The sequence below is a fragment of the Cydia splendana genome, chromosome 4, assembly GCF_910591565.1.
Source record: "Cydia splendana chromosome 4, ilCydSple1.2, whole genome shotgun sequence".
Lineage (NCBI taxonomy): Eukaryota > Metazoa > Arthropoda > Insecta > Lepidoptera > Tortricidae > Cydia > Cydia splendana.
In genome coordinates, this window is record NC_085963.1 from 18,387,040 (window position 1) to 18,675,397 (window position 288,358).

The following is a 288,358-nucleotide window of genomic DNA, read 5'->3' on the forward strand; positions in this document are numbered from 1 at the left end:
TACGATTGAAATTTAGTGAGTATGTACCTATTTGAGGCCTATTGGATAATTTGCAAAGCAAATAGCCGGCTTTGAACGGTAAATATTGACCCGAGAGTCATACTAATTTAATGCAATAAACAAATATACGAGAATACATTTACTATCAACATTAACTATACCTACAGATCATGAATATATCAGCGAAGATAAAACTGTAAGGTAAACGTACTGGTGCTCGACGCGGTCCCAGTACATGTAATCTTGAAACTTAAGTCATTGTCAATAGAGGTGACAGCAAGGTGTCATCTATTGGGCACGCCACAGCATGAACTGACGATTATACAGTAGCGGAAAAAATCTATCATATTTGTGTTTTTATTAAATATTTCTATATGTGATCAACTAAACCTACCTTAACTATTATCATATGAAAGCTCTTTATAAATGGAGAGTATAATCATATATTACATTCATATGATATCATAAAAGACACTCGTTTTGCACAAATTTATTTAAAAGTACCTAAAATAATTAAAACGCAAAGTATAGGTAAAAGTGGTTTATTAACAAAAAAAAAACAACAAAAATAACAGATTCTTGACTGAAAATCAAAATATATGATTAGTACTTGGTACTGAAACCCTTCGCATCAAGAACAGCTTGGCATCTTCGGGGCAGTGATGCAATCAGCTTAGCGAGGAAAGAATTTGGAATGCGTTCCCATTCTTCCTTTAATTGCTCAAATCTTTCATTGATATTTCTTGCTTTTCTTGCACTCACACGACGTCCTAGCTCCTTCCATAGATTTTCTATCGGATTCAAGTCCGGACTTTGACTGGGCCATTCCAAATTCCTCACTCTACGTTTTTTGAACCACTGCTTAACAAGATTCGATGAATGTTTCGGGTCATTATCTTGTTGAAATATAAACGCCCTGCCGAAATTTTGGCGTGCCCAGGGAAGAAAAACATCTTGTAATATTTCTTCATATACTTCCTTTGTCATAATCCCGTTTATTCGATGTAACGGACCAACGCCACTTGCACTGAAACATCCCCATACCATAAGGGAGCCGCCGCCGTGCTTTGACTGTAGGGAGCTGGTACTTGGGGTCATAGCGAGCATTGTCGGGGCGTCGTACGTACGTAATTCCATCTGTTCCAAACAGTAAAAACTTGGATTCGTCGCTCCAAATTCTCTTTTCCCACATTTCGGCAGTCCAAGAAAGATGTTCTTTCGCATATTTTTTTCTAGCTGTCCGATTCTTCTTGGAAATAAGTGGTTTCTTAGCAGGGCGACGAGCACGAAGTCCACCATCAATCAGACGATTTCTTATAGTACGTACGGTCACAGAAACTGAATCTCCAGCCGATATTTCTCGCATAATGTCGCTCGCCGTGAATCGTGGATTGTCTCTGGCTAATCTCAAAATGTTGCGGTCAACCAAATGTGATGTGCAGCGTGGGCGACCAGGTTTGTTGGGCTTTTTTACACATCCGTGAAGCTTTTCGCGTTTTAAAACCTTCGATATAGTCGACTGATGAAGTTGAAATTGCTTAACCAGCGTCGATTGCGTTAAGCCATTTTTGTACCCCATTACAATTGCTTCTTTTATAGCTACTGATAAGTTTTTATTTCCACGAGGTCTCCCCGTGACGGAACTGATAATTCTTACAAATATTGTTACGAATTAACACGATATTCTGTTTTTTATCGACTTATATACTTACTACAAAGTGACGGACGTCATGTTCGAGAAATACGAATTCGAATAGATTTTTGAAATATGTACTGGCCTGTTAGCATATATTGGGCCTAGAATAAATCAATACAACCTTTTTTGATTAGTTATCAACAAATTCAGTCCCTGGTTTCATCTATTTTGATATATTTTACAGAAAAATCACAATATGAAAGATTTTTTTCCGCTACTGTATTTGCACTCAAATTTTAAAGAACTAATAATCTTGTAGGTACATATAGCATTTTTAAACGGCACGTATTTAACCGGTCAACTAATTAATCGAATTTGGGCAGTTAAAAAAAATAAAAATGGGTACTGTAGGACGGGGATGTGAGGGCGAAGACGAAAAGCCGACGTTAGGTACTTAGCGCGTGTATTATCAAACTTAGGAGCTATTACACTACTGTTAGTCTTTACTTGCCGAGCAAGACCTAACGAGGTAGGCGCGAGCTAGGCCAGTAAATTTTACTACGGCACAGACACTAGGATACTTCAACAGAGGTGAAGGTATGTAGCGTGCGGTACCGAAGTCCCTACTTGCATTTCTCGCCAATAATCGTCGGTCAATGTTGGAGGGTCATGTTTCTACGTCGTACAACCGTTAGCGAGATCTATCTCGATCGCGTCGCCATCTATTGGTAGACGTGAAATAGCATCGTGCAGCGGCTGCGCTGCACCGCGAGATGTGTGCATTGCGGTACCAGTAGCGCCATCTGTTGGCGGGTAGTGGTAGTAGTGTTACAACTCTCCCCCTATGTCCATGCAGTCGTCCCGACAAATAGGACATGAATCGTTCTGGTCTAGTTGTAGATTGATGTTGGAGGTAAGAGTGTGTCGTCAAGGTAAATCTGGTACGCTTCTCGAACGGGTGCGCAGTTTCACGCAAACGTGTTCCTAAATCTGCCCATGAGGTCACGTCGTTCTTGACTCCCAACCACCAAACTCCAGCTTCACTTTTGAGTAAAAGAGGTAGTTCGCTCAAGGCTGTCACATCACCTATGTCTGCACAGCGTTTGTAGATGTTTATTGCCGAGAGGAAAGCTTCCACAACCTCAGCATCCTTTTCTCCACTATATGTGTACTTGCAGTTAATGAAAGAGCCCCTGTTTGGTTGTGGTGCCACTGGCATCCTCTCCAAAAGTTGCGTGAACTGCTCTGACGCTAGCATCTTGGTGCGTGTTCGTTTGATAGTGGTAACACGGCCGGAACGCGTAACGTAAGTAGGACTTTTTATCTTCGAAGATTCACCCCTTCCGGTCATTAAAGGATTGCAGGTCGATCGTCTCGCGTAGCAACGTTCGTAGCAGGCCCGTGACGTCACGGATCCCGTAGCGGTCGTAGCACGCTGATGACGTCACGCGTCTCGTAGCAATTCGTAGCGCTGATGACGTCACGTAGACGAGCCTCACAGAGGGCGCCACAGTAGGACGGGGATGTGAGGGCGAAGACGAAAAGCCGACGTTAGGTACTTAGCGCGTGTATTATCAAACTTAGGAGCTATTACACTACTTTAGTCTTTACTTGCCGAGCAAGACCTAACGAGGTAGGCGCGAGCTAGGCCAGTAAATTTTACTACGGCACAGACACTAGGATACTTCAACAGAGGTGAAGGTATGTAGCGTGCGGTACCGAAGTCCCTACTTGCATTTCTCGCCAATAATCGTCGGTCAATGTTGGAGGGTCATGTTTCTACGTCGTACAACCGTTAGCGAGATCTATCTCGATCGCGTCGCCATCTATTGGTAGACGTGAAATAGCATCGTGCAGCGGCTGCGCTGCACCGCGAGATGTGTGCATTGCGGTACCAGTAGCGCCATCTGTTGGCGGGTAGTGGTAGTAGTGTTACAGTACTAAAATTGATAGATTGGAAACAAAAATAGAGCCTTAAAATAATATAAATATGAGTTGTATTTTAATACCGTTACAGCTTTTGTTTATTTTTAGGCATGTACCAAATATTTTTTTGTCAACTGAATTATTATATTGGAGACCATTTATGAAGCACATTTTAAAAAGAAAACGGCTATCTATTAATTCAAAAATGAAGTTATTTTAAAATATTTTGTTTGGTCACTACACGGTCAACCTAACACGCACCTCCTCGCTTCGCTCGTCGTCGCACCTATCTTTTGACTCTGGCAGAATACAGTGGTAACTATTGAAATTAATAATTAAAAATTGTAAAACCTAATGATATAACGGCCATTAGGTGTTTCATGATTAGGAATTTCGACTATAAGTATAAAAAATATTATTTTTTAAATTAATTTGAGGTGATTTGTGGATTAGGAAATTTATCAATTTGAAAACTTGCTTTCGTACCTATTAAAATACTCAGTGTTGGCCGAAAGTTAATGCGAATTGAAAATGCTGGCCATTAACCATTATAAATTGAATCGTAAACTGTAATTGTCCGTTACGGTTTAAGGTTCAATTTATAATGGTTAATGGCCAACATTTTCAATTCGCATTAACTTTCGGCCAACACTGAAAATACTACCTGAAACGATATGCTCAATATGGATTACTTAGGTGTGAACAACAGAAGACAATAACATTTTATAATCGCTTTACAATATTAGTTGCCAACTTATTATTTTAGACGCCAACCTATCACTTCAAGTTCCCTATATATTTTTTGGGTGACTTGATTTTGCTGCCAGTTTTTTTTATTAATTTGATGCTTATATTTGAATGCTAATGTAAATTTATTGGCGCTAAAATATTAATGCACAGCCAAATGATATTACTATATGCCCAATGAAAGTTCCTGTTTAATATTTTAGTTGCCCGGTTAATAATAAGCCTTTTTTAAAAGTGATCAACGAAATTTACTAGCACAACGATGCATATACAATTGTACAGTCAGCAGGAGTTTTAAGCGTTATAACGAAGATTGACGGCTGTTCGCGGCTCTTGTGCTAGGTACAGTCAGCAGCAATAGTTGCTAAGCGGGCGAGGTGTTCAAAATGATCTTGAGGCCTTAGGGAGGAACATAGCGATATTTACCGTATGAATATCTTTACGGCTCCGTAGTCTCCAGCAGGGATGTGATCTATGCATCGACACTTTGTTTATACTCTACCTACCTACATGTAACGCTAACGCTAATCCGTCCTCAACCCAACGGCCCAATAGCATTGCAGCTTGCGTTGTTTATCGTCCGGCGTGACAACATTTAAGTACTTAATTAAATCCGATCGGTGCGGCCGGCTGCTCGGTCGCTTACAAAAAAACGCGCTCCCGGATTTTTACGACCAGCTTTATCAAGAGATAAAAGTTATAATGATAGATAGGTGGGTCAGACATTAAAAGTAATAAGTGATTGTATAATTTTTGCGATAGTAGTAAATAGACATGATTCTCTTCGATCTGTTATTATCAGCCGGTTTAACTACGGCGGCATTGGTGTCGTATTTGTTATTATTTAGGAAAGCATCAGCAAGAAAAGGACCCTACAGATCACCAGGTCAGTCTTTAATACTATACGAGTTTATGAAGTTTTTTCAGGCGTCTTGGTTTGTAATGTAGGTAGGTATTACCTAGCTGCTAAAGATAGTTAAATATTTGCAATTTTTTTTCAACCAACTCTGTTCCTATAAAGAGTTCTACTCAAGAAAATAAACAAAAATGGCTTTATACCTGTGCCAATAAATATAGAAAGTGATAAAAACAAATAACAATTTCTATCAAAGTTTAAGTAGATATAAGTAGGAAGGTACTAGGTAGGTGTTTAGAACGTAGATATTCTAGGTTCTAAACTAAATTGTAATGAGATTTTCTTATCTCTGTGAAATATTGCCACTGACCTTTTTAATAATGTTGTATGTAATTGTTGTTAAGCGACACATTATCTTTAATCGTTTTCAGATAATACTTTGATAACATAATTCTTAAATCACCGTAGGTACAGTGCTTTCCCGCAATGCAATTGCCTACAACACTAAAATAAGAACTAAAAATAATACCTGAACCAAGCATTAAGTATCTATGTAATTTTGATTCAAATAAGAAAAATCTTTTGCTAAATAAACGGTTAAATAGTAGCTGAGCCTACCATCTTACCTAAAATGACGAATCAATTCTACTGAAGTAATCGTGTCTACTGTCAGGTATTTAATAATTTTGTGCTGTACAGGATGGAATTATCACCTAAAGCTGATCTGCGCGCGTTGGGCTGTCAGACGATGGAAGTCCCGAAGAAAGGCCACAACCCTAACAGAAGACTCGCCGCTTCCCACCCACTCGTCCGAGGGCCTAGACAGCATCAGCATCAAAGCCACGTCACCACAGGGACCCACCGTGTTACTCGGAATACGCAAGTTGGCTGGAAAAAAGCCGTTAGCAGAAATCACTCTCTACGTGAAGCTAGCGGACGGGAGCGCTTACAAATTACTACGTAAGTCGACCTTGTTACTATGTCACGGATAAATTAATGTGCGGTCTTCCATATCTATTACCTTGACTTTTATAAACTAAACGTAACTTAATCGAATACTCAAAACGGATCCGAATTACGTGAGTTTGAGCGAGTACTTACGTGAGAGATAAAGTTTATAAAATATTATATGTATGTTCGAATGGCCGGGGGCACATGTTTTTTTTTTCAAAATCATTTCACGATTACATTAACTTCGCTAGAGCGATATAAAATTGAATTTAAAGAGTACTAATCCGATTTCTTTGTAATTTGGGTACAATCAAAACAATCATGCATGTCACATCAAATCACAGATATATCGCTTGTTTTTCATTGTTTGTTAAAATCCTATGGTTATAGTTAGCTGCACTTCTTAACGGCAATACACATAGGTAATTGTTCACGGGAAGAATGTCTTGAATTCTGTAAAAAATCAGTGATGTTGTAATGAGGTCCTAAAAGTAGGTACTTCGACATCCCATTATTTATGCTATACTTCCTACGTGCTTACTACGATCCAGAATTCCATCATCGGTAAAGTATTTCACGTTGAGGCAACAGTAGATAAGATACGCACCACCTTCATTAGTTATGCGTCTCTTGGGTCAATATTTTCTGCAGCATTGTTGCAGTTCTTACTTATTTAAATGGATGTCAGTTTTTCTTGTCGTTTTGCTAGTTTTATCACCTATACCTAATAATTATAGCTTCGTACTCCGCAGATAAAACTGCGCATTTGCTACGTGACATCACGTTCGTATGACCATATTGAGTTGACCGTGGTTGATCATCAACTGGGCTAGACCTAAACAGACAGCTACCAATTGATATCGGGAGTGGGGGAATGAAATAAACATCAAATTTATTTGAAAAGGCCGAAGACAGTGTCATAATTTCGTTAATTATGAATTACCTAGCTAGACATTTATTTGTAGGAACACGGGAATAAATAGGTAGGTATAGAGCTAATTAAAATGTTCTATTTTTGGATGTTTGTTAAGGTAGGATGTTGCAAGCTGGTTTTCAATGGGATTTCATCAGCTACTTAATAAATTTAATTATATAAGTCTAGTGATTTCTAGACAGTTTAAAGAATGTAAATTCAAAGTCGGCGGGGCCTATCAGTTGCAAAATAAATCGCAGATTTAGCCAAGCGAAAAATAACGTTTTGGACTGCAATAAATATCGATGAAGTCGAAAGTGTCAGGTACCTACAACATTGTTTTCGGTAACATGTCGAGGTCAGTCGCAGTCAAGGTTTTAGTAGTACCAGGGTACATACTATCGTTATAATCGTACCTACAGGAAATTGCAGCATTCATTGATTAGACTAAAGGTAAATTATATAGCGACCGGCCCCGGCTTCGCGCGGGTTACACAGAACCTTAACAAATTATACACCTATAAACCTTCATCAAGAATCATTCTATTGATTGATAGGTGAAAACCGCATGAATATCCATTCGGTAGTTTTTGAGTTTATCGCGAACATACAAACAGACAGACGCGGCGGGTGACGTTGTTTTATAAGGTGTAGTGATTGAAAGGTGTTTAGAGGAGTTTCTTAAAAGAGAATAACTGACAATAGATACCTGCTACTACTATTCCTCGATAATAATAAAACGTATAGCCACCAACAGGTTATGGTTATTAGACGCTTTTTGTCATTCACGACAAAGACGTACCTAATCTTAGATGCGGCAGACCGGAACCAGTGTATTTTGTCGAAATGTCATTACAAATCCCACCCGTTTGGGTAACCATTAATACACTATTCTATAAAAAAAAATCTAAAGGAATAAATAGGTACTAAGCTTATGCTACTTGCATCTCTTAAGTACGTTATTTGAAGGGCTCGTTTTCCGTTTCCTGGATGTTACTCTACTAGGTACTGACTACAGTAATAATCCTTTGCTACTAATTTTAAGAATTGCTTATTTTCTCATTCTCATTTGTGTTGTGTTGTCAATATTGTGTAACAACCAAGCAAATTGTAAATAATATAATTACTGTTACTATAGATCACCCAGACACCGCAGTAGGAGCTTGGGAGGCCGCCGATGGAACGTGGCAGGCAGGAGGCCTCAAGATACAAGTGCTAGAGAAACACACACGCCTGAGGATCATCTACAACGGCCTCGTCACCAAAGTTGGGGACAACACTACACATCACGCTAAGTTCAATGCCCTGTAAGTCAATATTGCCAAGAAATATATAAGTACCTATATTTGACCACCACCATAGTCATAGCTTAGGATCTTCGTAGAGGAACAAAGTAACGTACTTCTTTTTTTTTTTTGTTTAAAAAATAATCTTGATAGACACCTTGCGATGTTTGCAAATTGACAGGCTTTGTTTCTGTAAACATTTATACCAAATACTCGGTCCAATCGTCTGTACTGTACCTACCTCTCGCCCCTGAGTGTGGTTTGAAATAGTTATATTTACCACACCAGATCGTATATGAAGGCTCTCTTTCAAAAACTGATGAGAAAGTTGCATTTTATCTACAAGAGTGGCAAAGTAATTTTATGCAAATTTTGAGTAGTTTCCTTATGGTGGTGACCGCCATATAATTAAGCGCGTGCGACAGAGATAGGAAAAGGCGGGTCAATGTACGATATTCTCGGTGCTTAGCGTCTTTATATACTTTACTATTATTTCTTTTGTTACAGTTGGGTAGCGGCGTCGAAACCAGTGCGGTATCCCGAAGATTGGAGCAATGAGTTAGCAGCAGAAGCGCTCGCGCTCGAGCCTTGGCGGGACGGGGACTGGCCCAATATTTTGTGAGTGATGGTATTTAAAATAATCGTACTAGGGTAATTCGTCGCCAGTAACTGGCCACTTTTAGTAACTGGCCGCCCGAAACTAAAAATGAATTCTATGTACCTATAAATAGAATTCATTTTAGTATAAGGTGGCCAGTTACTAAAACCGGCCAGTTATTGGCGAATTACCCTACCTACAGTACATTAACGGACTTTAATTGTTGAGCCATTCAAGCTGGGTTCAAGCTTTGGTTGTCGATACTATGATACTAACGGTATGAAATGTCCAATGTAAAGTAAACCCTAAATGGCTCAACAAAGTCCGTGACAAAGGCTCTCATTTCACATTTATGTTTTTGATGGTTTATATTTACATAAACCGATCAGGGCATACTTCAACAAAAATTTTGATTATCAGAAGATCGACCTGCAGGTGTTTGGACCCTTATCTCTTATTGAAACAATCAACATATAATTTGTCAAGATAATCGAATTTCGAAATTTATCGTTTAATCGTTATCGTAGTGTAGTTCCGTAATAAGATTAATAAGAATTTAATTATTTGTAGGTATTCATTAAGACCCCTGGGGATTGAGGAAACGCGCGTCATGATCATGGGCGCAAGCGAGCCAATATAAACTTTACTTAAATAAGTGAGGGCCAAAATGGCCAAAATTTAACACCTTTGTAACCAAATGGACGTGTTCCGATATATTTGGTTGGTCACTCTGATCTGCTGACTGTAATGAAGGTTACATTAACAGCATCCGCAATCACTAGGTACACCTTATAAAATCCATCACGCCGCGTCTGTCTGTGTGTATGTATGTTCGCGATTAACTCAAAAACTACTGAACGGATTTTCATGCGATTTTCACCTATCAAAAGAGTGATTCTTGAGGAAGGTTTAGGTGTATAATTTGTCAAGGTTTTGTGTAACCCGCGCGAAGCCATGGCGGGTCGCTAGTATTACGCTAAGAAGCGTTTTGCCGCCGCGCGCCGTGGGCACGGGTATTTTTGTAGTTCAATGTTTCCATAACTTGATTAGCATGGAATGAGTTCTCTCTCTTTGGTCATTCCTTAAGACCGAGTCCTTCAATTAACCGGAATATTAACCGGCTTCGAGATGTTGATTATAAATAAAAATACTAGTAATACTACCAAAATCATTATCGTGGCCTGGTGGCCTTATATCCGTGGAATTATTTTCTGCTCTGTCAATATAGGGATAATGGGTAGATAAACAAAGCGATTTGCGTACCAAAATAGGTAATCGCTTGTCATTATGTTGCCAAATTATTAGGTAAAGCAAATAATATTTTACGATTGCACATATTACGCACATGATGTGTTTGAGGAAGCAGAGTTGTTGATAAATCCTTAGGAATTAGGTTAAGTACCAACGATATGCCACTTATGCCTTATTTGTATATAGGTATACCTACCTGTTGAGTGTTTTATCAGATTGATGTTTAAATATAGCATCACTGATATTATATCATAGTATAAGGGCAATAACTATTAGGTAGGTATTTATATCGGGCCCTTAAGGAATTTTCGAGGCTCTACATTAGACGTCATATCTCTGAGGCAACTTCCTCAGTATTACTATCGAGCAATATACTTATAATAGATTGAGGACCGCTGCAAATTTTGTCTAGAGTTGGACCAAAGCTGACTCGGCACAGATTTTGCAGTGACGGTTGAAGAGCTACCAATAACATCAAAATATGAATTATTTAGTGGCACTTTAAAGTATGGACTTTTTCACTTTTGGAGTTCAAAGTCTGTCTGTGCAGAGTTATTAACAGACCAACTCTCCTTGCTTAAAAACAGAGATGGGCTTTTTTACGATAAAGACTGTATGCGGCTCAAGATTTTTCCTTAAAAATCCGAGGTTTTTTTTACGATCGACCGTAGTCGGGTTGAAGTTTTTTTGGCGTTTTATTTGTTTATGTTACTAACAACACTCGTTACCGAACGTAGACACAGCCGCGATAAAATAACCAGTCACATAACAACCAGAATATTTGTTCAGGGATAGATGGGAAGACGGCAGCTGGTTGCGATGGGGCGCGGTGCAGGGGCGGTTCGAGGTCTTCGACCAGGACGTGGCGACTACGAGCGAGTACTTGCAGGTAAACGAGAAAGTTCCTAGGATAAGGCTCTCACAAAAGGTATAAGGTAAAGGGCCCCTGTTTCGGCAGGTTAAGGCTCTTGAGAGTTTGTATATATTTTTTTAATATTACTAAGTATATCAATACCTTGAAAGCTTTTGAGTAAGTTAAATGAATTTTTTCGTAAACCTCTTATTTGGCTCCCATTTCGTGATACAAATTTAGCTCAGCTCCTAAGTTCGTGAATTCGTGTCCCCTGTTTCGGAATAAATTTTCTTAGAGTAATTGGTGATAATTTGCTGATAATAATTTTAAATATTTAAAGGTCTTACCTACTTACGAGTAATTGTATGGTCAAATTAAAAATAATATTTAAAAAAAATGTTAAATTGAGAGCTAGTTTCAAGTTTTTTGTACTCGTCGACTATAATGGTTGAATTAAGACTTTGTAAACCATATGGGTACTTTAATACTTGATTAAAAGCCGAACTATATAAATAAAGAAAAATATTTACAAATAAAAATTTAACTATCTTATACGTTAAATATAAACACACACAAAAATAAATCAAATAAATGGAATTATAAATAAAATTGTGCTAGTAGTTAATATGAGTACACGTGGAATATACCTTAAAAAATTTTAACTCGGGTCACATTCAAACTCGTTTTATGAGAATTCTAGTGAAAAAAACATATACCGAATTTCGCTCATACGAAACTTCATGAACTACATTAATTGTTTTCTAATTACTTTTTTTAATTATCTTCGTTGTTATATTTAAAAACAAGCACTCAAAATGTATCTAGAAAATCCTTGATTCGTTAGTGGCACGAAATAGGAGACACATACGTAAAATAAAATGACCGCTATTTCGTGAGTCGATTTATTGCAATTTTATGGTATTTCTATGCATATATTCAATCTTTTTTCTTATCAAATCAATTACTAAGGAACCCACAGAAACACTCCCAAAAACTTTTATTCGAATGGGTTTAGCTTTTCCTTCCTATAATCTTAATAGTATTAGCGGTTGACCAAAATCAGCTGCAAATGGTGTTAAAGGTATGAAAATCGGCACGATTAATCTTTAGGCCATTTGAATCAATTTGACCAGTAGCACCATAAAAAAAACGTAAAGAAGTTATGACGTCATCTTTTTTTGTATGGAAAATAAAAAGAAATTGTTCAGAAACCTATCGTGTGTGGTATTAAATGAAAGGACATTTTGAGCCGGTTCTAAATATATCACATTATTATATTTCCGTCACTTGCATTCAATTAAAATAAAAATAATTTTCAAAACATACCAATTTTGGGCTCCTCCAGATACGAAACCGTTGCATTATTTTTTGTAAAATATACCTCAAGTAATACACAATATCCTTATATCTAACCCCAAGAAATTAATTTCGAAAATATTTAGTTTTAGTATTTTTATGAAATTTTTTATTATTACAAATTGTGATCTATCAATCTATCAATGAAACGGCCTCCTAGCCTAGTCGATAGTGACCCTGCCTATGAAGCAGGAGGTCCCAGGTTCGAATCCTGGTAAGGGCATTTATTTGTGTGTTCATCATCATCAACACACAAATAAATGCCCTTACCAGGGCTTGTATTTCATTTTTTTTCTTTTCATTGAATGCAAGTGACGGAAATATAATAATGTGATATATTTTTAGAACCGGCTCAAAATGCCCTTTCATTTAATACCACACACGATAGGTTTCTGAACATTTTTTTTTTATTTTCCATACAAAAAAAAGATGTCGTCATAACTCCTTTCCGTTTTTTTTTTGTGGTGCTACTGGTCAAATTGATTCAAATGGCCTAAAGATTAATCTTGCCGATTTTCATACCTTTACCACCATTTGCAGCTGATTCCCGAATTTCAGGCTGTACCGCTATCACTATAACAAGAGAGCGCGACCCTTACGCCTAAAAAAAAAGTGCACGCATACAACACAGCTGTTCGCGGCCGTCTGACAGTTTCGACCGTCGTATTACTCTCAGTTTAATCACTAAAATATTGGTTATTATTTTATTGAAGAGATTAAATAATACAGATTTTTTCATATGTATAATTTGAATAAAAAATATTTGAATTCCTTATTATTTGCGCCAGAAACAAAACTAACGAAATAACGTACTAACACGAACTTGGGGCCCGTTACCTTGTACTGACATTACTGACGGTCTAATAATGGTAGCAAGCATTCGGTGGATGACATTGGCAAGTGGGCCGTCCGCTATAGTATCTATCATGGGATGAACCTTATATCAGACATTGGACGTATTTTAAAGCATATTCTGACGATCTGCAGGTCCGTGGAGTGAAGGAGCGTAGATGGGCACCGCATGGCTACCAAGGTCTGAGGAGAACGGTGGACATAATGGTAGCGGCTAAAGATGGTACCGCCGTAAAGCTTAAAGCGGTGTCTTACAAGAATATTTTGACGCAGTGAGTTAATCGTTTATTTTCACAATTGGGAAGAGGTTTACTCAAGTCTTACTTTTTAAAACTGAATATGAATTACCTTTTCGTAAAAATATTGATTTAGTAATCTCAATAATAATACGGTAGATAGTAAAGCCTGACCAGGCGGCTTAGCACGGTCGCGTTTTTATCCCTTGTCACCATGCCTGTCACGTTCTAACAAGTATGTAAGTGCGAAAGGGACGCGCATAGTGATAGTCGATAAAAATGGAACCGTGCTGAGCCCGCAGGAATATATGATCACTCGCCATGTTGCGGAATTTCACTGGAACTAATTTTTTCATACTATTCGGAACTGTCACCCTATACAAGAGAGTAACAGCGCCTTCTTGACAATGATCATATATTACTGGTTAGGCTTTAAAAAGGCTGCTATTTAACTGATCACCAGATTTAGTAAAATTTAATACCAAAAAAATCTATTTTACCACCCTAAAATCATGAATGATCACCAAATTTATAACACCATTTTAATGTGAAATGATTACCAATTTTATTACATTTTACTATCCTTTTAACGGAAATGACACCAAACTAATCATTATTAACCCAAAAATAGTCAATGATTACCAAATTTCAAACCCCATTTTAATGTGAAATGATAACCAAATTTTTACATCTTGCTATCCTATTAAAGAAATTGACACCAAAATAATCATTGTAAACCCAAAAATAGTAAATGACCACCAAAATTAGAACTCCATTTTAATGTAAAATGATAACCAAATTATCTTGCTTATTAAATCTTGCTATCCTACTAAAGCAAATTACTCCAAAATAATCATTGTAAACGCAAAAATAGTAAATGATCACAAAAATTGTAACCACATTTTAATTTAAAATGTGCAAATCTTCGAGCAACACCGGCTTCCGACACATCGGAAGGGAGGGGCCCAAGCGATATCTTACCGTACAAATCTTTCTGCCATTTTTCGCGGGGGGAAAGGTGCACACAGTCGCACTTCTCACACACTTACATACAAAATCCAATCTGTAATGACGACACAAATACATAAAAAATGACACACGTCAAAGACAAATCTTGCAAACCTCGATCTCTTTTTGTGTACGGACGAGTGACAAGTGTCACAACACGCACACTAACACGTTTTCGTTGAAGTATGTTCTGAGAGATGAGAAGTCGGATTTGTCGCTCGACCGATCCGCAATTTGTACTGAGCGAGCAAAATCGATAAATCCAACAATTACATGAGACTAAAATATAATAATTGTGTTAGAATGTAATTAAACGTATGATATGTAAAAAAAATATTACATGTGAAATGTAACACTTTCTTTTTGTAAATTTGATATCCCCGACCTCTTTTTATAACAAAAAACCGAGCAAACAGGCATTTTTGTGCAGCAGTGTTCACGCGCGCGTCTGGACTAGGTCTAGTGAAAAATCCAAGTGCAACTAGTTTTATTACCCGCGCTAGATTAGATTGACGCGCTAATCTTGTACCTCGGCAGAGGGGAAATAGTGCGAATGCCGCCTCCCTTCCGTGTTGCTCGAAGGTGCAAATATTTAATATATCGTTATCCTATTAAATTAATTAATCCACTTCGTCACCTTTTTCTAGTAGCATTTTATTTCTGTAACAGTCGCAGTTCTAACCTAACCTAACCCACTTTTCTAGTAGCATTTTGTTTCTGTAAGGGTCACAGTTCAAACCTAACCTAACCCACTTTTCTAGTAGCATTTCGTTTCTGTATGGGTCGCAGTTCAAACCTAACCTAACCCACTTTTCTAGTAGCATTTCTTTTCTGTAAGGGTCGCAGTTCAAACCTAACCCAACCCACTTCTCTAGTAGCGTTTCGTATCTGTATGGGTAGCAGTTGAAACTTAACCTAACCTACTTTTTTAGTACCATTTCGTTTCTGTAAGGGTCGCAGTGCTAACCTAACCCACTTAAGTGATAGCAGTTTAACTTACTTTTCTAGTAGCATAACGAAATGCTACTAGAAAAGTAGATTAGGTTAGGTAGGTATGCGGTGCGGGCTACGGGGGGTTGAGCGGGAGGGGCTAGTAATTTTGGCATCAGTTTACTTTATTTGGTAATATGTATACATTTTTTGGTAAACATAGTGGTTTATTTAGGTGAAAATATCGCATTAATTTGTTCTTCAAGATTTGGTGATAATTAATGATTTTTGGTGATCATTCAATATATTTGGTATTTGAATACAATTTGAAGTGCAGTCGTAATTAAAATGGTGGTACTTTTGTATTTTTAGGCCTTATTTTTTTGGTGTTCAGTAATATTTTTTGGTAAGCATGATTTTTTTATTTAGGGTACCAAAGTATTTTTTGGTGGTCATTATATTTGTAGCCCTTTAAAAACAATCCTGTTGTCTTCTTTTCTGTAAAAAATTATAATACTCAGAACTTAAATTCAAATTAGTAAGCTTCCTATATCATATTCTGCCTTGCTAATTTGATGGAGATTATTAAATCGAGCAAAAAATCCTTATTATTACAAATTTATAAAATCAAGCAAATCTTGTCAGTAGAAAAAGGCGGCAAATTTAAAAAATGTAGGCGCGAAGGGTTATCGTCCCATAGAAAATATGAATTTCGCGCCTTTTTCTACTGACAAGATTTGCTTGACCCACTATAGTAAATGTTCTTTACAGGTGTTATTCTGGGTGTGTCCGATTCCCGGACTTCCAAGTGCAAAGTATCACGGCCACCGATTTCGTCATGTCAGACTTTTGCGAGCTACCGGTCAGTGTACCGAAGTCTTACACGATCAACGTTAGCAGTAAGTTCCATTGGTCGAGATGTTTTTAATATAAAGAGTTATCGTATGTATAAAATGATGTATCGGTGGAAACTATAAAGACCTGTGCACAACCGGGTGTGCGTTGTAATACCTATACAGGCCGCGTAGCCAACATGCTAATCGCTTTGGCTCCGTAGTGATCGAAACGCAACTGCCACTGTCGCACTAATTATGAAAGAGTGATAGAGAGACACAAAGCGTTTCGATGTCGTAGCGATAGCGATTGTCACCTTGGCTAGGCCGGCGGTTCCTTATGAGAGACGTGTGCGTGACGTTGTGCGTGCTCGGCTCCAACATTTTAGCGCACTTGCACACAAAAATAAGCCAGCAACTGCGACCTTCATGATGAATCAGTGACTCAAAATTAAATTTTTCAGCAAAGAACAGGGACCTAAAATTAGTGATACGGATCAACTCTGAAGGCGGACAGTTGTTCAGCGGTGTGCCGTATCAGCAAGAAATGGTGTATCGCACGCTTGTGGTGGAAATCAATGGGGAACCCGGCACGGGGATTCTGGAGATGGGCTACCAACCGACAGGTGAGGATCGAGGATTCTCAGAATTACCTACATTTATATTAGGTACAGTCAGCAGCAGAAGTTGCTAAGCGGGCGGGGTGTTCAAAATTATCTTGACGCGCTCTTATTCTCTTAACAATAAAGTCGCGTCAAAATCATTTTGAACACTTTGCCCTCTTAGCAACTATTGCTGCTGACTGTACAAGAAGAAATGGTTTGTTGCCAACATAACATACTCGACAGCGTTGCTGCACCTCATAAGTAACTTACGATTCTTTATAAAACAGACCTTAATGACATTCGATGTAGACGGAACATGGGCCACCAGCTAAATAAATTTAAATCTGTCTTGTTTCGAAATTGTTTAATTGACTGAATTTTTTTAGCCCAGACAGTGCATGTGTTATTTAAAACGTCCAACGTCTATGAAATTATGACGCCAACCTTTTGGACGCCAATGACCGATATAGTCGATATAGTCATTAACCTATGTATATTAAGCAGTAAGGGGTCGTTCTCTCATTTCGTGCAAATCGGTGATATTCTCTCGATTTGTATTTTTTCTTTTAAATGGTAAACTTTTGGGTTTCGTCAATGTGTGGATTCATTTATTAACACTTTTCTGCTAAAGGCACCTTTGTAACCTTATTACTTTTCATTTTATAAGGCTACTGGTAATGAACTACGCGCTGGTAATGAAATCGGCCGAGATGGTAATTTTATCAGTGGATGGTAATGAAAAAAACTTATGAAATCGGACATAAAAAACTTTATTTCAAGAAAATTAACACTAATTAAAATCAACAATATTAAAAACATGTGTCTTAAGCACTGCGCAGATGATCAAACCGACTTGACATACACTTGGGGTTTACAATCCCGACTTATAATGTTCATGCTAGATGGTACATTGACCATTTACTTATCATTATAAGTCGGGATTGTCAACCCCAAGTGTTTGTCAAATCGGTTTGATCATCTGCGCACCACATCCCATAAGACATAGTTTTCAAATTTTCAAAAATTAGCATAGAAAAAACATATTAACTCACATTTATAGACGGGTCTATCGCGATTTATTTTATTACCTTTATTTACCGACGTTTCGATTCAAGTTTCACTGGTCATGGTCGCGGCTAACTGATGTCCCAGCAAAATGTCAAAACAGAGATTTGTGCAACTACCCGACGAAAAGTGTATGAAAAAGTTTGGGGTAAACAAACAATACAATAATTAACATTATGTGTAGTGGGTGGTTTGAAAATTTGATGTCTAAACTTTTTCATACACTTTTCGTCGTGTAGTTGCACAAATCTCTGTTTTGACATTTTGCTGGTAATAAAATAAATTCACGATAGACCCTATAAATATGAGTTAATATATACAAAATAGTTTTACAAAACTATGTAACAAATGTAATCATGAAAAGTTGTCATAAAACGTCTTCAAAGAAGGGTTTATTGTATAGAGGATAGTGGACGATGTACGAAAAACCGAATTACAACATTACGAAACACAAAAAATTTCCTCTCTGAATTTCTATATTTTAGAAAATAGTTTTAAGTGGATGAATATTAACCATAGCTAAATAAATGTCTAAAATTGAGTAATAACTCTTTTTAAAATGTTAATATTCTAAACCTCTGAAGAACCAAAATTATTTTGTTGTAAGTAACCGACCATTGTGTTACATAGTTCTATACAACTTTTTCCATTATAAGATTAAAATAACAAATATTTTTTTTTTATTTAGAAACTACACAAAGTATTAATCAGTCTTTGATCAGTTTGTTATTTTAAACTGTTACATAATTATCATCTCTTGCATATCAATTATTTTAATGGCGAGTTTTGCAAATATTTACCTAAATTAGAGATCAGAAAAATACTTAAAACAATACTACCTACGCCGATTAATGTCTGACATTTGGAAAATACACAATATACCTGTCCGATAAGGTTAACCACATAGTAACTTAAAAAGAGTATATTATAACAATCTGACAAGTAGGTTTGTCAGATTTGTTATAATATACTCTTTCTTAAGATTAATATTTATCAGACGAACCCCACACATTCAAAACTTATGTATCACAGAAGTACTCAAGACATGACCCAAGTAGAGGTAACAGAGCGGCAAGTTTATGTCATTCTACTGCGCTCGAGTAAATCCAAAAACTCCCCGGTTGGGCTCCCCTATTATCACATACAGTTTTAAATGTTTATAACAACGTAATATTTATTATAACTAAGCCTCTTTCCATAAAATGCACTGCCTCGTATATTATTAGCATTACCTTCTTAAGTCGTTCATTACCTTCCCCAGTAAAATTGGAAGGAAAAGAAGTGAATGAAACCGATATGAATGAAGTTTTGGAAGTTTTTGTCGCCTACATCAGTTGGCATCAGACCTTAATTTTGCAGAATAAACCATCTGAAAGGCAACACAAAAACACCTCATTACGTATAATTATAATAATGTACACTTGGTACTTACTGCATAAATCACGCGATGGCGATGAAGACTGACGAGAACCACACTCCTTCCCGACACGAAAGATCGTATATATTTTCGCTAACAGCGACATAAGAGCGTCCGCTACGAGAGCACTCGACCAACTGACTGACGAACAATGTGTTGCATCGGCGGTGGGCGCTATATACCCTTGCTATACAGCAAAATATACCTAATCCATTTCTCGCGTCGGTATGAAGAAATTACTTGAACCATCACTTATAACGCTGTATAGTTTTTATTAATAATTTGTAGCTTTTAATATTATACGATTTAAAACATAACTATATTAGTCATTTATTGAACAAACAACGAGTTTCCTATTTTTAGTATCTTAAGGTTAAAATGTAGGTCAAAGTTATACCTTCACGCGTTACATGTAGAGATGAATGAAAAAATTGGGTGTTAATTGTACATATAAAGAAAATACCTACCTTTTCAGAATTGTTCATTGGAGAGACATATACTTTAGGCCCTATGTTACAACCTTGCATTAACAGATATTCGAAAACGCCACCACATTTTTGGTAACTTTCCTAAAACACCGATTTGCACGAAATGCGAGAACGACCCTATAAGCATCCCAAATAAAATAAATAAATATCCGCACCGCAGGTTCAACGCCAAAGACCGATTAATCGGTCACAGATCACAGAGCAACATAGACCTACGTGCATATGCATAAAGTTCAATTTCAGTTTTCACACTTCGGTGACGTGGCGTCCGAGTGACAGCTATTATGTTTGATACGGCGTCGAAAAGGTTAAAACGTCCAACGTCTATGAAATCATGACGTTTAAATAAGACTTGCACCGTCTGGGCTATCAAAATCGCTGCCAACTTAGCTTGTTGTAACTAGGTATATTAAAATATGGTTTATTTCAGATATAAGAGAACCAGGTGTTCGCCTCGCTCCGGCGCGCGCCCTCAAATGGCTCGGAGCGACCGAAGTCGGGCCGGTCTCGTACTGCGCCCCCTTCGAGTCTAAAGTGGCTTCCTGCCCAGAGTATGTTGGGGGCAAGGGTGCTTCGCTGTCGCTAATGGTGTCCATGCAGGATGAAGAGGTGATTCACGATGATGTGTTATCTTGAATGGTTTAACATTCAACGTAAATGTTTCAATGATGGATACTGTTCCAATAGTTGCTACTTTAATTTAATTCCACTGCTATCTTCTACTTCGTAATATATGACATGAATTAAGGATTTATTTAGGAAGAAAAAATCTGATTAATGTCTATCAGCCCTCGATGGATTACAGTCACGTCTAAAAATATCGAGACGAACAAAACAAAGGTCCAAAAATATATAAGTATATGAGTATACACGACCTTATTGCCCATATTTTAAGGTGTATACATTTGCCACTTTGTCGTCCGTATGTATATTTTCAGACGTGACCATATTTAGATCCTATGGTTTGGTTGAACAAAGTGTGCTCAGTTCGAGTTATTTTCAGGGTTACAAAGTTCCGCCAGGGTATTGCTTGACCACTAAAGCGCTCGAGAAGCATCTAGATATGAACCCGAAATTGAAAGAAGCTATTCTAGAAATTGAAAAGGCTGGCGGTGATTACAAAGAGGCACACTTCAAACAAATATGTACTAGGTAAAAATTATTTACTAAAATAAAAGATGAGCCCAGAGCGGCGTAAGGACAATCCTATATTATATGCACGTTAAATATCATGGCTCCACTTGACTATGTGGCTTGCCTGTAGCGTCACTCTCTAAGATCTAATAGGCGTAATCCGTACCGAATTGCTGAGGTCGTCGTCATCGAAATCGATGAGGAGAACTTAAGATCTATTATTGATAAAAATACTTGATACTTACTGATAAATAATGTAATTAACTAATTATAAACTCTTACAGGGCAGCAGAATTGATAACTGAAACTATAATAACGGGAGACATTAAAGAGGAAATTCTGAAGGAGTTAAAGGACTTAAAGGAGAAAGCTGTGAAAGCAGGCTTAGGCCCAGAACTCCGCTTCGCAGTTCGGTCTTCAGCCGTGGGAGAAGACAGCGAGTCTCTCTCCGCGGCCGGGCAGAACGAGACCGTGCTCGGGTGTACCGAGGAGGATGTGCTTCGTGGGGTGCAGAAGTGCTGGGGATCTATGTTCGCGTTCACTAGCGCGTACTATCGCAGGTATTGTAACATGAAGTCATGCAGTTTTAGATATTTATAATTAGCTATATTACAGTTGTAGGTTAACGTCAGATTTTGATTAAAATGCCCATTTAGACGACCCGTGTGCTAGCTAAATTTTGCACAATTATTTTTGAAGTGAAAACTTCTTAGCGGCGCTGTGCACTTTTTGTGATGGGGAAAAAATGTTAAACTCGTAACAGGTGTCACGTGACCTGATCGAAAAACTGTTACAATGAGTTTATCTTTATTAATTTAAATGCCATCTAGTGAGTTTCCCTCTAACTGGTACTAATATAACTCGAGTACTAACAGTGATGTACTTAGGGGTTTCAAGTAATGCGACGAACTAACGCTAGATGGCGTTAACCTCAATTATATATAGTGCTGCAACATTCATTGAGTTTTCACTTCTGCCGGCACTCCCGGAGTGCAACCCGTTGTTTTTTTTAGCTTAGTTCCAATTTTGAATTAGGTTGTTTCTCTTCTCTCTAAACAGGTGACTATCGTTTTTTTGCTTTAGCCGATCCTACAGATAAAATATACATGGAAGCATTTTGTTTCAGACAAAACGGCCAGCAATGCCTATGCGGTGGTGGCGTGGTAGTTCAAGCGCTGGTGGCTCCGCGCGCCGCTGGAGTGCTATTCACGAGACACCCTGCAGCCGGTGACCCATCGCGGTTACTTATCACTGCCAACTACGGACTTGGCGAGGTCAGTACCAATTTCTTTTATATTTCTCTTTAAGTTAAAATCTCTGGCACTCGCACACAATTGCAGCTTCAGGAGTTTCGGTTCCTTAGTTGACGACATTACACAAACGTGAAGTACTTTATCAGCTCGGAATGCTCCGAATTGGAGGCTTAAGTAGATACATAGATGTTAATCTCGTTGTATTTTTTAGAGCGTGGTATCCGGCGCAGTCGAGCCCGACACGATAACCGTCTCTCGCGGCCGAGACGGCGTCCTCACGATATCCAGCATCGTTCTCGGCTCGAAGACGTCCCGTGTGTCGGCCGCCGACGGTGGCGTGGAGATGCAAGCAGTGTCGGAGGCCGAGCGGGCAGTGCCGTGCCTCGCGGAGAGCGAGGTGCTGAGGCTGGCGCGGCTGGGCGTGCGGCAGGAGGAGTTGTGGGGCGCTGGCAGGGATATAGAATGGGCTGTTTGTAAAGTAAGTAACCTTCACTGTAACCTAGATGCAGGGGTTGTTTGATGTCGACCAAAATATGCCTTGCCAAGTGGAAAATTAAACACCGAAGCTGGCTTCTTAGTATAAGGACTTTTGCTGCCTTACACGGGCTTGTAGAGCCTTAGCAGCGACATTGAGTTACCAATCTTAACATATTTAATTACACAAACGGGTCTACCGCGATATAATTTAGTTGTTTTTACCTTAAATTCCGACGTTTCAGCTGAGTTGCACCAGCTGTGGTCACGGAAAGACTCAACACCTTCACATATTATTTGCCTATGACGTTGAATAGTTTTTGCTGTAGGTACGGATTTGCAGTCAGCATGTTGATTTTAAGATTAATGTTTGTGATGATGTGATGTTTATTGTATGGCATTATGTCTTGTAATCGTTTTTGTTAAATGTGTGAATAATATAACATTGTTATACAATTTTTGCAGGATGGTATCTACCTGCTTCAAGCTCGACCCATCACATCTCTGGAGCGGTGGACGGAAGAGGAGCTACTTCACGAGATGGACTTCCCGATCATGTCAGATGACGAGCTGATCACCTTCGCTAACACTGGCGAGGTAAAGTTTTACAATTGTGTAGGATGGTATATTTGTTTCAAATTTAAACCATCACATCTCTGGAGCGGTGGACGGAAGAAGAACTACTCCACGAAATGGACTACCAGATCGTGACGAGTAAGGTAAAGCTTAGAACCGAAGTGTCTACCTAAAATCGTCTGCGTTGTCATTGGTACAAACTACTACTAAAAAGTACTACTATACAGTACAGTCGCCATCAGATAAATCGGAGCGGCCAAGGTGTTCACAATATCTGAACACGCGCTCTAACGCCCTGGCAATAGAGGTGTGTTCAGATATTTGTGAGCGCCTTGGCCACTCCGATATATCTGATGGCGACTGTACACTACTAGTAAATAGTACTACACTACTTCTATGGAAATTATCGATTTCGTAGACTTTAACTACTGCGAGTCTTGTATTCCAATTTTTCGTCTTAAACAATTTAAACAAATTGCAGTTATAGTTATTTTTGCTGTTGAAAAATTTAATTGCAATTATGTTGTTACCAGGTGTTACCCAAGGCCCTGTCGCCGCTGAGCTATGACGTGATGTTGCAACCGCTACAAAGAGCCATCGATCGCATGATCGGCAGCAACGAAAACGGATTCGACCAGACTATCGTCGTGACTCACAGCCGCTGCGCTATGGCTCTGTATAACGTGAGTTACTTATTCTTGTTCTTCGATTACCGCGTTAGTTACTCGTATCGTCATATCAGCCCTTTATCGCCCACTGCTGAGTATAGGCCTCTCTTCTAGTACGCCAATTGTCCCGGTCCTGAGCTAATCTCATCCAGAAGTGACCCGCAATTTGTCGTCCAGCCAACGAGCCAACGGACGCCCGGCGCTTCTTTCATCCGAATGCGGCCACCATTATGTTTACATTTAAGTTAGTTACTCATGAAATAAAATTAGTTTAACGGAACGTTCCGAGGTTTTAGTTTGGGATCCAGTAGTCCATCTGATAAGATAAATGAACAAGAAAGACGTAGGACTGTGAGAGCAAAGTGTTCAATGGTGTAGACATTTTACTAGTGTATCTAGTAGTGTTACTTAAAATAGGTAGTTGTAATGTATAACTAAATTTATGTGCCTATTTTGCACGTATGATCAGCCTTAAATTTTTAATTTTTGTATTTGGGTATTTTTGTACACATTGTAGTTTTGCCAGGGGTGAATATGTTTTTTCCGCCGTTGACCAACACTAATAAAGAGTTCGAAACGTAGGGATGTATTTGAAATTCATTACATACCTACGCGATAGTTTTATTATTTACTTTATTATTTGTTTTTTTTTTATGTTTTATACTCAAGTCGCTGATTATCGTTGTAGCGCCCAGTTGTGAATCCTTTATGATTCGAATAAATTGTTGAACGTCTTATAGTTCCCAAAAAAATGATAACATTGATACCACAGACTTGTTGTTTCAGTCGATATACAAACGGGTATCATCAGAAATCGACGTGGGCACCCGCATGATCGAGATGGCAGTCCACGGACACAAGGTGGCCAACGACCGTATCTTCAGCGTGGCCTTGCACCGCCGGAAACCGCAGTGGACCGACAAGCCCTCCATGATCCTCAATATGACTCGGGTAAACTACCTTATCCCGTATATAACATGGTTTAGTTTGGTATGACAAAGTGTTCGACGACCATACAATTATGTATTTTTAGTGTAGCTCTGCACCGCCGGAACCGCATCGGACTGACAAGCCCACCGCGATCCATGAATCGGGTAAAAAGACCTTATCCTGTATAGCACAAGATTCAGTTTCCTCTGCAGTCTCTGCACGATATGACGAAAGCGTCTTAAGTATGCCGATTAGCTCTGATCGGGAATTACTTATTGTTTGACAAGGTAGCCTACGGCACCATCTTTAGCGTGACCCTGTATGTTCCAGTTTAACGAATTTATAACTTCCACAGCAAGGTTCAGTTTTCTTGGAACATAATTTACATAATAGACGCTGACCTATCTATAGCGTAGCTATGTGCACCGTGACACAAGTTGTGTATTGGTCAAAGTACATACATTTCTTATAACATTTGATTTACTGAGGTTTCTTTTTCCAGGACTTACTGTTCACCAAATGGCACATGAATGACACGATCAAGAAGGTCGACCGTATGACCATCGACTCGTTCCAGTCTGACCGACCCGAAGATTACCTGGCAGCTTTGCTGGATATAGACCAAGATATCCGACGGTTCTCGTTCAACCACATGAGCACTAGCGCTGCGAGCTCAGCTAGCCAGTTTATTGCTATGACAGTGCTGTTGGAAGGGGGGCAAGGTATGTAAAATGTAGACTATCAAACCTCTAGCCGCCGATAAACCAAAAGATAAAGTCACGTCTATAAATATCGATATGGACAAAGTGCCAAAAACATAATACATACATATATGGGACTCTTCCGTATCGATATTTTTAGACGTGACTGTTCAATTTTGATTCGTCAAAACAAAGAAAGGGAGACCTTTTCCCGTTGCAAGAGGAGAATGACGACGAAGTATGTAGTTAAGATTCTGATTAGAAAGTACATCTTATACCTTTAAACGGCCAATTTTTGTTTATTTATTTATATGTATGTATATTTCGGGGATCTCGGAAACGGCTCTAACGATTTCGATGAAATTTGCTATATGAGGGTTTTCGGGCGCGATAAATCGATCTAGCTAGGTCTTATCTCTGGGAAAACGCACATTTTTGAGTTTTATATGTTTTCCGAGCAAAGCTCGGTCTCCCAGATATTGGTATCTTAACACAAAAACCTCCTTTACCGCATTTGTATGTCAAAACCAAAAGTAGGTGCACGGTGCACGTGCTAAGTAGCTGCAATTTCCTTAACTAAAACTACCAATCCAATCACTTTTCAGATTTCACCTCCGAGCAATGCAACGAGATAAGCGTAATCCTCAGCTCAGGCGACGTGTTGTCAGCCGAAGTACCGCACATGCTGGACCGCCTGGCCCGCAAGCTGGCCGCCTCCAGCAAGGTGGATGAATTCCGCGCGCAGAAACCTAAGGACGCGCTCGGCTGGCTACGGGATAATCTGCCCGATATTCACAAAGAAGTCATGGAGTTCTTGAACAAACATGGCCATAGATGCATTATGGAGGTTGGCCATTCATTTATATTTTCTTTACAAGCAACGCGATTTACTTTAACTTGAAAACTCAATTGAAGGTTACAAACAAAAAAAATACAAAGGTCCTTTACTTATAGTTCTTCTGACTTTTCTTTTTCCTTGTTGCTGCCTTCAAGCACGTCATTTGACCACGTATATTTTGGTGTTGTCAGTTCGACTTGGCGTCGAAACCTTGGGCCCTGGTTCCCGATGACCTAATGGAGGTCTTGCAGAACATGCGGCCTCCCAAGGAGCCCGTCAAATCGCACGCCAAGACCGACGCCGAAATCATCGCAGCACTAAAAACACCGAAGAAATCTAGCACAAGGTACATACTTTTATCTTCCGGTTTCTTTGTATCTCTTTATACGGGTAATGCAATCCATCTTTGCTTTATCAATTGACAAAAAAGTAAAAAAAAACAAACTTATCTAAAATTAAGACACAGTTATCTTTTTCTTCCTTGTAGCCCGAAGAACGCATGAATGAAAGGACTGCAAATGTGTATATCCGGTGTTCATTACAGGAAAGTCCTAAGCTGGCTTCTACCGCTATGCCGGCGCACCGTGCGGCATCGCGAAGGCACAAAAGCGCACCTAATCCTGGCCATCCACAAGATACGCCTAGCTGTCGAGCGGCTAGGTCAGCTCCTCGTCCGGCGGTGGTTCCTTCCCGAAGCCGACCTGGTCTACTACTTCCGCCTTCACGAGCTGATGGAGTATATCGAGACTAGGAACCCAGATTTGCTTAAAAAGTGAGTACACAGCGCAAGGACAACGGTATCGTAGCCATCTTTATGTAAGATACGGCTAGCTGTTCGGCGGCTAAGCTAGCTCCTCGTTCAGCGTTGGCATCTCCCCGATGCTGAATCTGGTCTACTTCTGCATACATGAGCTGTTCAAGTATATCGAGATGAGGAACCCAGACTTGCTTAAGAAGTGAGTAGATATAAATATACCAGTTGTAATAACTAATAACATTATGAGGGCACCAATAGTAATACACATTATCCAGGCTATCGACTAGATACGGCAAGCTGTCCGACGGCTAGGCCAGCTCTTCGCCGAGCTGCTGGAGTATATTGAGACAAGGAACCCAGACTTAGGTACCCTTGACATTTTATTGTTGTCATTTTCAAGATACAAGAAGCTGTTCCGCAGCTAGGCCAAAAGTTCATCTAGCATCTACCCGATATATGGGTTCTGGCAATAGTAATCTGACTCACATTCTTGCTCATTTCAACCAATATGATAAATGACATCTGATAAATGTCTGTTATGGATTTGACATAGTATAATTATTACTTTTATGTATTATACACAATAGATTATTCTATATGTTATATGAACACTTACAGAGCCATGCAGCGCCACCAGCATTCCACTGCTTGGTCAAAACTGCGCTTCGCCGAGTTGAACATGGGCTGGCTGTCGCCTCTGCCGGCGTCGAGGCCCCGCGTGGAGGCCGGCGACGCGCGCCTCGAGGCCACGTCTGTGTGCGGGGGCGAGACCATAGCGCGGGCCTGCGTCGTGAAAGATCTTTCGGAGGTATACACTCATCACACGCTACACTACTAATGTCTTATTAATATGCATGCCATTAACCCTAAGACCCGGCGAAGGGATATATTCCTCCCACATCTTATATCGGTTACCGTAGTCAAGTTTTAACTCTAAACCTCCTACAAAATATTTTGTCAATCCCTGAAAATAGTATTTTATGATCTTCATTCACAACACGCTTCTAAATCGCGTAATATATCTTTGGCAGCCGTTTAAATTCACTTGAACTCTAATTTCAGTAAACTACGGAGAAATTCGAACACTTTCCTTAATTTCTATGAAACAGAAGTACATAGGTCGAACAATTTTTTGATAATTTGTAGATTTTGAGTGTTGAAAGGTAATGTAATCGTAAACATTGCTAAATATTCATGCATTATTGTGTATGCATCACTCATCGAGATTCACAATGATGACCACGACCACTCTGGCAAGAGTGTACCGACTAAGAAGAAGAATTGTGTATGACCAGAATTAGGATGTGGGTTGACAATTTCCCATGGCCTTATTAGAGTTTAACTGTGCGGGAGCTATTCTTCCCATGGCCCGGTAAATTGTCTTGTCATGTCATAAAAACTCACGTAAGTAATAAAACTGTTTTTGTGTTCAATCTAGAGCGATTCAGTGATTGATATAATGTTTCGTAGTAGATTTGGAGTTAAACCTTGACTATGATAACCGATATAAGATGTGGGAGGAATATATCCCTTCGCCTGATCAAGAATATAACTAGCAAAAAGCAGAGCTTTGTAAGGGCTCGCGGAGTTTTTCTACCGAAACGTACCGGACCGCGACTTTTATCCAATCCGAGGCTTGTTTCATGTTCGATCGAGTGAGTACGTAATAATTCCGTTTAGAACTCAGCTATAAGTGAGAGCAAGAAAGAAATATACTAACCGGACCCCGGTTGCTGTCCGGTACGCCAGTTACAGCTTTTACTTTGTCCATTAAAAGCGTGTCCAGACGACATAATCAATTGCCAACATCATCCATCCATACGTATACAATTTCATAAGCGCTTATTACATCCTACACGGTCGCCCCAGTACTTTTTGTAAGGAAGCCACCACCACCACCAGGGGTCAGCGACCCAATGTCCTTGAATTTATTTTTGCGTCCATACCACACAATTGAGCGAAAAACTATCCCGTCTGGACACCTACTGGCGGTAATCACGCTGCTCCGCACATAAACACACACACACACAGTTCCACTAGGTACAGCCAGGGTTCAGCATCAGCTCTATCTTGGGTACTGCTCTTCTAAGTGCTCATTAAGACGTGTCAGATGACCAAAACAGCGTGTGCCTATGTTGCACTAAACCTGAGTTCCAATAGGTACAGCCAGGGTTCAGCATCAGCTTTATCTTGGGTACTACTCTCCTAAGTGATCATCAAGACGAGTCGGATGACCAAAACAGCGTGTGCCTATGTTGCAACAAACCTGAGTTCCACTAGGTACTGCCAGAGTTCAGCATCAGCTCTATCTTGGGTACTGCTCTCCCAAGTGCTCATCATGACGAGTCGGATGTCCAAAACAGCGTGTGTCTATGTTGCATCAAACCTGAGTTCCACTAGATACAGCCAAGGTTCAGCATCAGCTCTATCTTGGGTACTGCTCTTCCAAGTGCTCATCAAGACGTGTCGAGTGACTAAAACAGCGTGTGCCTGTGTTGCACCAAACCTGAGTTCCACTAGGTACAGCCAGGGTTCAGCATCAGCTCTTGAGTACTACTTTCCTAAGTACTCATCAAGACGAGTTGCATGACCAAAACAGCGTGTGCCTATGTTGCACCAAACCTGAGTTCCAATAGGTACAGCCAGGGTTCAGCATCAGCTTTATCTTGGGTACTACTCTCCTAAGTGCTCATCAAGACGAGTCGGATGACCAAAACAGCGTATGCCTATGTTGTTAAAACCCGAGCTCCACTAGGTACTGTCAGGGTTCAGCAACAGCTATCTTGGGTACTGGTCTACCCAGTGATCATCATGGCGAGTGTGATATCCAAAACAGCGTGTTTCTATATATGTTGCACCAAACCCGAGCTCCACTATGTATACTACCAGGGTTCAGCATCAGCTATATCTTGGGTACTATATTACTCTCCTAAGTGCTCATCACGATGAGTCGGATGACCAAAACGTAATGTGCCTTTGTTGCACCAAACCTGAGTTCCACTAGGTACTGCCAGGGTTCTGGGTAATTTTGTTGAACTTCACGCCGACGTTGCAATTGGCGTGCAGTCGGCGTGCAGTTCCTATACAAGTTAATTGCATTCGGGTTGTAGTCCGTCTGTATCGGCCCTAAGCCCTAAATCACAAAGTTTGTATTAATATGCTATCTTTATTTATAATTTTAGCAGTTCCAAGCAATAGTAACACTAAAACTGTTTCTCGAACTGAAAATACCCGATTTAAGTTTGCTAACACAACATGACTGATTAGTTCATCAGCGTCACAAAACATACGAGTAAATTGACCTCCGCAGTGAATATACAGCAAAATTGATTGTTCTAGTAGTAATTCACAGAAACTTATAATTGCTTAATTGGGAATCAAACCAAGCGAAGCGAAGTGGGTTGAATCCAAATTTTTAATCCACTTTTGTATTCATCGTTGATAATGGCGTAAACGCCATCTGTCAGAAAAACAAATAATTACTTAACATTAGCACGAATGTTAATTTCATCACTTCTCCAACAGATGGCGTTAGTAGTAATACAAAGTGTTATTCCTTTATTTTATTTTTTTAAGTTTATAAAATGATATTTTTATGTTTGATAACACATCTAGACATGAATTTGAATTACTATGTTAAATCTCAAACCTAACAGTGCAGTAGTTTTTCCGTAAAGTGTACCACAAGAATGCATAGATTGTCGAATAGTGATAGGGCTCGCTTCGCTCGCCCTAATACGACAAAATCGAGTATGACAGTTAATTACTTAGACAGGCGATGGGATAACCGTAATCCACATTTTTATTTCTGGTTTAAAGGAACATCTCCGACTTTCGTAAATACATGTTTACAAGGCGTTCAATACGGTTGTAACAGTATATACAGTACGTATGAAGACACGCTAGTTCTTAGGGGCCTGGTAAAGGGTTAAGACCCAAGACCAAACCTTGGCCAGCGCTGATGAGGTGCTATGCCGATCATTCTCAAAATGAGAAATCCCACAGTAGTGCTCCGCACATTTCCGCCTATCTTTGAGTAAATATGGCACCCTTCTTGATGGTTCTCTATCGTCACTCTTGCCTGTCTAAAAATTCAACTCCATTTTTTTTATTTAATTGACACTCGTATAGTTTTTTTGTTGCGGATGGAAACGATCGAAATAAGGACTGTTAAGTGTTAATGACTTACATTACAACAAAACTAATCGTTTTCCAGATTGGACAGCTACAACAAGGAGACGTTCTAATAACTCACTCGACTGATATTGGATGGTCGCCGTATTTCCCTCTCTTGACTGGTATAGTCACGGAACTAGGGGGACTCATTTCACATGGTTAGTATGCGCAATCTCTCAGAAGCTAGTCATCGGCCTTACGACGCAGAATCTGCTTGATTTGATCACATACTTATTATTTACAACATGTATTTTTACAAGCGTTTATTCCCATCCCTCCTTTATCGTGAAAGTTTAAATCAGTGTTTTACTTCCCATCGTCGAGCACACCCAAACTAGATCGAGATCTATAATTATATGGTCTGAAATTGGCACGGCCCCTTTTCCGGTCGGTATTGAGAAATGAGCAACGAAAATTCGCTCTTTTTGTACTTGCACTACTTTACCTCCCTTGCGATTGCGAGGTGACTTTATTTCAAAATCCAAAAAAAAAAAACAATTTGTAGAGTAGGTACTTAACTAAATATATATTAGACCCGAGGAGTTAATGTTGACTGTTCGCAGGAGCGGTGATAGCGCGAGAGTACGGCCTGCCATGCATAGTGGGCGCGGCCAACGCGACGGACATGTTCCGCACGGGCGACATGGTGCGCCTGTCCGGCACGCACGGCGTGCTAGAGCGCGTCACCGTGGTTAAAGAAGAAAACGCCTAGCTGCTGTGGCCCCAATATGACTCACGACTCATTTGTTATGTTAGTGGACAGGTTGCATCAAGCCTTCTTCTCTTACGGAAGTTATAAACGATTACCTACTTATGAAAGTTATGAACTATAAATACGTTCATCCGAACAGGAATTCTTTAAATATACCCGCCTATTCAAACCCACCTGTACTGCAGTGGGCTTCATCACCTTTAGTACTTATTCTGTATACCTATTAGCGTTTTTGAATATGAACCTGTTCCTAGTGTGACGGTGGATGGTGGTGCAGCTGAATGGCATATCGTGACCAAATAACCGAACCGTACAAATAATTATGTTAACCGTCGGATTTATGGGTGATTGAAAATAGCCCGCCCGAAATGAGATTTTAATATGTGATTTATTAGTTTTATTACCTAATTGTGATAAATGATAATTGTACAATATTATACATATTATACAGTGTGTTCATTGCAAAGTTACCTATTTAATGTTTTATTTTTATACAAAGTGATAAACATTTATTCATAAAAAACAGCACCAGTTGGACAGGGTTCTGTAACATTATGTCGACCCTTAGAAATAATACTTATTGCGCCATTGGTGAGATTTTATAATGTGATTTATTTAATTAGCTATAAGTGTAAAATATTATACCTAATGTGATAATTTATTGTAGTGTTTTTAATATTGGATTTTTATAAATTAATATACAAATTATTCATAAAAAAATGTATATATTTCAAAAATCCCCATAGTTAAGAAATCACAAAATATTCACAAAACGCTCACTGGACGTTCACAATTAATTTCGCTGTGAGCAAAATTATTCATAAAAAATTGTATATCTAAACATTCACATAACGTTCACAATTAATTTCACTATGAGAAAGATTGTCCGCTCCTAGTAATTATACTATAAATCAATTTGTTACCTAGTTTATACAGCAATAACTTAAGTAGGTAAGTACCTATATTGCATAATTTCCATCGCTCAATCTAAATACAATAAAAATACGTTGCTAATACTCCGATTTTCCAATCCCCGACTTTTCAAACGCCGACCCCGATTTGGCACGTAGCCTGCGACTCCAAACGTTTAAATTTCAAAGCTCACTTAAAATTTCTGGATAGGTCACTCAGATTCAGTGTCAGATTACGTGTCCGTGTCCACCAACACCAACAGCTCGTAGGTGTTGACTGCGAACGGACGGCCGAGGATGACGATGTGGCAGCGGTAGTGTGGCGCCGGCACCGCGCCGAGCAGGAACGAGCCGCGGTAGCGCACGCGCCCCACCAGCACGCGCGGCGCCACCACCACCGACCGCGTCGGCACCGAGCCGCCCGAGCGCCAAGGGATCCACTCCACGTCCGCGTTGCATAGTACCTGACGGAAAGTTCACGTCGGCTTAGCTCTAAACAGTACCGTCTTTACCATAAGGGCACACGGCGCCCGTGCCCAGGGCCCCCGTCCTGGGTGTGTAATGATCGACATAAAAATAATTAATATATTTTCTGTAGATATAACAACATTTGATATAATTTCAGAAAATATAATAACTATTTTTTTTTAATATACATTTGGTATATTATTAAAATGTTTAATATCATTTTATATACTTATCTTTTGATATAACACTCATTTATTATAACGATCATGTGATATAATGCTCATTTATTATACAAGTATTATTATATAAGCATTATTCGGTATAATATAGGTATTTTTATGACGACATATGTAAATGTTTAACGTCTGATACTTTTTTTTTACAGCAAACACATACATACTAACAAGTATCGTGAGGTTTCCAATTTGAATCGAAAAAAAAACATCCAATGTTTAATTTAAATATATATATATCAATTTTTCTTTGCAAATTGGGTTTACTTTACCTAATCTAAACTTTATTCCTTTCATTTTATATAGGGGTCACAATTCCAACCTAACCTAACCTAGCTAGTATCCTGGTAGTGGTTTGTTTGTGTAATGAATGCAATCCTAACCTAACCTAACCTACTTTTCTGGTAGCGGTTCGTTTTGTGTAGGGGTCGCAGTTCTTAACCTAACCTAACCTAGTATTCTGGTAGCGGTTGGTTTTGTGTAGGGGTCGCAGTTCTTAACCTTACCTACCTAGTTATAAATAGCAGTTCGTTATACGTAGAAAGAGTATCGTTTTTTGTAGTGTGTAATAGTAAATGTGGAATTATATATCTAATACATTATATCAACAAAGGTTATAACAATTCTACTTTAGATGAAATAACTTTATATCATAAATTCGGTATAGGAAATATGCATTATACTTCAAGAATGTTATGCTAAATGTTATTAGATCAATTAATCATTATATAAAATGATAATATATACTAGCAAAAAGCAGAGCTTTGTAAGGGCTCGCGGAGTTTTTCTACCGAAACGTACCGGACCGCGACTTTGATCCAATCCGAGGCTTGTTTCATGTTCGATCGAGTGAGTACGTAATAATTCCGTTAAGAACGCAGCTATAAGTGATAGCAAGAAAGAAATATACTAACCGGACCCCGGTTGCTGTCCGGTACGCCTTTCTGTTACAGCTTTTACTTTGTCCATTAAAAGCGTGTCCAGACAACAAAATCAAATTGCCAATATCATCCATCCACACGTATACATTTTCATAAGCGCTTATTACATCCTACACGATCGCCCAGTACTTTTTGTAAGGAAGCCAACTGGCTTTCCTACAGAATGTTGGGTCAGCGACCCAATGTCCTTGAATTTATTTTTGCGTCCACACCACACAATTGAGCGAAATACTATCTCGTCTGGACACCTACTGGCGGTAATCACGCTGCTCCGCACATAAACACACACACACACACACAGTTCCACTAGGTACAGCCAGGGTTCAGCATCAGCTCTATCTTGGGTACTGCTCTTCTAAGTGCTCATTAAGACGTGTCAGATGACCAAAACAGCGTGTGCCTATGTTGCACTAAACCTGAGTTCCACTAGGTACAGCCAGCGTTCAGCATCAGGTCTATCTTGGGTACTAATCTCCTAAGTGCTCATCAAGACGAGTCGGATGACCAAAACAGCGTGTGCCTATGTTGCACCAAACCTGAGTTCCAATAGGTACAGCCAGGGTTCAGCATCAGCTTTATCTTGGGTACTACTCCTAAATGCTCATCAAGACGAGTCGGATGACCAAAACAGCGTGTGCCTAGGTTGCGACAAACCTGAGTTCCACTAGGTACTGCCAGAGTTCAGCATCAGCTCTATCTTGGGTACTGGTCTCCCAAGTGCTCATCATGACGAGTCGGATGTCCAAAACAGCGTGTGTCTATGTTGCATCAAACCTGAGTTCCTCTAGGTACAGCCAAGGTTCAGCATCAGCTCTATCTTGGGTGCTGCTCTTCCAAGTGCTCATCAAGACGTGTCGAGTGACTAAAACAGCGTGTGCCTGTGTTGCACCAAACCTGAGTTCCACTAGGTACAGCCAGGGTTCAGCATCAGCTCTATCTTGGGTACTACTTTCCTAAGTACTCATCAAGACGAGTTGCATGACCAAAACAGCGTGTGCCTATGTTGCACCAGACCTGAGTTCCAATAGGTACAGCCAGGGTTCAGCATCAGCTTTATCTTGGGTACTACTCTCCTAAGTGCTCATCAAGACGAGTCGGATGACCAAAACAGCGTGTGTCTATGTTGTTAAAACCCGAGCTCCATTAGTAGGGTGGTTCAAAAAACATTTTTTTTTATTTTCCTACGGGGCACCCCCTTATTTTGTTACACTTATTATGTTGATAAAATACACCAAGTTTCGTAATTTTATCTCAACTACAAGGGGGTGCTACAACACTTTGAAATTTTTCAAAGTTGTATGAAATCCAAAAAAAAAAGTTTTTATTATTCAGGATTTTATTTAAGTATCTGGTTTCACACTATTTGCACATGTGATTTATAAGTTTTTAAGTAGAAAAACATTTTTATTTCTATTTTTTATAATTTTTCAAAAGTAAGATTTTTTGAATTTCGCCTAAAAAAGTCATAAAAACTAGAAATAAATTTTTTTTTTACTTAATATCTTTTAAATCACACTTTCAAATAATGTGAAAACCACTACTTACATAAAAATCTAAAAAAAAATAAAAATCTTACTTTTGAAAAATTATAAAAAATAGAAATAAAAATTTTTTTCTACTTAAAAACTTATAAATCACATGTGCAAATAGTGTGAAACCAGATACTTAAATAAAATTCTGAATAATAAATACTTTTTTTTTTGGATATCATACAACTTTGAAAAATTTCAAAGTGTTGTAGCACCCCCTTGTAGTTGAGATAAGATTACAAAACTTGGCGTATTTTGTCAACATAACAAGTGTAACAAAATGAGGGGGTGCCGCTTCTTCTAACTAGAGTTTGAATTTTTCCCATACAAACGTGAACCACCCTATCCATTAGGTACTGTCAGGGTTCAGGATCAGCTATCTTGGGTACTGGTCTACCCAGTGATCATCATGACGAGTGGGATATCCAAAACAGCGTGTGTCTATATATGTTGCACCAAACCCGAGCTCCACTATGTACTACCAGGGTTCAGCATCAGCTCTATCTTGGGTACTACTCTCCTAAGTGCTCATCACGATGAGTCGGATGACCAAAACGTAATGTGCCTTTGTTGCACCAAACCTGAGTTCCACTAGGTACTGCCAGGGTTCTGGGTCATCTTGTTGAACTTCACGCCGACGTTGCAATTGGCGTGCAGTCGGCGTGCAGTTCCTATACAAGTTGCATTCGGGTTATAGTCCATCTGTATCGGCCCTAAGCCCTAAATCACTAAGTTTGTATTAATATGCTTATCTTTATTTATAATTTTAGCAGTTCCAAGCAATAGTAACACTAAAACTGTTTCTCGAACTGAAAATACCCGATTTAAGTTTGCTAACACAACATGACTGATTAGTTCATCAGCGTCACAAAACAAACGAGTAAATTTTATTGACCTCCGCAGTGAATATACAGCAAAATTGATTGTTCTAGTAGGTATTCACAGAAACTTAATTGCTAAATTGGGAATCAAACCAAGCGAAGCGAAGTGGGTCTGAATCCAAATTTTTAATCCACTTTTGTATTCATCGTTGATAATGGCGTAAACGCCATCTGTCAGAAAAACAAATAATTACTTAACTTTAGCACGAATGTTAATTTCATCTGTTCTCCAACAGATGGCGTTAGTAGTAATACAAAGTGTTATTCTTTTATTTTGTTTTTTTAAGTTTATAAAATGATATTTTTATGTTTGATAACACATCTAGACATGAATCTGAATTACTATGTTAAATCTCAAACCTAACAGTGCAGTAGTTTTTCCGTAAAGAGTACCACAAGAATGCATAGATTGTCGAATAGTGATAGGGCTCGCTTCGCTCGCCCTAATCATATGAAATTATATTAAGTGTTGTTATATTATTTAATAATTATACTAAATAAGCGTTATTGCAACTGATATTATAATAAAAATGTTTATAGCCATCGATACGCAGGCTTATTAGGCAGATTACGTAGGCGTCGGGTAGCACGCCGCCACGGTGGATCCCGCGTGGCTCACGCACCTGGTACCTACGACCCGCGTGGCTCAAGTACCTACCTGGTACTTGGTATAGTGGTGCACGGCGCCCTGCGCGTACAGAACGCAGCAGTGATTGAAGGGCCGCAGGGCGGCGGGCAGCACGCGGCCGCGGTGCGTGGTGCGCGCGACCCAGGTGGCCTCGTCGGCCTTCACCGCGCCACTCGGCACGGCTCCGCACGCGCTCACCACCCACACCGGCCCGCCTGATTTCCACAGTGATATCCATTCTAGAAATCAATTGTTGCACGATACTTCTGTAAGCCACCATTTGCTACTGTCGGAAGGCAGTATAATAGCATTTTTGATCAGAAAGTAATACCTATAAGTATGATTAAAAATATGAATTAAATGGACTAATCAATTTACCTGGAATGAGTCCCATGAAGTGGTTTTCCCAATTTAATTTAATGATTTGCGTATTGAAGTTTTTCCAATCTTCTGCATATTCCTCCACTTTACTTTTGAAGTAATTCCATCGCCTAGAGGAGCAAACATGATATTTTACGCTAAGATAAATGTATGATCTGGGGGCACGGTAGTGCCCCCGCCAAGACGAGCAAAGCGAAGCACAAGGGCACTAACTACCTTTTCTCGAAGCGGCTCGTCGTTTTTTTGAACCCTCATAACTTGGGTTTGGAATGTTTGGATTATACGAGATAAATATAATTCTCGAGATATGATGTCAAATGAGATTGACGGCCAACCCACATATTTTGACAAAGGTGTAGAGTTTGTGAAGTTAGGGCTTGTATATAGTAGAGTTAGAAGCTTGGCTCTACAAAAGATAATGATAACTTTTTGACAGTGCGAGCCTTATGGTTTCGTCTTGGCAACATATATTTTACATGAAAATGTTTTTGGTGGGTAGGTACTTATTTACAACGTCACTTACAAATCTGGTTGCTCTGAGTCCGTAGTGGGTGGTGGCAGTCGTAATGAATCGGTCTCCTTTACCTATAATATTGAATAGGTACAGAGTACAAATCACCTCATAGGTAGGTGAAACAAAAATACCAATACCAATAGAGTGTAGGTACATTACATTTCTTTTCTATAAATTCGGTTCAAAATGGTTAAAAAAAAATCATTTCTCATGCTCTGAAAGAGGGTCATTGTTGTTCTAAAAGATGTGCAGAAAATGATACGTTTCTGCACTAGAGCATTTTAGGTTCCAAGTACGATTTTTTTTACGATAAACAATTGAAATTTGTGTATAAATGGATTTGTTATACAATTTCCATTCTGATATTTGACTCCCCATTCCATAAATAACGATACTTTTGCCTAAATTGTTAATTGAAAGTACCCTAAAAAATAAACTATAAAAATTTATACTTAGTCATGTTTTTAAAAAAACACATGTATTTTACTTTCCTCGTATTCGAAATGAAAAGTAGAGTGTTTAACTCGGCTGAAAGGCATCATTACCTTGGTTAACAATCTACTATAGCGTCACTCGTTAAAAAAACACATGGACGTTATTACCGTATTAACTCTACTATTAATCTACATGCAATCTAGGATCGTCTGCTATTAAAGTACGTAAGAATTACGGTATGATAAGTTACTTACGTAGGTAAAAAATTAAAAGGGATCTTACTGTGACAGATATAAAGTGGGTCCATTTCTTGAACATGTCGATAACTTGCAACATTTGTTTTTGACAGTCCATGTAATTTTTATTCTTAACAGTCCCTCTGGTCGGAGAGACGATCTGGAAGAAGATACTTATCACCATGAGACATGACTGAAATTAGAATTCGAGTGGCATCCTTAAAAATTTTAACGATTCATCTTGGATCAATATTAATTGGTTCAAGACGAGTCGTTAAAACGTTTGGTTGAGAATGAACCGCATCATACACACCTTTTTATCCTGGTACCGGAGAACAAGTCGTAGAATCAACTGCCGACTGAAAAGATTGTACTGGCGCCATTGTAAGGCCTCTGTAGTTATTTTTCTCTGAAAATCATTCCAGGATTCTGTAGATGTATCTACAAACAATTTTAAAACTTTTAGTTTATAACGCTATCAAATTAATTAGTTTATGTTGTCCTTGGTATTGTTTAAAGGCGTTCGGAGATCGACATTCCATGTGGATGCTGTGGTGCTATAACACTTGCAGGCATGCACATTCATAATATTCATAACGGCCCACTCGTCCATTGGTTCCGAATATTACCTGTCAAATGACTATTGTACTGATATGACAGCGCGCGGTCCACGGTCTCTTGTATCCACTTGCGCCAGGCTTGCACGTTCCACGTCAGGCTCACCATCATGGCGTGCCAGTCGCCCATTTGATCGGTTGAGATCACCGGTATGCCTGAAACTGACGTCCACCTCTTGCTTAAATAAAACTGGACGGTGTGCTAAACTGACTACCTACCACACCACAACTATAACGAGTGTTGGTTAGGACTCGAGTTCTTTGAGTCCTCTGCTTCAAGACTCGACTCAGTTTTTCGGACTCTTATACATAATTAAGTTTAATCTAAACTCGAGTTCTTTTCAACTTGTTAGAGATCCGAGTCTTTTGTAGAGACTTGAGTCCTTTTCAGAGAACTCTTATTTTTTTTACAATTTCGAAATGCATTGTAAGTATTGTCAATATTACATATACAATAACGCCTAATTTCTTTACGCCTAATAGTCTTTATTCGGAGGCTCGAGTCCTTTTGAGTTGCTCTTATAAAAGACTCAACAAAGCACTCCAGTCGGGACTTTTTTTAAGCGCCGGGTCTCGTAAAAACGAGCTGAGTTCTTTAAATTCAGACTCAAAGGACTGTAGTTCCTACTAAAACTAACTATAACTAAAATGATTTACCATTTGAATCTGGATTTGACCTGTCAGTACGAGTATATCCCGTCTCAGAGAATAGTGTTCCCGGATTAGATTGCTTCCAAGCGAAGCCCGGCGGTGACCTGGTAGCTTCAAAGGCACCAGATTTATCGGCAGATGGTGCCGATGTTGTATGGTAAGACCAGGACTTAGATATGTCCTCAGAGTTCGATTGGGTTAAAAAGAATGAGCTCGAGGGTGTAGATTCAGATGTAGGTTCTTCGGAAGATGGAGTTGGAGACGAAGAATATTGATTTAACACTTCGAGGGACAAGTCGCTGATGGGGCTAGGAGGCTGGACGTTGGTGTCGCGGAAGGATGAGCGTGCGAGTTTGGTCGGCGAATCGAGGTACTGGCGCTGGCGGCTGTACTCGGTGGAGTAGAGCATATAGGAGGTCTGGCAGCCCTCTGTTGGGGCGTCCGCGGGGCATGTGGGGTCGTTCGCGGGGCATGTGGGCGCAGGGCAGGGCCTAAAGATGAAATATACTAAATATATTAAACAATCCTGTAAGGTTTCCTGATTTAATTCGAATTTTTACCGTATGAGGTTATTTATTATATATATATTTTGTATATCTGGCTGGCGCTCAGACAGAAAACAAAAACAGTACCTGATGGTGATATCGACACCGGGCCCGTAGGCGCGATCTCCCCGAGTTGACGATTGGAGCCGCTCGTGAGGCGCTAGATCTGACAGTGTATCCATCTAAGGAAGATACACTATTATACTATAAGGAAAACTTAGGCACATGCTGGCCACTTGCTAAATTAGGCAACAATTTTAAATTAGGTATGGCCAAAGTGAACTATCATATTATGACTTATTTGTATACTGAAAGCTGCTTGCATCTCTAAGAGACTTGATGTGGTTGTGGTTGATCTACTCAACCCATCAACAGTTTATTAGGCGTTATTCTGATATATCTGATGTAGTCACCACCAGCTGCCGCGAGCATGTGCAGCACGGGCGCGACATGCGCCTGAAGATCTCGTCGCACCACAACTCGCATTGCACGAACACGCTCTTCATGCACTTGCACACTTGGATCACACCTGAAAACCCAACCAGACTCTGGTTTTAAATACAGTGAAATCTACTATTTGTGGTTAATTGTACAGTTGCCATTAGATATATCGGAGCGGACGAAGTGGTCAAAGATATCGCAACACGTACTCTTAACGCCTTGACGATAGAGGCGTGTTCAGATATTTGTGAGCACCTTAGCCGCTCCTATATATCTGATGGCAACTATACCTAAATATTTAGCGGCATAACAACATGCCCCGTCAAAAGATCAAGATTAACATTTTGGCTACGAAGGCAAAAATGTATTTTGTACTCACGTGGTTGTAAAAGTTGAACAGCAAGATACCGAGTAGCATCAGCAATTACACCTGCAATTTGATAATAAACGTAAGTAGGTACCTATGTGTCTTAGGTTGGTATTTCACCTGTCCAATGTCATTGCGTCTCACTCTTTCAATAAGCAAAAATGTGAGACGCAATACACATTGGACAGATGGAATACCACGCCCTAATACGACAATGACGAGCTCACTTAAAAGCTAATGGCAGAACTGGCTTAGCTCTAGAGTGCGTGTAACTAGAAACCAATAATAAATAATCGCAGATAGCGAGGACATGGAATTATTTTTTGTTTGAAATACTACAGCACCCAATTTTACCCTACTAACTGGGTAGGTAATTTCTGATGCTCAGGTTTCCTTTAAATTCATAACAAGTACACATCTCTTAAAAGTTTTACGACAGGTAAACTTCAAAGTAATGTTCCTATAAAGTACATAAGTAGTAATACCTACTAGTAATACGTAAATAAGACGATTATGACATTTCTCACCATCCATGAGCTCTTTTTGGTTATCGGGTACTAATCCTTCCATCAAACAAACAATTTTGTTTTGAACTTTACGTTCCACTACGGGATCTGCACCGGTCACCGTTAGCTGATCTGTATTTTTTCCAGCTAATCTGAAATCGGATGTCATTTATAAATGTCGGATGATGAAACTTTTTTTTTATTTATTATTTTACACGACCTGAATATACAATTGTACATATCGCCCCTATCAAGTCCTCTTCTTATAGCTTCAGAACTTATGCCAATTACATCCATATAAGGAAACATAAAATAAAATTAATTAAAATCTATTTGTTAACCATTTGTGCCTTGTCCGATATTGGGTTACGTGATGATGATGAATGATGATGAAATTGCTTAAAATATTTTGAGAGGTGACGATAAAAAGGCCTCTCCCATAAACATTTTATAGTGAAGTCGAGAGCCATCCAGCCAACGAAGCTTAAATAGCGGTTAACGTTTGTTTCTTTGCAATATTCGACAAATTACGACTGCCCATTTTCACCATAAATACTAGAATAGCAGCCACATCCTATGTCAGCGGCGGATTTGCAGTCTTTGCCGCTCTAGGCTAGGCCCCAGGCCCTGTAGCCGCCCCTTTCTCAGCACCCATCACATTGACTACATTTTGAGTTGTTTCTTGTTATCATCAGCGAATTTTTTGTCACAATTTGCCGCCCCTAATATCTTGCTGCCCTAGGCCCGGGTCTACTTGGCCTTAGGGCAAATCCGCCACTGTCCTTTGTGAAAAGAAAAGTAGTTGAAAACTTGCATGCGAGCTCCATCTCCGTTTGACTGGCGAACGGTGCCGTGCCGCAGCAGCAGACCCTCAGGAGCAGAGGCAAGCCGGTCTACGACTTGTTTTAGCAGAGCCGTCCTTTGTTCTGACAGAAGTACATTTATACTATTATAGGAAATTCCATATATATAAAATAAATGCTAATTTCAAATAAAAAAAAATTCTTAAGCTATAACCCCCCATATATATTAAAATAAATAATATACTTATAAATAAAATTCTAGAAAAAATTCTATGTTATTATAGGAGGGCCGACCCCAAATAACGGGACATGGCAAAGAAGAAGAAGATAGGAAATTCCATATTCGTACTATACATATGTAATGGGTCAACTATAGGTACAAAGGTACCTACATACTAGATACCTTAATTTAATACCTAAATCTATCAAATAACGGTTTTGTTTTACCTTGAAGCATGATGTACGACACCAATAATTTCGTTTGTGCGCGTATGACACCTGTAAAAATAATTTTGACACATTATTTATGCAAACGTATATAGCCCATAGCCGCACTAGCGCGAATTGGTAAGGTTTACTGATATACTCAAGTATTTCTTATTGAAATAAAACATTTAGAATGGAAGTATACTGTATTATTTCATGCTTTTCTGTGTTGTTAGCTTAATAAAGTTAGAAAGCGTTATTAAAATAATCTTTCGGAATCCTCTAAACACCGTCACATCTAAATTTATTTGGATTCTTCACCTGCGTTGTGAACCTAGTCATGGCAGAGGCTATTGTTTTGTGAACATACCGTCTAAGTCGGATTTAGTGTATCCTCTTTCGGGCACGTTATTCATTATTCTGGTCAGTTTGTTTGAGATATTGCTTTCCAAACGAAGGTTAGAGAGATTGATCTGATCTGCATACGATGTCAATAATCGAAGGCTGAAATAAGAAAGAAAGCATGTACAGTCAGTCAGTACCTACAAACTTTGCTTACCATAGAAATAAGCACGTGTTTCGATATATTTGGCCACTTTGGTCATCGTTATTTATTTATTTTGATGTTGACTGTAGTACCTAGTTACCTCCGCACATTAGGTAAGCATTATATTAAAATTAATGTTTTAGATTATGTATTGTGCTATTTGTGCTCAACGGAAAACAGTTCACACAGATTATAGTAGGGTTAGTAAGAGCATTGCGTATGCACTTTAGTCTCAGGCGATGCCGCTTGGCACGATTATTCCTTAGGTCAAACAAAGCTGATTTGGCCCGGTAGCCAAGAGATCGTAACCGGGTATACCCCCCAAAAAGAGGGGGTGAAAGGGTGGGCTCTCCAGGTCCAATATATGCTATATTTCTTTCTGTTTTTAGCAACTAGGGCAAGTTATATATTATTTTCGTATAATTTAGGGATGAAGAAGAAGAAAATTTAAGCCGAAAGTTTGAACATCGATTAATTACAATAAAGTAGACCCCGTTATCGGAGGTGCAAATTGGTAGCTGTCAAGTTCTTAGGGATGGGTAAACATAAACATTATTTTGAAATACTAGCTATAAGGTAACGGGCTCCAAGTTCGTGTTAGTACGTTATTTCGTTAGTTTTGTTTCTGGCGCAAATAATAAGGAATTCAAATATTTTTTATTCAAATTATAAATATGAAAAAAATCTGTATTATTTAATCTCTTCAATAAAATAATAACCAATATTTTAGTGATTAAACTGAGAGTAATACGACGGTGGAAACTGTCAGACGGCCGCGAACAGCTGTGTTGTATGCGTGCACTTTTTTTAGGCGTAAGGTGCGCGCTCTCACTTGTTAAGCTTATAGGAAGGAAAAGCTAAACCCATTCGAATAAAAGTTTTTGGGAGTGTTTTTGTGGGTTCCTTAGTAATTGATTTGATAAGAAAAAAGATTGAATATATGCATAGAAATACCTTAAAATTGCAATAAATCGACTCACGAAATAGCGGTCATTTTATTTTACGTGTGTCTCCTATTTCGTGCCACTAACGAATCAAGGGTTTTCTAGATACATTTTGAGTGCTTGTTAGGGTTTTTTTAAATATAACAACGAAGATAATTAAAAAAATAAATTAGAAAACAATTAATGTATTTCATGAAGTTTCGTATGAGCGAAATTCGGTATATGTTTTTTTCACTAGAATTCTCATAAAACAAGTTTGAATGTGACCCGAGTTAAAAATTTTAAGGTAAGTATATTCCACGTATATTCTCATATTAACTACTAGCACAATTTTATTTATAATTCAATTTATTTGATTTATTTTTGTGTATGTTTATATTTAACATATAAGATAGTTATTTTTTTTTGTAAATATATATATTTTTAAATTTTAATTTTGTTTTATTTTTTTTTTATTTTTTTTTATTTATATAGTTCGGCTTTTAATCAAGTATTAAAGTACCCATATGGTTTACAAAGTCTTAATTCAACCATTAAAGTCGACGAGTACAAAAAACTTTAAGCTAGCTTTCAATTTAACATTTTTTTTTATATTATTTTTAATTTGACCTTACAGTTACTCGTAAGTAGGTAAGACCGTTAAATATTTAAAATTATTATCAGCAAATTATCACCAATTACTCTAAGAAAATGTATTCCGAAACAGGGAACACGAATTCACGAACTTAGGAGCTGAGCTAAATTTGTATCACGAAATGGGAGCCAAATAAGAGGTTCACGAAAAAATTCATATAAAAAAAAGTTTCAACTAAAACCCTATAGTTTATACATTAAATTATTAACAAAGAACTAATATAATTTACTCAAAAGCTTTCAAGGTATTGATATGCTCAGTAATATTTAAAAAAAATATACAACTCTCAAGAGCCTTAACCTGCCGAAACAGGGGCCCTTTACCTATGTTGATAATTTTTATTTACCATTATGAGAGTCTTAACCCCCTTATTCATAAAACTTTGACTTATTGTCCTATGTCCCCTAGGTGGGGCAGGTAAAACTTTACGGGCCTGATTTAGTTAAATTATGTTTTATCCCTTTCTTACAAATACATAAGTCAAAATTACAAATTAATAAGGACAAACGATTATTAGCTAATTAAGGTTTGTAGCGCGTTTATGAATAAGGGGGTTAGACTTTAATTAAACGTGTTTATTTTATAAAACAGAATCGGCCTAAAGCAAAGGGGGTGCAAGAAAAAGCGCTTCCCTAACTAATAGGGCGTGTTAAATATGCTCTTCTCTTCCTCCCGTTATCCCGGCATTTTCTCCACGGCTGGGGTCCGCTTGACAACTAATCCCAAGTATTGACGTAGGCACTAGTTTTATTTTTACGAAATCGACTGCCATCTGACCTTCCAACCCATAGAGCACTCCCAGAGGGCAAACTAGGCTTTAGGTATTGGGATTAGTCCGGTTTCCTCACGATGTTTTCCTTGACCGAAAAGGAACTGGTAAATATCAAATGATATTTCGTACGTAAGTTCCGTTCATTTATTTGTTCCACTTACTAAGCTGCGGAATCCTTGTACGTTTTGGAGATAGCTCCCTCAACGAGCAGCGCGCTTCCCTGCGTGTCCATCTCTTTCAGGAGCGCCACGTAGGCCTCAATGCTCGGATCTGCAAATTAAAACACGAGACGTTGCGATTATAAAATATATGACAGAAAATGTAAACCTTTCTTTATCACACTTGCTCGTAAAAGGTGTTATTACACGAAGGTGCTGCTATCCGTAAATTCTAAATTTCATGTGAGTACCTCCGAAATTAGGCAAAAGTTTTATTTTTCCCTTTTTCCCTCACAAGTGTGATGAAAAACATTGTGTTTGCCACGGGTGGTACAGGAATTACGAACTCGTGTTAATTAAGCCTTCGCCTTCGGGCTTCAACGTTCGTAAAATATTGTTTACACAATGTAATACCTACTATTAATTATATTTAGATTTTCAGAGACAGAAAGGTATACATTAAAAGCAATGTAACAGACCTGGTCTACCCACAACGCCGGACAAATAGTAAGCAGTATTTTGGATGTGTTCTGAAAAAAAAAAGTTTATTAAACACACATCTGACGTTGACCACGCTTTTTTGCATGACAGACATGCTATAGCTATATTAGATAGCACGCTAAGTATTATAAGTACCAATTTATACTACAAAACAAGGACCCTAAGATGGCTAAGATCTAAAAGATTTATAGAAGATTTATAGGGTGTTTCTTTTAACCTTTGGGATTTTTTTTGCGATCTGAATAGGTATATAGATCATACTGAGCAACTTTTACTATGGGACATCAACATCTGACCAACCAAAATGTATGCAACGGTCAATTATTTTTTTTCGTGATTTCGGGGTTGCTCAGTATGACCTACGTAAATATCCACATCGCTAAATATTCATTTATAATTTATTGCACAAAAGAAATGTTGCCGGGAGTAAAAAGAAACCTGTGTCTCACGACAGCTCAGTCATACAGACGATATTATATGTACATATATCTACGTAAAGGGCAACTTTTCAAAGAAATACAATATTGATCCACTTTGACTTGCAACCTTTCATAGTGCCTATTAATTTGCGAGGCATAGTGCGACATCGGATTGTGTCTTCTAATTTCCTGGACAGATGAGCGACAGTTCGAGATGGCTCTACATCTGGCGCCTCTGGTATAGAATGTTGCATTTTCTTCAACCTGGCGGCAGCAATAATTTAACCCTTTACCAGGCTGACATTTCAAAAATGACAATCGATTGTCAGTCTTACTCATCGAAAACAGAACACATGTTTGAAGTGCCGTATGTGGGAAATATATATCCCTTAGCCCGGTAAAGGGCAAGATACACGTAGAAATAAGTTGCGCTATATAGTGTCCCGTATAAAACGAATCCTCTATTTGCGAAAGTACGAATTAAAATACATATCTCAAAACGACTAGGTACAACACGGATTGTTTCTTCTAATCTTCTGGACAGATGAGCGACAGTTCGAGATGGCTCTACATCTACATCAGGCAGCAATAATTTAACCCTTTACCAGGCTGACATTTCAAGAATGACAATCGAATGTAACGTCAGTCTTACTCATCGAAAATAGAACATATTATGTTTGAAGTGCCGTATGTAGGAAATATGTATATATCCCTTAGCCCGGTAAAGGGTTAAAGATACACGTAGAAATAAGTTGCGCTAAATACTGTCCCATATAAACAGATTCCTCTATTTGCGAAAGTACGAATTATAATAATTATCTCAAAACGACTAAAACAGGAAGAAACAAAAGTAACAAGGGTAAGTATTTATTCGAGCCATCATTTTGCATATCTAGTATGGATATCTCAGATTTTTTTTCGGGCACCGGCCCTAATCTTTTAAATAAAATGTATTGTTTCCTTTATGTAGTGGTTACACTGCATACTGCTAAAAGCCTCGACATAAGTACCTAACGGGAACAAGCCCGTTTAAAAAGCCAACTTACCATTCTATTTATATGGTTCTAATTCATGAAACGGCCCATTCGGAGATAACACGTTTTGTTATCTCCAAAGATAAGACCACCCTGATTGTCCTCTGAATGAGCTGTGACATAAATTTGAACCTTAATACTATCACGATAGTTGCCTTTGCCACGTGCGGGAGACCGCTCTTAAAAGAAACAAACTTTGCTTTTGCTCTGCAAACAGTCTTTTGTTTAACAGATTAGCACCCGAGCTCGAAAAAAACTGAGTAAATTTATACTATTATATAAATAAGTCTCAATGCTGAGCAGGATCAAAATCCTCAACCCCAAGATTATTTCGTTTAAGGCTTAGACAGTCTTAATTACCTCTGTGCAGCAAAGAAATTAGTCTCATTCATTTCATTTTTGACAATCAATGTATTGTTCCCATGTTTTTGCATTTCATATATCAGTCCATCCTTCACAAGCGCCTTGTAACCTATAATAATTAAAATTAAATTAAATTATCATTTATTTCGACCATCTGGGATCATGCATAACAAACACAACAAAATAATACATTACAACCAATTAAATTAAATAAATAAATATTAGGGGACATCTTACACAGATCAATCTAGCCCCAAACTAAGCAAAGCTTGTACTATGGGTGCTAGGCGACGATATACATACTTATATAGATAAATACATACTTATATACATAGAAAACAGCCATGACTCAGGAACAAATATTAGTGTTCATCACACAAATAAATGCCCTTACTGGGATTCGAACCCAGGACCATCGGCTTCGCAGGCAGGGTCACTATCCACTAGGCCAGACCGGTCGTCTTTTTATTTAATTAAATTAAATTAGTTCATTTTATTTATAATTAAATTGAACTTTTATTAATCCGACCCGACCCGAGCTGCCCCCGACGCAAAGGTGCCCATCACGCTCGCTGCGTTGCCGCGTTGGATTGCGATGGACAACCTTTGAATCAGGAAAAACCCGGAGCGAGGGTCAAGGCCTCTTTCAAGCAGGCGACGAGTCGAGGCGAACGAATTAGTTTTAATTAATAAAATTGTAGGTATAGGTACTCAACCAAGATTAAAGGATTTTATAAAATTAGTATTTATGTAGGTACTTATTTGCTAATTTAAATAACGAATTGTTAATACATACTATCAGCAACAAAGAATTCGGCAAGGCTATGTGAAGCTTCAATGACAACATCTGTAAATATGAAGAAAATATTTAGGCCGGATAGGTCTGAGCGCGGGCAACCCCATTTCCCGCCGAGGTATGTAGGTATAGTGCTTTTCTCAAACATGCAATGAAATAAATAAAATAAAAAATCCACGAAACCCAAGTTTTATTTATAGAAAAAACTAAAAGTAAAGTAAAGTACACCCAAAATATAACCAACACGTACCTATATCATTATCACGCGTATGTTTTACACGAGTCGTGTATTTTTACTACCCGTATATTTTCATGTATCTTTGATTTTTTCGCCTTGTATCCGTCTGACTGTCGTTTTCGTCACATAAGTTTACATAGTCTTTCATGTTGATATCATGTTTCACATACATCGTTGCTTTATGCACGGAGTAAATAAGTATAATTTCCACAGTGTTGACGAATTTGTAGTTACATCCATTTAAAATATGCCACAAAACTGTTTCTAATAAACTGTAAGCCATTTTTCTTAGTTTCTTAAATAATAAAATTGCCATAAGCAACCATATACATACTTCGTCTTTGACTTGGCGGCAGAGGCAGCAAGATATTAAAATCAATTCTGCTTACGCTGCCAATTCCAACGCCTACGATTACAATTAATATTAATTTCATTATTTCGTCGGAACTCATATTAAAGTCAAAAAATCAACAACGCACCATAAATCCAATAAAACAGAATTAATATTTTTCAACTTTACCTCCATAACAATTTAAAAAATATAACTACGCGTGTTTGAGTAGACCTTTTTACCGCTAACGTTTAGATGAAATATTTTAAATGTTTTTATTTGTGTAGTTAAATTTATAATTTAAAATTATAAAATTATAGAATGTATTATTTATTAAGTTCATGTTGATTTTATACAAATAAAACTGCAAATTATAGCAAACATTGTTTTTTGTTTTTTTTTATAGGCGTAGTGGCAGTGTCATTACGAACCATAAAGCAAATACTGCCTCTAATTTTTTTTAATGGATGAATGCCACGATGCTGTGTCACAAATATCTGTGAAATGAAAATTAAAAAAGAGGACTTTGCCGGCCTAGGCCTGCAAGATGTGCCGGCCTAGGCCTGCAAGATGTGTATGAAATTCCATTAACGACCTTTTGTCCTAGCCGCACCTGAAACGTCATACTTCGCAGCCTATTATAAGGAACATAACATCAATATTTCATTGCATGTTTGAGAAAATGAATTAATAATAATAATAAAAAATGCAACAGCAGTTTGAATTACAATACTGAAGGAAATAAGTCACACAGAACTGTGCAGTGAGAATATACTAAGGGCAAGTTGCACCAAAGCCAAACTCCAGTGAAAATTTCCATATAATAAAATTTTGCGAACGCTTTCGGTGAAAGACGATCTGGTGCAACCAACCCTAAAGTGCGACAGAAGTGCCTAGCCCTTGGTCATGTAGGTAGCTACATGATGAGCCGCTAGGCTAGAGGATAAGCCAAAGGCCATCGACACGTGATAGTAGGTAGGTACCTACTGTTAAAGCATATAGTATGAACTGTTATTCTGTGTCAGTCTTTAAACGAGCAATTCTTGTATATTTATTTACTCTTAACGATTGCGATGAAATTTGTTATACCTATGGGGTTTTCGGGGCCGAAAAATCGATCTAGCTAGGTCTTGTCTCTGGGAAAACGCGCATTTTCGAGTTTTCAAATGTTTTCCGAGCAAAGCTCGGTCTCCAAGATATTTAAGTTTAGGTAAATACCAGTCATGGTATCCTGCAGCTGAGCCGGAGTACTGCTACTGACAAGCGTGTCTAGCTTCCGCTCAAACTTGTTGGCCAAACGCGACGTATCGCCAGACTCCTTCACAGATTGGTGCACTTCGGATGGATTCTTCAACCTGTTTTAATTTATGCTTAGAGTTAGACCAAGCTAAGTGGACAGTGATGTCGATAACTCAGAACAGTCTGGGCTACGCTTTCATAGGAAAGTGTTATTTAAGCGTTAAGCTGTTGACGTAACGTTGACAAGAAGTTGGACACTTGCACAGACGTCTGGGCTAACAAAATCGCTGTCAACTTAGCTTGGCCTCTAACTCTATCAGCATTTTTATACTTATATCTAAATATTCATTTTAGGCCAGGCAATGAATGCTCAAAAAAATTATAGAGGGAAATGCTTGGAACACATTTTTTGACTTCGTAACTTTGTTTGGACTAGTTACGAGGTGAATATATCAAAAGTCCCCGGCCGTAGCCCTTGAGCCTTGAGGGGGGGGAGAGGTGGGTTTGAAGATCCCATTTTTCGGTTTTTCGATTACATGCTCCGACGCAAACGCTTTAGCTGGCGTGCTGTAACACAATATTTAGCGTTTGCTGGATCTATAAATTAAAAGTTTAAGGTAGAGTCCTCACCAATCCGAGGCGGCCTTGTGCGAGAGTTCGGAGTGAGAATGTTTGTAGAACGTTTCGCCGCCCTTGGCCTGTAGTTGCCTGTGCAGAATACCCAACGCAGCCTGCTGCTCCGCTTCGTCGGCATCTGTTCACGATAGGTGGAGTGCGTTGCGTATAATTAATAAAGATTTTAATTAACAACTATGTACTTTTTTCAGAATTCCGGTCGTTAGGAGGACTCACAGTTAAAGTTTTACCGCCTTATTCATAAACGCACTACAAACCTCAATTAGCTAATAATCGTTTGTCCTTATCTGTCATTCTGACTTATGTATTGGTACGAAAGGGATAAAATATAATTTAACTAAATCAGGGCCGTAAAGTAAAAATAAGAGAAGAGCAGTACCTCTTAACACAGGTAATAATTTACTTAAAAAGAGGTACTAAATACTATAATGTTATCTGTAATTTACTCTTGATTGAATAAATAAACTTTGATTTTATTTGATTTTTTGATAAAGTTTTATGAATTATGGGGGTTTGTCTACAACATACCAACAAGTGAAACAAATACTCGGAATTTACAAACAACGTTAAAGTTTACAGTATACGTTATAGTATAAGCATGTTAGCAAACTTTAAAAAAAGCTTTCATTGGACTCACCGGTATAACCGCCACGCTTTTTCTTGGCACTAAAAATACAAAGACATTAGAGATTTACAGACATCGTTGAGAAATTTAATGATTAACTATAATTTTTTTTTATTTGCGATACGCGTTTTACACATCTTTGACCGTCCAGCATAAGTTGCGTTCTTGCGCGCAAGTCCATACTTCAACTCGCGCATACGATGTCTCGCGCGCGGGAACGCAACTCATGCTAACTGGACGCTCGACGCAAAAATAGAGTAAATTGTATAATAAGATAATTATTAAAACAATAAAGCCTAGGACAGTCGTTGGACTCGTTGATAAGGCTAGATGTTTTTTTTTAATAAATGGCAATACAATTTTAAAATAATGATTTTATATGTAAAAACTAATTAATAGAGGACCTGATTTTAGTAGGTAGGTACGAGATATAAAAAGTACCTAATGTCTCAAAATATATTACTAAAATGTATAAATGTTATTGAATAGGTACCTTCTTGCTGCCTCAGCAGCACCTGTAATAAAAGGTGTGATCATTGATTAGTTTATAACGTAATTAAGGGTCACTCAAGAAATAAAAATGGCCAAGAGTATGTCGGGCCACGCACAGTGTTCAAAGGTTTAATTGACTCTGTTCTTAATAGTGTTCTAAAAAGATTTTTCACCACACACACACAAGGAAAATACTAAATGTAAAATATCAAACAAAATCGTAGCAAATCGATTCAAAATGAATGTTATTGAATAAATAAATATTTATCATTCAAAATCATAATCTACATATCATAATCATAGTCAATTCTACCGGCAAACATCAGAAAATAACTCACACTGCAACTTTCTTATCAGTTTTTGAACAATCAAGAGAGCATTTACCAGATGGTGCGGTAAAAAGGATTTTATTAAGCTACCTTCATCTTTTTGGATGAACCAGCAGTAAATGAAACATCCTTAACTCGTAAGGCCCAGCCATACAAGAAACAAATCCAAAATTTGTCAGTGTAATTAAACAAATGCAATTCTGGTCCAAATGAAAATGATATGTGGAACTTAATTGAGAGGAAAACCCTGGGTAAAGGGGTAGTTACACACGATGAGGCGTGGTTTAACCTTCTTCACACTAGGCGAGAACTGAGCCACCAGCGCACCGCTCTCCCGCCTTCGTCATCGGGCACGGTATTCTCCTGCCAGCTATGCGGTCGCGGCTGCCGCTCTCGCATTGGACTTAATAGTAATTTGCGGAAGTGTCGCACTCTTATGGACGCGGTTTAAACCATCATCTTATTGATGTTACAGGCCTATGATGATGATGAATTAAACAAATGCAAGTCTGTTCCAAATGAAGATGATATGTGGAACTTAATTAATAAGTCCTATAGGATAGATAGGGCCCTGAGCCTTAGGAGGGGAGAATAGAGAAGATCTATTTATACTTACGGCGACGTGCCTCTTCGTCAGCAGCACTGTCCCTGTAAATCATGTTCCAATTAAAAATATAATGAACCCACGTATTTATTTACTATTAAACAATTTAGTTTATAAACAGTGTTCGTAAACTAAGTTTCCCAGAAATCGTATAGTACGCATTACGAAACATAGTTATTAAAGAAAAGGGTACAAATTTGGATAATAATAATAAGGTACCAATGTATAAACTGTGACAGTCGTTGGACTCGTTGGTGAGGCTAGAATGATGTTTTTTTTAAATAAATGGCAACACAATTTTAAAATAATGATTTGATATGACCTATACGAGATGTAAAAAGTACTTTGTCTCAAAATATATTACTAAATAGTATAATTTAGTTATTTTACCTTTCTGCTGCTTCAGCAGCACCTGTAATAAAAGGTGTGATCATTGATTGAAGGGTCACATAAGAAATAAAAAATGGTCAAGAGTATGTCGGGCCACGCACAGTGTTTAAAGGTTTAATTGATTCTGTTCTTAATAGTGTTCAATAAAAGATTTTTCACCACACTCACAAAAGGAAAATACTAACTGTAAAATATCAAACAAAATCAAAGCAAATCGATTCAAAATGAATGTTATTAAATATTTATCATTCAAAATCATAATTTAAAAGTCAATTCTACCGGCAAACATCAGAAAATAACTCAAAATTTGCATTTGATGATGATGAAGGTGGCCACTGACGAGCCTTCCAACAGTCCAAATGGCGTGGCTGCACTCCAAAATCGGTCCGTGAATGTCAAAAACGTACAATGTTAAATATTAGGATGCCGTCCATTTGGATGAATCCATTGTAACGGCATCCATTTGGAAGGCTCGTCAGCCTGCTTTACTTTGCCTCACATGTAGATAAAATGCAACTTTCTTATCAGTTTTTGAACAATCAAGAGAGCCTTTACCAGATGGTGTGGTGAAAAGGATTTTATTAAGCTTTACTTTCATCTTTTTGGATGAACCAGCAGTGGATGAAACATCCTTAGCGCTGATTTAGACGATGCGAGCACTCGCATGCGAGTTTCATACCATTGCGGGTTTTGATCGGTCGGTTGCATTGCACGTAACCAACAGTCCGCAATGTAACTAAAATCGCATGCGAGTTCTTGCGCCGTCTAAATCAGCCCTTAACCTCGTACGGCCCAGACATACAAGAAAAAAAAAACAAAATTTGTTAGTGTAATAAAACAAATGCAACTCTGTTCCAAATGAAAATGATATGTGGAACTTAAGTCCTATAGGATAGATAGGGCCCTGAGCCTCAGGAGGGGAGAATAGACAAAATCTATTTATACTTACGGCGACGTGCCTCTTCGTCAGCCCTGAAAAACATGTTCCAATTAAAAATAGAATGAACCCACGAATTAAACAATTTAGTTTAAAAACAGTGCTCGTAAACAAAGTTTCCCAGAAAACGTATAGTATTACGCATTACGAAACATAGGTATTAAAGAAAAGGGTACAAATTTGGATAATAATTATAAGGTACCAATGTATAAACTATGACAGTCGTCGGACTCGTTGTTAAGGCTAGAATGATGTTTTTTTAGTAAATGGCAACACAATTATAAAATAATGATTTCATACGAGTATGACATGATTTTTGCCCCCCCCCTAAAATCATCCAAAAATCATGCTTCGAATGACCCCGTTTCCTCCTACGTCATGCTACCATCATCCGATGTCCAGACCCCCCCCCCCCTAATTTGAAATGACGTAATTTATGAATAGCCCCTTTGTCTCAAAATATATTACTAAATTGTATAATTTAGTTATTTTACCTTCTTGCTGCCTCAGCAGCACCTGTAAAGAAACGTGTGATCATTGATTAGTTTATAAATAAAAAAACGCATTTAACCGATTTGCAAGACCGAAGTGATCCCATAAATGCTCCGTGAACAAAATTTTGTACGGAGCTCTAAAAATGGCCAAGAGTATGTCGGGCCACGCACAGTGTTTAAAAAAGGTTTAATTGATTCTGTTCTTAATAGAAAGAAAGACCCTACACCCCTACACCCTTAGGACCCTGAGCCTTAGGAGGGGAGAATAGAGAAGATCTATTTATACTTACGGCGACGTGCCTCTTCGTCAGCAGCACTGTTCCTGTAAAACATGTTCCAATTAAAAATAGAACGAACCTACGTATTAAACAATTTAGTTTATAAACAGTGTTCGTAAGCCAAGTTTCTCAGAAAACGTATAGTATGCATTACGAAACATATTTAGGTACCTACCTATTAAAGAAAAGGGTACAAATTTGGTAATAATTATAAAGTACCAATGTACAAGACCTCCAGAAGATCTTTAATTCCGTCTTGTCCCACATTCCATGTTTCACAGGGCAAAACGCCTGTGAAACATGGAATAGAGGCGAGGTGGTGCTGTTTTTCAAAAAAGGTGATAACGCCTATTGAAGAACTACAGACCCATCACGCTTCTGAGCCATGTCTATAAGCTGTTTTCAAGGGTCATCACGAACCGTCTCGAACACAGACTTGATGACTTCCAGCCTCCCGAACAAGCCGGTTTCCGAAAAGGCTATAGTACCATAGACCACATCCATACGCTGCGGCAAGTTATACAGAAGACCGAAGAGTATAACTTGCCATTATTGTGCGTTTGTGGACTATGAGAAAGCCTTCGATTCGGTGGAAACATGGGCGGTGCTTGAGTCTCTCAGCGATGCCATATTGACTATCGGTACATCGAAGTGTTGAAGTGTTTGTATAGTAACGCCACCATGTCGGTCCGAGTACAGGAGCAGAGCACGAATATTGCGAAGAGGCGTAAGGCAGGGAGACGTTATCTTTCCGAAACTGTTTACTGCCGTAATGGAAGACGCCTTCAAGCTTCTGGAATGGCAAGGACTTGGCATCAATATAAACGGCGAATACATCACTCACCTTCGGTTTGCCGATGATATCGTAGTCATGGCAGAGTCGATGGAGGAACTCAGCATGATGCTCGATGACCTCAACCGAGTTTCACAACGGGTGGGCTTGAAAATGAACATGGACAAGACGAAACTTATGTCAAATGCCAATGTTGTGCCCATCCCAGTCTCTGTTGGGAACTCGGTACTCGAAGTTGTTGACTCGTACATCTACCTAGGACAAGTAGTCCAATTAGGTAGGTCCAACTTCGAGAAAGAGGTCAACCGCCGAATCCAACTCGGTTTGGCAGCGTTCGGGAAACTACGTAATGTCTTTTCGTCCGTCATACCTCAGTGCCTCAAGACGAAAGTCTTTAATCAATGTGTGTTACCAGTGATGACTTACGGCTCCGAAACGTGGTCTTTCACTATCGGCCTCATCTCAAAACTCAAAGTCGATCAACGAGCTATGGAGAGGGCTATGCTCGGAGTTTCTCTGCGTGATCGAATCAGAAATGAGGAGATCCGTAGACGAACTAAAGTCACCGACATAGCCCACCGGATTAGCAAGCTGAAGTGGCAATGGGCGGGCCACATTGCACGCATAGAAGATGGCCGATGGGGTTGAAAAGTGCTCGAGTGGAGACCACGGACTAGCAAGCGCAGCGTAGGACGTCCACCCACAAGATGGACAGACGACCTTGTTAAGGTCACCGGAGGACGCTGGATGCGGGTCGCTTCCAACCGTTACGAATGGAGGTCCAAGGGGGAGGCCTATGATCAGCAGTGGACGTCTTATGGCTGAGATGATGAATGTACAAACTGATTAACAGGGGAGATCATCTATTATATCCAAACCCTAAATTAAATTACGATAGATAGTCTTAAAATGTACTACAGTTGGACCAAGCTAAGTTGGCAGCGATATTGATAGCACAGACTGTACAAGGGTTATTTTTACTTTAACTAGCTTGGTCTAACTCTGGCAACTTATAAAAAAAAAAACATATTTTATTAATAGTTATTTACCTTCCATCCGCCCCAGCACCTGCAGCTAGTGCACCTGCAAGTAATTTATAAAATAATGAAAGGTGTATTTCAAAGGAGGTTAATAAGAAAGGTTAATTAGAAAACCGGTTTCATTCAGAACGTTACTAAATTTAAGCTCGGGAATGCACTCATGAAATTAATTAATTTATTTATTGTTTTTATTTGTTAGCCTGTTGTGTCCCACTGCTGGGCAAAGGCCTCCCTATCTTTCTTCCACGCGTCTCGTTCTATGGCAATATTAGGCCAATCTTTCCGAAAGACGTCAAGATCGTGCCGCCACCTCCTTCTAGGTCTGCCGTGACGCCGCACTATGTTTGTGTCCACTCGGTAGTTGAAATTAAAGGACTAAAAAAACATCGTGTAGTTTATATTATACAGGTGCTTTTTTATTTTTAGCTTTTAACAGCAAACAATTTTACTACCTATTTCATGTTGTTTTTGCAAATTTTGAGGTCCGAATTTGGGCCAGAACTAAAATCTTCTTTAAAAAATGAAGTAGTAATGCAGGTACCTACCCATGTCCGCAGCCGTGGATGCGCCCGCGCCCGCTGCTGTGCCCGCGCCCGCGCCTGCGCCTGAAGCTTTCCACGTGGCAATTTCTGCTGCAGTCATACCACCTGCAATGGGGACAATTTTAAGTATTTTTTCCTACTCCTCTACTGTTTTCTGCCATTTATACAATCATGAACACCAATATAAGAACATAAATATAAAAGGTTTGAAGAAAAGTCTATATTAGGGCTCGCGGTCGAGTCCGTGCTTCGTTTACACGTTTCGAATACCCGTTTCCGAATAACACGTGCACGGTTTTCTGGCCCGTTCCGCACGTGTAATTAAGAAACGTGTAATTAAGATCCGTCTCCACGGATAAACGGGTATTCGAAGAAACGGATCTTATTTACCCGTGGCTCCGGACACGTCCTTGACGAGTAGCGAAGGAACGAACCGGCGCGGCGTACTTAAGTTGAATTTCCGTCATATTTAACCTTATTCCGTGGTTCATAGAGTCGAAATTCAATAAACGGCTTAGAGCATCAGGTAGTTTTTGCTTGCATAGTAAACCATGTAAAAATTAATAAATACAGTGTAAACTCTATATAACGACACTGAAGGGACTGCGGATTTTTCGACGTTAAGTATAGAGTGGTTGTTAAATGGAGTGAAATAAAAAGGTCATCTTACTATTCTAAATATTCTAATGTATCTGTTTATCATATACTTAGGACACATTTTGCACAAGAAGAATATTCATTTCATACAAATAACAACGCCTATTAATTTATAACGTGTAACATCTTGTCAAAAGTCTAGTGCCCGAGGTAAACATGTGCAAGTTGATCATACAAAAACAAAAGACAAATTTTCTTAGAATCTCCGGTACGTCAGTCGAAGTAAACACGTGCTAGATAATAAAACAACAAAACAGCAAACAATAAAACGCACACAGCTGCAGTTTTTATCAATTTCGGCAACTTAGAAAGTATTTCTTAATGATGTATTATGCCGTATTGTTGTCGTTAAATAGAGTGAGCGTGACGCTATATAGAGTGTATTACTGTATAGAAAACAAGGTAAACCAACCAAATGCAAGCTATTTCGACATTTTAAGGAGTTTGTCGTTAAATCGAGTGACGTTATAAACAGTTTACACTGTAATCATGTGTATCTGCCAATAAGTAATGTATTTACAACTTTTAATATAATTTAGTATGAATTTATGATAAGTAAGGCTATTCTTAAATTCATTATCTTATTATCATATAAAATGAACTTTAAGACTGTACTAATAAATATTATTTACAATTTTAGCAACAAAACGATTTTAAATTAAAGTAATTTGGAAAGACTGTATTATGCGAATTGGCCGACTAAGTGGCGAACTGGAGTCATACCTACTTACCTAAACACAATACAGTGGAACCTGGATAATTGCAATCTCAAGGGACCGGCCATTTTTTGTCAATTAACCAGGTTTTTCATTTAAGCAGGTCGTGTCAATTAACGAGGTTAAAAAAATCGTTGTGTCAATTATAGAGGTTTTCATTAATAGAGGTTGCGTTCTGACAAATTTCTTTTATGGAGGTGCAAATAACCATTGAAAGTAGATTTACACGCTTACGTTCTGGGTTTCTGGTCTATATACCTATAGCTTCTGTAATTTATACTTGCACTTTTACACTACATTAATTACTACTTTATTTTCTTATTACTCATTTGGGTTTAAAAAAAATCCCTTGAATTGTAGAAGAAAGTTTTATTAGAAACAAAGTATGTGTTTTTGATTTAATCAAAACTATTTCAAATACTACATGCTGTGATAGATACCCAATAAATAAATTGAATTCTGGATGAAGATATAAATAAAATGATCATTGCTATTAAAATATTGTTTCTGCTTCTACATCTACATTATTTCAATTACATAGGTAATAAGTAACACTCGTTTCAATAATAGAGGTAAAAAGAAGAGCAAAAATAACGGATTTTTTAGCACAGTGTCAATTATAGAGGTCTAAGTTGCGATGTGGTCAATTACAGAGGCAAAATTACGAAAAGCCCTCAAATCTAAATTGCAATTATAGAGGTTCCAAATTTTCAATTATAGAGGCCTTTTGGTCTCAAGGGACCGGGACCGGACTTTTGGTTGCAATTATTGAGGTTTTCCATTTATCCAGGTGCCAATTAAACAGGTTTCACTGTATCTTAAAAGTCATATTTATTTCGTGTTCATTTGCTTCGATACATTTGCTTCTTTAATTTTAGCAGCTGCATTTGTTACAATTTCATATATGTGTAGACAGGTTCTCCTTATTACACCGACATAAAGCTTATAATTAGCTATGGCAGTTCTGATAATGGTTTGGGACGCGATACTTGGTTACGGCGCTATCAGACAAAAGGGTATTGAAAAACAACACGTTCTAATGAATGGAACACCACCGGCCGGCATTTATTACCTGAGCACTAGTGTGAAAGTGACCCCAGTCAACATGAATGATTACCAATTTTGAGATCTATCTTAATGTATTTAGCAATATAATTGCAAGGTAACCAAGGTAGCATGGGTTTTTAAGGTTCTCGCGTGAAATCCTGCGTTTCAAATGCCGCTGTACTTTTTTTGCTTCGTTGGTAGATTAGTTAACAGTTAGGTAATTGATAAAAATAACAAATAACCACAAAGTAGTAGTAGGTAGTATTTGTCTGTATACCTATTCTTCGCGAAACTATATAACTTACACCATTATATATAAAATGTGTTTCTTTGATTGAAATGTATTATGTAATGAAATTAACTTAAAGCAATAATAGTAAAAAAAAATTGGCCAAGGACTCGCACACGAAGGGTTCCGTACCATATCTATAAAAACGGTCACCCATCCAAGTACTGACCCCGCCCGACGTTGCTTAACTTCGGTCAAAAATCACGTTTGTTGTATGGGAGCCCCACTTAAGTCTTTATTTTATTCTGTTTTTAGTACATATTTGTTGTTATAGCGGCAACGGAAATACATCATCTGTGAAAATTTCAGCTGTCTAGCTAACACAGATCACGAGATACAGCCTGGTGACAGACGGACGGACGGACGGACAGCGGAGTCTTAGTAATAGGGTCCCGTTTTACCCTTTGGGTACGGAACCCTAACTAAGGTTCTAAACTAGGGACGAGTAAGTTCAAAATTAAAAAAATAGTAGACTATATAGAATAGGGACACCTACTTCCATTCATATACAGAGTCATTTTTGGTCCGTTACCCATATTGTGCGAGGTGATTAGGTAGGTCATTCATACTGAACAACCGACACTCGACCAAAATGTATGAAACGGCCAAAAAAATTTTTGTGATTTCGGAGTTGGTCCCATACAAAAAGTTGTTCAGTATGGCCTACCTAATGACCTCGCACAATATGGCTAACGGTCCATAAATGACCGTTAATGACCGTAATGAATGATATTGTATAGTTGGTTAAATATGTTATATTAACACATGTGTTAAAACTGTTATAAATAATTTTAAAAAATTCGTACGCTAAACGAGTTCATCTGAAGTCAACATTCAATACTAGACCTTGCATACCCAGACCTAGAGCATGGATTGGCTCAAACTGTTTCGGATCCGTTCGGGCCGGTCTTAAGTACTCGCTCACTTCGTCCCCCGCACCCCAGTATTGACAGCATCGGTTTCTTGAAATAATTGCTCTAAACTCCGTCTAGAGGATTCCTAGTCTATGCATTCCCTCTATAACAGCACTTGTACTTTAAAATCGCTAAAACGTTACTGTGATGAATGGCTACCAACCTAATAAAAAGGTAGGTGAAATATTTCTTCTTTTGGGGATACGTGAAAGATATGCTATACAAAAAGCGATACGAGAACGTGGGCGAGTTGCAAACAGAATTGTGCCATATGACGACCGGTCTGGCCTAGTGGGTAGTGATCCTGCCTGCGAAGCCGATGGTCCTGGGTTCGAATCCCAGTAAGGGCATTTATTTGTGTGATGAACAGTGATCGGAATAGGTAGTGCCATTTCGGGTGAATGACCTTAAACATTAAACATAACATGGATAAGCCTTGGGATTTCGGGACTCGTATTTTTTCACAGTGAATATTATTGACCTAGATTAAGAAGATGCAAAATAATAAAAAATTGTCATTATAAATACGTCAATTATTTATTCAACATAACTTTTAACAGTTACAAATTACAATCATAAAATAAATCGTCAAACATCAACATTAGTACACATATGTATTAAATCAACGTTATTAAAACATTCGTTATTTTTTACTATACAAATTAAAATTATACAATACAACAAATTATACACAAAAATAGAGGTAAAGAATAAGCGTCTTATCACCTATAAGTGATCTCTTCCAGTCAAACTTTACAGATTTTATTTTACATCGTTTATTCCTTGCTTTCTTTAAAATTGTAATAGCAAACGATTATTTTTTCAATGTTCTCAACTGTCAGTCTATTTCTTTTGACGTCTAATATCCATTTATATGTGGAAAACGATCTTTCAACCTCTACTGATGTCAGCGGGGCAAATTTGTAAAAGGAAATATGTTCAGATGCGGTTGCTTTTGAAATATCTCCTGCGTATTCTCTTATAGTATCTAAATCCGGGTTTCGAGCCATAACCCCTTCAAATTTGTTTTCTATGGGTAAACTATTAGACCAATTGATTACCATCCTAACTTGATCAAAATCGATTAAGGCATCGACCATTGACATATTTCGTTCCTGTAAACGAGTTAAGGCCACCTCTATTATATTAAAATTTTCGTGGATATAATCTAATTCTTTTTTTATGTTGGGTTTTTCAAGCACTTTTTTAGCCTTTTTAATTGAAACAGCATCTGATGTTCTTAATCTTGACAAAACCGTATTTATTTCAGTGAAATACTTCACGTAGTAAGATACTGCAGCGAGCCAAGTACCCCACCTTGTAATTACTGGCTTAGGAGGTAAAGGCAAATTTGGATACATTTCCTTTAACAGTTGCACTCTACTAGGAGACTTTAAAAATACTTTTTTCAAGTTAGCTATCAGGGTGTCTACGTCCGGATATTGACATCTTATTTGCTCTGCCACACGATGCAGAGCATGAGCTAAGCATGTAACGTGTTTCATATTCGGTAACACACTTTTTAAAATTCGCCCCGCCTTCAACATATACGCAACGCTGTCAGTACATAAGAGAAGCACATTATCGAGTTGATTTTCATAGCCTTCTCCCCACATTTTTTCTAAGCAGTCTGTAACAAACTTAGCAATAGTCTCCCCATTCACTACCGTGAGCACTTTACACGCCATTAAATAAGTTTTATGAGAAACGGTTGCATCCAAAGGTTACACCAAGAAATGGACCACGTATCTGCCTAGAAAGTCTGTCGTTTCATCTAACGAAATCCAAATTTTTTTATTTGCCACTTCACTGCGTATAGCTGCTATTCTGGCTTGATAAAACTTGTCCAGGTATACTTTTCTTATTGTCGATTCACTGGGTAGAGTACGTAGAGGCTGATTTGTACAAGTGCAGCAAAAATACTTCTGGAAGAAGGTTGTGAATGCTGGATTTTCGATTTGAACCCATGGGATATTGCAAAGTATGAGGAACTCGATCAGATCAAAGTAAAAACTTTCATTTGGTTGGTGATGTAATCCTTTGTGTACAGGTCCTTCGATGTGTCGCTTCACTGTACTCTTTCTGCATCCAATATTAACGTCACATTTAGTACAATGTATTAAATGTCTTGTTGAATCAAACTCTAAGTCGGGATAGGATTCAATCCAACTCAGAATAGTTTCTTCCTTAGCTCGCCGAGGCATGTTTAGCTAGATAAGAAGTTCCACTTAGTCCAATCACAAGTAAATCAGAGTCCAATTAGGGATAGCCAACGTCGTCACAATAAGATGATCGATCACAAAGTCCGGTAAACAAGCCAAAGTCGAATTGAACCAACCATGAGTAATACGTGCGAACTTAACGAACAGAAGAACATAAGTAATCTTAAAATACTTGCCTTGTTTAAAACATTATCTTTCAACTAAAAAGAGATAGCATGACAAATATTGGCATCTGTTGCTACTGTCCCACCCTGCCCCGAGCTCTTCATAGAGGTAAACAATAGAAAGTTATCTCAAGGTCGAACCAGGTAAAGATAATTTAAGAATGCACTTAGAAAAACAACATGCAAATGCAAAAAGATAACTGATAAGACGTGCTTATTTTCTTTGTTTGCATGGATGTCAAAGTTAGTGTATCTACTTCATATTTTGTCGATGCCATATTCTATAGTAACCAAAAAAAAATCACACATAACATTTCTGAACTAAACATAAACTTAAAATTTTTCATATGAAATCCCGGGGTTAAAAGCTATGTCCATACTAAGCTTACGCACCGAGTTCCCGTGAAATGGCACTACCTATTCCGATCACTGGTGATGAACACAGATATTTGTTCCTGAGTCATGGGTGTTTTCTATGTATATAAATATGTATTTATCTATATAAGTATGTATATCGTCGCCTAGCACCCATAGTACAAGCTTTGCTTAGTTTGGGGCTAGGTTGATCTGTGTAAGATGTCCCCAATATTTATATTTATATTTTATATTTATATCACATCGAGTGTTCACCATAAAATGATAAGAAAATCAACAGGCAGCGGACTCATTAAAAGATTGGCGATTTTCGTAAGACAAGAGGGATCACATTTTGAGCATTTAATTAATTAATTTACAAAAAAATACCCACTTAATTGACTACGGCAGTTTCATGTATGTTTTTAATTTGATTAGAATGATTAAAATGATCACGTTGTTCCTTTCTTTTAAAATACAATGTTACTTAAGCAGAGTTATTATTTTTTAGCTATTCTTTCGATTGGCATCATAAAATTAGGGTGATTTTTTTTTGACATTTAAGTCGGTTCGATTCCCAGACGAAGCAAGTAATTTTTAGAAAATCTATGAATGCAGAATTACTAAGTTTTAAAAATAACAAAGTCTTCTTTGAGAAAAATACACTATCTACGATATTTAAGGTACTTCCCCTTCATGTCCCATAAGTTTGGGACACCCTGTATATGCAACGTTGACAACGTTTTTTTGAAAACAAAAAAAAATGATATTGGCGTATTCCTTTACAACCCACGCCACTCGCCTTTTTTGACCCTTCTTATACAACGGTTGCATAAAATACTATTATCATATACTTATATAAAATTGAAAAACCAGAACGGGATAAAAAACAAGGGAAGAAGCGAGATGGCGCCTTACAAATTTCTAGAAAAGTTTGTGACACGTTTCTCAAATACGACGCACGTATGATAAGAAAAAAACTGTTCCAATCTATTATCTAAATATGAGAATAGACTAGAGCATAAAAACTATCGGTTTCGATGCGTATTTAATTTACAATAAGCAAAAGAAATTTTCATAACAATCTTTATTTTACGATATAGGCCATTTCTCGGCAACTCTCGGTTGGTTTCGTTTCGATGGTGCAACAGACTAGACTAAATTATTCGTAAGTTAAAGTAACCTAAATTATGTTTGTCATGTTGGTAATTGGTATACAGTTATTTCGGCGTTTTTTTACACGAAGTAAAATAAAAAGTGCTGTCAACCTCAACCTTAGTCTATAGCCCATACGAGTGACTTATGCCATATATGACTTATCAATCAAATTAATATTATCATATTATTAATCATTTGATTTTGTTGTTTTAAATTTCTTTTTGAGTTATATTATTCAGATTGACTTTCACGGCTTCGGCAAACATTGCCATTCGTCCGGGGAACGGGCTGCCGAGATGGGCCAAATTACAATACAAAGTTGATAGTAAGTTATAATGTAGGTAAATAAAGTGCATGTTCAGATATTTTTGAGCGACCTGATGAAAATAAGCAAATGTACCTACAGTCAGCAGTCAGCCAAATATCGTACTATAATTTTGTTGCCATAGAAATAAGGATGTGTTCCGATATACTGGCGAAATATTGAGAAACCAAAGCGGCTAAGCTTCAGTTCGGACACTTAAGGGGCCCATTGATTAACAGTCCGCCGGACGGTATCGGCCTGTCAGTTAGAACAAAATTTTGACAGTTCCGAACAACTGACAGGCCGATACCGTCCGGCGGACTGTTAATCAGTGGGCCCCTTTAGAGAGAATGGGAGAGGATCGTGCCGTGAAGAGAGCGTACTTCGGACAACAAAATGGGAGACGCCCGAGTGGACGTCCTAGGTACCGCTGAAACGACGTAGTTGCTCAAGACCTGCTCAACCTCGGCCATGGCGACTGGCGAGAGCTATCGCAAGACCGAGAAACATGACGTGATCTGGTGTCGGAGGCCAGGACTCACTTTGGGTCGTTGGGTCACCGAAGCCGTAGTAAGTAATGTTAATATCCAGAAAGGGAAATGGGGACTACCTACGTTTGTATGAAAAGGCGATTTATGGGCGGTGGTCGTCCATATTCGTCTTAAGGCGGAAATTAATCTAATGAACGTTTTTGCAAAATAATAATTTTATGTTGAAACAAGTTTTAAATAAATACTCTACGTAAATGATAAAAAAATACAATCTTTCCTTTTCACATCATTTTTTGAGAAATTTGCGAATTAAGTTATCCAAATAACGGCTAGAAATAAGAAATCCCTATCACAGTTATAAACCCTGGCAAGGTTGAATACACACTTAATAATGTACCTATGTCGGTATTTAACTAAACATAAGTCAAACTCTTTATTTCATTAACGCGAGCTGGACCTGCGGGCCCGTCTAGTTTGTCATAATCTCACAATCTTTCAGTACTGCCAAATCGATGTTGCTCCCGCGATAACGACGTATGGAAGTGAGTCGCACAAGTTACTTAATGATAAGAAAAAATACAGTGTTACTTACTTTCCTTGGTAGCCACGTCAGAAATGTAATTAGATGCTAGATTTACGGCATCTATAATAAAAGACACATAGGTTTAATTATGTTCAAGAATTAAATAGATTATTATAATTTTATAGCTTCGTAACTTTTGTACCAAAGATAGGTTGGGCAGCTGGACTATACTTTTAGGTAAGGTAAGTTCTTTTCATTTCTCATGCTCTGAAAGAGGGTCATTTTTGTTCTAAAAGGTTTGCAGAAAATGATACGTTTCTGCACTAGAGCATTTTACGTTCCAACTACGACTATATTATTTTTTTTACGATAAGCAAGTGAAATTTGGGTTTAAATTTAATGGATTAGTTATACAATTTCCATTCAGATATGTATCTCCCCATTCCATAAATAACGATACTTTTGCCTAAATTGTTAATTGAAAGTACCCTCAAGATTTACTATAAAAATATCTACTTTCTCATGTTTAAAAAAAAACACATGCATTTTACTTTCCTCGTATTCGAAATGAAAAGTAGTGTAACTCGGGTGAAAGGCATCATTTCAGGCTCGGACTATTGGCGCTCTCGCTGCGTTCGAGCGCCAAACTACCTCGGCAGTTATGAGTGCCTCTCATACCTTGGTTAACAATCTACTATTACTTTTTAGAAATAATAGATTCTAAAATTTGTACTTAAAATATGGAAGATGAGTGGAGGATATATACTGAAATAATTGTTATAATTTTAAATTAATTAATGTAATTATTAATTAACCTTTTGAACGCCAACTATCAAATCCAAGAACGTCATGTACACGCGGCTCACGCCAATATATCTGGAATATAAACCGTACTGGAAACATTGAAGTTACTTTGACAAGCCATAGCACTTATAATATAAGCGTTCTTGGCGCCACGAGCACTTCTTATGACGCCATTAAGGGTTCTTGGCGTTCAAATGGTCAAAAAAATATCAAAAAAAGAAAATTTACTTACTGTCCATATGTTTCATGGCTAAATCTGACGCGCCCCGCTTGTCCAGACTGTCCAAACGGTTGTGGACCACGTCGCGAATCGTCCCGTTAGGGTTCTCTCCTCCAAATGATGGCGCTCTGTGCAACCTGGAAAAAAAGGGACCTCATCTTAAAAGTATGTAGTATCTACGTCTATAGTACAGTGCCATAGTATCTGTATCTGTATGAAGTGCCTCAGCGCAATAGATGTATAATATAGTATATAATATATATATAATAGGGTATAATAGATAAATATTAAGTAAATAGCGTTCTAAACCTTTTTTAATGGCGATGGCGCCTCCGCCCGATTTCACCGGTCATGACAGCTGATAATTATGACTTCAAAATCATTCAAATATCGGTTTGATGTCAGGTGCGCGTTCTAATTGGCCTCATTGTGCGCAGATTTGCTACGACAAGTGCTACACTACACCGTGGTCCGTCCCATTGTTTTTGCGTGCACGCTGCTCTGCACGTGTCACAGCCAATAACTAGCTGATGACTGGCAAGTGCGCTTCTTCTTCTTGTCAATGGTTATAGACTGTTCGGGACCAAAAGGTAGCGATATTTATCGCCCTGTCTGTCGCATCACGGACCTGCTCAGAGCAGGCATACGGGCACGCCGGACAGGATAGCATGTGCTTCGTCGTCTGTGTAGCCGTCCCACATGGACGGATGGATGTTTTCATTGCTACGGCCGACTAAACTAAACCGACTAAAGTAAACTTTCGGTACTTTGGTACTTTACGGCATGTGCACTGAAAGTGGTATCGTCTTGGGTCGTCCCATTCGTTTTTCGTCAAGTTCTTAAATTAGTCCTATTCTGCTTTCGTCACTCATTCTACATTGAAAGCCACCGACGATTGTGACGAATGTAGAATGAGCGACGAAAGCAGAATAGGACTAATTTAAGAACTTGACGAAAAACGAATGGGACGACCCAAGACGATACCAAAGTCTGTGTGTAGGACAGCTCCACAGAGATTGATTTATAGAAGTCAAAATAACTTAGCTACCGCCATACAATCGAATTACAAAGAAAATACTTAGAGTGAGTAGGTACTTAGAACGTACACTTGCAAATATTCTACTCGCATAGATTTGAAAGTAGATTTAATTTCTTGAGATACGAGTACCGTTATAAGATTAAGAGCCACGACATAAGTATTATTACTTACATTTCTGCAGCACCTTCGTAAGTCTTGTCAAACTTTCCAACGTTCAAGAAACTTTTGTCTCCTTCTTTTTTAAGTCCATTTTGGAGGTGCTTCATAGCCTCCCCTGTATTTAAAGTAGTTTTAGATTAATTTAGTATACGAATACCAATGTTGATACATGGATTGAAGATAAACATAGTGTAAACTAACTACACGGTGTTTTTTTAAGAACTTTGTTTCAGAGGTGCATTCCTGAGCTTAAATTAAATAACTTTGTAAAAGAAACTGGCATTCTAATTAACTCCAGTTTGGAGATAATCAAAGATTTATTTTTAACTGACAACGCCCTTACGAGCGTGTACACTTGCCTTAGGGCCTGATTATATATTGATTAGTGTTTACTTGTTTAGTATGAGTTTTTATATTTATACATTTGCTACTAAACGCAAGTACTATCTCGGACGATCGATATTCGTCATTGATATGTCAAAGTTTTCAGTTATTTGGTGGATTTAAATATGATGTCCGTGTTACAACAACAATATTAAGTAAATACTTTTTACGAAAAAAAAAATTAAATAAATTAATAACTATGCCATTCAGTTTCCTTAAATGTAGTTAGCCAACCCCCGAAGCTACTGGAGTTTAAAAAAAATACGGTGTACATATATCAATAATAAAAAAATAAACCCCACTTGAAATAATCTCTTAAATTGATGAAACTATTTGTAGCTTAGGGGCTGTCCATAAATTACGTCATCGATTTTTGACGATTTTTGACCCCCTCCCTCCCTAAAATCATCCAAAAATCATGCTTCGAATGACCCCGTTTCCTCCTACGTTATGCTACCATCATCCGGCCAGACCCCCCCTAATTTGAAATGACGTAATTTATGAATAGCCCCTTAATCAATTTAATCATCGACATAAAATATGTAGGTACCTATTAAAAGAGATTAATGGCTCGTATTAATAGGTGTGTTATGTACCTCTCGATTCGAAACACCGATTGCAAGTGGAAATGTAGTGAAGTATGACAAACGTAATGTTAAAAGAAAACAATACTTTCCTAATCCATTGACTTGGTCGGTCAAGTGAGCGGATCCCTCCTCAGTCGGGGCTGTAATCGAGTTTTTAAATATTATATCACAGATTTAACTATAAAACTCCCTAGTCTGCTTTCGTCACCATTCTACATTCGTCACAATCGTCGGTGGCTTTCAATGTAAAATGCGTGACGAAAGCAGAATAGGACTAATTTAAGAACTTGACGAAAAACGAATGGGACGACTCAAGACGATACCAAACTCCCGTAAGACACGAACATGTTTTCTTTATATAGGTTACTCAAGAATTTTATTACGCTACGCAATATTTTCACGCCGCGCATTCGCTTTCAGACAGTTTAACGAATCTTCAGTAGAGGATCCTCAAAACTGATCTAAAGATTTTGTGCGAAGTTTAATATATTATAATTTAATATACATATTACAGTTTAATATATGTTAAAACTCATTTATTTACAAACAAGATATAGGTATACAGTGGTATTACTAAAAGAAATTAATAACTAGCTCAAATCTAAAATAGGCCCTTGAGGCATTGTACCAAGGATGCTGGCGGCATTTCCTCGCTGTATCGCAATGCTGAATATGCTGATACATTGTGCGAGGTAGCCGCCAGCTCTTCGGTTTTACTGGTGACACCTGGCTGGTTACAAACTGGTGAGTTTAATATATTAAATTACGTTTTCAATTGTAGTTTACAACATAAAACTGATATAACTTTCTCTGTCTTTCTCAACTGAAAGAATCCGAGAGAAAAAGTAAATGTAGGTACTTATTGTAATAGAGACAGCTCTCGTTACGTACTGTGTAGAAGATCTTTCAGTTCTTTGTTGGGTATGGCCGCGTTAATTTGACCTTGGATTTCCTTTTTCTTGTTTTCGTCTTGTGACGTGGTCACCCCAAAAGGAGCCTTTTGAATTCTGGAAACCAAAAGATGACCAAATTTGATGACGAAGTGCCTCTTTTTATTGATTACTATACTTTTTGCAACGTATAGTTTTTTTTTTTTAGCATTAGAAAAAGACTAGGTACCTACGCGATCTTTGACGTGTCTTTTATTGGTAATCTTAGGTTAACAAAATTAGTATATTTTTTTTACAGTACCTGTAATTTCTATTACATTCCACCTTAAACAACTACATTTTGAGCTATATTTATTTTTTAACATACTTACTCTTTTCCGCCCTGAGTAAAGGTCATTTTATAATCTCCTTCTTGCGTTAATATTTGGTCCTCCTTCCTCGCCATCAAGTCTCCCAGGAGCTTGCGCTTGTCGGCCTCAGCTATATATAAATGAATGGTTAAAATTGTATTTTGCATTGAATTTATCATTAATTGAAAGTAAATTAGACTTACTCTCGGGTAATGGTGCTGCTAAATACTGAGAAACTTCGTCGAGCACTCCTAAAATTTTAGAAATAAACGGTTAAGCGAATAGATTAAGTGAATGTCGAGAAGGCAAAACAAACTTTTTCGTCACTTCTCACTCTTGCGTGTGTACATATACTCCACATACAGAAATCGGTAGCGCAGAAGGAGCGAAGCTCTTCCTATCTGGCTGTCTTAGCGAAGTACGTAACATACAAACACGAGCGTTCTTGCCATACGCCGTCTTCCCCATCAAAATAAAAAATAAGCCGGTCTTCTCCACAGTACGGCAATCCGGGGTGTATAGGGATGGACAGGTAAACAGAGATAAAAACCGGAAATGACGTTTACCTGATAATTTCAATGATCATGATCAGTACAGATGCAGCGCATAATTGTTTTCCATCGTATTTTCTCGGAAACGTTCGTATTTGTCATGCTACTTCAGTTAACCTCAGTACTTTTTGTACCGACACTGAAATAGCAAGACACGTTCGTACGTTTCCGTAAAAATACGATGGAAAATAATTACGCACTACATCTGTACAATTTGTGTTATGGCGGTAACACAAAATGTATGGAGTTTTAATAAATAATTTTCCTGAGAATAAGAGACATATCTTCCAAAAAAAGTCACGAATAAAATTAGCATTTTTAATGCTCTTACTCGGCATAGCTTTCGCAACCGTCGGGTCAGGGTTGTTCTCAACTAGCGTTTTGAGTTTTCCATGTACATTTTCATACGCCCCTTTATCCACTTTGTCGTTGTGTAAAGAGTCGGCATTTTTAATCCTAGAACCAACAAAATAGTTAATGTTCATAAGGTAGGTACTATACAGCGGAATGGAATCTGAGACCCGTAATCCGAAAATAAAAAAATCTTTATAGAGAGGTAGTCTAACGATCGAATATACAAGAGTGATAGAGAGGCAGATAACGAAATTACGATACTCGTTTTTCGTTGTAGTAGCCCAGGAAATTACATAATTGTTATATGCTGATGCACAAACCATTATTTAATATTTACAGATAATGCAGGAATCCTACAAACATTCTATTCTTAGTAGGTAAATAGGAAAAAAAATTAACCCCGTATTTTATACCAAACAATTATAGTTAGAGTCGGACCAAGAAAAGTCTGCAGCGGATTTGATAGCCCACGCAGTGCAAGTGTCATTTATACGTCATAGAAGTTTGACGTTTAAAATAACACGTGCACTGCGTGGGCTATCAAATCCGCTGCAGACTTTTCATGGACTGACTCTAGGTATTTTATCTGCAAGTATAACGACATTTTTGTCTTATCAGTAAAAAGACCAAACCATAGTAGATTGTTAACCAAGGGACGAAAGGCACCCATTTCTATATGGATAGTTTAGCCAATACTCCTAGTCTGAAATGGTGCCTTTCACCCGAGTTAAACACTCTGCTAGAGCACTGTAGTACATTCTAATCTAAGTACGTTTTACGTGTTTTTAGAATAAGCACTCTTATTAAAATGTTGGTTTTAAAAAGTTGATTTTATGTATGGATTTTAAGTGATATATTCGTGAAACTAAAAACATCAGCTATTATTATATAAATAATTTCCAATTCGTCATACTTGCGATCCGTAGAATGACTGGAGTATATAGTCTGTTCGAGAAACGGAAAACGGTGAAAAATAGAGATAATACTCCTAAAAATACGTCTGATACCTCATTAGATTCGTCATGATGTCTAGAAAAATGTATTCGAAGTGTGTATTAGCACACAAAAATATCAAAAGTTATAAACAAAAAAAGGGGGGAAAAGTAGATATTTTTTATTTCCCTAATATCTCAAAAAGTATTAATATTTAACCCTCTGCGACTGATGTGCGGTCTATCAGACACCGCCAAATATTTTTTTTGTTGCTATGTCGGCGTACGGCGCGATAATCGATATAGTTCTGTCTCGCACATTACCATCCTCAAACGACTCGCGGCATCGGACAGTGATGCTCGAGCGGCAATGTGATGCATGCATCGGGAGATATGAGCTGCGGGTGTCCCACAGACGTGAGCACAGCAATAAGTCCTGGGTCTGACTGACCTCACCTCATAAAAATATGTACTTGTTCATAGTAATTATGGGGTCTATCAGACGTCACCTCACAAAAATAGTGACGTTTCTATAGTGTCTGAGAGACCTCACCGCATAAATAATTATATTTTACATAGTTGATCGACGAAAATCCTTTAAAATAAGTACCAACTTCAGGACTGATTAGTGCCTTATTCTGTCTTTAGATTTTCTCTATTTTTTTTTAAGTATAAATATAATGTTCAAAAGAAGGAAAATTAATGAAGTTACTTGAAGTTGTTGATTGTTAAGTTTTTTTTTATTTTTTTGATTGAGATCACAGTTTCTTACAATTTGTACTTAGGCTAAAGTACAAATTGTAAGAAACTGTGATCTCATTAAAATTTATTATATATTTCTTATGTATTTTATTTTAATCGTATTTTACAATTGAATTTATTAAATTATAAATGGATTGATTGTTATTTAAAACAATAGTTACCATTTTGCCATTAGTTTATTTTTAATCAATCATCGAAAATGAGGTCTGATAGACACCACATCAGTAGAATCTCTCTAAAAAAGTCACCACAGTTGCAGAGGGTTAAGAAACCAAAATTAATCGAACGAGCGACCGAAGCGAAGCGAAGTTCTTACATTCGACTTTGAACACGCGGCTGGCTAGCGGCACGTCCCGGCATTTCGATGTTTTTAAGCTGAACTGTCAGAAGATAGTTTGATACTCAATAACTTAAGTAAATTTGTTCTAATTTAAATGAAATTGGGTAAACGTGTAGTCGGGGGCATTATATTTTAGTCATTAAATTATGAGCAGGCCCGATCAAGGGGTTATTGAGCTAGAAGAGCTTAGAAGGCCAAAAAGCTGTTTGTGAGAGGTCTTGCTATTCTGGTCATTTTTTTTTGCAAGAAACATGGTCGAGTTTAGTATCAAATGAAAGTGCTCGACTTACACTTTTATAATATCGTTTTTAAATTTACCATTTTGAAATAATTTGCAAGATAAAAATAAAATAGAATAAACATAATATATGTATTTGACATTTGACAGGAAATATTTCGGCCTTCGAGCAACACGGAAGGGAGGCGGCATTCGCACTATTTCCCCTCTGCCGAGGTACAAGATTAGCGCGTCAATCTAATCTAGCGCGGGTAATAAAACTAGTTGCACTTGGATTTTTCACTAGACCGAGTCCAGACGCGCGCGTGAACACTGCTGCACAAAAATGCCTGTTTGCTCGGTTTTTTGTTATAAAAAGAGGTCGGGGACATCAAATTTACAAAAAGAAAGTGTTACATTTCACATGTAATATTTTTTTTACATAACATACGTTTAATTACATTCAAACACAATTATTATATTTTAGTCTCATGTAATTGTTGGATTTATCGATTTTGCTCGCTCAGTACAAATTGCGGATCGGTCGAGCGACAAATCCGACTTCTCATCTCTCAGAATACAATAACATACTTCAACGAAAATGTGTTAGTGTGCGTGTTGTGACACTTGTCACTCGTCCGCACACAAAAAGAGATCGAGGTTTGCAAGATTTGTCTTTGACGTGTGTCATTTTCGATATATTTGTGTCGTCATTACAGATTGGATTTTGTATGTAAGCGTGTGAGAAGTGCGACTGTGCACCTTTCCCCCCGCGAAAAATGGCAGAAAGATTTGTACGGTGAGATATCGCTTGGGCCCCTCCCTTCCGATGTGTCGGATGCCGGTGTTGCTCGAAGATTTCGGCTTAGCACAGATACAGTTGATTTTAATTTCTATGGTGGTGACTTAAATCCAGGGGAGGGACAGCCGTATACGAAGCCCTTTATTCGAAAAAATAGCGCCATCTATATTACTTAACGCTAAACTTGTAAATGGCGCTTCAAAATTTATGCAAAAAGCAAATCATGTCAGTAGAAAAAGGCGCGAAACTCAAATTTTCTATGAGACCATATCCCTTCGCGCCTACATTTTTTCTACTGACAAGATCTGCTTGGCCAACTATATTATACATACTACTTTTTGCTTAAATCTATCAGTTAAGGGCTCCACAGACCTTGCAATAAATCCATGCGATCTTTGATCCATTGCCGCCTATATACAGGGTGATTCATGAGACGTGAGCAGGACTAATCCTGCACACTCAGTAACTGATAATTGATCGATCACCGTCGTATTTAGGTGAAACAGCCAGATTTTTTCCTATTTTTTAACTTTTTGGTGAGGGCAAATTTAATCCTCTACAATCATGGTCACCCTAAAAGACCTAATTATTTTTTATTTTATTTTATTTATTTGGGGCATCAACAGCAATACAAAAAGTACAAATACATGGCACAGTGAGCAAAAAACAAAGCCAATAACAGATGTCCACAATAATACAGTTAATATGCAATAACTAAGTGGAAACTATACAAAAATGTTAAGAAAAGAGAAGGGAGGAAAAATACATTTCACAAAGTAGGTGCATGGGCTTGCGTAACGTGTGTGTGTGTTTACGTGCATGTGTTAGTGTTCGTGTGTGTGTATTTGTCTGTGATAGAGTGTGTGGTGTGAGACGACTACGATGAATGTATGCATTATAATTTACTTATCTATCTAGTTATATTTTGTCAACTGTCGCTAATTTTGGATTTCAGTAGCAGTGACCGAACACGATTCTTTAAAGTTATTTTTGTGCAGTCGAACAAGTCGATACTACTAAATTGTTTATTATATAGTTTTAGAATACGATTGATTGGCGAATTTTGAGCATAGTTGGTATGAACTTTGGGTAGGCTAAACAGACAACGCTCAGAATTCCTAGTTCTAATTGATGGCACTGAGAATTTGATCTCCGACAGCAAAGGAGAACTGTCAATTCGCCCCGAGAGTATGTCGTACAATACAGTAATATCTAGTAAAACCCTTCTATCCTGGAGACTAAGTAAGCGGTGACGAATACACCTGGACTCGTAGTCGGTATCCCATTGTCTGATACGGAAGCCCAGGTGGCGCAAGAAGGAGCGCTGGATTTTTTCTATTTTTTCCTTATGAATAATATACTGGGGAGACCAAATGCAGCTAGCGTATTCAAGGACGCTTCGGACATACGCATAGTATACTATTTTAATGCATCCGACATCCTCGAATTCACCACAGACGCGAAACACGAAACCCAGATTTTTATAAGCACGGTTCACAATATCGTCGATATGTTGAACGTATGTTAATTTTGAATCAAGGGTCACCCCAAGATCCCTCACTGAGTATACTCGTTCTACAGCTTCACCTCAGATACTATACTGAAACTTAATTGGACAAGGACTACGGGTAAAGGAGATTTGAGCGCATTTTGTTATGTTTACAGTTATACGGTTGTTAATGTAATACTGAGATAAACGGTCCAGATCACTCTGTAGCTGTTGACAGTCGCTTTGAAAATCTAAATACTGAGTAAATATCAAAGAGATATGCGTTGTAAAGCAACGGACCGAGGTGCGACCCCTGGGGGACACCAGAAGGGACATTCACAAAGTTTCACCTGCATCCACCGAGGACTACCGCTTGCCGCCTGTTCGACACGTATGACGTAACCTATCTAAAGACATCCCCACGGAGACCCAACCAGTGTAGCTTGCGAAGCAGGATGACGTGATCCATTTTTCCGGAAATAAACCCTCACATAAAGACTTTTTAAATAATATAGCAAGTGGATGACTCAGGCTCGATGCACAGTGTTTAATAAAAAAGGGGGGGATCCCATCGCTGCCAGCGCCGCCATTGGGATTTAATTTAGATAGTAAATTTTCTATTTCTACAGGTGAAATATTTACTGCCGAGACAATCTGCTCGCTGTTACAATAGGGTGGCGCAAGATGCATCTCAGGGTAAACTGTGAGAGGCAAGCTAAATACGGAGTGAAAAAAAATATTAAAACCTTCACAAATCTGAGCATTATCATCTAAAGTTTGACCTTGGTATTCAAATGACTTAGGGTATGCGGAACCGCCCCGGCGAGCTTTTACAAAAGACCAGAGCTGCTTTGGATTACTTTTTCACCCATCTTGGACCGAGAGGAGATAACGTTTCCAGCACATTTCTTGCAGCTGTTTTTGACGTTTGCGCAATATTGAAAAACTATCATAATCAAGAGGATTGCTATATTTTTTCCATTTAGAGTGCATGTTATTCTTTTCTTTAATAACCTTAATTAAGCAGGTGCTGTACCAAATGGGATACTTACGTTTATTAGAGCAGGAATCAAGTGGTACGTGCTTAGCAATTACCTCGTTAAGCACATTATAAAACTTAGACAGCCCATGATCCATTGAGTCTGAGGAAAGGTAAGAGTGCCAATCAATGTCATTAAGGCTATTATTTATGTGAGTATAATTACCTTTACGAAATTTAAATTTTGGTACCGGAGTGTCTTTTAAAGGGCCGCAAAAGATGTCACTTATAGTTATTTCAAGAGGAGGATGGTATTTATCTGCGGTGACTAGAGGAAAATCAGAAATTAAAACCTCAGATTAATAAGCATAAAACCTCTTTAATTTTTGATTACGAAGAAAATAAACTGTCAAACTTGAGTGATATACGATTTTTCAAAAGTAACCAGACCGCGATGACAGTGGTGACATTTAATTTGACACAGAATATCGGTAGTTTAGTATTCTAATTTTAGGGTGACCACGCATGTCGTAAATAAATTAATAACTTTTTTTTTCAACACGACTAGAAAATTAACGTTAACCTCACTAATACTGATACGAAAGTGTTGCTTATAATCTACGAAATGCGCAGTATTAGTCCTGCTCACGTCTCCTCAATCACCCTGTATAGAGCGACATAAAATAGTAGAAATTAAATAAAATGGAACTCAAAAATGTCCATACTAAATTCTTGCCATGTGTAAGCATTTTACGTCAAAAATGTGACAGTTACGTAGAAAGTGGCGCCCTCATTTATTTTCTATTATTTTATGTCGCACTATACGAGTACCTAAGTATAGGTGCAACAAAGTCAATCGCTATATAATTTTTGGTTAACCGCGAGTACCTACTCAGTTCGGGGCGAACTACTAGGTAAGTAGGTAGTATTATAAAAGAGGAGGATATTTCCAATCAAACATTCCATACTTGCAGAACTGTATCTCCATTATTTATACTTTTTATTCAACGCTGAACACAGCCCTCCGCGCCTCATTGTCGAGAAACGCGCGCAGCGTGAAAAAACGATTATGTAACATTAAATATAATTTTAAAGACATTAAAATATCGATTGATTTTTTTTAAATATGGTGTATTTGTACTACTTGTATAGTTATTTTTTCAATAAGTTATGCAACTGTTAATCAACAAAATTTTCTCGAACATCCTTCATTATTGAAAACGAAAAAAAAATGTATAAATAACTATTGTACAATTTTGTCGCTTTCTAGAGCCCTTTTCATATACGTGCTTAATAAGATCACAATATAAAAGTTTTAATAAAGTTAATACTTTGCTTAAAATAAGTTTTAGAATAACATAGAAAATTGACGAAAAACGAAAAATCAAGGTAAAATTGTAAAATATAAACCAAATTTATAACCAAACTATTAATTTTTTCAGAACTTCTATAACGTGATCTTATTACAACAACAACTGCATAACTTATTGAAAATATAACTTTAAGATAAAATACAAGTAGTACATTTGTTAACATGTTTTAAATACACCTTTTTTTTCAATGAATATTTAATACCTTTAAAATTATATTTAATGTTACGTAATCGCTTTTTCACGCCGCGCGCGTTTCCCGAAAATGAGGCGCGGAGGGCTGTGTTCAGCGTTGAATAAAAAGTATAAATAATGGAGATACAGTTCTGCAAGTATGGAATGTTTGATTGGAAATATAATTTTATTAACCTTGACTAGGCCACTCAAAAACCTAGATTTTTATTGCTTTAAAAATGCGTTTACATGACTGGATTTGTGTTTGGGGTCGTTATCATACTAAAAAACCCAGCGAGGTGGCATATTTTCTTTTGTATATGGTATCATTTGTGTTTAGAGTAAATTTTCATATGCATATCTATCTATTATCCCATCAATTCGTACGATAGGCCCGACTCCATGGTGAGAAAAATATCGCCAAGCCATTACGTTAGGGCCACCAATGCCACCATGGAGTCTAGACTGGGTGGGTACCTGGTATCACACAACGTGTCTTTTGTTATTAGGACGACGCACATTACTTGATACCATCCAACGACATTAAATTAAACTTGCTCTCGTCACTCCATAAAGTTTTTAACCAATCGGCACTTGTCCACAACTTGTCATGAATCGCGAATGCTAATTGGGATAGGTTATTCTTTGCTGAAATATGTATATTTTTTAAATGGGTGTCGACAATCTAATCCTTGCTCTATTAAGCGTAATTTAATAGTAAAAACAACAACCGTTACGTTATAGTTTTTTTTAGTTCATTTTTAATTGTTACTGTACTCTTCCAGGGGTCTTCTACAGAAATCTTTTTTATTACACGATCAGTTGTAGAAGTCGTTTTTCGAGGACAACTGCTTCTAGGCTTATTTGTGATGCACTTTCGAACTGCTTATTCCTGACAGAAATCAGATGCAGTGATACACCAAAAGTCCGCGAAACCTCAGCTTGCTACTTACCTTTCTAAAGTGCAGCCGCACCAGCTTGCTTGAAATCGTTCGAATATGCTTTATGTTTTGGCATGTTAAGAGAAGTATTCAGATGTAATTACTTCAAAATATTTAAATTCTGCAGCCCTGTTCTCAATAAAATTGTAAAAAAGAACCGTGTCAAAATACTTTTGAACCAGTAATTTGTATTTTTTTGTTGCTAAGTTTATATTTTCACTAGACGGGCCCGCAGCTCCGCTCGCGTAAATGAAATAAAGAGTTCGTCTTATGTTTAGTTAAATACCGACATTATTATGTATTCAACCCTGCCATGGTTTAAAACTGTGATAGGGATTCTTATTTGTAGCCGTTATTTGGATAACTCAATTCGCAAATTTGTCAAAAAATGATGTGATTTGATAAAAGGCAAGATTGGAATTTTTCATCTACACGTATTTATTTAAAACTTGTTTCAAGATAAAATTATTATTTGTTCTTATAAGCCTAGTTGCAAAAACGTTCATTAGATTAATTTTCGCCTTAAGACGAATATGGACAACCACCGCCCTTAAATCGCCTTTTCATACAAACATAGGTAGTCTAGTCCTCTCGGTCTTGCGATAGCTCTCGCCAGTCGCCATGGCCGAGGTTGAGCAGGTCTTGAGCAACTACGTCGTTTCAGCGGTACCTAGGACGTCCACTCGGGCGTCTCCCATTTTGTTGTCCCAAGTACCTGCGCTCTCTTCACGGCACGATCCTCTCCCATTCTCTCTAAGTGTGCGAGCCACCACTGAATTTAGCCGCTTTTGTCTCTCAATATTTCGCCACTATATCGGACCACATCCTTATTTCTATGGCAACAAAATTATATTACGATATTTGGCTGACTGCTGACTGTACATTTGCTTATTTTTATCAGGTCGCTCAATAATATCTGAACATGCACTTTAATCTACCTACATAACTTACTATCAACTTTGTATTTTTGGCCCATCTCAGCATTCTTAGCCCGTTCCCCGGACGGTTGGCAATGTTTGCCGAAGCCGTGAAAGTCAATCTGAATAATATAACTCAAAAATAAATTTAAAACAACAAAATACAAATTGATAATAATAATATAGTAATTACTTTGATTGATAAGAATGATAAGTCATATATGACATAAATCACTCGTATGGGCTCTATAGACTAAGGTTGAGGTTGACAGCACTTTTTATTTTACTTCGTGTAAAAAAACTCAGAAATACCTGTATAGGGGTCATCCATTAACACATTCAATACCACTAAGTGCTACGGGTTACGCTCGTAGCGCGTAGCCACGGTTTCGTCGTATGTAGCGCGTAGTCGCTACGAACAGTGTACCCGACAGTCGGGTTCTTGGTGTTGAATGTGTTAATTACGTCACACGAATTTCTAGGTTTTTTGACCCCTCCCCCCCCCCCCCTCCTTGTCACATTTGGTCACATTTGGCAAACCCCTCCCCCCTAGTGTGACGTCACATTTTTTCTACGAAATCACCAAATCGAATTAAGTACCTAAGTATTATTAATATTTTATCAAAATATTTTAGACGATATAAATATTAGTAATTTTATAACCCAAAACTGTTTAGGAAAGAAAATTATACGAACAAAAACGATTATCGTTTTAAAAACTTGTTATTTAAAGTTGGTCAAGCAGATCTTGTCAGTAGAAAAAGGCGGCAAATTTGAAAAATGTAGGCGCGAAGGGATTTCGTCTCATAGAAAATTTGAATTTCGCGCCTTTTTCTACTGACAAGATTTGCTTGACTGTCTATAAATGTACAGCGAATAAAATAATTTAAATAAATTTTCGGTTACTGATGAATTTAAAGTGACGTCACAAAGTTTGTGGCTCCCCCCTCCCCCATGTCACAATATGTCACATTTTCTTGGCCCCTCCCTCCCCCTAAACGTGTGATGTAATTAATGGATGACCCCATACCAACATGACAAACATAATTTAGTTTACTTTAACTTACGGATTATTTGGTCTAATCTGTAGCACCGCCAAACGAAAGCAACCGAGAGTTGCCGAGAAATGGCCGATGTCGTAAAATGAAGATTGTTATGAAAATTTCTTTTCCTTATTGTAAATTAAATACGCATCGGAAGCGATAGTTTTTATGCTCTAGTTCTATTCCCATATGTAGATAATTGATTTGAACAGGTTTTTCTTATCATACGTGTGTCGTATTTGAGAAACGTGTCAATAACTTTTTTAGCAATTTGTAAGGCGCCATCTCGCTTCTTCCCTCGTTTTTTATCCCGTTCTGGTTTTGCAATTTTATATATATGATTCGATGAAACTAAGCTTTTTACGTGTTTCAAGGAGTTATTAAGCCAATAATTAAATTATCAAAAATTAATTTGAAAAAACCACTATGTTTCATACAATACCAAAGTTATTATCATTGTCAAAATACTTTTGGTCGCTACTGTAGTTAGGAAATAAAAAAAAGCTACTTATTTCTCCCTTTTCTTGTTAATAACTTTTGTAATTTTTTGTGTGCTAATACACGCTTCGAATACATTTTTCTAGACATTATTACGAATCTAATAAGATATCACACATATTTTCAGGAGTATTATCTCTATTTTTCACCGTTTTCCGTTTCTCGAACAGACTAATATGCACTCTGACCCACATATCAAAAGCAACCGTTGTTTATTTTTATATGTTTTTTTTTACATAACACATTCTTGCGCGGTCTGACATGTACCAGTAGTACCGCATGTTGTTTGAAAATACTCAAATATTAATTACGAGTTATGCAATCAGTCTCTCGTACCTTATTGCACCATCTTTATAAGTTTGTTCATAGCCTTGGAGGTTGGCCAATGGAGCATCGCCTTTTTTCTGCATCTCTTTTGTCAGGTGCTCCAGAGCCTCAGCTGCAACAACAAAGTTCGGTAACTAGTCGTTTCTAGGTAGGGAGGGTTTGTACAGATGTAGTGAATAATCCTTTACCATTGTATTTTAACGGAAACGCACGAACTATTTCAGTCAGTCTCAGTAGGTAAGGTCTGGCTAGCCAAAAATTGTTGACTGATATTTCGTTGTTGTATCACCCATTGTCTATGATTAATAAAAAAAGGAAAAAGTCAGTTGTCAATTTATGTCATTCATTCAAATTGTTTGCGATTATAAGGGGTTTATTTTAAATAATATTAATAATGTCTATACTGAGTGAGGTTCGCAAACTATTCGACGTGTAGCGTTGTACGAAACACTGCAATGTTTACAACTCCTAAGCAAATGTAAACAAATTAGGAGGTTGGTGCTCTATAAATATTTTGATACTTAGCATTTAGCATATTTGGAATACCTACTTATGTATTTTTTTTGTGATGGAATAATATTACGGTATTATCGAGCTAGGTCTTATTTACACTACATTTCATTTTTCACCTTGTTACAATGGTACATATATGGTGAGAAAGTGTTAACACTTTCGCAACCAGGCAAAATTTCAAACAATACCCCAGAAACCGACAGTACTCGCTAGTCGGGCAACGACGTGCAACTCAATGCCGCACGCCGCGAACTCGCTAGTCGGGCAAGCGGCGGACGCTCAGGGCTGTGCCAAGTAACTTTCGTATAAGTACGTGGATAAAATTAAATCTGCTGTCTCATCTGTTTAGGCTCCCCGTTTTGTTCTTCTCCTAATTCTAACTCCTATTGATACATACCCGTGTATGCAATTTCACGTAACCAACTAATAAGAATTTTTATTTTGTAATCGCATTAGGTAAAGTAAATAAAAATACAAAGTGAAGTAATAAAATATAATAATAAACTGTGCCAACTTTTCGACCACATAATAATCAGAAGACTTACATTTTTTTCTGTTAGTGGCAGTGGCAGCCCTGAGGTAGTGAAGATGCAATGCTTGCCCGCCTGTCGGGCACTTCGGCGTCGCGTGTAGGTTTATAGCTCTTGCCCGACTAGCGGGTATGCCGGCATCTGAGTAAAGTTTACGAGTGCCCGAGAGTCGGGTACGCGGTGTCGAATGTGTTAACATGTGTTTATCGTTGAGTGTACTTTACATAGTGGTAGAAATTATATGAGCTGACTTTTTAGTGCACATCAACGTATATTTAACTTATATCCTTAGGTACCTTACGTGTGCACAGAAAATCAAAAATATTTTCTAGTATCAAAACTATAATTCCTACTACACAAAGTGTGACCAGCCCGAGATTTTTTTAATTTCCCGCCAAACATTTGTGCAATATTTCATTAGCCAGACTCTACAAACAGACCAAATAGTAAGTGAGGTTGACTGAAGTAGCACGACAAATACGAACGTTTCCGTGAAAATACGATGGCAAATGATTATATGCACTACCTCTGTAGTGACTTATCCAAAACTCTCCAACCTGACGCAGGTATAAGAAAAAAGGTACTATTATAAGTGCGAAAGTAACTTTATCTTCCTCATCTGTCATTTAGTTCTTCACGTTTATACCACTGGACCGATTTAGATAAAATTTGGTAAGAAAGGCATTGGGATTTTATCACGGGAATCATCATTCTGTGCAGACTAAGTCGCTGGCAGAAGATGGTTCTGTATAAGCCCGAAGCATTTTCTTATAGCTACTTTGGTGGCAAACAAGCATACGGCCCGCATGATAAAAATATATCACTGTAGCCTATGGATGCCTGCAACCCCAGAGGTGTCGCATATCATATACACTTTATTGTAGATATTTGCATGTATGCCACGAGTTTTGTGGCCAGGCCCCAATTTCACCACGGTGACAGGTGCGACAATTGTAAAATCACTGTTGCTGACGTCACAGGCATCCATGGGCTACGGTTACTACTTACCATCGGGCGGGCCGTATTCCTGTTTGCCACCATCATTGTTTTATTAAAAAAAACTTTATTATCTCGGAAAAAAACAGATATTTCTTTTGCGAAGTTTCTGACAATTGTCAAGATTTAGAAGAATTGTAGGTAATTCTTGACAGGTAATGAGTTATATGTCGGAATTTCGTGACAATTGTAGTGTTTTTGTGACAATTGTCATAAACTTAGCAAGAGAAATATCTGTTTTTTTCCGATATAATAAAGTTTTTTTTAATAAAACAATGATGGTGGCAAACAGGAATACGGCCCGCCCGATGGTAAGCGGTAACCGTAGCCCATGGATGCCTGTGACGTCAGCAACAGTGATGTTTTACAATTGTCGCACCTGTCACCGTGGTGAAATTGGAGCCAGGCCACACCAGATTGATATTTGTGGGGTAGCACATCGCTTGCGTGACTTCCGTCTAGTTTCAATACGGACATTCAACGCAAGAAATGTGGCATCTCGTATAAAACTCAAGTGAACATCAATAATAAAGTAGCTCACCTTTTTCCATTCCCGACTTGGCTAAATGTGTTGCAGCATCTTGCATTGTGCCTGCACGCATGAAAAGCAACAAATATTGTAGAACATATATACTTATTCATCATTCATCATTTATTTCATTATCATTCAATTAAAAATCTTAGCAGTTCTTACTAACTTCTGCTGCTAACATTGCTCACCTCCCAAACTTTGCGCGATCGTTGGGGCAATTTTGTCTGGCACTCCTTTGTGTAGCTCAGCATCGATCTCGCTTTGTAAATCCTTTGCTTTTGGATCAGCTTCTAATTTACCGGCATATTGTAACCTGTAGAACGGTGACATTTGCTTCGATACAAGATAAATGGAGTTAACAAATGCCAATGGCAATATTGAGGCGGAGTGCTTTTGGCGCGTTCCAGAAAAGTGTCGGGTAAGTACCTACGTTTGGACAAAGCTGAGAAGCCGATAAAAAATAACAGGCCGTGATTAGGGTTCCGTAAGTACCCAAAGGGTAAAACGGGAGCCTATTACTAAGACTCCGCTGTCCGTCCGTCCGTCCGTCCGTCCGTCCGTCCGTCTGTCACCAGGTTGTATCTCACGAACCGTGATAGCTAGAAAGTTGAAATTTTCACAGATGATGTATTTCTGTTGCCGCTATAACAACAAATACTAAAAACAGAATAAAATAAAGATTTAAGTGGGGCTCCCATACAACAAACGTGATTTTTGACCGAAGTTAGCAACGTCGGGCGGGGTCAGTACTTGGATGGGTGACCGTTTTTTTTTTGCCGTTTTTTGCATTACCGTGCGGAACCCTTCGTGCGCGATTCCGACTCGCACTTGCCCGGTTTTTAATTAATAGTATAAGGAATTGTGTGATCTTTTTAGAAATCTCTGTACAGTCAACAACAGAGCTATGAATACAGGCAAAGTGCCAAAAATATGTATACACGACCTTAATGTACAGGCAATGAAGTACTGTATACATATTTTTGACACTTTGCCTGTATTCATAGCTCTGTTGTTGACTGTACAATAGTGTACAATGATCAAGTTGTTTGTTTGTTTGTTTTTATTTTTATTTTATATTATGATAAGGTTTTACAGTATGATGAGGGACATGGTGTTTTTACACTAGTTTTAAACGTACTCTGTTCCACCGCCTGCGTAAGTTTCAGTGTAGCCTTTTTGATTGTAAAGTTCCTTGTCCCCGGCTGATTTCATGACTGCTGCCAACAGGTTCTGCGGATATCTTTCACCGGCTGTTTTGCCTGAAATATGTTATGTATTATAGTTAGGGAGGAGAGGTAGCTAAATGGCGTAATTCAACGGCGCCGTCGAGACCTATCAAAATCGAAAGATAAAATAATTTCGAAAAGAAAAGCTCGTATGGCAAAAACCATTTTAGCGGTGGGTTTGGCGTGTACGGTTTTTCAAAAATGTTAAAAAAAACAGTTACTTGGGCATTCTCGAGCGCGTCAGATATTCATACTACGTATGCCCCGAGTGCCTCTGATAACAACGGTATACTAATCTGCCGGTTTGCGTGGTGGGGGTAGGCATATAAAGTAGTCAAAAATGCAAAAAAAAAAAATTTACTCGAGCGCGTCAGATTTTCGGAAGGGGTGTTAAGTAGGCCCCAAGGAAGCTTCCTTTAAAAAAACTGACGATTTCGGCGTGACGATAAGTTACGATGAATTTTTGAAAATGCAAAAAAAAAAAGTTTTTTTGAAATACTCGAGCGCGTCAGATTTTCATAGGGGAGGTTTATCTCGGTATCCTGAAAGCATATTTTTTTAATCTGACAAAAATGTTGGTGGGTTCTCTTAATCTGACCGAAAAAGGTTTTTTGGTTTCTTTTTTTTCCTTTCTTTCTCCTTGATAAAACGGGGAATTTAAGAATGACAATAAAATTACCTTTTTTGTTTATTTAAACTTTTTTTTTGTAAAATGTATCGTTCGCGACTTATATGCCGCAACGCGTTCTTAGGAAGACGAAATGGCTCCTCCACACTTCCGGTCATGCGGAAACCGGCAGATTTTGTATTTTTAGTAAGTTGTAGATTATATTATTCAAAATAAAAAATAAAAAAATCGCGCTCGAGAATGCCGGTTTAACGTTTTTTTTTTACAAGTTCGCGACCCTATAACTCGGCGGCGTCAAGGACTTATCGTCAGATTAGTTAAATTTAGTCTTTAAACACTAAAATCAACCCCCAATATCTTAATCTGAGGCGCTCGAGTATTTCAGACTATCCATTTTTTTTTACTAATCTGATCGTCTATCCTAGGCGCGCGTCACTACATATAGAGCTAAATACTTTACAAGGTTGTTCTATTAGGTCTAAGCATGGACCTAGAATACTACGGACGTAGTTTTGCTAAGACAAAAACTGTGATTCCATCATCCACCAATTTCCTAGTATTTACGCGTGACACACACACATTGACAGTTATCTCAATGCCCTCATCCACCAATTTGCCGTCAGACGGATCGAAACGTCAGTGAAGTAAATTTGTCCAAGAAAAATGTAAAATATGCCGGCATGCGTAGTTAAATCCTGCAAGAAGTGTACCGATCGAAAGAAAAAAAGTGACGGAATAACTTTTCATAGCTAATTTTATCAATTATCACGGTATAGTACATCAAATCTCCATATTTCATTGTTTATAAATGCGAAACAGGAGTGTGACCAGTAAGTTGAATAGGGTAATTTCCCGAAAGTAGGGTAATTGATGCCCTTCTTATTAAATCATTGTGTATATAAGAGATCATTTAAGATATTTAGGTAAATAGCTAAATTATTGATTTTGCATATCAAAGTAGGTCGGTATGGTAATTTCCCGATAATAAGGAGATTAAAGACGTTTGCATGAATAATGTTTGATAGTTAACGTTTATTTGTTATGTAAGGTAAACATACACATGGTGCTCGACGCGGTCACAGTCCAGTACATGTCATCTTGAAACTTAAGTCATTGTCAATAGAGGTGACAGCAAGGTGTCATCTATTGGGCATTAACATGTCGAGTACTAGTACATTAACCTTATATTTATTTTTTGTTTAAAACCAGATATGTTACAAGTTAAATATCATTAGGTATGGAAAATAATATTTGCACAAAGTAATTGTGCAACAATGCGCATTTTCAAGACCTATAAAGATAAAGATAAAAAATAGTTTATTCAAGTAGGCATATCACAAAAAAAAATAAAAAAAATCAGTAAAATCAGTTAGATACACACTTTTTTTTATTTTTAACGTAAATCTGTCCTATTTTAATATTTGAAAACAAGGATGATATTGAAAATAATTGTTTCACCATCAGGGGAGAATTTGTGTTACATGGTATCACTCGTCTACACGCACACTTTCAAACCGTCCGCCATTGCAGTGTCACAGTTTGTCTTAAGTGACATTCCCTCTGTCAAATATATAACTCTATGGGTCTAAGGTATCTCTCATATCTTAAACTGCCACGCTCGAGTATTGCCGAAAATTCCCCTATTCGCCTCCCTAACTATTATGTATATTGGTGGAGGGTAGGGTTAAGTCTGCCCACGCGCCCTCTGGCGCCGGCAATATTGTATTAATGGTTTGTAAGTCCGGTAATAAACCTATGTACTGATAAACGCACAGTCTTCTGTTTTTCTGAAAATTTTATAAAAATTAAAAAAAAAAAAATTGTACGGAGCCCTCGGTGGGCGAGTCGAGTTTTTTTAATAATAGCTTGCTATCACCATTTCGCGTAACTTACTCCGTAAAGCTGTACCCTGTGAGAGATGCTTAGAAACGTCTCCAACCGCACCTGCATACAAATAGTTATTTGTTTTACAAGGGGGCAAAGTTGTTGTTTAACCGCTCGTGCTAATATTGATACCCGAGCAAGCGAAAGATTTCAAAATTGAACCACGAGCGTAGCGAGTGGTTCGAAAAATGGAATCTTGAGCGTTGCGAGGGTTTCAAAGCACGAGGGTTAAACAAAATTTGCCCCCGAGTGAAACAAAATTTTTCACCACACCAACCCGAAGCAAATATTAAATGTATAATATCAAACAAAATCAAATCCAAATGAATGTTATTAAATATTTATCATCCAAAATTATCATTTAAAAGTCAAATCTACCAGCAAACATAAGAAAACAACTCAAAATTTGCATTTGATTACTTTGCCTCACATGTGAATAAAATGCAACTTTGCTATCAGTTTTTGAAGTGCAAATTAAGCCTTTCCGAGCTGGTGTGGTGAAAAAATAATTACAGTGATTTTCTACTTATAACAAGGAGCCCTATTCAGAGGGCCTACCGTGAACCACGACATGTTGCCCCTCTGTCGCACTTGTAAATTCGTAGGTAAGTGTGACAGGGAGGCAACACGTCGAACGTGGTTCGCGGTATCGGTAAATATTGTAATTAGAAAGTATTGCCATTTTGTAATTACTAACGATTTGATTGGTTATGGGCTTGGCTAGGCGGGCGGACAATGATGATTTTACTACATTCTTAACGCGAATGAACTATAAATAAATGAAGTAGACAATTAATTTGATTTGATTTACACATAGCTTCATCTACAGTCCCTACGATAAACGTCCATCAAATCAAGGAAGATCTCGATTTCTGCATGTTAGTCGTAATGACAGGCACTTACTTTTCACCGCAACTTTCAAGTTTGCAGGAGTTACACTTTCCGTATCCGTGTTTAATTTTCCTTTCATCTCATCCGCTATATCTTTTATGGGAAGATATGGAACAATTGTAGGCGCAGTTTCGGTTCTATAAACAAAAAAAATAATTTAATTAAGTACCTACCAGAATGAAGACCGTAGTGTACTTTTTAGGGTTCCGTACCGTAAGGGTAAAACGGGACCCTATTACTAAGACTCCGCTGTCCGTCCGTCCGTCTGTCACCAGGCTGTATCTCACGAACCGTGGTATCGCTAGCGCGCTCGCTAGGAACAATATTTAAAAAGGGGACCTTAGAATTTATTTTCTCTCTTTAATATCGTTTTTAATATTGATCCTAGCGAAAAAGTTTGTATAACATTTTTTGTAGGAAATTTTATGTAAATTATTCATGTAATAAAACATTTTTTGCTATTGGCCATAGTTTACGACTTATTTACGAATGACTATAAAAGGGGACCTTAGAATTTATTTTCTCCCTTCAATATTTTTTTAAATATTGATCCTAGCGAAAAAAAGTAGCACTTATTTTATAAGAAATCTGAAACAGATTATTTACGTAAAAGATATTTTTTTGCTGTGGGCTACCGTTTACGAGTTATTTACGAAAAACTAAAAAAAAAAGATTGTACAACAAATTGTAAGTAACTTTCCCACCTTAATAATATTTTGCATTGAGATCACTCTGACCCACGCTTAATATTATTTTTTATCTCCCATTTTATCAACAGATTTGTATAATAAACTATATATTTTCTTAAACGTAATAAGTGTAGCTTTACGACTGTATTTTTAGGGTTCCGTACCTCAAAAGGAAAAAACGGAACCCTTATAGGATCACTCGTGCGTCTGTCTGTCTGTCTGTCCGTCTGTCACAGCCCATTTTCTCCAAAAGTACTGGTAAAGGTAAAGGTAAAGTACCAATTAAGTTGAAATTTGGTACACACATGTAAATTCGTGACCCAAAGAAGGACATCTTACGTAAACAAATGAATTTTAAACACGGAGGCCACTTTTGGGGGGTAAATGAGAAAATTACAAAATAATGTTTTTTAAACTATATCGTGTAACATATCAAATGAAAGAGCTCATTTTGAGAAGCTCAAATATATATTTTTTGTAATTTTAAAATAAATAGTTTAGAAATTATTTAAGAAAATAGCCAAAAAATGACCATTCCCCCCCCCCCTTTATCTCCGAATCTACTGGGTCTAAAATTTTGAAAAAAATATACAAAATACTTCCTTACCTATAGATGACAGGAAAACCTATTAGAAATATGCAGTCAAGCGTGAGTCGGACTAATTACTTAGTTTTTGATCCGACCCCTACGGGTTTATTAAAGGCAATTCAATCGCGTTTCACATACAAGGTGGTCCAAACCTTGACGTACAAATTTTTTTTAGATTCGTCACGTCGTGGGCTATCAGAATATACCCCATGTATGTTAGCCGATATTTAGCAGTTTTCGAGTTATGAATTTTTTAACTTTTGTTAAGAAATTCTGGGGTGAAGCTTTGCTTTGCTTTTATGCCTACTAGGTAATTATTGTTGGTGGTATTTGCACTGATAACACGAAATAGCGATGGGGAAGTGACCCCATAAAATAACAGTAGGTATGGAGCAGGTAAAAATTAACCCTTTGTAGATAACAACCCGTCGCGACGCGGGTCCAGTTAAGATAATGAATAAGTTAAGCAAAATGATGCTTGGTCAGTCACATGGCACAATATTAATTTCTCGTGGTAATTTCTGTTTGATTAACGTTAGGAATAACAAGAGGATTTTATTTAATGAATTACTAATTTGGAAACTTTCCACCTCAGTTCCTTTGACCGGCGACTCTGTCAAATTAGACTATTAAGTATCAGGGTCATTCTTTGATTTGGTGTAAATCGGCGGGTCCACGGTAAAAAAATAAAAAATATTTATTTTGGGTATTTGTTTGACCATAATCAAATGTTTAGGATACAACGATGTTGAAAAACGTTATGGTCCCTTTCTGTGAAACTTATCTGCGAAGATATTGGACCTCGCAATTTTAAAGTGTCATGGTGATGACTTTGTACGGCGATAATACATGGTAATGACAAATTATCATTTTCACCATATAAATAGTTATATATTTTTCTCACTTTAAGTGAAATATTATAGTATATGAATAAATACAACAAAGAAAAAATAACTCTCCTTCGGCAAATTTTGTTAAAAGAGACCATAAACAATAAAAAAAGCGATTCATGTTCTTACCGTGGAAGAATGGTCATTACCCTGGTCGACAAATACCGTGGTTCCGTGGTAATGACTACCACGGTAATGATAAAAACTATCATTTTGTCTCATAACCCTAAACATAGTTAATGTTCCAGAACATTCTTCCAATTACATCATAACAATTCGAATAAGTTATCATATCAAATAGGATTCGTATTAAAATGATTTCCACTTACCGAGAAATAAGACACACGGAACTGACACATTTTTTTGGACGAAACCACGGTAATCGAGTTATTATTTAAAAATAAAATATATACGGGCACAAATGTTGAAGTGTGTTCCCACTATCGATTAATAGGCGACGAAAGGCGCGCGGTGGCAGTGGCAGGATCTCAGCACAGCCTGCTATTCGACAGCTATATGACGTGCAAGTAGCATCCACGGAAATGACGGTACCGCGAGCCTGGAAAAATTCGATGCTGCCAGGTAGTTCTGTACGACACAATTTAATTTGTGCAATCAATAATTAATGTACTAACTAATATAGTTTTAGGCACTTAGTAAATACTAGCCATAAAGTTACATTTAAATTGAATTTTAGCTCATGTTTTGATGAAATCTGGTCAGGCGACACGCGTTGGTAGTGACATTTTGACCCTTTGGAGCCTTAAAAAACATAGATCTTCTTAAGATATCGTGAAATGGAAAACGGCCTGTACTACTATTTTTTTATTTACTACTTATAAGTATAAGACACGGTAAAGATCCAACTTCGTTTAGTACCGAAAAACGCGGGCGACATGCATTTACACCAAATCAAAGAATGACCCATCAGTGATCATGGCCATCACTATTTTACCTTTTTAAAAACTTAGGGTCTAGCAGTTTCTACAATAACCATAAGTCCTTGAAATTGCTTGTATTTTTTATTTATTTAGGTAAGCGCAAAGTCTAAGCTTGCTTGAACGTAAAATTTTGTCGTTTCCTTTTTTTTCCAACTCACAACAGCCAAGTGAAGTTGCTGATTTTTTTAGCAACTGCGCCGTTTGTCAAGGATTATGTTACAAAAAGAAACATTCAAAAAACTTCAAGTTTTTTTTTAAATAAATTAATTGCTTCATCCCGTAATTTCTTAACAAAAGTTAAAACTTTAAAAAATCATAACTCGAAAACTATGAAAAATCGGCTGACGTACATGGGCTATATTCTGATAGCCCACGACGTGAGGAATCTAAAAAAATTTGAACGTCAATAAAAAACAATGTTAAAAGTTGGGTAATGTACGGAACCCTTGGAACGCGAGTCCGACTCGCACTTGGCCGGTTTTTTGTTTTCAGATTCCTGCTACAATTTAAAAAAAATTGGTGATTATAAAAAAATCTAAAATATGTTTTTTAGTCTTTTCTCCTTTATTCTTTTTTTTGTTAGAAAGTGCATTGGTTTTGTTCTTAAAATAGATTCCTCATCCTCAATTTATCCGAAAATGATATATTGCATGCCCGAATAGCTATAGTTTTAGAGAAATGTTGCTGCAAGTGAAGCGCGGCAGCGTCGAACTTCCCCCCGTCCCCCCACTAAATGAGAGGTGGCTCTCGATGGCTCCCGGTCTGTATCTGCTCAAGACCAGCTAAGAATCAACTGTGCCAAGTTTCAGCGCATAGTCTCAAAGTGCAAGGTGACGTGCACTAACAAACCAGCTAAAATGTATTATCATATTTTTATACGTTTTATCATATTTTATAAAGAGCCATATGTACTGTAAAATGTTGTATGATATCTACACCTTGCTGGCTTCGAATTCAATTAAACGGACTCCCAAGGTCGTCCTTTTAAAACGAAACCTCAGCCAGCATGTAGTTACTTCCGAGCCTCGACAATAATGTACTAATACATTATATACCCGTAAGTATTAAAGTCCCCATATCCCTAAAATAATAGGGACAACAGGAACGCAACATCAAATATCCCTTCGGGTGGCAGCACCTCCGGTTGAACGGTAGGACAAATGGCGCTGCCATTTTTTTAAATATACCTCGGCGTGGCAGAGGCCGCGAGAAGGTTCGGTCATAACAAGCCCGTAATTGGCAGAGACCGTCTCGCGGCCTCTGTGCGACGCTGCATTTCGCGCCTAAAATAAAACCGTTAAAACTATGCCTTGCTTGCTCGCTCTTGCAAGATGCATTCGTCAATAAACAAGGATGGTATTCCCTAACGGTCGAATTCCCGCGTAAAACAAAGTTTGTTAGAAATGACGTGATGTTCCTGCCCCACCTCGCCCATTACGCGCCGACCGTCGTCGAGCCGCGAACATTCAAACGGAATACGCACTGATAAAAAGTGAAATAAACTGTGTGAATCGTGTTAAATGTATTGTTTTGTCATAAAGACTGCTTTTTCTACAATCAATTGTTTTATTTCGTAACTATACGTATTTTTACATGAAAGTAGAAAAAAATTGGTAATATGAGATTAGAACAAGTCTAGCATAATTCACATAAATAGAATAGAATTCATTGGTATACAATCAAATAACCCATTTTATGCTGAATTCAGTGATATATAGTTTGTATATATCATTCATAGATTTTTTTTTGGGAAACGGTCATATTTCTAACACGCGCCAAATTCGCGATGATCACCCGTTGAGGCCCCGCCACTTGACGTATATTTTTCCAAAATGGCGGCGCCACTCAACCGGCTTGTTATGTCTGTCCGTCTCGCGGCCACCGCCACTTACCGTAGAGACCTCGAGGAGGACAATGCCACTCGAAGGGGTATTAGTATTAACCTTTTCGTCGCCATTGACTTGATATAAAGTCAGTACATATCGTGCCCCACACGCCACGACTTCATATCAAGTCGTGGTTTTGGTCAGGTTTGTATACGCAATTTTTGACGTGGCGTTGATGACACTTTATTACTTCATTGACGTGGCGGCGAAAAGGTTAAAGTTGTTTTGTCCATAATTTCACTTACTCCGTGGCTCCATTTCCGTAGTCCATAGTATAAGACCCCCTTTTAGCTAATTCTTTAGTTGGAGACTTCTTCATTGCATTTATCACAATCTGCAAAGCCTTTTCTGAAAGATCATATCTTTATCTTAACATTTGACATACTAAAGTCATGCCATGCACATATCCAACTGTTTCGTTTTTACGTTACTCGTGACTGCAAATAAGTTACCGAATTGTCCATTTGCGACTATAATTATGTAACTCACCTCGGTCACGAATGAAGGCTGATAAATAGTTTGCACAGCGTTCGACGACCTCTGAAAGTTAGAAAACATGTATCTGTAAATTATTAGGTAATATAAAGAGATTCTGACTGCCCGATTCGAACTTTTTCTAATCCATATCGTTTCTAGATCTATTCATTGAGTATCTTAAAGTTCGAATCGGAGTAAAAACAAAATAATAATCTTCTTTTACTGACATCTAGAAATTTCAAAAAAGCTTTTGTATAACGGGTTACGAACTTACACTCAACACCGAGATACCTACAGCACAACACAACCTAAAATATATTTGAGTGTTTTAGTCATTTAACTAATTAGCTTATCCCGTTGAGATAGGTACATTTAGATTTCTAAACTTATGATATGAATTTGGTTTCTATCTTTGCTTCTGGGACGGCTGGGATTGTAACCATATTGGTATCATATGTATTATTTCTACCCCTCATATCCTGCTTCAAATTTTGAGGACAAACGCCGTCAGCCACCGCTTGCAAAGCTTTCTTGAAAATTGGAGCAGTCTCCGGATCAGGGGTGATGCTGGTTAGTCCTGGCGCCGACTTTAGTCTGATGAGGACGGTTTCAACTTAGTTCACAAAGAAATGTAACTAAGCTACAGAATATCAACTTAATTAATAATTAAAACTACACAAATTCGGCTATTAAAAACCCTGGCGGCAATTAAATTAAGGGGCCCACAGATTACCAGTTCGCCGGACGACATCAGGCTGTCAGTTAAACGTAAAAGGTGACAGTTCCGAACAACTGACGGGCTGATATTGTCCGGCGAACTGGTAATCTGTGGGCCCCTTTAGGGAACAAATCAAATTATTTAAATAAATATTTTGATTTGTGTTTTTATCGTGCAGTGGGTAACGTCAAGCAGTTTTCAAAAAATTATCAGCTACTTATGTAGTTTTACGTAAAACGGCTTAATCAAGGCAATGGGGCGACTACATGCATCAATTTATAAGTACATGTGTTTATATTCAATCGTAATTTTGAAACTGTCACCCCGTTTAAGGGTTAACGGATTTTACAAAAAATTGGCTCTTAAATATTAGGTCATTACCTATGAAATTGGCGTTTTGTCCGGAGAATTTCAACGAAACACGAATTTCCATACAATTAATTTTGCGGATATTTTTCTGAAACCAAACAAAATTTTTCCAGTAATTTTTGACACCTTTAAGGTATGTTTTCAATATCTCCATTTCTTGAAAATTGGTACCATTAGAAAAATATAAGTAATTTTAATACTCGAACCGACAGCACATGAAAAGACCTATTTTCAAGGCTTAATTCTGAACACTTAACAATAAAAAATAACAATTAATTGTATGTAAAATCGTTGTTTATTGAGTGCACTGTAGTTTTATTGTAATTGTGTATGTACTTTTGTAAAAAAAAAAAAACTAGGATCAGACTTATATCTATGAACAAAAACGCCAATTTCATAGGTAAGGACCCAATAGTTTTTAACCTTATTCCAAAAACATGCTATCAAATATTAGTAATTAGTAAGATTATAAAACGGTTAAATGCATGCAGTCTTTAAATTTTACAGTCAGAACTAATATGTGAAAGGCGGTAATTTGGTATTAGGAAACAGCTAGCTATTTTAAGATAAAATATGTACTAACACATATGCCGCGATGAAATTGGTTTCCAAGGGCTTGAACTGTGGTGTAAACTCCTGAGACCCTTCCGCTTCCAACTTCTTAATCAATATGTCAAAGGCAGGTCCTCGTTCCACTGTCAATTCATACGAAAAAGTCAGCATTGATTTGTGGCGTTCCATGCCTAAAGGGTCCTTAAGTCCTTATGCTACACGTGCATCAATAGCTTTATAATCTTTAAAAGATCATGGTAGTGTTAGTGACTCACCTTCATCCACAGCATTCTGAGACAGAAACTTAGAGCAAATGTCCACGGTTTCTGAAAACGCAAATGCAAAGTATTATTTATTTTCAGACATCAGTTGCAGGTTCGATAGAAACAAATAAATCATCAGAATATATTTTCGTATAAATAGTCTTTCTCATCATCATCATCCTCCTAGAGTTCACGGGATTTTGCCACGGCGGGGTCCACTGAAAAAGCGACTGCCATCTGACCTTTCAACCCAGAAGGAAAACTAGGCGTTATTGAGACTATGTATTTAGTTCAGCTTTCTCACGATGTGTTCCTTCACCGAAAGTCAATAGGTACTTAAATATCACCATTAACCTTTTGGACGCCAATGACCGATATATACGCACCGCAGGTTCAACGCCAAAGACTGATTAATCGGTCACAGACCACAGAGCAACATAGACCTACCTGATGTGAACATGATCGGTCCAGCCGTTTTTGAGTTATGGCAAAAAATTTCAGGAAACTCATCGGATTGAACCCGTAATCTTCGGTTTGAAAGGTGCACGCCTTACCGCTAGGTGGCCTAGGCCACCAACACTTTTATGTATTAGTGAAACTTGCCAGCCATATCGGTTTTCAGCTCATCTGGAGTAGCAGTCTTCACTGAATTAGATAACTTCGAATGTATATCTTGAGATAGATTGGGATCGTCATGGTCGGCCTCCAACCCTTTAGCTTTCTCAAGTCTGGAATCAAATCATTATCATCATTGGCCATTGAGTCTATTACAGACTATACAAGCAGTGTCAGGTAGAAAGCATGATATATATTTTTAATAGCTTTATTTCTCCGCATCGTGAAATTTTTGAGCGTTTTCTAATAATTTGTTACCAAGTAGTGAAAATGTTAGACTATGATATATATTTGTAATCTACTCACAAAGCCCTTTCATTTGTTACCTACCCCTATGGTACGTATGTTTAAAAAATAAAAGTAAAAAACTTTGTATTACTGCCGACTATATGACGTCATAATAACTCATTACACCACTTTAGAAGGTGTCAAGATGCACTTTGATAATCAGTAGACTATGCCTGATCTGATTCCAACGACATCACTTGTCCGTATAAACCTATTCAGTTCTACGAAAATTGCTACTCTTCAACTTGGCCTCTTGACTATGGGAAGGTAGTTCCCACTTCGCAGCCTATTCTTAAGAACGTGTATTGTCACGCATATTTGAGTAAGAATGTTTACTCAAGTGAAGTTTTAATTTCAATTATTTATTAAGAGGAAAGGGGACGACCAGTTTTCCATACAAACGTAGTCCCCATTTTCCTCTCTAAATATAGACATCATGGAAAACATAAAAAAAAGATAGATGCCTTTTAATAGGCCTGATGACAAATTTTGAAAACCCTTTTAATATCGTCGGTACACTTGTATTAGTTCCGAAAAACACTATATTTCAGTTATACTCATAAGATTTCACATAGATAATTGCTTTTTATTATAGCTAGTTTAAACTTCGCGCGAAAACGCCTCGCATGCCATTTGTGACGTCATCATTTAGTTGGTGGTAGGGTGGTAGATATTGTTTACATACTTACAGTTACGAATTTCCCTTGAATCCGAATGATATTGTTAATTCAGCACCATATATTACGATAGGGATGATAAATACATTACAAAAATTTATCACAATAACTCATTTTACACAAAAACTCTCACACGGTTGCAGTTTAAGATGAATTATATAGATACATGTAAATTTTGAGTGAAAATCACCGAACGCCGGTTTTACTTTTTAATTTTTAATTTTTTCTAGTTACGACAGCCAACATGGCAATGATAGTTCCATTCAGCCAAATAATTAAAAAAGTTTGTTGTTGAAATATCGTATTATTTAGCATTTTATTTAAATAATAACAAATAGATATCTACTTTATATCGTGTAATAATATTTTTTGGACGTAATAAATGTTTAGTGCCGAAATAACATTTTTTTTGCACCTTTCGAACTCTTTGGTGCCCACGTATAGATTTCGGTCAATGAGGTTGTCTATGTTGCTCTAAGAAATATGTTATGGTTTGATGACGTCACTGTTTAAAACGTTTCTGATTGGCGTTTCAGTAAAAATGGCCGATTGGAGAATTTTGCACTTTTATTTTATTGAATATATTAATAATCCTTCAGTTTATACTGAGATTGGGCCATTTTTTAGAATCATATTAACATATATGTTTCGTTGAAACCATTATTTCCATGATTCTTTGTTACTTGCAACAGGCCTATTATATGTACCTATGCCCCCTCCTCGTTTGATTTTTTTTGGTTATTATTATAGTTAGGAGTTTATGAGAGAAAAGTCGAAATTGCCCCCATGCACCTTACAAATTTTTAAAAGCAACTAACTAACTCAAAAAATAAAAATGTAACAAAGGGGCATAGCTATGGTAAAATATTATTTTCTATAGGTACCTACCCAGGGAGGAAAATGGGAACTATGTATGGAGAAGCGTTCGTTCACTATATTCATAAAAATCACTTGAGCAAATATATACATATATTACAAGTAGGGTTACCAGATCTTATTTCCTGTTTACGGAATAGAAAAATTTGGGACTCGGGAGCAAAAATTCGGAACTCTGGAGCTCAAATTCGGGACACGTAATAATTGCCTATAAGTATTGTGTTTTCTAACGAACCTTAGGTACATATCTTTCCAACTTAACAGTAATCAATCCACTCGTATGCCCATTTGGGTCAAATACGTACGGAAAAGTTACTAACTACTCAATACAGCTAAGAATATTTATAACAAGAACAAGAAGGTTTGAAAATTTAAAGTCCATATATTTTATGTTGTCCACTGGAAAAACGCATAACACTAACAAACATTTTTTGACCCATTTGAGGGACTGATAATTAAAAAAAGTAGTAACATCTCTATAGAACCTCATCCATTGAGATTTTATCTATGTAGATACTGGAAAAAAAAACGCTTCACAATATTATTACAGATCATGACTACTTTGAAAAAAAAACTCGTATCTTGGTCTGTCAACAAAAGAAAAATGTGGGACGCATTTTGGATTTCACGGGCCTATAAATCCCGGTCTTTTGATAGGCTTGCGTGGGGATATAGATCCAACACGTAGAGGCCCCTTGGAGAGCTTTAATGTCATGTAGAACGCCTGCTGGAACCCGTTCACAGGTGCAACAATAGACACCCATGAACCGGTCTCAGCAGGCATTGGGACTATTGTAGAAATAGTGAACAGTATACCGGTCTATAGATTGAAGTTTGGGTGGACAATGAGACTGGGCTATTGTAGAGAGGTCGGACACCTGCCATTACAATGTTTTCACAAGTTATCGAGGCAGGCGATGACTTGCCGCTGCTAGTGCGAGATACGAGATTTTTTCAAAGTAGTGACGAAATGTATGGTCACCCTAATCACAGCCAAAAATTTTATTTACCTACGCTACAGCGGCTACACAATACAATAAATAATTTATATTTCTATTTCACAAAATTTAGTTACGTAACGTGCATGAATGATGTGAAGATACCTATTTAATTTTATTAGAATGTGTCAAATAGAATAAAATAGTTCTTATAGTAATAAAATTCAGTTTTTGAAATACATATATGTACACGTATTGAAGAAACTGAAAATGAAGAAATCCACACCGTTTATAAGACAAGTAAGTCAGAAACTATCTAACATAGCTCGCGAGCCAGGAACAGATCTCCATATACATATTATAATAACATGTTCATATTGTTCATGTGACCAGCAGACGGTCTTTCCACCGCGATACGACCAGCTGACCATTTTTTTATTCACAGGTGGGTCAATGTACGAAAATCTAAGCGCGACGAAAATCTTAATATTATATTCAAAATAAAGATTTACTGTCATTAGATACTGATGGAAAATCGTCCACTTGTAATGGCCATTCTGAAGTTGGATCAATAGTATTTTATACAATCGTGATATAATAGAGAGTTTTTCAGTCGAGTACCGTGTTTAGGCAACGAAGCTTGCTGAGTTGCCTAAGTAAGGTACGAGATTGAAAAGCTTGATTATATCACTATTGTATACAATACTTTTTCTACTAGTCAACAAAAATAATACTTTAAACTAGTAGAATCATACAAACAAACCAAACCAAAAGTATACAGCTAAGATTCGCGAGCAGCCGCGATACCTTCATACTGGTACGACAACGACACCTTCTCGTAACTCATGAAGCCTATGGAGACTAACAAGCAACACTAAGTGGTTTTCGTAGTCTATGGATGTTGCTATATTAAGGGTGTCACATGCGCGTTTTGACTTATGAACCAATTGTTTCTGGTATGCAACCTAAAATAAATAAGTTGAGCTATGGTTTTGTTTCGTCCTCTTGATCGCGGCGAGCTGTGATTGGTCAATTTCATTATAGTTGACTAAACTGTATCGAAATGAATATTATAGTTGAGTTGGGAGCCCATACATTAAAAATACCCAATTGCAGTTTGGTGTAAGAAATCTTAATTCAAGAATTACAGTCGACTAGTAGAAAAAAGTAATAGTGTCTTAAGTGAATCTTGTCAAAATGTAGTGGTGCTTGAAACATTCTTAACCAAATTTGTAATCATCGTAAATTTATTAAGCCAGAATGGAATTTTGTCCATTATAAATTATGAGAAAAATGAAATACATACACACAAAGTAAATATAGTCTTATATGAATTAAGAATAAAATTTAAATTGTTGCCCTAATATAATTCCGCTAGAATTCGGGACTTGGGACTCACTTAACTCTTTCCCTTCCATATTCCTATCCCGAAAACTGGAACAAATTAAAATAAAATATTCAATATATTCAGTATAAGTCCCATATGACATATTAATGTCTTTGCACAAATTACACTAATATTTTATACTAAAATTAAACTTTCTTTTTGAAAATAGCAATTCTTTTTTAATAGTTCCATGACTATGGCGTTATAAGCCTCTGTAATCGTAAATGTACAAATTTTCAATTGGTCATAATTTTGAGTGTACAGTCACCTCCTGCAATAATATGTTACTTTTCGAAGGCCGCAAAAATATGTGACACGCTCTTATGGCTCTACAAATAATATCGTGTCAGATATTTTCGCGGCCTTATTTGTAGAACATAAATGATTGCAGGTGACTGTACGTAAATACAAATGAACACATATTTGGACGATTATACGATGCCGATGTACATATTTCAGTTAGGACATATTTACAATTGATATTTTTTCTGAGTGTACGTAAACAAAAATGGGCAAATATTTTTCGACCTGTATCATACTTGTCATTTTTACTATTGGACATAATTCTTTTTCGACATTATGCTGGATGGACAATTTTCCTAGTTGATGTATTTTAAATTGTAATTTTTCCACTTTGACGCATAATTTCAAGTGGACAATTTTCCATTTGTACCTAATGATAGTAAATCAAAATAAATTGTCAAGTACGGTTGCGAGTATGTACTCGTAGGTAATGTACCTAAACAACGTCTGTATTATTAAAGCTTTAAAGTACATGTTCAGCTAGTTATTCAGATCGCATCTAGCCCTCTCCGATATATTTGATGGCGATTGTACCTATACTTAAAATGTAAATTTTTAGTGTTTCGTGACTGCAGCGGTGTGCGCCAACTGCATCGGGCAGGGCTGCTTGATTGGTTTCCCCGCAGTATTGCTGCCCTAACTGGACCAGCCCGAATCCGGAATCACCATTACAAAGGATCAGGCATCTTGGATAGGTCAGTTAAGTCCCTAATCTACTTATCCAAAACCCCAAAACCAATTTTTTTACTCTGCTTAATTATGCAGGATTTACCTATTTTTTTTTTAGAAGTTCTAAAATTCAGAGTGCAGGACTAAAACGTCTTGTTTCTTGTGATATTTACCTATTATTATTTAATCTGTAATATTAAATGATATTCGAAATATTAATAGTAACACATGCAGTTTTCCTCTTATTCCAGCCGCAGTCAGTTCAATCGCTATGGTCTTCGGTGACTTCTTGATATCGCCTGTGATGGAACATGCCGGGCGCAAGGTAGCGCAGTCTTCGAGCAACACGGAAGGGAGGCGGCATTCGCCCTATTTCCCCTCTGCCGAGGTACAAGATTAGCGCGTCAATCTAATCTAGCGCGGGTAATAAAACTAGTTGCACTTGGATTTTTCACTAGACCGAGTCCAGACGCGCGCGTGAACACTGCTGCACAAAAATGCCTGTTTGCTCGGTTTTTTGTTATAAAAAGAGGTCGGGGACATCAAATTTATAAAAAGAAAGTGTTACATTTCACATGTAATATTTTTTTTTACATATCATACGTTTAATTACATTCAAACACAATTATTATATTTTAGTCTCATGTAATTGTTGGATTTATCGATTTTGCTCGCTCAGTACAAATTGCGGATCGGTCGAGCGACAAATCCGACTTCTCATCTCTCAGAATACAATAACATACTTCAACGAAAATGTGTTAGTGTGCGTGTTGTGACACTTGTCACTCGTCCGTACACAAAAAGAGATCGAGGTTTGCAAGATTTGTCTTTGACGTGTGTCATTTTCTATGTATTTGTGTCGTCATTACAGATTGGATTTTGTATGTAAGTGTGTGAGAAGTGCGACTGTGTGCACCTTTCCCCCCGCGAAAAATGGCAGAAAGATTTGTACGGTGAGATATCGCTTGGGCCCCTCCCTTCCGATGTGTCGGAAGCCGGTGTTGCTCGAAGAGCGCAGTATATAGCCAGCCTGGTTATGCTGTTGGGTTGGCCGATCATAGCCCTGGCCACAAATTTGGAGGTATTTTGACATTTTCACTAATATTAAAAAAAATAACTAATTAAAAGTCGTATTTGAGGAGAGTCTTATCAAAAGGCCGTATTACTCTATGAAACAAACCATACAAAAATAAACCATTTTGAAATACACTCCTCATTTGTGCAATTGGTGTCACAAACGACGACAACGCAATCCCGCATCCACAACGCAACTAAGAAAGGAAATTGAGTTATGCGTAGGTAATAATTTACATCCTTCAACGCTACGTTTTTCCATTAAATATGCTTTTTTTTCAGGGACTATTTGTTGGTAAGGTTCTTCAAGGTTTGGCATTTGGTTTGTTAATGCCGCTGCGCTCCATTTTTATCGGCGAGTATACCAGCCCTCGCCACCGCGGCGGATTCCTCAGTCTCATCAACTTGACCAAATCATTCGGCATCTTATTCGTCCACTTCGTCGGCTCTGTCACCGGCTATAAAACCACATCAGTCGTCTCAATGGCCTTTCCTCTCGCCAGTATTTTCATGATGGCTTATTCTCCAGAGTCTCCTAGTTGGCTGGCGAGGCAAAGCAAACATGCCGAATGTAAAAAAGCATTCATATGGCTAAGAGGGATGGAAGAGATGGCTGAATTGGAAGGACTTATACAAGCCAGTAAGAAATTAGACCAAAAAGTAATCATAAAGAAAAACAGGTTTCACCAAATTAGTGCAATCGCGAAGAAAAAAGAGTTATACAAGCCCATTATCTTGGTATTTGCGATGTTTTTTATGATGAACTTCGCAGGTGGCACGCTTATGGGAGCGTATGCGGTTACCGTTTTGAACTTGTTGATGGGCCCTGATGTTAATGCTCATATTTGGATGGTGGCCCTGGATGCCGTAAGATTGTTCTTCAGTGTAATTTCTATTTACGTGACAAACAAAATTAAAAGAAGAACACTGACGTTTACTACAGCGGCGATGTCCGTCGGAAGCATGTTAGGTCTTGCCGCTTACGTGTTTATCAAAGCCAAAGGCTTATTTCCTTGGGACTCACTGTGGGTACCCGGTCCACTCATTAGTCTACAGGCTCTGGCTTTAGGTCTGGGCACGGCTCCACTGCCTACCGTAATAGCCGGCGAGGTCTTTCCTTTACAGTACAGAGGTCTCGGAGCAAGCGTGAGCCTATTATCAGTGTCTGGATCGGTATTTCTGGTACTCAAGACTTTTCCAGCTCTAGAATCGGTTATGGGTTTACATGGAGTGTATTTTTTACACTCCGGAACTATGATAATGTGTCTGGTGGTGACGTGGTTCCTTCTACCGGAGACAAGCGGTAAGACGCTTCAGCAAATAGAGGAACATTTTAGAGGAGAATCAATCGGTCATCCAGAAGCTGACGAAGAAACGAAATCATTCGAAGGCTTGGAGGAGGTTAAGTAACTGTAGGCTCAATTTATACAACTGTGATTTGAAAGTAGAGTACATATAGGGGTATCGTCTTGGGTCGTCCCATTCGTTTTTCGTCAAGTTCTTAAATTAGTCCTATTCTGCTTATGTAGAATGCGTGACGAAAGCAGAATAGGACTAATTCGTCTTTTGAACAGCAGCAAAAATACCCTAGTTCTAATATAATAAGTAAAAATATCTAATAATAAAAATACCGAACTAAACAAACTTTAACTTAACAAATTAGTATAGGTACAAACATTACTGCCGCTTGTCCATTGGTGCGGTTAATTTTTCCTTTCTTGTAAAGCTCATCTTTGGACTTCTTTTTAATTTCTTTTATCAATATTTTGAAGGCAGGCCCTTTATCCTCTGCGAAAAATTCATAGTTTTAAATAATATCTATAACTTAATTTAAATTAAGAGAACAGAAATACTAAGTGAAAGGTTACAAGTTTAAAACTTACTGTTAAATTCTGCGTGTTGTGCCAAAAAATTTGAGCATATATCAACCATTTCTGTGAAGGAAAGGAAATTTATGTAAGTAGCTCATGATGTACATCAAATTTAAATACATATATAAGCGGCCCATTCCTTATGTCTTAATAACATCAACAAGTAATCCGTTACTCCAAGAATTGGAACGGATGTTGCGCATTGGAAGACCCTGTTAATGTTTTAAGATATCTAATTTGTCGAAAAATGTTTGAGATGAGAGATACCTTCAAAAATTATTTTAAGAGTACATGACCCAAATTTTTGTAACAATGAGCGATTGGAAACTATTTCCTCTACATAATCATTTTTCAAAGCCAGCTCAAGTAAGGGATACTTATTAATATATGTAATATATCGATACAATTCGATTATGCTAAAAAAATCTTTTAGATAATATCAAAGTTTCGATTAACACTATAATAATATCCTCTGCGACTATAAGTACCTTTCATGGAGGGGGCGATATTATCCGGTGTATTCGGCGCGGCGCAAGCCGCGAGATCCTTGTGCAGCTGCCCGGCCAATGTGGTGTTAAATTCCGTAGCAGTGAAATCGGGAGTCTGTTTCAACCTGGTAATAAAAAAATTACTAGCAACTAAGAAAAAATGGTGGTTACTTAATTTTAATTTTTTTAAGAAACAACCAAGAGAAATGCAACGCAGCAGGACCGTTCATACAGAGTATTATATTGAATACTGCAATCAATCTCCAATTAGATGTTAATAGTCGTTAATTATGAATTATACTTGTACTTGGGTTGTTGAGACTCTTGTATTGCAAATAAAATTTAGACTACTTTAGCTGGTTTGTTACTGCACACCGTTGTATGGGGACCTTGCACTTTGAGACTATGCGCTGAAACTTGGCACAGTTGATTCTTAGCTGGTCTTGAGCAGATACAGCTATACCTATTAGGGCATGTAATATATCATTTTAGGATAAATTAAGGATGGGGAATCTAGTTTTGGAACAAAAACGATGCACTTTCTAACAAAAAAAAGCATAAAGTAGAAAAGACTAAAAAACGTTATTTTGATTTTTTCTTAAAGTGTAGCAAGAATCTGAAAACAAAAAATACAGTCGTAAAGCTACACTACAGCTACTTATTACGTTTAAGAAAATATATAGTTTAATATACAAAACTGTTGATAAATGGAAGATAAAAAATTATATTAAGCGTGGGTCAGAGTGATCTCAATACAAAATATTATGAATGTGGGAAAGTTACTTATAATTTGTTCTACAATCGTTTATTTTTCTTGTTTTTCGTAAATAACTCGTAAACGGTAGCCCACAGCAAAAAATTATCTTTTACGTAAATAATCTGTTTCAGATTTCTTATAAAATAAGTACTACTGTTTTTCGCTACCATCAATATTAAAAAAAATATTGAAGGGAGAAAATAAATACTTAGGTCCCCTTTTTTAGTCATTCGTAAATAACTCGTAAACGAAGGCCAATAGCAAAAATTTTTTAGTACATGAATAATTTACATAAAATTTCCTACAAAAAAAGGTCATTCAAACTTTTTCGCTAGGATCAATATTAAAAACGATATTAAAGAGAGAAAATAAATTCTAAGGTCCCCTTTTTAAATATTGATCCTAGTGAAAAAGTTTGAATAACCTTTTTTGTAGGAAATTTTATGCTAATTATTCATGTGTTAATATATTTTTTGCTATTGGCCATCCTTTACGAGTTATTTACGAATGAATAAAAAAGAGGACCTTAGTATTTATTTTCTCCCTTCAATATTTTTTTTAATATTGATCTTAGCGAAAAAAAGTAGCACTTATTTTATAAGAAATCTGAAACAGATTATTTACGTAAAAGATATTTTTTTGCTGTGGGCTACCGTTTACGAGTTATTTACAAAAAACTAAAAAAATAAACGATTGTAGAACAAATTATAAGTAAGTTTCCCACCTTAATAATATTTTGTATTGAGATCACTCTGGCCCACGCTTAATATTATTTTTTATCTCCCATATAACAACAGTTTTGTATAATAAACTATATATTTTCTGAAACGTAATAAGTGTAGCTTTACAACTATATTTCTTGTTTTCAGATTCCTACTACACTTAAAAAAAAATTGGTAATTATGAAAAAATCAAAAATACGTTTTTTTGTCTTTTCTACTTTATGTTTTTTTTTTGTTAGAAAGTGCATTGTTTTGGTTTCAAAAAAAATTCCTCATTCTTAATTTATCCGAAAATGATATATCACATGCCCTAATAGGTACAGTTTTAGAGAAATGTTGCTCCAAGTGAAGCGCGGCGGCGTCGAACTTCCCCCCCTCCCCCCCACTAAATGAGACGTGGCTCTCGAGGTCTCCCGGTCTGTATCTGCTCATGACCAGCTAAGAATCAACTGTGCCAAGTTTCAGCGCATAGTCACAATGTGCAAGGTGTCGTGCACTAACAAACTAGCTACTTATAGATAATTGCCAAATAGTCTTTGTGAAAAACAAAGAAAAAAGTAATCGATATCACCTGGGTCATAAGGACAATTCGATTAATATTCGACTCTTTCATCAAAATAGACTGGTGTTAAGATCGTACCCCTTTCTTCTGCGTTTTGTGCAGCACTAGTCAGATAAGAATTAAGAATAAATCAAAGTGTTAATGTTTTGTTTCCCTTAAGGGGCCCACTGATTAACAGTCCGCCGGACGGTATCGGCCTGTCAGTTGTTCGGAACTGTCAAAATTTTGTTCTAGCTGACAGGCCGATACCGTCCGGCGGACTGTTAATCAGTGGGCCCCTTTACTCATCGGCTCCTTCAGCATAGGTTTGGTTGAATTTGCCATAGGAAAGTAGGTTAGCGTCTCCTTTCTTTTGCATCGAGTCCGTTAGAATATTAAATGCCTCCAGCATGTCGCCTGCTCACAGAAATTATTTAAGAGTTTAAAATAATATACAAGTTCAAAACAATCGGTGCTACTGTTATTTTTAGTAAGTATATGTTACCTTCAAACTGTAGGTAAGCAGGCCTGGCTGTAAACAATCAAATGTGTAATTAAAATTAGGTTTGTCGTAGCTCATTATTACGTAATAGCAAAATTGTTACTTTCTCTACAATTATTTTTTTTTAAATTTTCTAAAATTTAGGTGGTACGGAAAAACAGAGTTAGATAAACTTTTATGTATGAATTTACTAAATTATAAATTATTATAATTACTTACTCAATTTCCTTTTTGTAAAATTGTTAATATATAAAAAATACCTTTTTAATGAGTAATTACTGATTATTAAAAGTACAAGCATTATCTTTTTGGAAATTATTAATTATACTTTTAATATTTTTAAGTTTCTCCATCTACCAAATGTTTCATTTGATATGAAGTGATAATATAATGTTATTTAGTACTTACGTCCCCTTAGAAGGCTGGACTGAAATAAATAAAACCATATTTAATTAAATAGTGAGGACACCTTTCAAAACATCACGTCACGCTATTTATAAAAAAATAGGTAGGTACCTATGTATACTCTGTATCGTACTTAAATACTCGTAAAAGTAAACTCATCATTTGTATATTTTCGGGTTGTTATAACATTTATTGATTAACCAACCAAATACAAAAGCACCTGTACGGTTACCATCAGTTTGTCACTGACATAAACGTCGTCGAGAACGTAATTTACGAAACGAAACGCAAACGGGACGTATAAAAAGTAAATTACGTTCTCGACGGCGTTTACGTCAGTGACAAACTGATGGTAACCGTACTTGATCTGTTACTGAACGACTTGACTTTAACCTACATTATTGATCATGTAGGTACCTAATGTTTTCATCTACCCTCAACTGGCTTAAGAAGCCATTTGAGGGTAGATTTTGTTTACTCTTTTTTAAATACATAGGTACCTAAAGATAGACTATACATCATTCCTCATTCTCCATTCTCGTACAAATGAACACGAATAAGGAGCTATTATTTATGTAATAGTGTAATAATAATATCGCAGATATTACAGATACCGAATGGAAAATGAAGATTGATTAGTATTTCATTTAGGTATAAATTATGAATGTAATTACCTCCGTGTTCACTTGTACGCGGGAGTTAGGTGCAAAAATATACAATTTGCATTTTTCTATTTTTTTATTTACGTAAATAATGGATATTTCCATTTTTATTTGGTTCATGACTGCCAGAGTTAAAGGTATACTTTCGCGGTAGATTTTTTTCAGTAGTTTAATAAAATTATGGCTGCTTCAAGTAGGAGCTGTAGATTCTGGTCTATCGGTGACTTGCGCTTTTAGGACTGTTTCTAAGCTAGCGTTATTGGAGCCGATTTTATTTGACGTCGAGTGCCCAATTTCCTATTAAAAATATGTACATTTTAGATAAATATCAATGTTAAACCTAGTATAATATAATGTACCTATATAGTATTGCAATGGTAAAGTACACAGGAAGGAGGCAAAGGACCGGAGCAAGTGGTAAAGCACTGTAAAGACCCACAAAAGGTTGTAGCGCTACAGGAAAGTAAGTAAGTTTTACGGCCTGGCCACGACATTGGTCTAAGGCGACTGGCGGGGCGGCTGGCGGCGCGGCAAACGCGAGCGACCGCCAGGCATGCCACGTACTTTCAGTAGCGGCGGCAGCGACTAGGAGCGGCTGGGACGTAGACGTATTAAAACATGTTATTTTTCAAAAGTGGCACTTCAGTGCATAGAATATATTTAATTGTTTGTCAATAGCATCTTGTACAGAAGAGAAGGGGTGCATGGGCTAAATTAAAATTATTACACATTATTTACATCTAGTTTAGTCCCAAGTAACATTTTAGTCCTATAATTTTAGTTTTTATCGCTAAAAGCTTGTATAGACGTCGTATTAAGGTTTCAGAGGTGACCACCTGTCGTATAAAAGCGCTTGGCAACACCTTTTTGCTCTATAGGCTTATACAGCTAATATATTCTATAAGCAATTGATGTAAAGGTTTATTTCATCATTTTATAGAGCCGTTATAGGCGTGTACTATAACAGGTTCAAATATAAGCACTATAGAGCAATATTAATGTATAATAGTATTTGGAATCACTTTTATGCAACTAATTTGCGCTATTAAGGTTCCCTGCCAAGCCGCTATAGTTTTGTGTTTTAACAGTGACAAAAACCCAACTATACAACGATTTTAGGATATAGTGGCTTTAGAGATCACTGCTATAGTACATAATACTTTAGTAGTTTGCGCTATTAAGGTTCCCTGCAAGCCGCTATAGTTTTGTGTTTTAACAGTGACAAAAACCCAACTATACAACTATTTTAGGATATAGTGGCTTTAGAGATCACTGCTATAGTACATAATACTTTAGTAGTTTGCGCTATTAAGGTTCCCTGCAAGCCTCTATAGTTTTGTGTTCTAACAGTGACAAAAACCCAGCTATACAACGATTTCAGGATATAGTGGCTTTAGAGATCACTGCTATAGTACATAATACTTTAGTAGTCATATGAACACTATTATAGAACTGTTTTGCTCTATAGTAGCGTTTTTGGGACATATTTATAGCGATAAAAAGCGCTTTAGTAGTTTTTAAATCCCTATTATATCTCATCGCTGTAAACGTCACAATGACTCTTTTATATCACAAAACTGTTGTATAGTGGTTTTGTTTTTTCTTTTAAAAGACAACAGTGTTATAGTTGAGTTTTTATGTCTTTTATAAACCGAGTTAGACACATAAAGGTAGAAAACTACTACTTGTAAATGATAAATTTGATCTGTAATGGCTACTTATATCTTGCTTATATAAGTTCAGGCCTAAGCCACATAATGTGGTTCCGTACAAAATATTTTTATATTTTAATGAATTGATAAAAAAGACCCCAGTGATATTAGTGACTGTAGGTGAGATTTATCATCAATGATTTAATACAAGCATAAAATCGTGACGGTTTAGATATTTATCGACATCCATTATTAGCACATTTTTTTTACCAATCACACTGAAAAAGGAAACAACAGTAATGACTACATCTAAATAAAAAAAAATCCTATATCTTTCTAAAGAGTTTGTAGGTGTAACTGGGTCACAGCAAAATTCTTTTGGAACCCTAATTTTAATCATGATGGCGGTGAATATTTCGTCGTAAGTTCTATAGTTAGCCTATAAAAGCGTCGGATTTACTTCTTAGCTGTATAGTAGTAACTATGGTGAATATCATAATATTTTATTAAATTATTTTATTAAAAACATAAATAAATCGAGGGGGCATTTAAAATTCCTCATTAAACTAATACTATTCTAACGGTAAAACTTCAGTCCCATATACTTTTTGCACTAAGGACCGAATTATTCGACATCTAAATGGCGCATATTAATATAAAGTCTTTACTTATCACCATTTTACTTAGTACCGTTTTAGTGAAGTAAACACACAACAAAACCACTCACAACAGTTGATGGAAAACTTGATAGCAAATTTCGTAGTAAAGGAACTATGAATTCTACAATAGTATAAAAAAGCACTATAATACAATTTCAAATACTACTATAGTATAAAACAAGCACTATAATGGAATCTCAAATGCCACTATAGTATAAATTAACACTATAATGGCGTTACTGACAACAAATTAGCACAAAAGTGATCATCACATCACTTTTATAGACCTAAAACGTCACGACTGACACTGCTACAGGTCTACTATATCACTGAATGGCACATAAGATGCGCCATTTCGCCTTTATACAATCTTCTTTGGTCTTTTATAGGACCTTAGGTGGTATTTGGGAAACGTTCTATCGACTACTATAGAACCACAAATTGTTACTTGGGGTATTATATATATTATGTATAGAAAGCACCCAAAAAAAAGCGAGTACACAAGAATGAGTGTGGAGACGTTACAACATAATTAAATACGCGAAAGTACATTTAAAATTTCAATAATATACGCTTCCGTGTCCATATCGCTCGAAGAAAAAACAAACTGTTTTGTTCCGCACGCCACCGCTCGATCCGTCTCGCCGCCTAGGCCGGTCGCGCCGCTCTAAAGTCGTGGCATCGCCCGCGCTGTTCGATACAAATGTTCGAGTCGCGCGCCGCCCCGCTCGCCGCCGCCGCCGGTCGCCCGGTGCACGCCGCGCGCGTTGTCCCTCGGCGACAAGGCTCGTGGCATGCATTATGCGTCGCCGGGTTATTGTTTTTGCGACTTACCGCCGGTCGCCGCCGCCGATCGCCTTAGACCAATGTCGTGGCCAGGCCGTTAAGAAGTAAGGTATTACAATGACAATTTTAAGCCCGATTCGAACATCTAAAATTGATCTACTGAAAAATGTGAGCTACTTCGAATAAATCCTACCATACAGGGTATTTTTTCACCCCTTAGCCATATACTTTTACTAAGGGACCGACGACCTCGAAATCACGAAAAAAAAATAGGACATTTTTGCAGATCAAATATCTGTTTCTATGGGAGATGGGAGAGCCAAAATTTTTTTGACCAATTTGGAGTTACATATATCAATTAAAGTTGCTCAGTAGGTAAAACCTATACATATCTATATATATAAAATTGAAAAACCAGAACGGGATAAAAAACGGTATCGTCTTGGGTCGTCCCATTCGTTTTTTGCCAAGTTCTTAAATTAGTCCTATTCTGCTTTCGTCACCCATTCTACATTCGTCACTATCGTCGGTGGTCTTTCTCATCTTTGGTCATATTTGTTTGCCTTTTTCTTATTCCGGCTCATTCCGGTATTCGTCATTATCTTCTTAGGCCATGTTCGATCTTAGTCTATCTCGTTTTCAGTCTCATTCATTATTCGTCAATTTTTTTTCGCCACTTTCGTTGTCGGTCCCATTAGGTTATTGACAAGTTCTTAATTTGTCTTATTCTGTATTCTATCATATTCTTCATTCGTCACTTTCGCTGGTAATTTTTGTCATCTTTGGCCATATTTGTTGATTGTCTTTATAATTTTTTTTTATTTTTATTTAAAAATTACACATGTCGCTGCCCCAATATTACAGGGTTCTGTTTCACTTTTATCGAACTGAAATTTGCACATTGTCATAGTGACATTAAGTCGAATTTCAACTAACTTTAAAATGTAACATAGAACCCTGTAATATTGGGGCAGCGATGTGTTTAATTAGTGCTTTAATAACTAATAAGGTGTGTACCTATTTCGTCCTGTTTTACTTTTTAGTTGACAAACTTACCAAGAAGGTCGACAGCAGTTACCAAAGCTTTTATCAGTCTGAAACTATCTAAGTAGCCATACTGCCGTGCCCTGGTCTATGACCAGGCACGGCACGATGGACTAAGCCCCGTGTCTCCGTTTTGAACTAATCTCCCCTACATGTGTATAGTTTAGGGTAGGTACTTTCAATTAATATTTTAAGTAAAAAGATCATTGTTTATGGAAACAAAACAAAAAAACAAGACGAAGAGTGAATGGGACGAATATGGAATGGGACGAATATCGAACGGGACCAATATTGAACGGGACAAATAAAGAGTGTATCCAAATTTCAAAAGAGCCTAAATAAGAAAAATACGAAATTAGAATAAGACCAAAGACGATAAGACGAATAACGAATGAGACAAAAAAAGAAATTGACTAACATCGAACATGCCCAAAGAAGATGATGACGAATACCGGATAAGCCGAAATAAGAAAAAGGCAAACAACCAAATATAACCAAATATGAAAAAGACCACCGATGAACTTGACGAATGTAGAATGCGTGACGAAAGCAGAATAGGACTAATTTAAGAACTTGACAAAAAACGAATGGGACGACCCCAGACGATACCTAAAAAACGAGGGAAGTAGCGAGATGGCGCCTTATAAATTTCTAAGAAAGTTTTTGACACGTTTCTCGAATACGACGCACGTATGATAAGAAAAAACTGTTTAAATCTATTATCTAAATATGAGAATAGTAAAGTAAAGTGAGGTCGATTCTAATTTAACGATTTAAATTGGTATTGAACTGATTTTGATACGACCTTGACGATCGTCTTGTTGATTGGCGCGCATCTCACGCACTACTTACTTCGTTTCGCATGCACCAATCAGCGTGAGCGATATTCAAGGCCGTATCAAAACAAGATCAAAAATGTAACAAACTGTTAAATCTGAATCTAGCTTTCACTGTTTATATGTATGTAGAGTCAAGATGCGGCTTAGAGCTGACCATAGACTAGGAATCTTCTAGACGGAGTTTAGAGCAATTATTTCATGAAACCGATGCTGCCAAAAATACGGTGGTGCGGGGGACGAGGTGAGCGAGGTCCCATGCCGTGATTGGTCCGTTCAAAGACACGGACGTCACACAAAGACACTTTCGACTCGAAAGTCGAGTAAAACTACCGTATTTGTGGCAGAGGGGGTAGAGCTACTATGCTCAGTCTGGAGGATGTCTTGTCTGTGGAGCTGACAGATCATATCCATAACAAATCCAAATCAAATTGGTGGCCTGTTATTACTTATTCTTATTATTATACAATCAGAATAAATCTCATACGCTTTAAAAGATAAAATAATCTGTAAAAAAACGACCAAAACTTACTTCGCCCATCATGTTTAGAAAATCGTCTGCAAAATCATCGCCGCCGCCGCCTGCTGCCCATCTGCCTGGGAACAGTATGTCTGAAACAAGGAAGTATTTTTTAGGGTTCCGTACCCAAAGGGTAAAACGGGACCCCATTACTAAGACTCCGCTGTCCGTCCATCCGTCCGTCCGTCTGTCACCAGGCTGTATTTTGTGATCTGTGATAGCTAGACAGCTGAAATTTTCACAGATGATGTATTTCTGTTGCCGCTATAACAACAAATACTAAAAACAGAATAAAATAAAGATTTAAGTGGGGCTCCCATACAACAAACGTGATTTTTGACCGAAGTTAAGCAACGTCGGGCGGGGTCAGTACTTGGATGGGTGACCGTTTTTATGGATAATGGTACGGAACCCTTCGTGTGTGTGCGAGTCCGACTCGCACTTGGCCAGTTTTTTATTCGATAGCGATGTTGCAAGTGGGAAGGTCTGTTTACTCAAAAATGGTCGGTTGGTAAAGAAAAATCCAATTTTTAACGTCAAGGTCGTCGTAAATGAAACTATTATTGTAAATGAAACTACTATTATAAAATATTTATTATTGCATGGGTCCAGAATATAAATATACGAGTACCTAAATAAAAGAAAAAAAGTAGTAGGAGCCGAGATGGTGCTCTATTCCATGTGCAATTGTGCATTCACTGAGTTGTAGCATAATTATCATACCTTCTTTATCAGTAAAAAGCATAAACTGTATAGATACTTCTACCTAGAGATACATACTGACAGCTTCCATGCCATAATGCGCAAGCGCGTTTCGTCCTTGGCGAGGCGTCTTCGCGGCAACCCAACCAGCCTCCTTCCGACGATAGCAGGCGTAGCAGATACGCAGCACTGAGATAAGCTGCACAGAGCGTCTAACTGACCAAAGTATTATTAGCATTTTATAAATGTTACCTTGATAATATTCGTACATTATTTTGGTTCCGGCTGATTCTGGCTGCCGGCTGGCGGCGGTGGTGGGTTTGTATCCCCTGAGGTGGCAGGTTGTGGCGGTGGACTTGCTGGGGTGGCAGGTTGTGACGGTGGACTTGCTGGGGTGGCAGGTTGTGGCGGTGGACTTGCTGGGGTGGCAGGTTGTGGCGGTGGACTTGCTGGGATGGCAGGTTGTGGCGGTGGACTTGCTGCTCCTGGGACCTCGACTGAAGTCCCGTCAGCGGCAGCCGTCTCAGAGAGGACCGTCATAGTTGAAGGGGCCACCGAGGCCGGAGGTCTGTTCTCATCTAGTATGCTCCTTTCGACTTCTTTAAATAAAATATATAGGACGTAACATATCAATACGTACCGCTTAGATTAGCAGCCGGTCCGGGAAAAGAGCATAGAAGCAAGTACATAGGACTGTCAGATATTGTAGACAATTGTTCAGAAAAGATATGACACGGTATACTTCACTTTTCTCGGACCGTAAAATTTTAGAATAAATTATCAAAGTTATTCGTATTGTGAATGTATCGTGACGTTATTGAACAATTGTTACAACTTTATCTGTGAAACGTACCTTTTCTTTTGGCTTGCAAAAAACAGATTTTTTAACAGACTTCAGATTAAGATTCTCGATACATGCACTACAAGTACTACAACTAATTAGTAATATATTAGGGACACAAATTGTACGGTGCAATACGTGTCCCAAGGAGGCCACATCATTTTATAAATAACTCTTCTCACCATACTGTTTTTAGTTACCTATGTTGCTTTCATTCGCCTCTTCTTATTATTCTGACAGTTACCTAATTATTCTAACACGATGTGTAAACTAACCTTCGTCCTCATCAAAGTCCATCATCAACATTCGATCATCAGATTCTGATAGTATCTCATCAATCCAAACTGCAATCTGGGGACAAGCATTGTAAGAAAGTAAGGTTTTTATAATAAGTAGGTAGGTATAAATAAAAGCAAGAGAAGCGTTCATATTTTAATTACCTTATCGGACATTTCCATCATAAATTTAGCCTTAGAATTGGTACATCGCCGAGATGGAGTCCTCATTTTCATGTATCCGCATGTTTCGTCCAAAATCACATTGGACAGGCGTAGCATCCTGAAGTTTGCAAGTCGTTTTCAATTAAGTAATTATTTTCTACTCCAGCACTCTTATTTGTCGATAAATGACTACCAGAGAGATCGAACAAAATCAACTTCATCAGAAGGGCGACGCACGGGGCCCCGGCACCCATGTCTATAGATAGATTAGATAGGATCCTAACAACAGTGTTCTTAGGAAGTATTATACAATATAATGCAACTGTTGTTTTTTTTTATTCTGACTTCTAAGGCAAAAGGCAAAGATCTACAAACCAATATTTACTTTGATTTTATTCACAATTTTAGGTGTTTGCCGCTGTCAGTAAAAATATTGTGTGCTAAGTCAACTTTGTTTCGTTTTGTAATAATTTCGGCCCTTGAATTTTAAGAACCCTTATTATGTACATACCTGTTGCAAAAAATACCTACTATTGATCACACATACCCCTCAAGAAAATTAATAAAGTGAATGATAAAGATTGTGTCGTGTTAGTCGTGTAACGAGCGTCATTAAAATTGTAAACTCGAAATATAAAAACAGTCAGTGTCATGTTTCTTTATGACCCTATTATCATCGCCCTCAAAACCGTACTTCTGCTACATGTATCACTGCTTTTCAGCTCAAGGTTGGGCCACCCTAAATAGTAGTTTGTGTTACAAGGGATCAAAATGATATATTTCCGTCAAGGGCGTACATTGAATCCTGAGCGTAATGAGGGATTCAAGTATTAACGCCCAAGACGAAATAATTTTGATACCGTGTGACACATACTGCTTTTCACATCAACTATGAGGAAAATAAAAAAATCTTAGTGGTGACACAATTATTGTTTCAAAATATTATTCAAGCTAAAAAAAGAATGCAAAACATAACAAAAACAGTGTCCTAGAACAGAAAAGTGCCACTTTGATCCCCCCTAGCAGGGAGGAAAAGTGCCACTTTGATCCCTCCTAGCGGGGAAGAAAAAGCCCTTTTCCGAATAGGAAAACATATTTTACCTAAATGCCGCCCGCTGAAGAAGCCTCCTACCGTTGGCTGTTGTTCAATGTATTCTTGGAACTCCGGGATCGTCATATTGAGACAATTATAAATCCCATCAAAAACATTACATGTAAAAAGGTGCAAGTCTCGCAACACTTCTACTACAAAAAAGTTTTGAGATGTAATGTGAAACCAAGTCGGTTATTTTAATCAGTGCCAGTAATACATATAATGACCTGGCAATCGCACGGCTGCATAATGACATAAGGATCATCGTCACCTATTAAAAATTCTTCTAATTGAACATAACGCTAGCGCTAATAAAATTGCAGTTTGAGCATTACCTACACATATTTACGAGTACGGTACGAGTAAAGCATTATGTGCGATTGCCAAGTCATTATATGTATTACTGGCACTGATTAAAATAACCGACTTGGTTTCACATTACATCTCAAAACTTTTTTGTAGTAGAAGTGTTGCGAGACTTTTTACATGTAATGTTTTTGATGGGATCTCATCTCTTTTTGTAAGCAGTCCTTGTTTTCGGGCACTCACACCTATACTATGTATACACATATCATAACTAAACACATCTTCATTCATACTCACATCGTACATCGTAGTGTACCTTTACTTTACCTACTATTTGTATTAACTGCAACAGTAACTTTGTAATAGCATATATTTATATGGAATTACAAACTTACTTATGCAGTTCTTAGATCTTTAAAACGTGACTGATATTGCAATATTTTTAGGTTTTCTATGGCTTGATACACTGAAAACTACCTATGTTTAAATTTTAAAGCTTGTGGGTATGCTAGAAGTACCTTAGAATTATGATGATCGGTGAGTGTGTCAGTGTCGAAATTAAGGAACTTTGACGTAAAATAATTTTTAAACTACAAGTTCAAATTGAATGTTTTTGAGATTATATGTAAAGCATGTTAACCCCTATATGTCACTGAAAATTCAGGGTTCTAGCTTTAGCCAGCACAAAATTACAGGACGTCGAAAATGGCCTGAATTGCTTCGAGAAAAGGATGGTACGGCCGTGCCTCTTTGTATTGCTCGACTTGGCGGGGGCACTGCCGTGCCCCCAGATATTTGATTTTGCTGGTGCCATTGCGTGTTATCACAACGAGTCGCAAGGCAAAGTTACAAATGTACCCGTCCGGGCTGTGACAATCTACATATGTTGGATGCCGCACCGGGAAACGCCATGTAGTCGATTTACGCGCCCACATTGAGCGCTTGTCCATTAGGCACTACCGTGGGCGTGTCTCTTTTTTATCAATCTGCACCCGGTGACAGAGTGAACTTAAACAACCTTACCCGTCTGCCAGCGTGTACCGTCCGGGCCGGGACAATCTCTGTTGGATGCCGCGCGCGAACGCCACGGTCGCATTACGCGCCCATAAGAAGCGCTTGTCCGTCACCACCGCGTGCGTGTCCTTCTTTATGAGGCTGCAGTGAGCCCTGGTGGATGACATAAAATTATTTGAAAAATCACATATTACGGAGAATTATGGTGCCACCCGACAAATATTAATTAGTGAAGGAATAATAACGGATTGGCTCTAAGAGATTTTTTTAAACATAAAAATAAAGACAATGACCATTGGTTTTTACGTTTTATTTCATATATTTCTCCTCCAATAAATCAATGTAAAATTAATTAACATGCTAATATTTTTAATCCAGAAGTTGTACTTATTAAATTTTTATCTTATTTTATATTGAACGCTTTTTATGTAAAGAGCAAACACGATTCACTTACGCATTCTTCTTCTTAGCTTTGCGGCAAGTGACAAAGTATTCATACGCCTGGTCGGGTTTGAACGGCTCGTCCGCGTTGAGCATGTTCCGAAACCGTTCTATCTATAGGATTAAACACAAACTCATAGGATAGGATAGTGTTGTAGAACTGCATTTAGGTAGCAAAAGGTTACTATTAGAGTCAATAATTTGCAAGGCACCTTCACATAATTTGATAGGTACTGTTTTCAATGATTTGCTATAATTATATCCTTTTGGGTAGGTATCTATATGAGGATGTGGTGGAATATGTTCGTAACAAGACCCGCGAGCTGAGGGTGTTCAAGCTGGCCAAGCTGCGATCGCACCATTACGTGCTCGTCCGCGGTGCGCGTGCCGCGGTCGCGGCCGCTGCTGTAAGTGTAAACCATCATCACCAACGCAAACTTTCGGCCGAAGAGTGTAATGTGTCATATTTCAGCGGTTCCGTGGGAATCTGCCGAATCCTGAACAGGCGGCGCAGCAAAAGACTGTTGTGTCACCAAAATGAGTTTTATTTTTAAAAATGTAGCTATGTTAGTCTGTAAGATATGTATCTATATGCCTTTGTTGCCTGAAAATAAATAATTCATGTATTTTTGATATCTTAACAAACTTACTGTTTCAGGAGGCAGTGATTCCGCATGTTCTCGCCACAAATAGATGATATTGCGCCGGCGCGGCTTGGCCAGCCTCTCGAGGCGGTCGGTGAGCACCGCACCGTGGCGACGAAGGCAGCGAGCATGCGCCCTCATGGCGCGTCGGGATATCTTAACATCGGTTACTTTTGGTGTTCTAAAACATAATAACATCAAACATGGTGCTATATATAAGAGTATCAGTGTTTGAAGTTGCTATATTTTAACTATCTTTCAGTATCTAGGTACAAAAAAGTTTAATAATGCGGAAGGCTCCTGAACCCTTTGTGAAGTGTGTCCATTGTGAGTCATTTGCGTATATTCTAGCAGCGCCGAAGATCGACGTCTAGATAACTAGCTGGCTTATGAGACGGCAGCGTACAGAAGTATGAAGACAGAATACGGACTGTTGTCCAGTAGGTATGCGGTCAACACTGATAGTCCGGTAGATTATCAAAAAAGACCAGAAATGTGTACCTATATTATCAGCAGAGCTCGGAGTGAGCTATTTGTCTTATAATTTGACATGTCTTACGTCATATTATAAGGCAAATGGCTCGCCCTATCCGAGCTTTGATTATCAGTAAGTAACTTTTTTGAGATCCTAAAAATATAATAATTAGGTACTATAATATTTACTTTGGTCTAGCAGGTTTTGGCACCGCGTGCACCGGCGGGCGGAACACAGATTTGTGCTGCACGCTCAAGCTGTGGCCAGCGACAATGGTCTCGGCCACGGAGGGCGGGGCGGGGGAGGCCTCGTAGGGCGGGTACGGCGGATACTTGGCTACAATATGGAAATTCAATCAATCAATCAAAGCAATTTATTTTCAGGTTACTAAGGCCCATAGATACATACCTTACAAACGAACATATATGTATTTTATATACAATAATAATAATCTTAAATACTAAAAAATAATTTTCGTGACGCAGTTTTCTGTTGCGGCGTCACCTGCTCTGGTGTATGGAAATTACATGGGATATACAGTTAGGAGAACATTGTCGATATTTTGAACGAAATACCTCTATCTATAGGTACATAATTATATACTTACCGCATCACTATTTGTGACTCGTGGCGTGTCCAGACGGGGACAATTTTTCACCAATCTAATTAAATTGTCCGATCAAATCAGGCCGTGCGGACGCAAACGCCAATTTGGCTCGCCGAATTCAACCGCCGATTATGACCAATATTACCGATAAAATGGGATGCGGACGCAAGAATACCATGCAATTTGTGACGCTAGTACAGGGTGGGCCAAAAGGGTGTTGGTAGTTTTAATCTTGAATTTTTCAAAACCGCTTGGCAGGGTGCGGTGGGGGGGTATGTTGCTATACGCCTCGTTTCGTGGAAATTTTATTGGCATAGAGCAGTACACAGGAACGGAGCCTACATTTTGTGTATGAGCTTTTTAACAGAACCCTAAATCGTTGATTACTGCACCATGGGTGTATCGACAGGAATATCATTTACGAGATTAACGTGAGGTTCCAAGTGTTAATGTTATACGCAAATTGATCATAATGGTTGAAACAACCAGCTCGACCATAGCAATAATGCCTGGCGGACGTCCAGCCTCTGAGAGAACGGCCGACATTGTGGAGCAAGTTCGACGTTCAGTTCGGCAAAATCCGCAACAATCAACGCGTAAGAGAGTTTGGGCTACGGACAATAAAAAATTCAACATTGCGACAAGTTTTGAAGCATTTGCATCTTAAGGTTTAAAACATTCAGTTTGTTTATGAATTAAAACCAAATGATGCGAATAACCAACTTCATTTTGCCAATCAGATGCTCATCTCATTTCCGAAAGGAATGATAACAAATGGCCACCACCCAGCCCCGATCTCGGTCCTTTTGATTTTTTTCTGTGGTATTACCTCAAATCTGTAGTCTTTGACTCAAATTCGAAAGATTTTGAGCAGCTCAAAAGGAAAAATTTTCGGAAAATCGCCAATATCCCCGAGGGGAATATTTCGAAAAAAGATCCAGAATTTGAGATTTTGCCTTCAAGAGCGCCTAGAAACTCAGGTTGGCCACTAATCTACACATTATTTTGAGTCATAAAATTACCATAACTTGTGTTTTTAAAAGTAGTATTAAAAATGTTGTACGATTTGAAGTTTTTTTTTAATTCAATTTTCAAACTGCCAACACCCTTTTGGCCCACCCTGTATATTCGCGTTTGGGGGCTTTTTTTAATTTAGAGCGCTCAAATATCACCATAAATTTAAAATTGGTGAAAGTGGCCAAATCGGGCAATTTAATCAGATTGCCGAAAAATTGTTCTTGTCTGGACAGGTCTTGTAATGGGTACGCGCTTTTCACTACGAACGGGGGGATCCTTGTCAACGACTACGCTCGTAGCTCGCGCTCGTAGTGATGAGCTACGGTCGTAGCGCTACGACGTAGCCGATAACATGACTTTCCCGGTATGTAGCGAAAATTCTTCGTAGGGGCAAAATAACAACGTGTCGTGATTAGCGCAGAATGGGTTAAGAAATAGATGCTATATCGATAAACAGATTGAAACAATGGTGATTAAATATGGTATTCTTATTTACCTAAGTCCTAAAGTATCTATGATGGACTAATGGTCCGGGCAATTGAACTGAATTACTCATCTATTGATGGATCACGATTATGTAACTAAACAGCAATTAGGTTTTTTAGGCGTTAGATAGCTAGGTCAACTATATTAGGTAGGTAATGTTACCTAAGAACTTATTAGGTAAGTAATAACCCTGTTTTTTTTTTCAATAGGTAGCTCTCCATCCGATTACGTGAGTAAAAGAGAACTAATACCTACATTCTTTCTTTCCACTTCAACTAGCTTGGCAATTACTTTGATTTGAATAAGTAGGTAGATTAACACAATATGTAGGTACTTACAACTCATCTTAACACTCCAGTAACTAGAATGTTAAATTTGGAAACAGTCCTGTTACGTTTTCAAACGTAACTTTAAAAATTCTTGAAACAGTTGGGTAACACCGCAGCTTGCATTTTTCAGAATGACAGTTGGAGAAGAATTATACATTCGTCTTTTTTGTAGCTATGGTTTTTCCAGCCAGAATTCACAAAGATGAAAACTTTTTTTGAAATATCAAGGCCAAAGAATATAATACTCACTAGGAGAAGAACGGTAACTCCATACAAAAAAATGTCCCCAACCGTTTATACGTTGATACTAGTGGCGCCGTCGTTGTGTACCAATGGAACTAAAGTTGACAACCAGTTTAGCCTGGCGGGTATTGGGGGTAGTAATTCTGTTGATAAACATATTTGTTATCTTCATATCACGAAATATATGAAAGATGCAATTACCCCTTGTTTGTGGTATTATCAATTGATTTAAATAAAAGGCATATTTATGTTTATAACATTGTATTATTTTATTTATTCAAAAATGTTTTACATATAGAAATATACACTGAAAATTAAACCCTGACAACTTAATAAAAAATAGACAGTAATAAAGCGCATTCACAAAGTTTTCAGTATAATACAAATAACTTTAGGCATGCCTACCTATTACACTTTACACACACAGATACACTACACTTTACACACGGCATTTTACACAGATTTTCAACTTGTATTCATACATTTCTTCACGGTTAATGAATACGCTTTCCAGGTGCGTTATGACGCGGTTCCTTCTGAACCCACTAAAGCTGTGAATTTCACTCAAATATGTATCTTCAACAGCCGTTGCTCCGCATTTAGCACATTTTCTATGTGCATTGCTGTAATCCATGTAGGTACAGACTTACAGAGTCTTAAGTGGTAGTACCGCTACGTTGTATTTATTATTTAAAGATTTAATAAATAAAATTTTCGTTATGAACTTTAACCACAACAGTTGGACAGTCATTGACAAATATATTTTTTAGGGTTCCGTACCCAAAAGGTAAAACGGGACCCTATTACTAAGACTTCGCTGTCCGTCCGTCCGTCCGTCCGTCCGTCCGTCCGTCCGTCCGTCTGTCACCAGGCTGTATCTCACGAACCGTGATAGCTAGACAGTTGAAATTTTCACAGATGATGTATTTCTGTTGCCGCTATAACAACAAATACTAAAAACAGAATAAAATAAAGATTCAAATGGGGCTCCCATACAACAAACGTGATTTTTGACCAAAGTTAAGCAACGTCGGGCGTGGTCAGTACTTGGATGGGTGACCGTTTTTTTTTTTGCATTTTTTCCGTTTTTTTTTTCATTATGGTACGGAACCCTTCGTGCGCGAGTCCGACTCGCACTTGCCTTGTTTTTTTTTATTATGGTGGGTAGACGTACCTACCCTCCATATATTTTATGAACATTGCTAAAGACAGTTGGAAGTAAATATTCATTATAAAACTTAATCGCGTGTAATTAAGTTTTAAGTCCCGTTTTATGATTAATAATGTAAAAAATTCGTGAAAATTTGAATCTTAGTTGGGAGCAATGTTGCTGTAGAAAAATGTTTTTATTTTGATTACTGGCAACTTTTTCTAGGAGGCCAAAGCAAACATAGAAGCTTCAGGCACACACATGCGCAATTATAAGGGGACATAACTTTCTTAGGAAATGAACGGGCCTTGATCAAGGCCAAGCAAGTTTGTCAGTAGAAAAGGCGGGAAGTTCAAGTTTTCTAAGGGAAAATAAATCTACGCGCAAAATTTGCCGCTTTTTTCTACCGACGGAAATGGCTTGACAGAGTAGAGTTAGACCAAGAAAAGTCTGCAGCGATTTTGATAGTCCACGCAGTGCCAGTGTTATTTAATACCTACGTCATAATTTCATAGAAGTTTGAAGTTTTATATATTTACACTTATAGCTAGTTTGTTAGTGCACGACACCTTGCACTTTGTGACTATGCGCTGAAACTTGGCACAGTTGATTCTTAGCTGGTCATGAGCAGATACAGACCGGGAGACCTCGAGAGCCACGTCTCATTTAGTGGCGGGGAGGGGGGAAGTTCGACGCCGCCGCGCTTCACTTGGAGCAACATTTCTCTAAAATAACACTTGCACTGCGTGGGCTATCAAAATCGCTGCAGACTTTTTTGGTCTAACTCTATCATGAAATGAAACCTTCAGGTTATATTCTGGCACAGTCACTTTGTCAGTAGAAATAGGCGGCAAATTTAATCGGAGGCCGGTGTTGCTCGCGTTGACTAAATTTCTGAATTTAATAACTGACACGATAGGAAATATTTTCCGCCGTGTCGCACGTATTTCGGTGTCACTCTTGTCAGTTTCTAAAGTCAGAAAAGTGTAACAAACTCGTTATTGTTTGGCAAGCTATTTACGTCAGTAGATAAAGGCGGTTTAGAAAATGTCTTCGAGCAACACCGGCTTCCGAAGGAAAATGTAGACCAGGTAAATGTTGAATTTCGCGCCTTTTCCCGCTGACTTGGTGAGTTTGCCAGAGAAAATAGATTTTTCACCTCAGCAGCTCGAACAAGGGTACTTTGCTTCTTAAAAACAGTGAGCAAAATGCGATTTTGCTCACTGAGTCATTTTGTCTCACTCAGTGAGCAAAATGCGATTTTGCTGACATTCAAGTGACCTTTATAGTCAAATGTCATTTCAACATGCGGGGTCTAATACAAGTTCGATATACTTGGGTTCTATTATCTCTGTCCCTCTAGGTATGTTCTCACTGCTTAGGGTGAAAATTTTTGTGTACTACACGAGATCAAAGTTATTTACATCTCGTGCGCTTTTGAATCCCTTACTACGCTCAAGATTCTAAATTAGATTCACTCGCTACGCTCGTGAATCTATTATAGAATCTTTCGCTTGCACGGGACTCAAAATAAGCACTCGAAGAAATATCAAACTTTGATCTCTTGTTGTACAAATAACTATTTTCCTCAGCTTTAACGGAGCACTGGCCTGAGAATCGGTACATTCTTTTGAGAAAGAGGATTTTGTTAGGCAGACGAAGAAGTTATCCCACTTGGGTGAATTTCAACAGGTCCAAAATTTACCTAATTTTGGTGGGATTTTTTATTTTTGAAGTTTATGTCTAAATTATGTATCGATAATACGTAACTAGTCACAATCAATATTGTGTAGTAATGGCCTTTAATTATACATAGTACCTAGTTTTCGAGATATTATGATTTTAATAATTTGGTTGCCACCAAAATTAGATTCACTGGCCACCATCCCTATTATAGTCTGTATCTTTAGGTATTTCAATAAAAGTAAACGAAATCTACCCTCAAATGGCTCCTTAAGCCAGTTGAGGGTAGATGAAAACATTACACGATCAAATAATGTAGGTTAAAGTCAGTGCAATTACAAAATGTGAAATTTTGTTTTATTGTAAAGTATTTATTTTTTACTGGTAATCAATGCACTTAGTCATTAGTCTTGTGAATACAAAATATAAATTTATGACAGCAAATACAAAATTACTTAGTTATGGCTCATAAGTATCAATTTTGGTGGCATGCATATTCTAGATATCTTGCCAGGCATCCACTCAATTTCATGTCTCTCTAATTGGACAGCTTTTTTCCATAGTTCTCTGCGAATAGCATCTTGTGGGAATCTGAATGGAAAGTAATGTAAAATGACAATACCAAATTTGATTATTAATTTGAAATAACTAGGTAGTTTTTTTATAGCTCCATCGCCTCCATCTCATGAAATAAAAAAGGAAAATACAAATCTGTAAGAAGGAATTTATTACTACATTTATAATTATATAGAAAATACCTAAACCAAACACACGGTAATAAAATAGTCTACTTCATTTAGCATAACACCATCCCTATTATCCTCGCAATTTAAAAAGTCGTATGTTGTTATGAAAGTCGTATGCAGTTGTTACGTTTTAGCTTAGCACGGTAGTATTGAAAACAAATCGTCATGTTTTTTCCAAATTCTACTGAAGTTATCTGTTTACTACAAGTGAAAAGTGATTCCACTGTCCTTGGTATGAACTAAAATAACTTCTGCACCACTTCACGACGGGTACACTACATAATTCCGAAATAATTTATGCCGAATTTTAAAATATCGAATTTTATTATTCCGATTTTTAAATGCTCGACCCATCAAAATTCCGATTGTCGTAATTACCGAACGATGAAAATCACGAAGTTTTATATTTCCGAATAGTAAAACCGACGATAATTTAAATTCCGAACCACATAATTCCGAATATAACAATTCCGATAGGGAGAAACACCGAATTTAACATTTACGATTTTTGATATCACGAATTCCGAATTGTCATAATTCCGAAATTTTGAATTCCGATTTGACGTGATTCCTTTTTTTTAAATTCCGAATAACGATATTCCGAATTTGTTGTTAATAAATAAAGGTACCTACGCTTCTACGGGGGGTAGCAATTCTAACGTAACCTAAACCTACTTTTTTAAAAACAGTTATTTACTGTAGGGGTCGCAGTTCTAACCTAACCTATACCTACTTTTCTGTAAGCAGTAAGTTTCTAGGGGAGGGAGGGTCGCAGTTCTAACCTAACCTACACCTACTTTTCTAGTAGCAGTTGGTTTCTGTAAAGGTCGCAGTTCTAACCTAACCTAACCCACTTTTCTAGTAGCAGTTGGTTTCTGTGAAGGTCGCAGTTCTAACCTAACCCACTTTTCTAGTAGCAGTTGGTTTCTGTGAAGGTCGCAGTTCTAACCTAACCCACTTTTCTAGTAGCAGTTGGTTTCTGTAAAGGTCGCAGTTCTCACCTAACTTAACCTACTTTTCTAGTAGCAGTTGGCTTCTGTGAAGGTCACAGTTCTAACCTACCCTAACCCACTTTTCTAGTAGCAGTTGGTTTCTGTAAAGGTTGCAGTTCTAACCTAACCTAACCCACTTTTCTGGTAGCAGTTGGTTTATGTGAAGGTCGCAGTTCTAACCTAACTTAACCCACTTTTCTAGTAGCAGTTGGTTTCTGTAAAGGTCGCAGTTCTAACTTAAGCCACTTTTCTATTAGCAGTTGCCTTCTGTGAAGGTTGCAGTTCTAACCTCACCTAACCCACTTTTCTAGTAGAAGTCGGTTTCTGTAAAGATCGCAGTTCTAACCTAACCCACTTTTCTAGTAGCAGTTGGTTTCTGTAAAGGTTGCAGTTCTAACCTCACCTAACCCACTTTTCTAGTAGAAGTTGGCTTCTGTAAAGGTCGCAGTTTTAACCTAACCTAACCCACTTTTCTAGTAGCAGTTGGTTTCTCTAAAGGACGCAGTTCTAACCTAACCTAACCCACTTTTCTGGTAGCAGTTGGTTTCTGTGAAGGTCGCAGTTCTAACCTAACCTAACCCATTTTTCTAGTAGGATTTGTTTTCTGTGAAGGTCGCAGTTCTAGCCTAACTTAACTCACTTTTCTAGTAGCAGTTGGTTTCCGTAAAGGTCGCAGTTCTAACCTAAGCCACTTTTCTAGTAGCAGTTGGCTTCTGTGAAGGTTGCAGTTCTATCCTAACCCACTTTTCTAGTAGCAGTTGGTTTCTGTAAAGGTAGCAGTTCTAGCATGTCCAATTGAATTAAATGCATTTTTTTTGGCAATTATTTTAAAAACGGCTGACCATTTAATTACTTCCCTTTTGAAAATCACGAATTTCATTATTCTGAGTTTACAAAAGATCGAATTTCTGAATTCCGAATTATTTTATTTCCGACTGGTCAATGATTTTTCGGAATAGACCAATTCGGAAAAAAAAAATCGGATTTTTTAAAAATTGGAACTTTAAGCTTTCGTTCATATGACAATCGGATTTTAAGTATTCGGAAATAGCGCAGTCGTGATTTTCTACTTTCGTGGTATTCAAAGTCGTGATTTCGATATTTCAGACGTATAAAAAATCGTGATTATGAAAATCGAGGTTATGAAAGTCGGAAAAACATATTTCGGAATATTTGATAATTTGGGTGTTCCCCTTCACGACACATGAAAATATTTTTAATTACAAAAAAACCTTGTTTTTATAAATCAATTTAGCCATTTGTCACTGACTGTCATCTCGGTGGTACTGAGATTGCCAATCGAGCAGTTTGTAAGTACCGCCTATCGCGGGGTAGTTTGCGTTGGGTCATAATTGAGCGGACAGAATACTTCCATGTATAGCATTTCGCTGTCTGGAAGCATGGTCTAATAAAACATGGTCTTCTATTCCCAGAGTGACACGGGCCTACGTCACAATAACATTGCCACTTTATTTCAACATAACATGTTACATGGGTACATTATACCTATGGTTAATAAGTTAAAATATTTCTTTATAATTTTATAATTTTCATTTATATGTATTTTATCTTAAATTTTACAATAACACGTCATTTTTAATTATCGTTAGCAGTATCTTCCGATTCACGAAATAAATTTCAGACGTTCGGGTAATTCTGTTTACATTACTGGCAACACAGGATAGCGCTGTCACATTTGACAATTCGGATCTAGATAACTTCATGCCCAGTAGGGCTACCGCCAATACCGAAAATCGTCAATTGCGGGCATTTTTCTCTGTCACTCTAATTACGCCTTCATTGGAGTAAAAGAGTAAGATCCCCGCAATTTGCGAATTTCGGTTTTCGCGGTAGCCCCTCTGACCGTCATCCTTGTCGAACGCGTGTTAATTGTTATTTCCTTCTCGCTCAGTGTCAGCAGTCGCAGTGTTTTCCAAACTTTTCACGTCGTAAGCTTGGTAATTAATGTGTAACTGTGAATTAGTTTTTCAAACGTTTGTCTTGTACAGATAAATAAAGTTTATTTTAATACATTAGATTTGTTTTATTTTACTATGTTTCTACATGAATAACTAAAATTAATGCCGTTAAAATAATTTTCACCGTTGGTTAAAATTCTCCCACATTTTAAAGTTTGAGAACCTGTAAACAGCATGATGACGTAGGCCCGTGTCAGTTAGGTCATACGCGAATCTCGGAATAGAGTACCAGGCGGAGTATATTATTATACCATGTCTGGAAGTAACTTGAAATTCTAATTTCTACTGGATTTGAAGAAATACCTAGATATGGTAACCCTGATATTGACAAGGTAATCTAATAAACTGAAGACTTATTATTGGACTGGACAATATATAAATCAAACTATTGAAGACAAATATACTGAAGACATATTTATTGGTTTTGACTTATGGAAAAAAAAACGGGAGACTAAAAGTAAAATTACTTATGAAAGTTAATTTCACCGAAGACTAGGCAGTATGGCCTTTGGTCTTAGCCTGTCCAGAAAGGACGAATTAAAAAAAAAAAAAGTGTCACTGTCATTCAGATGTCAAATCAAATGTATTGTTTATTTGCTTTTCTCTCATGACATGACTCAGATTTTCTTTGAATCATTCTCACTTATTTCCAAACTAATTGTAATAATTTAAGTTTGTACGTAAAAAAGCTGTTGTACATAGTCCCTTGGTGTTAATTGTATTGTAAGTAATATCTCGAATTAACTTTTTTTTGGGATCGCAGTTTTATATTGTGTTTTTAATTTTATGAGCAGCTTTATCTTTCCGGCTTATGAATTGCTCATACCAGTGAAATTGGCGTAGATCGTACACTGTTTAAGTAGATTGTATCTTGGTGTCACTTCATCATGGGAGACTTAATAGGTAAGTTTGTTTAAAATAATATTCCTTAATAATGTTAATTTGTATGCACCACAAATTAAATTACTTACCATCCTTAATTCGTTTTACCTATACCTAGAACCTTCAATAGAGTCAGTAGTAATGTGATGACCTCATATTATGTGATGCATTTGCATTCTGTCTTAGAAATAACAACATGGCCCAAGCACCTGAATGCATTTTACAAGATCACAAGTAATGCCCTGGCTTTTGAAGTGATGGCTAACGGCAATGCTGCAATCGGACTTTCAAGAAAACCAGCTAATGACTGTGAATTTTGGGTAATGTAACATTTAAATAGCTCTTATTTTTTGAAGCTAACATTACTATAACTTGTGACACGCAATAACTACTCATAACCATAAACCAGTGGCACATTCATGAATTTAATGTTTACACACTGTTATTTGTTATTTAGCTTCACACCATGTATTTGTTTGTTTATCTAATTATATATGTGATTCAAATCATTAAAATTAAATTCAAGCACTTCCTGATTGATGTCTTTCTAAACGAGCTGAAATTCTTGCTGTTCAATACATCAAAACATGCACATAAAATATCATCAATCGCTTAAGATAAGTGTTAATGACACTTACATACTATAATCAAAATTATATTATAATCACATCAGTGTCATTACTTTATAAAACTTATTTTAAAAACTCAAATGAGAAAAATCAATAAATGATTACTGTACTTTTCTCAGATTGTTATGGGAGAAAGGCAGCAATGCTGGATTAAGAAGCATGACAGCCCTCGTAGAGAGGCAGCAAACACTCCGGGAATCCTCAGCGGGGAGGAATACCGCAAGTTTTGGTTGACTTGGGCCAACGGCTGTGTGCGCCTCGGCAGAGATGGCTACTCTGATGCCATAGTCACATGTGCCAATGACATTAATGATATTAAGTATGTCACATTTTCGGTTGTGGAGCAGAGGAACCCTGTCCACTGGCGGTTTGAAAGTGAGTTATTTTATAAATGAAATTATAATTACTCTTTTGTTCTTTAATTCAATTTATTGCTGGTATAGGACTTTTGTTGGGTCAATGTATAAAGTCAGTATAGAAAACCAAATTTAGTTGGACTCATTTTTGACAAAGTGTCTTTACATTTTACCGAGACCTCTACTGATTCTTATTACAATAATTAATAAACATAGTTTTGCAAATATAGTTAGTTAAAGTTAAGTTAAGCAACAACAAATTTTACTTTGTTTATAGTAAAATTAGTATTCCTTATATGCATGCCACATAAACCTCCATAGCTAATAAACTTACTCCTGTTCTAGTACCACCACAAGCAGAGAAACTAAATCACCGAACAATAACAGGATGTGATCTTCAGTGGGTGACATACGACCCGGAGCAGGAGCTCCCGGCCGAGCCTCTGGTAGGGGGCTTTGAGGGTGAAAGGCTGTACATTGCTCGGGCAAAGCACCGGGGCTCCCTGACGCCCGGAAAGTTCGTGTTTTCTGCTGGAAAAGCGTACGTGTCATGGGGAGGACAAGCTAATGAGAAACAGGAGTTTGAGGTATATTTACCAACAATTAACTCAAACCGTTTTCTTTCCACATATTACAAATTTTTCATGGAAGTATCCTATCCATTTACAGGTCCTGTGCGGTTTTGACGGAGTCTGGAAACCAGCTGTAGAGGATAAAATACCCGTAGGGGCTTTCGTCGCAGGCCATTCCGAAGACGCGCTAGAAAGACTCTACATCGGCAGGGTAGAACATGAGGGACACCTCATCCCTGGGAAAGTCCAACCGTCACATCGAGTATGTTACTTCACTTACCAAGGCAGAGAAGTGGGTTCCAAGAAATATGAAGTTCTAGTCGTCCCAACTGAGAACGAAAGATGTGTTAATAAAGTTTTCGTAACAGACAGATGTTGGCAACCTGATATGGAAGATTATGATGTCGCAGATTCAGATATATCTAATGATACCGATGAAGAGCCATTGTAAGTGAAAATAATTATTATTTACATCTTACCAAATATATAGTTGTTGAATTCCAAATATGGTAGTGTTTGAACACGAAAAGTATACTTACGACAAGGTTAAGGTTCATACATTTCTATAAATGTTTAAGTAAAACTTTTTTTTTGTATAAGTGCGCGACAATTTACTGTAGGTAAGTCAAATAATCGAATGTATCAAATATGAACGTAAGATAAATAAACTTTTATAAAAATAATCGTGATCAGTTCAGTTTAAATGTAATGGAATTCAACAGCTATTATAATGTGCAGTATTTATATACTTAATGCTTTTATTGTTCAACGCTATCTAAGCCTTGTTTCCACTGGCAAACAAAGGTAGTATGTTTTAGGAACAACCAAAGGGTACCTGATATTGATCAAAACTTTAATACTTAGTATATTATTATGTGAACAATTGTATAAGAGTGTAATATTTTATTTATTTATTTTATTTTTAGAAATAGAACTTATATATTAAGTCTGAAACTTGTTATTTGTAATTTATTGTTGTATTAATTTTACTCGCTAATTCTTTCAAACTCTCTTTGGCCCTCTAGTTGACCGCCTTTAGTACATATTTTTACTGTGAAATAAACTTTAATAGGTATACTTAAATAAAAACACAGCTGTGGAAACGGGGCTTGGTGCCACCTTTGAGAAGTTACTTGAGTTTTGGTCATGCTTTCTATTTTTAGTGCGGAGCGAGGTGAACCTGACGGCCCAGTTTACATATTCTAATACATTTCAATTATCATGTATTAGAATTAGATATTGAATACCTATCAAACTCAGGAAGCAACTGTACCAAGGTGTAAAAATGTATGATTAAGTATACCTGCAATATTATAAACATGTACGACTAAAATGTATTACTTAGGTACTGTCTAAAAAAAGTTTTCCGGGCTGTTATTGTAATTATTTTAAAGCATTTGCATTGTTGTGTTATTAATTATCATTAAAAGTTTTTTGATTAATCCTAAAAATGCGATTTAACTGTCAAAATAAGTTGTGACAATCTGGCTTCTGTAAGTGGACTTTTACTTTTTAATTTCGAGTAACTTTAGAGTTAAGTACATGTTATCAAGATATTTCGGTTACTTAGTCTCAATGTTATAAATGTACTTAATCGCGGAAAACGTTTGGCGCGGTGTAGGGTAAATAGTGTACCTAAACACTAAAGATTCGATTCGTCGATCACCCTACCTAACCTAACTATTCAAATAAATAGCATAAATTAAATAGGGATCGTATACGCAGGGTTTGTACCACCTTGTGGCTTCTTGTCAACTTCCTATTCATGATCCCCTTACAGATTACGCACACTCACTGTAGCCTCGGGAGGCCCCATGACAGGGTTGGGACTCTAGAGGGAAAGATGTCGTCACCAGGACCCAGGAGGATACGGAAGTTTTAAATAATGCTTTTGCCTAACGTATAGCCGGTCAAACATGTTTGTCAGTAGACATTTTCTATGGGACGATAACCCTTCGTGCCTACATTTTTTTGCCGCTCTTTTCTACTCTCGGAAATTGCTTGACAGAGTATATATGTACAGTAGCGACCAAAAGTATTTTGACAATGATAATAACTTTGGTATTGTATGAAACATATTAGTTTTTTCAAATGAATTTTTGATAATTTAATCAATGGCTTTAAAGCTTCTTGAAACACGTAAAAAGCTTAGTTTCATCGAATGAAAATATAAACTTGGCAACAAAAAATGACAATTTACGGGTTCAAAAGTATTTTGACACGGTTCATTTTACAATTTTTTTGAGAACAGAGCCGCAGAATTTAAATATTTTGGAAGTAATTACATCTGAATACTTCTCTTAATATGCCAAACATAAAGCATATTCGAACGATTTCAAGCAAGCTGATGCGGCTGCACTTTAGAAAGATAAGTAGCAAGCTGAGGTTTCGCGGACTTTTGGTGTATCATTGCATCTGATTTCTGTCTGGAATAAGCAGTTCAAGGCTCGAAACTGCATCACAAATAAGCATAGAAGCGGTTGTCCACGAAAAACGACTTCTACAACTGATCGTGTAATAAAAAAGATTTCAGTAGATCACCCATGGAAGCGTACAGTAACAATTAAAAATTAACTAAAAAAAAACTATAACGTAAAGGTTGTTGTTTTTACTATTAAACTACTCTTAATAGAGCATGGATTACATGGTCGACGCGCATTAAAAAAAATATACATATTTCAGCAAAGAATAAGGTATCCCAATTAGCATTCGCGATTTGTGACAAGTTGTGGACAAGTTCCGATTGCTCAAAAACTTTATGGAGTGACGAAAGCAAGTTTAATTTAATGTCGTCGGATGGTATCAAGTATGTGCGTCGTCCAAATAACAAAATACACGTTGTGCGATACCAGGTAAGTACCCAGCCAGTCTAGCCTGGTGGCATTGGTGGCCCTAACGTAATGGCTTGGCGATATTTTTCTCGCCATGGAGTCGGGCCTGTCGTACGAGTTGATGGGATAATGGATCGATATGTATATGAAAATTTACTCTACACACAAATGATACCATATACAAAAGAAAATATGCCACTTCGCTGGGTTTTTCAGCATGATAAGGACCTCAAACACAAATCCGGTCATGTAAAGGCTTCTTTAATGCAAAAAAATCTAGGTTTTTGAGTGGCCTAGTCAAGGTACTGATCTTAATTCTATAGAGCTTTTATAGAAAGCGTTGTATCGTCCAGTGTGAGTTGCAGAAATAATTTAAACAATGGGGTTTTTTCCAAGGTCTTCAGTCAGAATGAGCGAACATACTATATGATCATATACAGAAGTTAGGGGACTCTATGCCGTCTCGATTTACTGCTGTGAGGAAAGCCAGAGGATATGCCATTAAATATTAATGAAATGTTTTTTTTAAACCGTCTTGTCAGTTCAGCAAAAGCATTTCATTAAAGTGTCAAAATACTTTTGATCTACCTGTAGCGCAAATTATCAGTTTTAATTCTAAGTCTGTTGTTTAGTTTTAGTGATCTAAGTGGAAACGTAACAAATGAAGGGTGAATAAAATATAATCGTAACGTAATGATTAAATATATACCCTATTCATAAACATATTGAAAGAAGTTCGTTTGTCAAAATACTTTTGATCGCTACTGTATTTTAGGAGGTTCGGTTGTGGGACTCGCTACCTCTGGACAAGAGGCATGCGGCGCGGCTGTTCCGTCGGAGGCGTCGACGCCAACGACGCGCCCTACAAGATTGAAAATACATGCTCAAGTGGGCCCTGAGTTTTCCGTTGATGAGGAAATTGCCAGAGGATTTTTTACTAGCATATAAGAGGGTCCCACTGCTGGGCAAAGGCCTGTAGGATCCAGCTTGAGGATAACTAAGCAAACTATTATCATACATCCCGTTTCATATCTAGGCAAGGTAGAAATAATACGTTTTTACATTTATTTTCTAATCAATAGTGGTTCTCTATATTTAAAGGTGGTCAAAAAAAGACATGGTTCACGATTTACTGATAAGTTTTTAAGTTTCTGTATTTCCTTTTAGAAATTTCAATAAATTAAACCTATCTTTAACTACAATTTAAATGTATTTGTAAACGCCAAGTAATGAAATACTTTATTTAAAAACAACGGGTTGCACTCCGGGAGTGCCGGCAGAAGTGAAAACTCAATGACATTGTAACAACGATATCAACTATGGATAAGCGCGTTCATACTAGGGCTCGCGGTCGTGTCCGGGTTTCGTGTACACGTGTTCGGTACCCGTTTCCGAACTACACGTACACGGTTTTCTGACCCGTTCTACACGTGTAGTCGGGCACACGTGTAATTAAGATCCGTGTATCCGGGTACCCGTGTACCCGTGTACACGGCGAAACGGACCTTAAATACACGCGGGCCTAACCCGGCCTTGGCGTGTAGCGGAGATTGAAGTAATGTATATATGGATGTTCAATGTGATTGATATGTGTTGTACCAATTTAATTTATTTTTCACCTAAGCAGCTCGAACAAGGGTACTTTGCTAACAGTGAGCAAAATGCGATTTTGCTAAAGAAAAATATAGCATATTCCGTTCGTGGTAGTTTCAGTCAAAGATGGGCAAAATTCATTCATTCAATATTTTTTTCGAATGATCATTCGTGTTCAATTCATTCGCGAATAATTTATTCGGCGAATGAATTATTCGCGAATAAAATAGCCCACGAATAAATTATTTGCGAATAATATTGTCGAATAGTTAGCTTACAAAATAACTATTTAGCTGTTTTATATCCCAATGGTAAAAAGAAAATGTTTTCTATCGGTTTATCTGGTTGGTTGATTTGAGGTGTGGGAACTAGGGCTTCCAATACCGGGATCCCGAAATACCGGGATCCCGTCTGTGAAAACGCATTTTTCAATACCGGTATTTTTTAATGCAATACCAGGATCCCGGTATTTTCAAAAAACAAGGAAAATGTGCCGATTATACCGTTTAAAATCCACTAAAATGAGTAACTTCGGCTGTATCAAGATTATCAAGAATATTACTTGCCCATTTAATGAAACAAGATCATTTAATTGGATCAAGGTCGGTGCATATGCATAGATAAATATTTGGTAATGAATTCTGATGTTCAGGATATGATATTAATATAGTTAGTCCTTAAAATTATATCTAAGATGGGAAACTAATTAGCAAGGAATTGTAGTATGGCAAACGAATTTTTAGTGGCAAATTTGAATATAGTTGGCTGGTTAATAAACCAGCCAACCTAATAAGGTTGAACTAAAATGTGACTGGTAACAGTGGTGAAGTTAACAAGGCGTGGTTAAAATGATTGTGGTGAAGTTAAAATGATTGCCAACCTGGAGGGTGAAATGATAATACATTGCAGTAATACTCCCTAGTATTACTGCAATGTTCTACCGCCAGAGTGCAGCACTAATTTGTTTAGTAAACCATAGAGTATCTTATACATACTACGCCTTAACCAGTTTTTTGACAAGTTTTACTATGACATTCATGCATCAAGGCGGTTTGTTTACAGGTGGCTTACCGCGAAACGCGAAAATCGTAATTTCGTTATCTGTTTCTCTATCGATCGAATAAGCAAGAGTGATAGAGAGGTAGAAACGGAACTTTCGATTGAAGTGTTTCACGGTAGGCCATGTGATTGAGTTAGTGACGCCCTCTATGCAGAGTTTTGCGTAATATTCCCTATTATTGCAGACGGCGATTATTGTTTTATATCCTAAGCTAAAGACATACATATCTGGTGTTACAGTGAGCCTTTTTATAATAAAACTCAAAAATTTTATGCGATTCATAGTCAATACCGGGATCGCGGGATCCCGGTATTGATGAAGACAGTTTCGGTATTAATAGCGGTATTGAAAGAAGTCCGGTATTTGGAAGCCCTAGTGGGAACTGGGAATACGCCTCATGTATTGGCGGTCACGTGGAGCGGGAACAACTGGAAATACACCAATAATAGGGGTATTCCCGTTTGTCTCCTTCGGGAACATGTGGGAAAAGACCAACAATCTTTCCCATTTATCCCCACTTCATTGAAGCGGGGCCAAATAGGAACACACCATTAACGGGTGTATTCTTATTGTTCCCCGCCGGGAACAGATGGGAATAGGCGCTGCATATAAAACATTTCCATTTGTGCCTCATGTATGGCCGGTAGAGATGTGCGCCGATGGCAAAATCATCGGCGGCGGCGTCCGATGATTTTTTGACCAGCGGCGGCGGGTTGATCGGCGTGAAATCGTTGTGGCATAATTATTGATAGTGCATGAGAACGTGGCTGTAGAAACTCTATATTAAACCTTCTGAGTATTTACTAGGCTATCCAAAACATATTATGTGTATTTTCTAAATTGTTGCCGAAAATTATATCCCATCATGACATTTGGCAACCATTTATTACCAATACCAACCTCACGGTTACCAACAGTATGATTAAATATTAAAATAAAAAGGATACTTTAAAAAGCTACATTTTAGGCAGTATTTTTACTTACTGTGTAAATGGAATACAAATAAAACACAAAAAAAATCTTTATAAGTTAAGTCTTAAATCTATGTATATTGACTTTTCCCAGCCGCTGTCGCCTCACCTAGGATTTGTTACGAAATAATTATGAACTACATATTTTACATTTGTCTGAACTGAAGTTTAACAGAAATGTAATGTTAGATTAAAGATGTCATCGTTTTCGAAAGAAAACGTCTCTGGCAGGTAGATTCGCTCAACAGAATGTCTTTGAAGTGTCCCGTCTTATGGAATACTAAGGTCTACTTTGTTTTCTTTACTGCTAGCTTAGTGATGATAGTTAGTGATTTAAGTTCCTATAAGTAGGTATAATTGCTTAAGTATAGCTTATTGCGAAGCTTTAAACTGATTTTTATAATTTTGTTTGAACATAAAATGACTAAGAATTATACCTCTGACACTATCTATTCACTACGCAACATGGAATAAGACACGATGGGTATCAAAATTTTCCACGCCGATTATACGCCGATTATACGCCGTTCAAATTTATCGGCGGCGGTGGCGTGGAAAAATCGTCGGCGGCGGCGGCGCGGCGGCGCGGCGCACATGTCTAGTATGGCGTAGGTCACGTGGATAGGGGACAAATGGGATTACATCAATAATGCACCCATTATAACCAATAATAGGTGTATTCCCATTTGTCCCCGCGGGGAACATATAGGAAAGGAAGCCGCATATAAATAATTCCCATTTGTCCCCATCTTATTGGTGTGACGACAAATGGGAACACACGATTTTCGGAAGTATTTCCATTTGTCCCCGCCGGGTACAGATGGGATAAAATTTGTATGAAAATATTTCCTATATATTTCCTCCTTATTGGGGTGGGGACAAATGGGAACACACCATTTTCGGAAGTATTCCTATTTGTCCACGCTGCGAGAAATATTTGGGAAAAGACGCTGCATAGAAATCTTGTTGCGAGGACAAATGGGAACACCAATATCGGAGACAAATGGGAACACCAAAATTCATATAAAACATTCCCATTTGCCCCGCCTCATGTATGGCGTAGGTCACGTGAATCGGGGACAAATAGGAATACACCAATAATGGGTGAATTCCCATTTGTCTCCGCGGGGAACATATGTGAAGACCCTGCATAAAAATATTTTCCATTTTTCCCCACCTTATTGGGGTGGGGATAATTGGAAACCAATTTTCGGATGCATTCCCATTAGTGTCCGACCGAAACATGTTTTTTGCCGAAACCGAAACCGAAACCGAATGTTCGGCTTTGGTTCTAGTTTCGGCCGAAACCGAAACCGAAACTTTTGTAGAAATGTTAAAATCGTTGAAAAAAATTCCTAAAACCGCTTTTACACACATTATGGGGTTGTCAACACTCAATGTCCTTGAAATTGATGATACTTAAGCAGTTTTTTAAGAAAATTACTAGAGTTAGACCAAGATAATTCTGCAACGATTTTGATAACACACGCAGTGCAAGTGTTATTTTAGACGACAAAACTTCTATATAATTATGACGTATAAATAACATTTGCACCAGTTACACTGCGTATGCTAACATGTAGATACAGGGTCAACCAAGAATGAACCAAAAACGCGAGCGTAGCGACCGCGAAATTTTTTGTTGACAATATTGAAAGGCCGGGTACCGATCTTAACCTGGGCCTAAAAGTCCGAAGTGCGTCAGTGAGGCGAATTTTCATGCGAAGTCAAAGCCGTGTTTCAGGCTTCAGGATAAGTAGTTGAGCACAGACTCCAACCAATGTCCATTGTATTAAAAAGCGAGACCGCAGGCCGAGCATGGCTCAGCGAGGCCAAAGGCTAAGCTGAAGTAGAGGACATGTGGAACATAAAAAAATGGTAAATCGAGGTAAAAAGTGAGGCTAAGGTCGAGCACTCGTATGAAAAACTGTACTGGGGACACTTTTAAGGGTTTTTTCTTCGTTTTAATCAATAGTCGGCTGTTCAGCCTCGCAAAATATTAACTATTGAGAAAATCAACTTCGCGGCACTAGTTGAGCGTAGCCTACTTATTGCCCAACTTTTGGTCTTTGTCTGATTTGAAGTACCATTTCGTAAGTTTCGGCCCGGCCGAAAGGTTCGGCCGTTTTTTGGCCGAAACCGAAACTACAGCCGAAACATGATTTTTTGGCCGAAACTGGCCGAAACCGAAACCGAAACCGAACCTTCGGTCGGACACTAATTCCCATTTGTCTACGTCGGGAACTGATGGAATAGGCGCTGCGTATAAATCGTACCCATTTGTCTCCGCCGCACGTATGGCGGCGGTCACGTAGGGCAGGAACAAATAGGAATACACCAATAAAGAGTGTATTCCCATTTGTTCCCGCGAGAAACTTATGGGAAAAGACGCTGCATAGAAATCTTTTGAGGCCGGGACAAATGGCACAATCAATATCGGGGACAAATGGGAACACCAAAATGCATATAAAACATTCCCATTTGTCCCCGCCTCGTGCAAGGCGTAGGTTACGTGAATTGGGGACAAATGGGAATACACCAATAATGCACCCATTATTGGTGTATTCCTATATTACATACTAATAATTACCAATAATGGGTGAATACCCATTTATCTCCGCGGGGAACATATGGGTAAACCCTACATAATAATATTTTACACAAATATTGGATGTATTCCCGCTTGTTTCCGCGGGGAACAAATGGAAATAGGCGCTGCATATAAATAATTCCCATTTGTCCCCACCTCATGGATGGCGACGGTCAGTTGGGGCCTTTCCCAAAATTTTCCTTGGCTCTAAAATACGCTGGAGTTACTTACCTATTCAGATTTGCCATCTGAGTGTGTATTACAAAAATCCTTCGTGTAATTTATTCGAATAAAATAACGAATAATTCATTTATTATTCGAAATTCTAAACGAATGGTTTATTCGCAAATAATCTCACCACGAATAATTGTTTATTCGAATAATTATTTAGATGAAAAATGATTCGAATAATGCCCAACTCTGGTTTCAGTAAGCATAACTATCTACTTTTGTATTAGATAATCATTTAGGTTTACTTTAATTATCAAAAAACTACATCAATGAAGAAAATGAAATACCTGTCAATGAAGTAAACGGTTACTAAGATATTGTTAATTTTAATCTTATGATTATTGAAACAAAGTGTACTTACCTACCTATTATTGACATTACAAATCAATCCAGTAAAACTGCAAAGTAGGTAATCGAATCTTCCTAACCTTCTACATATTCAATCGTATGTCTTCATAGCACGAATCTCCGCTACACGAGAGTGAAGGGTCGAACCGGCGGGTAAATAAGATCCGTCATTTCGTGTATCCGTGTACCCGTGTACACGGGTACCCGTGTAAACGTTTCCGAATCCGGGCGGGTTCGTGTAGTTCGGGTTCTTAAGCCCGGCGGGCTTAAGAACACGGGTACCCGTGTCAGCGTGTAACACGTGTATCGGGAGCTCTAGTTCATACAAATCCGACTGAACATTCTCGGTAAGCAACACAGGCGCCATCTGTTGTATAGTATGCGTACTACCGGCCAAGTCGGAGACATATGTCAAAGTAGACTGCACTCTCGCGTCGCGCCGAACAAAATACCTTACTTACCGATAAAATGAAATCTCATCAATTTATTAGATTTTTCTGTAACAGTTTTTACACCCTTTCACAACACACCTAGACATTTTTTTGAATTGTAAAATGCATTACGCGACAACTTCACATTGCGCCGCGCGGCTCGCGACTGAGCGCGCTGGTGTTATAAATGCGATTTTCACACTCATAAACTGGCCCCTTTCGTAGTGCCCGTATGTCGCGTCCTTACGAAGTAATATATATGTCCATGCATTGTAACAGTTTTTCGATCAGAGGGGCTACCGCGAAAACAGAAATTCGTAAATTGCGGGGATCTTTCTCTTTTACTCCAATGAAGGCGTAATTAGAGTGACAGAGAAAAATGCCCGCAATTGACGATTTTCGATTTTCACGGTAGCCGTCCAGGTCACGTGTCCGTCTTACGAAGCGTCTTACGCTGTCGCGAGTTTAACATTTTTTCCCCATCGCAAAAAGTGCAAAGCGCCGCTAAAGAAGTTTTCACTTCAAAAACATAATTAAAATAAAATAAATAAAAAAGCCTTTATTTCCAAATTTTTTAACATTACAAGTTTCTGAGTATTGGTTAGTAAGTTCCTTATAGCTAATAGTTAGTGTTAAGTTTATGTATATTATTTACTATTTATTTTTTTTATTTGGACCCCTCTTCGGGTGTAGGCCTCCTCCAACTGTCTCCATTTTTGCCTGTCTTCCGCTTCGTTTAGCCAGTCTTTCCCTGCAGTTTCTTTTATATCATCTAGCCATCGTTTATATGGCTTTCCCACTTTCCTTTTGCCAATAGGGCCTCTCCATTTGGTTGCCACTATTGGCCATCTACTGTCTTTATACCGTGCGATGTGTCCTGCCCATCGCCATTTTAATTTGAGGGCTTGAGTTAGTGCGTCTTGTAACTTTGTTTTTTCTCTTAGACATACTCTTTATTTTCTGTATCTTTTTTATGTTGAGCATGCTCCTTTCCACGGCTCTTTGGGTGGTTCTTATCTTTCTCTTTATTTTATCTGTAAAAGTCCATGTTTGGCACCCATAGAGCAGGCACTATCTTTTTTAGGTTTAAGCTGTATTTGCCTTTCAGGATTTCTTGAAGTGACCAGAATTTCTTCCAGGTTATGTTAGCTCTCCTTTCTACCTCTTCTTCATTGTTTGTTTTTGTGAAGGACAGTTGCTTTCCTAGATATATATATATATATTTCATATTTGTCTACATAGTCCATGTCGTTGCCGTTGATATTTATTTGTGTTTGTTTGCTGTTTGTCATTATTTTGGTTTTATTTGTGTTCATTTGTAAGCCTGCTTTGGTGCTTTCTTCATCTAGTTGATTTATTAGCTCTCTTAGTTCTGTTGCAGTTTCGGCTACTATGACTATGTCGTCTGCAAATCTCAAATGGTTTATGAGCTGGCCCCCCAGGTTAATGCCTTTTGATTCCCATTTGAGATTCTGAAATATGATTTCCAGGACAGTGATAAAGATCTTGGGTGATAAGGGATCTCCTTGTCGGACCCCCCTCTCTATCCTTATTTGTTTTCCTCTTGTCTCCAGCTTGACTCGGCTAGTGCTTTTCGAGTATATATTCTTTATAATATTAATGTACTTTTGGTCCACACTAAGCTGTTTCAATGCATTCCAGATTGCGCTGTGATTGATGCTATCAAATGCCTTGCTATAATCTATAAAAGCGATATATAGGTTATAGGTATTGAACTCTTTATATTTCTCTATGATCTGTTCTAGTGCTTGTATGTGGTCAGTGGTGCTGAAACATAATTATTACATGACAATATTTTAAATTAAAATTCAGCATCCTACATCGTAACTGTGTAAATGGTGTAACTGGTGTAGCAAGTTTAACTGCAACTGCAGGGACGACTGAATAAAGTGTTTTATATCATTAAATATCGAGATAGAGTCGTACCGTCGGACCCAAAGAGTAGTACATTATATGGTCGGACCCAGGTATTATAAGTATAATAGTGGTAACCAGGGGCGTATTTACCATAGGGCCAAGGGGGCCATGGCCCGGGGCGGCAGGCCTCAGGGGGGCGGCGAAGCCGCCCCCTTGCGGCTTTTTCTGGGCGCCTTTTATAATCAAACGTAGCTATATTTTTTATTATATTTTAATTGACATTTAAATTAATAAACAAACGAACGCTTCAAACCCCACCAATTGCTAAAAATATCTACCAACAAGTACCTAAATTAAGCAACATTTTCGTTCAAGAAGTATTAGTACGGCGCAGTGCCGGATTTACCACTAGGCTGAGTAGGCTGAAGCCTATGGCGGCAGATTTTAGGGGGCGGCAAATTTGGGTCAAAAAAATATTTTATTAGCTGTTCAGATAGGGTCGACCAGAATTTTGTCGCTCCCCTATTTATTTGTAAAATTTAAATAACAAGCCTTGTCGATTTTGCCGCCCTCTGTCATGTCAAGACCCTTTATATTGAGACAGACAGACGGCCGGACGGACAACAAAGTGATCTTATATGGGTTCCGTTTTTTTCCTTTTAAAGTACGAAACCCTAAAAATGTACCTACTATTTTCTGGAATAATTTCGCGCTCGCTACGCTCGCGTTTTCCACTTACGTACCTAACATTATTTGTGACCCACCTGACTATATACATACGGGCGGTTCTTGTGTCTTCGTGGTATTAAATCTCACTAAATTGTTCCGATCCCATGCCGAAACTCAGTACAGATAGAGTGCTCTCGATATCAGGTACAAATACAATACTTTTCATGACTTTCCAGCACCACAGAATGAGGGATAATGGTACGGCCTGTGTAATACGCATCCCTACTACTGTCGTCTGCATAGCAATGATTATCATTGATATGCAGCAATGACAGCACAGAACCTAGTGCAACGCCAGCGGTAATGTCCACACTATCGGAGCAGCTTCCGTCTACTATACGGCTCATGTGCGTCTACCGGAAAAAAAAGCGATCCATTTATATAACATATAGTCCCTCGAGCAGACTCAATGCCAGACCCGACCGAACTCCTTAGCTATATCCAGCCTGACTGCCATGTCTCACCTTGATTCTCAATGGCCAAAACCCAGCAGTACCCACCGGTCACCGATCTGATCAGGCAAATATAACGAGGTCGCATCGTCATTGAGTGACAAAAACGGCCCATATAATTAATCTGTATCTAGAATAGTGACATTAGTGACGTCACCTTTCTGCACTCAAAAGAATAAAAAACCGGGCAAGTGCGAGTCGGACTCGCGCACGAAGGGTTCCGTACCATAATGCAACAAAAAACAAAAAAAAAAAGCAAAAAAAAAAACGGTCACCCATCCAAATACTGACCACTCCCGACGTTGCTTAACTTTGGTCAAAAATCACGTTTGTTGTATGGGAGCCCCATTTAAATCTTTATTTTATTCTGTTTTTAGTATTTGTTGTTATAGCGGCAACAGAAATACATCATCTGTGAAAATTTCAACTGTCTAGCTATCACGGTTCGTGAGATACAGCCTGGTGACAGACGGACGGACGGACGGACGGACGGACGGACGGACGGACGGACGGACGGACAGCGAAGTCTTAGTAATAGGGTCCCGTTTTACCCTTTGGGTACGGAACCCTAAAAAAATATCTACGTTCCACTATCAGCGGAGAGCGCCTGAATAGCTTAGCTCTTCTTAATATAGAAGCTGAGCTGACAAACGTTTTAAATTACGACAGCGTTATTGATGATTTTGTCAACCAATTTGTACATAGGAAAACAATGTAAATGCCTATGTGAGTAAATGGTAAATGTTTAGTTTTTTTTATTTCACACCCCAAAGGTACTTGTTATTGCAGGTTTTTTATTTCTTAAATAATAGTTATTTGTACAACAAGAGATCAAAGTTTGATATTTCTTCGAGTGCTTATTTTGAGTCCCGTGCAAGCGAAAGATTCTATAATAGATTCACGAGCGTAGCGAGTGAATCTAATTTAGAATCTTGAGCGTAGTAAGGGATTCAAAAGCGCACGAGATGTAAATAACTTTGATCTCGTGTAGTACACAAAATTTTTCACCCTAAGCAGTGAGAACATACCTAGAGGGACAGAGATAATAGAACCCAAGTAATTCGAACTTGTATTAGACCCCGCATGTTGAAATGACATTTCACTATAAAGGTCACTTGAATGTCATTTTGTCTCACTCAGTGAGCAAAATGCTATTTTGCTCACTGAGTGAGACAAAATGACTCAGTGAGCAAAATCGCATTTTGCTCACTGTTTTTAAGAAGCAAAGTACCCTTGTTCGAGCTGCTGAGGTGAAAATACTTTATCGTCACTGATGAAGGGGGGCGGCAAATCAAAATGGCCCGGGGCGCCAAATTTGTAAATACGCCTCTGGTGGTAACAGACTATCGCACCGCACCAAGGTCATTGTGCGACGCAACCATAAGGAAGAGCGAGAAAGCGATATCTCTTTCTCGCTCTTACTTATCGGTGCGTCGCACAATGAGCTTGGTGCGGTGCGATAGTGTTACTGCCTTAACTTGCTGCGTTAATGTCTCAAAAATACTCAAAATATGCGGGTTCTATGCACCATGTGCAATTACATTATTGGAAAACGCAAGGATCTCGATAGTGAGTATTATATTCTCAGATCGATACCCACTCGATTCCAAAGGAATGCTATTTATTTGTAAAAGGTACATCTCTAGTTATGTCACTCAACTCGCAACTGTCATTGCTTTTTGACATATAAATAAAACACAAAGTGCACATAGTAATAATATTTCGGCTTATTGTTTTTTTTATGTTCAGGGTTTCTGTAATTGCTACATTTTTTTCTTATTAATAATATTAATTCTTCTATTGTATTGTATTACCAGTCATAAGCAGCATAAGCTTAAAAGTCGGTAAAGTACAAGATAATTAATTTTTATTCATTTAACTGGTGATACAGTCCCTTCATTATTCATTGTATAAATGGGTGATATAGTGGGTAAGTTACATGTTATACAAACATTTATTTATATTTAAGCTACTTATTAATTTCGTTTAGTAGTACCACTGTATATATCTTGTATGTAAATAAATGATTTTTTCTTTAAAAAAAATACCTATATGATTATTGCTCCTAATAAAAACAATATTATTTAGAGATCACAACTTGGCCGAAACATCTTAATGCTTTCTACAAAATCACAAGCAATGCCCTGGCATTTGAAGTTAAAGCTGCAGGCAATGCTGCCTTAGGGCTGTCTCGTAAACCAGCCAACAACTGCGACTTTTGGGTAAAATGTTCACACTTATTTTTACTTATCTACTTATAATTTTTAGATGTTCCTGTTAGGGGAATTATCTTTAAGGGTAGGTATTATAGGAATTGTTTAAGAGCTATGCTATAGAAACTAATTCATTTTGTAGATCCACAAATTCAGGAGCTAGACCATGTAATATAAGATACATTACATGTAGCTATCCCTATAGTGTTAGTCTTTTTATTGGGCAATGCAGCATGAAAAGTTATGTGACAATGTGGACTGATGATCAGGTTAAGATTGCAGGGACAACATAGGACCAATTGTTTTGGAGTATTGGCAGTTCTTGCCCAGTCAATGAAATCCTAATTACAGTCACATCAAGAATTTGGCTTAATATTTACCAAATTAAATCTCAACTTAGACCAACTGTGTCGCTTAACTTCAAACTCGGGTAAATCCATTCAACCCTCTCAGCAAATATCTACCCTATTACCTTTTCTTAATACCAAAATCGCATAATCTGACACATGGATTTACCCAAGTTTGAAGTTAAGCTACTCAACTAACCACTAAAAGTCTCTAAAGTCTTAAATCAAATTTGCTTATAATCAATTTAGATAGTATTGGGGGAAGGCCAGCGATGCTTTATCAAGAAGATGAGCAGTCGTCACTGTGAGTCGGCGAGCACACCTGGCATTCTAAGTGCCGATGAGTACCACAAGTTCTGGCTAACCTGGTGCAATGGCTGTGTGCGTCTCGGCAGAGATGGATACTCTGATCCCATAGTCTCCTGTATCAATGATGTGCATGACATGAAGTATGTCACATTCTCGGTTGTTGAGCAGAGGAATCCTGTGCAATGGAGGTTTGAAAGTAATTGCAACCATAGTATGTCTATAAATTATGAAAAAAAAAATGTGTTTATTTTCAGACAACAAGGTCCATGTATTGTGCTTTATATTTGCTTTTTTTGTGCTTTTTTTTTTAATTATGCTTATATTTTTGTGCACAACATGCATGCTTGAAGATAAAACATTATTTTAGTTTTATTTTAACTTTTTCTCTCGCGCATGAGAGGAGGCCTGTGCCCAGCAGTGGGACGTATATAGGCTGATAGTTAATTTAACTTTTTTTTACTATTTCATCAACTCAAAATTTTCAAATATTTTGAAAAGCGGAACAAATAGAGTTGTTTTTCTAATTATATTTTTGAATGTTTTAGTACCACCATCAATAGAAAAGACCAAATTCAAGCCCATAACAGGTAGTGAGCTTCAGTGGGTCACGTATGAGCCCGGACGAGATCTGCCTGAAGAGCTGCTAGTGGGCGGGTTTGAGAAGGAAAACTTGTACATCGCCCGAGCCAAGCACAGGGGTTCATTGACCCCTGGAAAGTATGTGCGGTCCTTGGGCAAGGCTTATATACCATGGGGAGGACAGTCTACTGAGAAACCAGAGTTTGAGGTAATTTTAACAGATTGATCATTGTAAATCTTATGACAATGAGCTAAGGTCTACTTCTATCAATGGTCCAATAAATGTGGTTTTAGTATAACATAACATAAATATTATCTTCTGAAGTTATGATTGTCATGGTGTGGTCAACTAGTGTTTGTATGAGATAAATCCATAGGTGTCCCATGCACTTTATTTACTAATTCGAATGCATTGAAGTCATTACTCCCTTTTCAGTAACTATAGTTCGTTTTTTTTAGCATTAGAAAAAAGGTAAACAATCTTGATGTGTCTTTTAATTGAAAAACACATTTTAAAAATAAGTCACGGCAAATATGTAACAATTATGAACCTAATACGATCATTTATATTTTTCTGCTTTCATAAGTAATAGTTACTGATTTTTAAAAAGCGTTTTTCAATTAAAATACATGTCAAGATCGCTTAACTTCTTTCTAATGCTAAAAAAACGAACTATAAATATTACAAACAATAAATTATTCTTCCCTATTTTATCATTATTTCATCTCAATTATAGCTACTCTGTGGCTTTGACGGATTTTGGGTCCCCACCTGTGACGACAAAATACCAGTAGGCGCGTTCATTGCCGGCTATTCTGAAGACAACCTCGAGAGGCTCTACATCGGACGCGCGTTGTATGAGGGACATCTCATCCCTGGCAAAGTAGCCCCTTCACACAAAGTTTGCTACATACCCTATGAAGGCAGAGAAATATCCATGAAAAAGTTCGAGATCTTAGTCTCTCCGAAAGAGAATGACAGATGCGTTAACAAAATATTCGTATCGGACAGAGTGTCATATGTTCAGCCAGATATTGAAGAGTATGATGTGCCAGACTCCGATTACTCTAATGAAACTGATGAGGAGAATGTGTAAGTGTTTAATGCAGTTTATTTTTATCATACAAAATTACAATTACTTAATTCCTTTTTGGACCAAAATCCATTTACTTGTGTTTAATCACAAAGTTACAAGTTACAAATTTTCAAGTCCAACACCGGCAACAATGGTCAACCTCAACCACCCTTCCGAATGTATGACTGTTAGAACTAAGGTTAGAACGATGTTGCCAGTTAGAGATAAAATTTTAGACTCTGGTTTTGCTTGTTGTGCTTTTCATTTTAATATGTATTATATGTACTTATAGGTGGAATATAAATAGGTTATTGAATATTGTGATTTACCTATACTCAAATCAATTATTTATGAGTATGAGTACAGTGTCTGTATGCCTTTTTATTTTATTTTCTAATAACTTAACAATTTAATTCTTAACCCGTACCATATACTGATAAAGACTGTTTGATTTATTTGCAGTGCCTTCTGAAGATCCTGAAGACTGCCCTGGTTCTCTCCTGATGATAAAATATTTTAACTTTATTTGAAAAGGAAACACTCTTACTTAAAACCTAGTCCTCTTTTCAGAAGGTAAGTAATTCTGTTCGATCTCACTAAGTTATTTATGAATAAAGTTGAGTTTGTGTTATATACTTCTTATTTCTTATAAATAACACTTATGGTTTCGGTTAAACGAAAACAAAGTATAAATTTAAAATAATTTAATAAAAATATAATTTTAAACATGTAAAAACATGATTACAATAATAACTAGAATATTATGCAGTGCAATAAACATAGTCATAGCGTGGATAACTGCCTACAACTCATTGACTCACAAGCACCAAGAACACGCCAGCGTGGATTCTAATTAAGCATTCTGTGGGGCCACAAATTTTGAATTCCGATCTAAGTGTACAATCAAAAAGTCGAAATTTGAATGTACTTTCATGGGACGCTTCAGTGTGAGTGGAATAGTGTATAAAGCTGGCAACACTTTCAACTTATTTTCGACCTTAACACTTAAGCCACAAGGATCTCGTAGTCGGGGAAGCCGAGCTCCTGGCCGGCGAAAGCGATGTAGCAGGTGCCGTGCGACTGCTGGACCTGAGATAAGGTGAAATTAATGTTATGAAATGTCAAATCAAAATTTTCGTATAACTATTCGTAGGTAGGTAGGTAGATATTGCCAATAGCCATATGGCACATAGGGATAAGTAAGGGTGGTAATACGAATATATGCTGTGTACCTTCAGCATGCTACTAGCTACACAAAAGGAATGTTCGACATCTGAATGACACGAATCATGCCTGTTACTACCATCCTACCCAATTGCTCTTGTTGTCGAGTAACAAGTAGTGAGTGATATTCGAACCCGGTTCGCCACGATAATCTACTTCTAGCAGCACGGAAGCGGAGTACACCCGAGGTGTTGAGTTACTGTGAAAACTGCATAAACAAAGTAGCTAAAATACCTTGCCAATGGTGAGGCTGCCCTCGTGGCGCACGCGGCCCACGTACAGGGGCTCTCCGTCCTCGGACTGGCCGGCTTGGAACGCGCCGGGCGGAATGGCGGAGCCGCTGGAAGGCACCCAGTTGTTGGGGCCGCCTACCAGCACCTGAAGGTATAGGTGAAAGTTAACAATACATGTCGTGTAAGGCCCGGAAAGACCTATTTATTTGTACTACAAAAATAATCATATACCAACCTGGTACTCGTCCTTCCCGTTCTCGAGTCCTCCCCACGGCACGTACGCGCGGCCGTGGCTGGACACCAGCTTGCCGGGCAGCTGGGCGCCCTCGTGCTGCGCGCGCGCCACGTACATGGGCTCGCCGGACACGTCCTGGCCGCCCACCACGGCGCCCGGCGGCACCTGCCCGCCCGCCGCGTTCACCCACTGCGCGCCCCCCGGGCTCGCCGCGGGGAAGCCCGCGCCGCCGGGGTAGCCGGGCGGCGACGCGTACAGAGCTGCCGCTTGAGGCGCCGATGGAGGCACTGGAGAAACGAACTAGTTGTAGTTTCCTGTGCCATGAGGCTGTTCAACATGCCAGGAGCGTGTCGTATGGTAAAGCAATCTTAAGACGAGGAATGGCCATGTGATGCCAATTAAGCGTTTGAAATTGACTTGTTAATTAATATACAGTAAATATACGGCCCCTAAGCTGTTTACTTTACTGTACGACTCGCTTATCGAACATGGGTTTCGGTTAGTAAAATTAGCTACTATAACACTATAACCAGTTAATTTGCTTGCGTGTGATGTTTAGTTATTAGTGACGAGATGAATATTTGTGAATATTGTGACGTGATACAGGACTGTGATTTTTGACATGTAACTTCGTTAAAATCCAAGACATCCGTCTACCTACCAGGTTATTCTAAAATGAGTGGACAGGCAATTAATATTAATTTCACTAAGTAAGTACTCATTCTTACTAAGCGACTATTCCTTTTCTCTACCTTAAAAACAGGATGAAAGGTTAAAAGATCTACAAATAAATTTTAGCAAGTAATTTACGATAGGTAACTACTTTGTAATTACACGGTACCTACAAATGGCTATACAAAATTCAAAAATCATTTTTGTTTAAACCATGCATATTAGATAAGTAAAATTTCAATTTCATCGGTCTATGAACGTATTTAAATATAGACAAATACGTTGGTATGCATGATGGTGCATACTTATGGGTGGTAGGTGATGTAGCTGGTGCATTGCATCTACAGTTCAAGCTGATCAACACAATGACTTGGGCAAGATAGGAAGAAACCGCTGTTAACGAAAACATTCTAAAGCGAAGAACAAAAGAACGGAAGAAAGCTACAAATAGTAACTGTCAAAATGTACCCAACGTACCACACAAATCATCACTCCAATCCACCGATGTAACAACGAAACTCACTAGTCCCTTTATAACGTATAATTAAGTAGTTATTAGATTACAAGTAAAGGTAGATACATTATATCAGCCAATTAACTAAACATCCATCGAGCGTTAATAATTTTGTATCGTGCAGCTATTGAATATCAAAGCGTCAATTTGGAAGAGGAGACTCAACGTTGCCCGCCGGGAGCGGCGAAGTGCCTGATGCGCCACTGGCCGCGCGCGCCCCAGCCCGTCCGCACGCCGAAGTGCGCGACGGGGAAGGGCGAGGGGTCCTGCCACTCCAGCAGCACTCCACCCGTCAGCCCGTCCCGCACGATGAGGCGCCCGCATCGCCACTCGATCAAGAACTTCTTAAACTCGTTAGGATTCATCAACCCCGGCGTCGGTACGGTCACCTACGGACGGTTATCATTAATAGTGGCACAAATCCACATCGAAAACAAACAACGACCCACAACGAGTTCTACGCTACCTTGTCTGGCTGCTGCCTGCAGTACCTAATGACAGACTTCGTGTTCTCCCAACCGCCGAGCATGATTTCGTACATGGGGTCGGCCTCCATCGGTGCGCTGGTCAGACAAATGTGTGCGTTGTGGGGCCCGCGGTAATCAAACTCCAAGCTTCCGCAAGCCACCGGGCCAAATTTATATTCTAACTGGTCCGGAGTATCGAATTCTGGTGATTCTGCGCGGATAAAAGAGTAAATTTATAGTCGTTGGGTACATTTCGTCCACAGTTGCGCTGGGACTTCAGGTCGTTGTAATACCTTCGATCTTCCAGGTGCCAGTGGCACCCCAGCCGGTGCAGACGCCGACGAAGCCCACGGCGAAGGGCTCGGGGTCCTGCCACGACAGGAAGGGGATGGCCTCGCCCTCGCGCCCGGCGGAGATGATGCCGCCGTCCCAGCGGATCCAGAAGCCGCGGAATTCACCAGCGTTTAAGATTCCGGGTGTGTCGGCTTCAGCTTTTTCGGGTTTGGTCCTGTTTCTTCTGATTACGCTCTTTGTGTTGCCCCATCCTCCGATAAAGACCTGGAAAGTTACGTTCATTTATAAATTTCAAGTTACCAAGTGTTTTCTTTTTTTTAATTACCTGATAGATTGATAGTAAAAATTAATGATAAAAAATTGTGAGTGCGTGTGTCACTCACTGTTTCCGTGATCAATGTGGGTAAGTAATGACATGCGATTCACCAAGGAATAATTTAAGGGGTTCCAACCTTAGATGAGAAACCATAGGAAGAAAATGTTGTTATGAAGAAAGTAAATACTTAACGTACCTCATACATAGGGTCTGACTCCTGTGGGTTGGTGGTGAGCGCGATGTGAGCATCGTTGGGCGCGCGCACTTTGAACTGCACGGAGCCACTGGACACCGGGTAGAAGTGGTACTGGAGGTTGTCCTCCGTGGCCACATCTGAAATACGTTACACAGGTAATTAACATGAGTGGCATTAGAGGCAAACTACTTAGGTAGGTACCTAACTATAAATGTCAGTTTCGCAGCATTACACTAATAGCGACGGTAGGTACCCAAGTAACATTTTAGTCCTATAATTTTAGTTTTTATCGCTAAAAGCTTGTATAGACGTCGTATTAAGGTTTCAGAGATGACCACCTGTCGTATAAAAGCGCTTGGCAACACCTTTTTGCTCTATAGGCTTATACAGCTAATATATTCTATAAGCAATTGATGTAAAGGTTTACATCATCATTTTATAGAGCCGTTACAGGCGTGTACTATAACAGGTTCAAATATAATCACTATAGAGCAATATTACTGTATAATAGTATTTGGAATCACTTTTATGCAACTAATTTGCGCTATTAAGGTTCCCTGCCAAGCCGCTATAGTTTTGTGTTTTAATAGTGACAAAAACCCAACTATACAACGATTTTAGGATATAGTGGCTTTAGAGATGACTGCTATAGTACATAATACTTTAGTAGTTTGCGCTATTAAGGTTCCCTGCAAGCCGCTATAGTTTTGTGTTTTAACAGTGAGAAAAACCCAACTATACAACGATTTTAGGATATAGTGGCTTTAGAGATCACTGCTATAGTACATAATACTTTAGTAGTTTGCGCTATTAAGGTTCCCTGCAAGCCGCTATAGTTTTGTGTTTAAACAGTGACAAAAACCCAACTATACAACGATTATAGGATATAGTGGCTTTAGAGATCACTGCTATAGTACATAATACTTTAGTAGTCATATGAACACTATTATAGAACTGTTTTGCTCTATAGTAGCGTTTTTGGGACATATTTATAGCGTTAAAAAGCGCTTTAGTAGTTTTAAAATCCCTATTATATCTCATCGCTGTAAACGTCACAATGACTCTTTTATATCACAAAACTGTTGTATAGTGGTTTTGTTTTTTCTTTTAAAAGACAACAGCGTTATAGCTGAGTTTTTATGTCTTTTATAAACCGAGTTAGATACATAAAGGTAGAAAACGACTACTTGTAAATGATCAATTTGATCTGTAATGGCTACTTATATCTTGCTTATATAAGTTCAGGCCTAAGCCACATAATGTGGTTCCGTACAAAATATTTTTATATTTTAATGAATTGATAAAAAAGACCCCAGTGATATTAGTGATTGTAGGTGAGATTTATCATCAATGATTTAATACAAGCATAAAATCGTGACGGTTTAGATATTTATCGACATCCATTATTAGCACATTTTTTTTACCAATCTCCTTGAAAAAGGAAACAACAGTAATGACTACATCTAAATTAAAAAAAAATCCTATATCTTTCTAAAGAGTTTGTAGGTGCAACTGGGTCACAGCAAAATTCTTTTGGAACCCTAATTTTAATCATGATGGCGGTGAATATTTCCTCCTAAGTTCTATAGTTAGCCTATAAAAGCGTCGGATTTACTTCTTGGCTGTATAGTAGTAACTATGGTGAATATCATAATATTTTATTAAATTATTTTATTATAAACATAAATAAATCGAGGGGGCATTTAAAATTCCTCATTAACCTAATACTATTCTAACGGTAAAACTTCCGTCCCATATACTTTTTGCACTAAAGACCGAATTATTCGACATCTAAATGGCGCATATTAATATAACGTCTTTATTTATCACCATTTTACTTAGTACCGTTTTTGTGAAGTAAACACACAACAAGTAGTAAAGGAACTATGAATTCTACAATAGTATAAAAAAGCACTATAATAGAATTTCAAATACTACTATAGTATAAAACAAGCACTATAATGGAATCTCAAATGCTACTATAGTATAAATTAACACTATAATGGCGTTTCTGACAACAAATTAGCACAAGAGTCATGCATTACATCACTTTTATAGACCTAAAACGTCACGGCTGACACTGCTACAGGTCTACTATATCACTGAATGGCACTAAAGATACGCCATTTCGGCTTTATACAACCTTCTTAGGTCTTTTATAGGACCTTAGGTGGTATTTAGGAAACGTTCTATTGACCACTATAGTACCACAAATTGTTACTTGGGTAATAATTACCTATTTAAGAAAGCAGTGTAGGGAAATGTATTTTTCTCAAAAATGGACGGCAAAGTCGACTTTGCCGTTTAAAAAATAGGTCGCGAAGCGCGTAGTTTATGGTCAGTCAAAAATTAAAAAGTTAAAAACATTGCAGTCTCGATTTTGGGACTGCAATGTTGCATACAAATTCCATTATTTGTCGAGTTCCAAACTTTTTAAAAGTTGAAATGGTCATATCAAATGAAGGCACAGGCCCATTAAACATCCAAACAGATGATTAGTACCGCGACTATTAACTGTCTCAAATAGGTTGACGTATTTTCGGCAGAAAAATACACTTCTTTTTTTTTATTTAAAAAAATAAAAAGGCGGCAAAGCTAATTTTTTCAATTGTTTCTACTTTTTTCTGTGAAAATATATACGTAAGAACGTTGCTTTTGTAAAATATTTCTATGATATTTATATTTCTTGCACCATATATGAAAAGCACTATATATGACTCGGCTGGAAGGCTACTTGCTGGCTTCGGATTCAATTAAACGGACTCCCAAGGTCGTCCGTTTAAAACGAATCCTCAGCCTGCAAGTAGCTACTTCCGAGCCTCGACAATAATGTACTATTCTTTGCTAATGACTATTGTATACACTTTAGAACCACATTGGTTATAAAGTCTACCTAACCTAAGCCAGATAAAGTAGCCTTCGACGCCTATTGTCGTTGACCTATTTAAGTATTTGTAAACTGTATTGCAACAAATTAAGACCTAAGTACAAAATTAGGTGTGTTGTTAGTACCTAGTCCAGTGGTGGGCAAAGTAGGGCCGGCGGGCCATCTCCGGCCCGCGAATGGATTTTATCCGGCCCGCCGCCGGTCCTGTGAAATAATTAGTATATGGGCTATATGGCATTGGCTCACGATTATCACAAATCAAAAAAAAAAATTTGGCTACAATTCTGGCCCTCCACTTAAATTTTCTAAACTTTCTGGCCCCCCATGAATTGACTTTTAAATGATGATTTTGGATGATAAATATTTAATAACATATTAATTTGAATTTGATTTGGTTTGATTTTATTTGATATTTTACATTTAATATTTGCTTGGGGTTGGTGTGGTGAAAATTTTTGTGTTTCACTCGGGGGGGAAATTTTGTTTAACACTCGTGCTTTGAAACCCTTGCAACGCTCAAGATTCCATTTTTCGAACCACTTGCTACGCCCGTGGTTCAATTTTGGAATCTTTCGCTTGCTCGGGTATCAATATTAGCACGAGCAGTTAAACAACAACTCTGCCCCCTTGTAAAACAAATAACTATTGTTTTATTTGTCAGATAACTATTATCGGACAGCGTATGTTAAGGGGCCCACTGATTAACAGTCCGCCGGACGGTATCGGCCTGTCAGTTGTTCGGAACTGTCAAAATTTTGTTCTAACTGACAGGCCGATACCGTCCGGCGGACTGTTAATCAGTGGGCCCCTTTAGATGCGACGATTAGGGTAATTCTTATTCTTATGCATTATTTGTGTAACACGTAAGAATAGCATGTATTAAAAAAAAATAGAATGTTTGCCCACCACTGACCTAGTCAATGTCGTTAAATATAAGCTACAACGCGTACCTACTCCATAAGCAATCCATGTTTGTTCGTTGCAAACTCGAACCTAAAGGCATAATAAAAGCAACGCACGCCTTTTAGTGCTAACGATATTCTAGAAGCGTAGGCATGCGGACTTTTCACTCTTATTTGGTTATCGACTCGGTAACAGAATGCTAAATTTAGAAAGTAAGTGAGCATGTAATAGTTATTTATACAGCTATGGTATGCGGGTGAGTGGCTCCATACGCATTCCAACTTTAGTCTACAGCGCTATACTTTATAAGTAAACAGTTTTATTGATTCTCCGTGCAAACTAATTATTGATGTTAAATACCTACGTTTTAATAATTCGGCAATAAGCATTCCTCTGAGTATGGCGAGAACGGCTAGGTGCTCGTTTAGTCGCGTGAGAGGTCAGACGGTGATGTCATCCAATAAAATCTCGGCGTCGTATCAGGGTGCTTGTACGAAATATGGAGCAATCGATAAGCGTAACGTGAAGGTGCCAGGTTTTCACTTGGTCGTATTGGAATTTGGAATATTCGTGAGTAGTTAAGGCATATATTATGCATGTAGGTATATTCTTAACTTATTGTTGCTGATGAGCAATGCCGTGACTAAGGGTGGCAGAGTACCTAATCAATGTAGGGGAACCTGATTTGAGATCAGACCGTTGACCAGGAGACTGTGAGTACTGGAGGTTAGTGACTAATTATTTAGATCATTAAATGTGTAGGATCTAAGATCTGATGAATTTAGCTATGACATTGCTTTCATGTCATTACTCATTACCTACAGGTAATAAGACACTGCTGATGCAATGCATAATTTTATTAATAGGTATAGGCAACTATGTTTGACCTCTAATAGCAGAGGAACAAAAATTCTTAATGCTAGTTGAATGCTAATGTTATTGCCTTAATATTATTGTATTGGCAGGTACCTATGGAAATATCTACCCACACGGTAAAAATAGTTAGGAGGAAAATAACACTGTTTTTAGGAATGCATGTCAAATAATTAAAGAATTTATAATTATTTTCTGACATCTCTGTGTGTCATCTGGTAAAAACAAGTGCGGTCTTATCTAAATCGGGTATATTTATATTAAATAAATCGTTCAAGCCGCGGGTTCAAGTACACGCGGCAGGATATATTAAACGAGCCGAGCCATTAGAAAATAAAGGGGCGGATCTATTTACAGTCAATTCCTCAGCTGTTGGTAAATTGAGCTAGGCGCAAACCGATGTCATCCTAGCGTCCTACAATCGTCAATAACGTGCGAGTAGGTTGGTTGGTGATCTCATCTTATGCTATCAACATCTTTGTAAAGTATATCTAGGTATCAACAATGTCCCAGAGCGTGGATAAAAACCGGCTAATTGAGTGTTATTTTGTAGCTGACACGCGAAATGTCGGCACTATATCTACGTGACAACTGAAAATACTTTGCGAAGTGCAACTTCCCACACGGTTCAGCAAATATTTACAGTTTGCTCAGTTTTTTTTGTACACCGACTTAATTAGATAGGAAGTAGGTAACTGAGCAGGTATAATGAGCAATTCATTATACAACGCCGTATCGTATGGATAGATTGACTAATGCAAACAATCTATCATTAAACATTTCGGAATACTATAATCAGGTGGGGTGGGAGTAGCTCACAAACCTAACGGCATCGACATTTGAAATTGTTAAGCGTGTGGGAGCCATTTCAAAACCTTGCTCATTGAGAGCTTCCGACGGTTGTTTCTTAAAGAATAGATGGTGTAGAAAATATTCTTGTTCCTAGATCTAACTAAGGAACTAACGAAAATAATTGTATTGATTCCACGAATTTTGTGTGCCGCAAACCACGCCCGGAGTCTGGCCTTGCGCCAGAATAAAGCCGGTTGTTATTTGCGGTACCGGCTTCAATCATAATCTAATGAAAAATACAAATGATGCTACCTGTCCAAATCTATAGAAACGTTCCTATACAATGTCATACGGCGTCAATCTATCGAAACAACTATCTGCCACACTCTGTAAACACGGTATTTGCGACTCTAAAAGCTTAATTAATAATTATAAAATGGGATATCATTTTTTTTATTATAATTAATGGTTAAGTGATAGATTATATGCTATTGCATCTGGTAAAGTGACTCACCCATAATGTTAGACATGTTGATCTGTTTAACTGGAAACACTGCACGAACGTTGGTGCGGCGCGAGTGCTATTTCAAAACTGACGGGGCCGCAGCCGCGACCGAGACGCCGGCGTCCACGTAACTTCAGATGATGTCATACTACACGTTAAACAAAAACAAAGTGAAAACAAACTGACCTTGAGCTCACTTTAATGCATACCGTGATGAACTTGTTACCTTTGGTATCTAATGTAGGTATTTTTTATTGAACTCGTAAGTAGCCCATCATTGACAAAGTTGAATTATTTTTATCGTAATTAAATTTATCGAGTTTCTACTAAATTGTCCACTCTAGCTCAGTGACGTCATGCCATAATTAAGTAGGTACTTTATGTACATAAAATATTACGACCAAAGAATATGGTAGCTTAAGCCATTAATAGATTGTATAATAAAGTTTATTTTAACAGACGCAAACATGTTTGACCTTCATCAGTTAACAAGGCCAAGGTGGCTCCACCTATGTCCTTATTGTGTTACAGCACAGTGTAGCTATGTATGACATAGCCAGGTATAATTAGTACGTTCATAAAGTATGCCTGATATGGGTGAATCACATTATCATCTCAAGAAAGGCTATCTCACTTAAGTAGTATTAATTTTTTTTTTTAATATTTCTAGTACATTGAGGTACTTACATCTACCTACCCACATATAGGACGAAGCGTTATTTTCCTTGGCAAGAAAACAACACATGTTAAACTTAACTTTTGCGTTAGGTCATCGATATGTTATGTTTCTTTCCTCATATTGTACCTAAACATAGGCGCTGAATAAAATAGTCAATGTTAGTCACGTATATAATTGCTCATTGGTTTAATTTAGCGGAGTTATTCGGCATGAGTCACCACCTGCGACGGAAGATGCGACCTTAGCGACCTACCTCTTGGCCAATTTAATTAGCAAACTGATTAACAATTGGGATAATACACCTGTAAAATAAAAAGACATACGAGTACCTATAATGCAGTAAGGGCTGGATACAGTTGTTTGACTTCAGTATACGGTGTTGATATTTTTCTTTCTTGCATCAGTACCTATTATTGAATTTAAAGTTGTAATAAATGGGGTACCGTACCTACCGTAGCAGGCGTAGCTCACTCCGCGATTTCGTCGCTTTGCAACAGGTTGCTACAGCTACAAGTACATCCGTCCCACACCAATTTTGGTGGCTAGCCATAAGCCGCGCGTGGCGCTGTCGCCACCTAGCGGTCATATCTGTCCTAATCGTAACAGACGCGTTTTGTTAGAGAGTGAATCTTCTGTACCTAGTACTATTATTTATTTTGTGGTGTTATTTTATCATAAAATTCACATAAAGGTGGAATGTAGCTACAAATACAGCACTGCATGCATTGCAGTATTTCTTTAGGTACCTATTTAAAATATATATAGGTCAAAGATACCGCATAGCTGTTCTCATTTACCCACTTAAGAAGTTGTAAAATCTTTTTATTCGCCAATCCTAGCCATGGATGATAGAGATAGAACTTTTGATCAATAGTGGGCCATCATAATCTAATAGTGAGGGTGTTAAGTGCAAGATTTTTTTTTTCTTGATTAAAGCATGAAACTTGGCACAGTTGTTCCTTATATCAAAATAAGCCGATTTAGATCGGTAGCCCGCAGGAGCCCCCCCTCTGGGGCCCCAGAGGGGGGGCCAAAGTACCGCTCCGCCCGGCTTCATTCTAAAAATTCTAACAGGACCCGTTTAGCTAATAGGTAATATTTGGTGTCAATTTCGGATAACTTAATAACGTAGAATTCATTTCTGGTATAAAAAGATTGCAATTTGTAGAAAAAAAATTAAAAAAACCCAAAAAATCTGATTTTTCAAGTGTAATTTTTGTTTTTTATTTATTGTCAAAATTAAACTGCTTGGTTTTTCTACATACAAAAAATATGACAATAAAGCCTATTTAATGCAGATTTTAAAAACATAACTTTTACTTACCTTTATGAGAAGAAAATTGCATAAAAAAAACATATATCGTCTCGCACCGGTGCATATATTTTTACCGACATCGGCATCGATATAGACAACATCCGAAGTACAAACTCTGGAGACCGGCTAAATGTGTTGTTTATTTTTGCAGATCATATAATAAAGATAGAAAAGCGTACATAATATTTGATTAGAAAAAAATTGTGTCGTTCAGCGAAAAAAGGGACCTTGGAAAAATTTATCCCAGAGCCTCGCCTTTGTATAGAAGCATAGTTAGTTCCAACCACTCCATGGACTCCATGGTCCCTGTTCTCAATGAATAAGAAGTAAACTGTTACTTACTTATTACATTATACCACACTTTAATTTTGCGTCTTGTCTAGTAATACAGTTCCTTCCCCAGACACATGAATGCGTACATTTTATCACTCGTGTAGTTGTATCGCGTTTTTATTCCGGTTTTCATTTGCTTCTGGTCAGTTTGAATGATATTCTGGCCAAAGCAGGGTTGTCAGACCAGTGTGGACCCCGTCGTCTGCTTCTTGCTTCCATTCTCAAGAAGACGGACTGAGCAAGTTTTACGACGAACTAACGTCTGATCCATGAAACATCAACCCCTCGGTACACTGCGCGTTATTAAGGCATACGGCTCCCTTTTGTTAGAAGTACGTATACATTATGGCATTTAATAATAAAACACTTAGCAACGACTTAATCTCATAGATATCTCAATCTCTTATACAACTCTTCATTTCAATATCCCGGTGTAACTTGCCTTCTTCAATATTTCACTTATTACCGATCATATAATAATAACACATTTTAGTATTTTAGGGGAATGCTTTTAGCCACTGCTATTGCTCCATCTTGTCAGAGCTTCAATCCTACTTTTTCTACCCTTTCCACTGAATGCTCGAAACAAGGGAAAGACTCTTAGGGAAGCTCTTTTAGGGTAAATAAAAGAGAGTTTAGTTAGCTTACAGAATAGATAATTTTATTGGCTTAAAAATAGAATTCTCTGACCTATTGTGGATGCAATTGAGAGTCATGTGTAGGGAATGCAATCTCGCACCAAGATTGGCGATTCGAGATCTCGCACGAAAAATCTGAATCGAGATAGGGTGTTTCGAGATCTCGACCGTCACACTTTCGAGATCGAGATTAATCAAATCAATCAATCAATCAATCAAATTTATTTCAGGCAAAAAATTATACCCATACAAAATATTGAAATCTCGACGAGATCGAGATTTGACAAGTAACTAAAAATATGTTATTTTGAGCAAAAATCTCTAAGGATTCCGTATATACTACTTATTTAAGTAGTCATGTCAAGTCATGTTTTATTTTGAAGATCAACAAATTAATCAACATTGAATAAAAAAAAACTACTTTTATTAAAAAAAAAACAAATGTGACGTCCCACGGTCAAAGGTACCTTATGGCGGGTATGGAGTTATGCATATCCCAGTAATCTATAATAAATAAGCTATCGACAACACAAAAGATCAACCTTCTAGGTTGCGTAGTTACAGAGATATGATTTTTTGAAAATAATGTTGTGAAATGAGCAACTTTACGATAGAGAAGTTTTAAGTTTAGCCGCCTAAAAAACTATGTTCCTGAAGTAAGTTACATAGTTGAGTACAAATAATAATACCTTATATATCTGAGATTAAAAAAATATTGCGACTTGTTCTGTAATGCAAATAGAAACTTTTGATATCGACTGATTTATGTGTATACTAACCAATCTCTTGAAAATAAAGTTTTATTTCATTTTCACGATTGATTGCAATGAGCTCTCAAGATTTAAATTTTATCTATTAGACAACGACACTGACAGACAGTTTAAGCAAAAAACAATACCGATTTAGAGGTGAAAATGTATTTTCTGACTTTTTCATATAAAATCACAAAATTGAATATTTTTACTTTTAATGTGACACACAATCAATTTTTCTGAGCACATATAAAAGAAATTCTGTCATTCAAATGAAATAAATCCTAAAACCCCAACTAAATACTATATTTAACCCCTTATGCCACTTTAAACTTACATAACAATAACAGTATTTGCTCCATACATTTACGAAAAGGTACCTTATGGAAATAAATCTAATAATACATCACTACAAAATATCAATCATATTACAGTTTATCTTTTATGAATAGAAAATATTAATTTACATTAAACTGCCCCAAATTTAATTAGTTCTTCGTCATACTAATCTTAAAAAAACCAATAATTTGTATGTAATGAAAAGGTACCTTGTGATTAAGTTACATGATGAGGCATGATGATGATGGAACAGTTAGGATAAACTAATAATATTTTGGGGTTAAGATGGTATAAATCGTCTATTTCTTATCAATAATATATTTCGGTTGCTATTGAAGATAAGCGGCATTGAGGTTCAATGACCTCAGATATTCCATAAGGTAGTGCGTCGGGTATTGGCATTTTTAAGCAAACCAATGGCTGATTTACTGCATGCGACCAAACCAAATGAAGATTATTCTAGTTAAGAAAGACTTGATGAGAGTAACTTTGGTATAATAGCAGGCTACTTGGATTTGTGATGTCGGTCTATGTACGGTTATAATATTTGCGAGGCGCCCCAACCAGAACTGAAATTATCAAATTAGTTTTGCAGAATGCTAATACAGTTCTCTACCAAACTTCTTTTCCCGTATTGACTAGTTTTTTTGGGAATTTTCAATCTTTTTTTCATAAGGTACCTTTTCTACTAAACTCTGAGACGACATTACTAGGCTTATAACTAACTTATAACAAAAATAAAAACAGGTAAACAAACGTTACGCATTAAGATTTCAGATCACACAATAAAAAAAAATTGAGCATTTTTTCACCTCTTTACAAAACATTTCATATCTCCGAAACTAGAAACCCTCATAAGGTACCTTTTCCCGTGGAACGTCACAAATAATATGTATGTAGCTCTAATTTCCTGTCTATTGCAATAGACAGGAAAAGAATTGAGGCATTTGAGATGTGGTGTTGGAGGAGAATGTTGCGCATACCGTGGACAGCAAAACGAACCAACAAATCCATTCTCAACCAACTCAGGATCAAATCCAGACTATCCACAATCTGTTACCAACGAGTCCTGGGCTATTTTGGACATATTGCTCGAAGGCAGCCAGATAACCTGGAGAAACTGGTTGTTTGTGGAAAAGTGGATGGCAAGAGGCCGAGAGGACGGTCACCCACCCGTTGGTCCGATCAAGTAAGGAACATTACAGGAATTACTGTCACTACTGCCCTTAGACAAGCCGAAGACAGGGTGAAATGGAAGCAGCTCGTCGAGGCCTCGGTGAAGGCATTTCAAGACAGGCACGACCTTCAGTAATGAAGAATACGAAGAAGAAGAACTTTTGATCAATAGTGGGCCATCATAATCTAATAGTGAGGGTGTTAAGTGCAAGATTTTTTTTTTCTTGATTAAAGCATGAAACTTGGCACAGTTGTTCCTTATATCAAAATAAGCCGATTTAGATCGGTAGCCCGCAGGAGCCCCCCCTCTGGGGCCCCAGAGGGGGGGCCAAAGTACCGCTCCGCCCGGCTTCATTCTAAAAATTCTAACAGGACCCGTTTAGCTAATAGGTAATATTTGGTGTCAATTTCGGATAACTTAATAACGTAGAATTCATTTCTGGTATAAAAAGATTGCAATTTGTAGAAAAAAAATTAAAAAAACCCAAAAAATCTGATTTTTCAAGTGTAATTTTTGTTTTTTATTTATTGTCAAAATTAAACTGCTTGGTTTTTCTACATACAAAAAATATGACAATAAAGCCTATTTAATGCAGATTTTAAAAACATAACTTTTACTTACCTTTATGAGAAGAAAATTGCATAAAAAAAACATATATCGTCTCGCACCGGTGCATATATTTTTACCGACATCGGCATCGATATAGACAACATCCGAAGTACAAACTCTGGAGACCGGCTAAATGTGTTGTTTATTTTTGCAGATCATATAATAAAGATAGAAAAGCGTACATAATATTTGATTAGAAAAAAATTGTGTCGTTCAGCGAAAAAAGGGACCTTGGAAAAATTTATCCCAGAGCCTCGCCTTTGTATAGAAGCATAGTTAGTTCCAACCACTCCATGGACTCCATGGTCCCTGTTCTCAATGAATAAGAAGTAAACTGTTACTTACTTATTACATTATACCACACTTTAATTTTGCGTCTTGTCTAGTAATACAGTTCCTTCCCCAGACACATGAATGCGTACATTTTATCACTCGTGTAGTTGTATCGCGTTTTTATTCCGGTTTTCATTTGCTTCTGGTCAGTTTGAATGATATTCTGGCCAAAGCAGGGTTGTCAGACCAGTGTGGACCCCGTCGTCTGCTTCTTGCTTCCATTCTCAAGAAGACGGACTGAGCAAGTTTTACGACGAACTAACGTCTGATCCATGAAACATCAACCCCTCGGTACACTGCGCGTTATTAAGGCATACGGCTCCCTTTTGTTAGAAGTACGTATACATTATGGCATTTAATAATAAAACACTTAGCAACGACTTAATCTCATAGATATCTCAATCTCTTATACAACTCTTCATTTCAATATCCCGGTGTAACTTGCCTTCTTCAATATTTCACTTATTACCGATCATATAATAATAACACATTTTAGTATTTTAGGGGAATGCTTTTAGCCACTGCTATTGCTCCATCTTGTCAGAGCTTCAATCCTACTTTTTCTACCCTTTCCACTGAATGCTCGAAACAAGGGAAAGACTCTTAGGGAAGCTCTTTTAGGGTAAATAAAAGAGAGTTTAGTTAGCTTACAGAATAGATAATTTTATTGGCTTAAAAATAGAATTCTCTGACCTATTGTGGATGCAATTGAGAGTCATGTGTAGGGAATGCAATCTCGCACCAAGATTGGCGATTCGAGATCTCGCACGAAAAATCTGAATCGAGATAGGGTGTTTCGAGATCTCGACCGTCACACTTTCGAGATCGAGATTAATCAAATCAATCAATCAATCAATCAAATTTATTTCAGGCAAAAAATTATACCCATACAAAATATTGAAATCTCGACGAGATCGAGATTTGACAAGTAACTAAAAATATGTTATTTTGAGCAAAAATCTCTAAGGATTCCGTATATACTACTTATTTAAGTAGTCATGTCAAGTCATGTTTTATTTTGAAGATCAACAAATTAATCAACATTGAATAAAAAAAAACTACTTTTATTAAAAAAAAAACAAATGTGACGTCCCACGGTCAAAGGTACCTTATGGCGGGTATGGAGTTATGCATATCCCAGTAATCTATAATAAATAAGCTATCGACAACACAAAAGATCAACCTTCTAGGTTGCGTAGTTACAGAGATATGATTTTTTGAAAATAATGTTGTGAAATGAGCAACTTTACGATAGAGAAGTTTTAAGTTTAGCCGCCTAAAAAACTATGTTCCTGAAGTAAGTTACATAGTTGAGTACAAATAATAATACCTTATATATCTGAGATTAAAAAAATATTGCGACTTGTTCTGTAATGGAAATAGAAACTTTTGATATCGACTGATTTATGTGTATACTAACCAATCTCTTGAAAATAAAGTTTTATTTCATTTTCACGATTGATTGCAATGAGCTCTCAAGATTTAAATTTTATCTATTAGACAACGACACTGACAGACAGTTTAAGCAAAAAACAATACCGATTTAGAGGTGAAAATGTATTTTCTGACTTTTTCATATAAAATCACAAAATTGAATATTTTTACTTTTAATGTGACACACAATCAATTTTTCTGAGCACATATAAAAGAAATTCTGTCATTCAAATGAAATAAATCCTAAAACCCCAACTAAATACTATATTTAACCCCTTATGCCACTTTAAACTTACATAACAATAACAGTATTTGCTCCATACATTTACGAAAAGGTACCTTATGGAAATAAATCTAATAATACATCACTACAAAATATCAATCATATTACAGTTTATCTTTTATGAATAGAAAATATTAATTTACATTAAACTGCCCCAAATTTAATTAGTTCTTCGTCATACTAATCTTAAAAAAACCAATAATTTGTATGTAATGAAAAGGTACCTTGTGATTAAGTTACATGATGAGGCATGATGATGATGGAACAGTTAGGATAAACTAATAATATTTTGGGGTTAAGATGGTATAAATCGTCTATTTCTTATCAATAATATATTTCGGTTGCTATTGAAGATAAGCGGCATTGAGGTTCAATGACCTCAGATATTCCATAAGGTAGTGCGTCGGGTATTGGCATTTTTAAGCAAACCAATGGCTGATTTACTGCATGCGACCAAACCAAATGAAGATTATTCTAGTTAAGAAAGACTTGATGAGAGTAACTTTGGTATAATAGCAGGCTACTTGGATTTGTGATGTCGGTCTATGTACGGTTATAATATTTGCGAGGCGCCCCAACCAGAACTGAAATTATCAAATTAGTTTTGCAGAATGCTAATACAGTTCTCTACCAAACTTCTTTTCCCGTATTGACTAGTTTTTTTGGGAATTTTCAATCTTTTTTTCATAAGGTACCTTTTCTACTAAACTCTGAGACGACATTACTAGGCTTATAACTAACTTATAACAAAAATAAAAACAGGTAAACAAACGTTACGCATTAAGATTTCAGATCACACAATAAAAAAAAATTGAGCATTTTTTCACCTCTTTACAAAACATTTCATATCTCCGAAACTAGAAACCCTCATAAGGTACCTTTTCCCGTGGAACGTCACAAATAATATGTATGTAGCTCTAATTTCCTGTCTATTGCAATAGACAGGAAAAGAATTGAGGCATTTGAGATGTGGTGTTGGAGGAGAATGTTGCGCATACCGTGGACAGCAAAACGAACCAACAAATCCATTCTCAACCAACTCAGGATCAAATCCAGACTATCCACAATCTGTTACCAACGAGTCCTGGGCTATTTTGGACATATTGCTCGAAGGCAGCCAGATAACCTGGAGAAACTGGTTGTTTGTGGAAAAGTGGATGGCAAGAGGCCGAGAGGACGGTCACCCACCCGTTGGTCCGATCAAGTAAGGAACATTACAGGAATTACTGTCACTACTGCCCTTAGACAAGCCGAAGACAGGGTGAAATGGAAGCAGCTCGTCGAGGCCTCGGTGAAGGCATTTCAAGACAGGCACGACCTTCAGTAATGAAGAATACGAAGAAGAAGAAGAGCTCTAATTTGCATGTAATTATGGAAAGGTGGTATTAATTATTTTTAAATTTACAAAATTGTAAGCAGAAGCAGTAACATGCTCAGTTGATATTTTTGACAAGCACTCATCAACTTACAAAAAAATGTAGGGTAAGCGAGCAAAAACCATAAATAATTGTGATTGGGTACGTTAAGGTACGTCCGATTTTTCCGCACAGAGCGCGCCACAGTGCTTTTATCGTCAGGTAAAGCCGGCCGCATACAATAGCACTGCCTGAACAACATGAACCTAAGGTCAAAAAGATTACTCGAAACAATGTACTTAATTCACACGGATCAATCTTTAAATCTCGTTCGAGATCTCGAAAATATTAATCAAGATCTCGACCGAGATTGCTAAAATCGAGATTTCCTGTCAACGAGATTGAATCTCGAAAATTCGTGCGAGATCTCGCGAGATCTTGAAATGGCGAGATCGAGATTGCATTCCCTAGGCATGTGATATAATTGTGTTTTCCACTGTGTCAACGTGAGCCCACAAATCCTGTAGTTGGAAAAATATTCGTACGAATGAATCTAGTTCAGCTATGACTACAACGTCTGTGTCTACTGTGCGTATCAATACCTTGCAATGACTGTTTTACAGCATGTGCAACTAGGGCCATCATATTAAATGAATCGGACTCTTCATGGTTCTTGGAGTATTCGGAATCTCACGAGGAACATTACTTGTGACGTGTTTCTCTACACAATTTCGCGATGGCATAAATAAGGACTTTTAACTCTTCGAAGTTTTGTCAACACAGTGTTGACACAGTCTCAAAATTTACCTAGTGGTAAAGAAATGAGTTTCACTAAAAGATCAGTGGTTATAAGTGAAGCTTACCGTCATGGTAAATTAAGCTAATTGATTTCTATCGGGCCCTGAAAAACCAGGAGTCGTACTCGTATTCCAAGCATTCTCTCGATCGACCTTGTAATAAGTACTGTAAGCTCAATAAGACTTGTGATGTGGGTATTAGGTTATATATATCATATACATATACCTATTTGATACATACACTCAAAATATCCATATGTAATTCAGGAACACGTATTCACGATAAACACACAAATAAATGCCTTCTAGGATTTGAACCCGGGTTCCCCATTTAATATAAGGTGTATAAAAGTGAGATCTAAGCATGGACTCTTTAGCCTGGCGGATATAAGGATTCAAGCTCCTGCAGGGTGAAGCAATAGCAGTAAATAAATAACATTCGCCAAAGTTTATTATAACTTTATATGATGATAGGTGAAATTGTTACGTTTCAAATGAATGAATATTTTTGGTTTCATTTTGATACGCCCAACGACTTCTAGAGCGGCATTGTTACGAAACAGGCCTTACAGGATTGTTTTCAGCGCCATCTGTCCGCATCGAGAGGTACTCGATCACCTGTTTACGAGCTGTGATTCTATAAACATTATGGTTGTTATTTAACTTTAAATATTTTCTTTAGTGGTTTAAATGTTTAGGTTTAATTCTTCTAAAATATTAACATTCAATATCGTTAGTCTTCTAATATCTATGTTAATTTCTAAATATTGTTTGGGACATCGCTTGCACTGCCTGGCAAATTCCTTGACTCCGAACCACAGACGCAAATTGAAAAATAAAACATGAGAGGAAATTGATTGTCGAGCGCGATCAAGTCACTGAGATTTCCGCAGCCATGTGAGAAAGTTGGTGCAGATCTTCTCTGGTCGCTTTGTAGGGGAGCCATCCCTGTAAAATATGGAGACACATCTCGACTTCTTGTAGCAAGGTAAGTCACAGCAAAAATGTTTGGTGTTAGGAAAATATAGCCCGGTCGCGGTTACGTTCGTCAATACTGATTTTACATTTCTTTTGTTACAGCATACAGGACAATATGGCGTCTCATACTGAATCCCTATAAGGGCAAATTCAAATTATTTTTTTTATAAATGTCTGCAGTGTAGCATCGACAATTCCACTTAAAATCCGGGTAATCATTTGCGATTTTATTGTAGGAAGTGTAGTTTTCCTTTTTTCTGTCTTTGTCCATGTGTGGCAAATGACCACGTGGCAATTTGTAAGTTTTCCTGTGAATCCTAGAGTAATGTCTCAGTTCAGTTATTGTCTAGTTAATTTCTGTGGAGAATAGGGCAGGAAATGCACTTGTATAGACAAGGTCCAACATGTGCGTAACCTCAATCTTGATGTTGGGTTTCAATATATATTTCCTCTTTAGCTTTAATGCCGGTCCCTTCCCTGGGCTCTTTCTTCGGGCACGTGTCGGCGCTGAGCGTTGCTGCGGACCTGGGCTGGTGCTTCGTGCTGCTCACCGCGACTGTGGACTGGCTGCTAGGCAGCCACCTGGACACGTGACTGACGGTTTCAGCGCGTGTCACCGCGACTTCTGGCTGTCTCCTGCACGCCATTGGGGCAACACGTGGCCACGGCTCCACCGTCTTCTGCTCCGGACACGTGACTCAGGTGTGGTCAAATCTGATCTACTGTTAGACTCATACGGGCTTGTGCTTTGTGCTGCTCACCGCGATTGTGGCCTGGCAGCTAAGCAGCCACTTGGATACGTGGCTGACGGTTTCAGCGCGTGTCACCGCGACTTTTGGTTGCTACCTGTGCGCCACTGGGGTAGCACGTGGTCACAGCTCGTCTGCCTTTCGCTGTAGACACGTGATTTAGGTGTGCTAGAATCTATAAACTTTAATTAGCTTCACACAATAGTGGCCTCTTAATAGACTTCAAGTGCTCAGTGCATATCTAGTGTATAAACTTAACGAACTTTAACTAAGACTGCGTATCCAGTCCAATACCATAGTGTTTTAAGCATACGTAGTAATAGTATAAGGTTATCTTCTACATTACCTTACTGTACTGCTGGTTTCTATATGCAAAGTAAGCATAATTATATTTAATTGTCTTGAGCTTAAACAATAGTTTTCTTTCCCTCATCTTAGTTTTACCTATTAAGTACGCTCTATAGCGTGCTGGCGCCCAATACTACTCACTCTTTCTCTCTAAAATTAATTCAGTTAGTGAATAGATTTTTTAGGAATTACACAGACGTGTAGTGTGATAATAGAGCGTCAGACCGACGAATCCCTGAGTACCACCGACAGTCCATAGCTTATTAAAACCAAAACACCTGTTACATTTGTAAAGTAAATTGAATACCTTACAGATAAAGCCGTTGCTAAATAATGAAAAAATGCTTGAAATAATTCTTTACATGAATCGACTACTGAAACAGAAGCTGCCTTATCAGGATAGGATTAGGTATATGTTTGGGATCAGACCACGGGGTCAGACGTTAGTTCCTCTTTAAACTTGCTCAGTCTGTCTTCTTGGGAATGGAAGCAAGGAGCAGACGACTGTTTCCAAACTGTTCTGACAACCCTGCTGTAGCCAGAATATGGTTGAAACTGACATATATACGTGAATGATGAAATGTATGCAATTCATGTGTCGAGGGAAGGAACTGTATTAATACACATGACGCAAAATTAAAGTGTGGTATAATGTAATAAGTAAGTAGATTAAATAATACTTACAGTTTACTTCTTATTAATTGAGAACAGGGACCATTGAGTCCATAGAGAGGTTGGCACTAACTAAATACGAGTATGCTTCTATACAAACGCGAGGCTCTGTGATAAGTTTTTCTAAGATCCATTTTTAGGGTTCCGTACCCAAAGGGTAAAACGGGACCCTATTACTAAGACTCCGCTGTCCGTCCGTCCGTCCATCCGTCTGTCACCAGGCTGTATCTCGTGATCTGTGATAGCTAGACAGCTGAAATTTTCACAGATGATGTATTTCTGTTGCTGCTATAACAACAAATACTAAAAACAGAATAAAATAAAGATTTAAGTGGGGCTCCCATACAACAAACGTGATTTTTGACCGAAGTTAAGCAACGTCGGGCGGGGTCAGTACTTGGATGGGTGACCGTTTTTATAGATAACTAGCTGTGCCCGCGGCTCCGCCCGCGTGGAATTCGGTCTGTGTCAGTAAGCGGCTAATTTCTAATCCTAATTTCTCTCCCTGGAGGCGGAACTTGAAGTAAAGTTGACAGATGGATATGCTAAAGGACTGTTGTAGTCCAGATAAAATATTTTACAGTTAGGTACCACTAAATAAAACTACACTCCAAAATCAATAGTTATTTTCTCCCTTATTAAAATTTTACACGCGATTTTAACGACAGAGTAGTAGGTGTATATCGGACGATACAGTAAGGTATACGCGCGCGAGCGAAAGCGAAGCGGCCTGCCTGGCTAGAGCGCCACTCACCGTGGTCTTCTTCAGACTCCTGAGGAAGACCGCGTGCCGTTTGTAACCTCAATGCATTGCGAGACTTTCGCGAATGATTCGATTTTTTTCGGGAAGGCATGGAGATGCGTATAAAATGCGAGTCCCAAATCGTTTGACTCCGCAAACGACCAGTGCCGGATTAAGATATTTTGATGCTTTAAGCATTTCTAGACCGTGGTGCATAGTGCCCCCTCTCCCTAGGGTCATCAAGATTACATTGAATTTTTTTGGTAAATTGAGTGACGTTCATTGCCGCATTACAGCTGAGAATGGAAATCAGTCACATCATTTTATCACGAAAATTGACAGTGCCGTAGCAGTAACGTAGCAACAGAGTAATGCTGCTGCAGTCGCCACCCGAATGTTACCTTTGTCATATCTTAGAAAGTAATTGAAAACGCGAGCGAAGCGAGCGCGAAAATTTATCGATATAAAAAACGCAATTTGATAGACAGTTGTACATTTTTATTTTTACTTTTAGTATGGAAATCAGTTACATCATTTTATCACGAAAATTGACAATTCTGCAGCAGTAACGTTGCAACAGAGTAATGCTGCTGCAGTCGCCACCTGAATGTCACCTTTATCATAACTTAGAAAGTGATTGAAAACGCGAGCGAAGCGAGAGCGAAAATTTTTCGATATAAAAAACACAATTTGATAGACAGTTGTACATTTTTACTTTTAGTCCCAACCAGGCGCGAATTCAGGATTTCATACAGAAAAGGGATGGGACAGTTTTTTATCAGCCTAGCTTCGCATAGGGCTCGATAATTAAGGGTCTCAGCGAGGTTGTTTGATGCAAGAGAGGTGAAAAGATGCATGAAAGCAGAGCTTGGAATTGACCAAGTGAATTGAATTGGCGAATTGTGAGCAAGGCAGAAGGCCCAGCTGCGAAAGAGGAAAGCTTGGATTTGGATCCACGCCCAAGTGTAATTAAGGCAGAAGATCAACTTTGCCGTAAGGCAGAAGGCCTCGCATAAGACCTAACGCCGAACTGCAAAAGAGTGGCTGGAAATCGAATCTATGCATGTAATCACGACTCTTCTACTGCTCGCTCTTTGGCTTCACTCGAAAGCGCTACTTGATAGAATGCTTTTAGTTTTCGGCTTTCACGGGGCCCCTTATAACACTTTGACAATTAGGTCTCAGGATCGCGGCTAAGGAGCAACTCGGCTTGGCCGACAAATCTGGCGTGCAAGAGAGCAAAATTCGCTATAAAATCGGTAACCTATGTCGAAAAAATCGGCTGACTGCAAGCCCAAAAGCAAGATATTTTTCCATGACTTTAAGGGCCTCCGCGTAAGGTCAAATCGAAAGCCTACGTTGAAGATGTTCTTACGTACCCTCACTCTCTTACTTGATCCCTACGACCCTTCGTTATTAGATGGGTACTCGTACACGTATAAAAGTTTCATGTAGGTACCTACTCCACGACGACTGCAATGCTGATGCAGCCTGCGCGTTTTTTTGCCTACGGTTTTGGTGCCCCCTAGACGTGGTGCCCTAAGCAAGTGCTTATTTTGCTTAAAAGGGTTAATCCGGCACTGCAAATGACAGAGGTCAATGTTTTTTTTTAAAGTACCCACCTTCGTGGCCATTATTAAGTGCTGTATACGTATGAATATGGATTTGATATGGATGCGATATAATTACGATTAGGTATAATTCATGACGGAGAAAATTAATAATTTTAAATAATTATGCAATTATACGCGTGTGTGTTTATTTTACCACTACGTAACTATGTAACTTAATGTTTACTTAGTTCCCCAAAAAATGACACTGTGCAATGAGGGGCAATTAATTTACTGTCGTTTAATTTTGTTGTATTATTAAATCAACATAATTATTCAATTAAATTTGTTGATACCCGGACCCTCTTCTAAAGTTAGAGTTAATTTGGCAAAATCCTTCCTCGCTGGCTTATTATGTCAACACGTATTAAATTCAGCGCCATCTGTTAGTTTACCAGGGTACTCTATAGTGGTAGCACATATTTGAAAAAAGTTTGCCCCTCCTTCCTAAGTAGCGCCATAAGATTCAGGGGCAAACTTAAGTCAATCGAGTGTTGTGGCTACCCCCCCTTTTAGGGATTGAATTTTTATAGCCTATAACCTGGCCGGGGATGTTCTCGACAGATTAGTAAAGTTTGCATCAAAATCCGTTCAGCCGTTTTCACGTGATGCGCGTTCAAATAAACAGACAAACAGACAAACAGACAAAAATTCTAAAAACTGTTGGAACGTGTTCTGTTATCGATTCTAAGCATCCCCAGCCAACTTTTTTTCGAATATCTTCCATGTACAGACTTTCGACCCTCTTCAGCTTTATTATATGTATAGATGGTACGGGAACCCTTCGTGTGCGAGTCCGACTCGCACTTGCCCGGTTTTTTACACTGCACGACACATAAAAAAAAAATTGTACGCTTTTCTATCTTTATTATTATAAAGAATATTGGATCTACAACAATAAACAATACATTTAATCGGTCTCCAGAGCGTGTACTTCGGATGTTGTCTATATCAATACCGATGTCGGTAAAAAGATATTCACAGGCGCGAGACGAAGTTTTTTTTATGCAATTTCCTTTTAATTAAGGTAAGTAAAAGTTAAGTTTTTAAAATCTGCATTAAATAGGCTTTATCATCATATTTTTTGTATGTAGAAAAACCAGGCAGTTTAATTTTGACAATAAATAAAAAACAAAAATTACACTTGAAAAATTAGATTTTTTTGTTTTTTTTAAGTTTTTTCTACGATTTACTTATACCAAAAATGAATTCTACGTTATTGATTTATCCGAAATCGATACCAAATATGACCTATTAGCTAAACAGGGCCTGTTAGAATTTTTAGAATGAAGCCGGGCAGAGCGGTACTTTGACCACCCCCCCCTCTCGGGCCCCAGAGGGGGGGCTCCTGCGGGCTACCGATCTAAATCGGCTTATTTTGATATAAGGAACAACTGTGCCAAGTTTCATGCTTTATTTAAAAAAAAAGGTTCGACCTTTTGAAGAAACCTAGCTATAAATACCATTTCAGCTTTAGCACCGATTAAATATTCTGATATATTATGTCAGGTGGGTGGATTTCAAAATCCTGCGAAAACTTATGGTTCGGTCTTTATAAAAAAACTAGTAGGTTGTGCGAGTTGCAACTTTTTTATATGTTTTTAAGATCATAGATTATCTTCATGTTCCTTCAATTACCATCTCCAATAACTTAATAGTTTTTTTTATATAAAATGTTTTATGTGTCTAAAATCATCACCGTCTACCGGAAAAATCTGAACCTTTTTGTTTCCAGTGAAAATTATAGCATACTTATCGTACGATTGCGATTTTTCTTTTACTTATATCTTTTCCATGTTGTTGTTTAACACATGACAAAATATGCAATAATTCCTTCACCGAGAATAGTAGATTGTTAACCAAGGGTTGAAAGGCACCCATTTCTGTCGAGGTAGTTTGGCGCTCGAACGCAGTGAGAGCGCCAATAGTCCGAGACGGAAATGGTGCCTTTCACCCGAGTTAAACACTCTACTTTTCATATCGAATGCGAGGAAACCAAACAAGACAAGGCAATTTCGTAAAATCAGTAATTGAAGTATACCTAATAGACCTACGGCCATGATTTTTTTCCTTAAGACTTACTTGCAATCGGAGACTTTACATGTATGAAGATTAATAACCCCTAGCGAAAATCATTTAGATTGCAATATTTACGAAAACACACATTTTTTAACAAACTGCAGTATTTTAAAAATGATTTGTTCATTATAGTATGAAAATCGGCGGGATTGCCTCTTACTTTTTAATTTTATACTTTTTCGTTCTAAAAGCCGCAACAGACTACCGGACCGCACCGCGACCTTGGTGCGCCGCACCATGTAATAACATAATAAAAGTATTTTGCAATATTAAATAACAATTTAATTAATAATATAAGAATGTTTTATCTTGTATTTTATTTTATTTTCATGAATATAGTGCTAAATAACTTTTAAAACCAATTTAATATCGTACAAACGTTTAACTGTGGCTGTATAAGATTCTGCCTTTGCTTATTTACGCAAGTGTAAGGTTTAAAAAAATATTTTTGGTGTATTCCTTTTGGTTCCCGTCTTATGAAATCGAGTAAATAGAATTCAACGAAAGAAATCAAGAATGAATTGTTTTTAACAATTTACTTACATCATTTTGTATAAAAAAAGGATCAACGTGGGATTAGTAAAATTAAACAATTACCAATTGTTCCAGGCGAGGAAATAAAGACACTATTTTTCCAATTTGTTTCTACCCAGTTGTTTGTGGGACGGGGACGCAGAGGAGTACACCATTTTTCTGCACTAGAGCATAAACGTATCACTTTCTGCGCACCTTCTAGAACAACAACGACCCACTTTCAGAGCATGAGATATGAAAAGTACATTTAAAAATATTTAAAATTTTGTCACGAATATTCGTCAACACCGTCATGGTAATGTCAATGTGAGCTTATCTCCGTGTATGAACAACGAAATACCGCTAAAGGTCCTTGCCCTATTTTTCACTTTAATATAGAATGCCAAAAATGATTTCACTATAAAGTCACATCATTGAATCGTGAGAAATATTACGAACAAATTTGTAAAACGTAGTTTGTCACAACAGAGCATCATCACCGTTATGCTTTGGTTTAAAAAAGTTACAATGATATATTAGAAATAATTACTGAAATGAATGGCAAACTACATGAAGTTTATTGTGTAGCATAGACATTAACTACTATTATTCGTATTCTAGAAATAAAAACAAGAAACTCTCAAATCGTCAACACCATACCCATCATCACCGGGAAAAAATGACGACCGGTGATGATTTCATGTGTATGGTGATGACGGTTCTCAGAAACTTTTCTAGTTATTTTGCTATCATTCATTATGAAATTAAGCTGTATGTTTGAAAAACGTTCTCTATGTCTTCTAACACTATATAATGTCTACCTTATAAATGTAGAATAAATGTAGAAGAAGATATAACTATTTCTTTTACACTAGAGGATGGTTAGTTTTTAAATAACATTTTGACTGAAGTAGGCAACATTTAGGTCACTTAGAACTTAGAACATACAAATGTTTTTTTTTATAATCTAATAATGTAAATCGTGCAACTTAGAGTCTGTAATTGCATGTTAGTCGTGTTAAAACAAAGTATTTAAACAAGCAACATATATTAAGTTTTAAGCGACCATAGGCTACGGTACTGGCTCACTATCGTGATGGCCTTATGTTTTTTGATAATATTATATTAATTGATGTATATAATTACAGCAATTAATAATTATACCATTGGGTAGTCACCGGACCCAATACCTAACATTTTGTAACTTATGACATGCATTACAAGTAGGGGTCTTGCAACTTATAAAACACTGATTATATATTAATGTTTAGCTATTAAACAACAATATATGGATTTAAATCATTATAGCTATTTTTAAAGTTAATTTATAAAACAACAAAAATACAAAATTATGCAATGAATCAAATTATCACAAAAAAAAGTAATATATCATAACAATTAAGCTCATTGGTAAGCCAGCAATTTTATAATATGATATAAATACCAAGTTATGCAGTAGATAAAAGAAGATGCGGGTTTAAACTGATAATAAGAGTACAATATTGTTAATATGATTTAACATTGAAAAAACCCAAAAAAATAAATGAATACATAAATTGCCTGTTTCGGAATATAAATTATTTAAAATTAACAATAAAAATACTTGTTATATATTTATTTATATGAATAAAATGTATTTTTTATAATTTTCTAAAAATAATTTATGTAGCTAGTCTTATGTTCAAAAACAAGTTACAGTGAAACCTGGTTAATTGGCACCTGGATAAATGGAAAACCTCAATAATTGCAACCAAAAGTCCGGTCCCGGTCCCTTGAGACCAAAAGGCCTCTATAATTGAAATTATGGAACCTCTATAATTGCAATTTAGATTTTTAGGGCTTTTCGTAATTTTGCCTCTCTAATTGACCACATCGCAACTAAGACCTCTATAATTGACACTGTGCTAAAAAAATCCGTTATTTTTACTCTTATTTTTACCTCTATTATTGAAACTAGTCTTACTTATTATTACCTCTGTAATTAAAATAATGTAGTTGTAGACAGCAGAAACAATATTTTAATAGCAAGGATCATTTTATTTATATCTTCATCCAGTATTCAATTTATTTATTGGGTATTTATCGCAGCCTGTAGTAAGTGAAATAGTTTTGATTAAATCAAAAACAAAGTATGCTTTTTACATTCTAATAAAACTTTCTTCTACAATTCAAGGGAATTTTTTAAATCCAAATGATTAATAAGAAAATAAAGTAGTAATTAATGTAGTGTATACGTGCAAGTATAGACAGAAGCTATATAATAGACCAGAAACCCAGAACGTAAGCGTGTAAATCTACTTTCAATGGTTATTTGCACCTCCATAAATAGTTATTTGTTTTACAAGGAGGCAAAGTTGTTGTTTAACCGCTCGTGCTAATATTGATACCCGAGCAAGCGAAAGATTCCAAAATTGAACCACGAGCGTAGCGAGTGGTTCGAAAAATGAAATCTTGAGCGTTGCAAGGGTTTCAAAGCACGAGGGTTAAACAAAATTTGCCCCCGAGTGAAACACAACATTTTTCACCACACCAACCCGAAGCAAATATTAAATGTAAAATATCAAACAAAATCGAACCAAATCAAATCCAAATGGATGTTATTAAATATTTATCATCCAAAATCATCATTTAAAAGTCAATTCTACCAGCAAACATAAGAAAACAACTCAAAATTTGCATTTGATTACTTTGCCTCACATGTGAATAAAATGCAACTTTGCTATCAGTTTTTGAAGTGCAAAGTAAGCCTTTCCGAGCTGGTGTGGTGAAAAGAAATTTGTCAGAACGCAACCTCTATTAATGAAAACCTCTATAATTGACACAACGATTTTTTGAACCTCGTTAATTGACACGACCTGCTTAAATGAAAAACCTGGTTAATTGACAAAAAATGGCCGGTCCCTTGAGATTGCAATTATCCAGGTTCCACTGTATTTGTAATGTTTATTAAAGTTCTAAAGCCTTACAATTAAAAAAAGTTTTTGTTTTATTAATACGTTTTAAATACATATATAAATTAGTTCCCAAATCGTCATTACCGTACATGCAGTGTCATTACCGTCTATAAAAGAGTCATTACCATACCATGGTTGTCATCACCATCTTGCGTTTTTATTTTCCGAAAGCGATAACTTCAAATATAAGCCACAAATGATTGTATAAATACCATAAATATCCTCAATATACAGCCCCCTATTACTTTACCCAGCTAGAATCGTGTTAAATTAAACGTTAAAAAAAATTAATTTTTTGTATGGTGAAATTTTTTGTGATGAAATCCACCCAGGTACAAAGATACTAACAATCGTATAATAAAGACAGCAACGATAAGTCACTACTCACTAAGCGAATAGTTGTTATTCATTGCGTACTAAGCGCATCATTACAAAGGGACCAGTAGGTCCAGTAGGTATAGGTTGGTGTTTAACTGTGATCGCCCGGAACTCGGAAGCACAAAGCTGTTACAGATCTAGAGGTCATGTTATACTATAATCGACAAAGAGTACTATAACACGTTCTGTGAATAGAGAAGCTCGTGGTGATGACGGCGACGCTGACTGTTTAAAACGTGGGTGACTAGATAATGCGTAATAATGACGAGATTTAAACAGCTAAGGTAATCCGGATTATGTTGTAAATAGGTAACTGCATCTACCTACTAAGACGGAGAGTGTCCGCAGCGGACTAGCTAGGCCTGAAACGATTAGCATTGCTATCTAGAATATCTAGTTCAATGCAGACTAGTGACGTTTCGCTACAGCCGTAACCGTGGATAACTATGGAAAAATATCGGTAAAGCCACAGGCTAAGATGTTTTTATTTGTTTGTAAGATGACCTTACACACCTGAATCTCATCGCCGCTCGCCGTCGGTAATAGGGCGTTCAACGTTCATCCTCATATTATTATCGTAATCGATTATACGTACACTGAGAAAAATTTGCTACTTATGAAGCAAAAAATTGTAAGTAGCTTGCAATTTGCTACTTACTACGGGTGCAGCATACTTAATACAGCTGCCGCATACTGCTTAATGGTGCAAGCTACTTACGCGTTTAGGAGATACACAATGTTGCGTACGGGCATTGGAATTTTGTACGTATAATGTCAGCGCCTACGTAATAAGTATGTTATACCCGTACAATACGTAGTTGTTTAAGGAACTTGAATGTAAGTAGCTGCCACCATTACCCATACATATTCGGGTACATTATCCAGTTCAACCTCCTACTTATAAGTAGCTTATACCTTTACATTAAGTAGTTTTCAACAGAACATGAACATAAGTAGAAAACATCTTTATTCATACATGTGTTGGTTATCATATAGAGTTGTTTAAACGTACACCTCCTACTTATTTAAAGGCTTTACTTACACGATATCCGTATCTTTACGAATACGTAGGCGAGTTACGAGAGTTGTAATACAAATACGACCTACTATACAGTCCCATGATGAGTAAATATGCCGATTCATTATACGTGTGCGGTCTACTGTTATACATGTAGCAGCTACGTATCTTACGTAGCCCATGCCAGTACGTAAGGACCCAGTCACCTGACGCTAGCACGCAAGCTACGTAAAATACGTAGACAGTCCCATGATGAGTAAATATGCCGATTCATTATACGTGTGCGGTCTACTGTTATACATGTAGCAGCTACGTATCTTACGTAGCCCATGCCAGTACGTAAGGACCCAGTCACCTGACGCTAGCACGCAAGCTACGTAAAATACGTAGACAGTGCCATGATGATAAATATACCGATTCATTATACGTGTGCGGTCTACTGTTATACATGTAGCAGCTACGTATCTTACGTACCTCATGCCAGTACGTAAGGACCCAGTCACCTGATGCTAGCACGCAAGCTACGTAAAATACGTAGACAGTCCCATGATGAGTAAATATGCCGATTCATTATACGTGTGCGGTCTACTGTTGAACATGTAGCAGCTACGTATCTTACGTAGCCCATGCCAGTACGTAAGGACACAGTCACCTGACGCTAGCACGCAAGCTACGTAAAATACGTAGACAGTGCCATGATGAGTAAATATACCGATTCATTATACGTGTGCGGTCTACTGTTATACATGTAGCAGCTACGTATCTTACGTACCCCATGCCAGTACGTAAGGACCCAGTCACCTGATGCTAGCACGCAAGCTACGTAAAATACGTAGACAGTGCCATGATCAGTAAATATGCATATTCATTATACGTGTGCGGTCTACTGTTATATATGTAGCAGCTACGGGTCTTACGTAGCCCATGCCAGTACGTAAGGACCCAGTCACCTGACGCTAGCACGCAATCTACGTAAAATACGTAGACAGTGCCATGATGAGTAAATATACCGATTCATTATACGTGTGCAGTCTACTGTTATACATGTAGCAGCTACGTATCTTACGTAGCCCATGCCAGTACGTAAGGACCCAGTCACCTGATTCTAGCACGCAAGCTACGTAAAATACGTAGACAGTACCATGATGACTAAATATGCATATTCATTACACGTGTGCGGTCTACTGTTATACATGTAGCAGCTACGTATGTTACGTAGCCCATGCCATTACGTAAGGACCCAGTCACCGGATGCTAGCACGCAAGCTACGTAATATACGTAGACAGAGCCATGATGAGTACATATGCCGATTCATTATACGTGTGCGGTCTACGTGTCTTACGTAGCCCATGCCAGTACGTAAAAACCCAGTCACCTGATGCTAGCATGCAAGCTACGTAAAATACGTAGACAGTGCCATGATGAGTAAATATACCGATTCATTATACGTGTGCAGTCTACTGTTATACATGTAGCAGCTACTTATCTTACGTAGCTCATGCCAGTACGTAAGGACCCAGTCACCTGATGCAAGCACGCAAGCTACGTAAAATATGTAGACAGTGCCATGATGAGTAAATATGCCGATTCATTATACGTGTGCGGTCTACTGTTAAACATGTAGCAGCTACGTGTCTTACGTAGCCCATGCCAGTACGTAAGGACCCAGTCACCTGATGCTAGCACGCAAGCTACGTAAAATACGTAGACAGTGCCATGATGAGTAAATATACCGATTCATTATACGTGTGCAGTCTACTGTTATACATGTAGCAGCTACGTATCTTACGTAGCCCATGCCAGTACGTAAGGACCCAGTCACCTGATGCTAGCACGCAAGCTACGTAAAATACGTAGACAGTGCCATGATGATTAAATATGCATATTCATTACACGTGTGCGGTCTACTGTTATACATGTAGCAGCTACGTATGTTACGTAGCCCATGCCATTACGTAAGGACCCAGTCACCGGATGCTAGCACGCAAGCTACGTAATATACGTAGACAGAGCCATGATTAGTAAATATGCATATTCATTATACGTGTGCAGTCTACTGTTATACATGTAGCAGCTACTTATCTTACGTAGCTCATGCCAGTACGTAATGACCCAGTCACCTGATGCAAGCACGCAAGCTACGTAAAATACGTAGACAGTGCCATGATGAGTAAATATGCCGATTCGTTATACGTGTGAGGTCTACTGTCATACATGTAGCAGCTACGTATCTTACGTAGCCCATACCAGTACGTAAGGACCCAGCCACCTGACGCTAGCACGCAAGCTACGTAAAATACGCAGACAGTGCTATGATGAGTGAATATGACGATTCATTATACGTGTGCAGTCTACTGTTATACATGTAGCAGCTACGTATCTTACGTAGCCCATGCCAGTACGTAAGGACCCAGTCACCTGATGCTAGCACGCAAGCTACGTAAAATATGTAGACAGTGCCGTGATTAGTAAATATGCATATTCATTATACGTGTGCAGTCTACTGTTATACATGTAGCAGCTACTTATCTTACGTAGCTCATGCCAGTACGTAAGGACCCAGTCACCTGATGCTATCACGCACGCTACGTTTAATACGTAGACAGTGCCATTATGAGTAAATATGCATATTCATTGTACGTCTGCGGTCTACTGTTATACATGTAGCAGCTACGTATGTTACGTAGCCCATGCCAGTACGTAAGGACCCAGTCACCTGATGCTAGCACGCAAGCTACGTAAAATACGTAGACAGTGCCATGATGAGTGAATATGCCGATTCATTATACGTGTGCGGTCTACTGTTATACATGTAGCAGCTACGTATGTTACGTAGCCCATGCCAGTACGTAAGGACCCAGTCACCTGATGCTAGCACGCAAGCTACGTAAAATACGTAGACAGTGCCATGATGAGTGAATATGCCGATTCATTATACGTGTGCGGTCTACTGTTATACATGTAGCAGCTACGTATGTTACGTAGCCCATGCCAGTACGTAAGGACCCAGTCACCTGATGCTAGCACGCAAGCTACGTAAAATACGTAGACAGTGCCATGATGAGTGAATATGCCGATTCATTATACGTGTGCGGTCTACTGTTATACATGTAGCAGCTACCTATCTTACGTAGCCCATGCCAGTACGTAAGGACCCAGTCACCTGATGCTAGCACGCAAGCTACGTAAAATACGTAGACAGTGCCATGATGAGTGAATATGCCGATTCATTATACGTGTGCGGTCTACTGTCATACATGTAGCAGCTACGTATCTTACGTAGCCCATACCAGTACGTAAGGACCCAGCCACCTGACGCTAGCACGCAAGCTACGTAAAATACGTAGACAGTGCTATGATGAGTGAATATGACGATACATTATACGTGTGCGATCTACTGTTATACATGTAGCAGCTACCTATCTTACGTAGCCCATGCTAGTACGTAAGGACCCAGTCACCTGATGCTAGCACGCAAGCTACGTAAAATACGTAAACAGTGCCATGATGAGTAAATATGCATATTCATTATACGTGTGCGGTCTACTGTTATACGTGTAGCAGCTACGTATGTTACGTAGCCCATGCCAGTACGTAAGGACCCAGTCACCTGATGCTAGCACGCAAGCTACGTAAAATACGTAGACAGTGCAATGATGAGTGAATATGACGATTCATTATACGTGTGCGGTCTACTGTTATACATGTAGCAGCTACCTATCTTACGTAGCCCATGCCAGTACGTAAGGACCCCGTCACCTGACGCTAGCACGCAAGCTACGTAAAATACGTAGACAGTGCCATGATGAGTAAATATACCGATTCATTATACGTGTGCGGTCTACTGTTATACATGTAGCAGCTACGTATGTTACGTAGCCCATGCCAGTACGTAAGGACCCAGTCACCTGATGCTAGCACGCAAGCTACGTAAAATATGTAGACAGTGCCATGATGAGTGAATATGCCGATTCATTATACGTGTGCGGTCTACTGTTATACATGTAGCAGCTACCTATCTTACGTAGCCCATGCCAGTACGTAAGGACCTAGACACCTGACGCCAGCACGCAAGTTACGTAAAATACGTAGACAGTGACATGATGAGTAAATATACCGATTCATTATAAGTGTGCGGTCTACTGTTATACATGTAGCAGCTACGTATGTTACGTAGCCCATGCCAGTACGTAAGGACCCAGTCACCTGATCCTAGCACGCAAGCTACGTAAAATACGTAGACAGTGCCATGATGAGTAAATATGCATATTCATTATACGTGTGCAGTCTACTGTTATATATGTAGCAGCTACTTATCTTACGTAGCTCATGCCAATACGTAAGGACCCAGTCACCTGATGCTAGCACGCAAGCTACGTATAATACGTAGACAGTGCCATGATTAGTAAATATGCATATTCATTATACGTCTGCGGTCTACTGTTATACATGTAGCAGCTGCGTATCTTATGTAGCCCATGCCAGTACGTAAGGACCCAGTCACCTGACGCTAGCACGCAAGCTACGTATAATACGTAGACAGTGCCATGATTAGTAAATATGCATATTCATTATACGTGTGCAGTCTACTGTTATACATGTAGCAGCTACGTCTCTTACGTAGCCCATACTAGCACGTAAGGAGCCAGTCACCTGATGCTAGTACGCAAGCTGCGTAAAATACTTAGACAGTGCCATGTTGAGTAAATGGGTATCGTCTTGGGTCGTCCCATTAGGTTTTTGCCAAGTTCTTAAATTAGTCCTATTCTGCTTTCGTCACCCATTCTACATTCGTCACTTTTGTCGGTGGGCTTTCTCATCTTTGGTCATATTTGCTGTTTGCCTTTTTCTTATTCCGACCCATTCCGGTATTCTTCATTATCTTGTTTGGGCATGTTCGATTTTAGTCTATCTCGTATTCAGTCTCATTCATTATTCGTCATTTTTCTTCGACACGTTCGATATTGGTCCCATTCGGTTATTGACAAGTTCTTAATTTGTCTTATTCTGTATTCTGTCATATTCTTCATTCGTCACTTTCGCTGGTAGTCTTTGTCATCTTTGGCCATATTTGTTGATTGTCTTTTTCCCAGTGTGGTTATCAATTTCATCATCCCTTCCCTCCCGTGAGCGTCATAGAAGTCGCCCTGAAGAAGGTTGACAGCAGTTACCAAAGCTTTAATCAGTCTGAAACTATCTAAGTAGCCATACTACTGTGCCCTGGTCTAAGACCAGGCACGGCACGACGTAGTAAGCCCCGTGTCCCCGTTTTGGATTAATCTCCCCTACATGTGTATTGTTTAGGATACATTTAATTAATATTTAAGTATAAGGATTATTGTTTATGGAATCAAAACAAAAAACAAGACAAATAGTAAATGGGACGAATATCGAATGGGACGAATATCGAACGGGACGAATATTTAACGTGACAAATAGAGAATGTGTCCAAATTTCAAAAGATCCTAAATAATAAAAATACGAAATTAGAATAAGACCAAAGACGATATTACGAATAACGAATGAGACTAAAAAAAGAAATTGACTAACATCGAACATGCCCAAAGAAGATGATGACGAATACCGGAATAAGCCGAAATAAGAAAAAGGCAAACAACCAAGTATAACCAAATATGAAAAAGACCACCGATGAACTTGACGAATGTAGAATGGGTGACGAAAGCAGAATGGGACTAATTTAAGAACTTGACAAAAAACTAATGGGACGACCCAAGAGTATACCAGTAAATGGGTCATTCCACCGTTTCGGGTGTTACACTTGAACTCATAAAATAAGGTTTTATTCGATATAGTAACAGGAACTAGGAGGTTAAACTATTAATTCATCTACTACTTTGATAATATTTTCTTTTTCTGAACACACATAATTTAAAGTATAAGAGTAATAACGAGAGACTCACTAAAAAGTAGCTGTTTCGGGTGTTACGCGAATTGGCCTATAGCTTCTGACCATCAGTACCAAAATGCATAAATTAGCGAATTTTCTCAAGTAACCTCCAGTTTTATTTATGTCAAGTAATATAGTCCTTATAGTCTACTGAAACACTAAAGTAACACTTAGTATCACTTTTTATTTAATTTTAATAAAATAAATTACCTGTTTCGGGTGTTACTCATGGTTCGTTTCGGGTGTTACGAGTACGAATCTAAGACAGATTTATACGAAATCAGGGCTCATTTTATTGAAAATATTGTCTTTTTAATAAATTCGATTAAAAACATAAGTATTAAATGCTGAATTATTATAAAATACATTAGTCTTAACAATAAAAACTGTTTCTCGTAGATATCATAATTATTTTTCTTTCAATGCGAATATTTCCGAAAATATTCCCTTAATCAAAAAATGGTTGATGGTGACACCTATTCATTTTGAAAAATCTATCCAACGACACCCCACATCACAGGATTAAAGGCGAAAATAAATAAAAAATATGTTGTACAGGAGCTACCCTAAAAAAAATTTTTTTTTGTAATTTTTGTGTTACTACTTTGTCGCCATGATTGATTTATGTATCCATGCCCAATTTCAGCTTTCTAGCACTAACCACCACGGAGAAAAGCCAGGGACAGACAGGCGGACGTTTCGGGTGCTACACAACTTCAAACTTTAAAACATACGATTAAAGCAGACGCTAAAACAATAATGACTACACATTTGAATAGATTCACATCATAGCCTTTCTTTGGCAAAACATGTTTGGCTATAGTTAATTACGGGGAAAGTTACACATATTTTTGTCTCTTTTTCGTTTCGGGTGTTACTTTGAGACCACAGTCTAGAATACTCTTCTAAAAACCGATTAATCCATGCTTTTGATGCTAGCACGCAAGCTACGTAAAATACGTAGACAGTGCCATGATGAGTAAATATGCATATTCATTATACGTGTGCGGTCTACTGTTATACATGTAACAGCTACGTATCTTACGTAGCCCATGCCAGTACGTAAGGACCAGTCACCTGACGCTAACACGCAAGCTACGTATAATACGTAGACAGTGCCATGATGAGTAAATATGCCGATTCATTATACGTGTGCGGTCTACTGTTATACATGTAGCAGCTACGTATCTTACGTAGCCCATGCCAGTACGTAAGAACCCAGTCACCTGATGCTAGCACGCAAGCTACGTAAAATACGTAGGCAGTGCCATGATGAGTAAATATGCATATTCATTATACGTGTGCGGTCTACTGTTATACATGTAGCAGCTACGTATCTTACGTAGCCCACGCCAGTACGTAAGGACCAGTCACCTGACGCTAACACGCAAGCTACGTATAATACGTAGACAGTGCCATAATGAGTAAATATGCCGATTCATTATACGTGTGCGGTCTACTGTTATACATGTAGCAGCTACGTATGTTACGTAGCCCATGCCAGTACGTAAGGACCCAGTCACCTGACGCTAGCACGCAAGCTATACCCCCAAATATATACCCCAGGGGAGAATCTCTGCATAGACGAATCTTTAATTTTGTCTAGAGGCCGGAGTGGCATTCGCCAATATATTAAAGGTAAACGCCACAAATATGGCATCAAAATGTATGTGTTAGCCACTCCTGGTGGCCTTGTCCTCCAATCTCATATGTACAGAGGGAAAAATGATATTGAAATTGGAGGGCAAGGCCATACAGGCAAGGTAGTGGCTAAACTTCTCCAGTCATATTTAGAAAAGGGCCGTCATATTTTCATGGACAATTTTTATAAGTGTCGGGCTCGCAAAAATTTTAATGGCAAAAAAAACGAATGTTACCGGAACGTTGCGATCTCGATGAAAAAATTGGGCAAAGGAGGCAGCATATATATTAGGTTCGATAAGAATGGGATTTGTGTTTGCAAGTGGAAAGACTTAAATTCTATGTTTTTATCACTACAAAATCCTGCCTTTTTTGGTTGTGACGCCTGTGAATATATTTTTTGTCATTCGTGTACTTTAATAATGAAAATATACCAAATTTACTTCCTTTAAGGTAAAGGGCCCCTGTTTCGGCAGGTTAAGGCTCTTGAGAGTTTGTATATTTTTTTTAAATATTACTAAGCATATACCTTGAAAGCTTTTGAGTAAGTTATATTAGTTCTTTGTTTCGAATTTTTTCGTGAACCTCTTATTTGGCCCCCATTTCGTGATACAAATTTAGGTCAGCTCCTAAGTTCGTGAATTCGTGTCCCCTGTTTCGGAATAAAGTTTTCTTAGAGTAATTGGTGATATTGGTGGTTATTGGTTGGTGGTATTGGTGATTGGTGGACCCGGGTATGTCCTTAAACTACGTCCAAGACCACCGGTGGACGGGCAGCAGCGTCCCTCAAATTCGGTGTACTCGACTGCGATCGCCAACCCGTCTGCCAAGCGTGGCGATTATGGCATTCACCCCCCCAAAGGGGGAGGCCTATGTTCAGCAGTGGACGTCTTATGGCTGAGATGATGATGATGATGATGATGAATTGGTGATAATTTGCTGATAATCATTTTAAATATTTAACGGTCTTACCTACTTACGAGTAATTGTAAGGTCAAATTAAAAGTAATATTTAAAATTAATGTTAAATTGAGAGCTAGCTTAAAGTTTTTTGTACTCGTCGACTTTAATGGTTGAATTAAGACTTTGTAAACCATATGGGTACTTTAATACTTGATTATAAGCCGAACTATATAAATTAAAAATATATAATAATAATAATTAAACTGAAACCGGTTCACGGGTATCTATTGATGTACCCGTGAATGGGTTCCAGCAGGCGTTCTATATGAAATCAAATTTCTCCAAACGGCATCTACGTGTTGGATCCATATCCCCACGCACGCCTTTGTAAATGACCGGGCTCGAAAGACCCGAGAGTTTTAAAACGGAGATACAAATAATAATTATTTACAAAAAAAATGTACTATCTTATACGTTAAATATAAACATAGACAAAAATAAATCAAATAAATTGAATTATAAATAAAATTGTGCTAGTAGTTAATATGAGAATATACGTGGAATATACCTTAAAATTTTTAACTGTGGTCACATTCAAACTCGTTTCATGAGAATTCTAGTGAAAAAAACGTATACCGAATTTCGCTCAAACGAAACTTGATGAAATACATTAATTGTTTTCTAATTTATTTTTTTAATTTTATTCGATGTTATATTTAAAAACAAGCACTCATAATGTATCTAGAAAAACCTTGATTCGTTAGTGGCACGAAATAGGAGACACACGAAAAATAAAATGACCGCTATTTCGTGAGTCGATTTATTGCAATTTTAAGGTATTTCTATGCATATATTCAGTCTTTTTTCTTATCAAATCAATTACTAAGGAACCCACAGAAACACTTCCAAAAACTTTTATTCGAATGGGTTTAGCTTTTCCTTCCTATAAGCTTAACAAGTGAGAGCGCGCACCTTACGCCTAAAAAAAGTGCACGCATACAACACAGCTGCTCGCGGCCGTCTGACAGTTTCGACCGTCGTATTACTCTCAGTTTAATCACTAAAATATTGGTTATTATTTTATTGAAGAGATTAAATAATACATTTTTTTTTCATATGTATAATTTGAATAAAAAATATTTGAATTCCTTATTATTTGCGCCAGAAACAAAACTAACGAAATAACGTACTAACACGAACTTGGGGCCCTTTACCTTATTTATGAAATATTTTTATTGAATATTGTATCACGTCCAAGGTCATATTTTACTTTTACAGTATTTTGTGTGTTTTATTAAAAACGAAGACTTATACTCACATTCCCTAATACTGTACCTTTATTTTCGTAATTTTTTAATGACTTCATTGTAAATTTATCATTTTTTGTTGAAAATAACCGTAACCGATTCTAACCGATATTCGGTTATTTTTCGGGCATAACCGTAACCGAAACTGGTTATGAAGTTCGGCCGGTTATTGCATTCCCTACAGGGCAAGCTATGCTGGCGCCATCTGCTAAATACTTTGATCGGCCAACCCCATTTGTGGCGTTTTCCTTGGATATGACACCGTAGGATTGTGAACCCGTTAGTTTATAATCTAACGTAGGTTAGTTTAGGTTAGATTGTAATCTCCCTACCGTCCGTTTATAATTTAACTAGCGATATTATAAACTGACGACTGACGAGTGTTTACAATTTTACGGTGACATATAATTATATTGCCTAATCCCACTGCGCCCTCTCGATAAAATCATGGATTCGTCAATCGATAAATTAATATTCTCCCAGTACGGTTACCATCAGTTTGTCACTGACATAAACGCCGTCGAGAACGTAATTTACTTTCTATACATCTCGCTCGCACTCGCATATTAGTGCAAACGGGATGTATAGAAAGTAAATTACGTTCTCGACGGCGTTTATGTCAGTGACAAACTGATGGTAACCGTACTGGACTATACAATTCAGTCATTCTATGATTAAAATAACTAAACAATGAATCTAAATTGTCCTGTCCAAACCTTAACCATCTAAACATAATTAAAAATCTGTTACGCGAAATATAAAATGTACGAACTATATCTTTCTATTTTCGCACCGTGAACCACGTTCGATGTGTTGCCTCCCTGTCACACTTACGTACGAATTTACAAGTGCGACAGAGAGGCAATACGTCGAACGCGTTTTGCGATTGGTCTTGGTGTAGGTACGTCAAGGTACGTATTTTTACGTAGCTGGCGTACTTAAATAAAGATGCGTTATTAGAAAGCGTGTCCTTGGCAAGTGTTGCCAACATAACGCATTTCATGTCAAATCTAGCGGATTAGAATAAATCGTATCCCACCCATGACTCGTGGGATTGGGGATTGGAAAGCGCTCAGGCCCGGTGTATTTGCCTTTCTTTTGCTAGAATAATACGCAAGAGCGATAGAGAGGCAAATAGACGATCGAACGATAGAAATTGTTCGCGGTAGCTTACCCCCAGGTCGAGTCAAAGGGCCTACCGAGAAACACTAAAATCCAAATTTCGTTGTCTGCCTCTCTATCACTCTTAAAGAGGCAGATAACTACATTTTTCAATTACCTATATAAAGTTTTAGCATTTTATTAGCACATTTCAAAATTATCTAGCATATTTCTGGCATAATCTAGAATCTAGACATAAGTCTGGTATTTTTTCAAATTCCGAGTTGGCAACACCGTGGAAGAAAAGGGAAACCACTGATACCAGTCGCAAGAGAAAACAAACGAGCGTCGGCACGTTTTTGCTATGGCGGTGTATTAAAAATTGTTTAATTGTGAAAAGACTATCTGTGACGGTTCTGTGTCTGTGTATTAAGTGCCAGGAACCTCGGAACATTAAATTGAAGCATCAACAAGAGCGGGGGCTCTGCCCCTGACCACCTTTGGAGCCGGCTTCCATCCCATTACGAGGCGGTTATCAACAGGTAACTACTGTGTTATTTGTTTGTGTAAGTACCTAGTTGATGATATGTAATTGCCTGAACATATATATCTATGGGTCGGTGATAGGTAATTAAATTAAAATAATAGTTGTTAACAGAATAATTATTTAATTTTGTTCTATACTAAAATCATTCATTTTCATTAAAGATGTTCGTCAAATCTATTATCCATTTAAAAGTTTAAATGGTAGGGTTGTCTGGGGAAGAATGTGTCGCGGCCATTTTGACGTGAAATGTGATTTGCTAATTTGCAAATGATTAAAAACCGGCCAAATGCGAGTCGGACTCGCGCACGGAGGGTTCCGCACCATCAAAAAAAATAGAGCAAAAAGATCCCTTAAATATTTATTTTATTTTATTTTTAGTATTTGTTGTTATAGCGGCAACTGAGATACATCATTTGTGAAAATTTCAACTGTCTAGCTATCGCGGTTCATGAGATACAGCCTGGTGACAGACGGACGGACGGACGGACAGCGAAGTCTTAGTAACAGAGTCCCGTTTTTTACCCTTTGGGTACGGAACCCTAAAAAACTGACTGATTAAAGGCTTCGTCACACAGGCGCGTTTTCCGGGCGGGGCGTGAGCGTTTTATATGTAAAAGCGGATGGATAGGAATCATTCTAGATTATATCTTCATAATTTTTCATACTTAAAAACACTGAATTAATAAAATTATACTAATGCAGCAGGTGCCCAAAATATAATAAGCAGACAGGTGGTTATCTACCTTGTTTGGTTGATACCTTGCTATTAACAATTAGCATAAACATTGTCAGAAATGATTAAATTGTGAAAAGTCTCAACTGAGCTGGCATCTTTCTTGCCACCATACACTTACTATAAGTATATATTAGAAAGGGAATATACTATTAGAAAGGGAGTACTGCCATATCCTTAGCACCATCCCATAGGTGCCATTTTAGATATGAAATTTAGCTTAGAGTCTATTCGGAAAGAGAAGAATAGTGAAACATATAAAAAATAACTACAAATGTATTTTACATGACTGAAACCATTTTTTTATTTTTTGTTACAATTTAAATTCTTTAAGTAATATTTTACAGGCGTTTAGAAATTTACAACATGAACTGGTCCATGGATGAGGGCCTAGACAACATGATCATCAGTGGAGCCCTGTACGGAGTGCCTATTGCTGTGGTGCGGGACCGGAAGCAGTTTGGCAGGATTGCAACCACTGCCAAACCTGTCATAACAATTTACAACTGTGTAGGGAATGTTATATCAAAGATTTTGGTAAGTAATTTATTTAATATCTAAATTCCCTTTTAAAAATATTGTTAACAGTAAGTTAAAAATGTTGTTAACCACACATTTTCAAGTGTCCTGTTAACCTCTGTATTCTTATATCCCTGATCCTTAATCCCTAAATAATATTAGAAATGCTAAAGAGGTACCTACTCTCAGTCTGTCTGTTTTCACGCTTAAACATCTGAATCAATTAGCATATTACACAAATGAAAAATGCCTTTACAAGGATTTGACCCAGGCATTGTAGTTTGAAACATACCATCATCTGTGATATTTGCAGTGGAACAGCGGAGTCCTGGTCCACATGGGCTGGTCGGACGGGGAGCAGCTGCTGTGTGTGCAGGAGAGCGGAGATGTGCTCGTTTATGACATGTTTGGCGCCTACCAGAAGACATTCAATATGGGGCAAGAAATTAGGGACACTAAGGTACCTATCATATTCTACTTATACATAAGGATATATTTATGTGTGGGTGTGGGGTAAGTGTGGCTGGTCTTTACAACTTTAATTTGAATTAGATATTTCTATGAACAAAAAAAATTACTTAGCTAAACACACTGAATTTACCTAAATGGACTACTGTGTTTATGTAGAAATAACTATATAAAATAAAATGACTCGATTTTATTACTCTTTACTTAACTAAGAATGTACTAGAATGAATGGTACTTATATAATGCACAGTTATACTCGTATTATATGTGCCGATGCATTTTTCCTCCCCTACTCTACTATTATATTCCCTACTATATTGTTTATACTGTTTGTGAACAGGTCAGCAAAGCACAGCTGTTCCCAAATAGGACTGGCTCTAACACCAACCGCTGAGCAACATCTCCGAGCCCAAAGTCAGGCCCGTACCAGATCTGCCACGTAAGTTGTTCAATTTGTTATATTTATTAAAATAAAAAGTGTAATATAACATTTATTTTTATGTTCAACTTGTTTTTAGGGTACCCCAAAACAAAAGGAAACAACTAAACCCTTATAGGATAACTATATTGTCCGTCCGTCCGTCTGTCTGTCAACGTACAATTATCCTTATTACAATAATCCGTACTATGAATATTTTAAACATACTAGAAAGTTAAATGGTGGGGACTAGAGACAGGTTTATTCCTATACACAACTTGTTCTGTGCGTGGCTTCTCTTGTTTCTATGTATACCTGGCAGTACTGAAAGAGAATGAGCTAAGTATTTATTATTTATGACTGTGACTGTTTTAGATTCAATTTGTTTACCCCAAAATCAAGCAAACTTACTATCCGGTATCACAGAATAAATAATAGTATTATCATACAGAACGGCCACGCACCGCCCCGCCCCGACTCTCATTACCTCGCCCCGCGACATGAATTTTTATCATTTTATTTGTTATGAAATGGAATTTTGATGTTTAATTATAGTAAGTCGGTTTGCTGCTGACGACACATATTGCTGATTTTTGACAGGAAGTACCACCCGGAAAATTTTGATGTTCTGGCAAATAGTAGACCAGTCGGTCATAACCATACGATCCGAAAAAACTCTAGGAGTGTCACTACTTAACAATCGCAAAAAAAATATTGAACTTTTAATTTTGTCCTAGTTTTCTATTTTTTATGACAATAAAAAAACATTTAAAGTGAAAAACAGTCACAATGTCACAAATAGGATGTTGATACTTAGCATAAATATTCGTCACTAGAAGAGGTAGCCATAAAAAAAAACAACAGGTTGCACTCCGGGAGTGCCGACAGAAGTGAAAACTCAATGACTAGTCCAAAATGTCTGCAGCACTATGTATAATTGATCCATCCTCCTTTCTATTGAAAAACTTTAGTTACGAAATTGCTGGTCATTACCATACCATGGTTGTCATCACCATCTTGCGTTTTTATTTTCCGAAAGCGATAACTTCAAATATAAGCCACAAATGATTGTATAAATACCATAAATATCCTCAATATACAGCCCCCTATTACTTTACCCAGCTAGAATCGTGTTAAATTAAACGTTAAAAAAAATTAATTTTTTGTATGGTGAAATTTTTTGTGATGAAATCCACCCAGGTACAAAGATACTAACAATCGTATAATAAAGACAGCAACGATAAGTCACTACTCACTAAGCGAATAGTTGTTATTCATTGCGTACTAAGCGCATCATTACAAAGGGACCAGTAGGTCCAGTAGGTATAGGTTGGTGTTTAACTGTGATCGCCCGGAACTCGGAAGCACAAAGCTGTTACAGATCTAGAGGTCATGTTATACTATAATCGACAAAGAGTACTATAACACGTTCTGTGAATAGAGAAGCTCGTGGTGATGACGGCGACGCTGACTGTTTAAAACGTGGGTGACTAGATAATGCGTAATAATGACGAGATTTAAACAGCTAAGGTAATCCGGATTATGTTGTAAATAGGTAACTGCATCTACCTACTAAGACGGAGAGTGTCCGCAGCGGACTAGCTAGGCCTGAAACGATTAGCATTGCTATCTAGAATATCTAGTTCAATGCAGACTAGTGACGTTTCGCTACAGCCGTAACCGTGGATAACTATGGAAAAATATCGGTAAAGCCACAGGCTAAGATGTTTTTATTTGTTTGTAAGATGACCTTACACACCTGAATCTCATCGCCGCTCGCCGTCGGTAATAGGGCGTTCAACGTTCATCCTCATATTATTATCGTAATCGATTATACGTACACTGAGAAAAATTTGCTACTTATGAAGCAAAAAATTGTAAGTAGCTTGCAATTTGCTACTTACTACGGGTGCAGCATACTTAATACAGCTGCCGCATACTGCTTAATGGTGCAAGCTACTTACGCGTTTAGGAGATACACAATGTTGCGTACGGGCATTGGAATTTTGTACGTATAATGTCAGCGCCTACGTAATAAGTATGTTATACCCGTACAATACGTAGTTGTTTAAGGAACTTGAATGTAAGTAGCTGCCACCATTACCCATACATATTCGGGTACATTATCCAGTTCAACCTCCTACTTATAAGTAGCTTATACCTTTACATTAAGTAGTTTTCAACAGAACATGAACATAAGTAGAAAACATCTTTATTCATACATGTGTTGGTTATCATATAGAGTTGTTTAAACGTACACCTCCTACTTATTTAAAGGCTTTACTTACACGATATCCGTATCTTTACGAATACGTAGGCGAGTTACGAGAGTTGTAATACAAATACGACCTACTATACAGTCCCATGATGAGTAAATATGCCGATTCATTATACGTGTGCGGTCTACTGTTATACATGTAGCAGCTACGTATCTTACGTAGCCCATGCCAGTACGTAAGGACCCAGTCACCTGACGCTAGCACGCAAGCTACGTAAAATACGTAGACAGTCCCATGATGAGTAAATATGCCGATTCATTATACGTGTGCGGTCTACTGTTATACATGTAGCAGCTACGTATCTTACGTAGCCCATGCCAGTACGTAAGGACCCAGTCACCTGACGCTAGCACGCAAGCTACGTAAAATACGTAGACAGTGCCATGATGATAAATATACCGATTCATTATACGTGTGCGGTCTACTGTTATACATGTAGCAGCTACGTATCTTACGTACCTCATGCCAGTACGTAAGGACCCAGTCACCTGATGCTAGCACGCAAGCTACGTAAAATACGTAGACAGTCCCATGATGAGTAAATATGCCGATTCATTATACGTGTGCGGTCTACTGTTGAACATGTAGCAGCTACGTATCTTACGTAGCCCATGCCAGTACGTAAGGACACAGTCACCTGACGCTAGCACGCAAGCTACGTAAAATACGTAGACAGTGCCATGATGAGTAAATATACCGATTCATTATACGTGTGCGGTCTACTGTTATACATGTAGCAGCTACGTATCTTACGTACCCCATGCCAGTACGTAAGGACCCAGTCACCTGATGCTAGCACGCAAGCTACGTAAAATACGTAGACAGTGCCATGATCAGTAAATATGCATATTCATTATACGTGTGCGGTCTACTGTTATATATGTAGCAGCTACGGGTCTTACGTAGCCCATGCCAGTACGTAAGGACCCAGTCACCTGACGCTAGCACGCAATCTACGTAAAATACGTAGACAGTGCCATGATGAGTAAATATACCGATTCATTATACGTGTGCAGTCTACTGTTATACATGTAGCAGCTACGTATCTTACGTAGCCCATGCCAGTACGTAAGGACCCAGTCACCTGATTCTAGCACGCAAGCTACGTAAAATACGTAGACAGTACCATGATGACTAAATATGCATATTCATTACACGTGTGCGGTCTACTGTTATACATGTAGCAGCTACGTATGTTACGTAGCCCATGCCATTACGTAAGGACCCAGTCACCGGATGCTAGCACGCAAGCTACGTAATATACGTAGACAGAGCCATGATGAGTACATATGCCGATTCATTATACGTGTGCGGTCTACGTGTCTTACGTAGCCCATGCCAGTACGTAAAAACCCAGTCACCTGATGCTAGCATGCAAGCTACGTAAAATACGTAGACAGTGCCATGATGAGTAAATATACCGATTCATTATACGTGTGCAGTCTACTGTTATACATGTAGCAGCTACTTATCTTACGTAGCTCATGCCAGTACGTAAGGACCCAGTCACCTGATGCAAGCACGCAAGCTACGTAAAATATGTAGACAGTGCCATGATGAGTAAATATGCCGATTCATTATACGTGTGCGGTCTACTGTTAAACATGTAGCAGCTACGTGTCTTACGTAGCCCATGCCAGTACGTAAGGACCCAGTCACCTGATGCTAGCACGCAAGCTACGTAAAATACGTAGACAGTGCCATGATGAGTAAATATACCGATTCATTATACGTGTGCAGTCTACTGTTATACATGTAGCAGCTACGTATCTTACGTAGCCCATGCCAGTACGTAAGGACCCAGTCACCTGATGCTAGCACGCAAGCTACGTAAAATACGTAGACAGTGCCATGATGATTAAATATGCATATTCATTACACGTGTGCGGTCTACTGTTATACATGTAGCAGCTACGTATGTTACGTAGCCCATGCCATTACGTAAGGACCCAGTCACCGGATGCTAGCACGCAAGCTACGTAATATACGTAGACAGAGCCATGATTAGTAAATATGCATATTCATTATACGTGTGCAGTCTACTGTTATACATGTAGCAGCTACTTATCTTACGTAGCTCATGCCAGTACGTAATGACCCAGTCACCTGATGCAAGCACGCAAGCTACGTAAAATACGTAGACAGTGCCATGATGAGTAAATATGCCGATTCGTTATACGTGTGAGGTCTACTGTCATACATGTAGCAGCTACGTATCTTACGTAGCCCATACCAGTACGTAAGGACCCAGCCACCTGACGCTAGCACGCAAGCTACGTAAAATACGCAGACAGTGCTATGATGAGTGAATATGACGATTCATTATACGTGTGCAGTCTACTGTTATACATGTAGCAGCTACGTATCTTACGTAGCCCATGCCAGTACGTAAGGACCCAGTCACCTGATGCTAGCACGCAAGCTACGTAAAATATGTAGACAGTGCCGTGATTAGTAAATATGCATATTCATTATACGTGTGCAGTCTACTGTTATACATGTAGCAGCTACTTATCTTACGTAGCTCATGCCAGTACGTAAGGACCCAGTCACCTGATGCTATCACGCACGCTACGTTTAATACGTAGACAGTGCCATTATGAGTAAATATGCATATTCATTGTACGTCTGCGGTCTACTGTTATACATGTAGCAGCTACGTATGTTACGTAGCCCATGCCAGTACGTAAGGACCCAGTCACCTGATGCTAGCACGCAAGCTACGTAAAATACGTAGACAGTGCCATGATGAGTGAATATGCCGATTCATTATACGTGTGCGGTCTACTGTTATACATGTAGCAGCTACGTATGTTACGTAGCCCATGCCAGTACGTAAGGACCCAGTCACCTGATGCTAGCACGCAAGCTACGTAAAATACGTAGACAGTGCCATGATGAGTGAATATGCCGATTCATTATACGTGTGCGGTCTACTGTTATACATGTAGCAGCTACGTATGTTACGTAGCCCATGCCAGTACGTAAGGACCCAGTCACCTGATGCTAGCACGCAAGCTACGTAAAATACGTAGACAGTGCCATGATGAGTGAATATGCCGATTCATTATACGTGTGCGGTCTACTGTTATACATGTAGCAGCTACCTATCTTACGTAGCCCATGCCAGTACGTAAGGACCCAGTCACCTGATGCTAGCACGCAAGCTACGTAAAATACGTAGACAGTGCCATGATGAGTGAATATGCCGATTCATTATACGTGTGCGGTCTACTGTCATACATGTAGCAGCTACGTATCTTACGTAGCCCATACCAGTACGTAAGGACCCAGCCACCTGACGCTAGCACGCAAGCTACGTAAAATACGTAGACAGTGCTATGATGAGTGAATATGACGATACATTATACGTGTGCGATCTACTGTTATACATGTAGCAGCTACCTATCTTACGTAGCCCATGCTAGTACGTAAGGACCCAGTCACCTGATGCTAGCACGCAAGCTACGTAAAATACGTAAACAGTGCCATGATGAGTAAATATGCATATTCATTATACGTGTGCGGTCTACTGTTATACGTGTAGCAGCTACGTATGTTACGTAGCCCATGCCAGTACGTAAGGACCCAGTCACCTGATGCTAGCACGCAAGCTACGTAAAATACGTAGACAGTGCTATGATGAGTGAATATGACGATTCATTATACGTGTGCGGTCTACTGTTATACATGTAGCAGCTACCTATCTTACGTAGCCCATGCCAGTACGTAAGGACCCCGTCACCTGACGCTAGCACGCAAGCTACGTAAAATACGTAGACAGTGCCATGATGAGTAAATATACCGATTCATTATACGTGTGCGGTCTACTGTTATACATGTAGCAGCTACGTATGTTACGTAGCCCATGCCAGTACGTAAGGACCCAGTCACCTGATGCTAGCACGCAAGCTACGTAAAATATGTAGACAGTGCCATGATGAGTGAATATGCCGATTCATTATACGTGTGCGGTCTACTGTTATACATGTAGCAGCTACCTATCTTACGTAGCCCATGCCAGTACGTAAGGACCTAGACACCTGACGCCAGCACGCAAGTTACGTAAAATACGTAGACAGTGACATGATGAGTAAATATACCGATTCATTATAAGTGTGCGGTCTACTGTTATACATGTAGCAGCTACGTATGTTACGTAGCCCATGCCAGTACGTAAGGACCCAGTCACCTGATCCTAGCACGCAAGCTACGTAAAATACGTAGACAGTGCCATGATGAGTAAATATGCATATTCATTATACGTGTGCAGTCTACTGTTATATATGTAGCAGCTACTTATCTTACGTAGCTCATGCCAATACGTAAGGACCCAGTCACCTGATGCTAGCACGCAAGCTACGTATAATACGTAGACAGTGCCATGATTAGTAAATATGCATATTCATTATACGTCTGCGGTCTACTGTTATACATGTAGCAGCTGCGTATCTTATGTAGCCCATGCCAGTACGTAAGGACCCAGTCACCTGACGCTAGCACGCAAGCTACGTATAATACGTAGACAGTGCCATGATTAGTAAATATGCATATTCATTATACGTGTGCAGTCTACTGTTATACATGTAGCAGCTACGTCTCTTACGTAGCCCATACTAGCACGTAAGGAGCCAGTCACCTGATGCTAGTACGCAAGCTGCGTAAAATACTTAGACAGTGCCATGTTGAGTAAATGGGTATCGTCTTGGGTCGTCCCATTAGGTTTTTGCCAAGTTCTTAAATTAGTCCTATTCTGCTTTCGTCACCCATTCTACATTCGTCACTTTTGTCGGTGGGCTTTCTCATCTTTGGTCATATTTGCTGTTTGCCTTTTTCTTATTCCGACCCATTCCGGTATTCTTCATTATCTTGTTTGGGCATGTTCGATTTTAGTCTATCTCGTATTCAGTCTCATTCATTATTCGTCATTTTTCTTCGACACGTTCGATATTGGTCCCATTCGGTTATTGACAAGTTCTTAATTTGTCTTATTCTGTATTCTGTCATATTCTTCATTCGTCACTTTCGCTGGTAGTCTTTGTCATCTTTGGCCATATTTGTTGATTGTCTTTTTCCCAGTGTGGTTATCAATTTCATCATCCCTTCCCTCCCGTGAGCGTCATAGAAGTCGCCCTGAAGAAGGTTGACAGCAGTTACCAAAGCTTTAATCAGTCTGAAACTATCTAAGTAGCCATACTACTGTGCCCTGGTCTAAGACCAGGCACGGCACGACGTAGTAAGCCCCGTGTCCCCGTTTTGGATTAATCTCCCCTACATGTGTATTGTTTAGGATACATTTAATTAATATTTAAGTATAAGGATTATTGTTTATGGAATCAAAACAAAAAACAAGACAAATAGTAAATGGGACGAATATCGAATGGGACGAATATCGAACGGGACGAATATTTAACGTGACAAATAGAGAATGTGTCCAAATTTCAAAAGATCCTAAATAATAAAAATACGAAATTAGAATAAGACCAAAGACGATATTACGAATAACGAATGAGACTAAAAAAAGAAATTGACTAACATCGAACATGCCCAAAGAAGATGATGACGAATACCGGAATAAGCCGAAATAAGAAAAAGGCAAACAACCAAGTATAACCAAATATGAAAAAGACCACCGATGAACTTGACGAATGTAGAATGGGTGACGAAAGCAGAATGGGACTAATTTAAGAACTTGACAAAAAACTAATGGGACGACCCAAGAGTATACCAGTAAATGGGTCATTCCACCGTTTCGGGTGTTACACTTGAACTCATAAAATAAGGTTTTATTCGATATAGTAACAGGAACTAGGAGGTTAAACTATTAATTCATCTACTACTTTGATAATATTTTCTTTTTCTGAACACACATAATTTAAAGTATAAGAGTAATAACGAGAGACTCACTAAAAAGTAGCTGTTTCGGGTGTTACGCGAATTGGCCTATAGCTTCTGACCATCAGTACCAAAATGCATAAATTAGCGAATTTTCTCAAGTAACCTCCAGTTTTATTTATGTCAAGTAATATAGTCCTTATAGTCTACTGAAACACTAAAGTAACACTTAGTATCACTTTTTATTTAATTTTAATAAAATAAATTACCTGTTTCGGGTGTTACTCATGGTTCGTTTCGGGTGTTACGAGTACGAATCTAAGACAGATTTATACGAAATCAGGGCTCATTTTATTGAAAATATTGTCTTTTTAATAAATTCGATTAAAAACATAAGTATTAAATGCTGAATTATTATAAAATACATTAGTCTTAACAATAAAAACTGTTTCTCGTAGATATCATAATTATTTTTCTTTCAATGCGAATATTTCCGAAAATATTCCCTTAATCAAAAAATGGTTGATGGTGACACCTATTCATTTTGAAAAATCTATCCAACGACACCCCACATCACAGGGTTAAAGGCGAAAATAAATAAAAAATATGTTGTACAGGAGCTACCCTAAAAAAAATTTTTTTTTGTAATTTTTGTGTTACTACTTTGTCGCCATGATTGATTTATGTATCCATGCCCAATTTCAGCTTTCTAGCACTAACCACCACGGAGAAAAGCCAGGGACAGACAGGCGGACGTTTCGGGTGCTACACAACTTCAAACTTTAAAACATACGATTAAAGCAGACGCTAAAACAATAATGACTACACATTTGAATAGATTCACATCATAGCCTTTCTTTGGCAAAACATGTTTGGCTATAGTTAATTACGGGGAAAGTTACACATATTTTTGTCTCTTTTTCGTTTCGGGTGTTACTTTGAGACCACAGTCTAGAATACTCTTCTAAAAACCGATTAATCCATGCTTTTGATGCTAGCACGCAAGCTACGTAAAATACGTAGACAGTGCCATGATGAGTAAATATGCATATTCATTATACGTGTGCGGTCTACTGTTATACATGTAACAGCTACGTATCTTACGTAGCCCATGCCAGTACGTAAGGACCAGTCACCTGACGCTAACACGCAAGCTACGTATAATACGTAGACAGTGCCATGATGAGTAAATATGCCGATTCATTATACGTGTGCGGTCTACTGTTATACATGTAGCAGCTACGTATCTTACGTAGCCCATGCCAGTACGTAAGAACCCAGTCACCTGATGCTAGCACGCAAGCTACGTAAAATACGTAGGCAGTGCCATGATGAGTAAATATGCATATTCATTATACGTGTGCGGTCTACTGTTATACATGTAGCAGCTACGTATCTTACGTAGCCCACGCCAGTACGTAAGGACCAGTCACCTGACGCTAACACGCAAGCTACGTATAATACGTAGACAGTGCCATAATGAGTAAATATGCCGATTCATTATACGTGTGCGGTCTACTGTTATACATGTAGCAGCTACGTATGTTACGTAGCCCATGCCAGTACGTAAGGACCCAGTCACCTGACGCTAGCACGCAAGCTATACCCCCAAATATATACCCCAGGGGAGAATCTCTGCATAGACGAATCTTTAATTTTGTCTAGAGGCCGGAGTGGCATTCGCCAATATATTAAAGGTAAACGCCACAAATATGGCATCAAAATGTATGTGTTAGCCACTCCTGGTGGCCTTGTCCTCCAATCTCATATGTACAGAGGGAAAAATGATATTGAAATTGGAGGGCAAGGCCATACAGGCAAGGTAGTGGCTAAACTTCTCCAGTCATATTTAGAAAAGGGCCGTCATATTTTCATGGACAATTTTTATAAGTGTCGGGCTCGCAAAAATTTTAATGGCAAAAAAAACGAATGTTACCGGAACGTTGCGATCTCGATGAAAAAATTGGGCAAAGGAGGCAGCATATATATTAGGTTCGATAAGAATGGGATTTGTGTTTGCAAGTGGAAAGACTTAAATTCTATGTTTTTATCACTACAAAATCCTGCCTTTTTTGGTTGTGACGCCTGTGAATATATTTTTTGTCATTCGTGTACTTTAATAATGAAAATATACCAAATTTACTTCCTTTAAGGTAAAGGGCCCCTGTTTCGGCAGGTTAAGGCTCTTGAGAGTTTGTATATTTTTTTTAAATATTACTAAGCATATACCTTGAAAGCTTTTGAGTAAGTTATATTAGTTCTTTGTTTCGAATTTTTTCGTGAACCTCTTATTTGGCCCCCATTTCGTGATACAAATTTAGGTCAGCTCCTAAGTTCGTGAATTCGTGTCCCCTGTTTCGGAATAAAGTTTTCTTAGAGTAATTGGTGATATTGGTGGTTATTGGTTGGTGGTATTGGTGATTGGTGGACCCGGGTATGTCCTTAAACTACGTCCAAGACCACCGGTGGACGGGCAGCAGCGTCCCTCAAATTCGGTGTACTCGACTGCGATCGCCAACCCGTCTGCCAAGCGTGGCGATTATGGCATTCACCCCCCCAAAGGGGGAGGCCTATGTTCAGCAGTGGACGTCTTATGGCTGAGATGATGATGATGATGATGATGAATTGGTGATAATTTGCTGATAATCATTTTAAATATTTAACGGTCTTACCTACTTACGAGTAATTGTAAGGTCAAATTAAAAGTAATATTTAAAATTAATGTTAAATTGAGAGCTAGCTTAAAGTTTTTTGTACTCGTCGACTTTAATGGTTGAATTAAGACTTTGTAAACCATATGGGTACTTTAATACTTGATTATAAGCCGAACTATATAAATTAAAAATATATAATAATAATAATTAAACTGAAACCGGTTCACGGGTATCTATTGATGTACCCGTGAATGGGTTCCAGCAGGCGTTCTATATGAAATCAAATTTCTCCAAACGGCATCTACGTGTTGGATCCATATCCCCACGCACGCCTTTGTAAATGACCGGGCTCGAAAGACCCGAGAGTTTTAAAACGGAGATACAAATAATAATTATTTACAAAAAAAATGTACTATCTTATACGTTAAATATAAACATAGACAAAAATAAATCAAATAAATTGAATTATAAATAAAATTGTGCTAGTAGTTAATATGAGAATATACGTGGAATATACCTTAAAATTTTTAACTGTGGTCACATTCAAACTCGTTTCATGAGAATTCTAGTGAAAAAAACGTATACCGAATTTCGCTCAAACGAAACTTGATGAAATACATTAATTGTTTTCTAATTTATTTTTTTAATTTTATTCGATGTTATATTTAAAAACAAGCACTCATAATGTATCTAGAAAAACCTTGATTCGTTAGTGGCACGAAATAGGAGACACACGAAAAATAAAATGACCGCTATTTCGTGAGTCGATTTATTGCAATTTTAAGGTATTTCTATGCATATATTCAGTCTTTTTTCTTATCAAATCAATTACTAAGGAACCCACAGAAACACTTCCAAAAACTTTTATTCGAATGGGTTTAGCTTTTCCTTCCTATAAGCTTAACAAGTGAGAGCGCGCACCTTACGCCTAAAAAAAGTGCACGCATACAACACAGCTGCTCGCGGCCGTCTGACAGTTTCGACCGTCGTATTACTCTCAGTTTAATCACTAAAATATTGGTTATTATTTTATTGAAGAGATTAAATAATACATTTTTTTTTCATATGTATAATTTGAATAAAAAATATTTGAATTCCTTATTATTTGCGCCAGAAACAAAACTAACGAAATAACGTACTAACACGAACTTGGGGCCCTTTACCTTATTTATGAAATATTTTTATTGAATATTGTATCACGTCCAAGGTCATATTTTACTTTTACAGTATTTTGTGTGTTTTATTAAAAACGAAGACTTATACTCACATTCCCTAATACTGTACCTTTATTTTCGTAATTTTTTAATGACTTCATTGTAAATTTATCATTTTTTGTTGAAAATAACCGTAACCGATTCTAACCGATATTCGGTTATTTTTCGGGCATAACCGTAACCGAAACTGGTTATGAAGTTCGGCCGGTTATTGCATTCCCTACAGGGCAAGCTATGCTGGCGCCATCTGCTAAATACTTTGATCGGCCAACCCCATTTGTGGCGTTTTCCTTGGATATGACACCGTAGGATTGTGAACCCGTTAGTTTATAATCTAACGTAGGTTAGTTTAGGTTAGATTGTAATCTCCCTACCGTCCGTTTATAATTTAACTAGCGATATTATAAACTGACGACTGACGAGTGTTTACAATTTTACGGTGACATATAATTATATTGCCTAATCCCACTGCGCCCTCTCGATAAAATCATGGATTCGTCAATCGATAAATTAATATTCTCCCAGTACGGTTACCATCAGTTTGTCACTGACATAAACGCCGTCGAGAACGTAATTTACTTTCTATACATCTCGCTCGCACTCGCATATTAGTGCAAACGGGATGTATAGAAAGTAAATTACGTTCTCGACGGCGTTTATGTCAGTGACAAACTGATGGTAACCGTACTGGACTATACAATTCAGTCATTCTATGATTAAAATAACTAAACAATGAATCTAAATTGTCCTGTCCAAACCTTAACCATCTAAACATAATTAAAAATCTGTTACGCGAAATATAAAATGTACGAACTATATCTTTCTATTTTCGCACCGTGAACCACGTTCGATGTGTTGCCTCCCTGTCACACTTACGTACGAATTTACAAGTGCGACAGAGAGGCAATACGTCGAACGCGTTTTGCGATTGGTCTTGGTGTAGGTACGTCAAGGTACGTATTTTTACGTAGCTGGCGTACTTAAATAAAGATGCGTTATTAGAAAGCGTGTCCTTGGCAAGTGTTGCCAACATAACGCATTTCATGTCAAATCTAGCGGATTAGAATAAATCGTATCCCACCCATGACTCGTGGGATTGGGGATTGGAAAGCGCTCAGGCCCGGTGTATTTGCCTTTCTTTTGCTAGAATAATACGCAAGAGCGATAGAGAGGCAAATAGACGATCGAACGATAGAAATTGTTCGCGGTAGCTTACCCCCAGGTCGAGTCAAAGGGCCTACCGAGAAACACTAAAATCCAAATTTCGTTGTCTGCCTCTCTATCACTCTTAAAGAGGCAGATAACTACATTTTTCAATTACCTATATAAAGTTTTAGCATTTTATTAGCACATTTCAAAATTATCTAGCATATTTCTGGCATAATCTAGAATCTAGACATAAGTCTGGTATTTTTTCAAATTCCGAGTTGGCAACACCGTGGAAGAAAAGGGAAACCACTGATACCAGTCGCAAGAGAAAACAAACGAGCGTCGGCACGTTTTTGCTATGGCGGTGTATTAAAAATTGTTTAATTGTGAAAAGACTATCTGTGACGGTTCTGTGTCTGTGTATTAAGTGCCAGGAACCTCGGAACATTAAATTGAAGCATCAACAAGAGCGGGGGCTCTGCCCCTGACCACCTTTGGAGCCGGCTTCCATCCCATTACGAGGCGGTTATCAACAGGTAACTACTGTGTTATTTGTTTGTGTAAGTACCTAGTTGATGATATGTAATTGCCTGAACATATATATCTATGGGTCGGTGATAGGTAATTAAATTAAAATAATAGTTGTTAACAGAATAATTATTTAATTTTGTTCTATACTAAAATCATTCATTTTCATTAAAGATGTTCGTCAAATCTATTATCCATTTAAAAGTTTAAATGGTAGGGTTGTCTGGGGAAGAATGTGTCGCGGCCATTTTGACGTGAAATGTGATTTGCTAATTTGCAAATGATTAAAAACCGGCCAAATGCGAGTCGGACTCGCGCACGGAGGGTTCCGCACCATCAAAAAAAATAGAGCAAAAAGATCCCTTAAATATTTATTTTATTTTATTTTTAGTATTTGTTGTTATAGCGGCAACTGAGATACATCATTTGTGAAAATTTCAACTGTCTAGCTATCGCGGTTCATGAGATACAGCCTGGTGACAGACGGACGGACGGACGGACATTGAAGTCTTAGTAACAGAGTCCCGTTTTTTACCCTTTGGGTACGGAACCCTAAAAAACTGACTGATTAAAGGCTTCGTCACACAGGCGCGTTTTCCGGGCGGGGCGTGAGCGTTTTATATGTAAAAGCGGATGGATAGGAATCATTCTAGATTATATCTTCATAATTTTTCATACTTAAAAACACTGAATTAATAAAATTATACTAATGCAGCAGGTGCCCAAAATATAATAAGCAGACAGGTGGTTATCTACCTTGTTTGGTTGATACCTTGCTATTAACAATTAGCATAAACATTGTCAGAAATGATTAAATTGTGAAAAGTCTCAACTGAGCTGGCATCTTTCTTGCCACCATACACTTACTATAAGTATATATTAGAAAGGGAATATACTATTAGAAAGGGAGTACTGCCATATCCTTAGCACCATCCCATAGGTGCCATTTTAGATATGAAATTTAGCTTAGAGTCTATTCGGAAAGAGAAGAATAGTGAAACATATAAAAAATAACTACAAATGTATTTTACATGACTGAAACCATTTTTTTATTTTTTGTTACAATTTAAATTCTTTAAGTAATATTTTACAGGCGTTTAGAAATTTACAACATGAACTGGTCCATGGATGAGGGCCTAGACAACATGATCATCAGTGGAGCCCTGTACGGAGTGCCTATTGCTGTGGTGCGGGACCGGAAGCAGTTTGGCAGGATTGCAACCACTGCCAAACCTGTCATAACAATTTACAACTGTGTAGGGAATGTTATATCAAAGATTTTGGTAAGTAATTTATTTAATATCTAAATTCCCTTTTAAAAATATTGTTAACAGTAAGTTAAAAATGTTGTTAACCACACATTTTCAAGTGTCCTGTTAACCTCTGTATTCTTATATCCCTGATCCTTAATCCCTAAATAATATTAGAAATGCTAAAGAGGTACCTACTCTCAGTCTGTCTGTTTTCACGCTTAAACATCTGAATCAATTAGCATATTACACAAATGAAAAATGCCTTTACAAGGATTTGACCCAGGCATTGTAGTTTGAAACATACCATCATCTGTGATATTTGCAGTGGAACAGCGGAGTCCTGGTCCACATGGGCTGGTCGGACGGGGAGCAGCTGCTGTGTGTGCAGGAGAGCGGAGATGTGCTCGTTTATGACATGTTTGGCGCCTACCAGAAGACATTCAATATGGGGCAAGAAATTAGGGACACTAAGGTACCTATCATATTCTACTTATACATAAGGATATATTTATGTGTGGGTGTGGGGTAAGTGTGGCTGGTCTTTACAACTTTAATTTGAATTAGATATTTCTATGAACAAAAAAAATTACTTAGCTAAACACACTGAATTTACCTAAATGGACTACTGTGTTTATGTAGAAATAACTATATAAAATAAAATGACTCGATTTTATTACTCTTTACTTAACTAAGAATGTACTAGAATGAATGGTACTTATATAATGCACAGTTATACTCGTATTATATGTGCCGATGCATTTTTCCTCCCCTACTCTACTATTATATTCCCTACTATATTGTTTATACTGTTTGTGAACAGGTCAGCAAAGCACAGCTGTTCCCAAATAGGACTGGCTCTAACACCAACCGCTGAGCAACATCTCCGAGCCCAAAGTCAGGCCCGTACCAGATCTGCCACGTAAGTTGTTCAATTTGTTATATTTATTAAAATAAAAAGTGTAATATAACATTTATTTTTATGTTCAACTTGTTTTTAGGGTACCCCAAAACAAAAGGAAACAACTAAACCCTTATAGGATAACTATATTGTCCGTCCGTCCGTCTGTCTGTCAACGTACAATTATCCTTATTACAATAATCCGTACTATGAATATTTTAAACATACTAGAAAGTTAAATGGTGGGGACTAGAGACAGGTTTATTCCTATACACAACTTGTTCTGTGCGTGGCTTCTCTTGTTTCTATGTATACCTGGCAGTACTGAAAGAGAATGAGCTAAGTATTTATTATTTATGACTGTGACTGTTTTAGATTCAATTTGTTTACCCCAAAATCAAGCAAACTTACTATCCGGTATCACAGAATAAATAATAGTATTATCATACAGAACGGCCACGCACCGCCCCGCCCCGACTCTCATTACCTCGCCCCGCGACATGAATTTTTATCATTTTATTTGTTATGAAATGGAATTTTGATGTTTAATTATAGTAAGTCGGTTTGCTGCTGACGACACATATTGCTGATTTTTGACAGGAAGTACCACCCGGAAAATTTTGATGTTCTGGCAAATAGTAGACCAGTCGGTCATAACCATACGATCCGAAAAAACTCTAGGAGTGTCACTACTTAACAATCGCAAAAAAAATATTGAACTTTTAATTTTGTCCTAGTTTTCTATTTTTTATGACAATAAAAAAACATTTAAAGTGAAAAACAGTCACAATGTCACAAATAGGATGTTGATACTTAGCATAAATATTCGTCACTAGAAGAGGTAGCCATAAAAAAAAACAACAGGTTGCACTCCGGGAGTGCCGACAGAAGTGAAAACTCAATGACTAGTCCAAAATGTCTGCAGCACTATGTATAATTGATCCATCCTCCTTTCTATTGAAAAACTTTAGTTACGAAATTGCTGGTCGCAGGTTGTTGGTGAGCTTGTTTAAAATTTGAAATTCAAATTTATAGCGTTAATTGTTTAAAATTCGAATAGAAATTGTAAAGTTACCTTGCAGACCTCGCATCTTAATATATTTGGTCATGAATCATGATATTTTGAGTTTTATTCACCAGTACTAGAGTTCACTTTTATTAGCGATATCATCAAGATGTCGCTTTATTGAATTATGTCATTGAGTTTTTCTTTATTGATTTAAATGCCATCTAAATGAGTGGCCATCTAAACCTTACGGTCACATGATCGCCTTACGGTCACGTGATCGCCTTACGCTGTCTTGAGTTTATCATTTTTTCCCCACCTCAAAAAGTGCCCAGCGCCGCTACAGAAGTTTTCACTTCAAAAAAACAGTCTGTTTAACGCAAGGGCCGATTTACTATGGAAAGCCGACTATGGCCTTTATACGATTTTATGATCTTTTGTTACTTTTTAAAATAACCATTGCCAATTGTTTCAGATGACGACACAGAGACTGTAAGGAACGTTTGTCTTATGCTTCTGGCATATGTCAGAAACGTATCGCCGGCTCGAAAACGGAAAGGCGCAGTGGCTCTGAAGTTTTCTCGCGCGGAAATATGCGACGGATTTTTCAAACAAGTGTCATCAGAAGCACATGTCATTAGCTACATAATCGAGAAGAGAGAACAATACATGAAATAGAAGTGGACTATGCAGCCATTTGTTATTTTACTATTTTTTGTTACTATTCGTACACTCAGTATTTTTTTGTATTTGTCTATTATTCTTTTGGAACATATGTACACCCTTAAAACATGTCTTAAATCAGAAATAATAGTAACACAATTTACAATTACAGAAGTAACAAGTGAATGTCATTATTGTTTTAGTCACTAGAGTCCTAGATCAGTCAACAGAGTGATCACTACCTGTGAGCGTCTATCAAATGGTGTTCTTATGTTGTAGAATCCCAATTGGATAAAAACCCACAGATCATTACATTCTTCGGGATAGCAAGCTCCGGTTGATTGGTATATTTTAAAGACACAGTCTATGGCAGTTACAAGTTTTTCGAAACGGTAAACAGTTTCGTTGACGACAACGTATGCAGCGTTTACATTCGATATTAAAAAAATACCCAGTAGTTACCACTATCTTAGTTTGGTGGTAAAAGGTGGGGAAAAAAATCCCAGTAGTTACCACTGGTAACAACGTGGTGGTAACTAGTGGGAATAAGCCTTGATCTTAAGCATAGTATTCATATAGTACTTTTGTTTGTAATAGGTATTAAAATAATGGTCAACAATAATCTGTCATAAAATGTTGTAAAATAATACAGTTTCAAACTGATTAGTTTATGTTAGTTTGTTTGTAATATTTCTATTGACATAAACATTGGAAACACTCAAATGCATATTTTTTTCTAATAGCTCACTTCAATTAGCAGTCCTTTACCTAAAAAAATTGTATCGTACTTGAATAGGTTTGCTTAAATAGGTACTTAATATTTGTAAAGCTCCAAGTAATTATAAGTTAATGCGGTTTTTTACTTTATTAAATTGAAGAATCATGCAAAACTACGTTTACGTAATCTGCCATGTAATTCTCTAAGCAATGTCGTTCGTGAAATCCATACTTGCATTGATATTAAACCTAAAATTTGTTGTCAATGATGTTGATAGGAGAATATCATGGCTGGACAGGTGCGATAATGGCTCAGGATCAGTAAATAAAATGTCATCCTACGTATGTTGATAAGATGGCCAGGTACCGTACCGTATAATATTTATTGTACTATTATCGTGTGTCCTAATAGGTCTACATAGTAGCTTTGTATAATTATAATGGTATAGGGAGTATTACTGCAATGTTCTGCCGCCAGAGTGCAGCACTAGCACAAACTGTAAACCATATAAGAGTAGCTTATAATATACTATGCCGTAAACAGTTTTTAGACCAGTTTTCACAGATTATTTGTTACGAACAAATATGACATTGATGCATCGAGGAGGTTTGTTTACTGTTTTTTCTAGTGGCGCCCCCCACGCAGTTTTGCGTAATATTGCCTATTATACTTAACTAGATAATATTTATGCTGGTCAGTTGTCGTACTGATTTGGGTTCTAGCCTCCCGAGTCCCGCTTGTCATTTTTGCAGTTTTGAATTTGGAACCTTGTAGGTACCTATTTTATTTTAATCTAAAATTCGATTTGGATTAAAGCCTTTATAAAGGCCTCAGGGACTCAGGAGGCTAGAGTCTGATGAGCGAAAAAAATGAGTTTTGACATGACGATAGTATCAACCTTCAAGTTAGTTCCTTTACCTACCACGACTCATGTTTTTTTCGCACAAACTCTTAATAATTGTGTTTTACGTATGTACATACACTGTGACAGGTACTGTACTTGCTCAGGCAAAGTATATAACGGTGCGGCCTATGTATGTATGTATCGACAGGTACCGTAATTGCTCAGGCAAAGTATATAATGGTGCGGCCTACGTATACTTAAACGTATGCCTGACAGGTAACTTACTGGCTCAGATCCAGTGTATAATAGAACATCCTACGTACGTAGCGTAGATATGCCGGTGAGGTACCGTACTGATTCTTGTCCAGTATATAATGGAATATCCCACGTATGTAGTACAGTCGTCATCAGATATATCTGAGCGGCCAGCGAGCTCACAAATATCTGAACATGCCTTTATTGTCAAGGTGTTACAGTGCGTGTTCAGACATTTTTGACCACCTCGTCCGCCCCGATATATCTGATGGCGACTGTACTACGTACGTGGGATATTCCATTATATACTGGACCAGAATCAGTACGGTACCTCACCGGCATATCATCGTACGTAGGATGTTCTATTACACACTGGATCTGAGCCAGTAAGTTACCTGTCCGGCATACGTATATACGTAGACCGCACCATTATATACTTTACCTGATCAAGTACGGTACCTGTCCGGCATACGTACATATGTAGGCCGCACCATTATATACTTTACCTGAACAAGTACGGTACCTGTCCGGCATACGTACATACGTAGACCGCACCATTATATACTTTACCTGATCAAGTACGGTACCTCTCCGGCATACGTACATATGTAGGCCGCACCATTATATAGTTTAACTGAACAAGTACGGTACCTGTCCGGCATACGTACATACGTAGACCGCACCATTATATACTTTACTTGATCAAGTACGATACCTGTCCGGCATACGTACATATGTAGACCGCACCATTATATACTTTACCTGATCAAGTACGATACCTGTCCGGCATACGTACATATGTAGGCCGCACAATTATATACTTTACCTGAACAAGTACGGTACCTGTCCGGCACACGTACATACGTAGGCCGCACCGTTATATACTTTACTTGAGCAAGTACACTACCTGTCCGGCATACGTACATACGTAGGCCGCACCATTATATACTTTACTTGATCAAGTACGGTACCTGTCCGGCATACGTAAATACGTAGGCTGCACCATTATATACTTTACCTGAACAAGTACGTTACCTGTCCGGCATACGTACATACATAGGCCGCACCGTTATATACTTTACTTGAGCAAGTACAGTACCTGTCCGGCATACGTACATACGTAGGCCGCACCATTATATACTTTACTTGATCAAGTACGGTACCTGTCCGGCATACGTAAATACGTAGGCTGCACCATTATATACTTTACCTGAACAAGTACGTTACCTGTCCGGCATACGTACATACATAGGCCGCACCGTTATATACATTACCTGAGCAAGTACAGTACCTGTCCGGCATACGTACATACGTAGGCCGCACCATTATATACTTTACCTCATCAAGTACGGTACCTGACTGGCATACGTAAATACGTAGGCTGCACCATTATATACGTTACCTGAACAAGTACGTTACCTGTCCGGCATACGTACATACATAGGCCGCACCGTTATATACTTTACCTGCGCAAGTATAGTACCTGTCCGGCATACGTACATACGTGGGCCGCACCATTATGTACTTTACCTGAGCAATTACAGTACCTGTCCGGCATACGTACATACGTAGGCCGCACCATTATATACTTCACCTGAGCAAGTACATTACCTGTTCGGCATACGTACATACGTAGGCCGCACCATTATGTACTTTACCTGAGCAACTACAGTACCTGTCCGGCATACGTATATACGTAGGCCGCACCATTATATACTTTACCTGATCAAGTACGGTACCTGTCCGCCATACGTAAATACGTAGGCTGCACCATTATATACTTTACCTGAACAAGTACGTTACCTGTCCGGCATACGTACATACGTAGGCCGCACCATTATGTACTTTACCTGAGCAACTACAGTACCTGTCCGGCATACGTATATACGTAGGCCGCACCATTATATACTTTACCTGATCAAGTACGGTACCTGTCCGGCATACGGAAATACGTAGGCTGCACCATTATATACTTTACCTGAACAAGTACGTTACCTGTCCGGCATACGTACATACATAGGCCGCACCGTTATATACTATACCTGAGCAAGTACAGTACCTGTCCGGCGTACGTACATACGTAGGCTGCACCATTATATACTTTACCTGAGCAAGTACATTACCTGTCCGGCATACGTACATACGTAGGCCGCACCATTATGTACTTTACCTGAGCAAGTACAGTACCTGTCCGGCATACGTATATACGTAGGCCGCACCATTATGTACTTTACCTGAGCAACTACAGTACCTGTCCGGCATACGTACATACGTAGACCACACCATTATAAACTTTACCTGATCAAGTACGTTACCTGTCCGGCATACGTACATACGTAGGCCGCACCATTATATACTTTACCTAAGCAACTACAGTACCTGTCCGGCATACGTACATACGTAGACCACACCATTATAAACTTTACCTGATCAAGTAGGTTACCTGTCGCCATACGTACATACGTAGGCCGCACCATTATATACTTTACCTAAGCAACTACAGTACCTGTCCGGCATACGTAAATACGTAGGCAATACAATTATTTACTGGACCTGACCCTAACCAAACCTACACATACGTAATATACACCGTGCTTTCATGGATAATTTTGGGCGTATCGACAGCTACTTATTGTAAGTAGCAAACACCCTACCTACTTATTGTACGTAGGAAAACGTGCCAGTGGTAAATTACGTAGCCGTACCAATTACTTTTATCAGTAGCGCGGCTACTTACGCTTAACTACATACGCAACATTGTGCCGGCTACAAACGTCATGCTGTATCATTTTTCCATGTATTTTCCGTATGCGGGCTACTTAAAATTTTCTCCGTGTATCATCTTTAGTTGATGATGCAATGGAAAATATTCTTACTAAGAAAGAACACCATAAGAGTAGGGTAGGTGACGCAAAAGGCGTCACCTCTCAAAATAACGGGTGAATCGATTAAGTTACGAACTTGACATTTCTGACGTCATAGATGAAGAACGCCAAATGATTAGTCATCATCATTCAACAAAGTTATAAAAGAGGGGCACACAAAAATCATGCTTCGAATGACCCCGTTTCCTCCTACGTCACGCTACCATCATCCGATGTCCAGAACCCCCCCCCAAATTTGAAATGACGTCATTTATGAATAGATAAGACGCGATAAGCAATGCGGTTTCCTCAAACCTGCGGCTGCTGTGCGAGAACTCCCTGCCGAGGTTCATCGAAAAAGGAATACATATACCTATATTGCGGTGGTGGCCGAGTGGATATGACGGAAGCGGTGGTGGCCGAGTGGATATGACGTCCGACTTTCAATCCGGAGGTCGCGGGTTCAAATCCTGGCTCGTACCAATGAGTTTTTCGGAACTTATGTACGAAATATCATTTGATATTTATCACTAGCTTTTCGGTGAAGGAAAACATCGTGAGGAAACCTGCATACATCTGCGAAGACATTCAAAGGTGTATGTGAAGTCCCCAATCCGCATTGGGCTAGCGTGGGGACTATAGCCCAAGCCCTCTCGCGCATGAGAGGAGGCCTGTGCCCAGCAGTGGGACGACGTATATAGGCTGAAATGATGATGATGATGATACCTATATTGGTATTTAGAAAATCGGCAACGTGCATGAGTTGCAAGTATCCATATACATGGGAACCGCTCGCTATCAGGCAATATGTACAGTAAAGGGCCATAAAGTTTGCACATCGGTATTTAGAAAGAGAATATTGGAGGCAACGAGAATGAAAGAGACAACGCTCTACGAAGCCGAAATTCCGATGTGCAAACTTTATGGCCCTTTACTGTACGCTTGTTTCCCTGATATGGTATAAAAAATGTCTTTAAGTAGGTGTCTAAGATGTAGGGTAAAAGCACCAGTAGTCAGCCTTATAACGAAATTTCTATGTTCAAGATCGTATAATTGCACACTTATGGACCAACAGGTATTATCAATGTTTTTTCTGTTCAAGACCCATACAACCATTTCCAGTCGCCGTTACGACGCGGTGTTGACACATCTTGTGTCGACACCGTCTGTTTCGGTCACAATTCCAGTCGCAGAGTCGTCGCCGTGTCGACACAGTTACCAGAAATGGGGAAGGGTCGACACATGACACAAAGTGACATAAAGTGTGGTCGCCGTGTGCACACATTGTTTCGAGTTTGCGACTACTTTATGCCAAAATCATTCGTTCATTCGTTCATTTTGTTCCTGTCAAATGGAAAAATACTTAAATAAAAATAAGTGACATTAATACGCCATCTCTAAAACGGATTACAAGACGTAATTATATATTGTTTGCATTTATATTACAATAGGACTTAAATTATTATGGGGAATTAAACTGCTCGAGTGATTTGATAAACTAAGTGTAATATAATCAACGCGCCACCACATTGTTTTAGTTTAGCCGGAAATGAAATTGTTTACTTCTCAGTGCCTGTGTTCATATTGTTCATAACTATATTATTTGAAGCATTTTTAGTACTTCGATGCGTATACTATACTTAAATAACAGAAATAACGCTTTACATACTACGAAACTTGTTAATTATGATGTATAAATATGGTTTAAGGCTGAGAAATATTGCAGTCACAAAGTAGTCGCAATGTTTCGACTTTGTGTCGACTCTGTGTTGACACATGACACGCGCTGTCAAAAGTAATAACAAAGTTACTGGTATGTTACTGGATTTGCAAAATGGCTCCTTGTGTTGATTTGTTTTCAGATATTCTCAAAGTGTAAAAATGCCGTGGTCAGAGATTAACTGTTTATTGGACTAATTAATGGAATAAAAAAAGTTAATTCTCAAATTTTAATCGCGATTAGTTTAGTCGACCTAATATAGATTGAAATTGAATTAATCTGAATATTAATCGAATAAATTATCGATTAAATCTCGATTGAAAGTTGACAGGGGGCCATTTTTGTACGTAAAAATAATAGAAATGTCTTGCATGCAGATGGTAGCAAAACACTTTGTCATAAAAGTCGAGATGGATGTCGATATATAGGTTTTGAGGAGTGCCGATTTCGAAAATAAAGACCATTTTGGAATCCGAAATGGCGGCCATGCACTATGTCATAAAAGTCGTCATGGCTGTCGTTTTATAGGTTTTGGGGGGGGCGCAGATTTAGAAAGAAAGAAAGAAAGACATTTATTGTAAAACCCTTCTACATACAGCGCCACTTCAGTTACAAAAAAGAGAGAACTTACTCACTAAAACACTTAAAGCTAGATACAGGGTAATTGTTAAAGTAAATGTTACACAAAACTAGACAAGTCCACCAGCAAAGTGAAAAAAAAATAAAAAAAAATAAAAGAAAAGAAGATTTAGAAAATGATAACCATTTTGGATTCCAAAATGGCGGCCATGCACTATGTCATAAAAGTCGTCATGGGTGTCGTTTTATAGGTTTTAGGGGGCGCAGATTTCGAAAATGATGACCATTTTAGATTCCAAGATGGCGGCCATGCACTATGTCAAGTCGTCATGGATGTCGTTTTATAGGTTTTAGGGGACCCCGATTTAGAAAATGATGACCATTTTGACATCCAAAATGGCGGCCATGCACTATGTCATAAACGTCGTCATGGGTGTCGTTTTATAGGTTTTGGGGGGCGCAGATTTAGAAAATGATGACCATTTTGGATTCCAAAATGGCGGCCATGCATTATGTCATAAAAGTCGTCGTGGGTGTCGTTTTATAGGTTTTAGGGGGCCCTGATTTCGAAAATGATTACCATTTTGGAATCCAAAATGGCGGCCATGCAGTATGTCATAAAAGTCGTCATGGCTGTCGTTTCATAGGTTTTAGGGAGCGCAGATTTCGAAAATAATAACTATTTTGGAATCCAAGATGGCCGCCATGCACTATGTTAAAAGTCGTCATGGATGTCGTTTTATTGGTCATGGTCATCAATTTCGAAATCTGCACACCTGTTTCAAATAAGGTATCGGTAGATGCGTCCTAGTAAGTCAACAACATCTATATCTACTATCGAAATGTACTTTTGATAGTACTTATGTAGTAGAGTACGCAATGTAATCTGAAAGGAATCAAGTAATATATATTCCTGTACCTAATGAAGAATCGACATTGATTTCGATTACAAGTAATTGTAGTATTCGAATAATTGATTCCTGATTCCTCAAATGGAATTGTACTTAGTAATTCGGTATTGTTAGATTACAAAGTAATCTAGGAATCGGTAATCAGATTACAAAGTAATTTCAAGTAATCGTGGAATCAGGAATCAATTACGAAATGCCCATCTCAGACTAAGTAGCACTGCATTCAATTGATCTGTTTGGCGAACCGCGAGTTCACAGTTCGGGGCGAACTACTATATGTATAGGTTTTAGGGTGTGCAGAATTCGAAAATGATGACCATTTTGGAAACCAAGATGTCTACCGTACACTTTGTCATATCCATGACGACTTTTATGACAAAGTGCACGGCAGTTATCTTGGATTCCAAACTGGTCATCATTTTCGAAATCGGCACTTCATGACGACTTTTATGACAAAATACGTAGCCGCCATCTTGGATTATAAAATGATCATCGTTTTCGAATTCTGCACTCCCTAAAACCTATAAATCGACATCCGTGACGACGCAAGTTATCTTTATTTTCAGATCTAACAAATTGCTACAGAATACAAAGGACAAAAAAGAAGCGAGGAGGTAATGAAACAAGCAAAAATACAGATGATTCCTCGACGCAATTGGGTGATTCTTAAATTGTGTAAGGTGTATTCGGGTATTACCGAATGTCGGATAATTCCGAAATTTAGATGAAAATCACCCTTAATTCCATCATAATAAAAGTCTCTTTTCGGAATTATCCGACAGTTTTCAACATTCGGATTTACCCGAGTAAACCTTACAGATTTTTTTGTCATAAAAGTTTTTATTTTTCACATATTACTCTCACAAGTTCCGTGACATTTCGACCTTGTAATTTTTTAAGTAAATGTTTTTGTTTATCTATGAGGATCTCACTAGAATAGTATAATCAAGGTATGTTTATATTTGATGATTGAAATAGTAACGCAAAAAAAATAATATATTTGTGTCTTATATTCCTGCCTAAGACTTTTATTTTACCTTTTCCTTCTACACAAGTTTGGCCAAGTAATAAGAATTTAGGGCTCTCAATTGTATTTTGACTTCTACAACAGTAAAGCTACGAGGCCATGTTTGGTATCGTTTTCGTATAAATTCGCAGTACCAAATTTAGTTAAGGTATCACATTCACACCATTCCGAAGTAAAAACATATAAACTTATTAAAATACTTTCTTTTAAACTCCTCTTCACGCTTAAACTGCTGAACAGTTTTAATTTAAATTTGGTACACATATATTTTGAGTCCCGAGACAGGATATAATAAGTTATTTCAAAAATCATCCTTTAAAGGTCTGAAATGAGGTGTAGGGGGGAATTCAGAATTGACTTCTTGAAGTTAATACTGTTTAAGTTTAGGTTTGAAGTCATGTTTTTTTATCATTTTTAACTAAATCAAAGATGTAGACCATCCCAAATTTCATATAAATCGGTTCAGCGGTTATTGATTTCCCGTACAAATTTCCACGCCACTTTTCACACCTTCAAAAGATGATTTTGGTTATAAGATCTATCCTATGTCCTGTTCCGGGACGCAAACTATTTCTATACCAAATTTCAACGAAATCGGTTCAGCGGTTAAGCGTCAAGAGGAGTTTCAAAAAAACCGGCCAAGTGCGAGTCGGACTCGCGTATTAAGGGTTCCGTACATTAAGTCCGACTCGCGCTTGACTGCACATTTCTAATAGGTTTTCCTGTCATCTATAGGTAAAGAACTATTTTGTGTGTTCAGACGGACATACATACAGACGCACGAGTGATCCTATAAGGGTTCCGTTTTTTCCTTTTGAGGTACGGAACCCTAAAAAGATTTTATTTTATTTTGTGGAATGGTGTCAATGTGATATCTTAAATGGATTCAGCACCCCAGATTTATACGAAAACGATACCAAACACGGCCTAGCACCTTCACTGATATAGATATATCAAGATAAAATTGAGAGCCCTAAATAAACTTTCAAGAGCGGATATCTCAAAAACTATTCAACATATCGAAAAAATTGACTGAATAAACTTGTAACAAATTAAATTAACTTTCATTTTGTATGTGTAAAGTGGCCATGTCGCTGAGATGCATAGTTTCCGAGATATAATCGAAAAACCGGAAAATGGGACCTTCAAAGCCCCCTCTCTCCCCTCCGCTCAAGGGCTACGGCCGGGGACTTTTGATATGTTCACCTCCTAACTTGTCAAACCGAGTTACGGAGTCAAAAATTGTGTTCCGAGCATTTCCCTCTACAACTTTTGGAGCATTCGTTGCCTGACCTAAGTAGCTTATTGCATTTCTTTAAAAACTTTTCTGTAAAAGGTTGATGGGTGTTGGGTGTTTATATGGTTTCGGTCGATTATTATCATTTGCATTGCCCATGATGACTTACTAGAATTACGAGCACACGAGACACTAATAGTAGTTTGACAAACCTTGGTTTTCAAGAGGTATTTTATATTGACATTTGCTGTCACAAATTTGCTGTCAGATTTAGTCGCAAACCGCACGCAAAGTGCACACAAATGTGTCGACACCTTGTTACGGAAAAGTGTAGACACGGCGACGACACTTTGTTTCGAAACAATTCTAGACACATTGCGTGGACTCTGTTACGACACATCTGACATTTAGTTACCACTTTGATGATTCTGCGACTGGAATGGTTATATGGGGAATTTAATAAAGTATATTTTTTGTAAAGAATAATACTTAATTGAATTTAACTTTTGGAAACATTTAATTAAATATAATAAAAGGGACCTTTCGTGTCAGAAGACACCACTACTTTGAAATTTTTTTGTGGATTATCGTAGAGTATTCGTTTGAAAATTAAGGTATTTTTCAATGAATAGTTTATCAAACTATAATATTACCTATTTTTGACATGAAAATTAGAAAAACTTTATTATTCACAGCCAGAAATAGGCAATAAAGGCTGACTACTGGTGCATGGCTGAGCACTGGTGCCTTTACCCTATAAGAGCTCATAACATAAGGTACCTACGAATGGTACGATAAAGTTTAATTTTGTCGTTGAAGTGAGATCTGCGCTGCGTGTTTAATGCACATAATAGTGACTAATATGACTTTTGGCGTTATTCATTTGTCAGGTCAGAATAATATTCGTATCTAATCGATTCACCCGTTATTTTGAGAGGTGACGCCTTTTGCATCTACCCTACTCCTACGGTTTGCTGTGTAAGTAGGTACCTACTTACTACTACTTATATTATTTTTTCTTTAGTAAGAATATCAATTGCATCATTAATTAAACATGATTTCATGGTGCATTGCGTGCTAACGTCTGACAATAACAAACTCAAAATACCTGCTTAGTATCTCTGACTTGCTTTAACTATGTAAATTACCTGCCAAACAATCGATTGGCTAATAGTGAGTATTACCAAAGATAACGAAGCGAGCCCTATCACTATTCGACAATCTATGCATTCTTGTGGTTCACTTTACGGAAAAACTACTGCACTGTTAGGTTTGAGAATTAACATAGTAATTCAAATTCATGTCTAGATGTGTCATCAAACATAAAAATATCATCTTATAAACCTAAAAAAATAAAATAAAGGAATAACACTTTGTATTACTACTAACGCCATCTGTTGGAGAAGTGATGAAATTAACATTCGTGCTAATGTTAAGTAATTATTTGTTTTTCTAACAGATGGCGTTAGTAGTAAAGAAAAAATAATGGACATTCTTACACAAATTGTAAAGCCCCACAGTAAGCTCAAGAAGGCTTGTGTTGTGGGTACTCACTCAAACAACGATACCTAATGTGGTGTTTTCAATTTCAATATTGCCGATGGTGCTTACGCCATTAACAACGATGAATACAAAAGTGGGTTAAAATTTTGGATTCTGACCCACCGCGCTTCGCTCGGATTGATTCCCAATTTAGCAATTAATAGTTTCTGTGAATACTGGAACGGAACATTCAATCTTGCTGTGTATTCACTGATGAGCACTTAGGAGAGTACGAGTGTGGTTTGAGAAGTAGCTTGGTTCGATAGAAATTCAGGATCTGGTTTTAGCTGGCAGAAGAATAAAAAAATGAGAATTAGATGAAGCCATAAGCATCTCAACTGAGTGAGTTCTTCACACTTTTCATAAGGCTTGGTTGCCTTGGTTTCATAAAAAGTACACAACATTCCTCAACTCATTTGTTTTCAGGCAGTTTTCAGGTCGAACCAAGTTACTTATCAAACCGCCCTAGTAGCACCCAAGATAGAGCTGATGCTGAACCCTGGCAGTACCTAGTGGAGCTCGGATTTAGTGCAACATAGACATACGCTGTTTTGGACATCCGACTCGTCATGATGATCACTTGGTAGAGCAGTACCCAAGATACCTGATGCTGAATCCTGGGAGTACCTTGTGGAGCTCGGGTTTTATACAACATATATAGGCACACGCTGTTTTGGTCATCCGACTCGTCTTGATGAGTACTTAGGAAAGTAGTACCCAAGATAGAGCTGATGCTGAACCCTGGGTGTACCTAGTGGTTCTCAAGTTTGGTGCAACATAGACATACGCTGTTTTAGACATCTGACTCATCATGATGATCTCTTGGTACAGCAGTACGCAAGATAGAGCTGATGCTGAACCCTGGCAGTACCTAGTGGTACTCAGGTTTGGTGCAACAAAGGCACACGCTGTTTTGGTCATCAGACTCGTCTTGATAAGCACTTAGAAGAGCAGTACCCAAGATAGAGCTGATGCTGAACCCTGGCTGTACCTAGTGGTACTCAGGTTTGGTGCAACATAGACACGCTGTTTTAGACATCCGACTCGTCATGATGATCTCTTGGTACAGCAGTACCCAAGATAGAGCTGATGCTGAACCCTGGCAGTACCTAGTGGAACTCAGGTTTGGTGCAACATAGGCACACGCTGTTTTGGTCTTCCGACTCGTCTTGATAAGGACTTAGAAGAGTAGTACCCAAGATAGAGCGGATGCTGAACCCTGGCAGTACCTAGTGGAACTCAGGTTTGGCGCAATATAGGCACGCGCTGTTCTGGTCATCGAACTCGTCTTGATGAGCACTTAGAAGAGTAGTATCCAAGATAGAGCTGTTGCTGAACCCTGGCAGTATCTATTGGAACTCAGGTTTGGTGCAACATAGGCACACGCTGTTTTGGTCATCCGACTCGTCTTGATGAGCACTTAGGAGAGTAGTACCTAAGATAGAGCTGATGCTGAACCTTGGCAGTACCTATTGGAACTCAAGTTTGTTGCAACACAGGCAAACGCTGTTTTGGTCATTTCACTCGTCTTGATGAGCACTTAGGAGAGCAAATTATATGTGTGTTTATATGCGGAGCAGCGTGATTACCGCCAGTAGGTGTCCAGACGGGATAGTTTTTCGCTCAATTGTGTGGTGTGGACGCAAAAATAAATTCAAGGACAGCCAGCCAGTTGGCTTCCTTACAAAAAGTACTGGACGACCGTGTAGGATGTAATAAGCGCTTATGAAATTGTATATTACGTGTGGATGATATTGGCAATTTGATTTTGTCGTCTGGACACGTTTTTAATGGACAAAGTAAAAGCTGTAACAGACAGGCGTACCGGACAGTGACCGGGGTCCGTTTAGTATATTTCTTTTCACCACACCAGCTCGGAAAGGCTTACTTTGCACTTCAAAAACTGATAGCAAAGTTGCATTTTATTCACATGTGAGGCAAAGTAATCAAATGCAAATTTTGAGTTGTTTTCTTATGTTTGCTGATAGAATTGACTTTTAAATGATGACTTTGGATGATAAATATTTAATAACATTCATTTGGATTTGATTTGGTTTGATTTTGTTTGATATTTTACATTTAATATTTGTTTTGGGTTGGTGTGGTGAAAATTTTTGTGTTTCACTCGGGGGCAAATTTTGTTTAACCTTCGTGCTTTGAAACCCTCGCAACGCTCAAGATTCCATGTTTCGAACCACTCGCTACGCTCGTGGTTCAATTTTGGAATCTTTCGCTTGCTCGGGTATCAATATTAGCACGAGCGGTTAAACTACAACTTTGCCCCCTTGTAAAACAAATAACTATTCTTGTTCTCATTTATAGCATTATGTACCCACTCGATCGAACATGGAACAAGCGTCGGACTGGATCAAAGTCGCGGTCCGGTACGTTTAGGTAGAAAAACTCCGCGAGCCCTTACAAAGCTCTGCTTTTTGCTAGTTTAGTAATTAATGATTCATTTTAATAATTAGTATTTCAATCAAATTTTGCGTCCTCGTGCGCCATCTATCGTTAAGTATTAAATTAATTTTATTTATTTACAACGCCATCTGGGTAAGAATCTTGAAACTACAAAGTTAAACATGGAACTCGCAACCACTCAATCTTGTTGGGTGGCTACGCTGTTCAGTAGTTTACAAACAATACGCAAGATAGCGCTTAAATAAAATTAAAAATGATGTATGAAAAGCTCTCATAGATGGCGCTTTTCCATACAATTTTATATAAATAATTAAATATTCAACAAACATTTATGAATCATCATTTCTTTTCAGTTATTGATAATAATGTTGTTCTATTTTTTTATGCAACTTAAAAAGGTTTCGTATCGAGTGCTACGATTTACTTACGAATCTTACGATCCGAACTGCTACGCGCTACGACGTAGAGGAACTGCTAACATTTATTTGCGATTATTATTGGTTGACTATTATGTATTTCACGAAAAACTATTAGCAAATGGCCATTTTACAAAAAACTTATACAAAATTAATCAATTTACAAACTTTTTATTCCACAAAAATATCCCTTCTTGAATAGACTTATGATCACAATTCACGACGGTGAACGGTGTATGACAGTCGATTTGTTTGACTGGAGATTTTATATTTAACTTTTTGTTTAAGTTACCTACTACAACTACAGTCACTGAAGTTTGTAAAATGATAAGTCACCATTATTATTGTATGTAAATATGCGGTTTTGTGTTATAATTTTTAGGCCATACCTAAAGCTTATTATTAGTCGTGTTTGAATTCATAAACAATTTTAATAACTTTGGTTTGTTTGCACTGTTTTATGAAGTCGATTTCTTGAACGCCATCATCATCACATGATCTTCATAACATAATTTTGCCTATCCTCTTATTGCTCTTAATTGTTATTGCAGGTACAGTGAAACCTGGTTAAGTGGGACCTGGATAAGTGAGAAACCTCTATAGCTGGGACTCATGGTGCGGTCCCGACACTTTAGCACTGAATTACCTCTGTTAGTGAAATAAAACGAACCTCTATAACTGGGATTAGTTGTTGTGATTTTATAGTCACATTTACCTCTATAATTGAGACAGAGAGTGTATTTTACCTCTTTTACTGAGACTATATTTATAAGTTTACATTTTCCTAATTGTTTTTTTAGAATTTTATACGAATTACCTCTGTATCTGAGATAACGTCAATCTATAACCTCTGTAACTTGGACTTTATTGATCTATTTCCGTATTCTTACTAACTCTTAGTCTATCCACAAATTCCACATTTGCTTAATTGTGTCTAAACGACTTCGAGTTTCATTTAGTTACTTTATGTAGTTAAAACTATCGAAACGAAAGCTGAAATCTTGATAAGTAACAAGAATAAACAAATTTTCATTTAATACATTTCTAAGACGCAATGAAGTCCGTATCAAATTTAATTGAAAAAATCTATCCTTTGGAAAATCACTCAAAATAAATTCAAAGAAATATTTAAACAGACTTAAAAAAATATTTAGGGACAAGGATTATTTTACCTAAACATTTAAAGATAATTACAAAATACCTTATTAACCACCTCTATAACTGAGATATCCTCTATTCTCACCTCTATTAATGGGACCCTCTGTAAATGAGACAGAAATTTATTTGTACCTGGCTAACTGAGAGCCTGGGTAAGTGGAATACCTCTTTAAGTGAGACATATCTGCTCGTCCCTTGAAGTTTCACTTATCCAGGTTTCACTGTATTAATTAAATAATTACCTATTTATTTCATGTGATACTTAAATATAAATTTAAATTTACTTACTATTTGGGGAGGTTTTACGTGAAGCTAAATAAACTTTAAGATTTGAATGAATTGAATCAACATGTATTTAATTAAGATTTTTTTAAATTACCTTATAAATACCTAAGTAAAAAACAGGTACCTAAGTACCTATAAATTATAGGCTTGTTAGGGGCAATCCCAAGAAGGGTTTGGCTTTAATTATAATGCACATAAATGTTGTAATCCAGCCCCATACTTAAAGTACGAAAAATTTGTTCGGTTTAGATCCATGTCTGGATAATTACAATACAATACAAATACTCTTTATTGCACACCTCAATAAAAGAAGACAATACAAAAGATAACTAGAGATAAGTACTAGATTTAACCGGATTAGAAACATTTATCGACTCATCTACATTCTAATGTATATGTGAACGCAAAAACATTGGCTATCAGGAGGCATTGTAAGATTGCTTGAACTATATTTCTTGCCTAATAGGTAGGTACTACATATTATTTCTTTACATGTTTTCTTCACATTACATTCATATCCATAAATACTTAATGCAGGTGAACAATGTTTAGTAAAAGAGCCTTTACGAAATCCGTCTATATTACCTCCATTGACAAAATAAAAAACACCCAAGTGAATTATTTAGTCAGTGTTGTAGCGAACTATGATAGCGGCGCGCACCCTAGGTATAAAATCGATAGCGGTTCGAGCTATGAAATCTGCCATGTGCATGGGGTGGAGGGTGCGCGCAGCTGTCGCCTGCGCACGCGCTACAATGCCCGCGAGCGTTGAACCCGAACCAGGTATGGTCGAGGGCTGATGAGGTTCCGTAGGAGAGACTGACTCGAGTTGTATGAATCACGCGAAAATCCTAAATGTTTAAATACAAATGCATTTATTTCATTACTTTATTATTTAAGAACTCTGCGGGATACTGATGCATGCAGCTCTCTCCATCTAATCCTGCCCTGCTAGCATGAGTTGCCTTCTCGCGCGCGACTCCATACATCTAGCGCTCCTTCAAGTATGGACTCGCGCCGCGAGAACGCAACTTATGCTAGACCGCCTTAAATGTAAATGGCGTAAATGCCTTAGATTGCCAACTTCTATTCGTCCCATTTAGCTTAATTCTTGGGTCTTCCCGGATCGCATAATTACCGGATAAAAAAACATCAGTCTGCTCCTGAATCTTCAGTACACGGAAGCTGAAATGATTAGCACTACAGTCCCAGAATTTGTGATTTTTTAAATCTATGGTGGAAAGAAACACGGAGGAAATACGTTACGATACGTTTTTTAGGCTCTTGAAATCCGACCGATAGGTAAGTATCATTCTGCCCAGTATCAGACTTCAGTACTTATATTACAATTAGTTAGCAATTGTCAATGCCGCTTTACGAAATGCTAAATCTGACGATTTCTAACGAAGCTCACGAACTTCAATGAAATGAAGTATACAATGTCCCACTAATGCTCATAGAAGATTTCAGGTGCATCACGAAGCTGCATTATGAGAGATTACTATATTTTGTCTTTTTTTCATAATATACGTAATTATGCAGCAACAGAGTCGCCAGTAATAATTATTTACCCTACTAACAAAAACCTTCACTTCACTGTCACAATGACCACAAAGGATTCAGGCTGGGGCTATAATTCAAGTCCTATCAGTTAGTCTAATGCTAAACGAGACATGATTGTATGCAATTCAAATGAATGACATAATAATACATCGCTTTAGGTGCTTAGTCCTCAGAGCGCTTTCATTATATAAACTCAATAAGTCCACCTTGTGCTCGTAGTTAAGTATTTTTTTTATACGGAAAATATTAATCAACAATTGTCATCTTTATATAGATAGGCAAACATTAAATATACTCCGATAGTTATCCGCATGTCGTGTAATAATCTGTTAGGTATACTGTCTGTTAATTTTGATTATGCGAAGGTACTTTAAATTGGACAATGCTGAAGCCGCCGGAGGTACGTACAGCGAAAACAGTTACTTAATAGCTATTTACATAAGTACAGATTTTATTAAATACATTCAGGACTTGTTGCGGAACTCTACCTACGCGAGTGCGTGTGATTGACTACATTTTTTTGAAGATCAATCCCCGCAGCTGCCGGCTCTATGTAAGGCAGGAACAGCTGATCCTAAATGTTTGGAGAGAGCCGTGGACTTGTCTGTGACTAAGGGATTGTTTGCTCGTCTTTAGGAAACGAGAGAAACAGCTGATGCTTTTGTGATTTTTATTTATATTGACTTTGTAAGGTCATCCGTGGACAAATCTAAAAATATTACTTCACTGGTAAAAGCGACTTTATTTTTTGTTATGGAAATCAATTTGAATATTTGTAATTATTCTAAGGGAGCGTTCAAGTATTACGTAACGAATTTGGGGGGAGGGGGGAGTCTTGTAACACGTTACGATGCGTTACAGGGGTGGGAGGGGGGTTTGAACTACGCGTTACGTAACATTGTTTTTTAACCCTTTCCGGTACTTTACGCCACATAATTGTGGCCTTTAGGTAAAAAAATGGTCACTTGGTGGTTAAGTAACGTTTTACTAGGGGGAGGGGGGTACAGAAAAACGTTACGGCGCGTTACATGGGGGGGAGGGGGGTCAAAAATGTCCAAAAATTGCGTTACGTAATACTTGAACGCTCCCTAATGACATACGTTTGTCTTCAATGTCTGATATTAAAATAAACAAAATCAAAACAGACGGAATTTTTTTTTTTTAATACAGTTGCTCAAAAAGTGCTACTTTACGTAGCTGTTTAGCGTTCGCAAAGTTGTTTTTTGCGAACTAGTGCTTTTTACTTTTCCAGCTTTTTTAAATTTAATTCTGACCGTATTCGATACGCCCACACCAAAGAGTTTGGATATTCAAAAACTTTATATATTTTTATTTTGCCATTGCACATTTATTACGTACAAAAAGTATTGTTACCTACACGATATAAAGTAAATATTTATTTGTTATTATATAAATAAAACGTTATTTCACTAAAAATCTTTTTTATTATTTGGCTGAATGGAACTATATCATTGCCACGTTAGCGTTTGTCGTTAACAGAAAAAATGAAAAAGTAAAACCGGCGCCCGCCATTTTCACTTGAAATTTAGTTGTATCAAAATAATTATATTAAATTGCAGCTGTAAGTGTTTTTGTATTAAATGAGTTATTGTGATTAATTTAGACAATGTAAATCAACGCTGAATGTAGTTTATAGTGCTGAATAATAGATAATATACAACATCATTCAAGTTCAAGGGAAAATTCGTAAATGTAAGTGTAATGTTACCAATATTTGTTTTATTGTGATTATTTCGCAAATATATTAAAAAACGCCGTTCAATGTACGTGTGAAAGTGTTATTATTTACTTGTCCCGTGTCTTTTATTCGCCTACGGCTCATAAAAGACATCTCGGGGCTCGTAACTAATAACATACTTTCCACACTTGCATTGAAATGTACTATTTTCAAATTACTTATTTTTATAGTCCTTTATATAAGTATCTAGGTCCCTATACCTACAAGATTATGAAAACCGCTTTCGTCTCATCATCATCATCATCTCAGCCATAAGACGTCCACTGCTGAACATAGGCCTCCCCCTTGGACCTCCATACGTGCCGGTTGGAAGCGACCCGCATCCAGCGTCTTCCGGCGACCTTAACAAGATCGTCTGTCCATCTTGTGGGTGGACGTCCTACGCTGCGCTTGCTAGTCCGTGGTCTCCACTCGAGCACTTTTCGACCCCATCGGCCATCTTCTCTGCGTGCAATGTGGTCTGCCCATTGCCACTTCAGCTTGCTAATCCGGTGGGCTATGTCGGTGACTTTAGTTCGTCTACGGATCTCCTCATTTCTGATTCGATCACGTAGAGAAACTCCGAGCATAGCCCTCTCCATAGCTCGTTGAGCGACTTTGAGTTTTGAGATGAGGCCGATAGTGAAAGACCACGTTTCGGAGCCGTAAGTCATCACTGGTAACACACATTGATTAAAGACTTTCGTCTTGAGGCACTGAGGTATGTCGGACGAAAAGACATTACGTAGTTTCCCGAACGCTGCCCAACCGAGCTGGATTCGGCGGTTGACCTCTTTCTCGAAGTTGGACCTACCTAATTGGACTACTTGTCCTAGGTAGATGTACGAGTCAACAACTTCGAGTACCGAGTTCCTAACAGAGACTGGGATGGGCACAACATTGGCATTTGACATAAGTTTCGTCTTGTCCATGTTCATTTTCAAGCCCACCCGTTGTGAAACTCGGTTGAGGTCATCGAGCAGCATGCTGAGTTCCTCCATCGATTTTGCCATGACTACGATATCGTCGGCAAACCGAAGGTGAGTGATGTATTCGCCGTTGATGTTGATGCCAAGCCCTTCCCATTCCAGGAGCTTGAAGGCGTCTTCCATTACGGCAGTAAACAGTTTCGGAGAGATAACGTCTCCCTGCCTTACGCCTCTTCGCAATGGAATCGCCCTCGTGCTCTGCTCCTGTACTCGGACCGACATGGTGGCGTTACTATACAAACACTTCAACACTTCGATGTACCGATAGTCAATATGGCATCGCTGAAGAGACTCAAGCACCGCCCATGTTTCCACCGAATCGAAGGCTTTCTCATAGTCCACAAACGCTAAGCATAATGGCAAGTTATACTCTTCGGTCTTCTGTATAACTTGCCGCAGCGTATGGATGTGGTCTATGGTACTATAGCCTTTTCGGAAACCGGCTTTTTCGGGAGGCTGGAAGTCATCAAGTCTGTGTTCGAGACGGTTCGTGATGACCCTTGAAAACAGCTTATAGACATGGCTCAGAAGCATGATGGGTCTGTAGTTCTTCAATAGGTTGTTATCACCTTTTTTGAAGAACAGCACCACCTCGCCTCTATTCCATGTTTCAGGCGTTATGCCCTCGGACAAGACGGAATTAAAGAGCTTCTGGAGGACTTTAAGTACCGGTGTTCCACCCGCTCTCAGAAGCTCTGAAGTGATTCCGTCTTTGCCCGGCGCCTTGTTGTTCTTAAGCTGCTTCAGGGCCATCCTAATCTCGTACAGACTGATGTCCGGGATATCTTCGGTATAATGTCGGGACAGCTTGGCTCTTGGATCTCCTACCAAGCTGTCAACGGGCTTTGCGATCGAAGTGTATAACTGTCCATAGAACCTCTCGATCTCACCTAAAACCTCCGCTTTGCTCGACGCTATGCTGCCATCTTCACGTTTCAGCTTTGTGAGCTGGCTTTGCCCAATAGACTTGTCCTTTGCGAACACTTTGGAGCCTTGGTTTCGCTCAATAGTCTCTTTAATACGGTTAGTATTAAAGAGACGTAGATCATGTCGCAAGGACTTAGATATACGTCTATTGAGCTGCCTATATGACTCCGCGTCATCGGGAGACTGCAACTGTAGCGAGCGTCGTTCAGCCATGAGGTTTAAGGTTTGCTCGGTCAATTTCTGAGGTCTATCTTTACGGCGGGGTCTAAAAATCTTAGACCCTACTGTGTGGACAGTTTCCACTAGCCCGTCTTTGATTTCGTCCACTGAAGCCAAGTTCTCTAGGCAAGCAAAGCGGTTAGAGAGCTCGAGTTGAAAGCTTTCGGGGTTTTGAACATGGGCTCGAGTAGGTCGGAGCGTAGACTTCATCAGGCTGGACCTTTCAAGTTTAATATTGATATTCAGTGTGCCTCTTACGATTCGGTGATCACTACCGGTCTTTACCCTGTTGATCACAGAGACATCAGTGAATATCCGTTTCTTGTCGGTCATGATGAAGTCTCGTTCTCGTTTCTCGTGGAACCGTCAGGACTCATCCAGGTCCATTTCCTGTGAGGCGGCTTCTGGAAGAAAGAGTTCATCATGAAGAGTTCCTCTCTCTCCAGAAAGTCGGCCAGCCTCTGACCCCTAGGGTGCCGTTGCCCATACCCAAATTGCCCCACTCTCAACTCATCCCCGCTTCTCTTGCCCAACTTTGCGTTGAAGTCCCCCATAACAACAGTAAAGTAGGTTTTAGAAGTATGTATGGCCCTACTTACGTCCTCATACATAGCTTCTACTTCATCATCGGAGTGTGACGAGGTCGGTGCGTATACCTGAATGACCTTCAGCGAATATCTTTTGGATATTCTGAGTATTAGGTATACCACCCTGCTCGACACACTGTCGATGGTTATTATGTTGTTTACGAGGGACTTGTGGACGAGAAACCCGACACCACCTTGGGACTGTTGGTCGCCCTCCCGGTGGTAGAGCAAGTTACCAGACTTCAGGGTTGTCGTGTCCTCCCCCTCTCTACGGACTTCGCATAACCCTACAATGTCCCAGTGTAACCTGCTCAGTTCCTCTTCCAGCTCGCAGATCTTTTCGTCAGTCCTCATAGTGCGTATGTTGTGTGTTACCAGGGCCAGTCGTCGTCGGGGCGGGTAGCCGGATCTTTGCCGGAGATTCTTAGCACCCCTGACCCCGCTAATGCCCTGACCGCTACCATAGCCAGAGCACCGGGGGTCGCCGGAACCTCGGGGCCGTGGTTTTATTGTGCTCATCATGATGGGGGGTGAATGCCATAATCGCCACGCTTGGCAGGCGGGTTGGCGATCGCAGTCGAGTACACCGAATTTGAGGGACGCTGCTGCCCGTCCGCCGGTGGTCTTGGACGTAGTTGTTTTTTTTTTTTGTAAAAAAAACTGATTTTTCTGATGACATAAACATTATTATTTTGCAGACCAGTTAAATCATACCCATGAAGAAATAATAGACTTTTAGCAGTGCTCAAGTAAGTATCTATTGTTTTTCTATTCGATTTCAGGCCAGCGGAAGAAGTCGATTGTCGCCGTACTCACGAGGCGGAGGAAGTGACACAGGACAATACCACAGACAATATGCTTCCCACAGCTCGCTTCCTGCCGACATCCGATCCGACTCGATACTCTTAGATACTTGCACTTGTGATGACTTCAGTTACGGTGATGGGTAAATGTAAATATAAAGATTGGTAGAGTCAAACATAATTTTTAAGAAAAAAAAAAACCGACTTCTATGGGGCCGGTGAAAGATTACTGTAGATGGTGCGCTATGTAGAAAAGGAGGTAAAACCACCCACTTTTCTAGTAGCATTTCGTTTCTGTAAGGCTCGCAGTTCTAACCTAACTTAACCCACTTTTGTTCGGTTCTGTGAGGATCGCAGTTCAAACCTAACCTAACCCACTTAACGGCGCATACGGTGCGGTATACGGGGGTTTGAGCGAGAGGGGTTTGGCATCATCATACTTTATACATACCTACATTTTATGGTAGGTAATCATAGTGGTTTATTTAGTTTAGGTATCATAGTGGTTTTCCGGGTCAAGGTCCGGGTCTGAGTCCGAGTCCGGGTCCGAGTCCAGGTCCGGGTCCGGGTACGAGTCCGGGTCCCAGTCCAAGTCAAAATCGAAATTCGAAATCACCAAACGTGTACTATGCGACTCTATACGCATGCCTGTAAGATTTGAGGAGTTCCCTCGATTCCTCATGGATCCCATCATTAGAACTCGAACTTGACAAAAATGTGGCTTAAAAACTTGACTTGCTTAACAAACATAACGAAGAGGACAAATCGCCAAACGTGAACTATGCGTCGTTGAAGAGTTCCGTTCTGATCATCATCAGCAGTTCCACTTCATCAAATGCGACAGTTTTTATAGAAATTGCTTGATTTTCTAATGAAAATACTAAAATCTCTATACGCATGCCTTTAAGATTTGAGGAATTCCCTCGATTCCTCATCCCATCATCAGAACTGAGTTTTGACAAAAACGGGACCAATCTGTATGCATATACATACAATGAAAAAAAGAATTTTCAAAATCGGTCCAGTAATGACGGAGATATGGAGTAACACACATAAAAAAAAAACAAAAAAATAATAAAAATTAAAAAAAACATACAACCGAATTGATAACCTCCTCCTTTGGGATAAATGTGACATTAGGATATCAACTGGACTGCCGCAGCGTTACTGCTGCAGCGATGCTGCCGACTGCGATGCTGCAGGAAACATATGTCAATTATCCAGGCAACAATATTGATTTTTTTTTGACATTTCCTTTTCTTGCAGCATGCAGTGTTGCAGTAACGCTGGTTCGGACTCAATCCGAGTGTACCCTCTACTCATCACATCAGTGTTGTGGATGTCTCAGTTCAATATTTCCATGTATGTATATATTTATTTTGTATCGTGCTTTAATACTACAACGCCATACATTTAGATTAATTGTAAACATACCTACTGGATGATGTTCTGCTGTTAAGCAGAGATTGTAAAAGGACTATTTGTGAAATAACGAGCATGCGACGTTGAATGCAGATTGCCTGTCTTCATTATTCCATTATCTTTGCCTCCGTGGCCGCGTGCGATTGTTGTGCAATCGTTCGACGACGGCACGGTTTTCCCATAATCTTATGCACATATGTGCATGAAATTTAGAGTACCTAATTAGATAATCCAAAACTTTGCAAAAATGCACTTTGGGCCGTCGGTATGAATAAATAAATGTCTTTCATAATTGCGTAGGCTCATATGAATTAAGACAGCATGTGTCCGTAGCTACGTACAGTCAAAAATGTTATTATCGTAACGCTTTGTAAGTTTTTACAGTGACAGTAATATGAGTGGCGTTTTTCGTTAAGGAAGAACATTGTTTCTGTAATTTTTGTAGATAACTGTAATTTATGGGGGAAAATACACTTTTCCATACCACGGCGGTTACAGACAAGCATACCTACAAGCATCTGGTTTGCAACCTAAAACTGCCTGAAGATAGTTGTAACCGTAGGTTCGGTTGGTTCATAATAGCTGCTGGGAGATTTGTGCTGAAACGTCAATTCTCATAGATTTAAAATTTTAGGTATACAGCTTTATGAATTAATCTATAGGAATAGGTAGGAATGGCAGGATGGCTAATGGGTACCGAGTAGACTAGGGTAGGGTAGGATAGGTTTAACGATGCTTTGGACCCAGAGTAAGTTTCGCCAACCCTTTCATATCCTGAAAAACCCCATACTGTAATAGAAAACTGCTGCAGAGAGTACGAGTACTGTTTGGTTCCTATTTTGTAAATTCACTTCTTGGTGGTGTTCCAGTCCAAACATTGAAGGAGTTCAATCTTGTTTATAGTTAGTGGAACTCTCGGTAGCGACGCGCAACGGCGACGAGTTCCTAGAAAGGCTAGTTTTTTACCGTCTACAAGCGAAACATTTAATCATATCATAAATAAATAAACTAGTAGTTCGCCCCGAACTGAGACCTCGCAATTAACCAAAAATTATTATAGAGCGATTGACTTTGTTCTACTTAGGTACATAGTGCGACATAAAATATAGTTGGTCAAGCAAATGTTGTCAGTAGAAACAGGCGCGAAATTCAAATTTTCCATGGGACGATATTCCTTCGTACCTACGGTTTTCAAATTTGCCGCCTTTTTCTACTGACAAAATCTGCTTGCCCAACTATAGTAGAAAATAAATGAGGGCACCACTTTCTACGTAACTGTCACATTTTTGACGTAAAATGCATGTTAAATGCTTACACATGGCAACAATTTATTATGGACATTTTTGAGTTCCATTTTATTTAATTTCTACTATTTTATTATGTCGCACTATAGGCGGCAATGGATTGAATGGATCAAAAATCGCCTGGATTTATTGCAAGATCTGTGGAGCCCTTGACTGATAGATAAATTTAAGCAAAGAGTAGTATGTATAATATACTAAGCGAAGAAGTATAATATACGAAGTAAGCCGAGTATACCGAGCAGGAGCCAAACGACGCCCAACTGGTACCCATGGACACAGAGCCGGGAAAAAACAACAACCGCGACCGATTGTGATTAAACTTACTCGACAGTCCAGAAGAGATGAAATAGTGAAGGCTGCCAAAGTCCGTCGAAATCTGACATCCGAAGACATAGTGCCAGGCTCGGCCACAAAAGTGTTCATAAATGAAAGGCTATCTAAGTACAATCGGGCTCTTTTTCACGCCGCCAGACAACGGTCCGCGCAGTACCATTTTCGCTTTTGCTGGACCCGCAACGGTTGTATATACGTTCGAAAGGCGGAAGGTAAGCCTGCGATCCTTATTCGATCACTTGATGAAATTGATGTTCAAATCGGATTACCTGAAGTCAATGCGGGTCCAGTGGACGCGGAGGTCGCAGTGGAACACTCAAACATTAGTTAGTCTAGTATTAGATTTGCAGGTATGCTTAATCGTATATTTGGATATCTGTGCACACAATGATAATTTACTTTACACATATCACCCTTTCGTCTCACACTACACACACAACTCCACACCCACATACCCCGTCACTAAATTAAGCCCGACATTCTCAAATTCCTGCTATAGTCTGACCACCTGTAAAATCATGACACGCTATAATAATAGGCGCTAACATTGTAAATGATATAGATCAGGCTCTAGCAATTGAATGTCGGGTTCAAACCAGCCTAGAAACCTGCAAAGAATCAATACATGATTCCCACAATTTCAAATTGCTCTCCTTTAATATCCGCAGTATCCATCAAAATTTTAACTCTTTCCTCGTAGGATTACAGCGACTAGACCTAACCTTAGATGTAATAATTCTAACAGAATGCTGGTTAGGAGCGGGAGCGCAACCCGGACAGATTCCCGGCTACTGCATGTACGCCACTAAAAACAATCTCAACCGCGCTGGCGGAGTTGTAGCCTACGTTCGGAAAAATTGGAATGCAACTGTTGCAGAACCCTTTTTTGAGGAAGGAGAATGCCTGCTCATTAAGCTATCGGAGTCAATCACAGTTATAGGCTTATACCGCTCACCCTCATTTACACATACAACTAAATTCCTTTTTCATCTAGGTAACACACTTAGCACAGTCGACAAAAACTCGTCTGTTATCATCACCGGTGACATTAACATAAATATCTTAAATACTTTCGATCACCAAACCAATGACTACCTCTGTTTCATGGCTGAATCGGGGATGCGGCCAGCAATTACTGAACCTACCAGGCTTGACGCGTGCCTTGACCACGTATATGTTAAAACAAAATCAAACGACGTACTTGGCTTAGTTTGTCATACAAGCATAACAGATCACTACATTGTAATTTTTAGTACGGCGACTAACAGATATAACAATAAAATCAGAAGTCGATATATGTTAAAGACGGACTTTCGTGCCGTTAACTCAGATCTTCAAGACGAGGACTGGGCCTCTGTTACAAAACATAGTACTCCCGATTTAGCAGCGACTGAACTCCACAAGGTGTTAAACACAGTAATAGAGAAGCACACCACTAAAGTACGTGTAAGTAGGAGAAAATTCACTCTAAAACCCTGGATAACTCCTGGCCTCATTAGATGTCAAAAGCATCGCGACCATTTGCATTTAGAGTCAAAAAAACATCCTAATGACCCTGTGCGAAAGTTAATTTACAAGAGGTACAGAAACTTTCTAACAAATCTACAACATAATTTAAAAAATGAGTACGACAAATCACAACTTGATAAAAACAAAAACAACCCCAAAGGCCTCTGGAAGGCTATTAAAAGCATCGCTGAAATCCCAAAAACCCAGTCAAAGGCTCTGGAATTAACTAAAATAAAACCTACGCCTAGCGAGTCCTTGGACCACTGCAACGAGTTCTTTGCAAATATAGGAAAGAACCTAGCCAACAATTTACTCCTGCGCATGAATAAAACAGAGTCCTCACTCTTGTCCAACCTGCACCTAACTCCCTCAGTGGCTCACTCATTCTTTTTGCAACCTACGGATGAGCAAGAAGTATGTAAATTCATGGGTCTCTTGCACAATGATAGCGCGCCTGGCTATGACAACTTCAGCCCTTTGTTGCTAAAAGTAATCAAACCTAATATACTAAAACCGCTAACTCACGTTTTTAATTTAAGTCTCATGACCGGAATATTTCCGGACTTATGGAAAAGGGCGGTGGTCATTCCGCTGTACAAAAACGGCCCTAAAAATCTCCCCGAAAACTATCGTCCAATCTCGCTATTGCCGATTTTTTCAAAGCTGTTGGAAAAAATTGTCAACCGTCGCTTAATCAACTACCTAGAGCGTTTTTCCCTGCTCTCAAACTTCCAGTTTGGCTTCCGATGTGGTAAATCGACAGAGGATGCTGTAGACCTTCTAACCAGGAAAGTGACTGAAGCTCTAGACAAAGGCCAGAAGTGTGTGGGCGTATTCCTTGACCTCGCCAAAGCGTTCGACACAGTGTCTTTATCCATACTTCTGAACAAGCTAGAGCACTACGGCATTCGGGGGCTACCGCTTCAATGGTTCCGTAGCTATCTCACAGATAGGCATCAGAGTGTTAGGGTCGGTGACTGCCTAAGTAAAAGCTTACCAACAGTCTTCGGGGTACCTCAAGGAAGCGTACTGGGCCCAACGTTATTTGTCATTTACATGAATGACATCTTCTCCGTTAGCACTAATAGCCCTATAGATAAACTAATTTGCTACGCAGATGATACAGCTGCCATATTCTGCGGCAACTCATGGGTTGATACTATGCGTAGAGCTGAAGCAGGTGTGAATGCCCTAAAGGTCTGGTTAGACAATAATTTACTATCCCTTAATGTCAAAAAGTCCAAATACATCTGCTTCCACAAAACTAAGGCCTCCGAACCAAATCTCGAAATGCCGTTGCGTATTCAATGCTTCCACAACTCAGTCTATAATAACATAAGTGAATCGATCAGCCGTGCAGACTGTGTACGTTATCTAGGCGTGGACATCGATCAACACTTCTCTTTTAAAGAGCATATAGCATCTCTATCGCAACGAGTCAGGAAGCTTGCGTATGTGATGCGGCTAATTCGTAACTGTGCCGACGAACAGATTCGAAGACTAGTATACGTCACATTATGTCAATCTATATTGGGGTACTGCATATCGGTATGGGGCGGGGCAGGTACTTCAACGATGCTCAGTATAGAAAGGGCTCAAAGATCCGTCTTAAAAACATTGTACAAAAAGCCCTTTCAATTTCCAACAGATCAACTACTTATACAATCCAACTCGCTCTCGGTCCGGCAATTGTTTATCTACAGGATAGGTACGATAATGCATCGAAGCACGATAAACTCGCCCAGCTTCGCAACCCTTACCAGCAAAAGGACTTTTCGGGTTCCACGGAACAAAATGCAAACGCCTTATGCACGTCGCTTCCCGCAATTTCTCCACCCATATGTGTACAATCACATAGCAAAAATATTCATAGTCCAGAACATGACACTCAAGGAATTTCAGATTGCTGTCCGAAGGTGGCTAGGTTCTCTCTCTTACAAGGAAACTGAAGAGGTACTGAAACCTTTGCAGTAAAACACATGCAGACACACACTCTTACACACACAAACACACAAACACACACACACACACACACACACTCACACACACTCACACTCACACACACATGTGCGCACAGAGTAAAGTGCATAATCCACTAATTTCATATAGTTATTAATTAGTCATTATTTGCATGTAAGTTAGCTTAATTAGTTTAGTTAAAGTAGTATACAATCTTAATTAACTTGTATAGTAAAATTATACCATCTCATGTACTCGTATTATAGCACCACCTAGTTGTTAATTCTTTTTGCTACTACTGTCTCACCACAGTCCTCACGACACAGGCTCGACCTAGTGTGAGGGCTACTGCTAATCTAACTGTAATGTAACGTGTGTATTATACATGTATAATTACCTACTTTTGTCAATCTTGCTTGTTCTACTTGTTAATAAAGAAATTTTGTATTTGAAAAAAAAAAAAAAAAAAAAAAAAAAAATATATAGGACAAAGAGAGCCCTCTCGTGGAACTTTTTTGCATCCATTTTGAAATGCCATCTGTAATTCTTAACCAGAAATATCAACGTCAATATCAGGGGGGGAGGGGCATAAATAGCATCTAAGTATGTTGCGAACGTAAAAAACTTTGACTTTGAAGAGAGGCCTTCAGGATATTTACTAATACACGAAAACAGATTAGGTACTTTTAACTTGACTGTTGATGTAAATAAATTACCTATCATACACGGCTGGAATAACACACAATTGACCACGAAACACAATTACACGCAGCAGGTTATGAATCTACCCGCCAAATATTTTTTGGTAATAAAGTTCTCAGCAACTGTGATGGCGTATGTTTCTTTTGACATTGTAAAACTGAAAGTATTTTTATTTATCTGAATTATGCCATAGTACAGACCATAAATGGGGTGTTATAATATTTTGTGTTTTTTTTTTTTTTTTTTTATGGCTTTCCCCTCTTGTGTGTATTGGCAGGAGGGATTTTGCCAATGACGACGTTTTAAGACGTACTACGCACGATAAGAATGTTCGGTGAATAATTTTGATTTGGTGATAGGAATTGTGCTGGGAACCTAAAACAAAAACATTTATTGTTATGGACATCACAGACAACACATGACATATGTACAGTTTATTAGAAAAAGAGCGGGAAAGGCGATAGTTTTGACAGTTAGGCAGCATGCCAACATAAGGAGAAAAATAAGAGATGGACAATAGATATAAGATGACAAGTATTATAGAAAGAGTAGAGCAAGTAAAGCCGTTAAAGTTTTATATTATTTTCTTGTATGTGTTTAAGAATAATTCCAGTGATGGGAGATTTTGAGTTTTATTTGACAAAGTTGTTTTTTTGTGACAATCGCCTCCATGGCAACGATGGCCATAAATAATTTGTTCAACTGTATTTTTTTGTTTGGTCCATGCCCTGGATACCATACTTTTAAGACGTTCTGACGAAATAAAGTGAAGCGCTATTAAAAAAAAAAAAAGTTTAGCGTGAAGTAATATAGATGTCGCTATTTTTTCGAATAAAGTGCTTTATATACGACTGTCCCTCCCCTGGATTTAAGTCGTCATAGAAATCATAGAGATTAAAATAAACTGTATCTGTGCTAAGCCGAAATATTTCCTGTCAAATGTCAAACACCTAAATTATGTTTAAATTATTTTATTTTTATCTTGCTAATTATTTAAAAATGGTAAATTTAAAATCGATATTATAAAAGTGCAAACCGAGTACTTTCATTTGATACTAAATTCGACCATGTTTTTTGCAAATAAAATGACCAGAATAGCAAGACCTCTCACAAACAGCTTTTTGGCCTTCTAAGCTCTTCTACCTCAGTAATCCCTTGATCGAGTCTGCTCATAATTTAATGACTGAAATATAATGTTCTCAACTACACGTTTACCCAATTTCATTTAAATTAGAACAAATTTACTTAAGTTCTTGAGTATCAAACTATCTTCTGACAGTTCAGCTTAAAAACATCGAAATGCCGGGACGTGCCGCTAGCCAGCCGCGTGATCCAAGTCGAATGAAGAACTTCGCTTCGCTTCGCTCGCTCGTTCGAAGAACTTCGCTTCGCTTCGCTCGCTCGTTCGATAAATATTATAGGACATTTTTACACAAATTGACTAAGCCTCACGGTAAGCTAAGAAGGCTTGTGTTGTGGGTACTCAGACAAACTTCCAACTTAAAATAAGGGATAACTACATTATTTATGGGATTGAAAATAGATAACTATAGTAAAAGTTATCACCATATCATCAAGTCTTTAGACTTGATAATAAGTGCGATTTATTTCTTTGCAATTTTTTAATAGGTACCTGCATAGTTTCAATTCCGTACTTTTCTGCCTTTTGCTACATGCTTATAAAAGCTACTCCTTTCTTATTACCTCCATAAAATTATAGGGTAGTTTTAATGTATGTACAGTCAGCTTTAAACGTAACTAGGTGCACATAGGTATCATATAATAGGTATATGAATTATGTAGAGCAATTGTAGAGCGAAATTTCCCTTCCTGCTCTTCGTGTTTTCCTCGTACCTGATGTGAAAATGAAAACTGTCACAAGCAGCATGTTCATGGGAACTACCTATGTATGTACCTACTAAGTTTGACTGTGCCATCGAAGTAGTTCCTTTGACGCTGACCTTCGAAGGAAAATGTATCGGGGTCGTAATCTAGGTTTAAATTAAATACTCGTAGTTAATCAAAAATGTTTAGGTAAGTTCTATTTATTTTATGGTGCATTGTTAAAAAAATCCAAAATACCTAAATGATAAAGAGGCATATCATTAGCGTTACGTGGAGGGTAGCAGGCAGTAGGGCACGCCACGCATGTGGCGCGGTGCCGGCGCATCTGGTGGCGGGAGGGGAGCCGCGGGGGCTAAAATTAGTCCCGAGCGCCACGTGCGTCTACAGTCCGCGCTCGACCTCCACCACGCACGCTCGCCGCCCGGGCCCTCCGTGTTTACAAGTTACAAGTTTACCACCGCCACCGGCAATCGAGTCCCAGCGCTTCGCGCAGTGTTAGTGCATCCAGTGACCGTGGCCGTCGCGACGGAGGCGGTTCAAGGAATGCTCATGGCGGGCGCGCTGCCTGCCGAGCCCGAGGGGCTGCTGGCGTTGGGCGCGCTACCCGGACAGAAGGACACCACCTGGACGAAACTCTTCGTCGGGGGGCTGCCCTACCACACCACAGACAAGAGCTTGAGAGAGCATTTTGCGGTATATGGAGACATCGAGGAGGCTGTCGTTATCACAGACCGGCAAACCAGTAAAAGTCGAGGATATGGATTTGTGAGTGCCTTTATTTATTTTGCGGTTTCTGTCAGCCGTCAGGCCTATTCAATACACTGAAAAAATTATCAGGATAAAATCTAAAAACTTAACATTATAGTTATTGCATCGGGTATGTACCAATCAAAGTAGTCTTTCAGCAAGAAGGAAAGCTGTTAAGTTTGAATTTAGAAATGGCTTCGTATTGTGATTGTGGAGCGAAACAGCGCGCATATCGCACGGTTAGGAGCGTTATCGCACCTCAATGCTACTAACATACCTACCTAAGCCACCGGCAGCTACGTGTGTATAATGTATTCCTATACCTACAAGCTGTATCGCAAAATTACATCAAACACGGAAGTCGTGCCCTCTCGCGCAGGTGGTTTGTGTCGACTCGAGCCAGGCAGAACACTCCTGAATTTGACACTACAACGTCGGTTGCCAAATGTTTTCGGAATTGCTTTGAAAAGGCCACGTCATGCTTGCTTGGAAGAAAAAAAATAGTACCTACCTATATAAAACACTTGTCAGCTAAAGAAACTTTGTTCTTTAATGTGTCTACATAGATTCAAGGAGCGAAGGTGTTTTTGTCGTTGTACGTTTCAGTGGAACAAGATTAACTTAATAGTTTCCAACTTATTTCACATAAACAAAGGCATAGCACGCTTATAACCTCACATAACGCGTAAATTATGAACACTCACGTTTCATGATTTCACGACTGAAGCGAAATGTGAATTTCGATGACGTTCGTTTTTCGCTCGAAAAAGGAACAGATGCAAGTGAATTGTCCCATTTGTTAAAAACTGCGTGAATATAATAAATTTGGAAGCTTTGTAAGCGGCGTGGCCATGAGAAATGAATCACAACCCCATTTTCAATGCTCGGGCAGGGTACCGCAGGGAAGGGTGCACGGGCGAGGGATGTCCGTTGCACCCCTGTGACATGGAATGGCTGTAATAATCGCAATGCACCGCGCCTGTCACATTGCGACCCGAAGCCGAAATTTCGACAATAAATTGTGGGATTTTCAGCTAAATTATGTATTATAAAAAGTTCCTACAACGGACGAAATCATTCATGCATGTTTATATTTAAGTAACTCCGTAGTCATAGATAGGTAACTGCGCAATATCGTTAAAAATTTTAAAATTGTTATAAATAGTACACATGAACATTGAACATTTGTTGGTATTTGCAGGAAACAGAAGTTTTAGCGAGGTAAATTCGGCTCTACATTAATTATGCAGCCTTCAGTTACTGAAGTCTAATGTAAACCTAACCTTAATAGATCCGAATTCTTAGAATCTTGCTTCTTTACATATGTAGGTAGACGAATCAATTCGTATCATATTAACAAATCTAATTAAAACTAAAAATCATGTTACATAATGCAAAAACATTCTCATTTTCTTTGCACTCATAAGCTTCCAATTAAATGCCTTTCAAAGTACAGTAGGAGGCCGAGCTTAAGCCTCTTAATGTCGCTAAAGCCTTTAAAAATAAGTGATATTTTCCTTTGAGTCGAGGTCTACGTCTGTGGTGGGTTGTGCCTCCGGAATGCTCGCATCGGCGGGCGTGCTGGAGTGGCCCCGGGAAACAAAAGACATCCGATACCGTGCGGGTGGCTACGCCGCCGCCGTCGAGAGGTAGTGGGAAATGCACAGATGTGCCTCCTATACTAATTTAAAGCTAGATTAGAGCTGGTTCTCCAGAAATTATTATTTTATAGCTTTACTCATCGACAATATTCTAAGTAAGGTTAAAGTAAAATTATAGGTAAGTAGATTAATTTGAACAACTAGCGAACTTTTGCTGATATTGGAAACCTAATTAATTTTAACTATACTTTAAGATAACGCTTACCTGGAATTAACTAGCATGGTTTATCAAGATTCTCAAATTAAAGTATCCCTATCGTGATATCTGAGACGGTCTTAAACACGTCTTAAGGGTAGGAGTAGGACCTTTCTTCTCATGAACTCGGCAATAACCTGACCTAATCCCCTTATAGAATCTCAATAGACCCTTCTATTCAGATTCTTGCATTGCAGACCCCTGTCTCATCTTAGAAAAACAAAAAAAGAAAATGAAAAAAAAAGTTAAGAAAGAGAGTAGGTACAAAGTTTAGAATTTAATTTTAAGACATAATTAGTTTCTCTCCAAAGCAAACCAAGTAGACAATAGGTCGGTATTCATTATCAGTTCCTCAAAAACGGCATTCACCTATTTACCTTAATTAAATTACAATGAATCTAATCATCAAGCCTATTCAAAATCAGTAATGTGGATCATACCAACAAAGCTAAACCATCTTAACAATAACATATTTATTACAAATACGTATAGTCCGTCTAAGGTAACTCGGCAACGACTCATATAAATATAAAGACACTCCCGTCTTTATAAAAGTCATATTTTCATAGAAATTTGTCATTAATGATGTAGAGTAGCTTTGTAGGACTTTATATACAAATTATACTGAACTGTTTGTAAATAATAAAAAAATACCTACCTATTTCTGTTCGCCGTAATAGGATGAACCGTTCTTACCTAAGGGCCAATTGATTCAAAACGGAAATCGCCTTTTTAGGGTTCCGTACCCAAAAGGTAAAACGGGACCCTATTACTAAGACTTCGCTGTCCGTCCGTCCGTCCGTCCGTCCGTCCGTCCGTCCGTCTGTCTGTCACCAGGCTGTATCTCACGAACCGTGATAGCTAGACAGTTGAAATTTTCACAGATGATGTATTTCTGTTGCCGCTATAACAACAAATACTAAAAACAGAATAAAATAAAGATTTAAATGGGGCTCCCATACAACAAACGTGATTTTTGACCAAAGTTAAGCAACGTCGGGCGTGGTCAGTACTTGGATGGGTGACCGTTTTTTTTTTGCATTTTTTTCCGTTTTTTTTTCGTCATGGTACGGAACCCTTCGTGCGCGAGTCCGACTCGCACTTGCCCGGTTTTTTTGGGAATGATAAGACAGTTTTCGAGTTCGCTATTCACTAGCGTTGTATGTAGGTATGTAATCGTGTAATCAATGTGAAATTGGTTTAAAGAACCAAGCCATTACATAAGTTGCATCGCGTTCAGCCCGCTACGGGTGACGACTCACTACTATGGTTTCTTTCTTGATCTGTTAGAAAGAACAGAAACTTACTTAGTTAACTTTCTATGTGATTGAACTAAGGATTCCTACTTTTCGTTTTCTATGATGGGTGATCGGTGGAAAACTGAAATGTCGGACGCTTCGGCCCGGACCCGGACCGCTCCAGCATGGGTCATCCTTATTCGTTCAGATCTTTGTTAAAAAAATTGTGTTTTTAAATAGGTTTTAATCAAAGAAAATATTAATAACGTTTTGATTATATTGATAATTTTGTTGACTTTTCTCAAATCAGTTTACAAACAAGGTTTTAAGAATAGGTAGAGGGCCAGTACCAGTAGGCATGTAGATGCCGACCAGGGAAATACATTATACAAACAGGTAAAGTCTTATCTTATCCGATTAGGTAATATTTATTAGTATATGCTAAAACGATAATGTTATCAATATGTGAAGGTTGTAATTAAACTCGAAGAGTGTAATTAATCTGGCCTTGAGTGTGTTACTTTACTTCGATCCGGCTACGCCGAGTTATGCAGGTGACTAACCTAATCTATAAAATTGACAAGTTACTAAGAATAAGTACCTACCCGAGCTGCCAAATTTTGCAAGACAACAGACCAGGCGATTGTTGAATTGCCAAATTTATAGGTATATTGCTGAAAGTCCGGCCGTGATATCGCCACTTAACAAAAAAGTCATGTGACTGTATGATTGGCATGGTAACCAAGTCATCTTCTGTCACTTTCTCGAGGCAAATTGGCCCCGGTTATCATAAAAAAAGATAATGTGATTTAATTCAGTTTTTGCATCACATCTCATTATGACTCGATATTTTATTACGACTCTACATGCACATGATTTCGCAGCAAACATTTTAATCCATTTTTAAGTAGCATATGATAGCGACGATGAAGTTGATTAATTAAGATCAAAACTGGGGATTTATAAAAATTAGGTTAATTATCCTTGGACAAATTATAAACAACTAGCACTTGGTCCAAAATACCTAAACAGAGGTAGAATCAGCGAGGCGTGGCGAGAGCTACAAAGTAATGTTCACAGCGATTGGGCGGCTTGGATTTGGGCACGCCTCTCGACTCCCATCCGTAACAATGCGTTTGCTTATTTCATTTCGCATTTCTTCTAAGTAAATAAGTTACTCTAAGGAAATATATCGGAGATTGATAAATTTTTGTCGTCATATAAATTTGTCAATGCTCTAGATCGATAATGTGGGAGTGCTCTCACGTTTTGATCAGAAACAACTTTGTTTAAAAACTTCAATGGAAGATGAGTACCGTTTAGGGGATAATTGTTTTGAGAGTTTTGAACTACCTTTGTAAACAGTTACTTGCAATCTAGCAGTTTGTAATCTAGAGGGAAATCTAGCAAATTTTAATAAGTTTATTTCTACATACACACTTCTTGTTCGCCCTTTCCGGTATTTGCAAACAATATGTTGCTGGGCTGCAAATTTGTCAGAGGTCATCAATGATAATTGATAAGTTGATAACTGTTGAAGTCGATATCAGCTTTAGTTGTTTTAGAATTAAGTACTTAACCGATTCATTGGGAATCAACACTTAGGGAATCGATTAATATTCCTTTGTGTATATCAAGGAATGTTGTTGGGAATTTGAATAAATATCATACTTACTTACCATGGTTCTTACTTCAACTGACAACTGATCAACTGATCATTAATAACTATTAATGTTAAGCTTAGATAGAGTACATCATATGAAGCAGGTCAAAGATTATAATTTGGTCTAAAACTAGCACCTGATTCCTTGGTCAGCAGTACAGGCTCATAATTTAGACGACTTGTCTTCTTCGAATAATATTGACTCAAACGTACGTATTGACTCGTTAACGTAGGTTTTGGCACGATTACAACTATAAGAATCATCTCGTAAACATCTTCTATTGTTTACTTTTGATCTGCCAACGCGACAATTAGTTCACTAGTATAAGGTGCAAGGGGACAATTTCGACTGCGGGAAATTTCAACTAACCGAAATATCTTCGATCTTTTACATTATCAACTAGAGTGCCATATATGTCCAGATAGCGAAAAATATGTTTGGTTTATGAAAAGGTGTGTTTATGTTTAAAGGTGCAGTCAAAATTGCCCCCCTGCATCTTACTAGAACTAATTTCGAACCATCTTTTACGACACAAACTGGACGGTTTTTTCTGGGTAACGTGGTTTTAGCCATTAAAACGTCGGTGAATGTGGGTCATTCCAGGACTGATAATTGTGGTTACGTTATTCCAAAGTGAGACAAACCAGTCTAAGTGTGACTGGGAGATAATATAGAACAATTCGTTATCGGAGACCACGTTTTACTGGCTTTGGTAAGGCAAGCGCTGGTGTTTTAACATTCCAGCTCGTTGGTTAGGCAAGGTGTTATAACTTATCGGGTATGCCTGCCATTCCGCCTTCTGTGGAATAATGCTAATTATGTCAGATAAGTGAACTAGGCGATAGACCCAAGCGCTAGCATTTTTTCCATCATAATATACTCTATTATGATACTACTATTAAATAGAGGAATCGACTTAAGGGGCCCACTGATTAACAGTCCGCCGGACGGTATCGGCCTGTCAGTTGTTCGGAACTGTCAAAATTTTGTTCTAACTGACAGGCCGATACCGTCCGGCGGACTGTTAATCAGTGGGCCCCTTTATTCAATCGTGTATTACCGATAATGAAATGGGTTAGTAACGGGAAACAAATAGGTACAATAATTTGCACAATTTTATAACCATTAGTACGACAACGTTTCATTTTACCCAACAGGATTGTGTAGTCTTGACATGAGTACCTAATAGCTTCTCTCACTTTAATTCCTTGTTTAGTCTTGTTTTCTTTGCTAAGGTTGAACAACCTAACAGAAAGGGCGACCTGACCTTTTTTTAGGTAACAAAGGAATACTAAAAGCAAATAATACCGCGTCGCTTACATATGCGTGTGGGCAAACCGATGCTTTCAGTAGCATTATGTTCATTATTTTATGAGTGGTTTAATTGCCAGAGGGTAATGCGTAGCATATCGTCGTATGAAAACATGTTTACTCTTTCATAGAGAGAATTTCGAATTGTTCTATTGATAGCTCATGTTGCGTGACAATATCTCATGTTATATTTTGTAGAAAGTTGCAACTTTGCTTGCAACTATCACATTTTGTAGTCAAAGTGGACTAGAGAAAAAATCGTTTTATCGTCCTGAAATTGTAGAGTCCGTCTATGTTAACTTTGCACCGACCTGAACACTATAAAGTAAAGGAGTGTATGTAATATAAGCGTCATATTTTCATAGAAATTTGACATTAATTATAACATTGCCACAAACTGGTACCTTGGCTCGTGTCGAATGTTTTCAATTATGTTTTTTGCTGGTTACAATCATTATTTTGTTAGAACTTTCAGATAATGTTTTATGCTCTATCATATGCTTATGGCGCATGTCGAATGAAGGCCATTCGAGGCCAAGTTTTCAATTATAATTCTGTAGATTACAGTCATAATTCTACAAGCTACAATTATTATTTCTTGGGCTACGGTAGCTGCATGTAACTTTTATCGCCGCGTATCGAACTTTAATTTGCACGCTTTGACGAACACATTTCATTATACAGGGTGGCATTTGATACGTAATCAGAAACAATATTTTATAATGTTGGTATCAACGTTTCCAAGGAACTTTGACGATTCAATTATTTTTGTAATTATATGACAACTTTAACCTATTATTTAGTAACCCTTCTCGTGAATTTGGTGGTCCTCACTTGGAAACAAAAGTACTGATAATAGGAATCAGGGATGTAGTTCCTGAGTTTCTTACAGATTTTTACTAAGTACCTAATTATTAGAGTTAGATCAAGAAAAGACTGCAGCGATTTTGATAGCCCACGCAGTGCAAGTGTTATTTATACGTCATAATTTCATAGAAATTTGACGTTTAAAATAACACTTGCACTGCGTGGGCTATTAAAATCGCTGCAGACTTTTCTTGGTCTAACTCTAGGCCTTGGTCTATACGAGTGATACGAGTAGTTCGATTGTATAATACTAATGCTGACAGAATCGATTTGTGTAAGATTGTCCCATAGATAGGTACCTAAATTAGCTAATGTTTTGTTACATATTTATTTAAACGAATATAAAGATGTAAAGAAGGCATTTTTTTATATCATACTTAGTAATACTTTTGCATACCTATACGATTTTGCTGCATAGATTGATGTATAATCAAGTGCTCGTATGCAAGTACTTTACATACGATTACAATACTGTGCAAGTTGTGCAACGTAAGAGCCAGTAAAGTGTGAACCGAACTCAGTCGCTGAAGGTTTTGTCTTCGGAACTTGCTACTTTTCTAAAGAAAGCTATTAAAGCACAAACGAATAGACTCATACTATTTGTAGGTAATTCCATGGTATCAAGGTTGTTTCGTATTTTAAACTAGCGACCCGCCCCGGCTTTGCACGGGTAAACCTTAACAAATTATACACCTAAACCTTCCTCAAGAATCACTCTATTGATAGATGAAAATCGCAAGAAAATCCATTCAGTACTTTTTGTGTTTATCGCGAACATAATACAAAAATAACACACAGACAGACTCGGCGGGGCACTAAGTTTTATAAGGTGTAGGTAGAGTGATGTATTATGTCTTACGTTTCGTATTCATATTTTGATCATTCTAAATTCTCTATTAAGTCTAAATTCACAAATCGTATGTACATATATGTAGGCGGGTAACACTATCAATATGCGATGAGTTTTTTACTTGCACTTTTGGTCGCACTTTAAAAAACGAACTCATTTAAATTGTCAATCGAGTGACGTCAGGCCGCCGATATCCGGAGGTCATCAGACATTTTACTTTAGTTCAGTCGATTTGATCAACCCATCCGATATTATGCATTCGGACCAGGTTAATTTGAGCTTTGACGTTTTGAAACAGTGTGAGTGTTTGTATGGGTGTTGGTAGTGGCACGCAGAGCGGGGAGGGTCTAATAGGACTGGCAAGTTGAACAGTGGGTACGGAGACCTGGCTCATGTTTTCATTACAATAGGTAATGCCGAGGTGTCCTCCAGCGTAGGAACGGTATGAAAATCAATTCAATCCAAACTCAACGTGCGCTGAAACTATCGGTTTATATGCTCTATAATTGCGGCAGTAAAGTAAACCTTGATTACAACGTCATGACACTAACAGTACTAAAGGTGTAGTGCATAATTATTTTCCATCGTATTTTCACGGAAACGAACGTGTCTTGTTATTTCAGTCAGTCACTGTACAAAAAGTACTGAGGTTGACTGAAGTAGCATGACAAATACTAACGTATCCGAGAAAATACGAAGGAAAACAATTATGCACTATATCTGTACACAATACTAGTTACTATGGTTATTGCGATTAAATAAGCAATTAAAATTGTAAGTTTAGCATACGAGCATTTACTAACGATAAGTCAGCTGGATAATCTGAACGCCCTCAACTATCGGAAACAAAAAATACAGCAGCAATTACATGTATTCGATTGCACCTTTTTATCATCGTACCCAAGAAAAGGCTAGAAACTAACTAACTAACTAAGTACATATATTAAACCCATGTTAAAAGCTATCTTTCAGCCGGTTCTATTAACGTAATGGCCTGTCCGGTGTAATCCGTTTTCCGCAATTCAAACAAACATGAAAGCTCTTTTTGTTCCAACTGCTCATCAATAATTCGAAAAGCTACACGTAACTTGCTAGATGCGTTAATGAATATTTATTTGCACTAGGTATAAAGTGTCCCATGTTTGTGAACTAGTTTAAATAGGTACTTTTAAAATCATGAAAAGAAAATCTTGCTCTTGAAAGTTGAAGACGCTGTTAACATATTTTTACAGCCGTGAAATACAGGGTGTCCCTAGCCATTGGACAAAGCCGAAATGTACATATGCATTAGGGTATTTTCAACCAGTATACAAAGTTTCATAACAATCGGTGTAGCGGTTACTAAGAAATTAACAAATTACGATTTTTTTACGTTGGAGCAACCTGTATGTGTTAGTAGCTCCTGAGGTAATAAATAGTATGAAACCTTCTTCGACCGTTTTGATTATCTTTTTTATTTATGACATTAATAAGATTCTGACTTTTGACAAATGTCATCATTGCCGCACATTTTCAAACAAATTGTCAATAGCACTGCCAATGATTAATACAGTATGTTTCTTTTTGTTGTCGATTATTGGAAATAACTATTGTTTGATAATTTATTTTTTTATCTTTTATTCTAATTAAAAAAATATTACCGTTAGAGCGTTTCTTAGAAGTAACCCTACGTGGGATTTCAGGGTTTGTCCAATGGCTAAGGTCACCCTGTATATTATGAATAACTAACGTGCACAGCAGGCGCAGCATGGTTCTATTTTTATCGCCTGTCACTATGCCCGTCACTTTCGCACTTACATACTTGTTAAAACGTGACAGGCATGGTGACAAGCGATAAAAATGCGACCGTGCTACCGCCGCAGAAGATTTAATCGATTCCTAATAAACAAAGGGTATTAAATACTCTCACACCTGCTCACACCCTTAAATATTGATATAGACACTACATCGGTCAAGTATAGAGATGGGTAACTACCCGGGTAAATACCCGAGAGCGGGTATTTACCCGGTAAATACCCGATATTTACCTACCCGCGGGTAAATACGCGGGTATTTTCGTTTTTCTTCTAAATTTGATGTGTTTAATGGTATGTGAGTATAAATAAGATTAATTTAAGTATTTTTTTATAATGTTACATAAAATGTATGTTCAAACTAATTACGAAAAGGTTGCTATGAGGTGAAGTTCGATTTTAACATATCAGTCCAATTAGAAAAATCGTGTAAAATCATTCCCTGGCTTCCGGAAATGTTTTAAAATGCTTTTAATATACATTAGAAAGATGAAAATAAAGAATACTTATGAATGATAATAAAAAAAAATTGTGCAGTATCCCAACTTGGGAAGCTTATAAGTCAAACAGTTTAGTTTTAGTTTTAGGACAAAAATGTATATAACCTTTTTTGTAGAAAATTATGTCTACTTTAGTTTGTACATACAACACTTTTCGATATTAATGACAGATTCCAAGAAATATGAAAAAGTTCACTTTTGCCCCCCTCCCCCCAACCACATCCCCCGCCGACCGAAGTTGGAATGTGTATTATCAACGTATAAGTACGATAATTTACTCAAGTCTAAAAAAAATACTCTTATGACGGCGTTTTTTTAATATTTATCAAAATTGTACTAAAAATTCCTTAGTTACAACTGCAACTGCAACTAAACCATTTCATTTTAAATGACACACAATAATTACAGCCATTAACTCGGTTTATATCTCCACTTTAACACAAATCGACATGTGCAACAAGAAATGAATCTACCCGTCCATTTGGGTAGATACGGGTAAATACCGGGTAGATGGGTATTTACCGGGTATTTACCTGGGTGGGTAAATTGGGTAAATACCCGCGACCCATCTCTAGTCAAGTATGACACATCGCTTAATATGACAGGCAACATTGACCAGAAGACAGAGATAAAAAATTGTCAAAAAAAGCAATTAAAAAAAGACTTTACAATGAGTAACATTGATTCGATTAATTTTACTCTTATCCCATAAATCATACTTTTCTATTCGCCAAAGTCACGAGGGTTACCTATTTTTCAGGTAATAATGGGCGACCGGTCAGCAGCAGAACGGGCGTGTAAGGATCCCAACCCCATCATCGACGGGAGGAAAGCCAACGTCAACCTCGCCATCCTCGGGGCCAAGCCCAGAGGGAACCTCGCGCCAGGTATGTGACGCCAAAAGCCAAGACCACAAACTGAAAGTCTATTGCTAAAGTAGAGTTCAATTTATATTCGATAAGTACCTAACTATCTAGTAAATGAAGAGATGCAGCGCCATATGTATTGTGTCAAAAATTGTCACGCCAATTCCTTACGTTGCCGTGTTTCTAATGCTCTCTAATCTAATCTAATACCTTTAAACGAGCAATTCTTGTTTATATATATATATATATATATATATATATATATATATCGGGAATCTCGGAAATGGCTCTAACGATTTATCGGGGCCGATAAATCGATCTAGCTAGGTCTTATCTCTGGGAAAACGCGCATTTTTGAGTTTTCATATGTTTGCATTTTTGAGATCTCATCCACATGGAATCCAGTCATTAGTAAATGTAAGCGGAAACGAATATCGACAGTCGATAAATCGAATATCGTTAGTGTTGTGTGTCGACAGAGTGACATCCCTAGTGCGCAAAACGTTCAAACTGATAAACAAGACCAAGTGCGGGTAGTTCGAAAAACTCGCGCGGCTAGAAGATGTTGATGTCAACTTGAGCCAGTCTGCTCCGAGACCACGGGGACAACGCCGTCCTCGAAACGTCGGAGGTAAATCTTAAAACTTAAATACGCGATTAAGTCCCGTTGTGCAGTTTGATAATGTTTTCATATGTTTTCCGAGCAAAGCTCGGTCTCCCAGATATTACAGTCTTATATTTACTTGCATATTATGTAGATTTAGCCTTTAGTCAACTCATTAATTACGGGAGTAATTTGGCCAGATGTAACTTAATAGGCACCTATCTACTCAATAATAATCTTTAAATAAAAACTTTATTACGGGAGTAATTTTGCTAGACGAAACCTAATACTTCGGGCAATCTAATACCATATGACATCGGTGCCTTCATACACATTTTTAGTAACCCAACATCGGACACGGCACAAATGGTGCATAGATTGGCTGAAGTTATGCTTAATAAATAGATTCTAATTATTTTAAAATATTCACTTATATGGATGTTATTGTCGTAATTTCTGAAGCTATAAGAAGCGGACTTGATAGGGCCGCCGAATCCGCCGATATATAGGTACAATGGTATAAAGGTCCTGTTAAATAATAAATAAATAAAAACCTAATACTCAATAATCTGTTTTAATAAATGTATAGTAAATGCTCAGTAACATTTTTTTTAATTTATTGAACACATGTAAATACCTATAAGATTAATGTATAAGGGTCGATAAAAATAATACAGTATAATGAGTAACATAAAAATATTAAAAACTAAATTTAAAAACTAAAATTAAAAACTACCTAAAATTAAAAACTAACTAAAATTAAAAACTACTTACCTAAAATTAAAAACTAACCGAATCTAAACTAAAGTAAATCTAAAAAAGGCCCCCGCGGCATTGTGCCAAAGATGCTGGCAGCATTCCCTCGCTGAATGGCAATACTAATGCGTTGCGAGAGAAAGCTGCCAGCTCTCTGGTCACCGGTGGTATCGGCCAGCTTTTTCGACATTTATTGAATAATAAACAAGTTACAGTTAATAGGTACTACAAGACCCAACGTGGGCAAAACCTTGAGGTTTGTGTGCCGATGGGGAGTTCAAGAAAATAACATGATATAATTATCTATCTTATAATAATTATAATTCTTAATATAAGTCACTAAAGTCGTTAGATTGTAACAAGTGCTTTTTAATAACTCTTGTATATTTCTCCAGTTTAAATATTTTACCCTAGCATCTTCTAGCAAATCATTTGATATTTTAGGCAATACATACTCGTATATATGTAGGTATACAACCTAATGCCATATATTTTATTATATTTGGGTAAACAATATTTGTTTTGTCTCTTATAGACTTCTTAGTTTTGTACATCTTTTATATTCTGTTTCAGTCAATTCATGTTTTAGTAAATTTTCTAAGAACTTTTAGGAGGCCGAACATTATTACCAACCGTTATCATTCGTAATAGCCAGCAGTTAGCCTAGTCTAATACTAATAATCGTAGATCAAAGTCGTAATTAAGAATGTTCCGAATATACATTGGAGTGTATTCGGAATTCCGAGTGTAGGTACTCTGCTAGACAAATAACTTAGGCAGAATTTAAAATAAATACCTAACTTTTAGTTTCATTTCAAATATATTTTTTTTATGTCGGGTGTTTCAGAAAAGAAACCCGAGTGTCGTTTTGTGATTTTTTATACAAATAAGTATATGTTTATCTCCCAAGTAATACTTAACCAACTACCTACGATCTCCTACATTGATAAGAAAATGTGCGTGCGAACTTACACCACCCTTTTGCAGTTTAATAAACCAATCATTTTATGAAGGATCTTTTCCCGACTTACTAAAAAAGGCTATTATAAAACCTATACATAAAAAAAACTCAAAAACAGATCCAAGCAACTACCGACCCATAGCTCTCCTTCCTACTGCATCAAAACTGTTTGAAAAAGCAATGTGTGACCGAGTGTACAATTTTTGTGAAAAATATAAAATTTTCGACGAAAGTCAAAACGGATTTCGAAAAAACAAATCTACAACTTTAGCCGTTTACAAATTTGTTCAAGAAGCTTTAGAAGCAATAAATTCAAAAAAACACGCAATCGGTATCTTACTGGACATGACGAAGGCGTACGACAAAGTCAATTATAAAATATTACTTGACAAGTTATATAGCATTGGAATACGCGGAGAAGCCCATAAATGGTTTAAGTCCTACCTAGAAAATAGAGAGCAATACGTTGAAATAGAATACATCGATCCTAACAGTAGCGAAATCTGCAACATTAGATCTACCAAAAAAAATATTAACGCATCTATTCCACAAGGAAGCGTAATCGGATGTCTCCTGTTTATTATTTATATAAACGACCTGCCTAAAATCATGAACATCCCATGCACTCTATTTGCAGACGACATATCTCTATTATTAACATGTAACACAACTACGAACATAAATGAACAAATTAAACATACACTAGATAATATTACGAACTGGATGGACGATCACCAATTAGAGATTAACTTCAGTAAAACTAAAATTATGACATTTCAACCGCACCAAAAACAACCTTTAGAAATTGACTTCCATTATAATAACATACAGATAGAGCTAGTACAGGAATTTCCGTTGCTAGGTATAATTTTAGATACGCACTTAAACTGGAAAGCGCACATAAACAAAATTAGAGGGAAAATGTCAAGTTTTGTATATGCACTTGGAGAAATAAAGAGAACCACGGATTTACAAACCTCGCTTGTAACATATTACGCATATGCCTATGCATGGCTAAGCTATGGCATTATCTTGTGGGGAAATAGTACGGACGCACCAGATCTCTTTATACTCCAAAAAAAACTCGTTCGCATACTAGCAAACATCAATGTACCGGATACATGTAAGCCACATTTCCAAAAACATAATTTACTGACTCTACCAGGAATTTATATTCTGGAAATATGTAAGTTCATTAGAAAAAATATTGGTATGTTTAAGAAACGAGAAGAGGTTTTATCAAGAGCTCACTCAGTCAGACACAGAAACATGCTTATGCTGCCCTCATCAACATTGAAAATGCACTCAAAAAGCACATATGTCATGGCAATAAAAATTTTCAATAAATTACCAGACGCACTTAGAAACGAAGAACTAGACTCTACCTTCATAAGAATTCTAAAACAATTACTTATCTCAAAATGTTATTATACTATTACTGAATATTTTGATGACAATTTAACAAATTCTAACTGTAACGACTTGACATTTAACTAATTTTTACTATTTAATTTGTTATCATTCTAATTTCCTATAATAATAATGTTTGACGATAATTATGATAAATCACTAATGTTAAATATTTATTACCAATTGATTATTATAATATTTCCACTGCAACTACCAATTTAAACATATCTTGTTTTGTATAAATAAACTGTTTAGTTTTTAACTAGTTTTTAAGACAGTGCTACGCCCTTGCAGGGTGACCATGTACCAAACCTATATGTAACACCTTTATATCCATGGTTTTTCGCATGAAATAAATGAAATGAAATGAAATCCCCAGTCATTCAGATTAAAGTGTACAAACCATCAAATAATAAACCCACGACTATAAATATGACTACTATGACGTCACCTTCATTCAGAAGGGTTCCAAATCCTACAGATCTACTCATGTATCAGTTCCCCTTTTAGATTAAGCTGTCGTAATTCACAACATAATTGCGAAATGGCCTTAACAATATTAGTCAGCCTATCTGAATAACTTTAAATCCAAATCTTTTTAACTTTGAATACGTATAGTTACGATCACAATCGTACTTTTGTTTGACCAACTTCGGTAATATAACAATTTGTATCAAATCTAGTAATCTAAAACTATCGAAATGATTAAGTATAATATTGTTTGCGATAGATATTTAACCCACTCAGCTTTATGATAAAGATAAGCTTAGAGGCGTAGCATATTTATACCTATAGATATTTACATTTCGCCAAAACGTAAGATTAAAATAATGAAATCAAAAATGGTATTAAATAAAAATGTTTTTGATTTTAATGAAAACAAATTACCTTTATTTAGTTTTCGGTTTTAAAATATTAGAGTGATTGTTTAATTATTTCAAAACTTTACTCATGACATCGTCGTTATTTAATGTAAGTTAATGCAATTGATTATTAGTATACGAAGCTAAAAGATGGCTAGCTACTAGATGTACAAAGGATCGATTAGTTAGAATTAGTAGTAAAATTGTGTACTTATATTATATTTTTAGAGTTGGGGTACTTACTGGACTATAGTTAGGTGGTTTTACGGTTCTTAATTTATTATCAACTTTTGATAATGAAGTACCATAACTACACTTTCAATTTATTGATTGGAAACAGCTAGGCTGTGAAAAAGCCATACGCTATAAATCGCAGATAAGCCTAGGTATACATACAGGATCACAAAAGTTGTATATTTTATGTTCTCTAAATCTAAGCAAACTAATTTACTAACCGTGAAACATTATTTAGTTTTTGCCAATTTAATTTATTTTGCTTTCGGAAATAGGAAATAAATGTTAACGTATTTAACTGTGTGATACAAAATTGAAACAATATTCTAGAGTTGAACTACGTATTTCTATAATAAAGTAAACATTATGTTAAGGAATCCAGTACTCCAAAACTTAACTCGGTAGATCATTAACGAACAAAGCGTGTATGCTCGTTGATTTCGTTAGCGCGTAACCTTATCGCTCAGCTGTTTGTAAAAGGAACGTTTTTTCTAGCAAACACATGATCCTTTTTTTATCTCCTCTCTTCACAAAAAATACACCGTGTGTGAGACAATGCTTCGCGGGGGTCAGTGTACATGTGTCGCAAGCTTTACTTAAACATTACTTATTTATGCGGTAACGTTTCACTGAAATGTGGAATTTTTGTACATCTTATATACTGAATTTGTATATGCGTATACTTATGTTTTATCTGAAACATTTCTTAATTTTTTAAGTGAAAACTTCTTTAGCGGCGGTGTGCACTTTTTGTGATGGGGAAAAAATGTTAAACTCGTAACAGGTGTCACGTGACCGTAAGACGGAAGACGGACACGTGACCTGGTCGAAAAACTGTTACAATATATGTCATTGAGTTTTTCTTTATTGATTTAAATGCCATCTAGTGAGTTTCCCTCTAACTGGTACTAATATAACTCGAGTACTAACAGTGATGTGTTTAGGGGTTTCAAGTAATGCGACGAAATAACCCTAGATGGCGTCAACCTCAATTACATATACATAGTGCTGCAGACATTTTGCACTAGTCATTGAGTTTTCACTTCTGCCGGCACTCCCAGAGTGCAACCCGTTGTTTTTCGATCATAAGCAGTGGTTGTTTAATTTCAGAGTTTTGTCTAGCCTTATGTCGTATATAGCCTTATGTTTTTATATTTTGGTATACAACTTATCGTATAATTGATAAACCGATAACAGTAAATCTAATTACTCATATCTGCGAATCACCTGCGGTAAACTATTTGATAATAAATCAAGCGTTATCAGGAGATAGTGCAGTCGATAAAATTAGGACTAGATTAACTGCTATATTTGCCATGAGCTGGGCTCTGACGCCGATTTCTAGTGACCTAGAAACTAGGTACCTATGTGAAATGGGGTCCCTTTGTTTGACATAAAGTTTTAAGTCTTAATATATTGTTTGTCATAATATCATTAGTCCTAAAACTGAAACCGTTAACTTTTCAGGATTTTCGTGAGGTAGATAGGTAGATAGGTTAGGTTAAGTTTGTTTTATGGCAATCCTGAAACGGTACGCGTTTCTGAACCAAACAAATTATTACTAACGAAAATGCGGACAAACAATACATTATGACTTAAAACTTTTTGGGAAACAATAGAGACCCTTGTGAAATATTAGGTATCTATTTATCTATTTAGTAAATAATAATATAATTATGTCCTCTAAAACCTGACAGTACTGTGATTGTATTCTGATAAACCGCACAACATCAGGGTTATCATTCCAAATGTTTACCTAGTCCGCGTGTGTCGTATTCAGGCAACCATTAAAATAGCGATCTGTCATTATGTATAGAAGTTACGGATCTACCACCGCTGGTGGTTCAGTTGTAAAGCTTTAAAATGATACGGATCCATAAAAGTCTCTGGGAGAGTTCCGAGTTATTACATCATGTCTAATATCATGTTATGTCATGTTATGTCTAATATATCACTTGAAATTTAGTCATTTTTGCTACAGGCAATAATCTGGTATATGCCTACTTTTCCCGTCTGAAAACTTTTGTCCCGGAAGTTCATATTGCAGTCGCTTTCGTAAGAACCAGTGGAAACACCGATTTTTGCGATAAGGTTGCCAAAAGCGGACCCCGAGCCCTTTTACACCGGGAGCGCGCTAAGACTTAAGATAGAGGGAATCCCTTGGAGGTCAAGTTACTCTGGTTAACCCGAGAATACTCTCCCGCGTTCGCGCAACCAATCAAACCAATGTACACGGTTCTCCGCCGGAAGTCCCTAAACGCTCGGAAACGGAAGTGCTCGGTGTACGACGCCCGCTAATTGATTGCGGGCGACAACCCCCCGTTACCTGAAATCACCCTTTTTGCTTACAATGTTGCGTGTTACAACACCAGAAACCAATATTGTCTGTCTTGTGATTAATATATGTACGTTGTGCATGTTTTGTTGTAGGGGAATTATGTACTTAACTTAGTTTTACTTGGAACTTGTGAGGGGCAACTCGGTGTAATCGTCTAATACGATGTTAGTACACTATGCACAGCACAAGTGATGAAGCTATAAAACGCAAGTCTACAAACTGTAACTGATTTAAGTCCCTAAATATAATAAAATAGAAACTAAAAGTCTACAAACACTAAACCCATCCATTACCAATGATATGGGTATTATATATACAGGTAGACACTATTATATTAAGTGTATAATGTGTATATGCATATATGTAGAGCCTGAGTATATGGGTACCGACAGAATGTAGTATAAATTGCTTTTATTATTATCGAAAATCCATGCGTTACCACTAAATTAAGTTACATATAATCATTGTTTGGTTTTCCTGTCTGGTTCTTTGTAGGTAGGGAGCATACACAAATATAATACCTAGATGAGTCAGTCGTGGGTTTTTTATCCGTCTCTCCCCGTATCTAAACATATTGTGAGATGTATATTGACGTGTGAATATTTGCATCTTATACTATTTATCACCTTTTCAGACAGGGACCCTATGAAACCACTTGCATTAGTTAACGATTAAATTAATTAATTGCGTTTTCTGCAATCAATTTGTACGCTGGCGATGGCGGTTGCGCTTGCTGGCATAAAGTCAACAAAATTGCTTTGACCATCAGTGTATCACAGGGCCGTCCGTGTGAGGTGTAGATTTCCTCTCAAAGGCTCCGCATTATAAAGCGTTACTTAAAACGTGACTTACTGTCATAACACATAGGCACTTCACTTGTAATAGCCCTTGTACTAGCGACCCGCCCCGGCTTCGCACGAGTAAGACAAAACCTTAACAAATAATACACCTAAACCTTCTAAAGAATCAATCTATTGTTAGGTGAAAATCGCATGAAAATCCGTTTAGTAGTTTATGAATTTATCGCGAACATACAGACAGGACATTTTATAAGATGTAGTGACTAAAACAGCCCATACCAATTATTAAAACCCATTTTTGTTCATATTTGTAACGTCGCGGTAACAGTAGGTACGAATACAATTGTAATTTGCGATTGCGCTGTCATGCATATTATAATCAAGTAAGTAGGTATGTACTAATAATTATTTACCTAATAGGTATGGGATCGAAAGCAAGCACCAATGTGTGGTGACCGCGAGTCGTCATAAATGAGCCATCTAGTAAGCAAGTGATCTGGAGTGTGAGGTAACTAGAATGACAGGTCATAATACACTTCCGTATACATACCCAGGCATTGGATTAAATTGACGACTGACAATGCCATGCTAAGTTGGCTCCTCTTTAATTTGGCGTCGTATAGAATTACGCAGTTACGGTACGTGTCGTGATTTGCGGATTTGATCTTAATTAAAGTGCAAGAAGGTCGTATTTAAGTAAAGGTTGTGGCATGGCTACACGAGAAATGAGGCGTCCAGAATGGACCATGAAGCGATGAAAGATTGCGTAAGAGATTATATTAGCATACCTAGAGTTAAGTAGAGGTCGCAGAACCGTTGTGACTTGTGACTGATACATATCCTTCGGATTTTTAGTATGTATATATGTTTTCTAATTAATTTCTGTTCTTCCTCGCGTTATCCCGGCATTTTGCCACGGCTCATGGGAGCCTGGGGTCCGCTTGACAACGAATCCCAAGAATTGACGTAGGCACTTGCTTACAATAAATTACAAATGAGGTAGAGCAAGTTTTTTGTCAGAAATATGAAATCAATCGCCATTTGATATGAAGTAGGTAGGTGTGGTATGATATGAGATATGAGTTAGTAGATTATTGTACGTACTTATGGAGATTGAATAAAAAACCGCCAGGGACTGTTTACAGTTTTATCAAAGAAGTGTCTCAGAACGACTGAATAGATCCTCGTCATATGCATGTTTATTGTGGAGGTCGCAGTATTGTTCCACGACGTGTCGGGTAGTGCACACATTGAAAGCCGCTCGGGGCCCAGTACTAAGCTAAAAGGTCGTATCTTTACGGGATTTTTAATTACATACGGCTTTTTAGGTAACAGTGTACACAATGGGCGCAGGCGCGCGTGACACCGGGCCACCTGGCCGTGGTCTACCGGCCCCGCCATATGCTCCGGCGCAAGCTTTCCTACATTGTCCACGCATCGGCAGCCCTAACGAAATCGTATGTGACGCGGCCCTAGTTACGGTGGGGTCATCCATGAACCTTATCGATCGGGCTTATGTTCCGGTGATAGGGAACCATTTGGCAGTTATCACAAAAATTTCCATGTGAATTATTAATTAAAGATCCCAGATAGACCAATTGGAGTGTGCACAATTTCAGAAATGCGTTTGTTGAAATAGCTTTTGTTTGTAGTGTTTAGGTTTATTTATAGGGTTTATTAAATGCAGATTTATAATAACTTTGTTTCCTATTTGATATTTGCCTATGAATTTATTAAATCACAATCTATCAGAGAGATGGCCATAACGTACCCATAAGACAACGTTTTGTAGTAGCACTAGTAGCTATCTTCAAAGGGTTATAAGTTAAACAGTTTCGAGAACAATACCGTCATAATGTCAGAACTGGATAAACGCATTAGATGTGCCGCCAAAATACCCTGTTTAGTCTACGGTGACTGCATGGCTGAGACTTACGAGCTGTATTAGTTTGTTTACAGAACCCTTCCGAAATGTAGAACTGGGAAATGCGCTGGGAAGAACGGTTTACTGGCTAAGTCGTTTCCTCACTGTTTATATAGTATCCACAGAGCTAGGGGTGCGAATCAAAAACTAACATGTTTGCGAGATTTCAACGGACGCGGACGTTGAGGTCATGTTACAACCGCTTCTTTTATCAGTTTTGCCTTCCCACCGTGAGAATAACTCAACACAATTAGCCTTATTTCAAATTCAGGTCTTTGAAACTTGATTCGTGTACCTAGGTTTTGTGCTGTCACATGATCAGTAGGGGCACAGTGGGAACGGAGTCCGTTAAAACGGGTCCGGTTTTAGCGTAACCGTTTCATCCGCCAGCGACGCAGCCTCGGGGTAGTTACCGTTATTTTAGAGGGGTTTCTCTATGAATGAGCGCATGCGCACCCGGCTCCCCTTCAATGTCCTCTGTACCTGCGATTTTTTGTCTCCAACAAAAATAAGAGCACGTTTTTTAATGTAAATTAGGTGCATACAAATGTGCACGCTTGGTAAGCAGAGCCATTTGTTAGTTTTGATAAACAAGGATAAGATTATCAGAGTTTGAAATTGGGTTTTTGTAAAATCTTGATTTGAATATCGCACAATGGGAAAAAGTCTCTGAATAGTGTTTAAAAAACGAATAATGATTCAGTTGAAGGGAATATTGATTGACTGTTGCTTTTTGAGTTGCTATCGGACTATCTACGCTCTATTCCGTGGGTTTTTTTGGGGGGAATCGATTTGTTACTGTTAGCAGCATTAATGGAGGAGTAAAGTCATGTCTGTCTTCGCCGCTCGCGCATAGTGTTCGCGCCAAAATAAATAAGCGTTAATCTGGTTAAGCGGGGCATCAACGGATCGCGGCCGCTCTATCGAAACAGACTGATGCAGTTGTTAGCTGTAAACTATTCGTGTAGTTGGGAAATAATTAATCAACTATGTATTTTTAGCTATCAGCAACTAACATAATTTATACATTTTACATATATGTACTTAATAAAAATTTGCATTTAAGACATGGTATGAAAAAAATAATATAAAACGGAATATATCGTGTACAATGAACATAATTTACATAATCCGTTAAAATAGTTTTATTTTATGAGTGACTATCGCGGTAATCGAAGACAATATTACCTATGTTATCAGCTAGTCATAATCATTAAGTAGTTGGGGTTTATGGTTTAAAGGAGAGTTGTATTTGTTGCTAACGTTTTAGAATTCGTACCATATGTATTGATATCCATTCCTACCCAACCTATGCGATAGAACATATAAAAACTATGAATATATAGTTATCGGCGTCAGGCGTGTCACCGTTACGCAGCGCCTGTAGTTCAACCGACATTGAATTCGATTGTCGATGTACGGCCGTTGTTTGACTAGCTGCTCCATATTTACTTACCTACATGAATACTGAAAGAATAAAACTCCAAGATCGTTATCGTAAAACTATTTACCATATTTTTATGTTGTAAACAATTTTTACTGTATTACCATATCGTCTAAACATGCTAGCGGTTGCATCGGTGCCTACGCGGTGCCCTGGCGATTTCAGCAGCGTCGATTATGAAAACATTGTTAAAGTTTTATTGTATGGTGTTGATGAAGGCCGGCGGGGCACTTGTCCAAACAGACGAGGTGACGGTATGAATTATATAGTGAAGCGAGCGCCGCGGTAATCGATTCACACCTGCCCAGAACTACGCCTTGTCGAAATTGTTGTCATTTTGAGCGCCACTATAATTTTAGACTTTAAAAGCTAGCACAATTTTATCGTGTATTGAGTTTAGACTACATAGTAACAACAACATAACAAAAGCAGTTAATATTGTGTTGATTCTCACTGTATCGCCTAACATCAACATGTACACATACAATTTATGGCGTATGAATAAAAAAAAAATATGTACATACATCGGAAAAAATTGCCGGCACAGCCTCTCTTTATTCCTTGACCAAACTCAAACCGGGCTCGTTATAGGCAATGGAAGTTTAACTCTACTTAAGTAGTAGGTACTTCAAATAAGTCTGAAAATGACGAATTCTTTACAAAAAATGTAATTTGCTACATACGTTTGGCATACTCACTGGAACCGTCGCTCTGCTTGGGTCTCTGGGCATCGAAGCGCGAATTTTCGAGAGGCACGCATCCAGTCATCATTGACTAATGAAGAGTTTAAGCTTAAGCCCTTTGTGCCGGGGGCTTATCCCTGTTGGGCGCTTGCGTGCCTGCCCTTCGCCGGTGCATTACTTATGCATGCGCCGCCCCTCGTCCGAGGACGTCGTACAGGACTATCCCCGCACTATTTTTTAGGGTTCTGTAATGTTGACCTAGTACCCGTGTGTGATAAGTTACGAAGTCGAATTTCGCGAATATAACCTATTTTAATATCGAGTGAAGGTACACGCGTTGTTGTAAAAAAATCTCCGTAATGAAATGAGAAATGACTGATTCTAGCACAAACAATGTCTCCTGAAATTAATTTCAAAGATCCACCCACGTTGAAATGTAGGTGACGGGATCCCTTTGTTTCCCATAAAGTTTTAAGTCATAATGTATTGTTTGTCATATTATCGTTAGTCATAAAACTGAAACCGTTAACTTTTCAGGATTATCGTAAGGTTATTCTTTAGATAGGTTAGGTTAGGTTAGGTTTGTTTTATGGCAATCCTGAAAAAACACGCGTTTCTGAGAAAAACCAATTATGACTAACGAAAATTCGGACAAACAATACATTATGACTTAAAACTATTTGGGAAACAATAGAGACCCGTAGGTGACTAATGAAAATTACGAATGATCAAGAGTGCTTTTCATTCGATTTTACCAGGAATATTTAGGCTTTTAACTTATGTAGCTATTTCAGCTTTAAAAGCAATGGTTTTGCGTGCCGCTATACATTTAAAAAGAACCCTGGCTGGGTAGCCATTCTTCACAAAATAATACCATTCTTTTTATTTCTGTTTTACGGCACTGTCAACATACAGTGATTTTGGCGATATGTACTGCGGAACCCTTGGTGAACTGGGAGTAATGTATTGTTTTGGGTGTGGGATTTAGGCTGCACTGATGGGTAGCACCGCACGCGCCGCGATCGATATCCAAACGGTCGTTTCGTTAACTGCGCATTGGGGAACGACCAATCATTATTTTTATTATTTTCACTTCGATAGTTACTTGCATTTATTGAACTTAGAAACACGCTGGTGAAGTTAATCTTTAGCGTAATAAATGCTTTTTTTAAGATTTTGTATTGCTGATGTAGTAAAGATGGAATCGATTTAAATCTGGAGTTAAATCACTCCTCAGGCATAAGCGTATTATATGTAGGTGGTAGGTTACTTGAGTATCCCCTATTACCCAGTGATTAGGTACCCCGTGGGTATATAGACATTAATTTGCTTTTTACGTTACCTAAGATATAATATGTTACTAAAGCAGTAAGAACTATATGGAGATAATTCATTATGTTCATTCTACAAACAATTTTCAGCAGTTAGATCACGTGTTTTTTTAATTTTTCTTTCCGAGCGGCTGTCACAAATTTCTATACAATTGGATGTTATTTTACCGCTTAAGTGATGACTTTTTACAGGCTTCCGATAGTATGTGTAACGTATTAATCCGCTAATGAGCGCGCGGTCGATACTGCGCAAACTTGTAGTTGTATGAAGCGAAGCCATAGGTAATTGTCGCTCTGCAGCTACCACGTGTTTCTGCCAGTTATCGACATTCCGTCATACTCTAATTTCTTAAATCACATTTCTATGGGTTTGCAGTATTGATTAAATTGAGTGCAAGAGTACCTATGTCACGGTTTTAATTTATTCTATTTTAACATGAAGTACTCACTTGGTCAGTATATTATGGCTGCTTAATTGTTATTAGTATTTAGTATATATATATACCTACATAATTATACCGAATAATTTAGAATTAGAGAGTAACTATAATAGAACATTTTCCATATTTTTCTGTTTGTGTAATATAGTCCCACATTTTTTAATTAATGACTATATGTAGTATATATATGCCTTTGAAGGGCGCGCTAACGTTATCACCGATCCGCAGTAGAGCTGCATTGCTGCTTCATTATATCTCATATCTGTATTTTATTGTGCACGGCGGAAACGTGTAATTACTACACCGCGTGGCAGCTTGGCTGTGATCCCAACCGTCAAATCATTTCTATTACATTAGAATCGTGAATACCATAAATTTAATCACGCATAAAACTACATATTTTACATTTCCGCAACTCTAAAACAGTACCTACATTTACACATATTCTTCGCTAGCTAATGAGAAATGAAATATAAAGTTACGATGTCAAAGAAAATTGCTTGAAAATGTCCTTTAGGTATACAGTGTGTTTTTTTTAAGTGGGACAGTATGGGGAAATCCCAAAGTATAAGAGATACAGGGAAACTGTCTTAGGAAACATTAGGTACTTTTTTGTGAAAAAAAAATGGTATAGTCAAAATTTTGGTCAAGTGTGAGTTGTCCCTAAAAATGATTAATTTTGATGAAATTTTTTTTTGACGCACATCTACTCAGTTTCATGAGGGGATCATTTTATTGTATGGGAAGAAAAAAATCGGGACAGCAGAAGTTAGTCAAATTTAAGAAAATCGTTTTCATTTTTACAACCCGTGTAAATTGAAAACCACTGCCCACTGCAAGGTTTTTATTTAAAAAATATTGCCTATTCCAGTTTTACATTTGAATTTGGAACACTTTATTTGGTTTAAAAAGGATTAAAATACTTTAAGATATTCTTACGCGAGCCTTACCTTACAAATCTAATTTAAAAAAAAAAACAAATTTTAAATTTGGAACTTCTTGAAACAAACAGTATTTTACTTGATATTTCATTGTTTAAAGTTAACATTATGTTAAGTTTTCGTCATGGAATTACCAAACTCGCATAAAGTAGATTTAATTGAAGCGTATTTTGTAAATTATCGTAGCTCTGTGAATGCGTTACAGTGGTATCGGGAACGTTATCCGGACCGCGATCAACCGGACCGCAAAATTTTTGACAAACTGGTGAAAAATTTAAGAAAGGGAGGCTGTTTTAAATTAAAACGGAAGAGACGAGCCACAGTAATAAATGAATTTACAACTATCGCAATCTTAGGATATTTTGAAGCCTACCCAAAAGCCTCATTGAGGGAAGCTGCTAACACTATCGGTGTGCATAAATCTACAGTACGAAAGGTATTGAAGGCTTACAAGTACAAGTGTTACATAGAAGGTCATCTTGTACAAGCATTGCTTCCAGGAGACACTGACCGGAGATTAGCATTTTGCCAGTGGTTTGTAGCATGCTCGATTAGAAACCCGTCTTTTCCAAGCCGGATTATTTGGACAGATGAATGCAATTTTTCAAACAATGGCATGTACAATAGAAAAAATAATCATTTTTGGGCACGTACAAACCCCTTCCGAACTACGGCAACCCATAACCAGGTCCGCTTTTCCTTTAATTGTTGGTGTGCAATATTAGATAATAAAATCTTTGCCATTAAAATTTACCATGGAACATTGAATAGTCAAAAATATCAGGAAATATTAAACATGGCTGTGGATTTAGTAGATATGGCAATTCCATTAAATAATTTGAATAATATCATCTACCAACAAGACGGCGCCCCTGCCCACAATAGTATCGCTACGAAACAGTTTTTAAATGAACATTTTCTTGATCGCTGGATGGGCACAAATGGCCCTATTAAATGGCCACCACGTTCACCCGATTTAACACCGTTGGATTTTTTCATTTGGGGGTACCTTAAAGGTCGAATTTATGCAGATACTTACAACTCGGTACAAGAGTTAAAAGACGCAGTGCATTATCATTTGAACAACATACATCACAACGCCTTGTCTAAAGCTACCAGAGGTGTTCTGAAACGCGCTCGTGCCTGCATTCGACAAGAGGGAGGCCACTTTGAACATTTACTTTAATGTAAAATTATTTTATTAAATTTACCTAACTTCTGCTGTCCCGATTTTTTTCTTCCCATACAATAAAATAATCCCCTCATGAAACTGAGTAGATGTGCGTCAAAAAAAAATTTCATCAAAATTAATCATTTTTAGGGACAACTCACACTTGACCAAAATTTTGACTATACCAATTTTTTTTTCACAAAAAAGTACCTAATGTTTCCTAAGACAGTTTCCCTGTATCTCTTATACTTTAGGATTTCCCCATACTGTCCCACTTAAAAAAAACACACTGTATATCAACACTGGCCTATATTTACGGAATGCATCAGATCATTGCCAACAGGAAGTGAGATACCTACTTTCAATTAGTCATACTCATACCTGGCCACTTCAATTTCTAGAGCGCGAATATATTTGCTAATATTAATAATTTCTACTTGAAAATTGTAATTAAATTTTCATTCAACGTGAAACATTCATTCAACGTTAAAATTTCCTTGACGTAAAACAGGTATTTCGCGTTAATAAATTTTCTCTCGAATACCTTCCGTGTCAACTGACATATGGCATACGTCCCAAGTATCTGGTATTGCAGTTTGTTGACACGATTATATCTCTTGAATATATGTGTTTATACTCTTGCATTAATTTACCAGGTCTATAATAATTGTGAAAAACGATCTTCAATACGAAAATTAAATACAACAAGCTCAGTTATTGTTGCACACACTCGGGAGTTAGCTTTTGTTTAAGGCCTTTGGAATTGCTACAAATGAGTGTGGGTTTTGCCACTATTTTTTAGAATTCATTAATGTGAATATAGCCTCCTTTGTTTCCTTAACGCTTATTTAGAGAAGCGGCAAAATCGCATTACTTTCAATATTTATTAATCATGATAACCGTAAAAGGGTCCTAGAAAAATACTAATAAAACATAGTAATAAGACAGCGACAGCGTATAGAGGTTCCGCTCCCTTTGCCTTTGTAACGCGATCCGGCAGGCGACTTCCGCGCGAAGCCCTGCTCCAGCGATAATCCTTCGTAAATTACTCGCTAGCTGACGTTACCTATCACCACCGTTCGCGCGGCTGACCTCTCGCTAACCTTAGTACACTTACCTAAGTTGCGATACTTGCGATATTGATACACTTAGTAAGTGTACCTTGTAACGTTCTATAATATTCTGTAGCTTTTTTAGTAAGTACTCCATTTGTGCCAATCTTAACACGTGGAGGTACCTACTGTTAGTGTCTGAACTGTCTGACTATCCTACTTCTGGGTGAAACGCCCGTAATTTTTAGGCTCTCCGTTGTGAGCTATTTCTTTCAGTTTTTCAAAAACCAGTCTAACTCATCAGCCCATCACCTAAAAGATAAGAGATGTTTAAGTTGAAAATGTAGCTTTCTTCGTGTCTTAATTATTATTTATGTACAACAGCTGGCGAGCAGAGGTTGGCCGAGCGAGGCTGGCGTCCGGCGAACGACGCGGTTATTTATAAAACAGAGTTGCGTCTCGTTTTGTCTTCGGCTCGCTCTTTATTTTGTCTAAATATACGCGGTTTTGGGAACGTCGCTCGTCGCGGCCTCCGCAGCGACACCAGAGCTGGCAGCTCGCCAGGGCTCCGGCTTCGATTACTGTACCTTTTATACAGCCTACAAAGACATGCTTGTATCGAACTTCAAAGTGCGTCTTTTGACCTGGACTGGGGATATTGAAAACAATAATTTGCTTAAACATTGCGAAATCGATGTTTTAATTTAGGAGTTCGATAGAGTTCAACGCGTCGTTTTCTGAAAATAATCGAATCTCGGAAACGTGGCGCGATTAATGAGCCTGTAAACGGAGGCTGGTCGGCGATAATTATTCCAGTGTGGATTGATGGTATCTTGCGTTAAAGACGACATCTTAGTTGATCAAAGACACGGGACGAAGGCTAGAGCTGCTAGTTTGAACGCTAACCAAACACAAACCAAAATAAGTGTGGCCTCAGATCATCTATAAGTTCCTTGGGATGTGTATGTCAAGTTCCAGAGGGGACAAGCATAATCGGGACAAAATGTTTTATGATTTACGTAGCAGACATGAAAAGTGACACGGTCACTCGGAACGTGCAGTTTGGTCAAACGAAACCGGGCCACGGCTTGTCTAGTTCTATTCTCGTGCCGGTAAACTTGCGCGACATCGCAATCATGTACAATGTATTTGAAAGCAATATTGTACTACAATTTTAACGGGTTGTTTTCTACGTCTCTACCTCGGCTTTATTGCGATTTTAGCTCAAAGCATTTCCTGAAAGTCGTAAACCAATATTAATGACTGTATTGCCCTATTCGCTTCGGTTCATAGGTAACAAATTATTGGTGTTTCTGACATGTCGACGATTGATTTCAATATTTGCACGATTTTGGCAAACGTACTATAAACGTACTATAGTTACAATATAGAGAAGTAGTACTTAGTAGGTAAAATATACGAATGCTTACTTCGTACTTATATGGATACTTGGATAGCTGATGACTGATATTCGTATCGCCGCCCCACTCGATCCGCCTGCGTCTAAAATCGTATTTCCGTAGAATCCTTACAAGCGACTTTAAGCTGTTAGTGTCGGCTTCGCAGTTCGTCGACCCTCACGAAGAACGTAGACGTCCTGAAACAGGCGAAGAACATTAAATATAAACTGTTGTTTGCTACACCTACGGGATCCATGAGTCGTATGTCCCAAATTACACGTCATTACTCTCAGTATGTACACATTTTATGACGCAGGTATGACTAATATTGACTCCATACTTTCGTGTATTACCTAGTCCAAATTTTGTCAAACATTTTTGAATCATAGGTACCTAATCAGTACCGATGAATGATATTCAGCTTTTAAACCGAATATGGAAACCAACATTCGATTACGACGAAATTTAACTGGGTCACGCGCCGCTAACAAAGGACTTACAACGCACTGCATGTAGGCTGAACGACAATGGTAATAAAGGGAAAAAATAATGAATCAAGATAAGCTTTATGGTGGACAGTGGTTCGACCTCGGCCGTCAAATGGCATGGCATCGATCGAATGGCTGCGGCCCATCACGAGACCATGCCACGGTATGTACGTAAGTAGGTATCTACCGTGTAGCACGCGACCAGCGCTTTCCGAGGGTGTCTTTGTGGTTTTTCTGTCAATTCGATTGATAGTATCAATTCATCCTTAATGCCACCTTCAATATTGTAAGGGTTAGTTTTACATTTAACCAAAGCAATTTTACCTCATCTTCATGAATTATCAAAAATCTAATTGAGTTGTTGTTTGAGCATCAGATGTTATTAAAAGATACAGCCTCACGGAAGGTTACAGCGACATTATCGCGACTGCCGAACCGCGACTCCATCCGGGCCATTCCGGATGTGATCCGCAGTAATCACCGATGAAAATTTCACCATATACAATAGCCACCATATTTAGAGCCCGGTAGAGGTCACGCTCTTTTGGCCGTTAGTCATTAATCAGCGATTTACCAACGCTGTTATAATGATTGCGCATATCCGAAATGCGACATGTTATTTGCTTCCCGCAGTACTTGCCAAATCCGCGGTCGACGGTGGTTAGTATTTATTAATACCGACATGTACCTATCTATTTGGAATTAGCGCATACCTGGAATTGCGCAACGAAAGCAGACGAGGCATTAAGATATATCTTTGCTTTGTCTTTTTGGATGGATCACGCCGTCAATCAATGTAAGATGCCAGTTCAGAGCATTCTCTTCTTTGGTCGTCGGTGCCAACGATTGAAAGCCATTTATAGAAGCCGTTTGTCGTCTTCTCTTCTCGCGAGCATGTCCCTGGATGCCGACGACGTCGGAGCCCGGGCGGGCGGCGAGCGACCAAAATAGATGCCGCCTCGGGCGACTTAACAATGCAATAAAAAGAAATTAACATTTTAACGTTGCCTGCGCTAAGTTCACTGTTGTGTCATTTGGAAGTGTTCCAATATCTTTGTGATATATTTTAGTTTGAAATCTCTAGTCACTTCCGTTAAGTAAGATAGTATATAAAAAGTTTCAAAACAAGAATGATGAAGGACTAATGTTTGTCGGAATTCAGTGTCCCCTTTTTTCTGTCAGCTAGATTTATTTAGTGTAAAATTACCATGTTATTAATAGGTTGGATTGTTGCAGGGTTCGGTTTGGCGGCGGCGGCAGCCGGCGTGCGCGCCGGATACCAGACAGTGCTGCCCACTCCGTACGGGTAAGTGCGGACTTGCTTCCCGCCTTCATCATCTGTATCGATGTTCAATGGTTCAACACTTTGATATTTGCCAGCACTAGCGGCGCCGCATGCCGCTCTAAACATCTCACGAGACAAAAATCAGATATCGATGCTCCAATGGACAATTTCCGATACCGTAAGCTTAAAATAACTGATAGGTATCTATCTAATTACGATTAGACAAGGGATTCAGGTATTATAGGTAATTAATGTAATGGTTTCTCTATGGGGCTTAACAAACGAGTAGGAGGTACCTACCTGCGAATTCTGTACGCATATTTATCAATAGTTTGGTTTAGTTCAGTTATTATTAAAATAATTTGAAACGGTCCATGTCGAGATATCGCCAGGTCAGCTGAAATATGGGATAATGACGACAACTACGGAAATTAGGGTATAGGTATTTGTGCAGGTGGTATTAATTGAAGAAATAATTGCTGAGCTGACTTTTGTCTCGGTAGATGAGGCGAGCGGCGTCTCCGGACGGCTAGCGGCGCGGCGGCCGATGGACCACACCTAGACTAAAAATTATCAAACATTTCACATAGGTATCTATGGCAAGCGTGAGCGTGAGAGTGGATTTTTCGTTTTGGGTGTGACTTAGTCGATTGGGTTTTTTAATGTTTACGTTTTACAATGCTATATCGGAGCATGGGCGGCGCCGGCTGCGAGCGCCGCGGGCGCCGCTCACCGCAGTGACACCTATACGCATCGTTCTCGACACTTCTATTTATTTACTTTTTATGTTTTATGCCGTGTTCGTGTACGATTTTGTTGATTGGACTTGATTTTTGTTGGTGGTGGATTTCGTTTAATACACTTACGAAGAATGTATAGGGAGGGCGGCGCCGGCTCGCAGTGTCGGTCGAGGGCGCGTTGTGTGTGCGTAGGTGTGAACGCACTCTCGACCTGGCCCTATATTTGCGTCGCTTACCGAGCGCAGGCGAGCGTCAGCTCAGACGTGCCAGCATAATAGAGTGACTCCGAGATCCGTAAAAACTTTGTGTAGGTTACACGTATGCTGGTTCGCTTGAGCGCAACGCCTAATTCTGCGGTCGGTGGGTAAGGGCATAATAGCCATGCGCGCGCGCCGCCCGCGCCGCTGCCGTGTTGTCCTATTGGGAAGTCCACTCCACCGAGTCAGGGTTGCATCCACGACGCCTTCAGTGTGCTCGTGACTTATATCCGTTTGTTGTTCGATGCTGCCTCATCAAACACGCCCGCCACCTCACCACAACATATATTATTCATAGAAACACTACTCTTAATGGAAAAACAATCAAGTGAAAGCCTCATTTGATTAATGGCATTTTATTATTTTTCCTTGGCACTTACAAAGACAAACGTGTATGTCCTTACTTATTTACAAATGTACCTTACAAATGTAGTATATACCTAGAGCAAAGTTAACTTTAACTTCTGTATGAAAGTCATTAACATGCCATCAACTGTATTTGACATGATTACCAATACCTATAAAATGACTGATGATAATGATAACAAAAGTAGCGGGTGGGTAGATATTATCTATATACCTACGATATAATTGTAGAGATCACTTAAGTGATAAATTTTAAACCAAACTATAGGAATCTAGTGTATTCAGCTAGGTTGTTACTTTATCGTTTGAAGTTATTTTGTGGTTTAGATACTTTGGGCTTGTGTGATGTTCCGCCAGTGTAAAATGCTGTGTTTTGAGTGTTTATTTGTATTAATTGTTCATATGAAATATCTAACTATAAGCATCTCGGCTTAGGATTAGGTAGGTATATTATATACCTATGTACATAGGTACCAGTAGCAGCGCGTCAAACATATCAATTGAGTAAAAAACCCTGCATTTTTTTATATTAGACTTGTAGAAAAGCAATTCTTACAAATTAGACAAGCCGTTGGGAATCGAGTTCTAAGAACGACTCGCTACTTTTACTTGGATATTACAACATGTACTTATGTAGTAAACGGGACTTATCAATAGCGAAAACTCTAATAAAAACCAATATTTGATCGATCTTTGATGAGATACCTGCATATAATTAGAAAGCAACATTTCATGCCCCCCTTTGTGTTATGCAAGTCAAAATTACAAAACACTCCATAGATACCAGAATTCTTATACTACCAAGTAGGTAGTATTCGCAAAGAGCTGTAGCAGATCACAGGTGGGCGTGTTGGGCGGGCGGAGCGTGTCGGCGGGCGGGCACCACGCATGCGCCTCGTGCGTCTTCTCTGCGACCGCATAATCCCAAAGACTCAACCTCGAACGACGATCAATCGCCTTCTCTATCGGCTATTAGCTGAAAGAAAAGGAAGTAAAATCGCGTTCCAACAACATCGACTGTTATAAGCGTAGCTCCCTGAGAGCCCTTACAAAATGCTGACGCGGCGAGCCGCTCAGCAGAACCACTCCAATGCACACTTGACCGCTTTCGCAAGGAATTAAGCGAGCTCTACGTTACTTCCACGCCTCCTAATGTATGAATAAATTTACCAATCTAACTCCTGGCAAGAGAACGATGCCGTCCCTGGTGATGTACAGGTGTCTAATACATCACCCGATTTGCCGCATTTTGGTGTTATTTATATATTCTGGAACCTCTCCAACTATTACCTTCACCGTAGGTAGCCATTAAGATTAGTTATTAGAGGTAGATTATCTGCACTAATGAACCCAAAAACCCCTTCGCGTTTCGTAATTGACACGTGCGGCATCTTAATCTTAATTCCGAGAGTCTCCACTGGAGCGTCGCGCGATAAGACTAGTCAAGACGAATGATGCGGATATTTCGGGCGAGGCGGAGTGGACGCTGCCGCTTGCTCTATATTTTAAATAGTTTTTTGAATATTTTTCTGGCAATGACGCACGGCGGCGGATCCTCCACGGCGACATCCCACTGGCTCCGATCCGTTGCATACTTACAGTTTTATATTCTAGTCGTTTATCGATGTCTACTAACCTAACAAAACTAGATTGCTCGTGCCGTGTCGACGCTGCAAACAGGGCTAGGTACTAGAGTGTGATGACAGTTCTGTTTTACAGTATTAATTATTAAAATGTGATGACCTTTCACATGCGCTACGTTTTGGTACACTGCTTGTGAACGGTTATCTTGGGGTGATTTAGCAGCACGCGCTGGGGAATACTAATCCTTTATTCGCATAAGGACGTACAATAATCATAACGACCACAACACAATCAGACCAATACGCATTAGCCAAAAATTATACCCACGAAAAACAATTAAATGTGTAGAAGTCGTTTTGGTCATGATAAAATAGTTTAACAGTGATCAGATTTAGGCCAAAGACCAAAATCGCTTACAAATAAGCGAAGTACTCTGCGTAAGCTATATAAGCCCTTCTGCGGAGGTGATTTGTACGGTAGAATTTTTCATAGAGCTACACGAAGTTTATTTAATCAGTTTTTTTAAACATTGGTCTTATTGCCTATTGGTGAATATTTTCTTAGGCGATTAAAGGGTATTTTATTCCTTAGCGCATGTTGTCTGATGCCTGTAAATTGGTGTTAACAATAGTTGTTGTGTTTGGTCAGGTTGTCGCCGGGATATGTGTACGGCACGCCGGGGTACACGATGAGCGCGATGAGCGGCGTGGGCGCGGGGGTGACGTCCGGCGCCGGCGGGCTGGTGCAGCTGCCGCAGCTGCAGCACGCTGCCGCCATGGCCGCCGCGAACCACCTCTACGAGTACCAGGCGGCGGCCGCGCAGGGCGCCGCGGCGTATCAGCAACAGTACGCGGCCGCAGGATTCGACCCGTACGCTACAGCTGCCGGTAAGATTTATTTGCTTGCTCAACGACACAAAAGAAACGTAGAGACTTACCTAGTCTATAGCTCAAATAAATATAACCTTCCCATGGCATAATAGTACCTCAAAGTAGCCGGTAGTATATTTCCGCCATAAAGATGCCAAATAAGATCCGATACTCTGCGTATCGCGTAAACGCGAATTCTTACAATAGATTAGTGTAGTGTAAATGTAGGTAAGTTTGTTCCTAATAGCCTTTTTTCATTGATTTCAGCAGCTGCGGCGGCGGCGGCTAGTGGAGCCGGCTACATGTCGCCTTACTACGCGCTACCCAGCGGAGGAGTGCAGGCACCCCTTCTGCCACCCCTCTCCTACCCTCCACAACTTCAAGAGGCACGCATGCAGTAACCAATGAAGAAAACAGTGGCTATACTATGACAAAAATGCCCCAGAACATTTTAAGATCTGACCCAAAATTAGTCTTTGGATATCTTATTAAGGCTAGTGGATTAATAAATTTATATATTTGACAGCGTTGCAGTGTAGCCATGGAAATGACGACGTAGGATTTTAAAATGTGATGAAATGATGATAGGTAAATATGGCTGAGGGAATACACTTAGCGTTCCCGTTTTGGATGAACGAATATTAGGGAATCATAGTGCCTATAGTATACTATACTTAGGTTATTATAAAAGTTATGGAGTGAATAAATGAGGTCGAACGGTCCGTTTGTTACCACAGGAAAGCCAAATATTTAGACTAAACGTTAAACAATTTCTTACCAATAGAAATTGGTGTCAACCAAAAATAAGCGACGACCAAAGCTGTGAGCTTTTAGTAGGATTAAGATGGCTGACGGTAGATCGACCAACCGGACGTCGACGCGGGGCGGCGGTCTGTCTGATTTATTAAACTAGATATGTAAAATAAAACAAAGTTCTTGCCTGATTGATTCATTCATTCTTCCTGACATCACATTATGTACTTAAATCATATTTCCTATTTTTTATACTTGATAGATTAATTAGATATACTTTTCTAGGTACATTTTCCATCATATTTTAATACGATTGTATAATCTTACCCATTAGTCCCATTACAATTACTACACATTTTATTTCAATTTACGTATCAGCTGTTAAATGACAATAAAATATACTATACTACCTATATTATTATCATCGAATACAGACTATTGCAGCTTGTGAGATAAAAGGTCTTACCAAAATATTGCGATATATTTTTACTGTAAGGCAGCTAACGTCTTCAAATTATATTGTACTTCCTGATTTAACACATTGTATTTACACATATATTTTACTTAGATACCTTTATCACTTTATCAGTAAAATACCCAAATACATAATTCATATTGTAGAAGTGACATTTCTAAAATAGTAGTGACCATAATCGTGTTAAGTGTTTCGGTAACTGGCCTCCTCTTATTGTTATATACAATAAATAATTAAGTGTTATCCTAGCTTCCAATCCATGCTGCAATACTGCACGTAGGTATAAGGTAATTTAACACGGTCCGATATAATCTGAGGCTATTAAAATGAAATGGCTTTGCAACTCAACTGCATGTATCGGAGTCGTAAAAAAAATTACTTATCATGGAAAGGACATATGAACTGGGCCTATTTTAGCGCTGGAAAAATACTAAAAAACAGTGTACTTAATATGAATAAAAATCGGATAATGTTCTTTTAATTGTACTTATGTAGACATTATAAATACCCTCATTTTTTATGTAACGCATATTTATGACTTACCAAAGCTGATGTCATTGTCAAGCGCTAGTTAATGTAGCTTATTCGGGTAGGTAGTTCCCAGAAGTTCTAAAGAACGCTTTAGACGAGATCGAACCTTACGGTTAAGAATCCCAGTTGTATAGAACAATTGGGAAGTACCTGCTTATATTGTGTGGCTTAGAATAGTAAAGCCAGAAACGTGAGTCCGGTCACTCGTAATGACCATTAATGGTAATCATTCTTTCACTCTAAATCGGCGCTAATGTGGAAGTGTTTGCATTTTGGCATTAACAGTAGATCGGCTTCATGGATTCAGGCTTCTAGGCTTTAATATTCTTGGCTTGTGTAGGTCTACGACATGTCCACGTTGCTCAATACGCCCAACGAGGGCTCGGTTTAGGGTTAAGGAGAGCAATAAACTTATTAAATATTATTAATAAGGTTAATGTAATGAAGTTCTCGGAAACGTAATTTCTTGTACTTGCCTCTTCGTAATGTAGGGTTCGTTCTCCAAGGCGGTAGAGTACTTACTAGTTAGAATAATTCAATGACTAGTCCATATAACGTTATTATAATGAATTTCATTGTCTGCCGGCCTACTTGCTTAAATTCTTAACTGTATGTATTTTACAACTTTATAATTTATAAAGCAGATTAAAATAGATAACTAAAATAGATTTGTCATGTCGAATATATGGCAAAAATCCATATCGACATTACCGACTATTATGCAAAACATCTTCTTTTTTTGTAATTATTACTTATAGTATTTTAAAATAAACATAGTTAGGTATATAAAATTGAACGTAAAGTTGGCCGGTGACTTAGTACAAGTTAGAAGCACTAGACATATAGGTATAGATCACTGAATCGTAGTCTGTAAGAATAATTTTAATTATTGTAATATGCTGTTATTCGTAATTTATTTTGTTGATATTTGTAAATCTACACGTTGATAACTATTTATTATGTGGAAGAGTAATAAAAATTGTTGAATATTTAGGCCGAATCTAATGACTAATCACATGCGTCTGAGCTTCAGCCAGGTTCGGCCCTATAATTATATACGAAATGTACACAATATACATTATAATTTAAGTATGTAGATTTTAACTATTAAATGCATACCAAATAAAATATTGAAACACGTTAGCCATAGCGGTGGCCATCTTGCCTTATATATAGACTACATAATACATAGTTTATAATAAATACTATACATATTACATATCCAAACAAGTAGGTATACCTACTTGCATATATTATTTTCTAAAGTTTCTAGGCTCATCACGCCAAACTGTCCACTATAGTGCATTTCATTCACAGTAATTTAAGCACAATATTTATGTATTATGTATGTACGATAAATGTGAAATCATAATAAAATCTTAATAATTGTTATCATTAATTTAAAAGTATACTATAATGTACTTAATAATATAGGATAAACCTAAAATGAAAAATTAAATCGTAAGGGACAAAGTTTGTTGTTTTTTTTTGGCTGCCTTCCTTCATACCCTTAATCATACCTATATCAACCTAAGTATGCTTTAACCGTAACTACTTATTTTATTATATAGATACCAAATGTTTGATAGTCTTTATGAAGCGTTTCACGGACCCTAGCTGTTCTGTAAAAAGGCAATATTAACCCTTTATAAGGCCCCAGTTATACAGATATGCTACGTGAAAGTTAAATACACTACCATGTTTGTAATGCACTGGGGAACACATCTACGGCAAAAAAATAACGAAATCATTAAGAAAAACATGTGGTCAATATATGCACTCAGCCTGTTAGTGCACTTGAGTTTTCAGAAGATCTGTTTCCAATATACCTGTTCATTGACATTGACATAACAAACATAACGTGCTCTGTACAGACTGGCGTTTAATTGACTACATACGGTAAATCGAACATTATTGTGTATTTTGTAGTGGGTAGGATTAATATACGAATATCACTGAAAAAATTATAACCTGTGGCCCGTTTTACGTAATACCATGCAAAAAGTTCTAATGACAATACTTATCGATATAGCATGTAACCTTTTATAATTTTATGCACAAATGATACACTTTCCTGACACTAATAACAACGTAGTACAGTTATTGCAATTCACGATGGAGAGTGGATTTATCAAAATTAGACCTTGTCATCATACCAATAAGAGTCTTGCCACTCGCCATCGTGAATTGCAAGAGCTATAATTCAAATTATTAGATACAGCGACGTGTATATTTTTAATAGTATAATGGAAACAATGACGATAGGTTGCTTCCCTTGACAGGCATAGTGCATAAATTGACCACATACTATAGATTAATTAATTACACTAAAATTAAATACTGACCGAAAAAGTATGAATGAGGAAAGAAACCCTGATATATTCGCTATATAATACCATTATAGTTAAATAAAAAAGAGGATGTTATTCTCCGTAAATGTTTATTAACTAAGTGGTTTCCAAATCGTCTCTGCCTTATAAAGGGTTAAGAGTATAAGGACTCAGCATTTTTCTCATATTTTTTAATCTTAAATAGCTATTTCGATAATATGAATCAATTTGAAACGACTTCATAAGAGGACTATGAATAGCTGGATAAATACCGGTCATATATTTTATTTGTGTATTTGAGTGCTTACAGTGCAAGAAATTTTCTTGAAGAAATATGATATACCTTACAAGTTTATAATTTATATGTATGTACAAACAGGATTTCTAAATAACTTACCTACTCAAAACTTTCGAGATAACGAATCACAGCAATACTATAAGAACTGAACACTGAAATAAACTGAATTGAATGACTCAATGAACTGGTGTAAAAGATATATAGGTAATAATCTAATAACAAATGGTAATATTTTGACTTTGCCGCCATTTTTATTAGGTGACAGTAGTGTCGTGACGAAGTCCAAAGTGTACCTACTGAATTCTTTAAATGTTGACGAATTTAATTTCCTTATAGTACTCTTACAATATGAACGGATTTGATGAAAAATATAAATGTATATTATGTTGAACTGTGACAAATGGATATCCCGATTCTCGGGAAAACAAAATAAAATAAATTTTAATATAAAAGAAATAAATAAGCATCAATAGGGAATATTAGGCAAAGCTCTGTGTAGGTGGCGCCACTAGACATACAGTAAACAAAGCTCTATATCTCTATGGAAAGCTCGTTGACATCATCAATGACACATCATGTCATGGTGTCATGTTGTCATGTCATAAACAAATAATTAGTAAAAGTGAAAAGTAATTAAGTAAATTATTATAATAGGTACATAATTTTAATAATCATATTTAATTACTTTTACTGTGAATATGGCGCCCTACGGATATTTAAAGGTCGAAGAACTTAAAAAGCTGCTTCGGGAACGTGGTGCAAGCCTAAAAGGAAATAAATTAATAGTTTAAAAAACACTAGAAAAACACGCTTGATGCCTGATCGTGTTCAAAATCCATTACGTGACCGTTCTCACGAGTGCAAACACGACTATGATACGATATTCCATCATGGAATGCCAGTGCCTATCTTCCGGCTTTATCATCAGACTTTGAAACCTAATCGTGGTAAAAGTTCATTTCAAGACTTTTCTAACAAATCCAAACACAGCTATGATACGATGTTCCATCATGAAGTTCCAGTTCATATCTTCCGGCTCCATCATCAAATCAGTTCGACAGTACCATATTATTGTAACTACATACCTACAGCTGCCAATTTTCATGGCGCTACGATCCTTGGAAGATGGTTAAATTAGATTCCATTACATAGTTACATACAGGTCGACGGTCGACCTAATAAAAGCGTTTTAATTACTTACTTAATCATATTTAAACCTATTTAATTCCATTTTTCAGAATGTAATTTTTACTTTTGTCTTGTTCCAGGCTTACCCTATACGACGAACATAATAACTTTGGTAGCATAAAAAGTGGTTACACAGGTTACACTGAAGGCAACAGCTCAAAATCTTTATTCACGCCATTGCCGGAAAAATTTAAAGACATCAATTCTAGCTCAGATTTACACTGACGACCTACACTTTCTAATCTTTCTATAGAGTCCTTACAAAGATAATACCTACTGTTAAAACCTGAGTGTGTC

The 288,358-nt window shown here is 38.0% G+C and overlaps 9 protein-coding genes across 12 annotated transcripts; 7 read left to right on the forward strand and 2 right to left on the reverse strand.

The window, feature by feature from the left end:
• The first annotated feature begins 4,926 nt into the window (after nucleotides 1-4,926).
• Nucleotides 4,927-32,164, forward strand: LOC134790149 (putative phosphoenolpyruvate synthase). The gene is made up of 23 exons (XM_063760947.1): nucleotides 4,927-5,195; nucleotides 5,865-6,125; nucleotides 8,168-8,336; nucleotides 8,823-8,933; nucleotides 10,954-11,053; nucleotides 13,361-13,497; nucleotides 16,171-16,298; nucleotides 16,697-16,858; nucleotides 20,238-20,416; nucleotides 20,811-20,959; nucleotides 21,226-21,501; nucleotides 22,068-22,215; nucleotides 22,406-22,672; nucleotides 23,134-23,265; nucleotides 23,778-23,927; nucleotides 24,699-24,863; nucleotides 25,345-25,564; nucleotides 26,149-26,390; nucleotides 26,573-26,727; nucleotides 26,926-27,153; nucleotides 27,757-27,946; nucleotides 31,355-31,472; nucleotides 31,878-32,164. Exons 1-23 carry the CDS (start codon nucleotides 5,084-5,086, stop codon nucleotides 32,024-32,026), a joined length of 3,948 nt encoding a protein of 1,315 aa, XP_063617017.1. The 5' UTR covers nucleotides 4,927-5,083; the 3' UTR covers nucleotides 32,027-32,164.
• Nucleotides 32,165-32,860: 696 nt separating this feature from the next.
• On the reverse strand, nucleotides 32,861-125,023 carry LOC134789969 (uncharacterized). Its single transcript, XM_063760696.1, has 61 exons — nucleotides 124,894-125,023; nucleotides 122,634-122,781; nucleotides 121,977-122,151; nucleotides 121,340-121,440; nucleotides 120,895-121,038; nucleotides 118,473-118,590; nucleotides 118,308-118,383; nucleotides 116,502-116,581; nucleotides 110,334-110,352; nucleotides 109,929-109,955; nucleotides 109,729-109,840; nucleotides 107,404-107,528; nucleotides 106,928-106,978; nucleotides 106,721-106,832; nucleotides 98,821-98,945; nucleotides 98,230-98,280; nucleotides 97,986-98,097; nucleotides 96,785-96,909; nucleotides 96,328-96,378; nucleotides 96,084-96,186; nucleotides 90,856-90,980; nucleotides 89,962-90,012; nucleotides 87,353-87,473; nucleotides 86,403-86,527; nucleotides 83,653-83,755; nucleotides 72,830-72,954; nucleotides 72,151-72,198; nucleotides 71,969-72,077; nucleotides 71,599-71,714; nucleotides 69,749-69,851; nucleotides 68,551-68,675; nucleotides 67,584-67,634; nucleotides 58,679-58,780; nucleotides 56,313-56,344; nucleotides 56,023-56,044; nucleotides 55,541-55,563; nucleotides 54,592-54,613; nucleotides 54,214-54,245; nucleotides 53,270-53,291; nucleotides 52,146-52,269; nucleotides 51,495-51,631; nucleotides 49,708-49,758; nucleotides 48,909-49,020; nucleotides 47,642-47,778; nucleotides 47,074-47,124; nucleotides 46,598-46,706; nucleotides 43,910-44,043; nucleotides 43,561-43,611; nucleotides 43,065-43,236; nucleotides 42,332-42,462; nucleotides 41,817-41,867; nucleotides 41,410-41,525; nucleotides 41,084-41,178; nucleotides 40,458-40,942; nucleotides 39,813-39,962; nucleotides 39,497-39,624; nucleotides 39,230-39,343; nucleotides 38,522-38,583; nucleotides 37,996-38,108; nucleotides 37,648-37,856; nucleotides 32,861-33,401 (listed from the first exon to the last, which is right to left on the reverse strand). The coding sequence occupies exons 1-61, from the start codon at nucleotides 124,898-124,900 to the stop codon at nucleotides 33,171-33,173; spliced, it is 6,282 nt and encodes a 2,093-aa protein (XP_063616766.1). The 5' UTR covers nucleotides 124,901-125,023; the 3' UTR covers nucleotides 32,861-33,170.
• LOC134789529 (facilitated trehalose transporter Tret1-2 homolog) lies at nucleotides 105,322-106,498 on the forward strand. Its single transcript, XM_063760103.1, has one exon. The coding sequence runs from the start codon at nucleotides 105,375-105,377 to the stop codon at nucleotides 106,452-106,454; it is 1,080 nt and encodes a 359-aa protein (XP_063616173.1). The 5' UTR covers nucleotides 105,322-105,374; the 3' UTR covers nucleotides 106,455-106,498.
• Nucleotides 125,024-132,285: 7,262 nt separating the features above from the next.
• On the forward strand, nucleotides 132,286-137,863 carry LOC134790081 (uncharacterized). 3 transcript variants are annotated; one of them, XR_010144156.1, is made up of 7 exons: nucleotides 132,290-132,580; nucleotides 132,746-132,879; nucleotides 133,308-133,563; nucleotides 133,890-134,131; nucleotides 134,214-134,563; nucleotides 135,280-135,393; nucleotides 137,723-137,824. XR_010144156.1 is itself a non-coding variant. In XM_063760843.1 (6 exons), the coding sequence occupies exons 1-6, from the start codon at nucleotides 132,565-132,567 to the stop codon at nucleotides 137,844-137,846; spliced, it is 1,122 nt and encodes a 373-aa protein (XP_063616913.1). In that variant the 5' UTR covers nucleotides 132,286-132,564; the 3' UTR covers nucleotides 137,847-137,863. The 3 variants fall into 3 exon arrangements, 2 of the variants coding, with proteins under 2 accessions (XP_063616913.1, XP_063616914.1); XM_063760843.1 differs by lacking the exon at nucleotides 135,280-135,393 and having other exon boundaries at nucleotides 132,286-132,580; nucleotides 137,723-137,863; XM_063760844.1 differs by lacking the exon at nucleotides 137,723-137,824 and having other exon boundaries at nucleotides 135,280-135,465.
• An 11,150-nt stretch (nucleotides 137,864-149,013) lies between these two features.
• Nucleotides 149,014-152,385, forward strand: LOC134790192 (uncharacterized). The gene is made up of 6 exons (XM_063761022.1): nucleotides 149,014-149,160; nucleotides 149,319-149,452; nucleotides 150,040-150,295; nucleotides 150,645-150,886; nucleotides 151,416-151,771; nucleotides 152,217-152,385. Exons 1-6 carry the CDS (start codon nucleotides 149,145-149,147, stop codon nucleotides 152,224-152,226), a joined length of 1,014 nt encoding a protein of 337 aa, XP_063617092.1. The 5' UTR covers nucleotides 149,014-149,144; the 3' UTR covers nucleotides 152,227-152,385.
• A 58-nt stretch (nucleotides 152,386-152,443) lies between these two features.
• Nucleotides 152,444-162,001, reverse strand: LOC134790180 (uncharacterized). Its single transcript, XM_063761000.1, has 8 exons — nucleotides 161,875-162,001; nucleotides 155,906-156,042; nucleotides 155,393-155,657; nucleotides 155,099-155,310; nucleotides 154,799-155,021; nucleotides 153,447-153,733; nucleotides 153,213-153,356; nucleotides 152,444-152,843 (listed from the first exon to the last, which is right to left on the reverse strand). The coding sequence occupies exons 1-8, from the start codon at nucleotides 161,888-161,890 to the stop codon at nucleotides 152,760-152,762; spliced, it is 1,368 nt and encodes a 455-aa protein (XP_063617070.1). The 5' UTR covers nucleotides 161,891-162,001; the 3' UTR covers nucleotides 152,444-152,759.
• Nucleotides 162,002-196,347: 34,346 nt separating this feature from the next.
• LOC134789530 (vacuolar protein sorting-associated protein 16 homolog) lies at nucleotides 196,348-197,517 on the forward strand. Its single transcript, XM_063760104.1, has 3 exons — nucleotides 196,348-196,628; nucleotides 196,924-197,070; nucleotides 197,419-197,517. The coding sequence occupies exons 1-3, from the start codon at nucleotides 196,458-196,460 to the stop codon at nucleotides 197,470-197,472; spliced, it is 372 nt and encodes a 123-aa protein (XP_063616174.1). The 5' UTR covers nucleotides 196,348-196,457; the 3' UTR covers nucleotides 197,473-197,517.
• A 14,631-nt stretch (nucleotides 197,518-212,148) lies between these two features.
• On the forward strand, nucleotides 212,149-215,364 carry LOC134789531 (vacuolar protein sorting-associated protein 16 homolog). The gene is made up of 4 exons (XM_063760105.1): nucleotides 212,149-212,438; nucleotides 212,734-212,880; nucleotides 213,229-213,327; nucleotides 214,788-215,364. The coding sequence occupies exons 1-3, from the start codon at nucleotides 212,268-212,270 to the stop codon at nucleotides 213,280-213,282; spliced, it is 372 nt and encodes a 123-aa protein (XP_063616175.1). The 5' UTR covers nucleotides 212,149-212,267; the 3' UTR covers nucleotides 213,283-213,327; nucleotides 214,788-215,364.
• A 31,776-nt stretch (nucleotides 215,365-247,140) lies between these two features.
• LOC134790082 (RNA-binding protein 24-B-like) lies at nucleotides 247,141-285,718 on the forward strand. Of its 2 annotated transcripts, none has more exons than XM_063760845.1 (5): nucleotides 247,141-247,617; nucleotides 258,440-258,566; nucleotides 278,622-278,691; nucleotides 282,266-282,504; nucleotides 282,754-285,718. In XM_063760845.1, the coding sequence occupies exons 1-5, from the start codon at nucleotides 247,156-247,158 to the stop codon at nucleotides 282,885-282,887; spliced, it is 1,032 nt and encodes a 343-aa protein (XP_063616915.1). In that variant the 5' UTR covers nucleotides 247,141-247,155; the 3' UTR covers nucleotides 282,888-285,718. The 2 variants fall into 2 exon arrangements, with proteins under 2 accessions (XP_063616915.1, XP_063616917.1); XM_063760847.1 differs by having other exon boundaries at nucleotides 282,757-285,718.
• The last annotated feature ends 2,640 nt before the right edge of the window (nucleotides 285,719-288,358 follow it).

Excerpts from the sequence above, each read along its gene's own strand:
- LOC134789531 (XM_063760105.1), top strand. The coding sequence starts at position 212,268 with ATGAACTGGTCCATGGATGAGGGCCTAGACAACATGATCATCAGTGGA. Across the intron at positions 212,439-212,733 it reads ATGTTATATCAAAGATTTTG|TGGAACAGCGGAGTCCTGGT; the intron begins GTAAGTAATTTA and ends TGATATTTGCAG. Across the intron at positions 212,881-213,228 it reads AAGAAATTAGGGACACTAAG|GTCAGCAAAGCACAGCTGTT; the intron begins GTACCTATCATA and ends GTTTGTGAACAG.
- LOC134789529 (XM_063760103.1), top strand. The coding sequence starts at position 105,375 with ATGCCGCTGCGCTCCATTTTTATCGGCGAGTATACCAGCCCTCGCCAC.
- LOC134789530 (XM_063760104.1), top strand. The coding sequence starts at position 196,458 with ATGAACTGGTCCATGGATGAGGGCCTAGACAACATGATCATCAGTGGA. Across the intron at positions 196,629-196,923 it reads ATGTTATATCAAAGATTTTG|TGGAACAGCGGAGTCCTGGT; the intron begins GTAAGTAATTTA and ends TGATATTTGCAG. Across the intron at positions 197,071-197,418 it reads AAGAAATTAGGGACACTAAG|GTCAGCAAAGCACAGCTGTT; the intron begins GTACCTATCATA and ends GTTTGTGAACAG.
- LOC134790082 (XM_063760845.1), top strand. The coding sequence starts at position 247,156 with ATGTGGCGCGGTGCCGGCGCATCTGGTGGCGGGAGGGGAGCCGCGGGG. Across the intron at positions 258,567-278,621 it reads CAGAGGGAACCTCGCGCCAG|GGTTCGGTTTGGCGGCGGCG; the intron begins GTATGTGACGCC and ends GGATTGTTGCAG. Across the intron at positions 282,505-282,753 it reads CCCGTACGCTACAGCTGCCG|CAGCTGCGGCGGCGGCGGCT; the intron begins GTAAGATTTATT and ends CATTGATTTCAG.
- LOC134790081 (XM_063760843.1), top strand. Across the intron at positions 133,564-133,889 it reads TGTCCACTGGCGGTTTGAAA|TACCACCACAAGCAGAGAAA; the intron begins GTGAGTTATTTT and ends CTCCTGTTCTAG. Across the intron at positions 134,132-134,213 it reads ATGAGAAACAGGAGTTTGAG|GTCCTGTGCGGTTTTGACGG; the intron begins GTATATTTACCA and ends ATCCATTTACAG.
- LOC134790192 (XM_063761022.1), top strand. Across the intron at positions 149,453-150,039 it reads CCAACAACTGCGACTTTTGG|ATAGTATTGGGGGAAGGCCA; the intron begins GTAAAATGTTCA and ends TAATCAATTTAG. Across the intron at positions 150,887-151,415 it reads CTGAGAAACCAGAGTTTGAG|CTACTCTGTGGCTTTGACGG; the intron begins GTAATTTTAACA and ends TCTCAATTATAG.
- LOC134789969 (XM_063760696.1), bottom strand. Across the intron at positions 122,152-122,633 it reads CCAAAACCTGCTAGACCAAA|AACACCAAAAGTAACCGATG; the intron begins GTAAATATTATA and ends ATTATGTTTTAG. Across the intron at positions 121,441-121,976 it reads AATCACTGCCTCCTGAAACA|ATAGAACGGTTTCGGAACAT; the intron begins GTAAGTTTGTTA and ends TTAATCCTATAG.
- LOC134790149 (XM_063760947.1), top strand. The coding sequence starts at position 5,084 with ATGATTCTCTTCGATCTGTTATTATCAGCCGGTTTAACTACGGCGGCA. Across the intron at positions 13,498-16,170 it reads TACAAGAATATTTTGACGCA|GTGTTATTCTGGGTGTGTCC; the intron begins GTGAGTTAATCG and ends TGTTCTTTACAG. Across the intron at positions 31,473-31,877 it reads AGGGGGACTCATTTCACATG|GAGCGGTGATAGCGCGAGAG; the intron begins GTTAGTATGCGC and ends GACTGTTCGCAG.
- LOC134790180 (XM_063761000.1), bottom strand. Across the intron at positions 153,734-154,798 it reads CGCCGCTCCCGGCGGGCAAC|TGCCTCCATCGGCGCCTCAA; the intron begins GTTGAGTCTCCT and ends TCGTTTCTCCAG. Across the intron at positions 152,844-153,212 it reads GCAGCCTCACCATTGGCAAG|GTCCAGCAGTCGCACGGCAC; the intron begins GTATTTTAGCTA and ends ACCTTATCTCAG.